The sequence below is a fragment of the Phodopus roborovskii genome, unplaced genomic scaffold (genome assembly GCF_943737965.1).
Source record: "Phodopus roborovskii unplaced genomic scaffold, PHOROB, whole genome shotgun sequence".
In the NCBI taxonomy this organism is placed as follows: domain Eukaryota; kingdom Metazoa; phylum Chordata; class Mammalia; order Rodentia; family Cricetidae; genus Phodopus; species Phodopus roborovskii.
The window spans coordinates 138,214-426,571 of NW_026126546.1; the positions used below are offsets into that span (position 1 = coordinate 138,214).

The 288,358-nt window shown below is 42.1% G+C and overlaps 4 protein-coding genes and 1 pseudogene across 5 annotated transcripts; 1 reads left to right on the top strand and 4 right to left on the bottom strand.

Annotated features, from left to right (window-relative positions):
• Positions 1 to 15,066: 15,066 nt before the first annotated feature.
• On the bottom strand, positions 15,067 to 27,004 carry Bst1 (bone marrow stromal cell antigen 1). Its single transcript, XM_051200237.1, has 9 exons — positions 26,805 to 27,004; positions 25,001 to 25,127; positions 23,947 to 24,082; positions 23,349 to 23,431; positions 19,978 to 20,054; positions 18,688 to 18,780; positions 17,604 to 17,690; positions 16,676 to 16,735; positions 15,067 to 15,455 (listed from the first exon to the last, which is right to left on the bottom strand). Exons 1-9 carry the CDS (start codon positions 26,987 to 26,989, stop codon positions 15,350 to 15,352), a joined length of 954 nt encoding a protein of 317 aa, XP_051056194.1. The 5' UTR covers positions 26,990 to 27,004; the 3' UTR covers positions 15,067 to 15,349.
• A 36,735-nt stretch (positions 27,005 to 63,739) lies between these two features.
• Positions 63,740 to 99,553, top strand: Fbxl5 (F-box and leucine rich repeat protein 5). Its single transcript, XM_051200475.1, has 11 exons — positions 63,740 to 63,933; positions 72,872 to 73,087; positions 75,125 to 75,220; positions 77,539 to 77,725; positions 80,224 to 80,406; positions 82,748 to 82,873; positions 84,780 to 84,928; positions 85,955 to 86,037; positions 86,827 to 87,549; positions 94,030 to 94,178; positions 98,753 to 99,553. Exons 1-11 carry the CDS (start codon positions 63,850 to 63,852, stop codon positions 98,827 to 98,829), a joined length of 2,073 nt encoding a protein of 690 aa, XP_051056432.1. The 5' UTR covers positions 63,740 to 63,849; the 3' UTR covers positions 98,830 to 99,553.
• A 2,529-nt stretch (positions 99,554 to 102,082) lies between these two features.
• Cc2d2a (coiled-coil and C2 domain containing 2A) lies at positions 102,083 to 169,686 on the bottom strand. The gene is made up of 37 exons (XM_051200194.1): positions 169,620 to 169,686; positions 166,815 to 166,875; positions 164,170 to 164,253; positions 161,971 to 162,094; positions 154,751 to 154,839; positions 154,327 to 154,428; positions 152,849 to 152,950; positions 151,775 to 151,948; positions 149,715 to 149,877; positions 147,180 to 147,316; positions 146,358 to 146,489; positions 144,305 to 144,514; positions 142,940 to 143,046; positions 138,343 to 138,483; positions 137,100 to 137,256; positions 136,640 to 136,884; positions 135,688 to 135,865; positions 135,049 to 135,205; positions 131,641 to 131,788; positions 130,058 to 130,196; positions 128,314 to 128,517; positions 126,599 to 126,691; positions 125,526 to 125,617; positions 122,716 to 122,883; positions 121,226 to 121,331; positions 119,741 to 119,850; positions 118,306 to 118,402; positions 116,995 to 117,093; positions 115,256 to 115,432; positions 112,485 to 112,688; positions 110,182 to 110,271; positions 108,803 to 108,916; positions 107,391 to 107,525; positions 106,706 to 106,828; positions 105,396 to 105,454; positions 103,328 to 103,505; positions 102,083 to 102,348 (listed from the first exon to the last, which is right to left on the bottom strand). Exons 2-37 carry the CDS (start codon positions 166,851 to 166,853, stop codon positions 102,160 to 102,162), a joined length of 4,866 nt encoding a protein of 1,621 aa, XP_051056151.1. The 5' UTR covers positions 166,854 to 166,875; positions 169,620 to 169,686; the 3' UTR covers positions 102,083 to 102,159.
• Positions 169,687 to 180,093: 10,407 nt separating this feature from the next.
• LOC127233647 (60S ribosomal protein L7-like) lies at positions 180,094 to 180,734 on the bottom strand (annotated as a pseudogene).
• Positions 180,735 to 197,157: 16,423 nt separating this feature from the next.
• On the bottom strand, positions 197,158 to 287,622 carry C1qtnf7 (C1q and TNF related 7). 2 transcript variants are annotated; one of them, XM_051200339.1, is made up of 3 exons: positions 287,180 to 287,622; positions 203,503 to 203,748; positions 197,158 to 198,244 (listed from the first exon to the last, which is right to left on the bottom strand). In XM_051200339.1, the coding sequence occupies exons 1-3, from the start codon at positions 287,190 to 287,192 to the stop codon at positions 197,613 to 197,615; spliced, it is 891 nt and encodes a 296-aa protein (XP_051056296.1). In that variant the 5' UTR covers positions 287,193 to 287,622; the 3' UTR covers positions 197,158 to 197,612. The 2 variants fall into 2 exon arrangements, with proteins under 2 accessions (XP_051056296.1, XP_051056295.1); XM_051200338.1 differs by lacking the exon at positions 287,180 to 287,622 and adding an exon at positions 210,610 to 210,684.
• Positions 287,623 to 288,358: the final 736 nt, after the last annotated feature.

The window sequence follows — 288,358 nt, forward strand, 5'->3', positions numbered from 1 at the left end:
TCTGATCCGGTTGCACTTCCCAGGCTCTTCTGCCCTTCCCCCCACCCCATCCCACCTGCTTGTTTTCTTTCAAGTTGCCCAGCAAGTGCAAAGCTCAAAACCAGTTACTGAGTAATAGCGCTTCACCTCCTGCCTTGTAAAATGAAATGAGACCTGCTCCCAACAATTTCACTTAAAAAGACTATTGCCATTTTCTTTTCAAAGACATGTTTCCTTTTTTTATTTGTATGTATGTGTGTGAGCCTATGTGTCTTCATGTGCACCAAGTATGTTCAGAAGCCTGCTACAGGTCAGAAGAGGACACCAGATTCCCTGCAGCTGGAGATGTAGGATGGCTGTGGGCCATCCAAAGCTTGGTCTAATGTGTGAATTCAGATTCTCTCAAGCACTCCTAAACAACGAGCCATCTCTCTTGCCCTAGGACTTTTTTTGACAATGAATATCATCAGCATACAGGAAGCAAAGCGATAGGTGTAGAAAACACTTTTTTTTTCTTTTTCTTTTTTTTTTTTTTTTGGCCTCTTCTTATGTTAATGAACAAATAAGACATGTTTACATATATACAAATGTACACATATATAAGCATATACATGTGCATCCATACACACACACATATATATAGAGATCTTCATTATGTCCGAAAAGCATAGCACATTCTATTGGCTGCCTGGATTTCTTCCCATACTGTTAACATTGGCAGAATTCAATAAGCTGACTTTCCAAACCAAAATATTTTAAGTGGTCTCTGATATTCCAATATGCAGTATCCCAGAGTTTGCTTGACTAGACCCATATTCATGGACACTTAGGTGGTCTACATTAAATATTACAGTACACATACTTGTATTAACATACTTTTCCCATATCCAAGTGCACACATTCTCCAAAAAGTGGACATTACGAGTCAAAGAGCACAAAGTATAAATATACCTTGGAAATATACTGCTGGTCATAAAGATGACATGTACACTGTGTCTAGAATGTGGGTTTATAAGCATTAACGTGAGTAAAACTGTTACTTTCAATGTCTTCATTTCTTGTTATTAACCCTCAGTGATTTGAGAAAACTTTGGTTTTTAGTTCCTCTTTCGGTTAAGTAAAACAAACACAGGAGAAAATGAATCCAGAAAGGAGCCTGTAGCCCTTCTGCTAAGTCACTTGGTTTTCGAGCTTGCTCAGTTTTGTATTGTCCCTTTCTGGAAGACAGCCAGCCACAGTGTCTGGTGCTCACACATACTCAGAGAAGGAAAACACACCTGTGCGAAACCTGTCCCTCTCTTCCACCCATTGTATGCTGCTATTATTTGCCTGGGGGTTGGTTCCAGAGTAGACACTTCTGGGGGGGACATTCTTTGGTTGTGGTGCCTGACAGCTGTAAGGGGCCTTTTGTGACCTAAGGAAGCTCAGGGCTAATCGTTTTTCTTGGTAGGGATCTATCTCTTCAGTTTGGTTTGTGCATCCTTGAGTCAGGGGACCATGAAGAGATCTGAGCTTCACAAACAACAGGAAAGCATCCAAAGTGAGGCTATCAGGTCACAACTTGGCCTTTTATTTCTAACCGACTCAAGAGGAGAGCCATGCATTTCTCCTCCCACATCCTAGAACTGAGCAAGGCCCGGCCCTCCTGTCACTTTTTTTTTTTTTTTTTTTTTTTTCTTCTAGATTTTCGATGAAGCAAGGGTAAACAGGACTTGGCACAATTCACTCGTCCTAGCAGGGTGCCTGTTTATTTGGTGTGAATGGAGCTCAGAGTGCAGGAAAAACAATGTTAACCACTTCCTGGGCAAACGCTAACCTCAGCCTGCGTAATTCAGTGACATTTCAGCTCCCCTTTTCTCCACATCCTCTCCCAAGCCCTTGCTCTCCTGAACCTTCAGATGACCCCTTAGATGCACTGTCTTTGACAAGCCTTGACAAGTTTTCTAAGCTTCCTCTAATAGGTAGCAAGTCCTTGTCAAGTGTTTTTCATGACCACCCTGAATTCTTTAAAAGATGAACTTATTCTGTGTATTTGGGTGTTTTGCCCACCTGTAGGTGTTTGTGGTGCCTGGGGAGAACAGAAGACAGTGCCATATGTCCTGGAACTGGAGTTACAGACAACTGTGAGTTACCATGCAAGTGCTGAGAATTGAACCCCAGGCCTCCAGAAGAGTGAGTGCTTTTAGCTACTGAGCCATCTCTCCAACACCCATCCTGAATTTCTGGCCATTTCCCCTCCTCTACCAGACAGTGGATGAACCCCAGAGCAGTCTTTGTTTCTGTTCTGTCCCTAGGGGCTAGAAAGTTACAGGCATCTGGAACATACTGCCAAACTGTTAACAAATATATCTCATTGCAACATTTTTCCTCCTCTATTTACTTACTCATTTAATTATTCATTAAACATTTATCGAGTATTTACTCTGTCTTATGAACTGTTTTAAGTGCTAGGTATCCAAAAGCTAAAAATATTTGTTCTGTAGTCTAATGGAGGCAGACATGTAGGAGACACTTTTTTTTTTTTTTTTTTTTTTTTTTTTTCCTCAACAGATTCTCTTACAAGATGTTTACTTCATTTCTGGGGATATTTATGCTTTCCATTCTTCCATTCACTGCCAAAGGCTGAAGGTCAATATCTTATCTGGAGAATTCTAGAATGGCCAAAGGGTACTGAATAATACTTTCTCAGCCCTGTATCATTTGAAGCGAATTAAAAACAAAACAAAAATGAAACAAATGTCAAGAAAAAGCCCCAAATGGGACCCATTTGGAGACTTTGGCCCCAGACATACCTCACTGGTGTTGAAACTTTCATTTCAACAGTGTCTTCCTTTTAAGGCAGGTTTACATTCACAGCAAAAATGAGCACGACATGGGCTTTCTTACACATTCCCTCATCCTTCCACCCATGTGCACTCTGCCAACACAAGCCCCTGCTAGACTGATTAATATTCACTATCACTTTACCCGAGATTAGGGTGACCTAAGAGACATACCTCTGGATGTATCTCTGAGAGTTTCCAAAGATTTAATGGAAGAAGAAAGTCTCTGGATGTGGATGGCACCATCCATAGCCTGGCTGGAGTCTGGAACTGAATTAAAAGGGAGAAAGGAAAGGCAGGGAAAAAGAGAGAGACCAAGACCAGACATCCATCTCTCCCATTTTCCGGACTGTGAATGAAGTGTGAGTAGCTGCCTTACACTTCTGTGGTCTTATCTTCCCACCATGATGGACCAGATTCCTTCTCAGGCTAGGAGTCAAAATGAACCTTTCTTTGTTTTACTTGCTTTGGTTGGGTACTTGGTCAAAGCATAAGAAACTGTCACTAAAACCCCTGATATCAGCATTGCCCACAAAAGAGGCTTGATATGTTAATGAGCTGTCACGAATACATTATAACCATCCCAAGTCTATATACTGTTTATACTCTGGCTCAGTCCTACCTTCTGTGGGTTTGCACAGAAGTGTAATAATGTGTACCTACCATTTTTGAATGCCACCCAATCATGCTGCCCCCCTCTAAGCTCACATAACCATTGTTTTCCTTGATAGTTTTCTTTTTCTGTAATATTATAGTTGAGATTGTACAATAGGTTGCCTCTTTAAACTTTGTGTTTGATTTCCTTCATGTGTATGAATAATTTGCCTGCATATATGTCTGTGTGCCACTTAAGTGCCTAATGCTTGTGGAGGCCAGGAAAGGGTATCAGATTCCCTTGGAACTGGAGTTACAGTGAGTTATGAGCCACCATGTAGGATGCTGGGACTCCAACCTAGTCTTCTGGAAGAGCAGTTAGTACTCTTAACCTCTGAGCCATCTCTCTGGCCCCAGTAGGTTGTGTTTTTTGGATAGGGTACTTACACATAGCTATATATGCACTTAAGGCTCCCCTTTAGGCCTCCATCCCCCTTAGGCTTTTTTATGCCTGAAGAATGCATTTCTTTCTGGCAGTGTTTGGATATACTTCAGCTTATTTTTCCATTCATCTACTGTAAGATATCTTGGTTATTTTTTTTTTTCACCTGAGACTAAAATTTTACCAACCAAATAAATTATAAAACCGTGCTGATTTTATTAACTAGTTAGTAGTCAAACTAAAACTTATATTTTAGAAAGATACTCCTTCTCAAACAAGGACAGGTTCAGCAGATATTTTTCCCCCAGATTGTAATGACAACTTGGGGTTCATACACAACCAGAAAAATAATAATATAAAAGGAAAATGAAGTCAAGAAGTACAACTGATGTGGACATCAGTGAAGGGTTATCTAGAGAAATTGAGGTGCACATATACAATAGAACACTATTCAGTCACAAAAAGGAAACACTGTTGTTTCATACCAGCACAAAATAATGTGGAGGACACTATACAAGTGGGATGTGCCAGTAAATACTTGATAATCTTACTTACTTGGAGAATGTAAAAATCACTGATGTCAGAGTGGGATAAGGGCTACCAGGAGCTGGGTGGGGTGGGAGATATTGATCAAAAGGAGGCGACTTCAATTTGTGATATGAATGTGTGTTGAACACGGATGCTGATAAGCTCACTAATGATTTGATAATTGCTCACAGTATGTGCTTAAGTATAGCCAATCTTTGTCTAGTAAGTATTTTATAATAGAATAAACTTTTAAAACTAGATAAGCAGTGTTGGGGCTGTAGCTCAGTCATTGGGGCTTGCATTGTATGCAAAGCCTTGGGTCCAATCACCACAAACACAGGAAGGGGGAGATATACATTACAAGAAACAGAGCAAAAAAACGACCATAATTAAAGGACATCGAGACAATCACATTCGTGTTTACTTTTCTAAGTGTGTGGGTGTGGGTGTATGTGTGTATGTGTGTGTGTGTGTGAGAGAGAGAGAGAGAGAGAGAGACAGAGAGACGCTTTCTACATATGTACACAGGTTAGTGTTAAATTCTTGTCCTGAATACATAGCCTAGTGATAGAGCACTACTTAGCATGTACAAGGTGCTGGTTCAAATTTCCAGTATCTCAGGGTTGTTTTGATTTGCATTTCCCTGATGGCTAAGGATGCTGAGCACTTTCTTAAGTGTCTTTCAGTCATTTCAGAATCCTCTATAGAGAATTTTCTATTTAGTCCTGCACTCCACTTTTTAATTGGAGTATTTGGTGTTTTGGTGAGTAGCTTCTTGAGTTCTTTGTATATTTTGGAAATCAGCCCTTTGTCAGGTGTGCGGTTGGTGAAGATTTTCCCCATTCTGTGGGCTGCCATTTTGTCTTGTTGACTATGTCCTTTGCCTTACAAAAGTTTTTCAGTTTCAGGAGGTCCCATTTATTAATATTTGATCTCAGTGTCTATGTTACTGGTGCTTTGTTCAGGAAGTGATCTACTGTACCAATTCGTTCAAGGGTACCTCCCATTTTTTCTTCTAAGAGGTTCAGTATGGCTGGATTTATGTTAAGGTCTTTGATCCACTTGGACTTAAGAATGGCTAAAATAAAAAAGACCAATGACAGTTTATGCTGGAGAGGATGTGGAGGAAGGAGAACGCTCCTCCATTGCTGGTGGGAGTGCAAACTTGTGTGGCCACTTTGGAAATCAATATGGCAGTTCCTCAGGAAAATGGGAATTAGGCTACCTCAAGATCCAGCAGTTGCATTCTTGGGCATATTCCCAAAGGCTGTACATCCATACAACAAGGATATCTTTTCAACTATGTTCATAGCAGCACTGTTTGTAATAGCCAGAAACTGGAAGCAACCTAGATACTCCTCAACCAAAGAGTAGATGGTGAAAATGTGGTACATTTACACAATGAAGTACTACTCATCGGAAAACTCTATATGCCATCCTAGAGCTTTCATCTAGTATCTGATGGCAGCAGAAGCAGACACCCACAGCTAAGCACTTAGTTGAACTCCAGTTTTAGAGAGGGAGGAGTGATGAGCAAAGGGGTCCTGAAAGCAGCTTGGCATTGATGCAAAAATAGACAGATAGACCAATGGAATAAAACTGAAAATCCTGATATTAACCCACACACCTATGAACACCTGATTTTTGACAAAGAAGCTAAGAGAAATGGAGAAAAAGAAAGTATCGTCAACAAATGGTGCTGGCATAACTGGATGCTGGTGTGTAGAAGACTGCAGATAGACCCATGTCTTATCACCATGCACAAAACTTAAGTCCAAATGGACCAAAGACCTCAACATAAATGCAGCCATACCAAACTTCTTAGAAAAGAAAGTGGGAGGTACACTTGAATTGGCACAGTAGACCGCTTCCTGAACAAAACACCAGTAGCACAAACATCAAAAGTTAATAAACAGGACCTCCTGAAACTGAAAGCTTCTGTAAGGCAAAGGACACAGTCAATAAAACAAAATGGCAGCCCACAGAATGGGAAAAGATCTTTACCAACCCCACATCTGACAAAGGGTTGATTTCCAAAATATACAAGAACTCAAGAAGCTAGTTACCAAAACACCAAATTGTCCAGTTAAAAAGTAAGGTACAGAACTAAATAGAGAATTCTCAGTAGAGGAATCTAAAATGGCTAAAAGACACTTAAGAAAGTGCTCAACATCCTTAGCCATCAGTGAAATGCACATCAAAACAACTCTGAGATACCATCTTACTCCTGTCCTAAAATCAAAAACATCAAAGATAGTTTTTGCTGGAGAGGATGGGGGAAAAGGGAACACTCCTTCTTTCCGGGTGGGCGTGCAAACTCATACAGCCACTTTGGAAATCAGTATAGCGGTTTCTCAAGAAAATGAGAATCAGTCTACCACAAGATCCAGCAATTCCACTCTTGGGTATATACCTAAAAGATGCACATTCATACAACAAGGGCATCTGTTCAACTATGTTCATAGCAGCACTATTTGTAATAGCCAGAACCTGGAAGCAGCCTAAATGTCCCTCAACTGAAGAATGGATGGAGAAAATGTGGTACAATTACACAATGGAGTACTACACAGCAGAAAGAAACAAGGAATCTTGAGTTTTGCAGGCAAATGAATGGAACTAGAAGAAACTATCCTGAGTGAGGTAACCCAGTCACAAAAAGACAAACATGGTGTGTACTCACTCACATATGGATTTTAGACATAGAGCAAAGGATCACCAGCCTACAATCCACACTGCCAGAGAAGCTAGGAAACAAGGAAGACCCTATGAGAGACACACATGGTAACCCTAAAGAGGGGGAAAGGACAAGATCTCCTAAGAAAATTGGGAGCATGGGAGGGTAGGAGAAAGAGAAGGGTAGAAGAGGAGAGATGGGCATGAGGGAGCAGAAAAATTGAGTCAGGGAAAGAATAGAGGAGAACAAGAAAAGAGATACCATAATAGAGGAAGCCATTATAGGTTTAAAGAGAAATCTGGCACTTGGGAAATGTCCAGAAACCTACAAGGATAACCCCCAACTAACAATCTAAGCAATAGTGTAGAGGCTACCTTAAATGCCTCTCTGATAATGAGATTGGTGACTATCTTATATGCCATCCTAGAACCTTCATCCAGTATCTGATGGAAGCAGAAGCAAACACCCACAGCTAAACACTAGAATCCAGTTGTAATGGGGAAGGAGTGATGGGCAAAGGGGTCAAGACCAGGCTGAAGAAACCCACAGAAACAGCTGACCTGAACAAGGGGAGTTCATGGACCAGCATAGGACAGACCCAGACCCCTTGAGCGTGGGTGTCAGTTAGGAGGACTAGGCAGTCTATGGGGTCTCTGGTAGTGGATCAGTATCCCTAGTAAATGAATAGACTTTGGGAGCCCATTCCACATAGAGGAATACTCTTTCAGACTAGTCACATGTGGAGGCCTTAGGCCCTGCTCCAAATGATATGACAGACTTTGAAGATCCCCCATGGAAGGCCTCACCCTCCCTGGGGATCAGAAAGGTGGTGGGATGGGGGTTGGGGTAGGGGACAGGAGGAGGGGAGGGCCAGGGAACTGACATTGATATGTAAACCAAACTTGTCTCAAATTTAAATTAAAAAAAAAAGAATTTTACCTAATGAAAAAGAGAAACTTTAAAGAAAATGTTTTTTGTAATTGAGATATTGTGTTTCTCTGCTAAGAAATGATTAAAGATTACTTAAAGGTCCTCCCAAAAATAAAAACATGAAAACAAAACCCAGTAAAGCTTCAAGTCATGAGGATTGTGTTGGAATTAGCACAGTTCAGAGTCTACAGCCTGCCTTGCTGGTTATTAATGTGGCTCTTCAGAGTCCTGGCCAGGTCTTGAAAAGCAGTTTCCCTGTCTCAACAATCGTTCCACGTTGGCTGCCAGTGGCCTTTCAGTTTGCCCCTTTCCTTTGTGCCAAAAGTCTCCTGAGAAGGGAAAGTCTGAGATTTCGCTTTCAAAGCAAGCCTGTTTATTGACTTCCAGTAACTGTCAAGTCTTCAGCCGACTTTCATTTTTTTGGGTTCTGTTTTCTGTCTCAAAGAATTTTGAAAGCCTCCATCAGTGGAAAAACCAAGCACAGTTCAGCTTGCTGTCGAGAGGAAGAGGAGCGTGACTACTTCCAAAGTGATGCTTGGACCATTCACATCCATTCAACCCCCCCTCAACTACCCCCCTACTCCCATAAATCTTGCTATTAGTGGGAATCAAAAGAGGGGTCACTCTAGCACAGTCATGATCCTATACTTCACCATGGAAATTTTCATCGTTTTCCTTGTTTGCCAAGGCAGCTACAATATATGGAGTGGAGGAAGACTGGATTTATTAGTGAGGTGTCTCTATGACAAAATGCTGTAGATAATCAGCTTAAAAAAAAAAAAAAAAAGGTTTCATGGGCTTCCATGCATGGCTGTCTGAACCATCTCTTTGGAACCAGTGATGAACATTGTGTTGAAAGCATACAGTAGAAGAGACTGCTCACCTCCTGGTAGCCAGGAAGCAGAAAGAAAAAAGAGGTCAAGATCTCAGATCTCAGAGTATCCCCTCAAAGACATAACCCATCTCCCCCCACTGAGCTTTACTCCTTAAAGGCCCATCACATCTCAGTGGTGCCAACAGACTGAGGACCAAGCCTGCAATGCAATACACGATGGCAGGAAGGCATGCCATTGGGTACCCTTATACCAGGGAATCTCTGAGCAGTTCCCTGAGAACTGAAGTCATTTTCATGTTCTCCGTATCTTCACCATCACAACCCTATACTTTTCTCTTTAGGTTCCAGGAGTCTTGTGCTATCAAGTCTGCTGTGTTTGAGGGAAGGCAGTCAAGAGTAGGGAGATCAGGAAGGAAATCTGGTGGCCAGGGCAGGTGCAAAACATGAACTCAATCCTATCAGATGTCCAGCAGCTCCCTCTTATGCTCTGGGACTTCCACAAGCATTTCTTTTTGGGTTGGATGCTTGTCATTCATTCATTCTTTCATTCAGCCTTATACATCCTCTGTATGTTGCTGGTGCTGAGATCTGTCCCTTAACAAAGAAACATGGGGATGATTCCCTCCTACTGAGGCTTGCTGCCCTCTGCCTTGGGAAAGGAAAAGCAGAGGCCATGGGGAGTATCTTTGACCAAGCAAGTAATAGACGCATTGTGATGCTCTATGTTCCTCTGTAAACTAGCATCATAACTGCAAGGATTTCAGTGGATTAAAAAAACAAAACAAAACAAAACACCTCCAAATAGCAGCTCACCTATGTGCTACTTTGGCAGGTTGTGTTTAGAAAATTATAAAGCAATTTAGATCTGTAATAATAAAAATCAACCACCAATACTTGCACAGTACCAAAGACATGCCTCATACTGTTCTGGTTGACTATGCGTGTTATTCTTCTCATGAGTTCTCACAACCCTTACTTAAAACAAGAGTGGCAGAACTGCCAGGTGTAACATGGGGAGGAAGGGGTTAAATGGGAGGTAACCCAGGAAACTGCTGCTCTGTGTTTCCTGACTTTCTAATGTTCTTTTGTGGTCAAACAACCTTGAAGCTGAACTAGGGGCTGTAACAGAGGCTGGTACCCAAGCACTTCCCAGTTACCACACAGAACAGAGCATCTGCATCCTCAGAGAGCCGCAGTTTCCTTGTGGTAACATTTACATCGTGGTTTTGAACTCTTCTCTTGTGGGCTTTTCCAAAGGATCACGGGAAGAATTCCCCCAGTAGCCATATTCTTTATTTGAGGGGTGGTGGTGGTGGGTAGTGGGGAGGCCACCTTACCCTATAAATATACCATTCACCTCATAAATAACCCTAAGACTTCCTGAAAATCCACACTGTCCAGCCCAGTGTGCTACAATACCCTTCAGCACCCGCCTCCCACTCTCTTGGGTGTGTAAGCTTTGCCTTGTTTTAGCTGTATCTCTGGGCTGACTTCTTCTGTTGTGAGGACTGAGGGGAAGCCCTTACCTGCTAACAGGTGGGCAGTAAGCTGTGTCAAGAACGAAGAACTGAGAGAGGGCATTGGGCGTGGGGGAGCATGGGGCTAGAAAGCTGGCTTAAGAATATTGAAGGATGATCTCGAACACTAAACTTTAGAGTATGGGCTTTCAGAGGGCCGTGATGGCACATGTTTTTAATCTTGTATGCCTTTAATCCCCACAGATCTCTATGAGTTTGAGGCCATCCTGGTCTACAAAGCGAACAGCCAGAGATGTTATACAGAGAAACTCTGTCTTGAAAAACCAAACAAACAAACAAACAAACAAACACAAAAATAAAAAACAAAACAAAAAGTATGGACTTCTGGCTGGCATGTAGCTCAGTGGTAGAGTTTTAGGTTATACAAGGGCCAGCAAGTGAGCCTGTGCTAGTCTGTCATCACGATGTCAACATTGCAGACATTTAAACCTATAAACACGTATGAACACATACAGGGGAAACTGATACATTGCATAGGTTAGTGGAAAATGTTTGTTTATTGTCTCTTTCTCAATTTTTCTATATTGGATTTTTTTTAAAGTGGGCAGTGAAATTGAGGTTCAGAAAAAGGGAAACACTACTTTTATTTTTAGAAAAAGAAAAGGCTTTTCTTTTCCACAGAATTCCAAAGGGCAGCATCTAATTAAGTCCCAGGTTAGTGTGCTGCAGGAGACTGTGTAAGGCCCCCTGTAACCCAGGCAACCTGAAGGATGGGGCACAGTGTTCTCCAAGCCAGCCTAAGAACACCCCTTGGCTGCCACATCCTGGAGATTAGCCTGAGGAGCTAGTTGGTCCCAAAGAAGTTGATCCCTTTTCTGCTCTTTTGTCCGAGGCCCAGTAGTCCTCCTCCTCCTTTTCCTCCTCCTCATCTCTCTCTTTTTCTCTCTCTCTCTCCTCACCCCCCCCCCTCGGCTTCACACACACAATAAATATAGCACACTTCAAATGATTTATTGAAATGTAAAATAAATACAGAAAAGTGCTGTTCCCCATACTTTTACTACTGTCCCCTCCCATTACTGGTCTCTTCCAACACGGGAGGCTCACACATGTGCTTTTTCTCAAAGCATAGTTCATATTCATAGCCATTCTCTCATTCACACCCTTGCAGGCTGTCCACATTTCTCAGGCACAGCTAAGCCAGGGCTGCAAAGATGGGTAAGTCCTCGAGGAAACCATGGTACATGGTAAAGTCAGACAAAGGCACAAACAATGGTAAGACAGTGTAAAGGGACCTTGTTAATGGTTTTCTCGGAGGCAGATGAGGTAAGGGAAAAAGAATGAAGAAAAGCTGGATGGTGATTATTGAGGTTTAATAAGGATCAGGAAAAACAAATAGGCTGAATAGATGTTTATTTAGGGAGAAAAAACTTACAACAAACACCAGCAGGTTCCTGGTCCCAAGGATGCCTCCACATGCTCTTCTGTCCCGGTGCTGCAAGTAAGAGAGCCCTCCGGGACCCCTTCCCCAGACCTAGTTCCCCAATGGGCATGGTCACTGCCACAGGTGTGGACAAAGCGAATATATCTCACTACAGGTGATGATGCACAATTTTAATTCTAACACTCAGAAAGCAGGAGCAGAAGGAGCTCTCTGAGTTCGAGCCCAGTCTACACAGTGAGTTACAAGACAACCAGGGATACATAGAGAAACCCTGTCTCAGAAAACAAAAACAAACAGGAAACTAACCAACCAAACAAACAAACAAACAAAGAGAGTGAAGAATAGGAAGGTTCTACTGGAATGTGAGAAATGGGGTTATTGTTTTTCTAAAAATAAAAAAGATTTTAGGTAAGAAGTGGTGTGTAATTTGTAAGCGGGGCATAATGTCTATCAGGTAGATGACAGAGCAGGAAGGAAGATCAATGCAGAGAGAGAAGCATGTTCAAAGACCCAGAAGAAGGGAAAGTAAGGCAAATACGGGCTATAGCAAGGAAGTGAATTAGGTAATACCAAGCTAGGCATGGCTTGAGGTGAGACCGAGCTTGGCATGGCTTCTCTGAGAAGCATTTTACAATAAGCAATGGTGACTATATCACATGAACCTTCTAGCATGTGCCAGGTCTTTGATCCTCTATACTGCCCCACTTCTCACAATCTGTTTTCTTCACCTTCCTGAATCTGACCATGTCCCCACTTTTATCGGGGCTGTGACTTATCAGTCCTAGGGTGTCCTAGTATAGAAGAAGGGATCCATGGGCCTCCCAAAGTGCCTGTATGCGTGTTGCCTATAAAAGCTGGAAGGCATGCTGCATAACTCAACAAGTGTTAGCTCTAGTCACGATGATAGTGATGAGGATGAAGGTGATTGTAGAGGTGCCCATCTTTTGCTACTACAACACAGCTCAGAGAGCTACTCCATAAAGAAACAACATTTATTACGGCTCAGAACATTGGGGGTGTCAGGTTCTAGCATCATGATATAAGTATACAGCTGGGGGGACATGTATGCATCTGTATATCTATGTGATCTATCTTAATTACTTTTCAATTGCTGTGATAAAATACCATGACCAAGGGAACTCAGAGAAGACACAGTTTTGAGGGACTTACAGTCTCAAACATGAGTCTATGATCATGGTGAGGAATACGGCAGACGGCAGGCAGGCAGGCACGGCTCTGGAGTAGTAGTGGAGAACTTAACATCCTTACACAAGAGGCAGAGAAAGCTAACCGGGAATGGCAGTGGTACAGGGTTTTAAAACCTCAAAGCCCACACCCAATGATGCACCTCCTCCAAAAGGCCACACCTCCTAACACTTCCCAAAGCAGTTTCAACAACTGATGAGCAAGCATTCAAACACATGAGCCGGTGGAGGTCATTCTCTTTCAAACCACCACCAGGATTTAGTCAATGACCTAATCTACTTCCCAAAGGCCATATAACTCTGAACACAATAGTTGGATTCATTTCCCTTCTCTTAATATAGTAACATAACACTTTGAATATTAAATTTCTGCATGTGTCCACAGACAGAATCAGAGGGGGTGGCAATGATCAAGCTGCCTGTTGTCTCCTGACATTGGAGGGAAACCCCCTGATTGAGCCTCGCGAAGCAAATTTGTGAGCGAATTCCAAAGGGACAGAGTTAGGTAGAGTATGAGGAGGAACTGGGAGTCGGAGATGGAAAGCTGAGGAAGCTAAAAGGTGATTATATAACTTACACACACACACACACAGAGTGAGAGAGACAGACAGACAGACAGACAGAGAGATGCACACGTCCCCGCACATACTCACTGGCATCAGGGAGGGAGGAAGAGAGACAGGGATGGAGGGAGATAGAGAGATGGGGGAGAGAAAGAGGGGAAGGGGGTGAGAGCCTAGGGAGGCTCTGCGATGACCCTCCATAGTCAAGAGGCTAAATTGTGAACCTCTGCTGAATACAGTGATCTTTAAGTGCATGGTTTCCTGGGGTTACAGGACATGTTTACTCAAGAGGCCACAGGAATTAAAGCACCACCTGTGGGTCTCACCTGGATCAAGTTACCTCAGCAAGAAAGGACCTCAAACACTCAGCGCTGCAGGGTGGGACATGGGACCTTATAGCTCACTGCCTGGCAGTTCTCTGGGTCTGCTGGGATGACTAGGTCATCTGAGACAGTCTGGGGAGCTCCTGAGGGTCCACCCACCCCACCCACACTCCCGCAACAGCATCAAGGAACTCTCATCCCGCTTGCTATAGGTAGAGAACAGAATACTTATGGTTTTGTTTTGTGTGTGTGTGTGTGTGTGCTCTGGAAATGTTATTTGTAAAACCACATTTCTGCACATAGATGGTGTATGTGCATGTTTCCATTTTTTTATTATTATAAAAGTAATATATTGTAAAAAAAGGCCAAAAGCTGACTAACTGTGAGATTCCTACCCAGAGACAATTTTCTTTCATTCATTTACAGTATGCATATTGTACAAACACACATTCATCATAGGATTTATTATAGTCATTATATTCATAACATTTGCATCATGTTATGAGTAGTTTTATATCCGATCATTTATACTTACTGACATTTTCTTAAGTGATTAAATGATCTCTAGTAACAAGATTTTAAATTTACATCCCATGAGATTTGCTTCCACAGTTCTAAGTAAGAGCTTTGAGAAGGGCAGGCTCTCATAAGATGCCACCTTGGTCCTTCTCACTGTCCCTTTAATTTAGCCCCACCCCCATTCCCCATACACCCCTCCCACCCGCCCGGGAATCTACTGCCTTCTTCTCTTGCCACACAGCTTGGTCTTTTCAGGACTCTGTATCCTTACCTTGCAGTGTGTAGCCTTCTGGTCTGGCTTCTTTCCTTTAGCACAATGCCACATGTATGATTACATATGTCAGTACTAGTTACTTCAGATCACTGAGCAGTATTTCCCAGTACAAATGAGCCACAGTTAACTTAACCAGTCCCCAGTCAAGTGACTTCTACTTACTAAATGAATATGCAACCCTGTGGATATACAAAACCTCGTGTAGTTGATCTCAACAGTTGTGTGTGTGTGTGTGTGTGTGTGTGTGCTGTGTGCTGTGTGTGTGTGTCTGTGTGTGATGTTTCAGACTGTTCCCTTATCATAACTAGCCATTAAATACACATCTTTAAATAGACATCTTTACATAGCATGTATATATGTGTATCTTTATATACTGTACATATATCTGAAGCTCTTAACAGGCGTGTATTGTGTTTTTTGAAACAGGAACATACAGAAAATAAAAAATACAGATGCTTCCAAAAATATATTTAATTATATGAGATTATATGACACTCCAGGTCTCAGTGTTTTGTATCATTATCAAAATAAGAAACAATAACTTTAATTCTGTGGTAGCAAATTCTGCCTGGTAAGCAAGACTAGTTAGAATATAATAGGATTACCATGTGGTTACAATCTTTTCCTAGAAGGAAGGGTCTTTAGATAATGAGCACCCTTAGCCTACACAGAACACTGTGGACTGTCCAAGGGTAGATGCAAGGCTGGGTTCTCTTAGAACAACGTGGTGATTTTCTAGTCACACTTGAGAACTTGAAGTCAACGCTACTAAAAGAGAAATCATCAGGCTGACATGCCCTGTTGTATAAAGATATGGGCTCCCTCTCTGCATCGATGCTGATGCTCTGCAAAGGATGAGAGAAACAGAGACAACATCAGTATGTGACATCTGCTTTCAAACCCACACATACACACTACAGAAATGTTTAGATAGAACTCAAAGTTCATAGAACTGAAAATAAAAAATTACTAACTTCCCTATTCCCAGAGAATCACAGCTAATAATTTCATTTGTCCTTTCAAGAAAGTTCCTCCCCCTACTCTCTCTCTCTCTCTCAGATGCACACACACACACACACACACATACACACTTCTTTGCGTAAACACACCGAATGCAGTTTGCTTCCTTTCCTAACACTACCTCTTGGAAATAGATAGATCGGGCTGGTTCACATGGAGCCAACTCATTTTTCCTTGTGTACAAATTCTTATTGTACGAGTGTTCCAGAGTGTTAGCCAAGTTCCTTATTGGTGAACAGTATATCATCAGAGTTTAACTGATTAAGGAAGGCCTGTTGTGACTTTAAAATACCAAGAGAAGGCCTGGCCAAATCCCATTTACACTAAAGGCTTGACCTTTGGAGTTTTTGAAAGAGAAATTACTGAATTCTTTTCAACCAATTAAAATGTGAACTTTTAAATTTATGAAACCATCTTCTCTTAGTTCAGAAACGAATACTACTGTTCTGGATTGGTGGCCAGGTCTTTACTCACACACAACTTCCTTAGGACTCTGGAGTCCTCCTCCCCACCTCCCCACCCACCTCCCTTTTTAATTAGCCAATGGCTCCACCTGCTGGACATTCCCTACAGCTGCTTTGTTTCTTACTGCACAGTATTTCTGTGTCTATGCTAGAGGTTTTAGTTTGACATATTTTAGAGTTAAAGATGGTGGTAAGTCACCATGTGGGTGCTGGGAATCAAACCCAGGACCTCTGGGATAGCAGCTGGTGCTCTTAACCACTGTTCCATCTCTCTAGCCCTCAGTTTATTTTCTTAAAAGTATAGAAAAATCTCCAAGATATACTGCTATGTGAAAAAGCCAATTCCAGAATCTTTTTTATAGTATCATTCATTATAACTGATATAAGAGATATATGTCTGTGGTATGAATGTGCATGTCCATGTGTATGTACAGATTTAAACATGTCCCAGGACAGGGATGCCATAATCTACGAGGACACACAAGAGTGTAGAAACAATGGTCTGCCTGCCAGCACAGGAATAAAGAAAAATTGTTCACACCGCAAGTTCACCTGGGTTCTGACTGAAGCCAATTACTTACGAGTTCATGACACAGTCCGGGTGAGCACTGTGGTCCACACACATTAAGAACTTCACTGGTCTACAAGAAGAAAACAGTCCTTAAGAGATTACCCAAATGACTCCCATCCATGGAACATTTGTGATGCACCTGCAAAGTGCTGGAAACACAAAATGCATCTCTGAAGATTCCACCTTTATAAACAGTATTAGGTAGGTTGGGAATGGTGGCACGCCTTTACTCCCAGCACTCAGGAGTCAGAGGCAGAGGCAGATGGAGTTCAAGGCCACCCTGGTCTACAAAGTGAGTTCCAGGACAGCCAGGGCTACACAGAGAAGCCCTATCTGGAAAGAGAGAGAGAGAGAGAGAGAGAGAGAGAGAGAGAGAGAGAGAGAGAGAGAGAGAGACAGAGACAGAGACAGAGACAGAGAGAACACCAGTGAGCAGAGAAAGGAATTCTGAGAGTCCAGAGGAGAGAATTACATCGCCCCCAGGCTTAGAGCCAAGGTTTACTATTAATTATGTAGAAAAGCCCTTGGTGACACCTGAGACAAAACATATAAAGTGTGGGTCACAGAGTCTCAACAAACAGTAGCTCTTATGATTTTTCATGCTATGGCCAAGATCCATCTACCAAACGCCCATCTCAGTAGCTTTTGTAATGTGATCTGAAGATGTAGACCTTGGTCTCCAATCACATCACACATCAACCTAGGCTAGAGGAACAAAGTGGACATGGGTACATGATAAAATTCTGCTATTAGTGTCCTCCAGCTGTCCTTAAAATGAACTCTAGAGGGAAAAAAAAAAGAGAGGACTCCAGAAGGGTCTCTCTATCCATAGGCAAACCCAGAAGTCACCTTCCCTGGCCTTTGTAGTGGATACCTACAAAACCAACACTTTGAATTGCTCTAACCATTCAAAGTGGTTAATACACAGCACCACTTACGGGTAGTCATCGATGCAACTGTGCTGGAACCCCAGGGCTTCCAGTCTGTCTTCCAGGATTTTCACACTGCCTTCGCCACAGGATTCTCTAAAACACAGACCGACTTTTGTTTTAATCAAACAGATTAAAGAAAGACGAAAACATAGCACAAGCTGTTTTAGTGATGACCAAAGATCTTTGGGCCACTCCTTGATATTCTGCTTTCAAGGAGAACGCAAGGAAGTTTCTAGTTTAGAAACTGTGGATTCTGGGAAACCTACACAGTCAAGCAGAGCGACAGGCCACAGGGTTTGGCAATGTTCCCCTCCATGCAGTGTCTCCTCTGAAGAACAGGGCCCAGCTCTCCTCTGAAGTTACCACACGGGCTGTGGCCTCTCCTCCAAGTTTCTGGACCAAAAGGGCTTAACTGTTTCATCTGGCATTGATTAGTTAAGGCGCGGGGTACAGCTGTTTGCAAACCCGGAGCCAAGCCAGTGGGGGCGTTATTTTAGGCTGCTTGGCAGTGGTGTTCATCCATGAAAAGGATGAGTTCTACACTTGCTCATGTAAAAACTCAGTTTCTGAGAAGATGTAGTTCTTCAAAGTCCTGGTCCTCACCGGTGAGCCAGCACTTAGTTGCAAATGTGGTTGCATCATGGAGAGCAAGGCGTCACCACGGAGCACTGGGTTGATTCTGAAAACCCTGGGGAGGTTACTGAACCTTCAAGAGATTTGAAAAGAAAAAAAGAAAAAGAAAAAGGAGGAGAGAGAGAGAGAGAGGGAGGGAGGGAGGGAGGGAGGGAAGGAAGGAAGGAAGGAAGGAAAGAAAGAAAGAAAGAAAGAAAGAAAGAAAGAAAGGTAAGAAAGAAGGATAGAAACTGGCTTTGACCCTCACAGATGTGTAAGAACCTCCCACACCACTCATAAAGATCAGCATGGCATCTGGCTGGGAGTGAGCCGGCATTCCCAACAATCATCCTTCTCTACCAGCCACGTTAGAAGCAGAAGGCTGGCAGGTCATTAAAGCTAATTGCAAAATGTCCCCATTCAGATGGTAGCCAAGCAAAGCAAGATCTCAGCTACTACCCCAAGCCCCATAACTTACACAACGGGTCCCCCAACTTCATGCATGACCCAGATCTCAATTCTTGTGATTTTATCCTTTTGTAAGTATGGGATTTCAAAATCTGCAAAAAACCTGGAAGACAGGAAGGACATTTATTTTTTTCTTTGTCCTTCCACGGTGTTGAATGTGTATATACTAAGCAAGCTCTCTGACGCCAAGCCCTGTGTCCAACCTAGGAGAACCTTCCTTCAAGTCTTAACACAGTATGATCACTCTCCATTTGGGCTGTTAGTTTATTTAGATATTAATTACTTTAAAAGTTTCTGGGAAAGTTGGGTGTGGTGGTGCACACCTTTAAACCCAGCACTCAGGAAGTAGAGGCAAGTTGGATCTCTTGGAGTTTGTGGCCAGCCTGGTCTACATAGTGAATTCTGGGACAGCCAGGGCTATTCAAAAAGACCCTGTCTCCCCACACCCCCCAAAAAAGTTTCTAGGGTTCTTTTTACATTTTGTGTACATGCACATGGGTGTGTGCACCTGCAAGATAGACTACAACATCGGGTGCTGTCCAGTCTCTCATTGGCTTAGAACTAGAACAAGTAAACTAGGCTGGCTGAAATAGTGAGCCCCAGAGATCCCCTTGTCTCTGCCACTCCAGAACTTGGATTACAAATGTGCCACCTCTCTCTGATATGAGCAGCTTTCCCACCAGCCTGGTCCCAGAGCTGCTTCAGCCCCAAATAACACACAGAGACAGTGTATTAGATATAAAGCTGTTGGCCTGTTACTAGTGCTTCTTATTGGCTAGCTCTGTCTTAAATATTAACCCATGTCTATCAATCTAAGTGTTTCCATGTGATCTTCTCTTACTGGAAAGAGGGTCCAGACCTCTTCTCTCAAATTCCTTCATCTTGACTCTCCACTACATCTCCCAGAATCCTCCTTGTCTTCTAGCCCCGCCCATCTTGCTTTCCTATTGGCCAACAGTGCTTTATTCATTAACCAATAAGAGTAATATATTTACAAAATGACATCTTCCATCAACCTCCTGAGTTTTCATTTGGGTCCTAGGGATCAGAGAGAGGTCCTCATGTTTGCAAAGCAAGCATTACCACTGACCTATATCCCTCCAGCTGCTCTCCTATCCTCTACATTTGGATAACTTGCTCATGTATTTGTCAGCTATTAATGGTTTAATTGTACGGACATGCCTCTAATGACCACATTTACCACATCACACAACTGTTTTCATTTTACCTGACTTTACAAGTGCAAGCGTTAAATTGGGACTGGGACAATTTTCTAGTCCTTGGGTGTTGCAGTTCTTACCCTTTCACGGGATAGGCTCCTTTGGGCTCTGAGCCATTCAGCATGACATTGATCACCCCAGAACTGTCTCTTGAATACTGTGAGAAGAAACAGATTTTTGAGAAAATGGAGTCATGCCAGTGTGTGTGTGTGTGTGTGTGTGTGTATGCTTTAATAGCAACTCAGTTTTGTTTTTATAATTGACAGTTTTCAATGGGGGAAAAATTGGCATTTCACCTGGCTAGTAGAAATGCAAATTGGTTTATTTGGAGAACCAAATCATCTTTAAAGTCCCCTACTCATATTCCCCTACTCAGTAATTCCATATTAGGTACCTTAGCCTAAGGATATGATGAGGAATGCCAGCATCATTTCAGCTAGAATGAACTAGGCTGAGCTGATGGGACAAAGAGCCTCAACATTGCAGTGGCTTCACAGGGAGGTTCACTGAATGCTCCCACTGAACATTCACCACCGGCCCTTGGTGGTTTGGCACTCAGTGTTCTCACCATGAGGAAGTCTCCCACCTGCAAGCTGTTAACTGCCGGGAAGGGAGAAGGGCCAGTGACCTGTCCTAAGAGACACAGATGTCACTCTCATATCTCATCGGCCCATGTAAGTCACATGCAAATAACTGTATGGGGCAGTACAAACCACAGGTGCAGAAAATAAGCCACCTGTCTTTGGTGAACAATACAAAGTCCCGCCACAAGCACCGCACACAAGCATTGGCACTGTGGCATGGCTTGCGAGACCAACACATGCTCACTAGCATGGAACTGCCAGGGACCGGCATACAGTTCCCAGTGCATACCAACACAGTGCCGACGTCCGAATTATTAACAGCAATTAGGATATGTGATTTCATAGGAAGTGTTTACATTCAAAGCAAAGTGCAAGATTAGATGGATAGAAGGTGTGCTTTGCTACAATACAATTGAGCGGGGCTGAGGGTATAGCTCAGACATGCTGGCACACAATAGGCCTCAGGTTCAGTTTCTAGTATCATTAAATAAACAAATGAAAGTGGGTGTGTAGGTAGTCTTGTTCGGACTCTAAATTTCCCTCTAAAATGACTGTCCTGGAATAAAGGTTAGGTGGTGGTGAGTTACGTGCTACTTAGCCGCACAGGACAGGTTTACTGACTAATGAGATGACAGCCAATACCAGGTGCTCCAAAGCGGAGGCACATTGTGTGCCATTTGTCTCCAGCATCTTCCAAAAGGCACTAACGCTAGGAGTTAAGTCTTCAGATGCTGACATCTGACAGCCTCTGTGTTAAAGGGGCGGGTAACATTTTGGTGGCAGGAACGTCATGGGTGACCTCGCTTGTCTTTCTGCACCTTGCCATTCTCTGCCGTGAGCAGAGATGACATTGGCAGTGGGGAAACAGTTGTGTGGGTATTCACACAGTGACACTTTAGGAAGCAGTGGCTGCAAACCCAGTCTCTGAAGCTAGGAAGCCTGCTTTCGCATCCTGGTTCCCCTAATTTGCAATTTTTCAACGGAGGAAAGTCTTTTGACATCTTTGCAATTCATTTTCCAGGTCTGAACGAACAGCTACCTTGGAGGATTGATTGCAGTAAAGAAAAAATGTTTAAAATCAGAACAACATTTAGCCTGAGCATGCAGCTCTTGGTAGGACCTTTGCCTGATATGCGCAAAGCCCTAAGTGTGATCCCCAGCACCACAAACGATAATAATAACAATGATATGTATTGACTACTTATGAGGGTCAAGCCCTGCCATTACTATACTGGATTAGCTTTGTTCTTGCTTCAGCCACCTCGTTTATTCTAAGGGCTTTAAGATGGAGGTACTGATACTAATTCCCATTAATAAAACCCAGTGGGAGCACACACCTTAAAGTTAGGAAAATTCATGGTGGCATGTACTACAACTCTCTCTCTCTCTCTCTCTCTCTCTCTCTCTCTCTCTCTCTCTCTCTCTGTGTGTGTGTGTGTGTGTGTGTGTGTGTGTGTTTGTGTGTGTTTGAGACAGGGTTTCTTTTCTTTCTTCTCCGACCCCCCCCCCCAAGAGAGGGTCTCTGTGTGTAGTCCCAACTGTCCTGGAACTTGCTCTGTAGACCAGGCTGGCCTCAAACTCACAGAAATCCACCTGCCTCTGCCTCCAAAGTGCTGAGCTTTCAGGCATGCACCAACACTACCTGGCTAGGTAAGACAGGCTTTCTTTGTGTAGCCTTGACTATTCTGGAACTAGCTGTAGAGACCAGGCTGGCTCAAACACACAGAAATCTGCCTGTCTCTGCCTCAACCTAGCTCAAATGTTTACAGGTCTCACTCTTTTAATGGTTGATTTATTTTATTTTATATGCATTGTGTTTTGCCTGCATGTGTGTGCGAGGGTGTCAGTCAGATCACCTGGAGCTAGATTACAGGTAGTTGTAAGCTGCCATGTGCTGGGACTTGAACCTGGGTCCTCTATGAAAGCTGCTGTTCTCTTAACTGCTGAGCCATCTCTCTAGCCTGTTACAGTTTGTTTATAGACGGAGTTGACATGGCACCTCTATAGAGGTGTTAAGCCTTCCGGTTTCCAATAAGGGACTTTAGTAGCTACTGGAGCGTGTATTTCAGATGATGCCCTGGGAAAGTAGGAACAAACACCGCCTCCCACTGGAGCTGGCAGGAGTACACAGTGATCAGCGTGAGGCTCTGTGGCTAGCCCTGGTGGAAGGTTTGGTCAAAGTCCTTCACCTGATCAATGAGCCCATGGGACACCTGGAGAGGAAGACAGCCAATGGGAGGCAAGGACACATCACTACTGAAAAGGGAGGAGTAGAAATACCCTGTCCTTTGATTGACAGTTAATCATCAGCCCTTAGCTAAAGACTTAACCCTCCTTATTTCTAATCTTTATTCCAATGCTTGAGGCAGGGAATGTAAGCTATAAATGACATCATTTTGCCACCATCAACTCTGTGGCAATATCCTCTGAGATACAGACATGCCTTAGGAACATTTCTGGGTACCAGCTTATTGGTAGCTCACTGCCTCTTCTCCCATTAATGATGCTCTGTCAATATTTCTGATACCCACATCTTAGTCTCCAGTGCTCCAGGCTCTTGGATAAAGTAAAGATTACTCCCATGTTTTACATGGCACTAGGAAGTACCTGAAGTACACAGTCGAGGTGGGACAGAAATGCTTACAATGGACTATCCCCATGTATAGCTAATGTTTGCCAAACGTTTTTCTCTGCACTGCCTTTAATATTTTATCTCCTTAAACCCTCATAACTGTGTGGATCAGAGAAAATGAGTCAGAGAAATCATTAAAGTGGAAAGGAAGACTCACCAAAATTAGGTAGCGGCCTGGGGTCCAGTTTATAGATTCCTCACATGCTCAACACTCACTCACCCATCCCAGGATTACCTGCATGGATGCGCTTTTCCAATAGGAGTCCACAGCATTGTTTTCACAGTCTTCTGATGTGGGGCAGGACTGATAATCAAGTCCTAGGAGGAAAGTACACAAATGCATTTCACACTGGAAACCGTATTAATGTAAAGCGTTTGCTAATCCCATATTTGGCATGGATTCTGAACAACATTCACAGTGATTTTACCTTCTTTGAGCCTCAGTTTCCCCTCTTGGAAATACAGAGATGAAGGCAGAGCCCTGCTGGATTGGAATCGTAGGCTCTGATGTCAGATTGTGAGGTTACATGGCTTACTGGATACATTCCTAAGCAACTCTCTTAATCACGCCATGCCTCAGTTTCCACGCTTGCCAAACTAGAAATATGACAGGATCATAGAGGATAACGTGTGGATTCCAGAACTAATGTGCCTGCAGCAAAGGTAAGTACACTCTAACCATTATTGTTATTATCAGTTACTATAGCTGTCACCTATCTCAGAGGATTTGGGAAGGGTTAAATGAGATGAACATATATGAAAATTTCCAGCAACAAAGGTAAATTTGCAGGTAGAGGAGCTGTTGCTTTATGGTAATGTGTGCAAAATCTTACCAGAGGCATTTTCCTGTCGACACCAACTCAGGAAGTCTCCAACCTTGCCATACAGAACATCGCACAGGGGCATAAGGCGACGGGTGTTCTCTGAGAAGCTCATAACAAGTAGGTGGTTATTCTCCCAGAACAGTGACTGATGAGAAACAACCGGGAATTAAAATGCAAAAGAAAATGAAAACACATTGCAGTTTGTCATCAGGACAAATCAGCAGCCATTCCTCATGGAATTCGAACATGCTGTGAGTCTACCGCTGTCAAAGAGCGCTGCCTCTCTCCTCCCTGTATTGCAAACACACAACATAGACAAGTGGCTTCCAACCTTCCTAATGCTGCAGCCCTTTAATACAGTTCCTCATGTGGTGGTGGCCCTCAACCATAAAATTATTTTCTTTGCTACTTTGTCACTGTATTTTGCCACTGTTATGAATCATAATGTAAATATATCTTGGAGACAGACCTTTGTTAAAGGGGTTGTGATCACTGGTATAGATGTTAATGACATATTTTCCCAGGACCATGATTAAGGGAGCAGGGCTGGAAGCCTGGCTCTGTCCTATGCTAGATGTGTGATGTTGGTCAAGGCTTTTCATCTCCCTGTGCCTCTGCTGGGAAAATAAGGAGCAGAACCATTTGGCCTCCTGGTGTAGCTCTGATTAGGGTAGTAAGCAATTATATGATCCCTTTCCTAGAGTGCACAGTGCTTCAAAACACCTCATTCTTCACAGCACACCTTGTACCTTCCAGGGCAAATAGTGTCTTCATAGAGCACAGCTAACAATATTTGCAGGCAGCTGGTCCTCAGTAGCCCAATCTCTTTGTAGACATGAAGGGCTACAAGTACTGTGTTTTCTTTGGTATCCCCAACCCTTAATATGACGCCAGGAACACAGAAGGATTCCAATAAGTTATTTGTTAAGTTCATCAACTAGCTCTGAGGGATGTATAATTCTAAATTATGCATCTGCTTTTTGCCAACAAAGAACCAGGAAAACCATGCCGCATAATCTTAGAAAATACGCTTTCTGGTCATATCTGAGGCAGTTGTCCTTACCTTGTCTCTAGGAATGGAGTGCCTGGAGAGGTTAATGAAGGCGTCGTAGTCTGAGGGCAGCACAGAGCAGGGGTCCTTGTCTAGCACCACCTTGAAAGCCTCCCATATGGCTGTGCAGTTTTTGTTCCTGTGCAAAAGTGCCAGTCAGGACTGGGGGTTAGGCTGTTCTGGTAGAAGCATGCTTCTACCAGAACCTGAGTTCAGTCCCCCACCCCCACCCCCGCATCCATGCCTCTAACCCCAGCATCATATGAGGTAGAAACAGGAGGGTGACTGGGGCGGGCTGGCTGCCAGGCTAGTTCTAGCTTTGGGACGAGATGATGCTAGAGTTAGAAAATTATCAAGCAGGACACCCAGTGTTCCCATCTGGCCTCTGTGTGGGCACAGGCACATCACACACACTCTCACACACACACACACACACACACACACAGAGAGAGAGAGAGAGAGAGAGAGAGAGAGAGAGAGAGAGAGCAAATTATAAAAAGAAAACTCAAAATGCACCACACTGTGAAAGGAAAAGCAGAGTTCTCCATTGTAATATGTTTTTCCCAGGCTCAACGTAACAGAACCGGCCACAGATAGAAGTACAACTAGAAGGTGATAATTCCTTTCCTTTCCTTTGTTTTGATTTGTGCTGTTTGTTTGTTTATTGTGTTTTGTGTTTTTGAGACAGGGTTTCTCTGTGTAGACCTGGCTACCTAAAACTCCCTCTGTAGACCAAGCTAGCCTTGAACTCAGAGATCCACCTGCCTATACCTCCCAAATGCTGGGATTAAAGGCAGAGGGTGACAATTTCAATAAACTCTGCAGCTTCTGGTGGTTTTCAGATGGTGTGTGTGTATGTGAGAGACAGAAAGAGAGAGAGAGAGAGAGAGAGAGAGAGAGAGAGAGAGAGAGAGATCAAGGGCTATGAGAGACAGTTATTAAAGAACTCTCTTGCTTTTGTCTATTCTTTTAGACCCAAGAGTGGGGCCCATTGTTCAGGTCTGTGGAGGGCAGGTCTCTGGACCCAGGAGGCCAGGTCAGGAGGCAGACAGAAGTAGATAACAAGTTCTGGGAGTGGCTTTTTCTTTCCTATGCAATGGTCACATTTTCTTCCCCTCTGTGAGTGGTGACTAAGAGACTCCTTATGTTATTCTCCCTTCCTCCATCCCTCCCTCCCTTTCTCCCTCCCTCCCCCTCCTCCTCTCTCTCTCTCTGATTGAAACATATAACAATTAAATACAACTGGCACAGAAAGGGATAGTATGACAACACAGAACAGCGTGTCCAAAGGAGGAAATTAATTGAGTAGGAAACACGATGTCTTCTAGAGTCAAGCTCATCCTAATCCCACCCTGCTCCATCTCCATCCCTTTCCTTGTCTATTCAGACAGACACTAAACTTGAAGCATCATCTGGCAAAACACACCTCGAGGAGCAGCCCTAAAGGAAATAGGAGTTTGGAGAACATGAGGGTTTTTGCCATATGGAGAAAAAACTTCAGGTCCTCTAGATCGGAGGACCTGGAATTCCCAAAGCGCTGGCACTTCAGCAGTTGCTGCTAGAGATCTCTGTGGGATGGAGAGGCAGTCACTCAAACTCACCTCTAGATTGGTATTTGTCCCCCCCCCCCCCCCCACCTCTACACCGGCAGGACAGCCTCATCTACAATCTCCTCCTGGACCTGGAGAACCCCTGCACTCAGGCCCCTGTCCCTGAGAATCGTGTACACATTATCTGCATAGGGACCCGCTAGTCACTCTGCCTGGCTTTTCAAATCTGCCCTCTCTTCCTATTCCCTTTCTGACTTAGTCCTTACCCGGATTGGAGGCTCAGCAGTGTGGCGTACTCAGCACAGCGGCCCAGGAAAATGCTTTGCAGATGCGGCGTGGTGCCCTCCCCACTCCATCGAGTTGCAGCAGCTCGCGCCCCCAACAGCAGCGGCAGCAGCAGGGGCGGCCACAACCACAGCCACAGAGACAAAGTGCATCCCTGGGCGGCCATCGAGGAGATGTTGATTGCTCCTCGACCTCCTGGGCTCCTCCCAGTTTCTCTCCTGCCTCAGAGGCAGTTCCCCTTAGCTGAGCACTAGCTGGACACTCACCCTAACGACACCGCAGCCTCCCTTCCAATTGCCCTTCCTCTTCCGTTCCAACAGACACTAAACTTAATGCATCTTTGGCAAAAGACAGGGGCCCCAAACGAGATGGGAGTTTGAAGGACGTGAGGGTTTCATATATAAGAGGAAAAAACTTTTTTTGGTTCAAAAGACAACAACATCCTTGACAGATGTCCTCTTTCTCCAGGACCAAAGATGGGTGAATTTTGCTTGTTTTCATTACGCACACCCACACCCACACCCACACCCACCCACCCACCCACACACACACACACACACTTTTCTGTTCACACCGTACTTCCTAGCTTGGTTTATATTGGTCTTCAGTTTCCAGATTAGTAAATAATTTTGGAAAAGTTATTTAACTTCTCCAACATTTCAGTTTCACTCCCAGGTAACCCTTTAGACAGTCTAGAGAACCAGAATTGAATACTTCCTTGTGGAGTACAGTGTCCTCAGACCTTACCTCAAAACAGCTGTGAACTCAGACTGCTGGTATAGTACACAGGTGTGTGTGTGTGTGTGTGTGTGTGTGTGTGAGAGAGAGAGAGAGAGAGAGAGAGAGAGAGAGAGAGAGAGAGAGAGATTTTATTTGAATCCCTTTTGTTGTAACCAAACTTTATATTCCCCTGTCTTGCTTTTCCTTAAGCAGAAGGGCACAGTTCAGTGATAGGTATTTTCAGTCTTCCAGCGTGCATCTGTCCATCTATCCGTCCATCCATCCATCCATCCATCCTCTCCCGTCAAGTCTGCCTCCAAGTTTCTAAACAGGTATATGGCTTGTCTCTAGGTGGTTTTGTTTTGGATATTATCTTCTGGGTTTCTACTATGAAAAAGTAGATTGTATTTCCTTCCCCATCCCCCCCTCCATTCTCTTTTTACCTTTCATCTCCCCAAGAGGGTGTTATCACAGCTATAAATCTGTCATATTGCATTACTATGAGCGTGTGAACATTATTCATGACTGAGTGTATAACACTGTATTTCCTTATTAGCAAGAGATAGTGAAGGTCTCCTCTTGGATTCATGTTTCCCCACTTTGGGTTGGGGTTGCTTCAATGTACACTTAGAACCACAATCCACACTCTGTAAGCCATGTAAATTTCTCATTCAAAACCACGGGTCAACATCCTTTCATTTGAATATCCAGCTTCCCGGTCCAAGAAGAGCGTGTTGCTTTTGGCTGTGTGGCTGTCATCCGTTCTCTGCTGTGTTGTGTGCTCTCATTTCTAGATCCCTTTTTAAAAATCGCAATTTCTAACGGCTTCTGGAGAAAATATCAGGAGGTCTCTGAGACTTTTGCACAGCAGAAAAATATCAGTATTTTACACATCTGATCGAGAATTGGTTATGTAAAGTTTTAAATTGGAAATAATTTCCCTTCCAAGTTTGAAAACCACTGTCCTTTTATTTATCTACCATCTCCTGCCCCAATAGTCTGGGGAGTTTTTTATTTTATCGTGTGGAGTATGAATTTTCAGAAATGAATTTGAAGAATGTTTTTTATTCAGAGTCTTGGTAACCAGTGGGGCCATTCACTATTTTACTTATTACTTATTCACTTGGTTTTTTATTACTAATTTATGGTAGTAATGGAATTGAACCTTAGACACCACTCATGCTAGGCAACTAAGTCTGAAGGTGCACATGGGCTTTCCAGGCTCAGAAAGTAAGGAAACAAATACTTCCCTGAGCAACCAGAAATAATGACCTTTAGCAGAGTAAGACTACTCTGAACTTTAAAAAGGGAGGGGTGGTGTGTGTGTGTGTGTGTGTGTGTGTGTGTGTGTGTGTGTTCCACTAAATTAGCACATATGCCACCAATAGAGATTACAAACAGATTTTGGCACCCCAAACAGTCTTTCTGTCCTTTTTCCCTTCAGAACAAAAACAAGGCTATCACACTTAGTCTCCATCAGGCCATGAAGAGCCCTCTTTCTAACTGAAATGACATTGGAGGACAAAAAGTCAACCTAAATTGTCTTCATAAATTTGAGTAAATGTTATATAGGTAGGAAGTGTTTTCAAGAACATGAGAGGGGTGAAAGGCTTAAATTGCCTTCAATAGTTAATAAAAATATGTATATCAAAGATAAAGGCTCAATAAGAAGTGAAGATGAAAAGCTCTGCAATATCTTAGATAAACCTAAATCATCACAGACGGTAAAAATACAGACTTCAAAAGTACTGCTAGGGAGGGCCCCAAATAAACTGAAGACCATGGTTTTTGACACTTGAAGACAGGAGGTTCATGTTATGTAGTAACAGAAAGCCAAGATGGATTTTTCTATAATTATACAGGGAACACTTCACATTTAACAAACTGTTGTATTTACTTGAGATTTCCAAGTGAAGAGTGAAGGTGTGGTTTCTTGTTACTTTAATGAAGTGTAAAATGAGAAAACAATATTAAAAATCAGGACTCACAGTTTGGGGGATTTTCAGCCTCTTCAGGCTCTGAAATTGAGGTCCGATGTGGGGAACATATTCCTTGGTAGAGTAAAGAGAATGTGGCTGGACATTCTTACATTCATATCTATCTATCTATATCTATCTATATATATTTTTAAAATGTGGTATGTGTATATATACATATAATATATTATATATATGTATATATATATATATAATTTATCTTCTTAGCCATTTTAAGTATGACTGTCACAGCTTGGTTCTTGGGAACTGTGGTGCTTTGAATAGAGTGCCCTGGCCCATTGACTCATGTGTTTGATGCTTGGCCCATGGGGAGTGACACTATTAGGAGGTGTGGCCTTCTTGGAGCAGGTGTGTCCTTGTTGGAGGAAGTGTATCACTGTGGAGTGGGCTTTGAGGTCTCATATATGCTCAAGCCATGCCTAGTGCGTTCGTTTACTTCCCCTGCCTGTGGATCAAGATGCAGAACTCTTGATCCTTTCTCCAGCACCATGTCTATCTGCACGATGTCATGTCATGCCATGATGACAATGGACTAAACCTCTGAAAGTGTGAGCCAGCCCCAGTTAAATGTTTTCCTTTATAAGAGTTGCTGTGGTCATGGCATCTCTTCACAGCAATAGAAACCCTAAGACAGGAAAAAACAAAACAAAAAACCTGATCTCCTGATCCACAGGCCCATCTGGGACAACCAGGCCCAGGTAGGTGGAAGACACCCACTTGCTCACCCAGTGCTGCTGGGCCTGGGTGGGTAGAAGATACCCACAGCCCCACTTGCTCTGCTCGGCCTTGAGAGGTAGGAGACACCTAAGATGTTCCCTTCCATAGCCATGTGGTATGGACCAGGCATGAGAGATACTGGAGAGGCCCTGCCCGCAGCCATGTAGCACAGGCAGGGTGAGTATCACTTCCATGAGCAAGTACAGTGTGGAGAGAGAGTAGAGAGAGAAACAGAATGGCTTGTGTACTATGAAGAGAGACAGAACTGGAGATATGAAGGTGGTGAGGAACAGCCTGGTGTGAGCGGCTTATGTTGCCACCTGAAGCCTGTACCACCACCAACAGCCATGTCTGGGTCTGTGATCCTGCAGCAGCAGTAGTGGCCTGGGTGGATGCCTGTGACCCATGTCATCACCCAAAGCCATGGTGTTGTCTCCAGTCTGGGCTACCTACCACGTGATTGGTGTCTGGACCTGTACAGAGCTGGCCCCGCCCCTCACAGGCTGGCACTCTGCAGAGATGACTCCATCCCTTGCCTGGTCAGTGTGGGAGAGCTGGCTGTGATGATATTTTGTTTCTGATCTAACAAATAAAGCTTGAGGATCAGAGCTCAGAGCTAGCCACACTAGTTAGCCATAGAGTCCAGGCAGTGGTGGCACACACCTTTAATCATAGCACTCTGGAAACAGGGACAGGCAGACATCTGAAGAGTTCAAGACCACCCTGGGCTACAGGAGATTGAATCTGTCTAAAAGACAAATTTCACACAAAGGTAATCCCATCAATTGGGATCACATGCCTTTAATACCAGCACTAGGAAGATGGAGACAGGTGTAGTAGGGCTGGGGGCGGGTTAGAGAGGAATATAAGGCAGGAGGAGACAAGAGAGAGATGCAATCTGAGGATTTGTAGAAACGGGTGCAGTCTAGGAGTCAGTCTGAAGCAAGCAGCCTGAGGATGCAGGCTAAGGACAGGATCGTCCCTTTGGTCTGAGCATTGGTAGAGATAAGAACTCTCTATTGGCTTTGCTTCTCTGTTCCTTCAGCTTTAACCCTCTGATAGCTGAAAGCTGACTTGGAGTTTTTTTTTGTTTTTTTTTTTTTTTTTTTTTTTTTTTTTTTTTGATATATCAGAACTCATGCTACAGCTGGACCCACCCCTCACCTGGGAAAAACAGGACCTGGGTGTGGTTGTATGAGAGTGGGCTGGGTATCCAAGTCGACTACCACCCAGGCCCAGATTCAGGGCTTTGAGCTGGCCCACCCCATCTGAGATCTGCTGGATCATGTGAAGCGGCTGGTCCTGCAGACCCAAAGGTACAGGATCTCCATGACACAGGGCAACAACAGGGTATCTGAGAGGAGTCCGAGAATCCAGTATGGATAGTGTAGCAGGAGCCAGAGACCTCAGACGAGACCAGTGACTCATTGCAATAAACATTTTTAAGTAAAGCTTTTTGGGCAAAAGGGCAGAGTGAGTGACACACCTTGACACTACGACACACCACGGCCTCCATGGTGAGATGTGAATTTTTCTTTCTTTTAATTTTCATTTTTTATCATTTTTCATTTTTTTCCTGGGGGGGGGAGGTTGCAAGGGCAGAGGGCAGATATGGAGGGATGGGGAGGTGAGTGGGGTTGGGGTGCATGGTGTGAAATTTGCAAAGAATCAATAAAAGGTTTTTTAAAAATCTAGACATAACAGTGGTATTTTGAAGAGTGGCATGATTCATAGATCCCTCCCACATCTCAGAAAAGAAAAACAGTGCAGGACTGTTTAGGAAAGACCTATGGAAGAAGCTCTTTGGAGTGGAGTGAATCGTTGTGATCCTCAAAGATTTTGAGACAGTTAAGATGACTGTCTAGGTAGGATAGAAGAATCAGAAAAAGAATGGTTTTAAAAATAGACCTGGTTGGGGGGCTGGGAGCGGCTACCAAAATTCCACAGGCAGGAAACAGACTATTAAGATCCAGGGCAGACATGTTACCCTTCATAAAAACTGAGGGCTTTGAGTGAAGCCACAGGTCCAGAGGGCACAGACAAGAAAATCACGGGTTTATCCCTAGGTTTTTTCCCCTTGTGGAGTTTGTCTGGGTAGACTTTGGACATGACCATCTGGTAACTCTTGCCTTCCATATTCTTCCCTTGTAAGGAACAGAGTTCATGAGCATTACCCTACACCTGCTTCATCCTTTCGGAGCACGGGACTTGCTTTCTAGCTTCACAAGTGCACAGATGACCTTGGCCCAAATACAGTAGGGTCAGAGCTACACCCACTTGTCATTTAGCAGTTCAGATGCAAGATTTGGGTCTTGAATTGATACTGAAGTAAGTTCAGAACTGTGGGGGACATTAGAAGGTGAAGCTTGTTATCATGTGGGATGGGTGTGAGTCTTTGAAGCTGAAATGGCCTTCAAAGATGTCTGTACCTGTGACATCACCTTACCTGGTAGTAGATTTTACAGAAGTGATATTTATCTCAAAGAGCCAAATCCCTCAGGGTCTGAAATATAGCTTGCGGCTCTCACCAGAATAGCAGCTACAATGGTACTGTGTTGGATCCCATGTTCCAAATCCCTCCGTGAGGCACAACACAGGCCAGGGGGTGTCTTTGCTTCAGTGGCTTGTCCCACAGAAGAACCTCAACTTTTAAATGTCCTGGGTTTTTATCTCTAGAGCGCTTACTCATTATTCCTAGAATATAAGAAAGCATTTCTTACCAAGTTTCCAAGGCAGCAGGTGGGGTGGGGAGCAAGCTTTTATGTTTTTGTATGTATGGTATTGTGTGTGTGTGTGTGTGTGTGTGTGTGTGTGTGTGTGTGTGTGTGTATACACGCATGCCCTCACTGGTAAGGGAACATGTGCAGGCCAGGTGCTGATATCATGATTTTCCTCAATCACTTTTCTGTGGTATTTTTAGAGGACATGGTCTTTCACTTAGGCTAGACTGCATGGCCAGAGAGCTCCCAGGATCTGTCTAATTCTGTGCCCTCAGAGCTGGAGTTTCAGATACATTGACACCCTTGGATTTTACCTGAGTACTGGTGATCCAAACTCATGTCACCATGATTACACAGCAATTTTTTTTAACCCATTGAGTAGTCTTCCCAGACATTTATTTTTTTGTGTGTGATATTTCTGGGGAAGCTATCTCTCATTCATTATCTTGGTTGTCCCTTGGTTGTCTCCTTATAAGAATACTAACAACATGAATGAAAAAAAAAGTTCATTCAGAGGACTGTGGGTGCCCATAAAGATGGTGCTCTCCATCTTGGCACAAGGACAGAGTTCAAAGCTGTCAGAAGTCACAAGACCTAAAGGTCAAAGGTGTGGCTACAGAAGGATGTTTTGGTTGTCTTAGTCTAAATAAAAACAGACCTGAATCTGAGGTGTGGTCACTCCTGACTGTCAAGGCTAAGAAAGGAGAAGTTGGATCTGAGGTGTGGCTACTCCTGACCTCAAGGCTAGGGAACAAGACCTTTAGAGCTAAGGTGTGGTTATTGAACCCTTGGAATGAGTGAGGAAGAAAAGTCTATTTGTTCCATAAACATGATATTGTGTTCCACTTTTTGGTTAAGGTATATAAGAGTGGCGAAAGAAAAATAAACTCGTGGCATTTCGGTATTGACTGATCTGCCCTCCTGACCTTTATTCTGTCTCTCTCTCTTTCTTTATTATCCATAGCTAGCCTTTCCCTCATCCACACTCCCGCACTGAGGTATGGACTTGGGGCCGCTCGGCTGGCTCCAATTTCAGCCTGGCAAAGACCGCTCCCAACAGAGGAACTGGACTATCAAGCATCAGCCATTCATAGATTGCGTGTGTGTGTGTGTGTGTGTGTGTGTGTGTGTGTGTGTGAGAGAGAGAGAGAGAGAGAGAGAGAGAGATCCTTTACTTTTAATAGAATATAAGGTCTACAAAATTCAACATTGCAATAAGTCTATGTATGGGAGGAATGGAAAGTTAGAATTCACTTGAGGAAGCCATAGTATGGAATGCAATTTGTTTAATCAGCAAGAGCCTGAGGATATAACATTAGAGGTTGCCATTTTGGATGCTTACAGTGGTTACTGGGTAAAATCAGATGGTTATTCTGTATGTTTGTTCTAGTAATGTAAACCAAACCCAGGACTTTGGACATGCTAGAACTACACTGACCCTGGGATTATATTTTAAAAAGAAGTCTAAAATTTGCCACTTGTTTACTTTGTAAATACAACTGTATTGTTCTGTGTCAAAAACATATTGAAAATCCACCTACCTTTGTATCCCAAATGTCTCCAGAATGCTTCTGGCCTTGAATTTTAACTTCATTAACATCATCAAAAATCAGTTGACTTTACTAATATTGAAATTTGACAAAAATTAAACCAGAAAATCTAGCACACATAATAATAACAGTATAACAAAAATAGCAATGAAGTAACATTTAACATTGAGAACCCATACAAAAGGTGGGTAAGATCTTAGCTAAGATAGGGAAGCTACACGCGTTTGCTTTATCATTGGATCCATTTTTCTCCTTTGATATTAACTGGATTAGGACTGAAAACCACACTTCACACAGACTACTTATGAATGAGAGCACCAGCAGGAGCTTCCCTCTATGTAGCAAAGGAAAGTCATCTTCCGTGTTAGTGCGCAGTGCCCTCAGACTTGGGTCTAGTCATCATTCTCTGGAGAATATGAAGAAGATGCAAGTCACTTTCTTCTTCAGGCTTAATTCAAATCTTGATTTCTGGTTTTAAAAAGCAAGCTGAAATTTCTCTTCTGGAAAGAAAGGATTAAAGGTTTGAGCTGAAAAGAGAAATATAGCAATTTTTTTATTTTACTTCTTTCAAAGTTCTTCAATTAACAGTATTCTCTTTACAAACACACACACTGGAAACACACTAACTAGGATTCACTTCTAATCCTTGCATGCTACAGTAACAATTCTTCAGTTTTTAACACAGGTCATTAAGAAATGCCCAAAATGATAACATAATATGCCAACTTTGTTACACAAACCTCATTTTCAAAGCAATTTTCCTAAATGAGTTTTTTTCTCAGTAAGAAAAATATGAATCTCATCCTTACATTAATAAGCTCTGTTTAGTAGTTTTCCTTGGGAAAACCATCAAACCGTGGTGTGCTAGAGTAGGTGGGTATGAGTAATTAATTTCTGAATCAGATGATGTTTTAAGAAGTTGGCTGGCTGTTCAGCGAGCTCCCTTTAATAATGTAAACCATTTCCACTGCTTCCATGAGAACCTGTGGAATTTCTCTGGGTACAAGAACTCCCCAGTGAATGACACAATAATTCCACACTGAACTGATACCAGCCATTTCTAACATTTGGTTAACTAACCTGCTATGTTCTCAGCAAGGCTTGCCGTTTCATCTCTCATGATTCATTTATAATTTCCAGTTTCATTTATGTTGACTGACCACAAGCTTTTCTAGTTATTTAAAAGTATCTAAGTACTTAGTTGTGTGGTTAAATTTAAAAAGCACAAAAATCCTCTGTAAAGCCCCCTTGCCTCACATATCTGACATAAACTTAAGGAGTGTTGTACAGCTCCCCTTATTGGTATTTTAACAAGCTGGATTGCAAAATCTACCTGGGTTGTAACCGGATAATAAGCACTGTTTCTAAAAGTTCTGCAACAGTACAGATTTAAACGGCCGTCATGTTATCATTAAGTAAAGTTTTCTGCTTATCCTCTGACTCATCACCAGAAATAGTCCACACCAGAGCCAAACATAATGGGAGAATCCCTTCAGCATCCATGTGAGATACGCAGCCAATATGCTAATAGCAAAGCCTTCTCACTATCAGAGGGGAACTGTGTTGTCATTCTTTCTTGAATATATCTGAGAGGCTCACCACTAAATTTCTAGGTGCCATTTGCAAGAATATTATTACAAATCATACACAGAGATCTTTCATTTGGTTCAAAGGGTCTGAACATTTGATAAAGACCTATTTTAAGTAATCTTAATTATAATGTTTTATGATCACCTTTTTCTTTCTGAAATGTGGCTAACTTGAAGTTGAAGCTAGAAAAATAGAATCAGTGTTTTTTCCTTTGTTGCTAGCATTCACACTCACAGATCCAAAAGTTGAAGTTAAGTGTGTGTATATTTTGCTTTTGCTTTTAATAAAGAAATAGCTCATTTTAAAAGTAATTCTTCCACTTTAATTGAAATGTCATAGTTGCAACTAATAAAAACAAACAAAACAGCCCAAATAACAGTTCCAAAAATTCACTCAAGGTTTGCAACTTAGTCTGTTGGGTATCCCAGATTTTACCTCTGTTTGCAAGTCATGGTAACAGAAAATTGGACTGCACAATATTACTTTTGCTATTGTGAATGCCAAATGACATCCACAGAAAAATTACTGAAAACAATTTCTTAGCCAATATATTCATCATCTCTCATTCTTTCCTCTTGTATTAAAATTAACCCCAATAATGCTAGGCATGTGCAAAATTCAGGCAGAGGATTTATACAAAGCATTCTGGTACTTTGTGTTTTATTTTGTTTTTAAAAAGTTCATCATATGGCCAACAACTAATTTAATAACTCAAGAATGGGTCAAAGACATGCTGTGGTCAACACTGATACAAAGACATTTTGTGATGTCTGCTATATGAGAGTCTGTTTGATGATGAGAGATCAGACTTGCTTAGGAACTGGTTGGAATATGTCCTAGATTTTCATTGCTGATGCCTTTTGATGAGAGAGTTTTAAGAATGTTTAGTATAGTCAGATCTAGTGAGAATATAGTGAGGTTTTCCATGGTCAGGTCAATTATCACGGTTGGAGTTGTTGATACATTTTTCAGAGCACTTTCTTGAATGCATGCTTGACCTATGTGAAACCATAGACATGTCAAGAAAGAATCATATTGCTAGCCTTGTTCTAACTGGTATATCCTCTTTCGTGTAATACTTTTGTTTTCTTCCAGACATGTCACACTATGTTGCCCAGGTTGGCCTCAAACTGGTGATCCTCCAGCCTCAACCTGCTGAATGTCTTGAATTCCACCAGTTGTGCATCAGTATCCCTGGCCTTTTCTTGCTTTCTTGGTAATTTGAAATCTTTTTCATAGTTTACGACCCAGCTCAAACTCTATAGAATTCAACAAGTAAGTACCTAAAGTTTGGGCACTACTGACACAAAACAAAATGATATTGTTATGTCAATAAACGTGTGCTTGGTTGTCAGTGTGAACTAGAGCTAAGTGATGAATCTTTAAAATGATGCCATATGAACAAAATAGCTATAAAGAGAGTAAATATTCCTGATCTAAAATTATGCAAAAAGACTCCACACAGGATATGTAACTTAAGAATTAAAGCATAAGGCCAGGCATTGGTGGCACATACCTTTAATCCCAAGCACTTGGGAGGCAGAGGCAGGAGGATCTCTGTGAGTTCAAGGCCAGCTTGGTCTACATACAGAGGGCGTTCCAGGACAGGCTCCAAAGCAATACAGAGGAACCCGTCTCGGAAAACAAACAAAAAATTAAAGCATAAGGGTGTGCGGAAAGTGATTATTATGGTAGGAGGTTCAGGAGCAAATTAATGGGATGGGGTGGAAATGACAACTGATTTCAGTTGTTTCTATAACATTTGGTTACTTAACGTTGGGTGAGTACACATAGTTTTGTTACTGTCTTTTTGGTTTTTTGTTTTGTTTTCTAAAACAGTCTTACAATGTTTTAAAGCAGTCATAAGACTTGGTGACTTCCTAAAGGCAATGCAAATCTGACGTATTACCCTTGACTTAAAACTTCCCTCCATCTCTTGCATTCCCCGCCGCCATCTTCCTATATTACCCTTACACATGAAATCTTGAAGGTAATGACTTCCAGGCACCAGCTGTAGGAGTATTAGAATGTAAACATCTTCTCAAGAGACTCCTGACTGGCTACCTCCAGGGACCCAGCTAGGACTGCAAAGAACTTCAGCCTTATTAAGTGAGCCCATCTGTGTGGATGCTTCCTGGTATCTTGGCTGCAGCCTCATGCCTGTAGCAGAATGTAACCCATCCCCGAGCAAATCCAGAAGGTCACTCTTTCTGGTCCATCCTCTTTATAAGCGGCTTTCTTTTCCCTTCACACCCCCAGCTGCGGACTTCACACTTCCCCCAGGTGCTGCAGTCCAACCAACCCCGCCTCACCCCAAAAATGCCACCGTGGGTTCAAACGGGATTGGCCCTCTGCGCATGCGCAATCCCCAGTGCCTGGGAAGATCCCACTCTGGGATCTGGAGGCTCTGGCTGTATTATCGCGGTATACCCTCCTCTCGGGGGAATTTTTTGGAAGGTCCTGGTGGTAACGGAGCATTTAAGATCCGAGTCAGCGGAAACCGTGGGGAACCAGGGTTCGAGGCAATCGCCCTGCGGCCGAGCAGCTGCAGCCCACCCGTGATGGGGGCCTTTCTGCTGGCGTAGCTGCAGCCGACCGGAACCATCCAGGCTGACCAGACCCAGCCGCGACCCAGGTGACAAATGCCGGAGGTACCCACAGCCCTTGTGTATGTATCGTGGAGAGTGTTGACATCTGAAATCTACTTTATCATGTTAACTGACTCAGAATGCTGCAGCATTTTTAGTAATCATAATAGTCTTGTGTGCTCCTTTAGGTTAAGCCAGCCATTGGTTTTAAAAAAACCAAAAATCCATAAATTCATTCACCAGACATACATAGGTATTCCCCCGTAATCATTTTAATAAAACACATTTCCTAATCATGGACCAGTCGGTGCAAATTAATGTATCTCTGTCACATATTATTTTCCGTTTGATGTGTTTGTAGGCTTTTACTACAAGCATGAAAGGTGCTGGACCGTTAAGAGCATGTGCTGATATTGCAGAAGAGCTGAGTTGGGTTTCCAGCATGACCATTAAATGGCTCACAACCATCTGCAACTCCTTTTCTAAGGGATCCACCAACACTGTCTTCTGCCCTACACACACACACACACACACACACACACACACACACACAGATCCACCAACACTGTCTTCTGCCACACACACACACACACACACACACACAGATCCACCAACACTGTCTTCTGCCCTACACACACATACACACACACACGGACACACACACACACGGACACACACACACACGGACACGGACACATGGACACACGAACATTGTCTTCTGGCCTGGCCTCCAGACACACACACACACTTAAAACTGGAAAAAGAAAGATGGGCACAGAAGTTTGAATCTCAGCTCAAACTTCGTATGACCTTTATAGCATTTCTTTTTCTTGAGCTGTTAATTTTGTAATTTGAAATTTGATAGGTTTACCTCAGAGATTTTTTAAAACGTTTCTAATGTTCTAAAGTAAGTTAGGTTACTATGTTTGACAGTGTGTGCATATTTTGCAATATCTCTTAGAGAAGACTTCAGACATTCCCAACACAAAGAAATAGTCAATGTTTACTGCAAGGGACACCAGTTAACCCCAATCTGTTAGGCAGATTGCAGATTGTATGCACATGTTGACGTATTACACAGTACTTTACAAATACATACCCATTATATGTCAATTAAAAGTTAAAATGCTCTTTGATTTTTAAAACTATTTGTTGATTAGCAAATATTTATTTTATATGTCTCAAACTATATTAAGACTCAACCTCTCCTAGTCCACTTTTGTCTTAGTTATCTTTTTTTTTCTTTTTTCTTTTTTTTAATTATTTTTTTATTTAATTTTATATAACAAAGTCCAATTAAATTAAAACAAACATTTGTACACAATATTTGGGAATTTGGGCATCGTTCTTTCCAAACTACTTCCTGCTGGTAAGGGGCGCTGTCTTAGTTATCTTTTGATTGTCATGAGAAAACACTGTGAACTAGGCAACATAGAAGAAAGAGTTTATTTTGTGGTTTGCTCATAGTTGGCAGTGGGCTGACATGGTGTTGGATCAGTAGCTGAGTGTTTACATCTAATCCATAAGCACTAGACAGAGAACTAAAAATGGCATGGGCTTTTGGAACCTCAAAGCCCATCTTGGGTAACACACCTCTTCCCACAAGGCCATACCCCACAATTCTTCCCAAACAGTTTCACCAGCGGAGGACAAAGTAGTGGAACATGAGCCTACAATGGTATTCTCATCCAAACCACACACCATCACCATCCAGTACCATTCCTGATAGTCTTCTATAGGTAATTGTTTTTATTTAATGTCTTATTTATTTTTTCACTCTTCCTGTAGACACAAGCAAAAGCAAATATATGTTCTTTCTATTATTTTGTTGTTGAGATGGTCTCATGGACTAGAACTCCCTATGAAACTAAGAATAATCTTGAACTCTTGATTTTCCTGCCAGAACCTGGCAAGCCTTGGAACCACAGGCTTGAACAACTACTTGTGACAGAGAATATAGTCATTATTAGTTATTATTAGCATCATCATTATTTAACTTCATTTTTTATGTGTTGGAGTGTTTTGATTGCATGTATGTTTGTATACCATGTGTGAACACTATTCGTGGAGGCTAGAAGAAGGTTTTAGATTCCCTGTGACTGGAGTATAGATGATTGTGGACCACCATGTGGGTGCTGGAAATCAAACCCGAGTCCTCTGAAGAGTAGCCAGTGCTCTTAACTGCAGAGCCATCTCTCCAGCTCCAGAATGAACATTCTTATTCCACTCCATTCCCTCCTTCTGTATTCCTGTGTGATCCAGCACTTTTTAAAATAAACTTGGTGTATTATGGATATTCCTCCTTACTGGTATTTAATTAAGCTTACATATTTTTCCCCATCACATATTCCAGGGTACTTGCATGCAATGAGATATCCACCTACCTACACCTGTTGCATGGGCGTGGTCACAGGTTGCGACAGACATGTTGGAGGGGGGGGGAGGCTAGGTCTAGGGTCCCAGACCTTAGCTGGCTCTCATGGTTCTGGTTGGGTCATGGAGAGCAGTCCGGGCGTGGATCCTTAGAGCTGGAACTTGCAGGTCATCGGTTTCTCGTGTAAGTGACTTCTCCCCAAATAAAATATACTCACCCATATTATAACCTCATTCCATGTATCTTAATCTGTGCATCTATACTTGTATAGTTTCTAGTCTGTGGATATTAGAAACAATACTTTGTTGAATGCATTGTCTCTTAAATTTGCAAGTATAACCACTTAACTCTTAGAACTGCCTGGTCAAAAATGAGATGTATTTGTAAATGTGATAATATTGACACTTGTCCTTCACAGGGAGGGGGTGCCAATGAGAACAAAGAATATTGACTTGAATATGTCATAATGAAGCTTGTTTCTCTGTATACTGACAGTCAGCTGGAGAGATGGTTCAACAGTTGAGAGAACTTGGTATGGTTGCAGAGGACTGTTGGGTGGCTCACAATCTTCAGCAGCCCATAATAGCTCCAGTTCCAGGGCATCTGAACCCTTTTCTGATCTCCAAAGACATCTGCGCAGGTGCACATAACCAAACACAGTCTCATACATATAGATATAAAGACCCTTTAAAAAAAATGAGTGAACAGTTTCCCTTAACAGGTTATGGTCCCTGTTGTCCCTTCTACACACTCATCAGCAGAAAATAGGGGGATCGGGGTATTGTTGGCTTTGTGTTTTGTTTTTGAGGGTTTGCCTGACTCTTAAGTTTGGGGGCTATTCTTATTCTCCCCTGGAAGGTTTGATGATATAATGACAAAATTCTGGGAAGTGCTATATATAAAATAACATTTTTAGTGTAAAGGACACAACTCTGGGAACCCCAAGTGGAAAAGACAGGGCTAGCTATAAGAGCCAGGGTTCAAAGCTTTCATGTCTTTGTGTGTGCTTCTCTCCCAGCACATCTGTATCTTCAAACTGGAACGTCCTTGAATGTGATTGCCTGAAAGGTTTTGCACAGGATTTTACTAAGTATGTTAAACTGTCTCAAGGCCCTCTCCTACTCTTAGAGATGGAAGGATGGGTTGAATAGTCCAACTCCATATACTTAGTTGATTACTGACTAATCTGTAGCCTGGAGCTACCTAAGATTCCTATAGAGTCCACCTCTCATGTGTTACCTACTTCTCTAGTGTAAATTCAGACATGATTGAAAGAGTGAATTATGAAAGGAGTCATATCAGGAAATGCCAACAATTCAAATGGCTCTGCACTAGGAACCCAGGGCAAAGAGCAACTATCTTTTATTATTGTTGTTATTATCTTGCCATATAAGCAGATAATAAAATGAAAGTGTGCACCTAACCTCTGACTTAGAATAGAGACATGGTGGTGGCTCATACCTGTGATTCCAGCATTTGAGAGGATGATATAGCAGGACTTCCATGAGTTAGTGGCCAGCATGGGCCGCCATGTGTGATTCATCTAAGAGCTAGAATGTTAAGGTAGCCTTTAAAGTCTCCTGTGACTCGTACAGACTGTATTCCCTTTAACTAGAAGAAACCACTACCACAGATCTTGCGTTGCCTATCAATACTGCTTGTCTTTTAATTAATATCTTTTAGTTAATCTCTTAAATATAAACATTTTTTACATCAACTAACAGTATTTAGTTATATCAAATTCAAATTTGGGTGTCATGTGTAAACAACATAATGTCCTTTACAACTGATCTTTCCACATGTGTCTAACCAAGTGTTATGTAACTTGTTCTGAAAGCCGGATTATGAAATCTTACAGCTTGCAAGTGTTGCTTCTAAATTTTCTGCCATAGTAATAAATAAATAAATAAATAAATAAATAAATAAATAAATAAGGTTATGCTGGGGCTACAGATCAGTGGTAGGATGGTTTCCTGGCATGCACAATGCCCTGGGTTTGATTTAAACATAGTTTAAAAAGCAGAAAAAGTGAATGAGCTAGGTAGTTTGCTACCCTGCATAACTTTTGATAAATCAGCTGAGACATCAATGTCTACGTACATCTACAAACATGTAAGAAAATACATGAGCTACTTTCTGTTCAATAGTGGGTATTTGTTGAAAATAAGATTTCAGTGGTCACAGTGGGGAGTAACTAAAAGAATAGATGGGACTCTTGAAGATTACTTTTCTACTTCTTTATCAAATAACTTATTCTCCCTTTCTTCTTAAGTGCTAGAGATTATATAGGGCTTAGCACCCACTAGGCAAGTGCTCTAACAGTAAGCTACAACCCCTAGTTACTAAATAGCTTTTTGACACACTCGAATTTACAGATTAAATTATCTTCATTATAATATTTTACTTGGGGGCTGGTTTTTAGATAGTGTTCCTCTGTGTAGCTCTGGCTGTCCTGGAACTCACTTTGTAGACCAGGCTGGCCTTGAACTCACAGAGGTCCCTCTGCCTCCAGAGTCCTGGAATTAAAGGCATGTACCACCACCATCTTGAATTTTACTTCTTTTAAAGAATGTGCTTTGATGTCATACTTTGTTGTTTAAAACAAACTTTTAAAAATAATATTTTTATTTGTTCTTTGAGGATTTCATAGGTTTTTAAAATCATATTCTTTCCTCTCCTCCAGCTCCTTTCCTACTCCCCTACCTACCCAAGTTCATGTTCTTTCTCTCTGCTAAAAGAGAAGATGAAAACAAAGCAAAACCATGGTGTCCAGTTTGTGTTGGCCATCACTCCTGAGCGTGGCACCTGCCCTGGAGTGGGGTTGATACACCCAATGTAACTCTATTGAAGGACTGGGATCTTCCCTCTCCCAACAGCTATCAGTTGCAAATAGCTTCTGGATTGCAGGTAGGACTTCAAGTCTACTTTTCCTCCTCCATTCTAGGACTTTGGCTGGTCTGAGCAGGTTTTGTGTATACTATGATGCTTTTCATTTAAAAAAATTGTGTATGGGGCAGCACATATTGTGAGGGTGTGTGTGGGAAGAGGACAGTCTGATATTTGACTCTTCCACACTGTGGATTCCAGGAGTCAAACTGAAGTTGATAGGCAGTAAGTGCCTTTAATCTCCAAGTCATCCCTCTGGCCCCAACATTTTTCATGTTGTCACTCACTTTACATATCAGATCTAGAGGTTGAACTTAAGCAATGTTTTTTTTTCTTTTACATTCTTTATTAAGTTTTTAAAAGGTTTTAACTTTTAAAATTAGTCTTTAACATTTCATATATATTATCCTCATATGTATTATTTTTGTTATTTTTCATATATATATTATTTTTGCTTTTAAAAGTAGAGTGTTGGGTTGGAGATCTATCACAGTCGGTAAGAGTACTTGCTGCCCAAGTCTAAGGATCGCAGCTCAAACTCTCAGCACCAGTAAAAATCAGGTAGCCGTATTTACCTATGACCCCTGTGCTATGTTGGCCTGAAACAGGGGAATTGATGGGATTTGCTAGCTGCCAGCCTAACCTGAAGTTCAGTGAGAGACCCAGTATTAAGGGAATGTGATGGGTCATGACACTTCAGTACATCTGATGTCCTCCTCTGGGCTCTGCATGTACAGCTACCTACATCCACATAGAGCATATACATCATGCCATCATACACACACATCCCACATCCCCTCACACACAATTAATAAAAGAGAAAGTAAGGTCCAGGTACAGTTTACATTAGTTTGATTAAATGTTATAAAGATATAAATTCAAACATTTTGAACACATTATGTAGTATACGTACAGTGTGACACACTGGACCCTCATAAATGAACCTTTTCTGTCTTGAGACTCCTGTTAGTACCAATGAACTTGCTTCAGATATCATTCCAACTGATTGAATTACACTAACTAAATATGCAATTGTATAGCTATTAATGTTTCTGTTAAGGTATAGTTATATTGACATACAGAAACCATACTGAGAAGCTAGCAATCGAAATATCCTATCAGCTCAGGTATTATTGAACATATCGTCTTTATTGTTTGTAATAGTGGCTGCAGGTGGCTATGGTATTTGTCAGAATGGAGTCCTTGCTAAGACCTCAAGTAAATTGTTCTGCTCAGTTCTGTTAAAAAGAATTGTTAGTTTCAGGGCTGATGATAATTGCCAACTGGATAAGAATACTTAACAGCAGAAGACCTGAGCCCAAATCACTAGCATTCACAGAAAAACTCCAGAGTGCCTGTTGCCTCAGTGCTTTGGAAACAGGTGTAGGGTGATTTCTGGCACTTCCTGGCTACCTGCCTAGCCCCAGGTTGAATGACTCCCATCTCAAGTGAATAAAGCAGACATAAAGCCTGGCATTGATAGTGTCCACCTCTGTTCTCAGCATGCATGTGGAGAATGACTGCTTTCAGTCCACATTTAGCTTGTGACCTGAGGTTTGCGAACATAGCATCTTGAATGGTCTAACTTGGTGCTTAAGTTAAGTCCTTTACAGATCTATATGAGAAATAGTAGGGTACTGTGGCTAGTATGTAACTTACAAAGGCAGAGACTTGTCTAGTATGAGTTATAACTTCTGTTTTCACAACTGCCAGGCACACCACATGTTTCAAACACTCTGGATGGCCATAAAGTCTAAAAGACCTTGTGTAGTGAAAGAGTAGTAAGAAGACCCAAGGACCATGATATTTATCCAAATGGATTTGTTCCACCTCATCATTCCAGGCAGTAAGAGAGGGATAAAAGTTTAAGGCTATGTATCAGGTATAATTTTCAATAGTACCAACATGTTTATTATTTAACTAGACTTGGAAATATTCAACAACTGATTTATTTTCCATTATTTCTGTTGATATAAGTATTTATGGGGCATAATGAAGACTTTTCGTGTCCACACATGATGTGGAATTATTCAATCAGTTAATAAAACTATTAACTCAATTTCCCTATTATTTCTTACAGTGAGCCATTTGATATTGACTCACTTATTTTGAAATGCATTATTGCTGAACATAGTCACAATTCTATGCAACATCTAGTCTGCTTTTCATTCTGTCTGAGACTCTGTACCCATTGGTCAACAGCTTCCCATATTCTTCTCCCAGCCAGCCTTTCTACTTCCAGTTAAGTGTTCTAGAATCTATATGTAAATATGATCATTCATGATTTGTATTTCTGTGCTTGTCTAATAATAATCTCTTTCTAAATGAAGCTTAGTTAGTAACAGATTACTACACCACTGTTTAAAGTCATAATATAGTAAGAAGTGAATGAATTGTTTCTATTAATACTTCATTTCCCAATAAACCACAATTATGAATAGCAGCAGCAACCGTCATTAACACAACACTCATTGTTTTAAAATTGGAACAATCGAACCAACTGGAAAGATTTCTAGAACATGAGCAAGTTAGGGAAAAATAACAACAAACACCATTGCTGGGAAAGTGAGGCAATTCTGTACATCAAACCACGAGGAAAGTGAATCAGCTTCCTCTTGCTTCATTTTAGAGGGTGTGGTGGCATGTGGTCTTGGATAGTTCATTTACTTGTGACCCAGATTCTTCCAGAGCCTTCTAGAATGTAAATGTGAATAGACTGAACTCACATTCAGGTCCTCCCTCCCCAGTTTGCTTAAATGGCAGGGTCCCTGTGCAGTTTTTGAGTTGTGTCCTTCCCTCACATAAGGGCTACTCTGATGGTGTAATTTGTTATTAATTGTTAAAAGGTATCTATGGGGCATTTGGCACACACAGAACTCTGGTAGGCAATGGAGGTGGGTGGGGAGGAGTGAGATAGCATACTCTGAACATTAACTATGGGTACTGGGGAATTCCAGTCATTTTAGATGTATTTGGTAAAGTTGTAGATAACCTCAAAGTTTTGCCAAACATTTTAGCTGAGGTAACTAACTATTCTGAGGCAGATTATGGGAAGAAGTGACCTGGCTCGGCAATAAAGCTCTTGTTAGAGTGAAGTTTTGGTGATATATTAACTACTTGTGCATCACTGTTACCAAAAAAACTAACAGAACATCTTTGGTTCATAGCATCACAGTGATTTCTGTCTGTCATGGTGAAGGATGGTGGCAGGGATGAGTGATAGAGCTGTCATGTCTTGATGGTCCAGGAAGCAGAGACTCCTCAGAAGCCCACTTCTAGGAGCCTTCTTCTGGCATATGGGCCCTACCTCCTAAAGACTCCCTGAGTCCAAAGCAGTTGCCACAAGCTGGGGGATGAACATTCAAAACTCAAGGCTGTGAAGACCCTTCCCATTCAAACCATAGCATAGCATTTAGCCCTGCCCCACAAAAGCTTCTGGCCATCTCAAACTGCAAAATGCCATTAGCTCAACTTTAAAAACTACCAGAGGCTTAACCAGTGGCACCGTTCAAGGTCTAAAGTATCTCCTGAAACTCATACCAATTTCTTAACTGTACTTCTGTAAGATTAAAAAAACAAAACAAAACAAAGGAGTTACAAACTTCCAGTATTTAGTGATGCAGGGTAGTAATTCCCTTTCCAAATGGGAGGGGCCCAGAGGATATCCAGGAAAGACTGGACCAAAGATTATCAGAATATATTGTATGAAAAAGAACTCTTTTCAATTTTTTTAAAAGGAAGAAAAAAAGATTTTAATTTTATTTAAGTATAAAATTTAAATATTAGAAAGATATAACTGTTAAATCTCACCTGCTTATTTGTTTTCTAAAATTTCAAGAATATATCCTTAAGTACAAGAGAAACTGTTCTTACACTCAGGTTATATTTACAAAGATGTTTTCTATAGCCAGTCCTATAGCAGCGAGTCAAAACAAAACCAGAATGGAAAGCAACAAATTGTATAGCTCCATCATTTAAGCTCAGCCCCTGTGTCTCTGCCCTGCTGCATGTGTAGCCTGTCAGCTGGGCAGGCTGCACTCAATGCTTTCCTCTGGAGACAGCTCTTGCTCCTGGAATCTCCACTTCTTGGGTTCTCCGTTGCAATTTAGACTTCATTTTCATGGCTTCATAAATAACCTGCCCAGGGGCTACATTTTACATTGCCTGGCCCCTGGGATCTTGGTGCATGTTGCCCTGACCCTGCAGCTTTTGTATTACACAACCCTGGGAAATCAGCATCACAAGGATAATGCTGACTTCTGCCACCACCCTGGACCCTGGCCCTGGCTGTAGACATCTATGGATACATGTGCCTCTGACCTGGGAATACTTCATTAGACAAACTTTCCTTGCAGTATGCTTCAGTGCCTTTCTTTCCAGGCAGTTTCCCCACATATATTTGTATTTTCTTGGAATCCTTGATGTGTGGTGTCTGGCCCTCGAGGCATTCTCCCTGTTGCCCTAGTGCAGTGTCCCAGGCTACTTTTCAGTGTCTCTAATCTCTTTTACGTTGTACACGCTTTGTCTGCAGATATTCAAGTACTTGTGCTCCTTTTCTCAACAAAACTGCACATTAAAACCTGTCCCTTCAGCCTTTTGTTCTAATTCACACAGAAATACTGTCTTAAGAACAACAAGCAATAACTATAACACAGTCTGAATGTTATTCTATCTAGAAATTTCCTACATCAACAATATTCTACTACTTTTGAATTTGGCCTCTCTCAAATCTTTAAGGAACTAACAGAATGTTGCCAGATTCTTCTCTAGGGTATATCATGAATAGGCTATTGTTCACTTCCCAGTAAGCCCATATTCCCATCTGCTTAGGTTTTTTTATTGCTGTGAAGAAACATGACCATGGCAACTCTTATAAAAGAAAACATTTAATTGAGGCGGCTCACTTACAGTTACAGAGATTCAGTCCATTATCATCATGGCAAAGAGGCTAGCATCATGCAGGCAAGCATGGTGTTGGGGAAATAGCTGAGGGTCCTATGATAGGAGATGTCATTCTGTAAATATGTCTCTCTTATTGGTTAATGAATAAAGCCCTGTTGGCCAATAGGAAAGCAAGATAGGTGGGACTAGGAGACAAGGAGGATTCTGGGAGATGTAGTAGAGGAAAGTCAAGGTGTAGGGACTTGAGAGAAGTCTTTCCGGTAAGATAAGACCACGTGGAAACATTCAGATTAATAGAAATGGGTTAATATTTAAGACAGAGCTAGCCAATAAGAAATGCTAGTAACAGGTTAACAGCTTTATATCTAATACAGTGTCTCTGTGTGTTATCTGGGGTTGATGTGGCTGTGGGACCAAGCTGGTGGGAAAACTGATGGTAACAGTCCTACATTTTGCAGGCAACAGGAAGTTGACTAAGACACTGGGCAGTATCCTGAGCATAGGAAATCTCAAAGCCCGCCCACACAGTGATACACTTCCTTCAACAAGGCCACACCCACTCTTACAAAGCTACACCTACTAGTCGTGCCACTTCCTATGAGATTATGGGTCAATTACATTCAAAGCACTCAAAAACCTAAGGAGCAGGCTTTATTGCCCACATTTCTGTTAGTATTCTGGTCTTCTGAATTCCTACCAGAATGGCTAAGCTCACACCATTTTAAAACTTCTCTAGCCTAAACATTCAAATTCCTCTCATAAATTAATTCCTAAATGTTAAGAACCACATGGCAAGGTTTTGTCACAGAAATGAGCCCCCCCCCCATTGGGTTAAATTTGCATTGCTGTGATCTGAATACCTAACAGAGAGAATTTAGTAGAACTTTATTTCTGTTTATATTTCAGCCGATTAGGTGGGGAAGGCACGATTGATAGGAATAATTCTGTCCATGGGTGGGAATGTGTGGTAGAATTCTTCATATCAGGGTCAGGAGGCAGAGGGAGAAGGGCTACAACCAAGGAAGGGTCTAATTTTCACTGTTCCCAGTGGCCATTTCTGCTGGCTAAGCTGTACCTTGTTAGTGGCAGTTGCCCCAGACAGCATGACCATTTAAGGTACAAGTGCTCCAACACATAAACCCGTGGAGGACACACTAGATTCAAACCATAAATGATATGACTGTATCTCAAATGTACCCTGATGTTTCAGAACACTCAAAGTATTTCAGTACCCAGAGAGCTACAGGGTTATAAGTGACTGCAACTTCAAACCACTTCACTGAACATGGCCAAGGCAATCCTCCACTGGGAACATAACAATATGTTCACAAAGGATCAATCGTTCTTTTTACTGTGTTACCTAAGCCCACAATGACTGCATGAGAATGTAGGGCTCAGATGAATGAGGCTTTCTTTTCAGGTAAGGCATCACCATAGCCATAGTGATGATGTGTCTGTGACCGAGTATGTAGAAAGTGTACCAGGTCACAGATCTTGTTGGTAAGGCGGGGAGCTCACTAAAGGCTCTGTTGGTTACAGTCTTCAGCAAGTTGTATGACCTCTAACCTTTTCACCTGTCAGTCTGAGATAATATTATCAATACTTCATATACTTATGTTGAGAATAGGAATGACTTCATGCTCTCAAAGTCCTTAGAAAACTGTCTTGTAGTCAGATTTATTTGCTACCCTTATTCCATTTAGGGTAAGTACGTGAACAACGTTAAGTCAGTGAGTCTCTCCTTAACCAGACTTGGTGCTGCATGTATGATCCCAGCATTTGAGGTAGAGGAAGGAGGATCAGAACTTCCAGGTCACCCTCCACTACAGACAGAGTGGTTCTGAAGCCAGTTCCGGGCAATATACCGCCTCTAAAACCAACCAGCTAAACAAGCAAAGCAACCTACCTCCACAAAAAAAGCAGAAACCAATGAAAAGATGGTGTCATAGTGGAGATCAGGCCCAGCCTAGGCAACCTAGCAGACCTCACTGAAATCTTAAAAAGTCAGTGAGATGGGAAAAGAGAAGACACAGCCAACTCAGAAAAATGGTGAGCCATATTGAATAATAACAGAAGTGAACTCATTCTTTGTTTTGAGAGCACTTAACAAAATTTAGTGCCAGGTACTGGTCAGTTAGCAACACAGTATTTGTGGAGTGACAATATTAGCAATGTCCTTGTTCCAGGAGGCAAAAGTGTTCTGATTTACTCTGTTGGTAGTGAGATAGCGAACCAGCTCAAATCTGAACAGACAACTGGAGTCCAAAGCTAATGTATTGAGAAACTACTACAGTTCAATTCAAACATACCTACTGGCTCTTAGGATTTTAATACTAGAGTCTGTTAAAAGAGGGAATCTTATTTCATACAGCTTTACATGTGTAGCCATCAAGATACCTATTGTGAGGGTTAACTATTTTTTCTTTTATTGTTTATTTTTTTATTCATTTTACATACAAACCCCAGTTCCCCCTCCCTTCCATACTCCTCCTACCCTCATCCCTCCTAGCCTCCCCCCATCCACTCCTTAGAAAGAATAGGGCCTCCCATGGGAAGTCAACAAAGTTTAGCATATTCCATCTAGTCAAGACCAAGCTCCCCTCCCCTGTCTCAAGGCTGAGCAAAACATCCCATTATATGGGATGGGCTTGAAAAAGCCAGCTCATGCACTAAGGATAAATCCTGGTCACACTACCAAGGGTTCCACACACAGACGCGAGGGCTAATCTTTAATGTCAACTTGGATTAGGAGGCACTCATCTAGGTATCTAGGAATGTGTTGGTAAGGGTTTTTCTCGAGAGGACTGACCAAAGAGGTAAAACCTATCCTGAATAGGGGTAGCACCAGCCTTTAGACTGGGTCTCTAGATGGAAGGGGTGGGGGGAGGGAAGCTCACCAACCCAGGTACTCTCTGCTTCCTAGCTACCATGATGTGAGTCACACCCTCCCTGCCATGATGGACTGAAGCCTCCGAACTGAAGAAAGAGTCTTTTCTCCCTTGATTTAGTTCTCTCAGGATTTGTCACAGCGAGTGACTAATTTGTGACTGTTTACAGGATGGCTGCTATGCCAGGCAGAATAATCACGGTTTTCCTGAAGTATGCTCAGATGGGTGTAGAAACACAAGAGTGGCTATGCAGCAGAGGAGAGTTGAGCACGGGTCTCTGTGGTCTTTTCTATTTCTATACTGACCTTTTAAATTTAGCATTTTATATATTTAACTGTCCTTCCCTGCAGGTCCTGCATTCATGGATTCATTCAACTGTGAACTGGAAGTTATTCATGTCTCTCTCTATGTGCGCATGTATGTGTGTCTGTGCCCATGTCTTACGTTGTGAGGGGGAGATACTTTCTACAGAAAACAGTACAGAATTTTCTCTCCTCGTTATTTCCCAAACAAGTGTGGCGGTTTGCAGGAGACCATCTCCTCCAGCTTCAGGGACTTGGTCCCCAGTTGGCATCGTGGCTTTGGGAACAGTCCAGCCTTGCTGGAGGAAGTGCAAAGCGGACTTTGAGGGTCTATGTAGCCTTGTCCCACTTCCAGCTCACGCTTCCTGCTTCCCATTTGTGGTAGAAGTCATGTCCCCACTTCCTGTTCCTATTGCCACGCCTGCCACTTGCTGTCACACCTCCTGCCATGATGGTCTCATCTCCCTGGCACCGTAAGCCGGAATAAACTCCTCCTTTCTTCCATAAGCCATGGTGTTTTGTCAAGCCACTGAAATGTGACATTAAACGGACGATTCAAATGATAACAGCAGGATGTGTGAAAGTATAAATTCAAATGTGATGTCACATATCTGGAGGTTTTCATGTTCTTGAGCTGGGTGACAGAAGCTGTTGTGGTACAGTCACTGTACTTACTACACATGGTATCCCGATACTGTATGCTTTGCAGCCAGCTACCTTACCCTGTTTGAAAAGTTTTAATTAAAGAAACATCATCAGTAACTGGAATGGTGTTTCTCAAACTTTAGTTACAAGAGGACATTATAGAATCCTGGGACTTGCTCCAAATGCATTAACTCATCTGGGCGAGTCTCAGAGGCCACATCCTTTAAGGCTCGTAAGGTTCTGATGCAGATCCTCCAAGGACCACACTTTGAGGCACACTCTGAAGAATGCTAAATCAATATTCTTGGCATTTAGGCTTTCTGGGTGAAGTTTTACTACGGTGGCATTTTCAGTACCGTACTGTTTATCACGTCTATTTCTTATCTGCTATCATTACTTTAGCTGAGGCCAAGCACGTGGATAAGAACTTTGAACAGCATGTACTCTGCCTCCTGCTATGTCAATTATTATTGTCTGCTGTGGTCCCTTTCCAGTGATAACCATGTAGGCCAGCAAGTCTACATAGTCGGATTTGTTTTTAGTGAGGAATAAGCATTCAGTAATTATGACACAGGAGAGTATTGGCTAAATCCTACTGCCTATCTCAATGTAGGTTCCTTCATCTGTTGACAGAACCTCCTTTCTGTGCTAGTATATGGCCAATCTTTCAATAGGTATGTCTGTCATCAGTCCATAATGACCATTTACTTTGGAGAGGAATAAAATACAAATACTATGCTACGGGTAAAGGAAAGATTATTATTTTTTAGGGGAAGGGCAAATATGATCAAAAGGTACTGTACGAAAAAAATACATAAAACTAATAATAATAGTAAAAGAATTGGCTTGAAGTCTTATTTTGTCATATACTAGAATAACAACATGTTCCTCTGGAATTTCATCTAAGTAATTTTTATCAGGGTCATTAGTATGGGCTTTATAAATTTTGGAGGAAACAATTGTCTTTTTTTTCATATTAATTGTGTTTTTGGGCTGAGATCTGCCTGTCTGAAGTTAGATCTTTAGTTAAACTTGTTGATTTTGTTCTTTTAATTAAGATTGCCTCTTTCCTTATGGTGGATTAATTTTCAGTGCCCAAGGGAGATTGGGTTGTAGTATAGTTGTGATGATATGAGTGCCAGGTATCTGGCTCTATCTTCAGTCTGCTCCTATGGGTTGAGTACAGTAGTAGTGAGTACAGTTGCAACGCAGTAGTTAATCCACTCTGAAAATGGAGTAGCAGATGACTTCCAAACAAACCCTGGTAGATGCTGATTAGTTTAGGGAGTAAAGAGGCCCAAATGATACTGTGTATAGTTATGTGTTAGTATAAATGCAAAGGAAAGAAAAGAAGAGGTAAGCAATCACCGTGAGACCAGTGGTGAGTGTTAGGCTATATGGAAGTAGAGGAGAGGGACATACATAAGGGTGGAAGTAATTGAGGCAAAAGAAGAATGGGGGGACTGTGTGGCATTCTGGTTAATAACAGACTGTAAAGAGGGGTCAGCCTCTGGGCTTTGGGAGATGTAACAGTAAGAGGAATGAGTATGGGGAAGAGAAAGGAAGAAAATGAAGAGCGAGAAAGAGAAAGGAGGAAAATGAAAGAGAGTTGGAGACAGCGAGGGGGTGAGGATGCTCATTAGAACAAGTGTGTGAAACAGCAAAGGTACAAGCAGTAGGGGACCGTGCTGTCTTGCTTCAGGGCCCTCCTTCGCCGTAGGTAAGAGATAGCTATAGGATGTGGGGAGACAACGGGTCACTGGCAGGTAGGGATGCACTATAGGATGCGGGGAGACAACGGGTCACTGGCAGGTAGGGATGCTGCAGTGGGAGAACTGCTTCACAGTTAAGAGCACGCGTTGCTCTCCCAGAGGCCTCAGGTTTGACTCTCATTGTCCAGGTGGATGCTCACAGCCATCCAGATGCCTTCTTCTGACCTCTAGGCATGCATGCAGGGCACTTACATACATGCAGACAAAAACACCCACACACAAAGTAAAATGGATATAAACTTTTAAAAAGTAAATACTAGTTACAGTAGGGAAGGATAGATGGGTGGAAATATCAGAAAACAAGATTACTGGCCTGAATGTAGCACAAATAATAAAAACCTGGGGATAGATATTGGGGTTCGGGCCTAAGAGAAGAGAAGCAAAGCAGCCAAGGCACCAGAGAGCTCTTACCTTTACCAAGGCTGTAAGGGGGAGCCTGTCCTCAACATGGCTGGAGACTAATTTCCAAGCAAATCTGAGACCCTGCACCTCTCTAGTGCTGGGGCTAAAGGTGTGAACTCTGTTTATCTTTTAGACTGATTTACTCTCACATAGCCCTGGGTGGCCTTGAACTCACAGAGATCCACCTGCCTCTCTCTCCTGAGTGCTGGGATTAAAGGAGTGCACCACCTTAGCACAGCTCCTGTCGCTAACTAGTGTGGCTGGCTTTGCATTCTGGTCTCCAGTGGCTCTGTTAGATCATAAGCAGTAAGTATATCACCACACCTTTATGTTGATGTTGTCTCCTTGGCTGATTCACAGCTTTGCCAGTGGGTCCAGGTCCAGGCTGTGCTTCTGATGCACTTAAATAGTCCCATTCTTCTCTTGTGGGCTCCCAGATCCCCTCATGCATTATTTTCTTGACTATTCTGTGACATGTTGGCAGCTGAGGCTATCAACTGCCCAGACTCAGTTTCTGTGTTCCCACAGAGCCAGGAGCAGCTGGTGTTTATATGGAGCCCTGGCAGTGTTTAGACTTCATGCTTGTCTCCCACAGCTTTGTCCTTCTCTGATAGGGTTCTAATGATGGCCTTGGAAGCAGTCACTGGGAGCCCCCTTCTGCTCTGCTTTTGTAGAGTTAGTGGTCAGAGCCTTTTAGCCCAGTTTTCCTGGAGGAAAACACCCCTGGAGCAGTGGGACAAGTCAGGTCCAGCTGTAGATAAAGTTTGTGGCCAGATAATAGAAGGGTTTGTTTGAGATGTTGAGCAAGTCAATTCCAGGTTTGGAGAAGAAGCTGACGGAGTGATAAAATATTCCTGATCCCTCTTTTTACTAAACTGTAATCAGCTACTCCATCTGATGTGGCTTCTACTCTACTATCTTACCCCAAAGTTCTTATTTTATTTTTTGTTTATGAATATTTACCTCTGTGTATGTTTGCATACCATTTTGCTTGTTCAGTGCCCATGGAGGCCAGAAGGGGGCATTGGATTCCCTAGACCTGGAGTTTCACACTATTATGAGTGACTCTGTGGGTGTTAGGACCCAAACCTGGATTCTCTGCAAAACTATCAAGTACTCTTTACCCCTGAATCATCTTCTTCTCTTCAGAAGTGTTCTTTGTTTTGTTTTTTAAAATAAAACAGCACGGTGCTGGCAGATGATGTCTCAGAACATAAAGCCTGACAACCTGAGTTCTACCCTGAGACTCACTAGTTGGAAAGAGAGAACTGACTCCCCTATGCTGTCTTCTCACACATGCTGCCCTCGGCCCATCCCAAGAGCTCTGTGATGTTGCTAACCATGAACAAGAGAGGAGACCAACCAAATCTATGACTTTCCGGGTAAAGCAAGCTTCATGTTAGCGGTGCACCCAGGACTGGCCAGCTGGCTGTTCTCCCCTAAGTCTGGGTTTGGGAGATCAGTCCCTTACTGGCTTTTTGAGGTCCCCTTTATAGGAAAAAGTTGAAGATTAATAGGAAACAGCTGTATGTGTGAGATAATTGGCTGTTAGAAAAAAATACAATAAAAGGTAAGAATAAAAGTAAAAATAAAAAATATATATCATATGGAATGGCAGTCATACATTAAAGGGTAGGTGGTCACAGGTATAGAGCACCGTATCTTAAAACATATGTTGTAAGGCAAAAGGCAATCAGACATCATAGGGCCATGAGTTCAATGCTGGTTGAAAAGCCATGTTTTTCAGGGTACGTTAGGTTTAGTAAAAAGAAACTTATTCTTAACTAGAAATAGAAACCTAGTCTTGTAAGGTACGGGAACTTAACAATGTGGCTCCTGTTCTGGTTTCACAGTATGTGTGTGATGTGCCCCCAGAATGAATGAATTAGTATCATAAATAAATAAAACAATTAACAAAAATACTCTTAAAATAATTCAAGGGCTAAGAGTAGAGTGAATGCTTAGCATGTGCAAATCACTGAATTTTATACCCAGCCCCTAAAAAACAATTAATCACAAACATAGCAGTTTTATTATTTACAATCTTGCATACAAGGAAAATGATCAAAATAACTAAGAAAAAGTCCCCTTATCCCCTTGGTAAGGACATTTAGGACAGGTGATCAATTACCCTGGTCACACAAAGAAATAATTGGTTGTAGATAACATAAGCATTGACTAATTTATCTGCTTGGTAATGATGATTGATTTCCAAGAACAGGGTGGTACTTACCTGACACAGTTATTTTTCCACGTGCTGTAGATTAGTTAGCATTATATATTTTTTTTGTGCCCCCTTATCATTTAGCAGCATCCCAGACCAAGGCTGCAGTTGAGAGAAATGGGTCCATAGGATGGAACTGTCTAGGCAGGAGCTAATATTGGAATCAAGCCAGTGTTTCGTGTATTCATGGCTGTTTCAGAATAGTGATTAGTAAGTCCATGGGAATCCTTGTCGTTTTGCCCACGTGGTTCTTAGTCTTGTAAATTTTCAGGCAGTTAATTTATATAATTATATATTTTTGAGCTCTGGTGTGAAGTGTGGTGTGTGTGTGTGTGTGTGTGTGTGTGTGTGTGTGTGTCCTCACCTCAATCAGAGCTAACAAGGAAGGAAACAGATGGGTATTTCCGTAAACATTTCTCCCTCTTTGGATGGGGTTAGGCAAGTACCTGCCAGATTTCATCATTATGGTGACTACATCCAACACGTACAGGAAGCTTATCTATTGCTCTTTCATTATAGCTGCTTGTGATACTTCTTACTACAAGGTAAAATAGCTTGGTTGAGCTGGCTATGAAACAGCCACTTTCCCTCAGGCTAACACACCCTGCAGAACAGTCCAGAAGAGATGCCTTGATTGGAAGTCCAAGTTGGCACTGAGTTGACAACATTTACTAAGAAAAGGAGAGGATGTTTTTCCTTTGCTTTACGGCTAATATCCACTTATAAGTGAGTATGTACAATATTACCAGTAACAAAGGTAAGTAGGAAAGAGGGCTGTCGGGACGGTTTTCAAGAATCTTGCTGTGAAGGGGAAATGTAATGGACATTGCTAATGGACTGGGGTGGGGGAGTTGGGAGGGAGGATAGGGATGAGAACAGCAGGGACCAGATTGGGTGAGGATGGAGGGAAAGAGTACTGGGAGGGACATCTGGAATCTGGGGATATCTCGGGCTGAACTAGAAACTGAGAGCAATGAAAACTCCCGGGAAACGTCAAGAGTAATCCTAGCTAGGACTCCAAGTAGTGAGGAATATGAAGCCTGAACTGGTCATCTGCTGTAACCATGGAGGATTTCCAGTGGAGGGATTTAGACACCAACACAACCACAAACCCTTGGACCTACAATGTTTCTCACCTACAAGAAGTGCTGGCATAAAGATGGCATAGAAATTGTGGGAGTGACCAACTGGTGATTGGCCCATGAGAGGGGAGCCCACCCCTGAGGGCCAGAGCCTGGAAGCAGGATACCACAGAGACATAAGATAGAGCCAAACATGAATGGAAAAAAAAAAGTCAATGAAATGATTGCTATTGACATTCTGCTATACTCATAGACTGGTGCCTATCCCAGCTGTCATCAGAGAGGCTTCACCCAGCAATTGATAGAAACAGATGCAGACATCCACAGCCAAGTATTAGGCAGATCTCCATGAATTCTGTGGAAAAGGGGGAGGGAGGAATGTAGGACTCAGTGGTATCAAGGGCCCCACAGGAAAACCCACAGAACTAATTAACCTGGGCTCACAGGAGCTCACAGAGACTGAACCAACAACCAGGGAGCCCACATGGACCTGACCTAGGCCTTCTACATATATGAATATATATATATATATATATATATATATATATATATATATATTTCAGTTGTGTAACTTGTCTTCATGTGAGACTCCTCTCAGTGAGAGCAGGGGCTGACTATGGTGTGTTGCCTGCTTGTGGGATCCACTCCTCTTCTACCAGACTGCTTCGTTCAGGAGAGGAAGTGCCTAGTCGTACTGCAACTTGATATACCATAGCTGGCCCTCCTGTATCACAGGAGGAACACTGGAAGAGGAGTAGATGGGGTTGGGAGGAGGGGAAGGAGGGGAAACTGATCGGAATATAAAAACAAAACATTTAAAAAATGAAAAGGAAAGGGGGTGAACATTATTAAAGTACATTGTATGCAGTTCTCAAGAATTAATAAAATATTATGTTGAAATAATAGGAGAGGCTGACCTGAGCTAGAGAGAGATCACTGACTCCGGTCTGACAAATAGGGAACCTGCATGAGACTGAACCAGACTCCCTTAATATAGGTGACAATGGTGTGGCTGGGACAATATATGAGGCCACTGGCAGTGGGTCCAAAAATAACTCTAATGCACAAACTGATTTAATGGAGTCCATTCTATATGGAGATACCTTGCTCAGCCTAGACACAGGGGTGTGGGGGGTGGAGTGGTGCCTTGGTCCTGCCTCAAAGAGAAGATGGAACAGACTTAGTAGACTTCCTTGGGGAGGCCTTACACTCCCCGAAGACCAGATGGGAGGTGAAGGGGTGTTGGTGGGGGAATCGGGAGGAGAGGAGGGAGGGGGAATGGGGATTGGAATGTAAAAAATAAATTAATCAGAAATAATACTATTAAAAAACAAAACTTGATACTAATAGGAGAGGTAGAAATGTCAGGGTGTTAACTCTGTCCTTGTCTGGCATGAACAAGGTGGGGGAGGCGAGGACAGGGGACAGACTACTCATTCTAACAGTTAAAGCAAGTAAACAAACAAACAACAAGAAGAACAAAACCACCAACCAAAAATAAAAAGCCTAAGAGATGACACACAGATGTGTTTAGGAAATGGAAGGATCTTGTATAGTGTTTGCAAAGAAACATGGGCCTCTCTAGACATCATATCTCTATATATTTGAAGCAAAATAAACCATGGTTTTATCTTCTAACCTTTCTCAACAAAAGGAGATCTAAAAGGTAGGCATGGTTGTGCATGCTTGCAATCCCAGTGCTTAGGAAACTGAGGCAGGAGGATTGCCACAAGTTCCTAGCCAGCATGGGCTATACAGCCAGACTATGTCTCAAGAAAGAGAAAAATGGTGGTGGGTGTTGGGGGGGGGTGTTGTCCTAAGGAATAAGGTAGCATCCACATTTGGACACTTGAGTAATTTATTGTATGATTTGCTCTTCTCTGGAGACCAGAGCAAGGTCTTGTTCCGCTTACTCCATTACTAATAGGACTTACTATTTTAAGTGCTAACAACAGTCAACTTTGGTTCCAGCTCAGTGGTTAATAGCACATATTATTAAGTATGCACTATGTTGATATAAACCAATGACAGAAATTATCTGGGCATAAGGTTAAATGCATAAGCCATGAATTTAGACCCTAATATTGTTCACTCACTAACTCTATGATGTCTCACAAGCCAATACCTGTCATTGAACATCATCTTCCCTTTCTGATGATGTGGGATGCCCTTTTGTATGCTGTGAATATGTTTTATTGCCATTGGTTTATAAAGGATCTGATTTGGTCAACAGCCAGGCAGAATAGAGCCAGGTGGGAAACCCAAGCAAAGATGTAGGGAGAAAGAAGGCAGGGTTGAAAGAAGCCAGCAGCTACCAGGGAAGCAAGATGTGAGGTAACAAGCCACAAGCCTCACGATAAAATACAGCATAATAGAAATGGGTTAATTTAAGTTGTAAGAGCTAGTTAATAAAAAGCCTGAGCTAATAGGTCAAAAAGTTTATAATTAATATTAAAAGCCTGTGAGTGGTTACTCGGGAACTGGCAGGTGGGAGAGAAATGTCTGGTTACACTGTTGACATGAAATTATATATGATCATGTGGAAAACATCGTAAATGCTCGAGGCATGTATTGCTCTATTAAGTACTGGTTTTAGCTCTATGTAGTTTTTCTCTTTTCTGTTCTCTGATCTTTCCTCATCTTTACAAGTTTTTAAATAAATTTATTTGTGTGTGGCTGCACATGCCATGCGTTACTTGTGGAGATCAGAGGGCAGCTTTCAGGAGGGAAGCTTTTCCTCCTACCATGTGGACCCAGCAGTCAGATACAGGCCTTCGGGTTTGGTAGCGAGCGCCTTTACCTGCTGAGTCTCACTCACTGGGAATCGTATGCTGCAGACATGCTCCATCTATTAGCTCTCTGTTGCTGTAACCATGGTGGCAGTGGGTGGTAAAAATACTCAGCTCATGGCAGGGGCTTGAAAGAAGAAACTAGTAGTTCCTGTATGCCCTTTAAGATTACACTCTCCAATAACCGGATGGACCCTACTCTTAAGTTTCTACAACTTCTTCAAAGCACTACAAATTGGGGACCATACCTTTAACACATGGGCTATGAAGGATACTTAGGTAAATCACAGCAAATGCAAACTTGAAATTCTGAAAAAGGACACCAAGACTAATGGTGCATGCAAATGAGATACTAATTAGGAAAATGTCCAAGGTGAGACATGCCCCGAACCCTCTGACAGTTATGTGGGTTTTATAGGGAGCCAGTACCTACTTCAGTAGTGAGGGAGACCTCACCAAGTTAGTGTGACTTGTAGGCATCATGTAAGGCTTATTCTAAGAGACAGTAGTTTCCCAGTGACAGGCTAGGAGACCTAGGTTTCAGAAAGGTATGGCACTTGGGCCAGTTTCTGATGTCTTCAAGGAAGGGCAGATCTCAGAGATTATCATAGCTCTGGTATTGAATTCTGTTTTTGTTACTTTTTTTGCTGATAAGACCAAATATACCTAACAAGAAACTGTTGTGGGATACTTCTTGTATACAGTAAAGGTGTGTCTCTGCTTAAGGCATATTCTGATGAGTTAAAGAGCCGAATGGCCAATAACTAAGTAGGAGAGAATAGGCAGGACTTTCAGGGAGAAAGAGGAACTCAAGAGTTAAAATCTAGGTGCACAGGAAATGCCAGCAAGACATGGAGGGGTCAGACATACAGAATGGAGAAAAGGCAAACGTTCTAGGGGTGTGTTAGCAAATTATAGGGACCGGACTATGTGAATAAGGCTTACAAGATGCTGTGTTTATAGTTAAAATAGAAAATCACAAGAATGCTAAGTGGTTTCTTCATTTGTTCTTTACTCTGATGGATCTTGTTCCAACTACTGAGGATAATCTCATCTAGCTCTATAAAACCGGTGCACTTGAAGTCTGATTTTGTCTTCCAAGATAGGTAGAAAGATCAGGATGGAATAAGGCATAAACAAATGTGCTTAAGCACAGAGGCAAAGCTTTACTGAAACAGCAGAGAAAAGAAGGGTGTTAACAGATTGAGAAGGTACCGGAGGGAGGGAAAGAAGGAGAAATCTGTCAAGACCTTTTCAATGCAGTAAGCCATCCTCCCTCCCCCTTTTTTCCAACTACCCCAGCACACAGGAGTGAACTTACTGTCAGAAACTCAAGTGGGGCCAGAATTCTCACTGATTTGTGAAACCTTGGGCAATGTCTTTGTTAATATTAGATCCCCACTTGGTGGGTTTCTCTGCAGCTGATGCAATAAGCCAAATCAGACCGAATTAATAAATCCAGATTTAATAAAGAGGGCAATACAAAGCAGAGCATTCCCGGGTGGGCCTCAGGAAGGCAGGGGACAGACATAACATGAAGGCACGCGTGGCAGATCTCTGGCCCGGGTCTTAAATAGCTCGTAGGGTGGTCCTGGGCATCTCGAGAGGAGAGCTGCTGATGGTGGGTGCGGGAGGGCATTCTGGAATTAAGCTGGGTTTGGGGAGAGATGGAGGGGAGGGTGGAGCTTCCAGCAGAACAGTCTCAGTTTCCTAACACTGTTTATACAGACATTGTGATGAGCCCATTTTCATCTCCGGGAGTCTAGTTCCTGCTCACTTTGCATATTAACACCAAAGGCTACGATTACACAGATTGGCCCCTAGAGTTCTTTCTTACCTCCTCCTACCCCATTTTTGAACCCGTTGCCATGAATTTGTGGTAGGGGAAACACAAAAGGTGATTACAGCACATCTTCTGTTTACTGTCCAGAAGCTTGTGGCTACGGGCGCCATCATCACTCACAGGTTCTCAGCCTTGCCCCCGTCCCTCTTTCTCCACCAGTCCTAACGCCACAGACGAGAGCTGCTTCCATGAAGTAGGGGAAAGCCTACTGGAGGGCTTGCAAAGGAAAGGTGAAGTGTAGGGGCGAGACCAAGCGGCCTTTCCCTGTCTGGGCAGTGAGCTCACTCACTCAGGGCCCTTTCTTCCTGCCTCAGGCCTCCTCGGCTTAAAATGGCGGGATTGGTGCTAAGGCTCTCCCCCCCCACCGGGGGCCGCCATGATGGCTCGCCCTCCCCTCCCCCCACCGGGCTCATCAGGACCTCTGTCCCCGCGCTGAGGTGTCTGTCCTCCTCCCGGCACCCCCTCACTCCCCCCAGTTCCCCACGGCCAGACCCTCCCCAGCTCCCTTCACACCAACGCTGCGCGCCGAGGCCTGAGGAGGGGCTGCCATGGCCCCAGCGCTCGGCCCGGCCCAGCCCGGCAGGACCACGCAGGTCGGCTGGGCCCCACCCGCCTTTCCGCCCCCTTCCTCGGGAGAAGACACGGCCAGGCCCCCTCTGCACGGCACCGGGGCCGGAGAGCAGCGAGCGAGCGAGCGAGCGATCGCGCAGCCGCAGCCGCCGCCGCCGCCGCCGCGAGGTGGGAGCCGTCCCTCCCCCCGGCGCGCGCCGGTCACGTGGGCCGCAGCGTCCGCATGGCGGCGGCCCGCGCGCCCCCGCGTCACGGCCGGCGGAGCCGCCCGGGAGCGCGCGCCGACGGGGCGGGCGCATGCGCAGGGCGGCGGGCGGCGGGCAGGCGGCAGGCGGGCGGGTGGTGGTGGTGTGTGGGGCGCGCGCGCGCGCGCCGGCCGCCTCTGCCCCGCGGCGAGGGTGTCTATGGAGAGGCGGCGGCCGCGGCTGCTGGCGCGGACGCAGAGGCGCGGCGGAGGCAGCGGCGATGGCTCCGTTCCCCGACGAAGTGGACGTCTTCACCGCCCCACACTGGCGGATGAAGCAGCTGGTGGGGCGCTACTGCGACAAGGTAACGGAGCGCGGGGCGGGGGGCGGCGCGGAGGAGCGGGGCGGGCTCCGGGCGGCCTGGCCTGCCCTGCCCTGCCCCGCGCGCCTCTCGCAACCCCCGCGCATTCCCGCCGGGGCCCGGGGCAGCCCGCGCCGGCCGCGGCCGGGGACGTGCCCTCGGGGCGCGCGGCGCGGCTCCTGCCTGGCGCCCTGCTCGCGGGTCTGGCCTGTGCGGCCGTGCGGGGCGACCCCGGCCGCCCGGAGCCCCCCGGAGCCGCCGCCCCTGCAGGGCTTGGGGGGGGGGGGACCCGGTCCGCGTCCGCAGGCCGCCTCTGCGGTTGCTCGCCGCCCGGCCCCTGCGGGCTCTTTGAGTCGCTTTGCAAACACTGCATCCTCCGCCCGGAGCTGTGTGGGACTTTGCTGCCCAGGCTCCGCGGGCAGCGTCTCGCAGCCACCGGAGCCGGCTTATTTTAACCCTGCCCCTGTCGCGCTGGTTTGATTTTCGCACGTAAGCCCGGTTCCAGAGGCCGGGGAAGACCTGCACGCTACATTTCTGCTTATCTTTTTTTCCCCTTCCAGCTTTTCTTCTTCCCGAATATTTAGTCCTTGTAGATTTTGGTTCAAGACAGTTAGCTGTTCCTGTGTTGGACTTTTTTTTTTTTTTTTTTCTCCTTTTCTTCCCCCCTCCCGTAGTCAAACGAGACGGTAGCCCTAGGAAAAGTTGTTTTGCTGTGGAACTCGTTTTGACCCTTTAATTGATGTCGCCTAAATGGAAGTACTTTTGTGGAGATGAGTTGAAGGCCTTTTTCTAATGTTTCTTAAAATTCCCACTTGTCAGCTTATGTTTGGAAGGTCATATATGTGTAACCTCTGGGCAAGTCATGTGTTTTGTAAGAATGAACCAAATAGCTGTTAAGTAATTACTTAAATGTAGGAATACATTGAAATTTTCAGAAATTATAACATAAGAGTTAGCACCACTCACTATTAACAGCAAGTAGGAGTTGTCCTACAACCTAGGGAATCCAGTGTCTAAACTGGTAGGTCACAGGAAGACTGGCGATTTGAACTTTCAGATCTGAGCAAACCTGCACCACAGTTGGGAAAAGAAAAACCAAACCAAACCTAACCTGTTCGGGTCAGGTGCCTTAAACACACTGTTTAGGATCCTGTTTCTCCCCTTAGTTGCTTATTAATTAACCCCAAAGCTCTTTAAAATCCGACCTCATTCATATTGGAATGTCTTGAGGTGAGAGTGGGTACAGCGAGGACGATTATCTCTTACCCAGGAGAAGCTTAACGACTGGCTAAGCCTTGAGCAGGAAGTATAACCTTGCATTTTTTCAGTTAGTGAATTTGTTTTTATAATCTCCACCTGTTGGATCCCCTCCTCCCCATACTATTCTTTAATTTCAGGCAAGGAAAATCCCCCTCCCCTCCCGGTTTTTCTTAAAAAGCAAAATGGGAATTTAATGAGGACTGATTAAATCCAAGGTTTATCTCTGGTTTTGTCCAGAGGGAGTCCAGAGATCCTCTGGTGATAACAGGAAGTGTTGTCAATTTGTACACTTTCCTAGGAGCTTTCTAGTATTTAAGATGTCTCAGATGGCCAAAGGGTTATGACTATCCTAAACAATCAAAATTTATAATGTACTACTCAGTCTCTTTTAAATTTTTTTTTTTTTTTTGGCTACTTTTTTTTGACACAGTTTTCTCCCCTAGTCCAGGCTGGCCTTGAGAACTCACTACATTGCACAGACTGGCCTTGAACTTCTGAGCTTCCTGCTTCCACCTTCCAGGTTCAAGAATTACAGGCCTTTGTCATTCCACTGGGCATTCATTTTTTGTGTGTCTCTTTTTGATGTTTGAACATCTGAGCAAATTTTGAAAATGCAGTTGACTTAAAGAAAATGAGTCAAATATGATTCTTCTCAGTAGTTAAATGTTCCCTCTTGCATAACTAGTTTAATAAAGCATTTTTAATTTGGTAGAGTTTTAGTCAGAATTGCCACTGATTTGTTCCCAGCATTGTATAAAGGTCACTAATTCTGATTTAATTGCATGTAGTAAATGAGGTTATTGCTTATATTCCTCAAGAATACTAAAAGTTTCAGTTTTCTTAACTATGACCATGGTAATTTAGTGAAGAAAAAAAGAACTGAACAGAAATTACCATCATTTCTTCTAGTTACTAAGGACCAGTGGAAGAATCTCTGGATATCCTTTGTGAGCAAAAGTGGAAAATAACTGTTTTTGATGACAGACTACCTTAAAGAATTAAGAGTTGTTTTGGTTAGTTTGTCATCTCAGGGTTTGTCATAGTCATCTTTCTTTTAGTTGTATAGATCCACATAACCTGCAGTAAAACTGCAAAATGAGAACTAGTCTTCGGTTAAACCTGACAAGTACAAAGTATGTTAATTCACTGTATTCCTAATATTGACTTAATGTCCAGAAACCATAAAGATTTCAATTTTATTCCCAGTATTGAACTTGTAAAACACAGTATATTCACAAAATGATTTCTTTAGGAGCATCAAATCAGTTTTTCTATGCTTTGAGCAATTTACTTAGAGCGAATTATTAAGTTGTTACAGATTATGTCAAATATTTCTGTATGGTAGTTTAATGTGTTGCCTGTGGTTTTTCTTTATTAAAAAAAAGTCATCCAGACAAAATAGCAAGCTTTGAGGAGGGGAGGCGGTCCCCCCCTTTAACCTAGAAGTTGTTTGCAACTGGTTCCTGGTTTTCTCTAATGGATTGACACTGGGTGTTTCTAATATACTCTTTTTGCCCAGGAATAGTAGTTAGTTGGCAACCACAAAACAGACTGTGTGTGTGTACGTGTGTGCATATTTGTTTTGACTTTGTATTTTTGTCTAACTGGTTTTGCTAGTTTGTTTTTGATAAAGGTGGTATGGAAAGGTTTCTTTATCTCTATTGTACAGACTACAGGCCTTTGACGCAAGGAAAACTATTGTTTGTTTCTGTATCATACCTGGGGATTTGTAGGCCTGCACTGCTCAGGTGAGGGCTTATGTACGCTAGTGATAGTTCCATAACCACCCAAGTCAGTACTAAGATTCCCAGCTTAATTTTCTTCATTTGAAGCTACAGTAGTTTTTGATTTGTTTTGTAACAGTCTTCTGAGAATCTTGCTTCATAATTCACTGACCTCCCAAATCGGGGTGTGTAGTTACAGTTTTCACCAAATGGTAGATAATCCTTTTCCCATTTCCCAATTTTCAGCATTCTCTTCAATGCTTAAAACCTATTAATTCTTTTCTGTCTGCCTTGTAGGAGTTTCTGTTGGCATTGTGAGATGTGATCGCGTTCCTTCGGAGATCACAGTTGCATATCATCTATGATAATTCAGAAATGCAGGAAGAGTACAGTGGAAGGAAGTACACAGTCAAGTCCACAGTAAACATGGGGTAGTCTCTGAAGGGACTGAGAGCTGTTATGTTGGTTTCTACAGAGATCCCCAGGCACATACATAGACAAGTTATAAAAAAGTTGAAGTGAGGGCCTTTTGAGATGGGCTTAGCAATTAAGGGCACTAGTTGCTCTTCCAAAGGACCCAGGTTCCAATCCCAGCACTAACACAGCAGGTCAGAACAGTCTGTAGCTCCAGTTCTAGGGATCTGGTGTTTCCTTCCACCCTCTACAGGGATCAGGTGTGCACGCAGTGCGTAGACACACATGCGGGCAAAACACCCCCAATTAAAGGAGTTCAGTGGTGAAAGCAGTTAGGGGTGACTAAGTTTTCAAGTAAGGATATTAAAAAGTATCATCGACTGTTATTATTTATAAAAGATATTTTATACCAGAAGAAAGTAAATACAAAATTGAATAGATTACTTTCAGAAACTGGAATGTAGGTGTATTGTCAGGTTTTTCCCCCCCTTTTCTATAAAAATGTACTGGCATTTGGGAAGGTTGACCCAGTGAACTTAATACTGAATTTTGAGCTGAGAGGAAAGAAAAGGGAGTTTAATGGATTCTTAACTACATACTGACATTATTTCAGTAATCCTTACAAGAGGTTTGTAAGACAAGTGTTATCATCCCTCATTTAAAAGTGAGGAAATAGTCTTAGTGGTTAAATAACTTGTCTCACTCAGCAATTAGTAGTGCCTGAATTTTAATCCTAGAATTTTTTACTTCCTCTGAAAGCTATGGCTTTTAGCATTTCCTAACTTGTTGCTTATTACTGTTTTTATATTACAGTTTATTTGTAGGTCTTTTTTCCATCTGTAAATTTGATCAGAGCATACATACTAAAGCTCCTTCATTGAGTGTTTATCTCTCATTAACTAAAAGTATGGTCTGGCTAATAGGACAGAAAATAAAAATGCAGCTTGGGTGGTAATGTTTGGACTCTTACTCTGTACATTTGTATCTATTTTTGAACTTACTGGCTTTATGTTACAGTGTTTTTGGCAACCAGTTTTAAGGCCAGCCTTTGTACAGTGTCTTGAGACAGAAAGTCAGATGTGCATTTTCATGTGAAAAATACCATGTTATTGTTTTACTGTTTGCTGATTATGTGAATCTTGTTATATGTAAGTTCTTTGTAGAATGTAGTGATGCCAGAGTGTATTATTGTGTAGGCTATTTTCTATCGCTTTTCTATATTTCTATAGCTTTCATTCTGTCATAGAGCATTGTTTTTCACAGTTTGTCTGAGGACTCACTAGTAGTTCATAAATTTGTGCATAAGAAATAGCATTAGGAAAGGAAAGTGGAAATGTAAATGCATCCCAGAGTACAGAGGGAGATAGTTTCCCCTGAATTATCTTTGAAGTATTTGGATTTCACTGCATTGTTCTTACCATATTTTATATTTTATATTTGTAGTAGACTATATTTGGAAAACATTTGCCTTGAGCAGCATTTCTCAGTTTAAGCACTGTTGACATTTGGGCTACAGAATTTGTGGGGGCTGTCTTTGCATTGTACAATGTTTTAACCACATTCTTGGCTCATACCCACCCTATGTCAGTAGCCATTGGTGACAAACTAAACTGTCCCGAGACCTTTCCCCCTATCTCTTGGGGGGGGGGGGGGACAGTGTTCCTTACAGTGAGGCCATTGTTGTGGAGCAATTATTCTGACTAGTTACTGTCTTGAATCCAAAAAGATAGCTTTCTGCGTGGGATAGACATTTTATCTATGACATAAATTAGTTACAGAACCTAAATCTCCATTATTGTAGTTACACAATTTAGGACAAATTTATTTCTTAGCCTGTATCTAATCTATAAAATGTGTTTGATAAACCTATATTGTAATGTTGGCTTAAGAAATAATGAATACTTCAAAAACAGTTTAGATACCAGCACACTGTAAGCTGTAGTTTACCCTAAAATGGTGAGTGTCCAGGTTTATTTGATGTTTGAATACTTTTATAGAAGCAAATAAAGCTTTGAGAAAACCATTCATACAGATTTTAAAAATGGTATATGTTCTGGTCTTTTTGTTTGTTTGCTTTTGTTTTGTGGTATTGAAGATTGAATTCAGATCCTTGTTCATGCTAAATGCTCTACCACTGAGCTTTAGCACTTATATGCTTTATCTGTTAAATCCACTAACTTTTGGAATCAGATTAAAATTAATTCTATTTGGAGAAAACCTCCTTTCCCTTTTCTTTCATCTTTTCCTTTGTTTTTGGCCTTGTTCAGTATTCATCAAGGCAACAAATATTAAGAATTTAATGCAAATGAAGCTATTTTCTTCACCTGTTGTCTAAGCATTCTCTCCAGAAAGCACTTTTCAAATCTGATTTGTTTTCTAGTTTTAAAGTATAGTTGACAAAATTACATATATTCAAGATACACAGTGGTATGGTATACATTTTAATGTTTAATAATTTCCCATGTCTAATTGACTGTTAACATAGTTATAATTCCTGTAGAGATAGAAGAAAAACACACTTCAAATCTACCCTATTAGTAACTTTCAAATACAGTTTTTTAACTGTGACAACTTTCTTAACTCACCAGTGTATTGCGTACTTTGTGGGCATTCAAAGTTTATGGCTATTAATGCTTTTTATTTGTCACATGCCTACTAAGAATTCTTTCTTTTTCTCCTGGGGTTGAGAACAAACCTATAACTTAATGCTTGTTAGAATGGCTTTCTGTTGCTGAACCACATCCCTAGCCTCTTATGCTAAGACTTTATAAGCATTCCTTAACACCCCCACCCTCAGTTTAAGCAAAGTTACCCATGGTACTGTTTGTAGCTATTAGCCACTAATGTAATGTGGTGTGGTATTTCTGAAGTGTGAATTTCTTCAAGTCTGTTGTACATAATTGTTTTTAGTATGGAAAGGAGCTATGCATTATTTTTACATTGTGGCATGTGAAAATTGTATGAAACTTTAAACTTCAGTGTCCTTAAATACAAAGTTTTATAGAAATAAAGTAACAGTCACTTGCTTATGTATTGTCTGTGATTCCTTTTTGGGTTGTAGCAGCTTAGTTAAGTAGTTAGTGTAGTCCTCTAGCCTGGGAAAATTTAAACATTTACTGTCTGACTCTGTAGAAATGCTGCCGACCCCTGTTGTAGATGATTGGCTCATGTATTATAGTTAAATATTCATTGCCTTCTCTTCAGTAGAGTGTCAGCTCCATAAGAGCAGAGACCTTTATTTTGTTCCCTTGTGTATTCCCATGTACCAAGAACAGTATCTGGCTCATCATAGCTGTTCACTGATTTTTGGAATAGAGCAAAAAGTACCTGAATTTATAAAAATGCATATTTAACTTTTAAAAGATAATTCCCAGTTAGCATCAAGTAGAAACAAAGACTTTGAGAGACAAAAGTTTCCTAGCTAAATAAATGATTGTCCCAGGTCTCATAGGGAATCACAATCTATGGATTGCTGTGATTCTGCTGCTAATACTTACTGCCTTTTAAAGAAGATACTTGTCAGTTCTCTTCTGTGTAGATTGGCTTTTCTTTAGCTGTAATGGCATCTTTTTCATGGTTCTTCCCTCACAGTTCTTGTTGTGTAAGGCTAGTAAGACAGTTGAGTATACTCCTCTTCAAGAAGACTAGACCACACTTTGGAAAGGAAGCAAGCCTAAGACATTTGGTGTTAATAACATTTGCCTTTTAATTTATCCACCTGTTATACTTAACCTCATTGTTTCTCATTTAAAATGAATTTTGTAATTAGAATGGCACAATAAATGTTCAGTTTAATCTAGGTAATGGAAGATTGGAATATTACTTTGAATTTATTTAGGCAGGGTCTTTCCACATAGCCCTGACAATATTGTCTTAAGTTAGGGTTTCTATTGTTGTGAAGAGACATGGCAACTTTTATAAAAGAAAACATTTAATTGGGGTGGCTTATAGTTCAGAGGTTTAGTCTGTTATCATCATGGCGAGAAGCATGGCAGCATGCAGCAGACATGGTGCTGGAGAAGGAGCCGAGAGTTCTACATCCTGATCCACAGGCAACAGGAAGTGAACTGGCATACTTGAACATGTATGAGACCCCAAAGCTGGCTTCCTCCAACAGGGCCACGTCTCCCAAAAGTGCCACTCCCTGTGAGCCACATATTCAAACACATGAGTCTTTGGGGGCCATACCTAGTCATACCACCACAGCCAGGCTGTCCTTGAACTCACAGAGATCCACATGCCTCTGACTCCTTAATTCTGGGATTAAAGACATGTGCTACTATGCTCACCTTTGTATTTTGAAACAAATTCCTTCCTTCCCTCCTTTCTTAATGTTTTAACAAGCTTTTTTGGATTTTAATTTATTTTTATTTTACTTACATTGGTGTTTTGCCGTGGGTGTTCAGTCTCCCTTTGGAACTGGAGTTACAGACAGCTGTGAGCTGTGGTGAGGATGCTAGAAGTTGAACCTGGGTGCTCTGGAAATGCAGTCAGTGCTTTTAAAACTAGAGCCATTTCTCCAGCTGGAAACAAATTTCTTGATGCATGTGTTTTAAGTATTAGAATTTAATTTGCTATTAAGTGTGAAAGCTTGGAATTACACTGGAATGGAAATTTCCCCCCAAAATGCATGCTAGAATTGAAAAATTGATGGCATACTTAAGGTGTTAAATATTTATGTCAGTTAAAAAAAATATACTTCTCTTGTGGCTGTGGTGGCTGTGGTGGCTCATGCCTTTAATTCCAAGCTCTTGAGGTGCAGAGGCAGATGGGTCTTTTTGAGTTTGAGACCAGCCTCATTTACATGAGTTCTGGGTTAAACCAGGGCTACATAGAGACCCTGTATCAAAAAAAAGCAAAAGTGTGTGTGTACACTTCTCTTAAATTATTGAGTAATGTTCTAATAGCTTTATGTTTTATACTTATTTCCTTTTTGTTTTTGTTTTTTTGACACAGGGTTTCTCTGTGGCTTTGGAGGCTGTCCTGGAACTAGCTCTTGTAGATCAGGCTGGTCTCAAAGATCCACCAGCCTCTGCTGGGACTAAAGGCATGCACCACCAACGCCCGGCTTTATACTTATTTCTTAAACAGATCAGGTTCATCTTGACACTAAAACTTAAGCTGTAGTGAAGTATATTCCAGTTTTTAAATGTAGTTAAGTAGTTTAATAGCATGAAGAACATTCTGAACAAAGAAAAAGAAGCCAAACTATCCTAAGCATATTCTTCTAATGTAGGTGTCTTTGGTATGATTTATGATACAGAGAGAGTAATGGGATTTTAGACTTGGAGGGAACTGGGTCTGATCATTTCTATTTAAGTGATTTTTATTTTTCCAGCTAACATCTTCTTAGTCACTTTTAAATTATATAACTATACATTATTATTTTATCAATTTCTTTTATTTGTACTTTAATGTAACCAAGATATTTCCATTTAAAGGAAATATTTTGCTATGTTCAAAAATTTAGGAATACGTTTGCATGTTTCTTGTTACATTGTTGTGTTTGCATCTATTTACTATGTCTTTAAATTTTTATTCAGCTTTCTAAAACCAACTTTTCCAACAACAATGACTTCCGTGCTCTTCTCCAGTCTTTATATGCTACGTTCAAGGAGTTTAAAATGCATGAGCAAATTGAAAATGAATACATTATTGGTTTACTTCAGCAACGCAGTCAGACCATCTATAATGTACACTCTGACAATAAACTCTCTGAGATGCTTAGTCTCTTTGAAAAGGGGCTGAAGAATGTTAAGGTGAGTTGAAAATTGATATATAATCATTAGAAACAATGCCAACCTGTCATTGTAATTTTTATTAGCAACTTTAGTAAATAAATACCATTATTTTAAGGAAAGCTATTTCATTTATTTGTGGTTGAGGAGTATTTACAGTAGAGGCATGTAGTAAGGTGGGGAGATAAAGTTCAATTCTGAATGCAAGAAACACTAGGAGTTAAGAACCAAGAAGCAAGGCAAGAGCCAGTGGACGGACAGTTACAGCTACTGAGAGAAAGCATTAGGACCAGCAGGAGGGTCATTAGTTCAAGTCCAGTCCAGGGTACATAGTGAGATTTTTATCTCAAAAGCAAAGTATAATTGAAAAAGGAAATGAAATGCATTTGTGAATGTAGTTTAGGATCAGGATAAATGTACACTTAAACTAAAGGCCATTATTAAGGAATTCTACTAGTAGACTCTGGAAGGAGGAGCACTTGGTCTTTATCCAGAGGGGAGGTGGTTGATTAGTAGAGGAAAGCATACTGAGTAGTAACAAGGGAGATTCGCTTTTCTATTGAATACTCCTTTGTTCTTGCTTTTTTATATCATATCTATGTATTATGTAGTCAGTAACTTCTGAACCAAAATAGTGATTGTTAAAAATAGAGGGAAGGAACATGCTTGAAAATTATGTAAGACCTAAGACCAGTGGAATACTGTGATTATATAAAGTGGTAGAGGAAAAGATAGAAACAACTGAGAATTATATTCGACTTTGTATGTGAGAGTTTATGCTGAACTATTTACATAGCACAAATATATATTTATTAATAGGAAGAGAAGGCATTGATGAATTTGAAGAGCAGAAAGAGTGAACTATTGTAAAAAGCTAATAATTTGATAATTATTAGCATACAAGTGTAATTGGAAACCATACATATGGATATGCTTAAGGAATGTGTAAAATCTCAGCAGAATTCAACATTGAACTGAAGTTATGTAAAAGAAAAAACTAAGACAAGTACTATTTCATTCCTGTTGTAGTCAGGTTTTTATTGCTTTAATACAATTTCATGACCAAGAAAAGGGTTTATTTGGAGCTTACATTTCTAGAGGGATGAATCCATAACCATCCTGCATGTGTGTGTGTGTGTGCGTGTGAGCAAACAGGTGTGATGGAAGCTGAGAGTTGAGTACTTAGTTCTTAAACCACAAATAGGAAGCAGGAAGTAGAGACTGAACTTGAAATGAACTGGAAATGAGAATTTTTATCCCTCAAGTTCTGCCCCCCCACTGACATATTCTTGTAGCAGAGCCATACCTCCTAAGTTCCCCCAAACAGTGCCGCTAATTGAGAACCAAAATCCAGATACCAAAGCCGTTGGGGAACATTCTCATTCAAATCACCACAGTATCATATTTTTAAATACTTCATTATTTTGTAAGTCTCTTATATTTTTATATTGAGGAAAGAGAAAAGATGGTAAGTTACAGGGAGATATGATGTTAATTCGTATGTGGAAGAAATGTTTGGCTGTTGAGAGGTATGCAGAATTAGAATGATTTACTTGAAAATATAAGGTTCTTGCCTTAAGAAATGTTGATAGTAATATATGTGGTCTGTTAGAATAGCATAAAATACATAAAAACTTTTCAGAGTATATTTTGAAATATATTTACTATATTGTAGTAGAATAAAATAAAAACAAGGTTAGAGTTATTAAGGAATTCAGAGCTTATTCAAGGGCTGTGAGTGTGAAGCAGTGGGCTGAGTGTACAGTGTCAGGCATGTTAGCAGGTGAATGGCACTGAGCTGTATTCTGTCTCTAAGGACATCTTTATGCTAAAAGAAAACTAAGTTGGCTTCCTGTTATTAGGCAACATCCAGCAAAGCAAACCTTTATATATATTTGAGACAGGGCCTCACTGTGTTGCCCTGGCTGGTCTGGAACTTGCTATGTAGGCTAGGCTGGCCTCCAACCTGGAGATCCACTTGCTGCTGCCTCCTGAGTGCTGGCATTAAAGATATGTGTCTCCACTTCCTGATAAATGCGTATTATTCTTTGTTTCTAGAATGAGTATGAGCAGTTAAATTATGCAAAACAGCTGAAAGAGAGGTTGGAGGCTTTTACAAGAGATTTTCTTCCTCACATGAAAGAGGAAGAAGAGGTAAGCAGAATTTTTCTTTGTGATTTATATTCATAATTTGACAGAAAATAAAATTTTGCCTTAGATTCGTCAAAATAATGCATAAAAAGAGAATGTCGTGTTGGTGGAGAATATGCTCTTTCTGCGAACAGAAATAGAATCCAGTGAGAATTTATTTTCTGAGAAAGGTTGCTACTCTCCCTGAATGAATGAGTTTGATTACTTAAGAGATATGTATTTTTATGTGTGGTACACATATATAATTGTCACTAATTTTTCAGAACCTTTAGAAGAATCTGCAAGTCTTTAAATATTTTCTGTATGGTAGGTTTAAAAGAGTTTGTAGTATTTTTTTTTTTTTTTTCATGAGTAGACCTGTAATTAAATGGTGGTTTTAAATTTATCACTGTTGTGCCTTATGTACATGAATTAACATATCAGTAAACATATAGCATACAGTTTTTCTTTCAGTAATATGAGTATCCAGCATAGGATACAGAGAAATTATCCTGTGAGGACTTGATACTTTCCTTCCTCCCTCCCTCCCTCCCTCCCTCCCTCCCTCCCTCCCTCCCTCCCTCCCTCCGTTTCTTTTTCTTTCCTTTTTTTGAGATTTATTTTTATTTTGCATGCACGAGAGTTTTGTCTGTATGTTTGCATATGCACGGTGTGCCAAAAGGTGAGTGACATCAGAGTCCCTGGACTAAAGTTACAGATGGTTTTGAGTCAACATCTGGGTGCTGGAAGCCAAACTTGCAAGAGCAGGAGGTTGTCTTAATTTACTAGCTAGATAAACAAAAACCAAAACATTTATTGCACATTTCAGAATTGTTTTCCTTCCACCATGGTTTTTTGGAATTAAACTCGGGTCATCAGTCTTGGTAGCAAATACTCTTTCTTACCCACTAAGCCACCTTGCTGGCCTCTGGATAATTTTTTTTTCTAGCTGTAAATCATGTATTATGAGTTGCAATTGTGGTTTCATCTTTTTTTTTTTTTTTTTTTTTAACATTTTTCAAAAAGATTTATTATGTATACAGTGTTCTGCCTGCATGCCAGAAGAGACCATCAGATCTCATTACAGATGCTTATGAGCCACCATGTGGTTGCTGGGAATTGAGCTCAGGACCTCTGGAAGAGAAGCCAGTGCTCTTAACCTGTGTCATCTCTCCAGCCCACATGGTTTTGTTTTATAATTGGCTTGTAATAAAAAATGCAACCTACTTTCTAAATTTTTCCCAAGATGGAACATACTGGTTTGGTGTTCTTTCATTGGTACTTGATGGTATCTCATTATAGTTATTTTTTATATTATAATATGTAGCCAATGCTTAAACCAAGATTAAGTGTATCCCCACCCCCCCCCCCCCCCCCCCCCCCCACATGGTTTCTCTGTGGTTTTGGAGGCTGTCCTGGAACTAGCTCTTGGAGACCAGGCTGGTCTCGAACACAGAGATCCGCCTGCTGCTTCTACCTCCCGAGTGCTGGGACTAAAGGCGTATGCCATCATTGACTGGCTGTGTTCCTTGTTCTTTTTTGATTTTTCTTTTTATTTAAAATAGATTTGTTTTTTTCCCCTCTCACATAATATATTCTGGTTATGGTTTCCCCTCCCTCTTCTCCGTCTGTTTTTGTCCAACCCCCCCTCATATCTTTCTACCTCTTTCTGTCTCTCAATAGAAAACAAACAGATTTACTTCTATGGGATAATAGTATAATATAACATAATAAGAAACTAACACTTCAGAATTGGACAAAACAAACAGAAGGGAAAGAACCCAAGAGAAGGCACAGAATCAGAGAGACTCAGGGATCCCATAAAAATACCACACTGGAAGCCATAATATGTATGCAAAGGACCCTGTAGGGTTAAAAGAAGAGAAATCTCACACACACACACACACACACACACACACACACACACACACACACACACACACACGGGCGGGGGGGGGGACAGGACTATGATGCAGAGATCCTGGCATGGCCACACCTCTTAATCCTTCTCAATTGCCTAATGACTAAGCATTCAAATATATGTGACTATGAGGGCCATTCTTACTTAAACCAACAGGCAGGTTTTGAGCTAAATGTTTGACAATAATGAAATGATTGGCTGTTTAACAAGCTTGGTACAGGAAAACCTTGTTCTTTAAAATTGTGTAGAGGCATACAAAATCTTAGAAAAAGATCCTTTTTCATGTTCTTAGACAGTTTAGTGGTAATAACTATAATTTTTATATCTTTGAATTGTATGCCCATAATAACTCAACTTGAGCCGTTAGTAAAGGACTTCAAGTAAGTTGAAAATCTTTCCCTATAAATACTTTTAAATTTAGGTTTTTCAGCCCATGTTAATGGAATATTTCACCTATGAAGAACTTAAAGATATCAAAAAGAAAGTGATTGCCCAGCACTGCTCACAGAAGGACACAGCAGAACTCCTTCGAGGTCTCAGCCTGTGGAATCAAGCTGAAGAGCGACAGAAATTTTTCAAATATTCTGTGGATGAAAAGTCAGACACTGGTAAGATTTCACTTATTTTGACAGAACAATATTAATACAGTGCTATTGACATTTTGTTATAAATTATAGGTTTTGTTTAAGGACTAATGTAAGTCAGTTTTACAGTATGGTCAGTTTAAGCCATTAGGTTTTACTTAAAAAATACAATTGAGAGGACAGTAGTTTCTATTGTAGGATTTAGTGTTTTATAATCTTCCATCTTGTAGGCTTGGGTTACATGTAGTGTAGTGTTTCTTGAGTGAATTTGTAGGTATAAAATAAGTTCTCTTTTTGACCAATGAAAATTCAGGACTGCTATGTTCAGAGTAGTATTATGGAATCAGACAGCTTTCTGAGCTCCCTTATCATAGTGACAGGTTTAAAATTTTTCTCTTGATTTTAATGAATGCGTATGGATGTTCTGCCTGCTGTATGTCTATGTACCATGTGCATTCATTGCTTGTGTAGGCTAGAAGAGGGCATCAGTTCCCTCTGGGACTGGAGTTATAGTTGGTTGCTCACTACCATGTAGCTCTTGTGAATGGAATCTGGGTCCTCTGGGAGAACAGCCAGTGTACTTAACCTCTGGTCCATTTCTCCAGTCTTACAGTGTCATCTTTTATTTTTGTGTATTTTCAAAGTCAGTTATAAGCTTTGGTCTTGACTTATGGTTCAGTGTAGAATTTTTGGAGTTTATAATGGCAGGAGAGTAATTTGCATTTTGACTTTGTTTTTTGTGGTCTAGTTTATGTGCAATATAAAACTTTCTAAATATCTAAACGCTAGGCAGCAGTGAGCCATGGTTCCTACTCAACCATATCCATTTCAGGGATGAACCATGTCATTCATGTTGTCCTTAGAGAACAATTGATGCTCTACAGTTCAACAGCTGTGGTGGTTGCTAGGTTATGTACACTTTTGTTCCTGGACATGTTTAACTTACGATGGATTTATTGTGATATAACTCCCATTTTGAGTTAAGGAAAGGAACATTTATAATTTTATTTTCATCCTCTGATGTTTACCATTCTCTCAGTATATCTCCAGTAATGTTCAGGGTAGTGAGTATGAGAGAGAAGCAATGCAAAGCTTTTCTGTATAGTAACATTAAGAATCCATACCAGAAATGCAAATAAAATAGATGCTTACCTTTTCTAATAGATTCTTTCCTTATTTTTATTATTTATCTCAATAGTGTTGTTTTTTTAAAACACTAAAAATATAATTGGTTCCAGGCATAGTTGTGCAAGCCCTTAATGGCACTCTGTTGGCACAGAAACAGATCTCAGAGTTTGAGACCAGCCTACTCTACATAGCAAATTCCAGGCCAGCCAGGGTTACATAGGCAAAAGATAAACAAACAAACAAACAAACAAAAAACCCCAAATAGTTGGCATCCTTAGTCTAGCAGAAACTCTTCTGCCTCTAAATTGGTAATGACAATGTTAGTCTTGTATAATCTTTTGAAATTGATATATTTCAAATATTAAAGCAGTCAGATTCATGTTTAAAGAAAAATGACTTTATAAGTTGAAGCTATGACTAAACCTGTAAAGCTTATGAGCTTCACTCTTGAAATGCAGCTTTTGACCTGGTTACCACACCAAAACCTGTTGTGTCTTGTTTAATTGCAACTATAAGATGCAGTTTAAAAGCATCATACACATTTAATTTTCCTTCCTTCAAAGCAAATTATATAGCAGCATTATATTTAAAATATTTGGCGTTTTAAGTGGCAGTTTAAAGTGTTTGCTCATAGCATTTCATATTTAAGATTCTTTGTGAAGAACCAGATATACAAGATTCTCATATAGTACTTTTGAGACAATTCATTCTTTATCTTAACACTCCATTTTCATTTTTATGTCAGAAAAATGCTACCAAATTATGAGATGATAGGAAGTTGTTTGTTTAGTGACTTTCTACAATACTTAATAACAAGATTTCTTACATGTGCACCAGGGACATTTATATTTACTAAGTTGGCACATAGTTTAAACAGGGTAAGGCATTTGTACATTAAAGAAATCAGACTTCATAGACCTTTTATATGAATTGTAAAAATCAAAGAGGGAACACAAGGAACTAACAGGAGCCTTAATGCATGAACAGAAAATGTGAGGATGTATGTGATTGTAATCTGGCTGAGCATACGCTTGCTGATTTAAAGCAGTATAACCTGTTTGGTTCCTTTTTCAAATGATGCTGCTTATGCTACAAAGTGAGTATTGTTTTCCTATGACGCCTTTGTAAGAGGAAGTCAATTCTATGTTCTTTATTGTGTAGCTCCCACCGATGAAGTATGATCTGGGCCATGATAGTTTAACCCTACAGGTTCTTAACAAGTTCAACATCTCCATGTTACCTCTAATACGTGTTACTTCCTTTTTGAATGTTGCAAGCAGGAAGGAATTAACTTCAGGCACTGGCTTTTACTTGTGTGATTGTAATTTCTTACTGAATTGCTCATATAGCCGTACTCTTAAAGGTTTTCTTTTTTTTTTTTTTTTTTATTTCAGAAGCGGAAGTGTCAGAACACTCCACAGGTATAACCCATCTTCCTCCTGAGGTAATGCTGTCCATTTTCAGTTATCTTAATCCTCAAGAATTGTGTCGATGCAGTCAAGTCAGTACTAAGTGGTCTCAGCTGGCAAAAACAGGATCTTTGTGGAAACATCTTTACCCTGTTCATTGGGCCAGAGGTAGGTAAATGGGACTTCTGATTTGTTGAAAAAATATTTCAGTCTGCCTTTCTAGGCCATTAATCTATAATGCCAGGGAAGAGAATCTTTGAGGATTTGGGGGAAAAAATAGATTTTAATAGTGATGTGGTTTTAGTATATGTTTTAGAAGAGCTAGCAATGGCGAAGTATTTATAATTACTACTAATTCCTTTAGAATAATTAGGAAAAATATGTGAGAGGGATTGTAACAATCACTGGTAAAGTGTTGATAATTGTTGAAGATAAAAATGGGTACATAGACATTCATTGTACTGTATCTTTGTATTTATGACCATGGTTAGGATTTTTCATAGTAAATGTTTATAATGTGATTGATTTTTTTTTTATACCTGTTAAATAATTGGATTATTTGAGTATTTTAAAATAAACATAGGGTCAGTTCTATAAAATGTGAAGGTGAGATACATACAGTTCTCATTCGGTCATGGGTTAAAGTAACCAACTCTACTTTGGGCTTTAACATAGCTTTTTAGAATGATGGCTAATGTATTGTTCTTTAAATCACATTAATTTCATTGTGCTAAGTTACTTTTACATATGAAGGGTTGGAAGACTTTTTCTCTCATGAACATGTGAAATATTCATGGAATATTTACAGCTATTGTGTACTACATTGTTTTGCTGCTGAATTAAAGCAGTGCTTTTTAAGTATCAGCTTCAAAATTCATAAAAGTTAATATACTTTCCCCTTATGGGGCAGTTTGCAATGGAAATGCATATTTCCTAACAAAACTTTGACTTTTAAATTATGAGTGAATATTTTAAAAGTTTATTTGGTAAAATGTATAGCTTTAAAAAAAAAAAAAAAAAATGCAGGTTCTTACTGTGTGGAAGTCCTGGCTGGCCTGGAGCTCAGAGAGATCCACCTGCCTCTTTGCCAGTGCTGTTCTGAAAAATGTTCTTAATCGAGTGCTCAAACTGACCTCTTCATTGTTGTTCTCCTGCATCAGACTCCTTAGTGCTGGAGTCACAGGCACCACCTGAGGCAGTTTTAGAATAAGATATTTGTAGATTCTTAGTGTCTTTGGGATGATAAGAATTATTATTTTTGTATGAATTAATTTTTTCATATTACTTGTAGGATGGTAAAATTTGAGTAAAAAGATAAAAAATAAAGCACACAAATGAGTTACTTTTTCTTTTCAGCTGTTTTAAATTAAGAATTAAGACAAATCCAAATGATGGTATAAATGTCATCAAAAGTGATAATGCTGTCTTGATTTCATGAAATCACTGCATCTTAAATATGCTATTCTACATGTTTAGACCAGACACAATTATTTTTCTTAATGATATTTATTTTTGTTCCTGTCAGGGATATTTATAATGTTTGGAGACATCTTCACTTTTCCTGGTTCTGGTTATTATACCATCATCTAGTACAGTGAATCTCAACCTGTGGATCTCATATCAGATATTTATATTACAATTCATAACAGTAGCAAAATTACAGTTACAAAGTAGCAATGAGAATAATTTTGTTTGGGGGTCACCACAACATCATGAGGAACTGTATTAAAGGGTCAAAGCATTAGGAAGGTTGAGAGCCACTGGTCTAGTAGGCAGAGGCCTAGATTACTGCAAAGCACCTTATAATCCTTAGGTTAGCAATAGCCTTAGGTGCCAGTGGTGTCTAGGATGAGAAACTCTAAGTAAGGTAGATAGAATCTTAAGAATTTAATAAATTGTTTGTTATTGTCTCTATCTTCATGCACATATAATACATGTACCATAACTGCAGTTTCTATACATTTTTGTTTTACTTTACCTCAGCATGCCCCTTGACTTCTGTTCCTACCTATTTGTGCACTCTGAAAAGGAGGTTATTACTGTATCCAAAGTGAAGTTACTGTAGGGAAGAAAAGATTAGGTCATTTCCAGCAATATTTTTCCTTTAATTGCATCTATAGATACTGATAATTATTTTCTTAGAAACTAGATTATCATCATTAAGCTTATATTTTTTAATGAAGGGTATCATTGAAAACCTTTCCAAGAGAACAGATATATGACAGGTATACAGCAAACTATGTAAGCTTTTGAAGTTCTTTTTCTTTAGTTTTAGAGAAAGGTTACTCTGGGAAATAATGTTGGTTAATAATTGCTTCTATTAATTGAACTCACATAGTCATAGTTCTTTTTTTGTGTTTTAAATTGAATCATTTGCTTATATATGTGTAGTTTTTAGAAATATTTCTAAAAATAGCCATTGCCTGAATTTCAGATTGAATAGAGATTCTGTTCTGCAGCGACCTTTAATCTAATTTGACTTTGTCCCTCTTGTTTATTCATTGTCTAGGTGACTGGTATAGTGGTCCTGCCACTGAACTTGATACTGAACCTGACGAGGAGTGGGTGAGAAGTAGGAAAGATGAAAGTCGTGCTTTTCAGGAATGGGATGAAGATGCTGATATAGATGAATCTGGTATTTCATGCTTGGAATGGAAATTATTATATGGTGTTTAAATAATTGACATTCTAGTTAATAATTATTAGGTCTTAAAATTTTTGTATTTCATGTTTTCTAAAGACTTAAAAAAGCCTACTTCTGAAGATTTTAAGGAACAATAAGTAAACAGAATTTGTTAAGTGTTTTTAGAAATAGTGTTTTCTCTTGTGTTTTTATATTAAAATAAAATCAGAAAATGATGGCCGTTTTATGTAGAAATAAACTATCTCCATTATTCATTATAATGCTGTACAGCTCATACTATGTGATTGAGGAATTCAGTTAATCAGTTCACCAGCATTTATTGAATCTTCTGTGGTTGAGGTGAGAAACAGGATGATGATTCATCTATAGAGTCATCACTTGCATCAAGGTTATTGTAGAGTTAAGAAGTAATGTGTATGAGAGACTGGGTAGGAGTAGCCTATAGAACATTGTAAAGCCTAGGTTTAGTCTCCAACACTACAGAAAAAAATCATGCGTGAAAATTGTGTTGCACAGTTTGGGGTCATTCTCTCCCCTCCCTCACCATTAAGTACTGTATGAGGGAGAGTTTGAGGGTGGATAAAAATTTATCTCTACCATTAAATAAATAGAAGTAAGGGAGAATTTGAATACATGAGGTACATAATGAGAATTGCTGTAATAGAGATACATAGAGATGCATAGAGTATAGAGGAGGAAGGCAGAGTCTGTCTTTGATACTACTTTACATAGTAATTTCTAAAAGAACATAAACTAGTGAAAGTCTATAGATGAGAAATTTTAAGAAGTTTCTGTTTATAAAGCTAAAATAAGTAAGCTGATCTGGTGGAAGATCCTTGTAGAAAATAAAAGCTATAGTGGTTAAACTTTGATAACTATTGTGTTTCTGATTTTCATAAGTTGAAGAGGGTACATTTTGGTATAGTTTCAGGAGTTTGAAAATTTGTTTAATAGGGAAGAGATCTGTTTACATTAGGTTCAACATGCATATCTGTGGCAGGCAATAGGATGTGTAACTTTAGATTTTATAGTAAACAAAGTGCGTCTAGGGAGGGAGTGACAGGAGTAAAAGTGTAGTGGAATAAATAAGGTTTGCTGAAGTGATTTTTAGTGATAGTGTCCAAGTAAAGGAGGAATTTAAGGTATTTATAAACTACTTGAAATCAGCAAACCATTCAGCAGCTACTCTCTTCACATAGATTCCTTTTAGCCACAATATTCTAAGTAAATCTTGAAAACATTAAGCTGTTTTATGTTTAGATACATTCAGGTTAGGAGTTTAGGTATTTATAGTAAAGATAGAATCCTGAAAGGTGATACAGATTTTAGGTCTATTTATAGTAGGTTTTTCTTTTTATAAAATTGGAGTTATAGGAATTTTGTTTTCCTTAATATTGGGGCTTAAACTCAGGCCTTCACCAATTTTCTGAAAACAATGTTTTGCCAAACTAAAGTTGTAGTTTTTTTGTTTGTTGTTAGAGAAATATAACTTGTTATAACATTCAAGCTCTATAGAAAGTACTAAGTGCGGAAGGCCATGCTCATGAGCAAAGTGTGCCTTCTTTTGCTTGAAGGTTAATGGAGTTGTTTCATATCTCTTCTAGCTTTGTGTCCTTTATATTAGGTAGAATAACTGATGCTACTACTGCTTTAAAGAAAAAAAAAACTGTAGATCATTCATTCCTTCGTATTATTCTATTCTGAAGAATTTTTACTGTTCTTTCACCATTCAGAATTCTCTTCAGAACTTTTTCTTGTTGCCTGAAAGTGAAATTACTTTCAAAAGGGAGTTTGAGGGCAGCATGGAGTATTTCCTATTTAGTATTTGATGCATCCTTTGAGTGGCCTACTTATGATTGGTGTATCTAGTTCTTAGATGTTTGAATTCATTTTACAGAAGAGTCTGCAGAGGAATCGATTGCTATCAGCATTGCACAAATGGAAAAACGTTTACTCCATGGCTTAATTCATAATGTTCTGCCATATGTTGGTACCTCTGTAAAAACTTTAGTGTTAGCATACAGCTCAGCAGTCTCCAGCAAAATGGTATGTACAAATGAATATTAGCTTGAGTATTAAAAAAAAATAGCAGTGAGACAGCTTTGGTTTGCTTATTAATGTTTATTTAAGAGGGAAACAATAGCCGGGCATTGGTGGTGCATGCCTTTAATCCCAGCACTCGGGAGGCAGAGGCAGGTGGATCTCTCTGAGTTCGAGGCCAGCCTGGCGAGTTCCAGGCTCTAAAACAATACCCTGTCTCAAAAAAAAAAAAAAAAAAAAAGAAACAATAGAGTGTCTTCCTATGGGTAGGTTGTACACTGCTTGTTTTCATATAATTTCATTTCTTATAGTATTCTCTGTAGCTTAGGAATCATTGGCTATGCTATAGAAATATAGAACTGAAACTAGGCAGGTAATCATTTATTTATATTTGTAGATGTCTTAGTTCTGTATGACTGATTATAACATATAAGGCAAGATGGACAAATGAGATGAAACTAGTTTTATAAAAGTTATGACTTCCTACTCCTTGGGCAGTGCTTAAAGAGTTAGATTTTCTTCTGGGTCTAATTTCTAAGAATCTTTAAGAAGATTACTAGACATTTGAGCTCAGGGACTAGGGAAGTAAATGGCTCGTTTAGTAAAGTGCCTTTTGTGCAAGCTCAAGGACCAGAGTTTGGATCCCCAGCACATGCAGATACGTGTATAATGGCAAGTATCTAACCACAGTGCTGGGGGCCGGGAGAACTGTGTGCAGAGAGCAGAGACAGTAGATTCCTGGTACTCATTGGTAGCTACACTAGTGTAGAGTTCAGGGAGAGATAGTGTCTCATAAAATTAAATGGAGGAAGACATGGGGAATAACTTCTGGCCTCCACAAATACCACACAAACCAAAAAGGAATTTAAGCACAGAGTATGTCTAGTTTGATGTGTTCCTTGAGTGAATTTTTTTTCTTTCAGTATGAGTATAGACTTAGGAAAAGCCATTGGGTTATATTTAGTATATTGTCTGTTGCTTATCTATCTTAAGCTCCATGTGTCCTCACGGCAACTTTCTTTTCTTTCTTAGGTTAGGCAGATTTTAGAGCTTTGTCCTAACCTGGAACATCTGGATCTTACCCAGACTGATATTTCTGATTCTGCATTTGACAGGTTATTTATTTTCAAATAACTAAATACAATAAATTCTAACTATGAAATCAGTAAAAAATTCTCTATTTTGTTGTTTATATAATTGTGGTTTACTCATTCTATATTCCTGCTAACTTCCTCCCATGTATGGCTGTAACTTGATAGAACTTTCCCAAGTTTTTGCCTCTTGTTCATATATGGCAGCTGATCCAGAACATTGTTAACTGCCACCTGTACGTCATGTCTAAGCTTATGAACCTTGCTTTGTAACTCTCTAGATAACATTACCTGTTTTCAAGGCTTTATTCCAGTTTTTAAGTGCCTTTTTTAAAGCTCCCTTTTAATTCATGGTTTTTGTGGTTCAGCATCAGTTTGTTCAAGCCACACTCTTTGCAAATACTTCTTCCTTGGAGGCTACTTTTCTTACTTTAGCTTCCCCTTTCTTCCAAGTTGTGATATATCCTATTTCAGAGGGAGAAACTCTTCTACCCCTTTCTAGAGTTTGTTTCTTCTGTATCTTCATTATATAGTAGTTACTCTCTTTCATGTGTGTGCTGTTTTCCCTCTACTTGACTTTTACAACAGGACACTTTTCTCCCATCCTGTCCTCTACAAGTTAGAAATAGTACCTGTTTTTTAATTACTGGTCTTAGTATCTTTTTGTATTCCTAGCACTAAAAATAATCCCTGATGATAGAAATTCCAAAAATGTTTAAATGATGACTTTGTATTTAAAATAATTCTAATGCTCATCTGTATGTTAGTTGTTTAATGCTTTTGAAACTTTAATAGTCTTCTTTCCTCTTGTAGTTGGTCTTGGCTTGGTTGCTGCCAGAATCTTCGGCATCTTGATCTGTCTGGATGTGAAAAAATCACAGACATGGCTCTCGAGAAGATTTCTAGAGCTCTTGGAGTTCTGACATCTCATCAGAGTAGGTTTTTAAAAAGTGCAGGCAAGGCCACTTCAGCTCCATGGACAAATAAAGACATTACCATACAATCCCCCAAGCAGTATGCCTGCTTGTACAATTTAACTGACAAAGGTGTTGGTAAAGAAATAGAAAATGATCACACTTGGATGAAGCCCGTGTCTTCTGAAAGTTTCACTTCTCCTTATGTGTGGATGCTAGATGCTGAAGATTTGGCTGATATCGAAGATGCTGTAGAATGGAGACACAGAAATGTTGAAAGTCTCTGTGTAATGGAAACAGCCTCGAACTTTGGTTGTTCTTCATCTGGCTGCTACAGTAGGGACTTTGTGGGATTAAGGACTAGTGTCTGTTGGCAGCAGCATTGTGCTTCTCCAGCCTTTGCATATTGCGGTCATTCATTCTGCTGCACAGGGGCAGCTCTAAGGACTGTGTCTACACTCCCAGCGACTTCCTCAGTGTGTAGGAAAGCATTAAGGACTACATTGCCTAGGGGAAAAGACTTAATTTATTTTGGGAGTGAAAAATCTGACCAAGAGACTGGACGAGTACTTTTGTTTCTCAGTCTATCTGGATGTTATCAGATCACAGATCATGGTCTCAGGTGAGTGATCAGTTCCAGTTTTTAGGAAATGGACATATTCTTACTCATTGTAGTCAGTTCAAATATATTGTGATATCTAGAGGAATACACATTTAGAAGTTTAATTGCTTAGTAACTGGCCACATTTACATTTTTTTATAATACATTTTGGTTGGTAGATGTACAGGTTATCATTTTAAGGGCATTACAGAAGTAAATCTTATATTGATGGCTTTGCAACGCCTGTCTTATAGTTTGGTATGATTTTTATAGCCTTGAAGTACCTGTAACCCAAATTATGTTGGTCTGTATCCACTCATTGCTGCTGTTTTTGAGACAGTCTCAGTAAGTAGCCTTGGCTGGTCTGGTGCTTGCCTTGTAGACCAGACTGACTTTGGACTCACAGAGATCAACCTAGTTTTGCCTCCTAGGTGCTGAGATTACAGACTACACTTGTTGCATTTTTTGAGCCAAGGACTGACTCTGTCCCAGGTTGCCCTCATCCTTGCTGCAATCTACTTCCCAGCACCCACATGGGAGTTCATGAGAGCTTGAAACCTTCTCTAACTCTAGTTCTAGGTGACCCAGTGCTCTCTTCTGTCCTCTGAAGGTACCGGGTATCAGCTTGGTGCATGCATACTTGTAGGCATATCACATCCAGTTTTGGCACTGTTGGGAGAGCAAACCTGTAGGCTTTGTGTAGGCTATGCAAGAACTCTAGAAACTTTGTGACATCCCAGCACTATAAGCACAGTCTTTAGCATAGTACACTAATTACCTCCAACCCCCATTTATTTAGTGGAGAGCAAAGTGGGGGTAAAGTGTTTCGTATCCGAGTGATTGACAGACAGATCTCAGCAGCCAAGCATTCCATATGCTGTGGGACCCACTTAGAATTGTTAGGTTATGAACACTCTTTAACTGTTTAGATTTAATTTTAATTATGTATGTAGGTATATGTTTTTGCATTTGCACATATGTGGGGGTGCCTGCTAAGGCCAGAGGCAGTGGATCTCCTGAAACTGGTTGGTTATGAGCTGCCTCATATGGAAGCTAGGAACAGAACTTGGGTCCACTGGAAGAGCAGTAAGTACTCTTAATCTGAGTCTCCAGCCCATGTTAAGTGGTGTTAGAGATAGTAAATGCAGAAACATACACCTACATACATAATTAGACATAACCTGGAATAGAGTTAAAAACTTCAGAATTTCTTTTTCTTTTCTTCTTTTTCTTTTCTTTTTCTTTTTTTTTTTTTTTTGATGCTCCTTTAAGTAGAATCACTTTCTTAATTTCCTTTTTAAATTATTTACTACTAGTATATAGAAAATAATTTGATTTTGACCCAGACTTTCCTCAAAACTCTATTTCAGCTTCCCAAGTTCTGGGATAGGCATATGCCCCATATGTTTAAAATGGATATTGATTTTTGTGTGTTGGTTTGTTCCTCTATTTTGTTGAATTTGTTATTGTTAACAGTTTTGTATGTGATTTTTTTTTTTTTCTTCTTTTTCCCTATATTGATGAAATAACCCAGGGCCTTACACATGTCAGACAAGTGCTTTTCAGTTGAGCTATACTCCTAAGTCTGTATATGGATTCTTTAAGGTTTTCTATATACAATGTCATTTATAAACAGATCATTTTTGTTATACCTTTCCTGTATGGATGCTTTTGCTTTATTTTGTTTATCCAATTGATATGACTGAAGTTAGTGTTTTAACATAAGTAGAAATGACAGTACTATTTCAGTGATTTTAGCTTTGAAATAAGTTTAGAAATAGAAATTTGTCTTCCAACTTGTGTTATTTAAGTTTGTTTGGCTCTCTGGAGCCTTTTGATACTAAACATGAATATTAAAGGTAACTGCATCACTGAAAAGCCCACCCACCATGATTCACAAAGCACCTAGAGCTCCCTAATAGGCAGCTCTGCAGAAGAGTTTTCTCATCCTCCATAATTATTTACTGCATGTGTGATGTTGGAAAAGGGCCTTATGAATCCTGAGCTGAGTCTTGTAAGTGTGATGAACTTCCTGGGTCTAGTGAGTTTTATGGATTTATTGAGTCTTCAGAGCTTCTTCCTTAATTTAGGAAAAGTAGTATACTATACCCCTTCCTAGAACTCTTCTTGGGGGGGGGCTGATAAAGAACTGATTATTTTTCTCCATTGTGGCTGAGCATTCATTATATCACCTACTACAGCAGTAGATGTCACTTAATCTCATCGTCTTGACAAGTTTTGAGTTTTTGAAAACTGCTTCTGTTTTCCTCCAAGCCTGAGATTGACAGCCACCATAATCTGTGTGCATAAATACAAATGTTTAATAGAATGCAGTTTCCACAAATTCACATCACATTTATTTAAACAAAACATCACTAGTGGCCTCCCTGGCTGCTAAAGCATAGAGAGGAAGCTCATTTTGGGTACTGTGACTTTATTTTCATTTTCTTTTTTTTTTTTTTTTTTTTTCCCAAGACAGGGTTTCTCTGTATTTTTGCCCTGGTTCTTGCTCTGTAGATCAAGATGGCCTTGAACTCACAGAGATCTGCCTACCTCCCCGATGCTGGGATTAAAGGCCTGTACCACCAGTGCTGGGCTTGGGTACTATGGGTTTTAAGAGTGCCTTTCTCTCTATGTATAAGGTGCCTTCCTTCAAATTGTTCTGTCTTTTTTGTGGAGTTGGGGGAGGGGATGATATCTTAATTAGGGTTTTATTGCTGTGAAGAGACACCACCATCACAACAGCTCTTAAAGCATTTAGTTAGGGCTGACTTATAGTGTCAGAGGTTTCGTTCATTATCATCATGGCAGGACATGGAGGCATGGTGCTGGAGAAGGACTCGAGAGTTCTGAATCTTGATCTGCAGCCAGCAGGTGATTATTCCACCCAGTGTAGCTTGAGTCTATTAAGACCTCAGAGTTCATTCCCACAGTGACACACTTCCTCCAATAAGACCACACCTCCTAGTAGTGGTACTCTATGGGCCATGAGGGCCATATCAATTCAAACCACCACAGAGAGTAGGAGGTCAGGGATCCCAGAAATCTCGTGTGACACTTGAGTCTTGAAGAGGGGCAATCTCTGAGGCAGACTTGGGTGCAGACTGGCCAAAAAAACCCCTGGTGTCTGGCGCTGGAGAGATGGAGATAGCTCAGTGATTAAGAGCACTTGCTGCTTCTGAGTTCTGCCCAAACCTTCTCACGTTCTTCCATAACTTCAGTTCCAGAGGATCTGATATACTCTTCTGGCTTCCACAGGCAAAACACTCATACATATAAATAAAATTAAAAATAAAACTAATCTCAGTGACTCTGAGGCAACTGTCAGTACTGTGGGCCCAAGGGCCTAGGTTTTAGTTTCCACAGGAGACAATGTGCCATCTCAATCTAGTAATAGGATGATTGCTTAGGATGACCAAGGCACCATTTTCTCTGGAGGCAGGGGAACTATTTTGCCTGAAGTATGGAGTATAATCATGGTGACAAGGGCATTTATTCCCTGAGAATTTGGAATCCTGGGCCACCAGCAGTGGTGACTCTAATCACAAACAAAGCCTTAGGGATAGAGGGTTTCCATGACTACTTCCTTCTGGAGCAGAGCATGTTCCAGCAGTTGGTTTTGGTTCCAGAACCATATAATGTAGTCGACGCATGGGTAGGAGGAGGTGGGACACAGTGTTGTCTCCCTCTGTGGCATATCACAGCTGTGTGGTCTCTAGTTTAATACTTAGGGACTGTAAGTATTAAGGTGGTGATGGGGTTTCTGGAGGTCCTATTTTCCCCCTTTACCTACAATAAGAAGTTCTCCTGGTTGCTGGTTGGGGATTGGGTTGTGGAGATGAAATGTTTTCTTTCATTCTGTGTGATGCTACTCTGGGCTCAGGGCTCTACAGAGTGTTTGGTATACTGGTCCTTGTGTTAGTTTCATCAAAGTGAGTTTTTATTGGTTGTCTCACTGACTTTTGGGGAGGGACCTGTTGTTAGGGGCAGTTAGTTGGCTATCTTGCTGACATCTCTAAAAACGCTTAAACTCGTTGTTTATTAGCTCTACTATCTTTATCATTTATTGCTGTGTTTCTACTGATGCGTTTTCCCTCCAGGATTGTTTTAATATTTAGTAGTTTTTGGTTAGGCACTGAATATTTGAATTATATATCATTGAATTTGGGACTTTGTTTTATTCTTTAATAATTATTCCCTTTGAATCACTATATTTTGAATCAGTTCTATAACTTGTATATTTTTTCCGTGTTTTTTTTTTTTTTTCTACTTTTTGCTTTATTAATTGCTTAAATGCTCCTTTCCCTGGTTGAGGGCAGAATTTATTTATTATTCATTTGTCTTTTTGTTATTTCAGCCTGTGTTTGGTGTACTTAGGTATTTGTGACAAGACAGAGGAGAGAGAGATCTTACTAGAATACATTTTCTTGTTGTTTGTTACTAATACCTTTTTAGTCTTTCATTGATTCATATTACATTTGGTTAAAACAGGTTTTATAGCATTTTCTTCTAATTTTTGTAATTTTGATATCTTGACTTTTTACTAATCTTATCCTTGCCCCCAACACACACACACACACACACACACACACAAACACACACACACAAACACACACACACACACACACACACACACACACAGTGAGAGAGAGGGAGAGAGATGCAGTCACATACATACTTCCGCCTTAGCCTTAAATATCTGTTTTCTCATTTTTTATGGTACTCTCTTCTTTTGTCTTTAATTGTATTTTCCCATTGTAACATAGTACTACAGGCTAGAAATTTTCATTATTTCTCTCATATCATATGCCATCATGAGAAATCTTTTTTGACCTCTCAGAACCTTATGTGTATTTCCAGAAGAGTATTAGTCATGTGGTATTATAATTGCTTGTTTGTATTCATAGTTGTTTTCCCACTGAGGACTGTACAGATTGTTGATTTAGGTATACTTGTAATAGAAACATTTTACATTTCATTCAGTTTGTTTTACACTCAGACACTATTTGAGCTCTTTTAGACTAACCTTTGAAAGGTACATTTTTTGTTGTTGTTGTGAACTGCTAAAGTTCTTAGACTTCATGAGTTAGTGATTTTAAATATTTTCTTCTTTAAAGGCTTTTCTTGGACAAGTTAATCCTAGCAATTAGGAGGCTTGGGCAAAGATTCTTGAATTCCAGACCATCCTTTGCTACTTGAGTTCAAGGTCAGCTTGAACTATATAGTGAGACCCTGTCTTAAAAAAATAAATTCTCTCATTCCTCTCAAGTCACATAGATTCTGAACTACTACTATTGTTAACTAGAAGTCTATAGAGATGATAAAATGGGTACTTCATAGCTGTGTAAAATTTAATTGTGTGGCTATAACACATTTTGTTTATTTGCTCTTCAGTTGGCATTTGGGGTGTTTTTGCTTTTTGTCTGATGTGACTAATGCTGCTGTGGACATTTATATGCTAGCTTTGGTATAAACATGTTTTCAGTTCTCTTGTGTGTTTATACCCAGCAGAAGAATTATAGGTTGTTGGGGGTACAGAGGTCCTTGTACTCACAGAGAAGCACTAAGAGAACCAGGAATGTTAATCATATAGGGATATCTCCTCGGTGGAGTAGATAAAAATTAAATACCAGCATTCCATCCAAAAAGTTGAGTGGATTTTGTTAATGACCTGGTCACCTTTTGCTCTCTGTAGAGGCAGACCTAGCCCAAATTCCCCAGAACGATAATCTGAGCTCCTCCCTCCCTAGACCGTTACCCATCCTTAGGGCATATGTCACATGTACTTTATGGTCTGCTGACTTCACTCTGTTAGCTATAGAAGCCACCCTCGTGGTCCCCTGTGCTTTGTGTGTAGTCACACTTTAAGCTTTATTGTGCTTTGTGTGTAGTCACACTTTAAGCTTTATTGTGTGCCTGAAATTGGACCGATTGGACTGATAGTTGCCTGGAACCCTTTCCCCCAATTGTGCTGTTTTAAATATGCTGACTGTGAACCATCTTCTTAGACTCCTGAAGTGGCTGAAGAAGTCAGTCTGCAGGGTTTTTATTATTGTCTCTTTATGTGGTTTGTTCACTCCCCTTTCTGACACGGGTAGCCCTTCTCTCCCCCCTCCCCCATCACCAGGTTATGGGAGGAATCCAGAACTGGTCATTAGGTTTCAGAGTTCAGGGATTTTTTTGATAGCTTTTACTCTCTCAGTGTGGTAGGAGAATGAACTGTATATCTCTAGGTCTCAGTGTCTCTTCATATAAGAATTGAGTTGTTATAACCTTCTTTTAAAGCAACGTCCTATGTATCTTTATTGGAATCTTTTGGAAAAATCTAGAACCTTTCTTGAGTCATATTATTTCTGCCTAAGGATGAGTTAGTTATCAGTATTTTATAAATTTTTTAAGTCAAATTTGAGAGGTATGTAAAACATTGATCGAGTGTACTATTGTAATATTAAAAATTTCAAGAGTTAGTATTTCCTGACGGTCACATTATTTCTCTTGCAGGGTTTTGACTCTGGGAGGAGGGCTGCCTTACTTGGAGCACCTTAATCTCTCTGGCTGTCTTACTGTAACTGGTGCGGGGCTGCAGGATTTGGTCTCCGCATGTCCTTCCCTAAATGATGAATACTTTTACTACTGTGACAACATTAACGGTAATGCCTTTTAACAGTGAGCTACTTAAAAGAATTCATTTAAAATTTTTTTGGCAGTTCTAATTTTGCTTTCTAGATTCTCAATTGCACAAATTGTTTTACTTTCAGGCTTAGTCCTTTAAATTTAATAAAATTGAAGTGATTTGGCTTTCTAAGGTAATACAATCAAAGTACCATTCATTTTTACTTACTTGAAGTTAAGTTTCTTCTTAATCTATTTTGAAAGAGTTGAAATCATTTAAAAATGACAAGTTGTTACAGAAAACTGTTTATTCTGAGATTTTGGGGATTCCACTGTAGTATTCTAACATTCATCACCATTAACATTTTAAGAGTGTTGATTTTCTAGACACACTGATTCTTAGGGATGACAGACACATTTTTAATCACAGCGGTGTTTTATCCAGTGTGGTAGATAGACAGAGGAAGATTCTGGTCATGTGACTCTGGAACCCCATGTCTTTTCATATTAATCTGCATAAGTAGATTATGCAGTATTGAGTAAAGACTGAGAATGCTTTCCTTAGGCGTGACCAAAATCCCTATTCTGTTTTAGAGGTTGATTTCTGAACCATTTTAAAAATCATGAAGTAGAGGGTGGGGATGTAGCTGTTTGAAAGAGTGCTTGCCCAGCATGCATGGAATTCTGGGTTTGAGCCCCAGCACCACATAAAACCAAGAGTGGTGGCTCATGCTTGTAATGAATCCCAGTACTCAGGAGGTAGTGCCAGTAATTCAAGGTCATCCCTTGCTTCAAGTCCAGCTTGGGCTATGTGAGACCCCATTTTAATCCCCCCACCTCCCACAATATCAGTTAAACAGCCCCCACAAAGTCTATGTATAGTTAGAGCATGATTTTCAAATTATATTTGTTGCTCTTTTGGGCATTTGATTGTGTTTAGTAGAAACTGATTTTTTCAGAAGCATAAGAAAGCTGCTCCATTATTAATGAACAAAACAAATCCTGTATTCATAACTAAAAACAAATTTAAAGCACTCCATTCTGTTATATGCCTATCTTACACTGTTGTTTTTGAGAGCCCAGTCATTCTAAAATGAGAGGGAAGATCAGAGTTTATCTCAGGAAGAACAGTTGACAGGAGCCAGGAAACCAGAGAGAGAAAACCATTTTAGCATGCACGGAAGTTAGCACATTTCCTATTGCTCGGGATTTAGATTTCTCTTAAAATAAATGATACTGGAGATCTCAGCGCTTCTGGAAGAGCTGGAATGTTCTTGACAAAAGTAACTTTGTAGAACCTATCTTTGCTTTTTTTTGTTGGCATTATATAAGGAGGAGTGGGAGAAAAATGGGAAAAAAATTATTTATTTATTTTTTTGGTACTTAGAAGAACAAAGGAAAAAGGATGTTCTTGAGTGGAATGTTTTATTTATTATGAAAAATAAAACCGTAGGGGACTGGACAGATGCCTTAGTGTTTAAGTGGATGACTCATATTGTTCTTGCAAAAGACTAAAGTTTGGTTCTCAATCAGAACACTGGGCAGCTTGTAACTGCCAGTATTTCCAGGGCATCCAATACCATATCTGACTTCTGTGGCCAATGTACTCATGCATACATATACCCAAACACAGACATGCAATCTGAAAGAATAAAAATAAGTACAGCTATTAAAAACAAAGCTTCCCAAGGCTTACAGAATGCATTTTAAGACCAATTAAAAAGTAACTTTAAAAAAAAAAGATAATTTGTATGTTACATTTGAATTGCCTTTATACTTTCAGTATGGATTGTGTTTGGAAACAAATCTCATAACCTAATTTGTTTTGCTGAGTGGCTGAAGGTATTTTAGTGGTGAATATTGAGTTTTAGTTCAATTTTATTATCTGCCTACTTACTGTGTCTTTAAACTTCTTGAAAAATATTTAGATGAAAAAGTTAAATGCTTAAAATCTCTTGTACTTTCTTAATATTATTTTTATCTTAATCTGTTTTGAATATGTAATGGCATTCCAAAGGAGCTATTTACTCCTTTGTTGAATGTAATTTTTTCATTTCTAATTTTCAGTAGAAAATTTTAATTGAAAGATCGGATTTTTTTTTAAAGTTTTGAAAAGTACTTATAGTACTTGAAAATAGTACTGAATTTCTTTTCTTAAATTGATAGACAGTAAACTTTGTTGTACTGCTTTGAATTTCAGTTTGTGCATAATTTAGCAGATTAGATAGATTAGCTCATAGTTCTGGAGGTGACAGTCTCAGATGATTTGCCCTCTTATGTTTCTAATTTAAGTTAAAAAGGAATTAAAGGTAAGTGAAGGTAAGTGAAGATATACGGCGTTAATAATATATAGTACTGAAAACCAAGGAAAAACATGCCATTTTATAAACAGAATAAATTAGCTGCCTTTGTAGTTCTTTTTATGTAAATATAAAAAAGTAGTATTCTTTGCTTTAACAATTAGAAGATTTTTACCTTTTAATTTTCTATATTCTTACTATCATATAGGCTGATGTGTTAACAGTTTGGCTAAGTCAAATATTTGAAGGGACGTATTTGAATTGTTAGTCTAGTGGGAGAATAGCATCTTTGACCACTTGTACTGTTGAGGTTCCCTATATACTACTATCCCTTAAAAACCAGTTGAGTACTGTTTCTACCTTTGGCCCTCCCGCCTCTTTTTAATACTGAATTTTATATGGAATTCAGTATAACAGTTTTTCTTTATCTTCCTTTCACTAACAATAAAGCAGCATGTATGTACATGTATGTAGACAGGGTCTGTGGAGCTGTGAAGTCCAGCTACTTGGGAATGGGTGAAAAGCTATCAGACATTTGGGAAAAGCAGTACTATGTAACCGGTGATACCAAGTTAAGCAGGGCATGGTTGCAGATTGAGTAGAGCTTAGGAAAGCTGAAAATATGTTACAAGGAAAAACTTGGTCAAAGATTGACAATGGGGGAATTTTAAAATTTAGGATTCTTTACCAGGGCATTTCTAACAATTATAAATACATACTAAATATTTTTAATTTTAGCTTTGTGTTCTGTTTTAAGGGAAAATTTTAAAAAATGCTGCTTTATAGGGTATTTTTAAATATATTTTAATATTTGCCATATACCTTAATTTAAAATGGAGAATTTTAATTTGTATTAAATAAAAATGGGCCTGTAGTGCTCTAATTTTATAGGATTCTTCTTTTAGACCTATAAACCTGTGTAATCAGTTTCAGAGTCTGAAATCTGAGGCCAGTCTCTTTTAATTTACACTATTTCCCATTTCCATACTGTGTGTCATGTCCATTCTCTCTATTTGAAGGTAATTCAGACATGTCAGTTTTAAGTATATAAGCGTAAGTGAAATTATGATTGATTGCAATTCTATACATAAATATAAAATTCAGTGTTTTCCTTAATTTTCCACTTACGTAGTGAAATATATGAACATTACATCTCAGTGATTTTCTCCTAAGAAATTCTTTATTCTCTTTCATATGTGCTGTTTTGGGAATAAAAGGAAATGTTAAACTTCTAGTTATACATGTATTCTGTGATTAGTTTCAACTCCATGATTTCTGTCTTACAGGGGCGTTAGTGTAGTCACCTTTTCACACACTGCTGCTTTTGAAAAGCAGAATGATACAAATGGACACTATTTCTACGTTAAGCTGGGGTCACTGAGGGGTAGTGTGGTGTTAAGTTCATTATATACACTCTATGTTAAAATTCTATTTCATATCTCTTCATTTTGTTTTGTCCTTATATTTCGTAATTGCAAACTTTGGTTTTTCCCAGCGAAAGCATAAAGAACTGCCCCTTAATTCAGTGTACTACCAGCTACATTGAGTCCCTCAAATGCTAGAAACAACCTTGTACATTAGTTTTTCCTTATGAAAACAGTTTTATTCAGAGCACTCTCTAACAGTGAAATCTGTTACTTCTCTAGTTTTTAGCTATGCTCCTGAGTAGATGTCGATCTTTCATCTAATGTCTGGTTGCTTAGTGCAGCTGGGTTAAAATTCCAGTAATTCCACAAGTGGTTTATTATTGTTTGTAAGTGAATCACCATTTTATATTTGAGGTGTTTAATTAATCACTCATTTTGCATTCAGTTTTGGGAAGTAATTTCACCTAAAGCTACCATTTATTTTTGTTCAGAGTTCTACAAATGATCAGAGTATGGCACATGCGTTGAGTATACACACATGAGTGTGTATATAGTGTATTGTTTTAAACTTTAATATGACATTTAACCTAATTTCAGTGCCACACTATTGAGTTGAGACCATTGAAGTTGGGTTTTACATTTTGTGTTAATTGTGTTTCTAGGAAGGATGCTCGAAGAGTTTGTTTTTAAATTGTCTAGCAGTCTTGTTTCTATGGATTATTTGCTTTTCTTCTTTGGTTGTGAGATTTCTTGGGAAATTTTACTATGCTCAGTCTTCTATGGAGGATATTTTTTGGATTTTGTGTCTGAATTTTTAATGCTTTCGCTGTAAGATTATACTTTTGTGATTTCAGTGAACTGCTTGTAAAACAGTTAATAGGCAGCACTGTTTTTGCATGATCTCCAGAAAGTTCCTCCTTTCACATGTTTTTTACTTTCATACAGGTCCTCATGCTGACACCGCCAGTGGATGCCAGAATTTGCAGTGTGGTTTTCGAGCCTGCTGCCGCTCTGGCGAATGACCCTTGACTTCTGACCTTTGTCTACTTCATTTAGCTGAGCAGGCTTCCTTTCATGCACTTTACTTATAGCACATTTCTTGTGATAACAACTCCCTTTTGGGCCTTTTGGGTGTGTCTTGTTTTGGCCCCATTTCTTACAGATCAGAAATTTAATTTGGCAGTGAACTGTACAGTGTTGTTTTTCCTTGCAAAGTATGTCTTTTTTTAAAGAAAGGGATTAGGATTTTTTTTTTTTTAAATTAGGATGAGAACAGTCTTACTGGTTTCTTTTAAATGAATTGCTTTAAAAAAGAGTATCACTAATGCCATGGTATTTAAAGTATTTTTAGATTATTTTGCATTTTAGTCAGTGGGGGTTATTGGTTCTCTATGTGTAAACACTGTACCAAGTTTTGCATATCCTTTCAGATATACTTTCTGAAGTTTTATTTTCAATGACTGGACATTTTGGAAATAAATCTCTTTCCCTAACATTTTCTTTAACAGTTCTAAGGAGCCAATTCAAACCCACCCAGAAATGAGAGTCTTTAAGATTGTAGAATAAATTGGCCTCTCAGTGTTTGCTCAGTGAGCTAGCAAAGCACCTGCCTATTTGTGTTTGCTCTAGACACCTGGTTCCACTGCTGTCCCTACACTGTCAAATTTGGGAGGGATTTTTAAAAATTCCACGATTGTTTAAAGAAATGTGTGAATAAAAATCTACTTTGAGAACTTTACCAATCAATATCTTGTGTTGCGATTTTATTTTAAATCTGAATTCAGGTTTACTAAATGTTTTGTTTTTGAGCCTCCATGACATTATGACTCTGAGACAGTAACAATTTTAGATACTAAATATTGGGTTAAATTTTCTTTTCGAAATGAATTATTATTGTCACAAAGAAAATAGTGCCCTGCCTTTTTTCTTTACCTTTCTTCTCTTAAGTGCAAACAAAACTGTGGAAGGAAGTAATCCTGCAATCAGCTTCATTATGCCTGTAAGTATTTCCTGCCTGTTTGGAAAGGAGCAGAGCTGGGAAACTGTTTCAGTGTGTCTAAAAATGAAGCAAGAGTTAGTTTAAACAGAGGAATTCTGAAACACTTTGCAGGTCAGCCCACATTTTAGTTAAACACTGGCATATCTATTGACATTCTCTTTGAAAATCACCCTGCTTCCAAGAGTTTCCTTTTGATTCATTATCATTTGAAAACAAAATAGAACCCTATAGATTTGGTATAGGGCTGAGCACATGTACACACAGGTAACCCTAACATTTTGAGTTTGTTACCCCTGTAAGGAAGTCATCGAGTCTTGTGGACTCTATAATTAGTTTCCTCCTATAAGTACGTACAAAGAAAAAACAGTGTCTCTTCTGTGAGAATGTGAAAAGAAATTGAATATAGAGTCAAGTCTGAAGTTTGACTATTTTGTAAGATAAACTGTAGCTACTATGTTTTTATTTCTCAAAGTATTTCATAAAGCTTATTTGTGAAATTGATAGCAGGTACCATTTTGAGGGAAAAAAAAATCTGGAAATTTCCAGGAAATAGTCTCATGCAAGTGTGTACTTCATTTTCTCAGTATTAACTTGAAATTGCATAGAATGAGGGGACTCAGGCTTATTATAACCTCAGGTAATTAGAAAACAGTATAGCTCGTAGGGAGATTGTTTTTTTGTGGTCCTATGAGGGGAAACAGCTAAGTGTTTAAGAACCTGGTTTAGATACTATGTTTAATAAATTAATTTTGAACAGCTGGTTTTCTGAAATTGTAAGGAAGTTTTTTTTGTTTTGTTTTAATGTACACATTGTTTCTTGTTTTTTATGTAAGAGGATAGTTTATCATGGTACTATATTCTTGGTTTTCATTTATTTGGGATTTTATGATTGATTTCCTTCTGAGAATACAATGTAGCAGTTATATAAATTACATCATGTACCTGGTAAACTTTAGATGTTAAATGTAAGGCCAGTGTTGTACTCTGGATGTGCTAATTTTTTATAAGCTTGACACAGTGCAATGGAATGTATAATAGGATCATCCTCAGTGTAATGAAGTGAAAGGTAAAGAACTTGCCCATGATAACCCAGCTAGTAAGTAGTACAACTAGGATTCATACAAAGTTCATCTTAACTATGATGTTACTATGTCTCTTTATTATTTTGTAACTGTTAAGAGTCAGTCATGCAACTGTCCCTTCAAGAGTTCTTTAGAGTAGCAGAGTTAGAACAAACATAATTGCAGGTAGATGAGTGTGTCAGTTAAAGCAAAGGTTAAAGTTCATACTGAGTCTATCTCTAATGTCTCTCAATTGGAAGTCATTCTTTTACAGAGTTCATTAGGCATTAGGAAATATTCTTGGTTGTCAAAACTTGATTGAGGAGAACTCAACTGGAGCATGTACTGGGTGGAGGCCAGGTGGGCTGTTGCACATTTTTTTTTAATTAGATTTATGTATGTTTTGCCTGCATGATTGTAATGTATGTGCATCCTGTGTTATGGTGTCTGTAGAGGTCACAAAAGGGCACTGGAGGTAAGGATGATTATGTTATGAACTGCCATATGGATGCCGGTAATCAAACCTGGAACAACCAGTGCCCTTAACTGCTGAACAGTCTCCAACCCCTACTGTCAAACATCTTACAACACATAGGACAGATTTCCACAGAGTAATTTGAAAAGTCCTGCTTTACGTATTTCTGTTTTGCATGGGACATGGATTTTCGGTCTATAGTTTTTTTTTTTTTTTTAAATCCCTTTTGATATTTAAATATAGTCCTTTCTCCACCCCACACACCACTATATTCTTTTAGTGGCTGTGCATGTGGTTAAGTGCTTGCCTTGCTCTTTGTAACATATCGTTGGTTTTATGAGTTGGTCCCTGTGTCTCCAGAGAAGTTATAAAGAGTTAACTTACTGGTCTTGGAGTTATGGTTGCCTCTCTGCTGGGCAGACAGAGGCGCGAAGAGTACAAAAGACAAAGCAAGTGTAGCAGTCTGGAGGCCAGTGCTGGTAGACAGTCTCAGTTGTGTTTGGGATCAAAGTGCCATGATGAGACAGACTAGTAATGAGTTCCCAGCACTCAGGAGGCAGAGACACGAGGATGTCTGAGTTTGAGGCCACCCCGGTCTGCCGAGCAAGTTCCCAGACAGCCAAGGTTACACAGAGAAACCCTGTCTCCCCCCCCCAAAAAAAAGTGGTAATAATAATAATAAATAAAGAGTGTGTATGGGGGAGCTTTATACAGTTTAAAAATAGATACTTTATTTTATTCAAAATATTTTATGCCATTATAATTCAAAATGTATATACTAATAATCTTTAGGTGATATAAAAAACATATTAAAAAATTACCTGTTACGGACAAGGGAAGCAACATAGATCCAAACAGACAAAACGTTTTTGGGATAAGGGTGGACATATACAGCTAAAGCAAATTCAACATTAGGAACATCAATGTTATGTACTCCGGTGCTATATACTGCTTCAATCAAAGGCTTCACTTCAGAATAAGGCATGTGAAGGGGAAATCCAGAGAACTGAGGAGAAAACACATTTGTATTCATTAGTAAAGTTTGAAGAAAAAAAAAAAAAACAAATTTCTTTATGTAAGTTATATAATTCTTAATATTGAATCTTTAGGATCATGAGATTGTTTCTGTTTCTCTGTTTACTATATGTTAACAACATAACAATTGAAGGTTTAATCTTTGTTTTAGTTATTGGCATATTAATGTTCCCATTTCTTGATAGTCCTTAGTTCGCACATGGCCCATGTAATTCCACAGACCCATAAAGCTAATCAATGCATTCTACTGCACAGACAGAAATGAGTTTGCAGGTCTGGGCATGTGACTATTCCTATGAATGGTGACACACAGATGCCCTCGCTTGGTTTGGGCAGTGTGTGTAGATGTGTCTCTTGGACTTGTTCTAACATTTGTTTCTATGAGTAAAGCCTGCCTGAGGATGTCACTTCATGGAGTGGTCAGGGTGGTAAGATGTGCAGAGAACTGGAACAGTTCTCTACTGAAAACATTCTCATAAGTTAATTGTTAGTTTTCATTTTACACAATGACTCATCCATTTTGGCTTTTGTGCCGTGTATCTTACTGCACTAATTACCAAACTGCCTTTTTATTACTCAGCTGTAGGATGTGACATATAGGACAAACCGCCAACAGGTAGTAGGCAGAATATATAATATAGCTTATTAGTGGGAGCTTTTATTGAAAAACCAGTCATTATAAAACCATACCCTTAACACTTAACCAAGTGTTTATTTTAACCTTTTAAGTACAGTTGAATTTAATGCTTTAGCTAGGAGTTTTTATATTTCACAGGAAGTGTTGCTTTTCATAGGATATTATTGATAATTACTAAGGTTTAAAACGTTTCTTCGTATTTCTCTTTTGATTTATGGTGCCTCACATATGTGCTTCATGGGTCTTGTGTAGGTAGTTTGATACCCCCAAACGATTACTGGGTAACTTCTAGTTTGACCACACTTGTGCTTACCCGGTAGTCTCCCAACTGCTTCAGCAGCTCAGCCCTGTGATCGTCTTCTATGTCTTCTCCTTGACTTCTCTCCAGCAGAGGCAGGAAGTGGCGCAAGGTAGAGGTACAATACCTATTCCATCGAGTCAGATGCCGTGGCCTCCAGTCCATGATTTTTTCTTTTAGTATTTTTTCAATCCTGTTCATAAAAAATAAACCTTTCCTCATTATTTATTTACTTTCTTTTTGTTATGTAACTTTCCCCATGTTCAAAAACTGTAATTTGTATGCAGCACAGGGTTCGGGTGAGTGCTTGAATGCATCTTTGGTGGTGGTGATTTCCCAGGTAGATTAGCAGTAGGTTAAGGTCCAGTACTTAAGTGATCCTTGTTCTTGAAGATTATAGTCATTGCAGTGGGAAATAGATACAGACAGGATAAACAGGAATGCAATGCCTCTGGTGGCACAGACAAAGCTAAATTGAATACATTCAGCAAGACGTTTTTAAATTCTAAAATATTAGTTTTTTTTTTAATCATTGGTAACGTGGTAATACCCAGGCATAAGGTTTTTATTATGTTTGGAATCTCAAATATTTATAAACACTTATGCCTTATAGTGAGTTTTGTAACCTAGTGATTCACTCACAATAGGATTTATTCATTTGTTTTTTGAGTTACCTTAAAATTCCCTTTAAAAATAACAGCTGTCACTGCATTGGGTTCATAGGCTATGAAGCATGAATAAAGAGTGAAGGAACACTACCATTTATTAAGGCATTATTAGGCACAGTGCTGTCTTTTATACATTTTGATTGATTCCCAGCAATAATGCTTTGATATAGGGGACATTCCAGTTTTACAATAATGCTTTGATGTAAGGGACATTCCAGTTTTACAGAAGAGGGCAGTTTACAATAGGAAAACTTGACCTGAGGCAGGGTCAGTGGTGTCCATGTTAAACACTGCTGATTCGAAAGCCTCTTGCCCTTGTTAAGCATAGGGTGGAGAGATCCTCACAGCATCTCATTGCTCAGGAGCCATGCCCTGGCCCCCTTTTTAAACATTGAACATATATGTTTTGATTTTATGGTAGACTGGGTAAGAAATTATGGATAGATTGTCAAATACCTTAAAATATGGATAAATAAATGAATTTGGTCAATAGTATGCTGAAACCATTAAATGAGATTCAGGATTGTAGATTGGTTTGTCTTGATAGTGGTTTTCAACCTGTGGGTTGCAATCCCTTTGTGTGTATGTGGGGGCATGTCTTAATGATGCTTCCACAGGGCTTGCCTAAGACTATTGGAAAACAGATATTTACATTACTATTCATAACAGTAACAAAATTTCAAAGTGGCAATGAAATTAATTTATGGTTGGGGTCAGCCCAACATGAGGAACTGTATTAAAGGGTTGCAGCATTAGGAAGTTTGGGAACCACTCTCTAGATGGAGATCCCACACAAAGGCTTTATGGAGAAATTGGGAGTAAATTTATGTTCCTATCAATAATGTCTTAAAGGGTTACATTTAATGTTGTATAATTTGACAAACTGTTCTTCATACAATGTGACTTAATGGTAGTGAAGCACAGGCTTTGAAATCAGAATGTCTGGTGTCAGAAGCTCGCTTTCCATTTAAGAAGTATGTGGACCTCTCTGAGCCTCAGTTCTCAAATCTGTGAACCAGGGAGATTTAAGTTCAGTGTACAGCATTAGTGGAATTACAAAGACTCACTCAGGGTTTAACCAGCCTTCTCTATGGGTTAGGCTCACAAACTAGAGAAGTCCTACAAGACACTAACCTGACAAAAGAGGCATCTTTACATTGAGGATTATCATGTGTACTAACAAGACTTAGAATTACAGATGTTAATCTTTCATGTGAGTTTGTCTTTGGAGAACTACATGTTACTAATGTTCACCCGTATATGTTTACCCATAGCATGCTTATGCTGATGCCTCACTTGAGTTGTGCAGACATGAAGTCCTAACAACTCTGATCATTTCATAGTGATCCAAGCTGAGAGCTTGTTATTATGCTTCTAGTGATGGATTGCCCATGGATTTGTGGGCATTTTGTTACCTGTCCTGTAGCTCAGCAGCAGCTGCTTTGTCTGTGTGTTGATAAATTAGCTCTTCAGGCTATAAAAGAGAAAGTTCAGTCAGCACCTATACTTACTTTTTTATTTTAAATTCCCTGGAGGCCAGAAAATAGAGCCCCGAGAGCTGTAGTTATAGACGGTTGTAAGCTGCCGTGTGTGCTGGGGGAACGGAACATAGGTCCTCTGCAAGAGCTATAACCTATGTATTATTGTATCTACCCCTATTTTTCCTTTTAAGTAATGAAATTTGAGGCTGAATAAGAAAACACAGCCAAGGAAAGTAGAACCAAGGGGAAGGGAAGTGACGAATTAAGAGTGCTTTGTCAGTCCTTTTCGGTTTCTTCCCCTTTAGCCTTGCCACACAAGTGACCATGAACTTCATTCAACTAACATGGAGGACTCACTGTGGCTAAGCAAGTGATAGGTATAAGAATATGGCCATAAACAAAGCCTGTGTTGTATTTACACTTTAGTAAGTGAAGATAAGTGACCTAATACATTGAGTTTATTATTTTACTATAGATCTGTGTATTCCTACAGTCTGGATTGTTGTTTATGTTTTCTAAATTTGAGATCAGTTTTATGAACATGCAACTTCCTCTTTCAGCCTTTACATTGTATTAGGGATAATTAAAACACTTTTTACAGTGCTCAGTTTCATTAAGGCAAGCATTTGGTGCTACAAAGTATTACATCATATAGTATAATTTGTCTCTTATTATTTGAATTCTTAAGCTATCTCAGATTGCATTCCCGTGAAAAATATGTACCCCTTCTCACAGTTGAGAATTTCTGAAGGGCAATGTAGAAAGATTTGTGCCATGGTAAAAGAGTATTTTATGTTACAAGTGTGTAGTGTTTGTCCAAATGTTTTAAATACATAATGTTCTAATGAATCAGAATCTATTTGTGAGAATCTGAAGTTAATTTTATGAGCCTCCAGTGGGTTGGATCTATTGTTTGATTTTATCCTTAGCAGTTAGGATCAATTTAGTGAGTCAACACCATCAAAAATTTAGCTGTATGTAATTTGTGGTTCTATTAAATCGTGGACTTCCTATATAAAAACTTTTAGATATGTCTAAAGTGTGAATACCAGTTTCTCATGTGTGTGAATGTATGTTTCTTCACGTAAATTTGTTTTAAGTTAGAAAACTAATGTTTTAAATCTTGCATATAAATTTAGTATACTAAATAAGTAGAATTGAGGGCCAAGAAATATGTAGTTTTTTTTATGTGAAAATTTCTCATCAATTTATCCACATTTAGCTGCTAATAGAATTAATTATACCTGAACACTGGAAAGGCCAGGATATGGAAGACTTCGTGAAAAAAATGATTTCCATAGTTTGGGCTTTGTGACATCAAAATTTATCCTTAGTGGCGAATCATGGTGTTGAATATTAAACCAAATCTAAAAGAATACATTAGGATATATGTTAGCAGATACGTTCATAGGCGTGCATATATATATATATATATATATATATATATATATATACATATATATATATATATATGGAGAGGCAGTGAAGGAAACAAAGATTCACACAGGCTACATTTTAAAATGAGACTTAAAAAGTTTACGTGAATTTTACAATAAGTAATATATTAGTTGTTCTCTATTGTTTCCCCCCCCCCTCTCTCTCTCACACACACACAGAGTATTTTTTTTTCCCCCTAATAAAACCCAGTGTCCTCCGGGATAGAGCAGGGACTAGACTTGTCAGCTCTGATGTGGAAAGCAAACAAGGTAGAGCCAGGACAGAAACTGGATCCTCTCAGTCTAAAACCTGTCTGCATTGCTTCTTAGGGCCATGTGACTAATTAAACCAGAAGTCTAATTGAAGATTAGGTAAAGTGGCCAGTGCTCCCAATTCTGCCAACTTACTTTTTTATATAAATGTTCATTTAAATATTCATATTTGGTCAACTTACAAAAACAATCATATTTAAGAGGAAGTGTTAATACTCACATTATCAGGACCAATTAAGGAGCATACACTTTTCAGGGGGCAGAATGCATCAAATTGTCCATAACAATGCCCACTGCAGGGATTCCATATTAAATAATAATTTTTTTCCCAAGTTAGCACATAGGCAGTTGGACCCTGAAAAAAAAATAGCCATTAAAATACTTTCTAGTTAATTATAAAATGAAGTCAATAGTAGTTTATAGGATTCTTCTTTTAAAAGATGTATGTTTTATTTGTGTGTGTGCATGCATGTGCATGTGGCTGCCTGAAGAGTTAAAGGAAGGTGACTGACTCCCCCAGGCTGGATTTGCAGGCTGTGTGTCTCCTAGCATGGGTGCTGAGAACTGAGCTTGGGTCCTCTATGAGAACAGTAAGTACCTAACTGTTGATCCATCTCTCCAGTCCCAGAAACAGTTCTTCAGTTTAGCTAGGACTCAGCTTTCTAAGTTTCATGGCCAATGGATGTAAAAATGGGAATAGATATTTTTCAAAAATCTTGGGTTTGGTACTAGTAGAGTACAGGATTCAAAGATGGTCCTTGTCTTCCCATTCAGTATATCTTAAGGCTTGCTGAAGAGTTCTTGTTAGTGGGACTTTTTGTAGAGTCAGTAAAGTTGTCACTTGGGTATCTAGAAGTGAATCTCTTATTCAGTTGAGTATTATTTATTGCTAATGCATGATTTTACCTGATGTTCACAAATAGCCTTGGATTTGTGATATGATTTACTGAGGGTCACAGAACCTAGAGTTCAGACCCATGGCTTGCTTGCCTTGTCTTTGCCTTGTACCACATGGTAACTCATGGTCTATAATTCCCAAGGACTCCTAGAGTGTCATGGCTTCTTTAAAACACCACCTTAATAAGCTTCTACTATCCACATACACTTCTTACCCTTGTCCCACATTGCTCATTGTGCCCCAAACTTGTTAGTATTTTGCTATGGGGGTAGGGAATACTCTCAGAATCACCAGCTCTTTAAACTGATACATGTTGACAATAACAACAAAACAGCTGCCTACATTCTTTCTTACTGTGTTTATTCTGGTGTGTTCCCCTAATTAGTAGCAGTAAAAGAAATAGGGTAAATGGAGAGAGTTCCCTTAACCCCTAACATAGTATTACTAAGTGAATGAGAGTGTGAAGAATATTGATGGAGTAGTGTGCATATTAAAAGAACACTAAATAGGAGCTGTAGGTGGTAAGATGTCAGGTTTGCCAAAGTTATTTGAAGTGAAGTGTAAGGAGTGCTGCTAAGCCACTCCATGTGGTATACATTGTGGTTCTGTGTGCTCCTTGTGGTGTCTCTGCCACTTTGTAGCAATTCAAAGGACTCATGAAAATTAGCCCTGCCCATGAAGACAGTCTGGTTAGATAACCACACCCTTGTTTATAGCATTTTATGTGGCCATACCTCAGGAATAGCATTGCCCATCATCAGCCATGCCTTCTTACCCAGGGACAGAAAGTAATTGCATAGCAGTACTGCATGTTCTTCTTCGTCTCCTGCCAGGAGATCAAGAAATTGCTGACAGGAAGAAAAGAAAGTTACATTGAGTGCCTCATTCTAGACTGACCATGCATGCAGGATTTTATTTGCTATGTAGATCAGGGTGGCCCTGAACTGGCAGTCATCTAACTTCAGCCTCCTTGGCCCCAGGACTAGGATTAAAGAAATGTCCCATCACATTAGCATCTCATGCAAAATTGAATGTCTTAGTTGAGATTGGTGCCTTAAAGTGTCAAGCATTTTTGTTACTATGGAGATTCTTTAGTGGACATCATATTTTCTTAACATTGATGCTGATGGAATCTAGAACCAGTATCACAATGGGTAGAAACAGTGGGTTTCCATGTTTCTACTTTAATGCGTATTAGATTGTTCACTGGGACTAAACATTTCCTAAAGTACAATACATGGATTGACTGACTTATTCCAGAACAGCTTTTTGAGGGTCCTCTTCTCCATATGAGCCTTGCAGATGCTGAAGTACAGAGGCAGAGACCATACAGTAAAACCTATGAGGTGCTGACCTAGTCCAGCTCTGCTAGCCTCTTTATTGTATATTTTCAATTTTCATTATCTTCTTGGGGAAGAGACCCCTTGTGACCCTAACATCTTTCCCTCTAAAAATGCCAACTTTATGTTGCCAGTGCATTTGGGAGGAAAAAGTTCAGTACAACTACATTTTTTTCAATTTAGGATCTTCCATCACTTAAAGTTGTGTATGTTACATTTAATGGAAACATCAAACAACCTGAAATTCAGAAGCACATTAAATACCTGTGGTAAGACAGGTTTGCACTGTTTCAGTATCACTCATGGTCCCTGACTTAATGCAAGGAATGTGCTTGACATGGGATAGCTTAGGAAGTTCACAAATTAAGAAATACACAATGTCTTATTGTAGAATAAGATTTAGACTTCTAAACAAAGCTGTGATATTATTAATAGTTCCGTACCAAGACAGGTGACATGTTATTCCCATCCTTTGTGAGAATAATTCTTTGAAACAATGCTTTTTGGTGGTTGGGTGGGGGCATTACTGAGGATCTAACCTATGGCGTTGCACCTGCTAGGCAAGTGTTTACCACTGAATTATATTGCTAGCCCTTATCTTTTTCAACATCTGTAGCTTGGTAACCCTGGACCGGGAAGGAAAATATTTCAGAATTTAGCACAGACTGCTAACCGAGGGCCAGGTAGATTTTTATGATGATTAATGAATGATGCATCTAAGATTATGCAAGTCATCTAGTTCAGTTAAAGCAGGAAAGTGGGAAAAGACTCACATCGGACGTGCTCCATAGGTCACACACACCAGCAAAGGAAACAGTGTCTGGCAAGAAAGGGATTAAGGACACGTATCGAGCTACCAGTTCCTGTGTAAGAAAAATAACTTTTAAAATCACTTCCAATAAAGTAGAAGCTGCATCCCCACTTAATTTCCCAACAGAAGCTTCATATATGTGTACAAGATGAAACTGATGTTCACAAGTGCTTACTAAAGGCATTGATATCTTAACCGTCTTCTAAAGCCATGAAGAAGGTTATCTTAGAAACCTGCCACCAGTGTGCCTTTGAAATGTCCTTATCTTCCTCACTTCTTTTTTCGCTTGTTTGGTGAATCTTGTACTGCACTTTTCTTAGCCTCGTCCTGAAAGCAGCCGTCTATTCCCCCAAGGAGCACTAGCTCATTTTAGAAGGGAACAGAATATTGGAGTCAAGTCTGGTCATTGTAGTATAATTCACAATTTATTCATCTCTAAGGAGGTTAATTTACTCTTAATGTTTATTGACTTTCCAGGTTTATACTTGTATGAGTTTTCTTTTAAGAATTTGAACATTTTGCGGCCAATGAGACGTCTCAGCAGGTAAATGCACTTGATGTTTGAGCTTAAGGCAGTTTGATTTCTGGAATCTGTTTATGGTCTTTTGGATGAGGACCCCTGGTTAGAAAGGGTTGGGAGGGGTGGCCCTGTTGCTGGGGGTAGGTTTGAGATTTCAGAGTACTCATACCACTTCCATGTGCGCTCTCTTCCTAGTTGTGGATGGATGTGCTCTCTCAGATGCTCATCAGGGCTCTCACCTACCATCATGGGCTCTAAACTTCTGAAACAGAAAGCCTCAAGAGTCCTTTATAAGTTGTCTTGGTCATGTTGTGGTTTTTTTTTTTTTTTTTTTTTTTTTTTTTTTTTTTTTTTAAATCACAGGAGAAAAGAACTGAGATAGAAGTTGGTGTTAGGGATTGGGCTATTGCTGCCACAGTTAGAAGAACCATGTGAGCTTTTTTGGATAGATGTGGAAGACTTTGAAACTTTGAACTAGAAAAGTGGTTGAACACTATAAGCAGAGCTTAAGGGGCCTTCCTAGGGGCTTGGAAGACAGTGCTGAGAGCTATGTGAACCGTGCAGTCCCAGCTCAACTAGCTCAAGTGGGTTCAGAAAAGAACAATATTAGCAACTGGATCAGATACCTTTTTTTTGGTGATACTTTGGCAAGGAATGGTTTATTTACTGTTTCTCCATGCCTTAACTGCTTTCTCCCTAAGCCTTGTGACTCATCAAAACCCAGGTCTAGTCATCTTGAGTTAACAGATAACCTGAGATCAAATACTTATTTTCAGGTTATCTTTCTAGTGTAATTGATTTTTTTTCTCTTTGATTTGTTTTCTCTCAATTCTGTCTTAGCCATAACTTTAAAAATACTAGAAATGTTTACTGTTCTAAACAGTCTTTGCTGGGAGAAGTGTATTCACATTTACAGTGCTAGGGAGAACAGAAATTGCTCTTATGGGCACAGAGGATGCAGTTCAGTGGTAGAGCATCTGTTTAGTATGCCTGGGGCCTGAGATCAACCTCTGCCAGTAACTCACAAGGTCCTGTTTGGCTTCCTATAGAAATAAATTCTATAAATTATATATGTGTGTGTGTGTGTATATGTGTATATATATATGTATATATATATGTATATATATATATATATAGTGTGTGTATGTGTGTGCGCACGTGTGCATAGATATGACTATATTAAAACTTACTTTACTGTCCATATCAGAACAGTTATGGGTTATAGTGTTCTTTTAAAATTGGCTTAATATTTATATGGCTTATAGTTCATACAATTTTAGGTGGGTGTAGAGTTTTGCCAGTGAATGGTGCATGTATATTTAATATCTCAGTGTGAGTTCATGTTAGGATGGGCTAAATATTGAAAATACATATTGTTCAAATAACTTGTCAATTTGAATTCAGTGATGCTTATGCCATTAAGCAGAATACTGAGTAGTTATTTTGGTATAGCAGAAATGCATGCCTAATACTTATTAAGAATGTATAATTAAAATATGTTTCATATGTTAATTTTTCAGCACCTATAAAGCCAAGGGCATAGTTAGAAATGAATTATTTATAGAAAGGATGAACAAAGGATTATCATCATCTCTGGTACTTTCAGATGTCCCTAAAGACAGTTATCCCTCATGGTGATAATTCCTAATAATCTTTGTGCACATAGTATCTTGAAATACGTATATTAGTATCAGGAATATGGTAACCCGGCAATACACTGACATTTAGGGCTGTGCCACACTCACCGCAGTTGCCTGTGGGTTGTTTGGGTGGACACTGAGGAGCTCCTGAGGAGGGTTTAAAGGCTTGAGAAAGCGAGTGATAAACACTGCTTTCCCACTCATGTCAATTACTGTTGTAAGGCACTGGCGCTGTGGGAACCTTAAGGCACATTCATTCTGAAACTTCTCTGTTGCCTGAAGTAATTTCTCATCTTCCTGGCTGTCAAACTTCAAAAAGAGATACTTCATGGGGTGTGTGTAATTACAGGAGACATCACACAAAACAATCAGATTTCGCAGGCATCATGAAGTGAATGTACGGTTTGACAAGTATGATTAAGTGAGTCTATAAAGTCATTTTTCTTGGTATCTCTGCAGTCTAGAGATAAGCAGCCAGACAGTTAAAGAATTCGAGCAGATTCTACAGGGTCCTATGGGGAGACCTAAGTGGATGTAGAAGCATCTGCAGGAGATCCTGAGTCAGCATAACCGTTGGCCTTTCAGGTTGACAAGTGTGGCAGAAAATGTCTCAGCTACTGGGACTTAAACGCTCTGTTATGCATCTTGAAGACAGGACCTGGGTTTGACCTTTTCCTTCTTACACCTGGCACCTAATATGCACTTGCTGGCACCTAATCATTATCAAGTCATTAATATGCATTTAGGACAGTAGCATTTAAGGAGAAGTATGCTGTTTGTGATCTGAGAATGCCATGGAAAGGCCAAACATCACAAGAATTTTGAGTCCTTTATCCTGAAGCAAATTTGGATGGAACTAACAGATTCGGATTTATTCCAAATGCAATTTAAAAAAATTCTTAAGTGGTTTAGTTCTTTAACCTGTAAGTTAAAGAAACATCTCCAGAAAACCAGAATGAGTTCATTCTGCCTTTGAATAGTCAGTTGAGATGACCTCAATGACTAGAAATAACTGTTAGAAATAAATATCTTCATTGTCCTTCTAAGAAACAGTCATGGAAAGTGAAGCTGAGCCCCCAACATGCAGGAAACATTTAAAGTTAATGAAGCCACTTGCTGACAAATGGGCCAAATTGCATTCTTTGTGTTTTTCTATACTAAGGATTGCACCCAGGACCTCACACATGCTACACACATGTCTGGACATTCTTCGTGACACTGCAGGCATCTACAGATCATTGCCAAGGGGTCATACACACAATGGGACCCAGCACCTGTTCCCTGGAGGCAGCGGACAAAAAAGCAGTGAGTGAAAGCATAGCTGTTGGCCTATGGATTACAAAACAGGATACTCAGTACTTTTTAAGCATGTCACTCATCTACCATAGGCAACAAAAAAGAAATGACAGAAAGACAGTATTAACAACCCGGTTTAAAGACTTTTTAGCCTAAACATTGTAGAGTTAGGGTGTTAAAGTTAACTAGTTCAGGGATGCTACTGACTTACAAAACTTTGGTTCTAGCAAATACTGTTTTTAAAAAAGTCATTTGAAGTAGGATGGGGGCTGGAGAGACAGTTCTAATCTGCCACCGTCGAAAGTTGTAGTGGAAGACCATTTCCAGGCTGTAGTCCGGGTACTTCAGGCTGAGAACCTTTCTTTCTTGAACAGCCTGTAGGGGAGTCACAGGTGGGACTTTCTATTACTGCATTTGTAGGCTGTCAGGAGCCTGCCAATCAATTGTCTGCTATGTCAGAGGTCAATGGAAAATGTGTACAGCCACAGAGGGGCAGTCAGTGTCACCAAAGGCAGCAACAGCTTGCCAGGTTAACTTTGAAGTCACAATCCTGCCCTCAGTCTGAAAGCGTTTGTGTGTGGACATGCTTGTTTTTTTTTCTTTCTTTTTTTTTTTTTTTTCCTAGCTTTCACTTAGAGATTTAGAACATTACCCTTTCTGAAAATAATCAGACATTTCTGCTTCCTTGAGCTTTAGCTCAGCTTTAGCTCAGCTTTAGCAACGGAGTTTAGGATCTGGGATTATTTGTTCGGTACATTTGAGCTTCCATTTCTTCTTCCTTTGCCAATGGGATATAAACCTAGTATTTTTCTCTGTGAAGCAAACTATAATACTGCAAAACCCAGAAGTGGGTTCAGTTTTCCATTCCTGTTTCAGACTTAATCACAATTGGAAACCAAGGGATCCATACATAAGTTACATAGCACAACCACCTGAAAATTAAGTTTACACATGCATGTAAGCATGGTAGACATTACTGTTTTTGAGACAGGTTCTCCCTTACATAGATTAGGATGGCCTCAAAGTCAAGGAGATTTATTTGCCTCTGCTTCTACTCCCCTGGGATTAAAAATGTGAACAACTATGTGGGAAACATGATTAGCTGTTTTCTGCAGCTATTTAAGATACATGATTTTTTTTTCATAAGTCCCTTGTTTTTCTGAAGGTCACCTAACTTTATGACTGTGTGAACTGATTGACTGCAGCTGGGGAGCTGGAGTCAAAGATGGAAATCTTTCTTTAGCATGCTTGCCAGTAAATGTCAACTAGCAATCAGATTTTCTAATTGCCATACTTCATTTTATTCACACAAAGAACATTGTTCTAAAAGCAGGTCATGTTTCTATGGGTCTTGCTTTCCTAAAACCTTGTGGCGATGATTGCCTAAGTCCTAGATTGTGAAGGACAAATGTACATCTGTTCCATTGTCACCTTGGTCCTAGCTGAGAGCATAATGAATGGATGTTAAAGTAGGAGAACTTCTGTTTATGCAGTGCATTCAAAGCTTATAAATACTTAGCCTAGCAAGCATTTCTTAGGCTTTGGCATCCACCGTGGCTTTCCAGATTATATCCCATTACCTTTTCTCGAATTGGTTCTCCAGGAACCAGTTGAGGCTCAATGGTAATAAACAGGGTGATGTAAGAGCCTTCACTCAGGCTTCGGGCAGAATCAAAGGTTCGTTCCATGATAATGTTTCGCTCCTTACTATAGCCCAGAAGAACCGGAGGAATATCTATTTTAAATGTGCCATCAATCTGTAAAGAAAATATGACTTTTAAGTACTGTGGTGATTTTATAACAGAAGTTAAAAGTGAATGGCTTTCTCACAATTGAATGCATCAGATAAACATTAAGTTTGGTCCAGGTTAGAACCTTAAGTTGTTTAGCTGGAAGGGCTCTATGCTTCACTGACTTCTTTTCTTTGTCTGCTAGAGTGTGCCTGGTCATGAATGTTTCCTGGGTTCAGATCTTGTCTTTAACCCCAGTGCTTCCACTGCGTCATTTGTAAGAACAGGACCTGATTTGTAGGGCTGTGGTGAGCAGGGAATGAGCTAAGAGATGCAAGGGACTAAGAACAGTAGCTGCCATGTGGTGTATGCTCATTGGCTGGCAACTTTCCCCTTTTCTGATTTCCTAGTTTCCTTCTCTGTCTTTCAGAATTGTCTCTGTATTTCAAGGCTTAGGTCTAATGTCATCTCAGGATTACTTTGCTATCTGTATATCATATTCTGCTTGACTTTATGGTGTGTATTTGCCGTAGTCTAGATAATTGCTCTACAAAAAGGACTGTAGTTTCCTGTCCTCTTGTGCTATCTTTCTCTGCTTTATAGCTGTAATAATAAACAGGCCTCCAGCGGTACTGAGCTCCTGCAGGGTGAGCTATAAGAGCATGGGTCTGCCAACCACAAAACACAGGAGGGCCACACATCAGGCCATTCAGTGCAATGAATTGTAAATAACTTCTAAACCCAAGACGAAACAGCCATCAAACATTACAGGCACACTCACTTGTAAGATAGTATGCACTTCAATATTTTTATTTTAAAATGTATTAAAAAGGAAGGATATAATTCACAAGGTAAACATATTACTAAACTGTCTCTTTGGCTTAGGAAGATTGCAGTTCCAGTGTATGCTTGACAGCCAATCTGAGCTTCTTGGAATAGAGGTTTGTATGGGGACTTTGGATGGAAACCCCATGGTCTAGTTAGCATCTGCCTGCTCTGTGTAGCTATCACAGTAGCACAGTAGCACAGTTGCCTATTGACATGGATTTAATGCTTGGGTACTGAAGAGATTCCAGAGTCTTCAACCACCTCAGTAGGGTTATGAAGTCATAAAAAGAATTGCCAGCCTCTTGGATCTATTAAGCTAAACTGTAGGTCTACAAAAGGGTGTGTTTGTCAAGCATGCCTGTGCTAATGCGTTTTTATGTTTTAAATAGTGCAGGCTTTCAGAAATCTTGATAGAATGCACTTAACAAAATGGACTATCAACTGCCCTGTTTTCAAGTTACTTTCAGGCAGCCATCCACTCTACTTTTATCATTTTGACTAATTTCACTTTGTCCATATTCTTTACTTCTGTTGAGTGTTTTAAAGTTCTTAGACTCAAGTAGTCATACATTTGCTGTTAACTCAAAAGAACAGGGGTAATGAATGCATCATGCAAAGATAATGGAAGATCAATGACTAGATGTAGTGATTTTTATTTTTCCAAGTGCTGTACAATACATTTGCACAGTTTTGAGAGTTTAACAGGAAGAATGGATAGAGATGTTTCCTAGTCACATGCAATTCTGACATTTGTTACTTACCCTTGCTTGGAAATAGATAGTACTAAATGGGATTTTCACACATCCTAACCAGTGTCTCTCAATACGGGTATGGATTCCACTCCCTCTTTCACGGTCATCCTAAAGGGAGCACGAGGAGTAACAATTATTTACGGACTTCAGGCATTTATGTCAGTCTCTGTCTGAATCTCTCTCTCTCTCTCTCTCTCTCTCTCTCTCTCTCTCTCTCTCTCTCTCTCTCTCTCTCTGTGTGTGTGTGTGTGTGTGTGTGTATGTGAGGTATGTGTAGCAGGCTTTTTTTTGGGCTACCAACCAGCTCTGAGATCACGACACAGAGACATTATCAGTTATGAGTGCTTGGCCTTACCTTATGCTTGTCCCACTAGCCCTTGTAACTTAATTTAACCTACTTCTGCTCATCTGTGTTTTGCCTCAGGGCTTTTTACATTTCTTTCATTCTGTATGTCCCACTCCATGCCTGACTGGCTCCAGGGGTTTTCCTCTTTTTCTCCCTCATTCTCTCTTCTAAGCCTAGATTTCTCCTCCTGTTTATTCTGTCTGTCTGCTAGCCCCAATTATTCCTCTACTGCCTAGCTATTAGCCATTTAGCTTTTTTTTTTTTTTTTTTGATCAGTCAGGTGCCTTAGACAATCGAAGCAACATGTTTGCATTGTTAAACAAATGTAATAGATCTTTGCTTAATTAAAGTAATATTCCACAGCAGGTATGTATGGGCGTTCTAGACTGTACTGTTACATGGATACCAGAAATCAATGCCAATATATTTTCCGTACTTGACTTGCTTGTCTACCTTACAGCTAGCCCCAGGGATCCTCTACCCTCAAGCAGGTATATATCATCCCACTCAGCATCCCATGTGTGCTAGGATTCCAAACTTACATCCCCATGCTTGCACAGTGGGTGTTTTACCTACCGAACTTTTTTCCCAGCTTCCCCCCCATCCCAGTGTAATTGTGTGATTAATTTGTTGGTAGGGAAACTGCAAGATTTTAGCTGAAAGCATGTGGGTTAGGTTCAGACGTTTACATTTGCCACCCTAGGGAAGCTGCTTCTCTGAATTTCAGCTTTCTCTTTCAGCTGGAGACTAGTGACTTGCTTCAGAGTTACTTTGGAACTGAGTAAGACAGCACATCTGTAGCAGCTAACACGGCCCTGAGCAGTTAATTAATACTCGGCTGCAAGTAGAACTACCGTCCCCTTTCCTTGCTTCCTTTCCCCACTCTCCCCTGTGCTTGGGACACAGACAGCGGTAGACAGAGGACAGGAAAGTAAGTGCAGAATTCAGGTGACTCCCCCAAGAATGAAACTTACCTCTAGGAGATCGTACAGCACTTCATCAAAAATGTTAATGTACACGTCATCCTTCACTGACTGTAAGCTGGTTGTGCTGTAGTCCCCGTTCGGGGCCCTGCGAGACAACGCATGAACAGGGACCATGAAGGCAGGCCAAACAGATGCTGTGAATGCTCACTGTCAGGGCTTGAAAAGTATCAAACAGGAGCATGTGCAGTTCTTTCGTACAAAGGATCTCTTAGCAAGGGCACAGAAAACACATTTACCTTTTTATTTATTTAATTCTTTTATGTGCGTTGGTGTTTGCCAGCATGTATGTCTGTGTGAGGGTGTCAGATCCCTCAAAACTGGACTTAACAGACAGTTGTGAGTTGTCATGTGGGTACCAGGGTCCTCTGGAAGAGCAGCCAATGCTCTTAACCTGTGAGCCATCTCTTTAGAGTAGAATACTTTGGGTTCTACAAATCCAAATGCTCCACTGACTTGTACTGGTAAATACTGTATTTCCCAAACTCCATGGCAAGAAAGTCTTGCAAGAAACTGCTATGCCAGGGCCTGGGGTAGCTTTGTGGATGGCTATAAGATCTCCAGCCGACACTGAAGTTATTGCCTAAGCACCTGGGCTCCAAAGATGCTCCATCCAGAGGGACCACCTCCAGGCATGAACTTGCTAGAATATGGCTGGAAGGATGACACCTGCTACTTCTTACTTTCTCACTTGGAAGTTAAACAACACAAGGATGAGGACCCTTTCCTGGACTAGGTCCGTGGCCATTACCATGCCTGTGTAACTTAACTATGTCCCTCTACAGCAGGGCTAGAGTCTGGAGTACCACATGGATTGAAAATCTTCACCTGCTTTTCAGTTCATAATCCTTTGCTTGTTTTATGTATAATAGTAATGACTGTGCTTTTGACTTAATTACTTCTAATTTCTACCCCAATTCGTCTTTCATCCCAAGGATCCCTTGCACAAGAACAGAGAATACATGGAACAACTACCACCTAAGCCTTTAAGCCATCCTCCCTCTAAGGGTTTCAACTTCTTCTGAAAGTAGAGGGTTAATTTAGGTCATTTCAGGTACTAAACCAATAACAGCCTTTGGCCTGTAAGAAGTCAGAAATTGGAGGAAAGTAGACTTCCAGTAGCGACCATAATTTTACTCTTTGTTTTATTTATTTTTTTTTTTTTTTGAGACAGAGCCTTACTGTGTAGCTCTGCCTTGCTTAGAACTTGCTATGTAGACCAGACTGTCCTTGAACTCACAGAGATTCACCTGCCTCTGCCTCTCAAGTGCTGGGTTTAAAAGAATGGGCTACCACCGCCCAGCAACCTCACTCACAGAGCAGAGGCAGCTGTGGGTGTGGAAAATTATGTTCTAGCTCCATTCCCCCAGGCAGGATGCTTTCTTTCACTACTGTAACAGCCCTTTAAGAGGAGTGCTCCATTTACCTGAATGGAAGTTCAAGTTCTTCGTTCCAGCTGGGATTTGGTCCTTCAGCTGTAGTCGTGTGGCAGATGGTTCTTTGGAAAGAGACTTCTACAAAAGGACGGACTAAGACCTAAAAGTCAAGAGCAAACCCAAGTGTGTAAGGATTATTTATTTGTTCTTGACAGAAGGAGCTGTGCTTACCAAAATATTTGACTTCTGTCTTAGGCAAAGGAGAACATGCTTATTAAATAGCAGATTTCAGAAGAAAATGAAACAGGAAGTCTGTTCAGGAGTTTATTGATTCCTCCTTGCTTGCTAATTTGCTTGCTTGCCTGCTTGGTTCCTTCTTTCCTTTTTCTCTTTGTTTTTCTTTTTGGTAAAAAGCAGAAAAGGGAGATCTCTTCAATGTCACACGGGGAGGAAGGACAGAGAGATCCAGTGACCAGCTCCCAGTCCATCTTCAGGATCTTGAGGGAGGATAGGTTTAAATAAAAAACAAGATACATGCACTACCAAACTGCATTAGCCAAGGCCTGGTCTGCCTCCCACTGCTGTCTGAGCTCCGAGTCCCAGAGCTCTTCTGGAAGGATATCTGCAAGTTATTAATCAGGGACAAGTTTCTACTCCGATGTCCCCAGTGCTCCAGTTATTTCTTGGCGGAGGCTGGGGTCTCATTCAGACCAAGCTGGTCTTAAACTCACTATGGAGCTGAGGATGACCCATCTTTAATCCCTCCACCACCTCTGCATTCTTGGAATTTGGTGGCATGGGGCTGGACCCCTTCCCTTCATTTCCACTGTGATTCTTTTAAAACTAGCCAACCTTGAAAGACAGAGTGGGGAGAAGACACAGTCATCGCCTGTGTTAGGTTGAAAACCAGATGCGCTCCCAGCCTCAGTGTGCCTCCTGGCTACTTTGGTTCTAGTGCACTCATTTTACAAAAGAAATCACCTTGCTGGACTATTTTCAAAGATCATTCTTTGTGGAGGGTCTCATTGTGTAACTCTGGCTGGCCTTGAACTCCTTATGTAGACCAGGGTGGCCTTTAAACAAAATCTACCTGTTGTCTCTGCCTCCTGATGATAGGATTTAAAGCATATGCTTGTATAGATATATTTTTTTATTTTATGTGCATGATTGTTTGTCTGTACCACATGTATGCCTGATACCCCAGATACCAGCCAAAAGAGGGCATCACATCCCGTGGAACTGGAGTTATAGACAGTTGTAAGTTGTCAGGAGGGGAATAGAACCTAGGGGCTCTGTAGGAACAGCCAAGTGTGCTTAACTAGCATGCTATTTCTCAAGCCCCTGACCTTGAACTTCTGATCCTTTTGTTTCCACCTCCCAAGTTCAAAGACTCTATACCAGTTTATACAAGGCCATGGATCCAACCCAGGGCCTTATAACACTACACCAACTGAACCATAGCCAAGGCCATAACAGCAACTCTTCAAGATATACAGAGCAGGATTCAAAGCAGAAAACCAACCTTGTCCTCTCACCTGGCCAAGGGGGTAGTCAGTGCTGTGTACCGGACTGTGTGTGTTGGGGGAAGCAGTTTGCTTTTCCCTGAAAGTCCTTGAAGATCTCGATGGCTGCTGGAACTTGCTAGGAGGGAAAAAGTATGCAAGGAGTAAATGATAAGGAAAGTCTGTCTATTGAGATGGTTTCTTTGAAGATGTGTAGATCTCAGAGTGCCCATTGTCTGCGTGTTGATATCTAGTATTTGCTAGTCCATCCTGGGGGACCTTATGATTACCAAGGCATTCCCCAACGTCCCTTCCCAGGCCTGTGTGTCTCTCCTCCACTATCAAAGGTGCCTGAGTCTTGTGAATCTTAGTCCCTCTCTGCAGCAGACTTCTGGGTCCATCTCATTATGGTTCCCCTTAACTGTATCAACAGATGTTTTGTAGCAGGATGAATAAATGTCAGTGGGTAAGAGCTCTTGCTACACAAGCTTAGGAATTGGAGTTTGGATCCTAGCACCCACATAAAAAGCTGTGCATGACTGTGCATGTACTTGTAACTCTAGCACTGTGGGAGGGAGACAGAAAGGCAGCTAGGGGGCTAGCTAGCCACCAGCCTCACTCTGTATTCAGTGGATGACCCTATCTCAGGGAACTAAGGTAGAGAGTGATAGGGCAGGACACCTGACATTCTCCTCTGGTCTCTGCACACAAGCATGAAGGTGTATGCACCCATATACACGTGTGTTCATAGGCCTTGCATTCATATATACACACAAAATAGAAGAAGAAACATAGGGCAAAATATTGGTGAGAGGACAGGGGTGGAGAAAGGAAAAACCTAGAGCGTTAACAAATGACGTATGTGAATGTGCCTACCATAGTTCTGTACATGGAGAAAGGACAAGTCCTACTTCCTTCCATTGGGGCAACAGGGCACCCACAAAAGGAATTTCCAATCCTTTTCCTCCTGCCACTGTAAGAAATTCTGACTGGATCCCACTATGGGAATGCTCTCTCCACTTCCCCCAATATCCTGAGTCCCCATAGTCCTAATTGTTTTTCTGAACAGGTAGGAGAGGCAAACCATGGACAGACACTTCTTATGCCCATGCCCATTTCCTGGACACTGCCTCTTTGCTGCAGTTTCCAGACCATGGGTTATCAGTGTCTGACCCCAGTGATATGCGGCTTCTCTTCTGAGAAGCTGATGTGTATTTGGAGGGGCTACTCCTATCACATGAGAAAAATAGAGCAAGTAGAAGAGACAGTGAGGACTTGGAAAGCCGTCTGGATTCATCACAGTTAGTCATGTAGCTCAGCTGTGCCAACTGTCCTTGGGTTCTACAGGGTGTTCCCAGTTACCCGCACCCCCCCCCCCCATTTTTGAGCATAAGTTGACCCCGTCATTTACAAACAGTAGGGATGGGGCTTCAGCAAGAATGTTCAGGTCCCGCTACATTAAAACTTAGAGAAGGATCAGGTTGCCCTATGTTCCACTATGAGGCTGTTCCTAGGGTGCTCACCTCACTATGGGCTTCCTCACAGGAATGTCGTAAGCCCGGATAACATTCACCAGCAGCTTTATGTCTCCATCACACAGGTTTTGGGCTGTCACCTTCTTCCGACCTTTTCTCCGTGGCCTCAGTGGTCGCTTTTGTTCTGTCAGCTTGAAGAGGCTTAGGCCCAAAATGCTAATGATCATAGAACAGGATTTAGGACTCAGTGGAAAGGAAACTTCTAGAAAGTTACTATGTAGCTTCCTAAACTCTGTTTCAATGTCTCTCGAGAACCCTGGACTCTCTTCTTTGAGGATGGAAGGTTCTAAAGTTTCTACCAAGTCAGGTGGGGCAGGAGGAGATTCCCACTGCATGCTTAAATTGTTTTCAGCTGCCACTCAATTGTGGACGCAAACTCAGGCCTGCCCACCCCTACTCCCCATCTGCATCTACTGCCTTCTCTCGCTTGTTCACCAGCCCCTCAAGCATGCTTTGTGCTCTCCAACCTTCACCTGCCAAGCAGCTGTGGCCTCACCCTCCTCCAGGTTAGTCTTGCCCACCTCTCTAGCTGCACCTGCTGGAAGGAGCCCCGCCTCTGAGCCCTGGGAGCACTGCTTGCCAGCACCCTTCACCTGACAATGCACACGGCCTCTTGGGAAGTTTCTGGGTGGTAGAGCTTCTTGCTCTCTGAGGGTATACAGACTTGAGTGTGAATTCTGGCTCTGCTCTTTGTCTTGTGACAAATCATTGGCCTCCGTGAGTCTGTTTCCTCATGTGTAAAATGAAGGTACTAGCATCTTGAAGTGGTTAAGAGGGCTAGTGAGGAAGGGTGTGTGGCACCCTGGCATTTCTCCTGCATTTACTAAGTGCCCTAAAATGAATATGTGTTGGGATGGCAGTGACTGGGACAGAGAGATTATGCTGGAGGTTGAGGAAACGGAAAGGTGCTGGGAGGAAATGATGTCTCACTGCCTTTAACTGAGGCTATGCGATACACAGTCTGCAGACAGAAGCAGCAAGGTCAGTGAATCACAGAAGGAACTAAATGGGAAAACAGACCTAACCATGTGCCTACAAGCTGATTCATAGCAATGCGCTTAGCCACAGAACACAGCCACCTACCGGCTGCAGTGTCTGGGTTCTTTGCCTGTCTGCAAATTAATGACCTGGCCCAGTGGATTCTTGACTGAGCCTTCTTTGCAAGTGGCATGCACTGACTGAGGATGAAGACCCTGAGCACTACTGGTGACTCTCCTAAGGAATCCCAAGGGGATCCCAGGAGTAGCTCACATTGGTCTCTAGTGTCTTAGACAGAATAGATACCATTTATACGAGTCTTCTGCAGTAGCCAGAGGAGTGCTAGAAACCTTATATTAGAAAGTTCTAGTCTTTACAACTGCACCATTGACCATACTTTTCAGATACAGAAACCAAAGACTCTGATAGGTGCCTTGATTGATGGAGGCCGCTTAGTGTAGGAAGAGGATTAAGGCTTAAACTCAGGCTATATTCTAGTCACACTTCTGGGACACCTTCCTAGCAAAGCTGGGGGCTTTGTCATTCATCCTGACATGGAACATCTCCTCCTTTGCCAATGCTTTCTCTCCCCAACATGACTGCTCTTATGAGACTTTGATGCCTCCTTAGCAACCAGCCTAGGAGCATATGGTCAATTGAGACTATTAGAAATGGAACCATTTTAATTTAAAGGCAAGAACAAACTAAAATTAAAAAAAAAAAAAGAAGGAACATACCCCGAGCCTTCAGAACTTAATGCAGAAAGTAAAGCAGAAAAAAAAAAAAAAAAAAAAAAGGAAAGAAAAAAGAAACAGCATGAACATCGTCATCTGTTCTAACTGCAACTTTTATGCCTGAAAATATTCAACAAATGGCTAGACTAAAGAGAGAGGTCTGACAGGTATTCATGTGGTCACTGTTCCCTTTTGTTCATTGATAGAGTTGCAAGGGGCCACCATGGATAGGGCAGAGGAAGTATATGCATAGGAAATAAGTTTTGTGGATTTATTTTATTTTTAATTGTGTGTAATGTGTGTGTCTGAGTGAGGGATTCCAGGAAAGATATCCTGCAACTGGCCTTGTAGAAGGTTATGAAAAGCCCAGCGTGGATGCAGAGAACCTAACTTAGGTTCCCTGAAAGAGCATTAAATGCTCTAAACCTCAGATCCATCTCTTCAGTCCCCAGAAATAACCTTTCCACAATGCCAGATACTTAACCACTGAGAAGGTTATGAAATGAATGCCCCTCTTCAGAGCACCCTTACAGAAAATTATCTTTTCATCTCCATGTACACATTCCTGACTGAGACTATCTGAAGATTAGTCTAACAGGGCATCAAGCAAACAAGCCAGTACCCAACTTCCATGTGAATATCCATCTTTCTATGTGGCCCTCAACAAGCACACACTTCAGCTCTGTGGTAGAACCAGGCTGTCCCCTGTGATCATGGAACCTCAGAGGGCATGGTCTCAGCCATGTTCAGTATGGGATATGGACAGGGAAGCCCCGCATCAGGGGACTAGAAAAACAGGGAGGATGTGCAGGAGGGGATGCTGTCAGAGTGAGCTTAACTGCAATGGGAAATGGCAAGGGTTACTGAGTGGGCTGGGCAGTAGAGAAAGATGGGGTGGGCTTCTGGACAACGATGTAGTGGCCCTAGGGTGCTCTGCCCTGACATAAATCCCTCAGCTAACATTATCATGAGGCCAGATTTCCAACGCATACGGTGTAATGACAAAATCTTACATACACCCTCCATGTAAGGGAATACGATAAAACATAGGCAGCTATAGTAGGAGCTTTGTTTGATTATTGTTACCTGATGTTGGGGACTTCTTCTTCCACTACCAAATCAGTAAGAAGGAAATGGTGTTTTGCAGTTAGGAAGCGATTAACTACTGATTCTCTAACCTGGGAAAAGAAATCAGCATTACTTAAGGTAGTCATGCTATTTAAACATCATCGACTATTTCAGTGTCCATGTCACAGAGCCCTCCCTCTGACATCCCATCAACCTCCAGTTTCTATTGTGCCCTCTCTAGTTCCCCTCACTATACTGGAAACTCTGTAAGGACAGAGTGTGAGAAATTGGCTTTTGTTTGTTGTCATTTTGTTCACTATTATATTTTTAGGAGATTGAAAAGTTCCTGAAACATAAGATAGGGATATTTTGTTGAATGAATACAGCAACAATAAATTCAAAAATAGGACCAGTCTTGAAGCATGTACAGTTGAGGACAGGTTCTTTGGGATCTCCCCTACTCAGAATGGTTCACCTGGAGTTCCAGTGGTACAACTTGTCAGCACATGTTACTTACACAGAATAATTCACCTTTTAATTTAAATAAGGGCCTCTTAACTGCCATCAGTTCGTCTTTTTTTTTTTTTTCTTTTTTTGTACATAAGTCATAGAGTAGATTATCTAGATGGGAAGAATGCATTATGGTTATGATAGCATTTCTTAAAAATTTTAAATGGTGGTTAAAAGGAAAAAAAGGAAAGGATAAACAAAGGGTGATTTAAGTAGATATTAGTTTTCTAGTGTGTAAGGGCAGTTCAGATGTGAATGAAGAACTCTTGCTTTTCTTACAGTGCTTATTGTAAAGTTGCACAACATAGATGCAATCAGGAAAGACAGGACTCAGAAACAGAGTCCCTTGTAACCAGGCCCCACTTAGCACAGCAGTACAGCCCATGTCATAGCTTAGTGCTTTCATATATTTAAGAGGTAAACATAGTTGTCAAAAGTTATATATGTGTGGAAACAAGCCTGGGGAGACTACATGGCTTGCATAAGATGCCACAGGCATTTGTAAAGGCAGAAACATCCCTATTCTAAAATCCTGCCTTTCCCCCTGTGAAGATGGCTTTAAGTGATTTTTCTTTTCTTACTTGCTGAAGGTACTTGGCTACTGTGGCCCTGTGAGCATCCAGGTGATCCTTGGTTTCAATTACATTTCTGTCTCGTAATCGTTTCTCGTAGTCCTAAAAGTAAAAGGACAACATAGTGTCATGATTTTTTAAAGTGTTCTATGATGTTTTACTTGGGGTTGGGGAACTATTTATCACATGTGGCTTAAGTCATCAATCATTGTTCTAAATGTTCCTTCCACCTCCCTCCTGACCTTTGGTGCAGATGCAGTGTGCAGGATTCTGAGCCAGTTGGCTGGAATGCCTGTGTGTTCATACAGGAAGACATAGATACAAATGGAGAAGAGAAGAAGTTGGTATAATGCAGGGTGCTAATAAGCTCACCACATAACTTGATCAAGCCCTACTCACATTGTGACTTGTTAAGTGTTAAGCGTGACAGTGTTAAGCGAAGCAATTATAAAAATAGTGAAAAACTTTTGTGAAAACCATACTGTTACCACGTAGCATCTAGCTACAGATGACTTGGGTCAGCTACTTGGAGGGTAGTAATAGATTCTTTCGACTTCCATCTGCCCAGGACTACCCTTTTAACTACCACACCTGGGGATTAGCACATTCTACTTTTTACAATTCTCCATCATAGTTGAATGCCCAGCAGTATCTTTTAACCTAGATTCAGTGACTCGGAGATGTCCTCCAATGTTTTTGGACCTGGGAGAGGAGGGCACCTCTGCCTCTATTGGCAAAAGCCTACAGGTACAAACTTGGATGATTCTGGTGGTCATGTGGTCAACAGGAGTATCCTGTCTGCAAATGAGAAGGAAGTCACTGTACCAGAAGCCCAGAAAGAGTCGATAAATGCCCTAGCATCTGGGAGGACTTGAGGCATATTTGCATTTCACTATCCACATAATTTTATTTTTAATCTTAAAAATTAATTTTTAGATTATCTAATTTTATGTGTAAGTATTTTGTTATGTGTACAATGTGTGTGCTTAGTGTCCACGTAGTTCAGAAGAAGGTATCAGATGTCCTGAAACTGGAGTTACAGATGTTGAGTGCTGGGAATTGAACTCAGATCCTCTGCAAGAACATGAGTTCTTAACCACTGACCTCTCTTTCCATTCTTACTCTTACAATTTTAGGGGCTTTATTATCCAGTTAACTGCAGTTGATGGCTGAGGAAGTTCAATAGTGGGTTCAGATTAATACCAGGAAGAACCAACTAACTAAAAATACTTGTCAAGAATAGTTTCTACATGAAAAACATTCACAATAATTTCTAGAACCTCTCCACTGACCTCCACACACACAGACTTGTCTGCCGTTTGCTGGCCTGCTCCACCAACACATTCCATTCTTCATGGTTCCTCCAGGGCCACTGGGTCCCACTTTTCTCTGTGACCTGTCCTCTGCCGAGCCTTTGATCCTCTCCTGCCCTTAGATGTTGTTCCTGGTCTCAGGCTTCCATCCTGCCCTGTCTCTTCAAATCCTCCCCTTCTTGTTCTCCCTGGGCTTTGCCCCTATGTCCTCCTAGAGCATGTCCTGGCGAGTGCTTACCAAGTGGAGCTGAATGCTCGAGTAAGGCACACGTAATCAGTCATATCAGCTCAGAAGATAACTTCCACCTTGCAATTGTAATTGTGCTAAAGTAGAGAACCCAGCATTGCTGAGAACACCGACACCGCGCATATTCAGCAGCATGGTCAATACCACAGCAGGCAGTTTCTTACCTGGAATACCTTTTCCATAATTTCTCGGTCATACACTGGGATTTGTTTATAATTCCGGAATTCTGGCACCTCTTGGCTTCTCAGACAGAGAAGCCGGAACCGTTTGGATCTATTTAGTTCCTCCTCTGAGACAAAGTTAAATTCTTGCTGTAGCTGTTCCAGCCGGAAGAAGTTGGGGACATAGGATTCTCCACTGGTAGCCACCTACAAGAGCACAGTTTTCCAGTTAGTGGGCAGATGCTTTCCAAAGAAACTGAAAGTGAGCTCTGGGAATGCGGGACAGTGTGATCAACAGAATGGAAAGGTAAGTTACATTAAGACAATGGCAGCAAGCAGATGCTACTACTTTGGCGTCTGTGCTTGCCTGTCATGAATACATGCGGACTGGCAGAGTGAAAAGGGCGAGCTTCATGTCAGGGTGAAGTGCCTTAACCAGGTGCCTACTGGGACAAAGGTTACTTAGAGAGCACACAACCTATGTGACTTAAATTCCTGTATGCAGACATGTAGATCAAGGCTCCTTGTCAGCTGGCTTCACTCAGCTTCCAGGGTGATTATGGTCTCCTGTCGGAACACCATCTCACGGCCTTGGTTATTGAGAGTGAACCAGAGATGGGCTTGGGCTGGTCAACTTCTAGGGCCCAGGAAGGACAACTCCCGGACACCACAGAGAAGCTGGCAGAGTGGCTATATTTCCTTCGGGCACTGCTAACCTTCAGGCTTGGTACTTTGCCAGCTGTGACCTCCTGCTAGGAAGAACAGGGAAATGCGCAGGGACATTCGGGAGTCATAGGATGGCAAAGGGGACCCTGCTCTAATGCTAGGGAAACTCTTGGCCCACAAAGAGAGGCCAATTGGAAGGAAATGCCTGGGCTTTGTTTTTCCATGGAAAAACTAATGGGTAAAAAAATAAATAAAAGAATGTGATAGATAAGTATGTCTATTGGTGATTTCAAGACAGTGATTAAGACATGATGTGAAAATGTTCTATAAACTGTTGGGGTGGCATGGGCTCTTCCTTCTGATATGACTATTCTCTATACTAAGCAGCAAACATCAGAAGGAATGTTTGTAAGGAGCAAAGGCTGAATAAAATGGCTTGTCTTGAAACTTGGGTGAAAATGAAAGTTTCACAACACGTATAATTATCCATCTGGTAAGCCATGATGGCGAGCATGTGTTGTGTGGTCACCCTGGGAGTCTGTTCACAGTAGTTTTGAGACAGTTCATCCCACTGTATTTGATTCCATGGAAGATAAATTGTCACATGGCTGTAGACAAATTTAACAGACTACCCATCGTTACTGAATGCATAAGAAGAGGACCTGGGATCTGGTTATTAGCATGGTTGTGAACAAGCAGCCCTGAGTCAAAGTTAGTTTTCTCTCTGTGTAGTGGAGAAAAAGAACCTTTCTCTGGGGGCTTCTCAGAGGCTGCAGAAATAGTAACAAGGTAATTAATGATATTTATTGTATGTGGATTGCGTGCCCATCTAAGAGTTTATGCACATCGGCTCATATCCTCCTCATCCACTGTGAGGGCAGCACAGGGCTTAGAGCATTGATATTCAATTATGTCTCACATCCAGGGAGGTGGCAGAGCTGACATTTTAAACCTGTTTTTGACAGCTTTTGCATTCTTAAACAGCTGTACAGAAAACTGCAAAAAGAAAATGCGTGAAAAGGGCAGTATATTTTATCATCTCAGAATTTAGAAATTGTCTATGCATCTCTGGCCATGTTACCGAGATCAGCTGCATCAAAGGGGTGTTGTTGGGGTCATTGGGGTCAAGCTTGGACTCTGCTGCCCACTTGGCTAGCTTCTTCATGTCCGTCAGTCCTGATGTGCCAATGGATGAGATGGCATCTGCCCTCTTCAAAGCACTGGAAAAAAACAAAACAACACAAACAGGAGAAGCAATCAGCAATTTGACTTCAGCAGAGTCAACATTGCTCTTGTAGACATCTTCTACAAGAGGAAGCTTGCTACGGAAACTGTGGTCTCTTTCTTTTCTTGATTATTATTTATGTTGTAAGGCAATACAGAAGTAAGAATAGAAGGATTGCCAATGTGACCCAGTGCTACAACTCTGCCCAGTGCAGTGAAGTGCTCCTCATATCACACCCTGGCCACTGTGGTCCAGGGAACCCTGAGTGCCTCATCTCCCAGGTCACTTGGGCAGCACATAGAACTTAAAGAAGATTCATGCTCATCATGGCTGAGGTGGGATTTATCACACTTCACTCGCTCATTCCCTATTTTATTTCTCGAGGGGCCAATGCTTTAGCTTAGGGTATGTCCTCAGCACTAAATTCCAGTGTCAAGATCAGAAAATGCCTAGCGGCAGGGCACAGCCACGTCTCTATCAGAAGTGATCCTTCACTTGGCACACAGCTTCGCTTACTTGTGGCAGGTTGGTTGGGGACACGTAGGACATGAAGGAGACAAAGTAAACTCTCATTTTGATTTTCCATATGTTGAAGTCATTTGGAAAGATGTCTTGTATATGATGGAGATATATCATTTTACTCATATTTGTGTGTGTGCTTGTGCATGCATGTGTGCACATATGGGTATGGGCATGCATTCCCTGTGTGTGGAGGATGGAGAACAAGCCTCAAGAGTCCATTCTCTCCTTATGCCATGTGGGTCCCAGGGATTAAACTGGTTGTCAGGCTTGGCAGCAAACACCTTTACCCACTGAATCATCATTCTGGTTCTAAATAGCCTTTTATTTCAGAGATGGGGCACCCATGGCCCAAATGGTGAGGTGGCTGACTGGTCATGTGTCTGTCTATAGGGAGATGGCAGAGGGAGCTTCTGATGGAGGCTTTCCAGGCTGTAGCCTGCCTGGACCAACAGCACATCACAGAGGCCACCTGAGCTAGACTGGGAGGCCAGGGCTCCTCGTTCTGCTCTGAAGGAGGACCTAAGATCTGCTAGCAGTTGGGGAAGGGAGCTGGAGAGCAGGAAGTTTCCAACATCTAGCAACCTCTGCCAATCACTATCTAATAACCTTTAGTAAGAGAGAAATATATAACCATATGCTGTGCATCTCCCTGTTCACGAGGTTTAAAAAAGACTACAGAGAGTTTCTGAGACGATTAAGTGAATTATTTTTTTTGGGTGGGGGTTGGGTATCTGCCGCCAATGCCCATCCTATATATGTCAGGTGAATAGTATTCTAACTTTTCTCTCAAGAAAAAATTGTACAAGTACCATGAAATACAGACTGCTAGAAATAAAAGGAAAGAATATGACATCCCAAGCCCCCCGCCCCCGACTCTGTGTTGTAATAACAATGCTGACACTGGTCACCAGTGTTACCTTCGAAATCCAACGTTCTGCTGTGACAGTGGAGGAATTAATGGAATTCCGTTTTCTCCAACAGCCCATGCCACACTGTGGGACACCTTCCCTGAGGTCATCAGAGTCAGCTGATTGCTGCCATCAGCTTCAAAGGAGAAGGGCACTCCTAAGGGACATCGAGGTCAAGAGGCTGCTGTTTAGAAGGGAGATAACAGTGCAGGCCTGCCAAGGGTGCCGAGGGTAGAGAGATAGAACTCGGGGTTGGGGTGGTGGGATCGAGCACATGGTCCAAGCCCAAACTACTGCAAGTGAAGCTACACAGCCGGGCTCTCTGTAACACCTGAGAGTAGAGTTTCCATGGTGTGCTATCCTTAAGACCGTCTGTGTACAGTATCCTGCCATTTCGCCACTGTGAGAGAAACTGAACACCTCTGAACCTCAGCTCTTTACATATAAGGGAAATAATAGCATTCTTCTAGAAAGTATTTCAAAAGCAGGTTTTTGTTCATTTACTTAAGACATTTTACACATTCTTAATTGGTTTCAGTCTGAACTGAGCAGTAAAGATGTGGTGATAATATTGTTTATGATTTATTTAAAGCCACTGCAGACCAAAATAGCAAAGCAGCCATACTAGTTAGCCACAGAAGCCAGGTGGTGGAGGCACACACCTTTAATCCCAGGACTCAGGAGACGAAGGCAGATGGCTCTCTCTGAGCTCAAGGCCACCCAGAGCTATACAAGATTGAATCAGTTGAAAAGAGTAACATAGCTCATGCCTTTAATCCCAGCACTAGAGGGCTATAAAAGACAGGAGCAGGGTCTTCAGTGATCGGTATCAGGCATTAATTCTCCAGCCACGTTGAGGAGAGGCAGCAGTCTGACTTGGTGAAGAGCTCGTGGTGACAGGATCAGCCCTTTCAGCCTGAGGTATAAAGGTAAGATCTAGGGGCTTGGCTATTTTGCTTTTCTGATCTTCAGCTGGAAACGTGAGCCCCTATATCAGGTCTCTGGGTTTTTATTATTCATATCACATAAAGAAATGAATTTAAATGGATCAAAAGAAATGAGCTGCTATGAGCGTTTTTAAAAAATGAGCCCTGTTCTTACGATGCTTATGTTTGAGTGTGTACAATGGAGCTGGTAAATGAGTTAGCGGTAAGCTTGACACACTGGTGAGCAGTGAACATCAATGAAGAAGGTAACAGAAAGCTGTAAAGCATGTCTTGAGGGGGCAGTGTTGTAGACTTTGCAAGTTGTGGTCAAGGAAACCCGATTAGAGACATTTTCTGGGGGCTGGAGAGATGGCTCAGCGGTTAAGAGCACTGCCTGGCCTTCCAGAAGTCCTGAGATCAGTTCCCAGCAACCATGTGGTAGCTCACAACTATCTATAATAGGATCTGATACTCTCTTCTGGCCTGCAGGTACATATATAAGAACATATATATAAAAAAATAAATTAATTAATTAAAAATAAAAAGAAATACTTTCTGGCCAGGCACACAGGGCTGGTGGGTCACTCAGTTCCAGGCCAAACTGATCTACACAGCAAGTTCCAGGATAGCCATGACTATGTGGGGACTGTGTCTCAAGCAAGCAAGCAAACAAACAAACCAAAGACACACTTTCTGTTTAATGCCTCGACAGGAAGTGAGGCCTGAGAGACTTCTGGAGGCTTGGCAAGCAACAGGCAAACTAAGAGTTAAACTGTTGTGGCTACCAAAAGGCTTCACTGTGTTGACTTCCACAAGTTGGAAATTAATGATAAAATCTGTCTATGCAGTTATGGTTAATGAACTAAAGGAAATAAAAGTTTTTTGGGCACTGTGGTGTCTCCACCATCTGGAATTCCAATTACTATTGTTAACATAAGCCAATAGCACTGTCCCCCTGTAGTGCCACACATTAAAGGAGGCATCACTGGGTGCTTTTTATGAACGAGGAAGATGGCATTTAGACAGGGTACATGGCTCCCAAAGTCATGTAGCTTGTCACCAACCCACCTGTTACTAAGCCAGAATCTCCAGACCTTTAGAATCAGAGCCTCAAAGAATTCTCAAGTTGAAGTTTCACATATGAAGTAAAGATTAAAAGGTTACCAGACAAATGTGGGAATGGGGAGTATGGAGACCGGTATGAGAATTACTAGAGAGAATATTTGGGGGAAGAACTGGATGGGGGAAAAGGGTCTCCATATGAAGCCCTGGCTGTCCTGAAATTTGCTCTGTGGACCAAGGTGATGGAGAACTCACGGAGATGTGTCTGCCTGCCTCCTGAGCAGTGGGATTAAAGGTGAGTCCTAAAATGCTAAACATAGTAAGAACTTTTAATATGTTTACATAAAATAAATGAGAATGAAGAAATAAATAAAAAAGAAATGATTGTGAGCCTAACGGAAGTAAAAAAGCATTCAGAACTGACCAGGATGATTGGAAAATAAGCAATTGCTAGAGCTGAAAAAATACAACAAGTGGAAGGTGAAAACAGTGGTGAATTTCAGGGATTAGATGTGGCCCAAGAGTGAACTGATGACTTGGGAGGACTCGAGCCATGAAAGAAAAAGATAATCACACAGGTTAAAAAGGAGTTAAGAAGGGTCTGGAGAGATGCTCAGTGGTTAAGAGCGTTTGTACCCACATGGCAGCTCACAAACTGTAACTCTAATTCCAGGGGATCTGACACCCTCTCAACAATGTACATAAAATTCAATAAATTAAAAAAAAAAAAGAAGAATGTAGACACTCTTAAAAAGTTCAGAAACATGTTGGAGGGAGCCAGAAGGTCCATCATCTCATTAGAATTTAGAATTGAGGATGTCAATGAACAGTCTCCATATAATGACCAAAGTTACTTTCTTTTAGCCTTATACTCCTCCATAACTGTGGTGCATCTCTTTATGCGCAATGCCTCATTTTCATTTCAAATGATTTCTTCACAAAAGGTTATCAAAACTGGAATTAAGGCATCAAAGATCACATTGAAGCTCTTTAGTCCATATGACACAGCATTTCACAGTAGTGGAGTCACACATGTTTTCATAAGAAAATGACTTGGCAAACACTCCAGCACCTTATGAATACATGTTAAGGACTGAAAAGAGCTGCTGTGGGGGTCCTGGAGATGACTCAGGCCCTCAGGCTTGGCACAAAGTGCCTTTACCTGTTGAGCCATCTTGTTAGCCTCTCCTCCTCCTGTTTTGAAACAGGGTCTTATTCTGTACTTGAAATTTCTGCAATCCTCCTGCCTTCGTCTCCCAAGTGCTAGGGTCCCAGGTGTGAGCCACTGTCCCTGACTTCTTTTGAATTCTTGATACCAATTGTATAATTATTTGGCGATAATTTGTAATTCCCTACGAAGTGACAAATGGGTCTGTTCACGCTTGACAGTGAAAACCATGAGCTACTGAGAACAGTTAGCTTTGCTTACCACTTCCAACTCCTTCATGGTCGAGTGCCACATGCTGGTTACTGCTGAACTCCACCTCCTCAGTGGGGGCCCTTCCTGTCACAAGGGTAGTCTCAGGGATAGGCAGGAAGACTTCGGCTAGCAAGACGGCACCACTGTGACCAATAGTTTCGTAGACCTGAAACTCAGAGATGAGACTCAGTCAGTAGAGGCGGCAATAGAATGTGCTCTCAGGGATCAGGCTACATTATTAGTATTTGTGCTAGTCTGCCCCAGCCTTGAGTTGTGTCATTATGGTGCCAGGGGGACCATCTTATAGTCTTTTTATGACCAAGATGTTGACAGCCTGATTCTGAGTTACTCTAGTTTCTTGGGATAGGGCATCATGATAATTAATATTATCAACACGATGGGATCTAAGCATAATCTAGGAGACAGTAAAAGAGCATGCCTGAATCCTGGCATGGAAATATTTCTTTGGAAAATCAATTATGAAGCTCTCTGGTACCAGTGGTTACCCTACTAGCTTTTTTAGACAGTGAGTATGGTGACCCGTTTTCAATGACCTTACGAAGAGACATTTGACCACTAAGGGGCCTGTAGATAATTTAAAACTATCTTATAACTTCTTGGGGCAGGGATTACAGTTAATAGACATACCTGAAGCATTAAGCTCTCTGGCCAATTGAATATTTGCAAATTGAAAATCTGTCCAAAGTGAACTCGGAAATCTGCCCCTAGTGGTCGGCTAACAGTCCTGGACACCTCCTTGCTATTGAAGACCACCTTTAAGTACACAGAGCGTCTCCTGACGTCTTCCCTTCTCAAGACTTCTACCCTGCAACGTGAAACCATTCAGAGCTGTAGTTAGTGTTAACTTACTAAGAATCACCATGCATTTGTTAAGTGGATACTGAACATGACAAGGGACACAGCAACTCTGTGGGTCATGCCAGCCCCCATTTGACCTGGACAGTGACAAGTCTTGAGGAGCTTGCTGTAATCAAATGTTGTGATTTAGAACTAATGGGAAAGCCATTCACAGGAACTGAGAAAAGTGTATGGGAGAATTAGCAAAAGTCCAATCACTGTTGTTCTTCAGCCTCCTTGGTTTTGCATGTAAAACACAATCTTAAGTAAACATATTCCTTGTTCAGTGGAATTAATTGGGGACTGGAGAGATGGCTCAGTGGGTAAGAGTGTTTCCTGTTTTTCTAGAGGACCTGAGTTTGGTTGCCAGTACCCACCCAGGTCAGGGAGCTCAAAATGACTTGTGCTATCAGGAGGGGGCATGGGTATAGGCAGCCACTGTGGAATGCAGGCATTGACTTGCATTGTGGTTCTTCTTCCAAGAGTGCTTCTCAGTGGGGTGCCTACCTGGGAGAACGCTAGGGAACCACCAAAGTAAGCATACATCAGCCGTTTCACATGTTCACCCGCATGCCTATGTATGGGTCATGAGTTCTCTGTTCATTCAGTGGAGTGTGGTAAGGTATATAGTGTGCTGATATGTGTGTATGTACATATGAGTATGCCCCAGTGTCATCAACTGTCAGAACATGTATTTGCCTGGTACATTACAATATCACATATGGTTAGAACATGTGCTTACCTGGGACACTGGTCATTGGGGGTTACATTCCCTGCCAGACTCAATTCTGGAACCAGTGTGGGCTCCCCTGGCCTCCTCCTGCTGTGGGCCACACGCTCACGAACCTGCTGTTCTATGACAGCTGGGTCAGTGAGCTCTGGGGGAACAGGCTTCTTGATCTCCTCCTGGGGAAAGGGCTCCTCCACCTCTTCCTCCTCCTCGGAGTGCTCTTCTGCTGTTTGCTTCCTTTTCTTCTTTTTGGCCCTCTGTTGGGTGAGAGGTGACCTGGCTTCCAAATGATCTCCAGGACGGTCCTTCAGTATTAACCAGTCAGTTCTTTTTGCCCCCCCCATCCCCGAGAGACAGAGAAGAGCCAGCAGGAGACCCCGCCCCATGTGGCATGCTGGTCTAGCCTCCCTCCTCTTGTCTCGGGGGTTGTCCCTAGGCAGTCCTACTCTGGGGTGAATGATATTTTACAAACCTGGGCCCTCCTCCAGGCCTTCCACTGCTGATGCAATACTCTGTACTCCTCCATCTTCCTCGTGTATTCTTCCGTGTGCTCTTCCAGCAGCTCATGGATCTCAGCTTGAATCTCTGCTTCATATTCATCCTCATCTACTTGCTGGTCAACTTTTTCCCTTTAAGTGATTTTGCAAATTTCAGATAGGCCAAAGAGTACATAAACAAGTCATTTAAGGCCATTGAAAAACTGACCAAATCTCAAAAATCTCACAAAAGGTAAATATGGCTAATTCATAAAAGGTCCACCCTTATGAGTAGTCAGGGAAACAGAAATTGTACCCCCAACCTGGTGAAAGGGATACCGGGGAAGGCATTCAACAGCATCACCACTCTGGAGTGCATTTGGAGTTAAGAATGTCAAGTGGAGGTATGTGTCCCCTAGGACTCAACAGTATACTTCCAGGGACATTTCTGGAAACCTAGGTGAATGCACACTAAATAGGCAATTCAGAAAGTGCATTCAGTGAGTGTGTGTGTGTGTGTGTGTGTGTGTGTGTGTGTGTGTGTGTGTGTACACGTGCCCACGCATACACTCACTTAAGTGACATGGGTATACATCTACAAGCCAGAGATAGATGTTTAGTGTCTTCGACTATTGTTCTCTGCTTATCTTTTGAGACAGCCTCTCTTCCCGAACTTGGTTCTTATCAGTTGGCTAGATTGGTTGGCCAGAGACTTCTGGGATCCATCTGTTCCCCCATCCCTACTCCCAAGCTTAGACTTCCTGACTTGTGCAAGTATGCCTGGCTTCTGTCATGGGTGCTAGGGATCTGATCTCAGGTCTTAATGCTCATGCTGCAAGCATTCTCTCAACTAAGCCATCTCCTCAGCTCCTATAGCAGGGTTTTATAAACAGAACTGTAGCTACACACTGTCAATCATGAAAGTACACAAAGCACAAAGTGACTGTGTATTATGCGCAGGTTCTATGAAAGTGAAAGACAAGCACTATTAAAGTGTATGTTCTTAGAGGTTATGCACAGAGCCAAGAAAGTGAGTGACAACCGCAGGAGTTCAGACAGCTATTACTGCTGCTCAGAGAGGCATGGGGACTGTCAGATGCCTGCAATGCTCTTTCTCAGCCCAGTAAGCAGTTGCAAGGCTGCTGCTGTTCGCTGATAGTTTTAAAACTGTGTCTATGCACTACATATCTTTCTTGATGTATGATACAGTCCAATAAACCAGTATTTGAGACGTCTTACTTTCTCAAGACCAGCTTCAGGGGTGTGTTGGTAAACCTCTGGAACTCTCGTAGTGACTTCATCTCTTTCCAAACCTTTATGATAGTCTTAAGCAGTGTTCGATCTTTCTCTTGCTCAGCATCACGCAGTTTTCGAGTTTGCCTAGGAGATATTGTAATTGATGTGTTTGTAGCAGTTGTGTTAGTTAATAAAAGACCATTAATAATGCTTCGTGGTTTCACATTGAAGTAGACAGCTGCAAGACCCCATCCTCCCTTCTGCATGGGGCTTCAAAACTGCAGCTCAGCTCTCTGCTTAGCATCGACTTTCCCTTCTTTCACAGGTCTCTAAGTAAATTCAGGATTCTTCACTTCTCTAATTCACTCATGTGGCAACTTTTCTTGCTAAGAGTTTTCAGTATCTCTGAGAAACTTTTGTTGGGAGCTGTGAAAACGAGTAGGAAAGAGAAGGTCACAGGATGAGATCTGTGTTTTGGAAGTTTGCTTCTTTATTCTCTCTAGTTGATTCTGAAACTAAATTATCTTTTAAAATTCTTTTTCAAACAAGGCTCCCTCTACCTGACAGCTGCCTTTGCAGCTATGAAAGGAAGGGACCAGCAGGAGTTGTCATCAACTAAGAATGCTGGTGTACCAGTTGTCAGCCAAGCACTGAGGTCCCTCTGTGTCCACACAAACCACGAGGTCTGCACAGAGATGATGCAACACTATTGCCTGCTTTGGAGAATTTCAATGCTAATGAGATGAGAAGTATTTTTGGTGTCAACTGAGGAGGTGGCATTTGAAAACGCTTTTCTCTTCATGTCAGTTATTAAACCTGTTTTGGAACCATCTAATACATTATTTAACTCTCTTCATGAACAGCAGCCAAATTCAGACCCCAAATCCAGTCTAGTATGCCATAAATCAGCTAGTGGATTAATTTAGAATAGGTGCCATGTGACAGTCCTGGGGATACAGACACATCTAGAAAAGGTAGTGTCTCTGTGCTCAGGCAGTTTGCAGTTTAGCTTAGGAGATGAACATACACGTGACTGATGACACCTTGGTATGACATGGGTCTGCCCATGAGGACATTCTGAGGAAGCCAAGGGGGCAAGCACTGCAGAAATTAGCATCTCCTGGCCGTGGCAGGCCAGGGAAAGACTTGGCTATAGAGATGTATGGAGAAGTTGTTGAGCCGGTAGTGGTGGAAAGGGAGTAACAAAGCTGGACAGCTACTGTCACAGAGCCAAGACTCAAGAGATCTCCTTGATGTCCTGTGAAAGCAGAAGAGCGACAACCTGCTGTGCATTCTGGCTTTGGCATCTACTAGCTGGTGGCCTTGGACAAGCTATGTCAGTTCTCCATGCGCACCTGTAAAATAGGTGTGCCAACAGAGCTCACTTTGCAGGCTTGCTGGGATGATACATTAACACATATGGCATCTGTGGACCTTAGCCTGGCCACCGTTCCCCAGAGATCCGCCATTGTTAAAAGTCTCATCTTCCTTTATCCCATCATCTGTTACTTCCCTTGCCTTATTTTGTTTTAAAACTGAAATATCAATTTAGTTTACTGAGTTATGTAACACCTTCAGATTTTTTTTTCCTACTTCCTTTTGCAGTTCCCAACAACACAGTTTCTCAGAGACACTGAAAACTTTTCTCAACAACAAAAAGTAATTGCCATATGAACGAAATAAGCAAAGAATCCCAGAAGAACATTTAGTTAGAAATTGTGATGGAGCTGTAGAGGAAGGGAGAAGGATGGTTGCTGAGTCAGGCACTGGGTAGTACATCTGCAGTCTGGCATAGGTGAGCAGGTCTGCAGTGTAGACAGGGTACCTAGCTCTGAGACGACTTTCAGAGCCACTGGCCTCTATGTGAGAGGGTGCCTTTTAGGAGAAAATGCAGGTTTTAAAGGACAACACATGAGACACTTTGCAGTTTCATTAGCTAGGTGGAGGAGGTAGAATGGACAAAGGGCATAAAGAAGGACAACTATGTCATCATGGCAGAGATTTCTAAATATGCAATGCATGTGGAGCTCACTGTCACTGTCCATGAGCTGAGAGAGCTGCAGAGGTCTCAGCAGCTGGCTGCAGCAAAATCTGCCTCAGAGGCAGGGTGAGTGAGGCAGGGTAACGAATAGAGGTGGTATGGATGTTTGGCCATAGATGGAGTTATGATGCAATGATGCAGAGGTTTAGCTGGATGGTACCTGTAGTCCTTGAATTCTTATTCACCCAAGAGGGAACACATCTAGTGTGAAGTCCTGGTAGAGAGTTAGCAGTCCCTCCCTGAAACACATGGCATCCATGATCCCTGCCTTAACAACACATGGCATCCATGAGCTCTGCCTTATACTTTTTGGCTCTTGCTTCGGGAGCCAGCAACAGAGTTACAACATTGCTTTATAAAGTCAAGAAGTGGGAAAAATGCTTCAGATGGTGCCATTCCAGGTCAAGTGTACCAACCCAGTGCTCAGCAGATGTCAGTCTGGGAAGTCACAGGGGAGTTTGGAGATGACTGGCTGGTTTCAGGGGGTTAAGGAAAGAGCCTACTCAATAAGCTATCCTAGAATAGGCCATCTATACAAGGTTAGTTCCTCTTAGTGAAAATTCAAGGAGGGCCCGAACCCCCTTCTTATCCTGTACCATATATGCTGGTACTTGGAAATTTTCATCCATAATGGCTGCTCAGCGTGTGTGAGTCTGCATCACACACAAGTCAGCTGTTTTTTTAGAGTGAATCGTCAGTACAGTTCTTGACAAATGATGATTGTTCTGAAGACAGCTTCTCTATATGCCTGTCTCTTTTCTCTCTTTCCCTCCTTTTTCTCCATCTCTGTCTCTCAAGCCCAAGTTTTCATATTCACTCTTCACTAAAACTGAAGTTATCCTCATGTAGAAGTTATGACGCTTTAAATAAAAGAGATAATTTTAGAAGACCCCATATGCCTGTATCTCCTGCATTTGAGAGGCTAAGGCAGGAGGACTGCCAAAACTTTGAGGCTTGTCTACACAATGAGTAAGGCTTTGCCAAACACCCAACACAGCTACAACAATAATCATAATACTTTCCATTTTAAGCATACTTTTCCTTCTTTTCCAGTATATAAACTGCACTAATTCCCACTTTGCGAGAAGAATTTCCAATTCATGCCTAGATCGGAGAAAGAAAAACATACATTTAAACTACAAGATTTGTTATGTTCTATTCTAAGAATTTGTTCTGTAGAAATATAGATTTAGGGATTTTAATTATTGCACAATTTAAGTATTATCTGAGTAATGCCTGCCACTGGAGACTTCACACCATGTAGTAAATCTATTATATTAAATGGTGGCCTTTGAAGAATAGAGACTTAGATGTGCAGCGAGAGGAAAAGGGCAGAGATGCAGGGCACATGGAAAATGTGGGTGGGAGAATAGAATATTCAAGGCTTCTCCAAAACAATAAAACACGTGCACACAGACACCCATGTGTAAACACCCACAGTATATGGAACCATCAAGAAACTGTTTACCAGGCCTTTATCCGAGGGGGTAGGAATTTCATATTCCACATTTCCTTATTTAGGAGCAGTGATCAGGGCTTTAGGTTTTGAATTATAAAATTATGAATAACTCAGAAAGGACAGAAAAGTATAGATACTGAACATGATGCTGCCCACTGACATTGCACCTCAGTTATTCATGATTTGTTTTTCAATGAAATGTAATGATTACAACCAAAGATACCCTCCCCTCCTCAACTTTACAACTTCCCCACCCTCTGAACAAAGGACAGGGTGTGTACCTGTCTGTAGTTCAGATGTGTTACCCATGGCAAATGCGTATTGTTCATGTGTTCTTACTGCTTCGTGGGCCACACCATCCAGAAAACAGCTGCTGGGGTTAAGCATCCCACGCTGCTTTGTAGATTCACCCATGGGGGAGCTTGCTATCGGGCTCATCCATCTTAAACTGTGGGGCAGGTGTCTGTGTCTGCACAGATGTGATCCTGATAGCACTGGATTATTTCTGAATCTCACTTTTGTGGATGATGCTGCATACATCCTGGCATGTGTCTGGCTGTGACACAGGCATATGGCTCCCTAAAGTAGACACCCCTGAAACTCTGGGTTCCAGCTGGTGGGCTCCTTTTTGTGCCAGACTGATTTTTTTAATTATTATTTTTTAAAATTTCACATACACACACTTTTTATTCTTACTCCTTTTGCCTCCCTATCTCCCCTGTCCACTCTACACCCTCCCTACAAATCATGTTTATGACCATCTGAGATCAACCAGGGCCATCTGTATGACTGTGGGATTGGAGCTATCTGTTAGAGCCTGGTGGCTTCATCTATGGGTACACAGCTAGAGATAGTGATTTCCTCCTCTCCCAGAGTCTAGGTAAAGGGAGTTAGGGCTTGCGAGCCCCTCCCTCTCCCTTGATTGATTGCTAATCTTTTCTCACATCCTCATTCCCTTGAATTCTGCATTCATATGTTAGATTATTACTACCATTGTTTCATTTGGCAGAAATCACATGAATTACATGCATTTTTTAAAAAGCCTGTAAATATGAACTTCTAATAGGGAACAACAGGAAATCCTTGAAACCTTTACTCACCGAATTTCAGATTTATATTCATTGAAGGTTTTTGGGGTTGTGTCGAGAGACTGATGAGGTTTCTCTGGGTTAAGTCCAATCTGAACGGCTTTTCTTAGTGCTTGAAGCTTAACAAGATAGGGGCAGACATTTTGTGTTAGAAACTCTATAACCCTGAGTGAGATGGTGACAGCACTTCTGTGGGTACTCAAAGCTCTGGCCGTCTCCAGACTTTCACCGAAACGCCAAAACCAACACTGACAAAGAATCGCTGCATCTGTTTTTATGGATCTGGAATTCTATGGGACAGTATTTATCCATCTTTGTTCTGGTCCTAGATAATCCAGCTGTTCACTAGAAATATAAAGTTTCCCGAGTGTCTCAGAAACAGTTTTACTTTTAAAGATAATGTTGGGCTATTCTGGGTTCTTAATGTACAATAATATCCTTTTGATATGAAGAAATCACAGTTCTAGAGGAGGTATTATAGGGTAGCCTCTTACACAGACTTAAGGTCAGGGCAGGAGTCTAAAATTGTGTGAAGCCACAATTGCCAGTAGAAGTCCCCTGGGATCGTCTCACACTAAAAAAGAACCCAAAGGGTAGTCATTCCTCTGCACCAGCTGAAGCAGCTGGCCTGTGCTTAAGTGGTACACTGTGGGGACACCTACATACAAATGAGAATGTTTTTAAGGACAGACATATTCTCAAGGCACACCAACAGTCTCAGGATCCAAGGTCACTTCATCAGGTAAAAACTGAATCCTCATCGGTAGAATCACCGGTAGCACACACAAACCTTCCTCTTTAAGGCAAATGTGTGCTGCCAAATTTGGGCTCCTTGACTGTATACCATCCATACCCTCCTGTAAACACTTAATCCCGATTTTGATAAGATCTAGAATCATGTGTTGGCATCTGGGCATGTGTGTGAAGGATTCTTTTGACCGAATGAATTGGGATGGGAAGACTAATCTACTCTGTGCAGCACCATTCCTTAGGCAGAGATCCCAGACCATATAAAACGGAGGAGTAGCTGAGCACTAGCCAGTATGCATTTGTTACTCCCTGACCCGGATAATAGATGTGATGAGTTGCTTCAAGCTTCTGCTCCCTTAACTTCCTCACTGTGATGAACTGTATCTTGAACTGAGTCAAAATTAGCCCTTTCTTCTTCAAGTTGCTTTTGTCTGGGCATTTTATCACAGCAACAGGAAGAAGTAAGACAGCTCCCTTTTGTCTCTAGGTAGGATAGGACACTGTCATACATCCTGGACAGGGAGAACATGTGAAATAGGGACAGAAACATGTGATTTTAGAAGCATCCTCATTAGATTAGTCAGAATAAGCTGCCCCATCGACAACAAGCATGGAAAACACAAGTACCTTATCTGTGAGAAATTTTGTCTTGTTTCTTTGCTGTCTTGCAAGATACTGGTCATACAACTGCGCCAGCTTAGATGCCAAAACATGCTCTCGGCTAAAACAGGGATGGTGGGAGAAGATTAACCCTGAAATATCGATGTCTAGTTGGAAATTTCCCGGAGGGTCTCCAGACCCAATCATATGCTGCCTACTGTTGACATACTTCTCCGCCTGTCAAAGAGAGCAGACTGTGAGTTCGAAACACATTGCACTCTTGTCCTGAAAGGAAAGGCTATCAGATACAAACTATGGATCTTTTTCATGTGGACTTCCCTGTTTCCTAAGTCTTGGGTTCCACAGCTGATGACCTTGAAAATATTTTTCTAAGTGAGAAGTGTAGGGTCCATTGCAAACCAATCATTATTGGATTATTGGAACACAGATGCCCCCTCCCCCTCTTGTAACTAAGACTAATCATGTTCCTCACAGGCACTACTGAATAGGGGCATCAGTTCTGCCTTGAGGTATTACAACTTGCAAATAAAGCATTTCTGCCACAACAATCTTGGAATTTTCCAGTTAACATAAGTAGCTCTTAAATCTCCTTCCTGCAAAAACAATTGAGCGACTAGTCTTAGAACAGCACCTCCTGACCAGTTAGCGTTTGCTGTACTAACAGTCAACTAACCTGGAAAAATGCACAGAACTGAGAAGTGGCAATTAAATTCACATAGTCTTATGACCACTCAGGAAACCTGCATTAATTAAAGAAATTCCACTGTAGTAAGACATGCACAACTAAGTGTCAATCACAAATGTGATGGGAGTTCCCTCTCTGGTGCTAGCTCTGTCTCACTGTTCCTTCTCCATGGAAGTTTCCAGAGTTACCTCCACTTAGGGTGTGGCTCTCAGGTTCCAGCCTGTACTCTCGGGATGAGTAGGGACCTGTGGTAGAGTGTTGTTATGGACTTGCAATGTTGCTCGGGGCACCTTTACCGCTCATTCCTTTCCCAACTTGTGATGAGCTCATCATATTCCAGTAACCCATGCTGGTCTCTCTACCTTAAGTTCAGCCTTTTAGAACCCCCAACCCTCACTGTATTAGGAAGGAAGAATTCTGGAGCTTGTCTTCTTCCTTCTGCCTATATTTCTTTTTCTTTTTCTTTTTTTATTCTGCCTATATTTCTTATAGACTGAGAACTATCATGAAATAAATAGCTACAATTTCCACTAAGGAGAGAGTATTTTCAGAATGTATTTCAAGTTGTGAAGATGACAGGATTCTTCATTTTTAAACTAAAGAGCAAGGCTCTCAGAGGAGATGTTAGTGGGTGAAGTTAAAAAATTAATACACACACACACACACACATGTGTGTGTGTGTGTATGTGTATAATACATTGACAGGGTTAAAAAATAACTTTCTGTATGGTCCTGAGAAAATAATAACAAATCTCCAGTGCATGCTTCACGCAGATCCCACATCTTCTTTTCCAGGTCTTCCTGGAGACCATCCTCATTTCCTTCTCCAAGGACCATGCCATGCTGCCTGAACTATGAGCTGGGTGAGTGTATGATTCCTTTACAGCGGACTGGCATTTGTCCTTAGTATTGGTAGAGTGAGATGTGGGGAAAGTATCACCCCTTTTTCTCTGGATCTATCAAGCTTCACAATGAAGGGCCATTTCCCCCACGCTACATGGAGAATCCCATCTGTCTACAAAAGACAAGAAAACCAGAGAAAGAGGAAGGGAGAGACCTCCCACACCTAGCCTAAGTCCCAACCTTTGGCTCTGCATCCTAAACTACCTCCATCAGTTTTATAATTTAGCAGCTATCTTGATTATGCAAATAATGATAATGACAGAGCCCTTCCTAGCCAGGATACTCATGCCTGTGTGAGTTAGGATCAGGTGGGCAGACTTAAGACTCATTCATACAATTGCTACTTGGGCTTCCTGTGTGAGGTGATGATTTATTTAGAAAAATGTAAGGAGAATGTTATGAAGTATTCAGTAAGCAGGACAACTTCAGTTTCACACATCAACGGGATTAAACCAAAGAGGGCACGTGTACCTTCTTGTACAATGTCTCCAGTTCGGCCTTGGTGCTTTGCTCCTGTGTGGACAGGGATGGCCTTGAGGGAAAGGGCTTGATGGGGCTGGGCAGTGCTAGGATTCTTCCATCATCTCCAAACCACTTTCTCCCCTGTGGGTCAAGCAGAGAGAAAGACCATATTCCTTTATATCTGGGCAGAAAACATCTTGTAGAACATTTGCATACAATTTTTGTTTCAGTTATGTAACTCACGTGTCATCTTGGACCCTAAAAGAACTCTAAAAATTTTCTGTATCTATGAAATTGATTGATTCTTCATTAACACCCCCCCCACCACAATTAAGTTACATTTAAGAAAAGTAAATTGGCCAGGCATAGTGGTACATGTCTTTAATTCCAGCACTCAGGAGGCAGAAACAGGCCTAGGATTTTGAGGCCAGCCTAGTCTGCAGAGGGAGTTTCAGGACATACATGGCTGCACAGAGAAGCCCTGTCTCAACCAAACAAACAAACAAAAAATCAAGGGGTCAAAAACAAGTATCTTATGTTCTCTTTGTTCAAGATTTAAGGGGAAAAGCCCAGAATTGAGATCATTTTCTATGTTGATGATTAAAAACTTTTGGGACCCTGGAGAATGTCGTCTCCTGGTTGTCAGGAGACATGCGCTGAGCAGTGGAGAGGTGGTCTTGTTTGGGGAAGGAGGGGGTGGTCTCAGAAGGTACTGAGAGACAAAGGTAAGAAACAAAGTCAGAAAGAACTAGTTTCTCTTGACAAACTACAGAGGAAAAGAGCCCAGCGGACAGTGCCAGGTGCCAGGCCCCTGTGGGGAAACCCACTCACAGGCTCCTGTACCAGCAGTCTGTTCTCCATGATGCTCTCATTGGTGCGTGTCACCTCCGGTCTTGCCCCGATGTAGAGACCTTCATCTTCCAGGAATCTGGGCTGCACATTCTCAGGAAGCTTCTTATAGGTCGGCACTAGGTAGTTTACAAATAAACACAACAGACATGAGCTCCGGCCTCACCCTACGAATCGCCATTTGAGGAATTCCAGTAAGCGTCAGAAATTTAACTTATGGGAAAAACAAAAAACAAAAACCACACATTTCCAAATTAATTTCCCGAGGCAGAACCAAGGAAAAGATGAATGTGTTAATTTGCAATACCATATAGACTTGTGTACTTAAGACACAGCACCTAAGTAATTCAGGACCAGGCTTAGTGGTGGGGTGTTTTGAGAAAACATGTTCAGAGCCCAGGGCTGGGGTATGGGAGTTTGAGCTATTGCTTTTTAGCCTAGTGAATTCAGGGCAGGTACTTGGAGCTCTTTTCTTCTAACTAACAGTTTTTTCCTTCACTGGGTTCCTGGGAGGGTTAGATGATGCCAAGTACAAGGAAATGCTTTGCAAACTGAAAAGCTCATGGCTTTGTGGCCTGGGAATGCAGTCAGCGTAGAGATTGAGGCCCCATCGTGCAAGGACCTGGGGATGATGGCCAGCACTGAAAACTGAAAAAGCCTCTTTGGATGAAGTGACAGTGACCTGGATTGTCATTGCACTCTGTCTGGGGTCCTCCTAGTGACAGATGCTCGTGTGACTCAGGGCTCCAGGCCAGGCTGATACTATGTGGAGTCACTTAGGTAGCAACAGGCAGCAACAGGAGGCCAGGTCTTAGGATGCCACTGGAGAGTGACAGCTCATGAAGAGACACAGGGCTAACACACAGGGAGGGGAGGGATGAACTCGAGATACAAGGAGTCTGCAGACACCTTGCCACCCTAGTGTTGAGAGGTGGATGTGCTCTGCAGGACAGTGCACCCTGCAAGGGGAGGACATGTGTCACCACTCACATGAGCTGCACCGTGGGTCTGTCAGGGATGTTTTGCTCCACAATCATATGAGATTAGAGTGGAGCTCAAAGCTTTTCATTCCAGATGTCCTTGTACGTAGCTTTGAGTCTCTACAATATCAGCATGGTGGCTATGCTGCCCAGGTCTTCTCTTAGGAGCCATGGGCCACACAACACAACCCAGATGTACATGAGGCTGTATCACGTGGGTTTGCATAGGTGCACATGGCATGATCTTCACACAATCATCAATTCACCTAATGACCTTTCTCAGAACACATCCCCACCCTTCAGCCAGTATCACTGTACTCAAGACTGTGCATATTAGGAAACAACCAGAATGCCGTGGTGTAGTGAGACAGGGCACAGGGTAGGAGGGGAGAGCAAGGGAGTTATTCAGATCATAGGAAGGAGCTTGGGGCTCTGTGCTGGGGAGGGACGCTGGTAGAGTTGAGATTCTCTCAAGGCTGTGGAGCTCGCTGCTGCAGAGTGGACCAGAGAAGACAGAAGAAAAGGAAGGTTAGAATGGCTCTGTGGCCAGGATGAACCCCAAGAGTTACATTTACAGAGCTCATGGTTATCTCACTCTGAATGATAGTAAGTACCTGACTGTGCTGTCTTGTCTGTGTGTGGCCAACTGTATTTCTTATATATTTCAACCCCCCAAACCAGAAATACTCACTGCTAGAAAACTCATCTCTGGTCCCCAAAAACATGGGACATGCTTATTTATCATTCTTCATTCATCTAAAACATTTATTCATTCAATAAAACATTCATTCATACTAAAACACCAGGTTGGCACTAATCTGGTAGCATCTCAAAGTTTTGTTAAGGTAGTTTTGACTGTTCCCCCAATATATGTCTCCCTGTTTTTCATGGATACACTGCTGTGCCAGCAAAAGTACATCAGGAAAGGTGCTGTTCCTGCACCCCTGGGGTAAGCAAATGTTTGTTTAAAAGCTAGTGTTGTCTACAACAGCAATGGGACAGAGCTATGGGATTTGGTCATCACACTGGGCCATTCATCCATAGATCTCCTCAGTGATGCACCAAGTCACGTTTTATGCAATTTTTAATTCTTCCTTTCTTCAACCACCTGGGAAGAAGGGAGTCTGTTACTTGTTGAAGTCTATTCTCCCACTCTTTCTTGGTCCCAGAGCAGGTGTATAAGTGTGCTCAGGTGAGTGTGAATGTGTGTGCATTACGTTTTGGAGAGGGGATGGGATCGCTCATGGAACCTAGAGCTCACCTGGCCAGCCAGCTCCTGAGACTGTTTTCACTTCCCAGCACTGGGATTATGGGCAGGTGCTACTGCACCTGGCTTTTTACAAGGATGCCAAAGGTCCAAACCCAGGTTACTAAACACTTTATCCACTGAGACATCTCCCCAGCCCCCAAAGATGGCTCTTGTTAATCATATCCCAACCTAGAATGTGCTCTGGCAAGGATGGTCTTTATATGCCAGGCGAATTTTATCTGAGGTCGAATGAAAGAGTCCAAGCTGAGCCTGGAAAGGAGTGAGTACCTGTCACCCGACTAGGTGTGAAGAGGATTTCCTTTTCCTTCTGCAGTCGAATGTGGGCACTTTCATACTCTGCGGCTCTGACTGACACAAAGTCATGGGCTGTAGGATCTAAGTCCAACAGGAAGTCTTCGGCATCCTTACCATTAAGCAACTCTTCCTCTTCCTACGCAACATTGAAGATTAACAAGAAAAAGTTACACCAAGATTCTTAGCAGGCTTGGGAAAAGAATTAGTAATTCTGAACCCATGAAAGTGAACACAGTTAATGACAAAATTGTATTTTCCAGGCTGAGGAAGATAGGTAAGTGGGAAAATGTGTTTCCTATAAAAGCATGAGTACTGAGTTCAAGTCCCTAGAGCTCACATGAAAGCTAGCTGTATAATGAAAGCATCTGCAACTGCATTACTCCCACAGGGAGAGGGGATGCAGGGATAGAAGCCCCAAATGTTCACGGCCCAGCTCTCCAGCCACACACTGGACAGACAGCATGGATCCTGTCTCAAGTAAGGTGGTGGGAGATACCTGAACACCTCTGGCCTACACAGAAGGACTGTGGCACATGAACACACACACACACACACACAGAAGGACTGTGGCACATGAACACACACACACACACACACACAGAGAAGGACTGTGGCACATGAACACACACACACACACACACACACACACAGAAGGACTGTGGCACATGAACACACACACACACACACACACAGAGAAGGACTGTGGCACATGAACACACACACACACACACACAGAAGGACTGTGGCACATGAATACACACACACACAGAGAAGGACTGTGGCACATAAACACACACACACACACACACACACACAGAAGGACTGTGGCACATGAATACACACACACACAGAGAAGGACTGTGGCACATGAACACACACACACACACAGAGAAGGACTGTGGCACATGAACACACACACACACACACACAGAAGGACTGTGGCACATGAACACACACACACACACACACAGAAGGACTGTGGCACATGAATACACACACACACACACACACACAGAAGGACTGTGGCACATGAACACACACACACACACACACAGAGGACTGTGGCACATGAACACACACACACACACACACACACACAGAAGGACTGTGGCACATGAATACACACACACACACACACACACACACACACACAGAGAAAGACTGTGGCACATGAACACACACACACACACACACAGAGGACTGTGGCACATGAACACACACACACACACACAGAAGACATGAATACACACACACACACACACACAGAGAAAGACTGTGGCACATGAACACACACACACACACACACAGAGAAGGACTGTGGCACATGAACACACACACACACACACACACACAGAGAAGGGCTGTGGCACATGAACACACACACACACACACACAGAAGGACTGTGGCACATGAACACACACACACACACACACACACACTGTATTTCCCCTTTGTTCTCAGTTGAAGGCGACCTTTCCTATTTCACAGGTGGGTTTTCATTGGTTACTTTTTGCTATTCCACCTACCTGGAAAACTGAGGGGAAGCCAACTCAGAAGTGGTAACCCAAACAATAGTAATCCTAAAACTCAAATGGCTCACAGCCTTTGAAGATGCTTATTCGGATAACATTTACTTAAAGGACCCAGGCTCAGAGTTATGTAGCGGAATTTATACTTAGGGGTGACACTTGGTACAAAAACTTAACTCTCTTGTAAGGCTGTGGCAAAGAGGTCTGTGATGTTTGCCTTCTGGAGCCAAGTACTCTGAGTGTGAAATGCAAAGTCTGGCAAGAAAACCCTCAAACCCTGCTACTTCATTTCCTCCCTCCCAAGAAAAGACAGGTGGAGTTAATCAAGGCCTTGGCTACCCAGGCAATCGAGATCAGTTCTCACTGCATAGTCGTCCTCCTGTTTCCACCCAAGACACAGGTGAGCTGTCCTGTGGGGTAGTGTAGTCTCCTTCCCAGACCCTTTCCTCTCTCCTTGTCTTCCCAGTCTCCCCCCCAACCCCAACCATCACTGTATCAGATACCGTCTTCTTTGTTCTCTCTTGGGCACGTGCTCCTTCTTCTCCTCCTTGGTCCTCTTGTTGAGCTCTGCCTCTGCCTTTCACTTGTGTTTTCTGCTCTGACTCCTCTGGGTCAGGATCGAAGTTGAAGGTAAAGAAATTGTAGGCCTCTTCTGCAGAGGGGAAGCCAGGAGGGGGCTGCAGAGAAATGGACAGCGAGCAGCTTACATGGGGAAACTGAATGAACCCCACACAATTAGCTGACAGCTGTCTTGATGGTAGTGCCGCTCATGGGGGCCTGTTGACCGTATTGTCTTTGCTGAAGGTTAACTGAATTGCAGGTCACAAATGTTAACTAGTGCAGGAGGCAGCTATTGAGTATTTAACATAAATAACTATAGTTACTTATTAAAATACTGTTTTATGTGTATGAGTGTTTTGGATGCATATATGTGACCATGGGCATGCAGTGCCCACAGAGGCCAGAAGAGGGCATTAGATTCCCTAGAACTGGAGTTAATGGCTGTGAGTGGCCATGTGGGTACTGGAAATTGGATCTGGGGCAGCTGGAAGAGCCGCCAATGTTCTTAGTAGCTAAGCCAACATTCCCCAGCTCTACTCAAACAGACAAACAAACAAAAAAGATAATTACATCCCAGTAAGCATAAAAATATAGTATTTACAAAAAAATAAGAGCTCCAGGAAAGATTATTAAGGTGTCAAACAGTATGTTCATTGTTCTATGGACCAATACAGAGATAATTTTGTTTAATAATGAGAAGTACAGGATCTCTTCATCCTTCTAACAAGTGACAGTTATTGCTTTAGCTTTTGAGTTGGTACCCTCATTCCTTCCTCATCATGTAGGCTGGGGAACAACCTCTCAGCATTACCATTCCCGGTCCTCCTCCCTCCCCACAATGGGGCACAATTCTAATCTCACCCCTAGAACTTTAAAAGTAGAAATCCCTCCCTTCTCTGTCTGTCTGTCTCTCGTATGCAGCATGGCAAGAGGGGTCAGCTGTACAGATACGCAGCTGTGATTAGATACTTTTGAAAAACAGAAACAAACATTTTTAAAGTTTTAGAGTTTCTAACCTGGGGCTTTGACTTCATCTTTCGTGCAGAATTCCGGAGCTTAAATCTTGAATGACTCTGGGAGTCATCTTCTTGTTGAGTCCCTCCTACCTCTTCGCTTGGCTTTGTAAAGGGGAAAAATGTCGGAAATGAAGGTTATTCTAAGTTTTCTAAGTTGAGGGTTAGTCTTTGTGCTGGCTTAGCTGTCTGTCATCTTGCAGAACCTGCAATCAGTCACCTGGGAGAAAGTCTTAGTGATTTACATAGTCTAGATCAGATATCAGATTGGCATCTGGACTCTCTCTCTCTCTCCTCTCTCTCTCTCTCTCTCTTTCTCTCTCTCTCTCTCTCTCGTGTGTGTGTGTGTGTGTGCATGTGTGTGTGTGTGTGTGCGCGCACGTGTGTTAGAGGGATGGGGTGTCTTGATTGTTGATTATGTAGGAAGACAAAGCCCATTGTGGACAGCACAATGCTCTAGGCAGGGAGTCTTGAACTATATAAGAGTGATGAGAGCTAGCTGAGTATAAACAGCAAACAAGCAAGCAAGAAGCTTTGCATTTATTCTGTATTTTTCATTGTGGATGTGATGTTCTAAGCTCCTGCTTTCACTTCTCCACATGATGGATTATGACTTAGAATTGTAAGTGAAATAAGCTTTCTCCCCGAAGTTGCTTTTTGTCAGAGATTTTTATCGAAGCCTCAGAAAGGAAACCAGAGTGGACCTCTAACAGCTTATCTTCTAGTCTTTGAACATCTTAAACATCTTGTCATTTCACAGGGTGCTGTGCTTACAGACTTCAGATATAGCTGAAGGTGGGGAGGCTGGATGATTTCTCACTTACTCCTGCTCTGTTAAGACTAAACAAATTAAAAAAAAACATCTTTAATAGGCTCCAATGAAAAGGCTTGCTTTATTCCTTAGATCTACAAATCATTCATTTCACAGAAGATCATTTCCTGTCACTAAAGAAAAGCATCAATTATGATGGAGTATAGTCCAGCATAGGATGCAGGGCTCAAGGGCTGTCTCTCTTACTGAGCCTCAGATCTGACTATTTGGTGAGCTGAGCCTTGTGCTTGTATAGGTTGAGTGCTCTTCATCATCCTGGGACCAGAGTTGATTCAGATTTTGGATATTTTTCAGGTTTTGAAATATTTGTATTTTTCTGGCCAAGACCTGTAAGGATAGCTCATATTTAGAGAAGATATACCAAGGGAGGCTAAGGATCTAAGCTGTTGGTAGAGTACTTGACTGGTATGCAGAAGGCCCTGGATCCAGTTCAGGGAAAAAAAAAAAAAAAAAAAACAAGAAACTTCTACCCAAGAGGATCTACTGTGTGTCTGTTACTGATAAAAACACTGTTAACACATGCTAACTCAGTCCATAACCAATACCAAGAATTCAGTTATAGTTTTGTCCTGCTGTGAGGAATTTGACAGTAGGGCCAGACAGTAGAGGAACTTCATGTCAAAACAGAAGGAAGGAATCCATGTCTCACCTCTGTGCCAAATTCAGTCTCTGTTTCCCTCTCACTGGGACTGCGCAGACGCCGGGGCCTAGGGGTAGGGGCATCCCGCAGCAATGCGCTTTCCGCCTTGGACTGAAAAACCAAACAGGAAAGCATTATATATATAACGAATTATCAGAGGACCTCCGCTGCTGTCTCAATAAAGAAGAGTCAGTAAAACAAGTACACGATGTCCCTCTGTAGGGACCAGAGCAAGGGAAATGGTTTGGAAGAATGACCGCCATTTTCCAGTGTAATTTTCATCTGTAGCAATGCGAAGTGTATTAACATTTAGGACTTGAAGAACAGATTGAGTGGCACACAGTTTGGAGCATACAAAACAAGGCAGACAACCCCCCCCCCCAAAACTGCAATCAGCCCCGAAGGGAACATTCAGTCTGTCTGTCTTACTTACCCTTGCAGCCTGAAGCTTCTCCCTCATGCGTTCCCTCATGGAAAATTCTGCAAAGCCTGTTCTGGATGCTGAAGGGATGGGAGGTAAGCCTTGAAAACAAACAAACAAACAAACTTTTAAACTTTTTTTCCTCTCAGGGGTGAATTAAATATAAAAAGGGATGTAATTTTGCTAGTTCAGAGCTGCACATAAGCAAACAGTCCTCAGTGCTGAAGCTGCTTTGACAGGGGATGCATACGGTTCAGCTTCTTGAAGACTGATGTGGAGAACTGGGCCCTGCTAGGGCCTGTCACTTTGCTTTAACCAAGACTAGAAGGGGTGGCTCCTGACTGTTAAAGGCACAGACACTTGCCAGTTCAGTCAGCCCTGAACTCAATCCAGCATGTTGCTTCTTGGGTGAATGAGGGGTTGATGTGAGGTGGTCACAGGAGTTAATCCTTACTTCAACTAGAGCAAACTTTCCTAAAGACTAGTCATACAAGTACACAGCTACCATGTGTTAGGTATAGTACTGTATGTGGGTGAATTATCATATGAACCTCCATATCATTCTCTCTGGAATTATCAACAGATGATAACTCCAGGCTCAGGTGTTATTATCACTGGGCATCATTGCTGATGAAGCCATGAGGTCCCACATGACAAATGACTGGCTCCCCTGATCACATATCCAGAAAACAGAATGTTTGGGATTTGGTTCCAGTTCTGTTCTTTGATACCCAACATCACCCCAAGAGAAAGACAGGAAATACGACAGTGTTTGATGGGTAGAAGCCTAGGCTCATTGGAATGGAAACCTGGAGCAGGTAAGTTTGCAGGATGTAGGGGTGAAGTGATGGGGAACCTGTAATGTCCTGCTAAGGAGTCTTGCCTCTGCTTCCTGTAGAAGTCTGGAAGCAGGTAGAGAGAGCAGACTCCATGCCAGTAGTGTTTTCAGATGGCACATCTGGAGCTTCACCTGGCAGCTAGGATGTCCTGGTGATATCATAAGGTGAGAGGTTATGGGGGGGGTTCAGAAGGGAGAGAGAGGGGGGTGTCTAGGAACTTCTAGATTCAGTACGTCAGAACCTGAGCAAGGCCAAGCTTCGAATCCAGAGACTAAAGGAGAAGGAAAGGGTGGTAAAGAGTTGACTGAGGCATCAGGATGGTGATGTTACTGAGAGAGAAACGGGCGAGGAGGGGAGAAAGGCTGGCAGTTTCCAGGGGGTATCTTGGGATGCAGTGGGCATATATATCTGAGCCACTTATTCAGGGGAAGAGAAAAATAGGAAGTGTGTTCCCTCTCACTAAGGGTGTATAAAAGGAAGAAATGGGGGTACAGGAAGTGCAGATGATAGGGAAGAGTACAGAGGTCTGGAAGCCACCTGTGAACACGAGGCTGATGTCGCTCCAGGCTACGGGGTTTACAAGGAAGCAATACTTCCGGCCACGCTGGTGCAGAGACATTGACTATATTTTAATGGGCTGTCTACATTCCTCTCATTATCTGCAAGTTCATCCATGCTGTCTAAGCAACCTTCACTGACTTGATGCATTATTTTCCTCTCTCTCTGCATTTGAGGATTTGGAAACTTTGTTCTGGCCAGCTTTTCTTTGCTGCAACAGTTAGCCATTTTTGGAAGGTCATCTTCCTATAAATGAATTCACACCCTCCCCTCAAGCTGGAAAGTCCATTCTCTTCCCAGGCAAGTCAAGCCTAGCCAGTGTGAGATTGCACAGCTGGTTAGTGATGGAATAGAGTAACTCACAACCAGTTTAGGATATCTGGTTTAGTAGTCACAGCAGTTTAAAGTAACTTTTCCATATTGTACCACAACAAAACTTAAAGTGCTTAATCACGATGTCAAAGAGAGAGAATTAGCACTATGGCTTCCCTTGGGTGCTGCGGTAGTAATGGTCACAAAGCATATCTCAAAGAAACAGTCTTGGCTCCCATCAGCTTTCACTCAAATAACAGTGACATTTATTTTGCTTAAAGAACCCTTTTTAAAGATTATTTTACATCCCTACCTCAGCCTCCCCTCCCTCTTCCCCTCTACCTCCCTCAATCCACCCCTCCTCTGTGGGGGTGCTCAGAAAGGGGCAGGCCTCCGTTGAGCTTCAGCAAAGCATGGCATATCAAGCTGCTGTAAGACCAAGCACCTCCTTTTGTATTCAGGCTCAGCAAGGCAGTCCAGCATGAGAAATAGGTTCTCAAGAGGCAGCCATAGCACCAAGGAAAGCTCTGGCTCCCATTGCCAGAAACCCACAAATAGACGGAGCTACACAACTGTCACATACATGCAGAGGTCCTAGGTTGGTCCGATGCGGGGTCCCTGGTTTTTTGGTTCAGACTCTGAGTTCCCATGAGTCAAGCTAGCTTTCTGTGAGTTTTCCTTTGATGTCTCTAACCTCCACTCCTATAATACCTCCCCCATCTTCTCAGCAGGACTCCCAGAGCTCGGCCCACTATTTGGCCCATGAGTCTCTGAATCTGCCTCCATCAGTCACTGGGTGAAGTCTCCTCCGGACAACCTAGGTAGTCACCAATACAATCACAGGGATGGCCTATTCAGGCTATGCATCCACCGCTGCCAGGAGTCTTAGCTGGGGCCTTTCTTGTATAGACACATGGAGATTTCCCTTGCCTCAGGCTTTTACCCATAAGGCCCCCCCTTTCCACTCATCTTTCTCAGCACCCTTCTCTCTGCCAACCCCACAACTTGATTCCTCAAGTTCTCATGTCCACCCTCCCCCAGCCCAATCAGAGATCTCTATTTCCCCTTTCCATGTGTCCCCCGCCCCCCCCCCCCGCCTTCCTTGTTACCCAAAAATATGGAATGCTTCACGAATTGAAGTATCTTTTAAAGTGTAATGTCCCACATACCCTCCCTCATGGCTGCTGTGTGTGTGTGTGTGTGTGTGTGTGTGTGTGTGTGTATTCTCTCTTGACTAATGGGTCATTACCTTTGACCAGATGCAAAAGCATCCACCAAGAGTTTCCCATCACACAGCTTACATTCTAGCTGGGAAGGTGACATGCCACCAAGCAGAATTAGGAAATCTTAAAGAACTTTAAATGTAATTCCCAGCATAAACATAAAAATATACATATCAGTCTTAAAGATCAACAGTTGCTAAGGATTAGAGGAGAGGGAGGGGCGAAATGAGAGAAGCTTGGATTTTTAGGGCGTGGAAACTTATATTGTGTGATTCCTTTGATTAGCATCCTCTTCTCTTCTCTAGATGCCCCACAGCAGCCCAGTCTCACTCCTGCAGGCAGCTCTCCCAAGTCTAACATCAGAAAATGTGGTTTCTGTGTCTGTCTCTCTGGGTCTTGCTGACTTTGAAAATGCATGTCTAAAATAAATCATCTACTTCATTTACTCAAATTTCACTTTATTTTCTTCTCCACCAATACTGAGAAATTGCCTCTGAGGTAATACTTTAATCAGAGACACTAGCACGAACAGATGGAAAACAAAAAACAGACGTTAGTGAGAAAGTATTTCATCTTTGATCATTATTTTGTTAAGAGATGTGCAAGGTGGATGCATGAGGGATGTGCGTGCTTTGAAACTAGATGGTGATTTGCAAGTGATGGTCATTCAGTGAAATTCTTTCTTATGTGGAATGTCAGGACCATATTTATCTTAGAGGAGCAAGTTAGAAGCCACAAGTGTGACTGCATAGACAAGTGCATGGGAGAGGCTGTGGGGGGCCTCTCAGTCTGTGAATACTGTCTGACCTGGACAATTATTGGGAGGCCTGTATGAATGTTATAGAGTGTCAGAAGATCACAGTCAAGGTGAGGCCCTATGGTGAAAGTGCTGATGGGTAGTCCAGACCTATGTGAGGTTTGGGAAGTCAGGAGTCAGGTTAAGAGTCACACATTTCCATCTAGGTGGACAGACTCAGTGGGAGGCTGTGGGGCACTCATACCTACTCCAGAAGGAGGCCCTAATACAGAGCAGAGCCTGTCAACAACGACGGTCTAATAGAAAACATGTTCTTTTGGGAAGTGAGGGAAGGACTCCGTTATTCTTTATAGAAAAAGATCAGGAACATCTGCGCTTACAGTCTTACGAAGATTCTAATTGCTCTGTGCCCCCTTTTAGGAGTTCCGTATGCTCTCAAGAGCTGCTGTTAGGTTTATAGTACTGGATTGAATTATTAAGTCTAAAGAAAACCAAGGTTAAATCTGTGGGCCCATAGTGATGCAACACGGAGCAAGTAGGAACTCAGGTCAGCATATGAGAACCAGAACCTCCTCCCGTCACTGCACTGTTAACATTCCCTAGACCTTGTCTCCTAAATCTACTAAACAATGCCCCAAAATAGAATTACTTAGAAAATTAAATAATACAGCATGTGTAAAGACATTAGCATGGTGTCTGCTACATCATTGCCTGGCTCAGAACATCGTCTTAGGTTCTTGGCATTCTTAGATGTATCTGCTATATCTGTTTCTCTATGCACACATTGCTCTATCTGTCCACAGTAAAAGCTTCAAATAAGCCAAAAAGTTCCATAGCTTTCTCAGCATTATCCATGAATGTAAAATTTTGTATCAGGGCTGGAGAGAACACAAAATTGGAGGTTTCACTTGGGGAATGTAGTAAATAATGTTTGTTAAGTAGTTATAAAGCACAGCCTCACAATTTATGCAACATTAGCTTTAGGTCAAGTTAACAAGCCTTTCCTATGGGCTCAGACCTCCTGTGCATGCTCCAACTTCCCCATAACATAAAAGGGGGGCAGGTAGAAGCATGCAAAGGACCAAATCCACACAATTACCCCAACCACAGAAAAGGTAATACTTCAGTATAAAAATGTTCATAACCTAGAAAGGAAAGAACAACCTCAACATAATAAATGAAATATCAAAACCTCACGGCTTATGCTGTATTTGATTCTCAAATTTTTTTTCTATGATCAGGACCAAAGAAAGGTAATGGCTTTTGATATTTTATCATAGTCCTGGGACTCTTATGCAGAGCAACAAGGCAAGAAAAAGAAATTAAAAAAAAAAATCACCCATATTGGGATGTTAAAAGTCAAATTATCTTTTCTTAGCAATTACATGACTTGGTATAAAGAAATTCTAATGATTCCACAAAAGACTTTAGAGTCACATACAAATTCAACAAGAGTTGCAGGATATAAAACGCGCGTGCGCGCGCACGCGCACACACACACACATACACACACACAATCTGGCATTTGCATATATCAACAACAAACAATTCAAAATGAAAGTAAGAAAAACAGTTTTCTTTAGAATAACATCAAAAACTAAGTAATAAACGTAGGAGGAAGTTGATGAGGAAGTAAAGGGCTCACACAGCCAAAACCAAAATTCTGTTGAAAGAAATTAAAGATGAGAAAAATAAATGGAAGGACTGTGTGTTTATGGATTTAAAGACTCAATCTTGTTAAAATGTAATACTACCCAAACAATCTATAGATTTACCACAATTCTTGTGAAAACCACCACGGTTTTTGTTTTATGAGCATGGAAATGTCTACCCTAAATACTAAAGAAATGTCAGAGGGCCCCGAATGGCTAAAACAGTTTTGAAAGTGAACTATCTTCAAGGTGTCACATTTCTAAGTTGAAAACTCATTCCAAAGTTAAAGCCATCACAACTGCATGGTGGTAGCATAAAGACAGAAATATAATCCCACGGAACAGAATGGAGAACACAGCAATACACCCTTGACTGTATGGTGAGATGGCCCTCAACAGATATGCCAAGACCCTTTGATAGGAGAGCACTGTATTCAGCATACGGAGTTAGGAAAAATTATGCCCATAGGCAAGAGATTGATAATGGGAGCTGATGTTTCAGCAGGTCAAGGCACCTGCCACCACGCCTGACAACCTGAGTTCTATCCACGGGACCTAGAGTGGAGAGAGAGAGAACTGTGCACTGAAGGCTGACACAAACCAGAGTGAACACGCTGCAGAGTCTGCCCTAGCAGAACAGTTTTCCCAGCACTCCTCAGGAGCGTGCACAGGAGGTGAGGTGTACACTGAAAGAAAAAGCTCATGTGACAGGACTGTACGTATGGTGGAGGGCAGGAAGGACTGCTCTAGATGGAAGGCTGAAGAAGCCTTCTTCAGTCCCAGCCCCACTCTCCAACCTCCTACATCCATAAGTCCATGTCCACCTGGGTACCCAAGAAGCATCTCACACTCTGCATCTTTATTCCTGGTTAATGGCCCTCACACATGTCCTTCCTAATGCTGCTTCCAAAGGCCTCTCATGCCTAACAGTTACTCTATGCCCAGCTCTGCCACAGTTCAAGAGTGTAAGGACTGTGTGACTTGAAGAACTGAGCACATTTCTTGACTAATCCACTTTGCCTGAAAGGTCGTGGGTGACGGACAATGGTTTTCCCCATAGTAGGCTCACAATGAATGATACTCACTGTATGGACAAGAGCAAATGCCGGAAGTCCAAGGACTGGCCAAAGATCTTTTTTTTTAAAGTCATATTTACATATGTATGTGCACATCTATGTGTCTTAGTGCAGACATGCATCCCCCCCCAACCCATCACAAACTGCAGGTGTCCATCCTCACCTTCAACCTTGTTTGAAACAGGGTTGCTGTTTGTGCAATGTATGTGCCAGGCCAGCTGGGCACAAGAGGTGTTAACACAGGAGTGTTGGGGTTACAGATATGTGCTACCATGTGTGGCTCAAGAAGTCTTCACATTTGCACCATCAAGTGCTTTTCCCACTAAGCCACCTCCACAGCCCCCTTGCCACGGTTCCCAGAAGTAGAGAGTTTGTGTGCAAGGGATGAGTATAAGTGGTGTGAAAAGTCTGCGGTCTGATTCTTGTTTTCCTTCGCTCACACGTGCATCTCCTCCATGTCAGTCTCCTTCGAATTCTGACGTATTTGAATATCTGTGTTATTTCTACTTCAATTACTACTGTCTACCTTTCCTGGTTATAGCAGAGCCCCCAACCGTGTGTCTTGCCTACTAGTCTGATGCTACCCTAGAAATCGAGCTATAGAATTGTGGCAAATGGGTGAAGCCCCCTTAAAGAGCAGCTTCCAAATCTCTACCCCTGAGAATTACTGCATTCCTTCTTGCTTTGTCCTATTCAGGCAGCCTTACCCCTGGCCATACGTAAAAACAATATCCCTAATAAACCCCCACATTGCTAAATGCTGAGTTGTGGTTGGCAGTTAATAACTGGCAGCTGAATACAAGCAAGATACTCACTGCGGGGCCCCCGCCGGGCTGTGAAGCTCAGGAGGTTGGTCTCGGGCTCTTCTTCCACCATCTCTGGCTGGCCGCCATCTTGGAATTTGTCTGACACCATTTCCTCAGCTGGAGTAGCAGGTGGCTGTGAATAGACGGGAGGTTTCTGAGATGCCTGTTGGCTCAGTCCCTTTCTTAAGATGAGGCCAGGTCACTGTAGAAGGGCTGGGCCTTAGTACTTTCCACGCTGAGCATGGTGGCCCCGTTGTTCAGGTCACTGAGGCCAACCTACGTACCCATCATAGTGTTGAAGCATCCCAAAATAAGACAACGATTTTTCACATTTGCTAGGGGAAAAGCTTAAAGTCATGCAGGGAATCAGAAAACACTCATCTCCAACCCCAAATAGACAGGAAAGGACTGTTCAGGTGTCACTGGCTAAACTGGGCTGATACTGTTTCCATACTGGGCGCCCATGAGAATAGCCTGTGGTGTCTTCCTCAAAGTCTTGAGGACGTAGGTTGTGTGCCAGGCAGACTAAAGCTCATAGCCAACTCAGCTTGGCTGTGAGCTGGGCGAGCACAGACCTACTTTCTCTGTAAAAGCATCATTATGCACTGGGAATTACAGCACTGCCCTGTCTTTGTAAACTCATTGCTATGCACAGGAATTGCAGCACAGAGAGATCACTCAAAAGGATGGGGGCGTCTGAATAACACCATGGTGGGGATCAGGGACCTAGCGCAGGGCTCTAGGTTAAATGCACACAAGGATGCCTGTAAAGTAGAACTTACAAAACTCAAGCACTCAGCGTTACTACGTTACTACATTGTTTGTGGCTTTCTCCTGTTTATTCCAAAGATGCCAGGCAGCTTTATCTTCCCTCAGTCTCTAGCTCACTGTGATTCTAAAGTACTTTTAATCTGACACCACAGGGCCCCCCACCCAGGGCTGCAGAGCAACAAACAGGCAGGACTACTGAAAGCTTCAGGGCGCTTTGTAACCTTCGGTGTCCCCAGTCTCCTAAGTGGGCGGATGTGGCCCCTGTGCTCTGGCAGCTCCTCTCAGACCCCTATGCCTTCCCCGTGGCTGGAATCAGTGTGTAGGGAAGGTAGAAGGCTCTTTTCTTCCCCACTTTCCCTAGTGTGAACATGCAGAGTCCTGAGGGGCTGGCAGGAAGGTTTGTCCCTGACTCTCCCAGTCCCCTCTCCACCTCCCAGATCTACCCTTCATTCTGGCAGACTCGTCATGTGACTGCTAGCTCAAAATGGCGCTCCCTTCCCCTCCCTCTCAGGCTGGCATAATGATTAATCCAGGCAAGTCCTGTCTCTAACAGCCCCTTTCTTGCCTTTCCTCTCGGGGACAGCAGCTCCTTATTAAGGGAACTGAATTACCTTGTGGGGATGCTTCCGGCAGAGGAGGGAAACTCCAGCGGAGAGTGGGGAAGAGCTGGCTGCAGGCTGGGGAGACGGGAGTTAACTGTGAATTTGGGATTTAGGGTAGGAGAAAGAGGGAGTCTTAAGATTTGTGATCCTGCACTGCCATCTACCGCTCACCATAGTCTATGACCGTCGGTGGCGGCACTCAAATAGGCTACCTTCCTCCTTCGTAGACAAATACAAAAACAAATCAAACAACAACAAAGAGACAAAAACTCTTAACATGGGCCATAGCCTTACTCCGAGCGCCATCTCTCTAAGCCCTACTCCAGCATCTCACGCATTAGACCATCCATCTGCTTCCCTAAGACCTACTGCCCACGGTAGGGATGCTTGCTGGGGTGGCATCATAGTTAAGTTTCTATTGCTGTGACTAAGAACAACTGGAAGGAGAAAGCGTATTTCGCCTTCCACTTCCAGGTAACAGATCATCACTGAGGGAAGTCGGGCAGGAAGTTAATGCAGGAACCTGACGGCGGCAACGAAAGCGGTGGCCATGGACGGAAGTCGCTTTCTGCATTGCTGCCACAGTCATGCTTACAGCCCAGGCCTACCTAGGGATGATGCTGCCCACAGCGGGCTGGGCTGTTCTGTATCAATTGTTAATCAGGAAGATGCTCTACAGGCCAATTCCTTGGTTGAGGTTCCCTCTTCCCACGAGTTCAAGCTGACAATGTAGATAGCCATCACAGGGGCATCTGTGTGGCTTCACAGAGGTGCAGACAGGGTGCCCACCAGTGATCTGTGCCAGTAATATTCTCCACGGACAGAAACGATTTACCTTTTTCTTTCTCTGTTGTCTTTGGATCTTTGAGTTCTTCTTCCGTCTTCCTACCTCCGCATCCACATCATCTCCAGTGAACTCCTTCGTCAAAACAGAGAAGAAGATACTCTTCAGGCGCTTTTCCCCGGAACTCAGCTATCCTATAGCACCCACTACCACAGGGTTGAGCATAGGGACGGGACGGTTAAAAAAATCTAAGGGGTCACCCACCAGCCACTCTTCTCAAAGAAGGCAGGCTCTGGAGAACTTTCGCTCTATGGAACATTGCCAGTGAGATGGTGCTAAAGTTCTCTTTGTTATTGTTACAAGTGCTCACTCATGCTTTCGGCGTTTATTGAGCACTTACTATAAACCAGGTCCTGGGAATATTGTGTATATACAATGTGGTCCCCACTCCAATTCTAAGAAAGGAGATTATCAAGAGAAAATTTCCAAGACAGAAGGAGAAGAGGGGACAGACAGCAGACTCATGCTTATTTCACTTGATGTCTCCCAGGCTGAGTGGCAGGCTGATAAGGAAGAAAGGAAATGATACTATGGGTTCAATTAGCAGGAGTTTCAATTGAAGGAAATTTTGGCAGATCTTTTTTGGAAACGGAAAAGTGTAAACATCACTCTTGCTTTTTTTTTTTCTTCATATTTTGCATCGTACATTTTATACCAAAGAGTTTAGAGATGAAACCTCTGAGGTGTTCGAACTTTACCATTTCCTACTTAATTCGGTTTTATAAATGTTGGCACCAGCGCTTCTGAGGGAACAAGAAACTGCAAGGTGGCTGCATGTGTGTTAACCACCTGTGATCCCTGCAAGTGGGAGCTGAGCTGGGAAGATCGGGACAGCCTGGGCTGTGCAGAAAGTCAAAGGCAGCTTGAACTGCAGTTAGGCAATCTCAACAACAAATGAATAGACAAACAGAAACATCAAGGCTCTTCCATGGATGGAGAATTGCAGAGTTTGAATCTTAGTAGTGTGAAATGTCAGAGAAACCTGACACGGGGGGGGGGGGGCACGCCCCATTATTCCCCTCCCCCTTGACTTTTGGGTCAGGGAAGACAGTACCAGTGGAGGGAGCCAAGTTTCCAGGCAGAGAATGGGCTTGCCTTGGGCTTTTGGTTTTGTGATGAACTCTTGTTTACCTGGAGTTTGGAGTAGAGGTCCCATCCTTACTCCCCCCCCCCCCAGACCTGCCGGAAGGACCGCTATTAGCTCGTAGACTCCCTGAGAGGATGATGAGGTCCAGGTGGGCAAGCATGGTTCAATTCTTAAGTTTTCTTTGACTCTGAACAAACCACTGAGAAATCTAGCTCATCTTTTGTTCTCTAGTGGTATCCTAAACCCCAGTCAGTGGGAAAGCATCCAGTAGGAGTTATGGGAGGATGGAATACAAGCTCAAAGCCGCACGGCTTTCTTCACAGCTACAGCAACATACACTGTTAAAAGAATGAACAACAGACAGAGGTGTGTGTGGATCACAAGCATGTGACAACTTGCTTAAAGGTAATCTGCATGATTTTATCAAGAGTACCCTCAGGGGGCTGGAGAGACAGCTCAGTGGTTAAGAGCACTGGCTGCTCTTATAGAAGACACAAGTTCAATTCCCAGCACCCACATTGTGCTCATACCTGTATATAACGCCAGTTCCAGGGGATCTGACACCCTCACATAGACATGCATGCAGGCAAAACATGAAATGCACAGAAAATAAAAATACATTAAAACAAAAAAAAAAAAAAATGCCTGCAGGTTTTGTTTTCCGTGTTCTCAACCCCACGAGCCTTAGTCCAGGGGGAGAAAGGTTTTGGAGAAATCTGGCTTCTGCTAAGTGAGCTGCACTCTCCATTGTAGGTGGCTTCCCTTGTCTGGTCTGAGTTGTTTTTTTTTTTTTTTTTTTTTACAACAGCAGTCAGAAATGGCAGATCTCTAGGGACAGGGTTTCATTCATGACCTACAACTGTCAGAAGTGGTTAGATTTATTAGAACTGGTGTTCTCTGAGCCGGGCCCAGTAGCAGACAGTAAGAGCTGCTGTGTGCTAGATTCACGAAGTGGTGACAAAAGTTCCAGAACATTCAGGTAGAGGTGAGGCCCCAGGTTATGCAGGGTTGAATAGCAGTCATCATCTGTCTCCTTCCCCATCAAGGGCAGAAAAGGAATACCTGAATTTCGTGTTCTGGCATACGTTAAATTAAACTAAGTTTGGCCCAAGGATGCCTCTGTACTTGGCAGGTGTAACAAATGGTAATTTAGTATGCAAATGAGCCAAAATATAGCTGGAGGGGATGTACATTTCTAACAAATAGTTCTGTCTTGGAGAATCCTAGCAGCTTTTCCTAGTCAATCACAGACCAGCAGAATGATTAGACATGTTCAAACAAGGCAAGCCAGCGTTGCAGTCAAGCCTCACTTCTGATGAAGGCACCCTGAGGTCTCATCTCTGCTTGAATGTTCTAGAACTTTGGTCAGTCACCATTTCACGAATCCAGCAACCGTGCAGAGCGCAGCTCCCCACAGCTCTTCTGGTTCTCAGAACTGTCTCGGCCTGCTAAATTTAATTTGTCCGAAGCATCACTTTCAACACATGCAATGGATGCTTGTTGCCAGACTCAACTGCCTCACCTACAAAGGGTCCAAGCAGTGACTGACCTCTGAAATTATTTTTACTTCTTCTTCCTTGGGATTCATCTTGGCTGTGATGGTTTCCAGACTGAGAAAGAAATGAGGAAGAGGTCAGGCAGCGTTAAATCATCAGTGTCTCTTGCTGTTGATGAGAGGCAGCCTGAAGATTATGTACATGGTTGAGCTGTTCTCCATAAGCATTGCAAACCCCGGGAATGGGGGAAGTAAGTGCACCCTGGTGGGCAGACAGACCTTGGCTGGAAGTTGGCTACAAAGGACCATCTCTGGCTTTGCTATTTTGCTGCCCTCTAAGTCTAGGGTTTCAATCGCCTTCTCATTTCAGTGAGCAGAGAGGTGAGAGCAGGCACCTGGCTTCCACTCGCTGCTGTGCTGTGGTTTCTGTCCAGCTCTTGGGGGTCCATCACTTCCCTCCCAGGACTGTGACCTTGTAATCTCCCACCCCAACCTTGCTGCCTGGGCAGTCATTTCTTCCTGCTCTCAAGGCTCATTCCTACCAGAGTTAAAAACAACCTGCCTTTTCCTTACAGGAAAATGGCTTCTCTTCATCATTTCACTTCTCTTTGTAGCTGTTTCTCTGTGTGTCAGCCTTTCTAGGAACATTCAGGAAACACTCCCTTTTTAAATCTTTATTATTTTGGGCATGTCTGGGTGTCTAATATGTCCCAGTCTTGCTGGTCTGTTAATGTCTCCTGCATTGCTGTATCTGATGATCAGTTCTCTCCCACATGTACTGAACATCAGATGTGTAATAAAAACACTTTCTTCACCTGGCTTCTGGAACAGGTTCCTTCCTGGTGTTCATGCCACTTAATGACTGCTCCTTCCTTCTCAGGCACTGTAGCTGGTTTCTCGTCTCCCTGACACCAAATGTCTTAATGCTCTGAGGTTCGGCTTTGCCTGTTCTCTTTCCTTGGCTGTCTCATCCTATCTCTTGGCCTGTCATACCATATGTACATAGATCTTTCCCACAAGGACACCCTGAGTCTAGATGCTTCCTTAGAATGCTAGAATACAATCTGTGGTTGTATCATGGATACCTCCCTTGGCCCTAAATGAAGCTGTTGGCCTTTGCCTTTGCTTGTGAGTCTGTGCTGCAGTCTTCCCGTTGTGCAAACAAAGCCATTCTACCTGGAGCAGAACCCCTGCAGCCACCTGTAACTGTTTCCATTCCCCTATGATATAGCATACCTGTCATAATTTTAGATGCCAACTTGACGAGATCAAGGAATACTTAAACATATTCTATGTGCCCCCCCCCACTTTGGTCACCTGCCACCCAGCTCCCAAATAAATATATGGAGACTTATTCTTATGTATGAATTCCAGCTTGGCTTCTTTCTAACTTAAATTATGTCACTTCTCTTTAACTATATTTTGCTTCTGGTCTTTTTACCTTTTTATATTCTATATATCTTTCTTTCCTTTTTTACTCCATGGCTGGCTGTGTGGCTGTGTGGCTGTGTGGCTGTGTGGCTGGCCCCTGGAATCCTCCTCTCCTCCTTTTCTCGATCTTTGTTCTTTGAACCTAGATTTCTCCTCTTATTTATTATCTCTGCCTGGGTTAGCTTCCTATCCCTCTACAGCCTCACTATTGGTGGTTGAGCTTTTTATTAGCCCAATCATGTGTTTTAGGCAGGCAAAGTAACACAGCTTTACAGAGTTAAACAAATGCACCATAAAAGAATGCAACAGGCCTTTGCATCATAAAACAAGTATTCCACAGCATAAATGAATGTAACATATCTTAAACTAATATCCTACAACATTTCTGTGTGCCTGGGAGTATATTTCTAAAGTTACATTGGTGTTTGAGTTTGAATGAACCAGGTAAGAAGATTACTTTCAAAATGAGGGCCCCATCTAATTATCCAAGATGCAAAAAGGAGAATTAGAGAATTAGCCTATCCCCCAACCACTAAGAGCAAGGAGTCTTCCATCTTCTGATAGCCAGGCACTCTGGTTTAGGACACCAGGATTCTCCCAACCCCCACACCCTCTTCTCAGGCTTTGGCCCCAAACTTGAAGTGACCATCAGACTGGGACTGTCCTACACTATCAACATGCAAGGTCCCCAGCCTGAAGACTGCTCACTGTGGGACTTCACGGTCTCCGAGTTTGGGGGGTGGATTTCCCAATAGATCTCTACTCCTGGGAGACCCTGGCTAATTCAGCATCCCATCTCCCAGAAATCTGCTAACTTTCTATTCATTTTCAGAGCTACACCATAATGACCTCTGCTACTAACACTATGGTCAAGTCAAGCCTGTTATCTTTCCCATCAGTTGCCCCTTCCATCTGTATGGGAATCTCCTGCCACTTCTGTTCCCCACATTGCTCATCTACAGTGGTCTCTGCATGGAAGCCAGGCTGAATGGTTGGAAATTAAGTAGGATCATGTCATTCTACCACCCACAGTCCTCCAGTGAGTTTTCTTTGCCTAGTGAGTGAAACCCAAAATCCTATCAAAGCCTTAAGTTCCCTTGGCTGCTTTTGTACTTCTTGTACCCTCTTACCTTCCACATACTTTTTCCCCTTCCTAGAACTTCTTACAGAAGCTAGCTACACCATTAGACTCTTCCCCTTCCTCCTTCTCCCTACCCTTTCCCCCTCTCTTTTACACACACACACACACACACACACACACACACACACACACACACACACCACAGTTCCTTTGGGTCTCTTTAACAGTTCACTTTCAGGGGGAGGTCTTTCCTAAGAGTTCTTTATACAATAACTTTCCTGTGGCGTTATGAATCCGCTGAAACATTGTGAGTACCTTACAATGACTTCTTTTTCTAGAAGACTTACCACCGATCTGCTTTTGTACTTGTCAGTCAATGTCTGCTCATCACTGTTACAAGAGAGTTCCGAGAGTGCGGGAACTGCACTTTTTGCGATGGTTAGTCCCAGAGCATCTGTGCGTGCCACTTAGTAGACAGTGCGTGTGTAAAGGAATGACTCAGTTGCTATTTGGGTCCATTTTCATGGGCACATTCTGGAGTTCTTCAGAGCTTTGCTAGGATGCTGTGAAGATTGAGAGAAGAGAAGGAGAAATATTAGGCACAGGGCTGACACAATCCTAAGCCCTTCTTGATCCTATGGAGGCCAAATCTTATCTGCCCTGGGCCAGTTAAGCAGCTCACCACAGGTTTCCAAGGGGCTGCTGACCCTTGGAATTAGCATGTTAATGAAAAACAATTGATCTGCAAGTCAGTTGTTTTCCACACAGGCCCTTCCCCTCTCTATCCTCTCCCCCCCCCCCCCGAAAAGCTCAAAGAAAAGGCAAATATATTTAAAAAAAAAAAAAAAAAAAAAAAAAAAAAAAGCAGATTCAGTGTTAAAGGGGTGGGGAGTATTGGAGGGGGCCAGAAACATACAAGGAGTGCTGTGGGACAGTGATGGCTCTGACAGACACCTCTGGTCCTTAGAAACTGGAAATAAAGAATATGAAGTGTTCTAGTAAGCAGAAACGGACTCTCCATAAATTAAGAAAAAAATCATATACGGAAGAAGAAAGTAGAAGTGGAAAATGACAAATGTAATGGACTTGTTTCCTCTCTCCCCATTCTTTCCCGATCATTACCTTCAAATGAGTTTTGAAGGAAATCAAATGACACCAAAATTTGTCTTCCTTAGGAAGAGTGCCGCTCGGAAAAGATGAATAAACACGACTCAGCTTTAATAAGCCCCTGTCATCAGCATTTGCCTTGGCCACTTGTTTATGCATTCTGTGGCATTATCAAAATAAGAGCCCTTGGTTGTGGACCTAGAGCTTTGTAGTCTCTACACATACTCTCTGCTCAGTCCCACCTAAGAGCTCTCAGTAGTGCGTGCGCCAGCCAGACTCAAGGAAACTAATATTTGAGAAATTATGGGATATGCTCAAGTCATAGTTTTCAATTCTCACATTCAGTGTCTGACCTTGGCACTTGGCGGTTCCAGGTTCTCTGGTTCCCAGGGACCAACCCCACTCTTTGACTTAAGTCTTGCTAAACAAGGTAACTATTGTATATTAGTTCCTTATTGTGAAAATACAGTGCAAAGCCACAAATACTATAGCAGAGAGGAAGGATATAGGCATCACTAGAACAGTGATTAATTTTACACAGTACAGAAAACCAATGTGTTTTAAAAGGACAGTTCTCACACTGAATCTGACCACGCAGACTCTCTAAACTTAGCCAATCAGAGTCATCTTGAGGATCTCCATGATGATTTTACAGGGTTCTGAAAAGGACTGAGGGAAAGAGATACCTCTCAATCATAACTGCTCCCAAAGGATGGTGTATCATTATAGAGAAATTATGGTTTAAAGAGTGAGGGATTTGTGGAAAAAAAAATCCTGGGTTCAAATTTTCCTCTTCTCACAAGCTGTGTGGTCTTGTAAAGGCACAACCATACTTCCTAGCTCAAGGGGTGAAGGGTCATTACAGGCTCCTTACTAAAAACGATCGTAATAAAATGCCTGTCGCCTGGTAGGTTTTATTATTAAGAATGTTGCCAGAGTTAGGGTCAGAACCTGAGCCTTGGCAACCCTCATAACATAGGTTTGGCCACCAGTCCCCCAGTAGGCCAACTAAAGAGACAAATACGAAAAAATCAGAGAAAGGGAATAAATTAATATAGTGACATTAGGAAGTAGAGCAAAGTTCAGTGACCCCGAAGTCTGCCTTCCAGAGACCTAACATGAAATTTAGGTTGGAATAAAAGGTACCAGTCGGTCAAGGTGTGGTCCTGTCCATCACTGACCCATCCTTGTCTCTGCCCCTGTATCTTCTGCAAGGTGACTGACAAGCTGTCAGACTGTCTTTCTCAGAGGTAGGTTCTCCCTCCAGCTGGTACCAGAACCCAGACCTTTTCCTTCTCCCAGCATAAGACACCTAGGCAAACCAATTCTTAGAGTCCATTGCTTTAATAGTCTGATAGCTGAAGAGAGAGGCACAAACGTCTCTTTCAATCAATGCTCCTCAACCTTCCTAATGGTGCGACCGTTTAATACAGTTCCTCATGTTGTGGTAACTCACAACCATAAAATTATTTTTTGTTGCTACTTCATAGCTCTGATTTAGTTAGTAATGAATCATGATGTAAATATTTGTGTTTTCCAGTGAGTTTTGGTGACCCATTTGACCCTCAAAGGGGGTTGTGACTCACAGGTTGAGAACCCATACTTTCAAGTGTCTTGCTTAACCAGGATGGTCACAAGAAGAGATCTTGGTTGGGAGGGAGGGTGGGAGAAAGGGATAGAGAGGAAAAAGAGCTTGTGGACAGAGGAGCATCATAAGAAAATCCTTGGGGTGTTTTAGTTCTACAACCCTTATTCTCTTTCATCTTCAAACAGTGGCAGCGGCCATAACCAAGTCTCCTTGCTCCTCCCTCCAGTCAGCCCCAGGACACCTGCTTTTCTTTGTCTATTTTAAGTGTTTCTGGAACCTCCAGCCTTCCTACCCATGCTCATTTTCTCCGGTCAGAGACAAGAGACTATCCCCACCCCTCCCATTCAAGCTGGGAATTATGTAACAACAAATTATTCTAGCCACAGCTTCTTGAGTACAGGTCAGTGACATAGCTGTGTTCAGCCATTTGATCAGATGGTTATGACCCTGTTTGCTGCTGCGTGCAGTTCAGTACACAGGCTGTGCTCTGCTGGATTGGTCCAAGCAGCGCAATGGGAGTGCTGGAAGTTCCTCCCTGGACTCAGTTCTGCTGTTTTTCAAGCTCTAGACCTTCTTACACATCTCATCTCTTTCAGCACTAGCTCATGGTGTTCTCATTACCTGTTGGTGCACCTGCTTCCCCAGAAAACTCCCAGCATTGGACCTGGTCTAAGTCATTTTTGTGTAATGTAAAGTTGAATTCATCATCTGCTGCATTATTGATGCCCAATACAAACTCAAATGAATGACTCTGCGAGTGAACTGTAGGTCACATATCTACAGCTAATCGATTATGTACATCTGTCTATATGTATGTATACATCACCCCCCTACACACACATACCACACACCTCTATCCATATACAGTCCTTCCTCCTCTCTATATATCATACTGCCATTACACTTATTTGCAGAAACATTTATAGAAAATGCAATAGCAGATACATGTTTCCCATTTGACTTTATTAGATTTTCATAGCGCCTCTTTGCAAAGAAGAAAGCAATCAGTTTAACTGCCAGCCCGTAGATTTTTTTCTTGGAGCTTGGCAGCCCTCAGCCCTGTGATTCAGAGCTCTTCATCCAATACCACGGAAAGAGAAGTTTGAAGCCCCCAGTACTCCCCACCCACGCCCGCCCCTGGAACAGCCTAAAAACTAAGGCCTGGAAGCAGCAAGCAGCCAAAGTTTAGCAGCACACTGACCAGAGGATGGCGCTAGGGGTTCTTGGTGAACTGGCTGGCATTTTCCCTGCGAGCCATACCACACAGCAGCTGAAATCAAAGCCTTTGTCGCAGCACCCCTACTTTCCATCCAGGGAGCAAAACTGGAAGGGAAACAAAAGGAGTCCCTAGAGTTACAGAGCACTGGGTACACTCTCACGGCTCCCAGGGAGGGGCTGACCTCCGTGCCTTCCGGAACTGAAAGGAGATGAAAGGACCGGAGGGCTGCAGCCCTGGTTCCATTAAAAACTAATTTACCTTAATCCACTCTACAAAACGCGGCTTGCAGATTCCACTTTCTGCGACTGGAGGCACGTGATGAGAGACCACTTGGGTCAAGCCAGGGACTCTTTTAGAAATGAGTGAAAGGGTGTGCCAGGGGTAAGGGAGCCTGCCCCCAGTGAAGCCGGTGAAGCAGCCAAGTCTCAGGACAAAAACACCAGCTTAGCAACCGGTTCACAAGGAGGGTCACTAGGCAGCTGCTAGCTGCTTTTTTTTTTTTCTTTTAAAGTGACAGTTTACTTTTAAGTCTTGGAATATGCTCTTGTTGGGCGAGCAGGGGAAACAGAGATAAAAGAAAAACCACTGGGAAGCTGGGCAGAGAGAATGCAGGCTCTCAGCGTGGTGCTCTGTCTCGTGCGACTGGGTTGCATGACATTCAGATAAAGGACAGAAGGTGCTCACATTCACAAGCAGAATGACTTAGAGCCATGGTGGTCCATGCCTGGAGAAGGAGATGTCTAAGCCAGCCAGTAGCAGTGATGTCTCTGTGGAGGGGCGTCAGGGCCCCAGCATGTGTTGCACCAGGATGTTTGCAGGCTGTGCACACAACCCTGAATGCTGGAGATTAACCTCTGCCCATTCTCTAAATCCTCACTACACATGGTCCATAGGGACACAAATGCAATGGCTCAAAACAAGCAAAGGAAAAGGAAAAGGCAAAGCAGGCTGAAGAGTAATGAGCAGACAGAGGGCCTCCGGGGAGCAAGGACAGCCACAGACCAAGGTCTCCTAACTTCAGGTGTGGTTCTTCAGAATCCTCCCATTTTGGTTTTTAAACCAGGCCTCTCAGTGGAAGCTGGCATTTGGCGATTAGGCTAGGCTGTCTGGCCAGCAAGCTCTAGACACCTGCTTGTCTTAGTTTCCCTGGCACCGACAGAATGAACATGGGCTATCATACAGAGCTTCAATCACCTTCAAAGTCAGATCCTTGTGCTTGCATGATGAGCCTTTTTTATCAGTGGAGCTATCCCCCAGCCTCAGTTTTCTGTGATCCCAAAGCTGTCCCATTCACCACTAGGACCTTAGATAGGCAGCTCTCCAAAGCTAGCTAATTCCTAGAGACAGCAAAAGGTTCCTCGGAAATGTATACATTCTCCTCTGATACAAACCAACTGGCCCCAAGCCAGCACCTCCCACCATGTCTTTATTAAACTAATCCACCAAGCAATGTCCCCAGCTCTAAGCCACTCTGGAGCCATGTGGTTGGGAGCACGACTGTGATCCAGAACACAAATAATTCCAGTTATCTGATTCTAAACCCACTTGCAAACTCACTCTGCCTCAGCCCTACTTCCAGGGGAAAATCCCAGTAAAGGGGATCTGCTCTCCTCCAAGCTTGAGCTCACTGATTGGCTAGACTGCTGGCCAATGAACTTCAGCCAACAGCCTGTCTTTGCTTCCCCAGTACTGAGATTATAGAGGCCTACAGCCACTTGGCTTTGAGGGGTCTGTGTGAATAACCTTTATATATGTAGGACAGCCATGTCTATGTCTGCATGACTCACAATACGAGCTGATGCAGCGTTTACTTTTTAACGCATGTGCGTGCAGTGTAGGGTAGCAATTCAATGCTATTTCAGTAGGAGAAAGGGGAAAGAATATAAGAGAGAATTTATGAGAGGAATAATGTCAGAGTAATATGAAATGTCAGAAAAATAAAATCACACCAATGTGACAGGATCTTCAGGATGAAGAGATTATTGAGCATGCGTGGGACAACATAGGTACTTGGGTATATATCAGTTTGTGTTCTGCATGTGGTGGGAAAAATACCCCCTGAGAAATACAGAGCCATTGACTTACACCATTATTTTTAACTGTCTATCCTTGCCACCTACTCCTTTTAGAAATATCCCAAATGACACATGGTCTCAAGCTTCTGTTCCTCCTGGGAGCCAACAACAACTTTTTCTTGATGTGTGTGTGTGTGGGGGGGGGAGGGGGTGCTTCAAATCGCAGCATAACATGATCGAAGATGATCTCTGTTTACAAATCCAACACACGCAGAAATTGTCCAGTCAGCAGGAAAGAAAAACAAAACAAACTGTCAGAGAACCTTAGACACCAAGAACTTCTGATAAAACAAGGGTCAGATAGAGAAGGCAGAGAACTAGATAAACACGTGTTTAAGAACAAGAGGAAGACCCGGAACTATGAAAGGGGAATGAGTTAATATGAAAATTAAGGCAGATTTAAAAAGAACAATGTAGGATTTTGAAAATGAATAATACAAATCAGATATTTCAAGAAGCAAAAAGTTTGTTCAGTTAGAGATGATGGAGAGAGGATTAATGCTATGAAAAAAGTCTCAAAAAAAATTTAAAACCTGGCACAGAACAATAGAGAGCAGGGAGGCCTGGATAAAGGACTGAGAAGCAGAAGTGGTCCACCACATCCGGGATGGTCCCAGAGAAGAGGAGCCAGAAGGAAGTAGAATGCTAAATCTTATGGCTGGGGAATCATCATCAGCTTCCTCAACATTTCTGCATTCCAATATGCTTGTCTGTAAAACTGGTTACCAATAGTCTGAGCCAGGTATGGTGGCTCTGACCTACAATGATACACGTAGGAGGCTGAGGCAGGAGGATTGGTGCATGCTTGAAGTCAACCTGGGCCTCATCTACACTGATTTCCTGGTCAGTCTGGACCACAGAGTGAGACTGACTAAAAAACAAACAAGCAAGCAAAAATCAATGAGCTGGTTTAGTCAGAGTGTTGAGTCTAACTCTGCTCTCGTGTGTCAGGCTTTTGTGTCTTCTTTGGAGAATGTTGTATGTGAGTTTGCTGGACACTGTGGTAGGCCAGTGGCTGTAACCAAACCTGACAGCAGAGGGAATACATTAGCAACCCAGGACTCCTCTTAGCTTGAGCTTCACATGTACCCCTCTCTAAACAATGCACCTAGCAACATATTATCAACCTAGGACCCCTCCCTATCTGCGCTGAGCTGCACCTAGCCCTGCTTTAAGCAATGGAAATAAGGTACTCCCCTTAGCAGTCCCTTGGTAGTACTCTGCTGCTACTCAAGTATCTCCTGGAGCACAAGCTGGGGATTATGGGCAATGGGCCCATCTGGCTTTGGGGTGCATGTATACTAAAGCAGACATTGTCCCCCAAGTGAGCTTTTAGAGAAAATCCTCTATTTACCATCTCATGCTGTAGTGAGAAATTCACTTTGTCTGCATCTGTGGCACTAACCACACCCATTGGGGGTGGAGACAGCGGTGGAAGTGACCTGGGTTCGGAACTAGGTCTGAGGAGGAGCCAGGGAGTGCTCTCTTGCTGGCAGGAGGCAGACAGGAGAGCATCTGGAGGAACCTGCTGGTGTTCATCTGTCTATGTTATTTCTCCCTGAATAAATATCTATTCGGCCTATTTGTTTATCCTGATCCTTATTAAACCACAATATTATGCCTATGCACACTTGGGTGTGCATATGATTAAAATCAGACATATATGGGAACAGACACACACAGTGAGCAAGCAAAAACTTAGATAACCCAAACCTGTCCATCAAAATAGAGAATCATCCAAACTAAGCCCCTAGTAATCAAACTCCTCCTTCTTTCTCTTGAACCCCACGAAAAGAAGCCCTAAACAGTCAATGGGGCCCTTGAATATATTTACCCCTGTGGTCTGCTGTCAATCTTGACAGTGTATTCCTCTTTAACCTATATTACTGCTTTGCTTCAAATAATGTTTCTTTGCTACCTTGCAATCCATGTGTACATTCATTTTATGCTTGAATAAGACATCAGGAACTTGGAAACATTTTACCCAGACCCTGAGGACCAGTAAGGAACTTATGACCGCAGATTCAATTGTTTTAATGCTTACACAATTATTGACATGCTACAGTGCTTCAAACTTCAGTTTTAGTGTATTATATATGTTAAGAAAATTTCCTTTTACTTGGTTTTTTAATCGCTACGAGCCTTTGTTTTTAAACCTTAAAGCTGATAAATTTGTAATTAGGTTCTTTATTTTTCCTGTTTGCAAACCTCTCCTGCCCCATCTTGGCAAGGCCCCTACCATGGCTCTACAAACAAAAGTCTCCAGACTCTTTGGCATTACTCTCACCAAGAAATAAAATCTGTTTCCTTTCTCCTTGTGTGGGAGGGACATGGATCTGTGCTCGACAATCAGGGGTGGCTGAAGTGATGCTGGCTGGCTGAATTCTGAATGGTGATGTAGTTCCTATGTTGTTTGTTAGGAGCCTTGAGCTCGGAGTCTCGCTGTGTAAGAAGTCCCACTACTCTGAGGCCAATGTTCTGACACGGAGCCACACAGCATGGGAAGACTAGGAGCCCGAGTTCTTTCGGCAGCTCCATTCTGAGCCTCCCCAGCCACACTGCAGACACTAGTGAACATATATCCACAAGACTCCAGCCCTCAGAAGTTCAGTTCTGCCTTAGTATTCACGTTTTCCCTGCTGAGTCTCAGATACTGTTGGGCAGAGGTCTGCCAGTCATCAGACTCGGAGTCCATGTACTGCCTAAGACAACTTTTATTTTGGCAGCATGGGCATTGGATCTAGTGCATGTGAGGCAATCAGTCTACCATGTTAAGTTCTAACATCTGAGATCACTCATTTGCAGTAATAACTGTGGTAGTAACATCTTGAAATACATGAGTAAATAGATGAATGAATGAACAAAATATATGCTCAAAATATTATGCTCGGCTCTCATGACTTCATCTAGCCTAAACACTCACCTCTGAATACCATCACATTGGAGGGCATGGTTCAACACATGAACTGTGGGGAAATACATACATTTCAATCCAAGATACATGTATACTTGAATAAATAGAAAAATGCATCTGATTCTTTCAAAGATAATGCCACATGAAGCCCAGGGCTTCTGAAGACTCTTTAGGTTAGTAGTTCTCAACCTGTGGGTCAAGACCCCTTTTGGATTCAAGTGACCCTCTCTCAGGGGTTGCATATCAGACATCCTGCATATCAGATATTTATATTACAAATCCTAACAGTAGCAAAATTACAGTTATAAAGTAGCAAGGAAATAATCTTATGGTTGGAGGTTACCACAACATAAGAAACTGTATTAAAGTGTCGCAGCCTCAGGGAGGTCGAGAACCACTGCTCTAGGAGATTAGAACTGTTTGGTGAAATAAACAGTAAGAAACCTTAGGGCTTTGGATGTAGCTCAGTTGGTAGAATGTCTGCTGACCATGTACAAAATCCATTTTCAACCCTCAACACTGCATGTGTCCTTTTGTTTCTAGATAGGGAAGAGTATATTCTCACAACTCCAGATCATTTCAGGGAAGCCAAGGTCCCAAGAACTTAAAACAGCGAGTCATATCACATCTACAGCCAAAGGCAGAGAGACACGAATACATACACGTTCACTTTGCTTGCTTGTGCTCAGCTTGGTTGATTTTTCCCTCTTAAATGCTTAAGAAAGACATGCCTAGGGAATGGTACTGCCCACAGTGGACCGGTGAATTCAATTGAGGCACTCCCCTACAGACATGCCCACAGACCAACAAGGTAGACAGTTCCTCACTGAGACTCGCTTCTCAAGTGATTCTAGGTTGTGTCAAGTTGACAATTAAAGCCAACCATCACAGTATAAAAGCAGGCATGGTGGCACTCGGGATGTTTGAGTCCAGCCTGGTCTACAGGAGACACTGAGGCTTTTCTGTTTTCTTCTCTTTGCTTCTCCAGCTGCAATGTGGCCTCAGTTTGTTCAACATAGGCTCAGATATGCTTTCCTCACTTGGGCATGGACAACACAATTTCCTCTTCAGACGGTGATGTCGTTTGCATGTAGGCCTTGGAACTTTACGATACTGATGCTTGTAGCTCATTCATTCTCCATGAGCAATAAATGCATCACAATGGAAAACATCTCACTAAGATGGGGTGCAACTTGAAAGCGGAAGAATCACCTCTGGGTCATAAATTTTTTCTTAAACTGTGTTCTTCAACTTTTGAGTTTATGTTTTCCAATTTACTGAGTTTTATAGTTCTTCCCTTGAAATATGGCTCAAATGCCAGCAAATTGGAACCTCTTGTTTCTATAGTCAATGGAGAGAAACACTTCCTGACGCAGATCTATTGGCTGTGTGGCCCGTTTTTATTGTGTAGATATCAAAGCATTTAATTTTCTTTCCACAGCGCTGTGATTCTCAACCTGTTTTGAATTACAAGGCTTTCCAGTCATTTGCTTCATTTCACAACATTCTTTCTTCCCCAGAGAACTGTCAGAACTACTGAGAATAAAAGCCCCTTAGATTTGTTCCTTTTAGGGACTCGGGCTGTGCCTTGAAATAAGGGGAGAGACTGCTGCTCAAGTGTGAGTGCTGAATTTAATGTTTTTCTTTCTGAAAAGATTGATTTCCAACAATTTAAAAACCATTCCCATCAGCTATTTCCTTTAGACATCTCTCATTGGCACCAGCTCAGTGCATGGAAATGACCATAACTTTCATTCCCTGACCAGTATCTTGAAGACCCGCTTGTCCTTTCTGCAGGACCCCCAGTGTCTTCTTGAAGGTTCTTTAAATCTTCAGTTGTTTGTACATTTTTTTTTTTTTTTTTGCCAAGCTGTGACTGTTTATTAACTGACCAGATTAGAAAAATACCACAGGCACCTTAGTTCATCCGTCTTATAAGCCTGTTTATCTGGTTTTCCCTGTTGCCAGCATCGCCACCTTCCACAAAGTGAGTGGTCTTTTTCTTCATCCTGCCCCGTGGAGAAGACAGTTTGAAGGGCCACAGGAAGTTGTTGGCTTCCTTGAAGCGTTTCCCCACTGTGTAGATCTCATGGATCAGATCCTCCATGCAGATAATGCTGTATTACCAAGAGATCGAGCAATCAAGGAATTGTCCATCAAGGCAATTCTCTTCTTATTGATTTTGCCATAGCCACGCTTGTAGATGAGCTCGTTTACTGACTTCAGGTTGGGGTACCCCCATGCAATGTATGGTTCCACGATCCTCAGCATGTTAATCGAAGCCTTGTTGAGCTTAACAAAGGTGCCATTGAAGATCTGACAAAGACAGAGCAGCTGCAACACCTTGCGGACCTTTGGGCTCACACCATTGATACCTCGGATTTGGATGACAAATGCCAGCTTGGGTTCTGCAGGCACGTAGAAGTTTCTGGCTTTCCTTGCCATCCTAGCCACGTGAATCTCCGTCCGGTACATCTGCCTGTATTCCTTGTGTTAATGCTTTGCCTTTTCATAGATGAGCTTCCTCTGTGCCTTCTGGAGCATCTTCAGTGCAAAATTTTTCCGGAAGCGCTTCACCTTCAGCTCCGCGAAATTCCTTTGCTTTTTCTTAAGGGTCTCTGGCACAGCAGGTACCTTCTTTTTCTTCTCTGGCACGGCCTCCTTGGCTCCTTCCAGTCGGGGGGGGGGGGGGGGAGAAAGGAGAGAGGACTTGTTTGTACATCTTGAAGGGCTTATTTGATTCAAAGGCTAACTTTGTTAAAGGCCAGTGAAGAAAGCGAAGTCTGGCTGGCCACTGCTGGGAATGGCTATAGACATCTCAGGATGTCTGGGCATTTTACCCTTAGTTGCACCAATGGGCCTGACAACTCAGATGCTGCAGATTTGAAATTCTATAGTCGCACTCTTTGCTTTTGTGTTGCCTCTTTCTTGTGACATGCATGTGTGTATAAGCATTTTTGCATGTGTATACGGACATATGTGTGTGGGCATGGATGCATGTGTATGCGTATGTAGAGGTCTGAGGTTGATGTCTGGATTCATCTTCCGTTGTTCATCTTCCTTATTCACTGAGGCAGAGTCTCTTAGTTCAACCCAGAGCTTGCTGATATGGCTTATCCTGCCAGCCAGCTTGCCCTGGGTATCCCTTGTTTCTGACTCACAGACAGGCCTAGCATCTACATGAATCGATAGGATTCTGGATGCACTGCTGAGCCATGTCCCCATCACCTATAGTTTGTATTAGTGCCTGTCAGCTAGTGGGGATATCCCCACTCCCAGGCCACTTGACAAAGCCTGGGGACATTTTTGGTTGTAATAGTCTGGAGGTAGGCATCCTGTGAATATAAATAGGTTGCTCCTAAACATCCTACAGTGGATAGGACAGTCCCTTGCTTGCAGTTCTAACACCGAAAGCAACAATCTGGCCTGATAGTCAGTAGCGCTGGCTGAGAACTTTCTCCAGTGTGGCCTACCCTAGTCTGACCACTTCTGCTTCCAGCATGGGGAGTGGCTAGTCCTCAGTGCCAGGCTGTAGTGCCCGCATCACCTGAGGTCTCACAAGTCCCTGGGTCACAGCATCGTTTTTCTCATATCACAATGCTTTCCCATGGTGTAAAGCATCCGTTTGGCTGATTTGTCTCATCTTGGTCCTTCAAGGTAGTCATGGAGGTCCTGATGATGGCCATCAGCACAGAGGCCAGTCTGTGTCCTTAGGAGGTTCCTGATGTCCTTTGCATACTTAGTGTATGTCAAGGACTACGGGCAATACTTGGAAATTTTGGGAGCATTAGTTATGCCACAGACAATTCTGTGATGTCTCAATTTCCTCAAGTTCCTGGGCATCCAAGAAAGTCAAGACAGTCACTTGAAGGAATCTTTATTGAAATGAGATCATATGCAAAGACACTTGCTGGGATTGCTGTGCAGAGGAATAGCTGAGAAGCCTTCTTGATTTAAAAAACGTGTCCCACTTTTCTGAGCATTCTGATCCATTTATTGTTTTCTCATGTGCTGTGATGCCAACAACTGTATTGCACCCCCCCCCCAAGGGTGCCAAGTGCTGAAATGTTCAGGAACCAGGCAGTTTACTAGAGCTGGTTTAAGAAGGACCTCTTAATGATTCTAGAAGAACTTTGCTGTTGCAACCACAGCTCTATTGTGGTTAAATAAGGATCAGGATAAACAAATAGGCCGAATAGATGTTTATTCAGGGAGAAATAACTTAACAACCTAGACAGATGAACACCAGCAAGTTCCACCGGATGCTCTCCTGTCTGAGTCTCGCCAGCAAGAGAGCGGTCCAGGTTCTTCCTCAGACCTCCTTCCACAGGTCACTTCCACCCATGGCTCCACCCCCAATGGGCGTGGTCAGTGCCACAGAAGGAGACCAAGTAACTATCTCACTACACAGCTCCTTGTGAGGCACACTTCCATACTTTGGACCCCAAACCAACACAGGATATAGTGTAAGTACACAGAGGAGTCCTCACTTCCTGATTTCCATTAAGCTGGAAAGGTGGAGAAACATGTGAGGTTATGTGAGATACACACATGCCTCTGACCTCAGTTTCTGGTGATACTTTTGGAAATCATGGCATATTCTGAGGAACTGGCTATCAGACAGGTACCTGGGCTAAAAGGCACTTGTGAATTGGCATCTTCTTGTGTTCCTGTTATTTGAGAGATAGACATTTGGATGGAGGCGAAGTATTATCTAACTATCTCTAGGTACCAGTATGCTCCCTTAGGCTTGGATTCCAAGGGTGATATACTTGAGAGGCTTCGTCTTGGGAGGAGAAAAATATAGGCACAGTCACACACTATCCATCCTGGAGTAGACAGGCATGGAGCCTCAGAGAGCTTCTGCCAACCTCATGTGGGTAGACAAGGCTAGTGGACTTCCAGATTCATAATGTCTAGCTGTAAGCTGGTGATTCTGTGTTATAAGTCCTTTCTTTCATTTCTGAGACTTCAGCAAAATCTTGCCAACATCTGTGCAGTGAGAGAATTACATACAGAAAGAGTTTGAACCAAGGCAGAAGGAAGGATAATTTCAGTTATCAGAGTGATGGTGTATGTGAAGATTGCTGAGAGCCTCATGGGCAAGTTGGTTCTTGAAATAATATGTGTGGTGTTATGGCAGGAGATTTTGCCCTTGTTTATAGTTTATAGAGTCTCTCTTCACCGATATATAACCTTGGTTATAATTTTCACACAGTCTGCAAGATATAGCCGTGCCATCTCTCTCCTAATTCAAGTCTTCTTTAACACTGGGGATGGGTTACATCAGAACCCAGGCTTCCTTCTTTAACCCGTTTGTCTTTACATGGCAGTCGTCACACCATTTGTCTTCCCGCTGGGCTCTCTTAGGGAATTTCCTGGCATAGAGTCGAACTCTCTATGAAAATGCTGAATAGTGGAGAAACAAATCAATTCAATATATATATATATATATATATATATATATATATATATTCATTAGGTCCTTATTTGAGAATAAAAACCTGTGACTGAAATTGTGGAAAAAAATAATGTGCACTTAGGTCAGATTTGTTGATCCAGAGAGATATGAAGGTTATCACTAGCAGCAGGAGGGTCCCTGAGACAAATGGCTCTTTAACAGATGGTAGCATTTGAGATAAGACTAGCTTCACGACTACGATCTCCCATTTGCTAACTGAATGAGAAAGCAAACAGTTTTTTTTGGGGGGGGTTAATTCATGTCTGCTTTTTAATCAAAGTTTATCTGTACACCTGTTACTCCTCTCATCTGACATTTATTTGGTACTGGGCACATGGCAGATAAGGTGGACCATACTGGGGATTTAAAGGAGACACAAATAAAACCTATCCCCTTCACTTGTTTACCGTCTATTAGATGCTGACACCTTTCTCCATCTTTACCTGATCATATTGTGGTAAGTCACTCTGAAAATAGTTAAATGTTGTCATTTCTAATTATTTCTTAATTGTAGTGTTTTAGAAAACAAAACAAAACAAAACAAAAAAGCTTTTAGATGTGTGCCAGGCAGTGGGAGGGAAGAACCCAACATAAGGCAGAAGACCTTGACTCCAGCCCGTGTGGAGAGCATCGTTTAGCAACCCTCCTAAGCTATGGAGAAGGTCTAGAACGATGAGCTCCAGAGCCCTGAACTGTAACATCCCATGCCCTGAGTTTATAGAGTCTAAGAGCTTTCTGCAGTCACGTCATTATCCTTACTGGCCACTAGAGGTCAGCACGTCAAAATGTAAAGTGGCCACATTCCATTCTATTCCCTTCTAAGTTAGCCTTGAAGTGAAAGCAAAACAACCATTTTAAAAAATCCCTATTTAGATTGGAGAGAAACATTCCCAAAGACACAGGGTTATCGTTTTTATAAAAATTTGTTGAGTGCTATGCCTGAATGCTAGAAGAGAACATTAGGTCCTATTATAGATGGTTTTGAGTCACCATACAGTTGCTGAGCATTGAACTCAGGACCTCCGGAAGATCAGCCATCTCTCTAGCCTGAAACTAGGTTACCTCCACCATGTTGGAGCCTTAGACATGACGTCCTTCTACTCCTTTCGCTGGTCAAGTGCTCTTGTAGAGTGTTTGTTGTAGTTTTCCACCAGCCTCCATGTGAGAGCTGAACAGAAGTCCTTGCTGCTTGGGGACTTATGCTTTCTTTAAAGACCTAGATGCATTTGCATCTGAGTGATGGAGTGGAGAGGAATTGAAAATGACTCCCATAGAGTCCATTTCTAACACATACATCCCTAGCCCATCACTGAGAGTCAAAGGATAGTTGGTGTTCGGATGAACTCTTTTCTCACAGATGTAGTTCAAAGACTCCCACCCCCTCCACCCCTTCACCTGAGGTTTTACTGGTTAAAAGAGTAAGAAATCCATGGGGCTTGAGAGTCGGCTCGGTGGTTAAGAGTGCCCGATGCTCTTCCAGAGGACCAGAGTTTGGTTCCCAACATCCACATTGGGATACTCCAGATCCAAGGGAGGGACTCCAGAAACAACTTCTGTGAGCCCCTTTACACACTTGGAACACACACACACACACACACACACACACACACACACACACACCAATAGTAAAAAAAATAAACATTTATACAGCCCTAAGAAATTCCACTCCAAGTCCTGACTCCAGGTTGTCAGAGACTTCTTTACCTCAATGGCTCCTTCCAGTGGGGAGAGTAGGAGTCTTTTCTGCCATTGGCAAGAGAACAAGAGCCCAGTGTCACTGGCCTTCAGGTCACTGTTTGGAATGAGAAATGTGTGAAGAGTCACCTGAAGGTGTGGTATGTCTTGTGTGCTATGAGTGTGACCTGGGGTGAAGTAGACCTTTGCCCTCTCTGAGGCTAAACGAAGGCAAATGAGAGCTAGACCCGGAGTTACCAGCTAAGAAGTTTCTTTTAAAAGTCACTAAATCTTTCACACCAATTTCATATATATATATATGCGCTCTGCATATATATATGCAGAGCCCCAGAGCTGCACAGGAACATTTCAGCCAGGAGTGCTTAAGAACTGCAGCCTGTACTGTTTGGGGTAAGTTATTGCCGTGTGTGTGTGTGTGTGTGTGTGTGTGTGTGTGTGTGTGTGTGTGCACGCATGCATTTGCACATGTGTGTTCCGTGTTTATGTGTGTGTGCATTTGCATGTGTGTTCTGTGTTTGTGTGTGCACTGTGCTGTACTGTGTGTGTGTTTGTATGTGTGTTTGTGCTGTGTGTGTGTGTGTGTGTGTGCATGTGCACATGCCTGTGTATGTTTGTTCTGTGTGAGTGCATTTGCATGTGTGTGTGTTCTGTGTATGTGTGTGTGCACTGTGCTGTGCTGTGTGTGTGTTTGTATGTGTGTTTGTGCTGTGTGTGTGCATTTGTATGTGTGTGTTCTATGTTTTTGTGTCTGTGCTGTGCTGTGTTTGTGTGTGAGCATGCATGTTGTGTGTGTTTGTATGTGTGTTTGTGTGTGTATGCTGTGTGTGTGCACACTCATGCTGTGTGCATTTGTGTGTGTGTGTGTATGTGTGTGTGTATGCTATGCTGTGTGTGTGTGCACACTCATGCTGTGTGCATTTGTGTGTGTGTGTGTGTGTGTGTGTGTGTGTATGCTAGCCCGTTCTCATTGGCTGCTCTTTGGGATAAGCATCAGCTACCATGGGCATTCCTAACACTTGTGCCATTTCTTGGACCTCCCAAATAAACTGCTTATACTCTGATTCTAACCTCAGGCTCTTGGTTTAGGAGAAACTAATAAAAGTGGTGGTCATTTTAACATACATCAACACATTTGGTCCTTGGAAATAATGAGCTTACCACTGTGATGTCAACCCAGCGAGTTCATACACAGAAAGAGTCACATCCTGTTTGAGTACTTTGTCCCAAAGCCACACTATGATGGCTGAAATTTCAACTCTGTTTCTATCCAGTTCCTCTTATATCTTTCTGATCCAGCTAACATTGAAAGTTTGAAAATTCTATTGGGGCTGGGAACATAGCTCAGTGGGTAAACTGCTTGCAGCACAGTCTCAAGAACCAGAGCCTAATCCCTAGAACCTGTGTTAAAGCCAGATGCAACAGCGCATGCCTCTAAGCCCAGTGCTAAGGAAGGGAGCATCAGGGACGGGTAGGTCCCAGAGACTGACTGGCTAGCCAGCCTAGCTGAAAAGGAGAGGTCTAGGTTCAGTGAGAACTTCTATCTCAAAGAGTAAAGTGGAGAGAAAGTGAGGAAGAAACCAAGTTTCAACTCACAGGCCACCACGCAGCTGCATGGATAGGTTTACCTGCATGATGAAACCAGCATTCATCACACATAGTTTCTCCTACATAAGTTATGTCTTCTTATTAAATATTATGTGCATGGAATTCCTGGAGGGTGCTTGGTTTGTATCTTTGTATCTTTGTATCTTTGCAGGTGAGATCTAGCAGAAGAGAGCAATGAGATTAGGCAAAGAATACTGGGTACCTAGGAAAATAAATGAAATGTAACTTCACCTTAATGATGACTGTTGCATAATCCGAAATTCACAATGAGTTTCCTGAGTTTTATCTGCAGATCTTAAAGGGGAGTCAGATGGGCAACAACTTCCTATGTGTGTATCCTGATGTACAGATGCATATCTCGATGGGTCCTGACCATCTCACATGCCAACCATCTAATTATATAACCCTCTAGGATGCCCGAGTAGCTCCACTTCTGCTTCCGAATACAGTAAAACCTGGGTGTTTTCTAGAAAGCCTTTTCCTATAATTGTTCATTATTAACAGATGAGGTGCTGTGAGTCTGGGTGGGGCTAGACCAGACAGCTTTTACTTGTATAGTTCAGCCCAGAGAGTACCCCACAAAGAGTCTTGACAAAGACTTTGGTACTGTCCAATCAGCTGCAAACTTCCATCCTAGAGTTTATGGTTTTTCTGCCCCTACAGCTCTCAGATAATTTCCTGGGATTCTGATGAGATTGGGCACACGTTTATTTTAAGAAATTTTGCCATCCTCATGAAGGCAATGGCACAAAGCCACAGGCTCTTTCTTCCTGATGTGGCTCATAAACCCTTTACCGCCTGAAAAACGCATTGGTTCTGAGTTCTGAGTGACTTCATGCTATGGCTCACCCACTGGGTTTATGGTTCCGGACCAATAAAACACAGAATAAAATGATGCCAGATTAAGGCTAATTTTCTTTTCCGTTCAAGTTTGAGTGGGATAATTAAAAAAAAAATTACTTGCAAACTCAAATTATTTTGCCTTATTCTTTCTTTGAAGTCTCCTCTGGGGGTAGAAATACAGATTTGTTACCAGAAAATTTTAAGATGACGTCATTTCACACTTTAATCCACAGTTTTAAGGAGTTTGTTTTCCTTTGTCTCCTCAGAGCATTTCCTCTGCATTTCTTTGGAAGTAAAATAGCCTGCAATTACCTTTCTCTCCCACAGCTTATGTAAAAGTATTACATGAAAGAAATGAATTAGCTTTATTATAATAAATTGAAAGTAAAGGTCAGAAGGTAGAAATATAGCTTTTTAATTACTCATTATTATTCAAGCTTACTCTGTACACATGCACAAGTTTATTTTAACCTGGGATAATTACTGAATATATCATCCAGTAAGCATTATTCTGTGAACATTTCACGATCATCTGTGGTGCCGATGTATCTCTATCCTCCCTTTTAATGCCTGTCCATTTAACACATAGGCTATTATCAGACACAGACACACAGGCTATTTCTCAGACTTTCATTTTACAAGTTTTGCTGTTGTAAGACTCTGCAATTAAACCTTTGCAAATATTAATTACTTCTTGGAGTAAGTTCTTAGAAACAGGAGGCTTTGCAATTTGTGTATTTTAGGCTAAAACAATCTGTCTGTAGTAAGAGGGAATTGGAGTGAGGTTAGAGTTTTCTTATTGCTGCTTGGATAATTTCAGGGTGGGTACTCTTCCACTGGAGGCTGTCATGAGAGATCTGATGTCTAACCCTGTGAATGTGCCTATAAAAATGCCACTTAGGAACGGGTTACAGGCAAAAAGGGAGACTGTGGGTACTGAGCAGTCTTTATCACCATGCCAGTGTTGTGGAGACCTGGTTTCTAACTGGGGACAGTTTCTTACCACCCAGGAGACACTGCCAATTGTTATGAATGAATAGACATCCTCCTGTCTCCATGGGTAGAGGCTGGGGCTGTTGCTAGGTGTCGTTTAACGTGCACAGTGTCCCCTCACAACATGAAGGATCTGTGGGAAAGCCATCAGCACATGGTTGAGAAATTCCAACACAGGGAAAAGAAAAGTGTGAATATGTCTCTTGGGAACTACGGCATGGCAGTGGAAATTTCCCGAGTTTTTCCTTCCCTAACGACACTTCACTTACACACTGCATTTGATGCGTCTTGGATCCGATTGGCAAATGCCATCAGGGTGCACTCTGTGGAGAGAGCATTCCTGTTTGTCCCTAGCTTCTGTCAAGATTAACTCTGAGAACATACAAGTGTATGCTTGTTATAGATGGGGCCATCTTGCAAGAGAATTCAGACTACATGTGTTTTTACAGCTATAATGGTATAATGATGGTAAACTGTTTTTCTAGATTCTCCCTGCAGGGCTAGATGGCAACTCCAAGGGTCTGTACTGGGATTTTGGTGCCAATCTTTGTTCTTTTCACAAAAAGGGGGGTGGGGTAGGTTAGTTTCCCTCAGAGTTTTCAGAGTGGTGTTGTCTGACCACATTGAGCATTTTAGTCACGAATGAGCCAGTCCCAAAGATGACAGATCCGCCTTCCAACCAAGCAGGAAATATTCAAGTTGACTATGGTCGAAAAGCAGGAGTGAGGATGAGTGGTGCCCCCAGAATAACGATATGTCTGCAAAACTGCAGTAAAGCAGAGTCCCTGGGAGCCAAGCACTGGGGCTGGTGACAGCACCCAGCCGTGCAGACCAACGGTCAAGAGCCCCAGTCACTACGGTGTGGCAGAGGACATAGCCTTGGACCTCCTGTCTCTGGGGGATGAGGAAGCTCAGAGAGTACATGCAAGCCGGAAAGCTGCTTTTCGGGGATTCAGAACCCCTCGTGGCTGCTCCCTCTACCGCAGTGGTTCTCACCTTCCTAATGCTGCTTCCCTTTAACGCAGCCCCTCATGTTGTGGTGATCCCCAACCGTGCAATTGACTCCGCAGCTACCTCCTAACTGCGATTGTGCCGCTGTTATAAACGGCACTGTAAAAATCTGGTATACAGGACGCCCGATCTGAGACCCCCGTGAAAGGGTCACTCGACCCACAGGTTGAGAACCTCTCTGCTCTACTGCTTGCTGCTGCTCTGAGTTTGAAAGGGAACAACAGAGGGGACACTGGCAAAGCCTTCTGCTTCTGGGACTTGAGGGCTGCTCATGGACTGCATAGTGTGGTAGCCTTGAGCAACAGTGCAGGGGTGTCTGCTGCCCTTCTAGGAACTTTGGAGCCGGAAGCCTTGTATGGATTTGTGTCCATTCACTTTCTCTCACTCTCCCGATTTCTCAGCCCAGTTCCTGCCCCTCTCAGTTGTACGGAGTTGAGGAAGCCCATTTCTGTGCACCACGTCACTCACACAATCCTTTGTCTCCGGGAATTGTTGGATTTGACCAACAGTAAGAGTCAGGGAGCAGAACAGTTGGAAAGACTCTTGCCTCCAGCTCCTATGCGGCTGCCGTATACCTCTTGTGGCCCCGCTTCCAAATATTCAATGCTTTGCGTGCCCAGCTCAGTGACACCTTTGCTCTCCACCTTATCCAGAATTCTGAGGTGCCTGATATTGCCTGGGCTGATATCCCAGGGTCATTTCGTGATTCTCTTTATGCTGCCTGATCCCCTGAATGCAATCCTCCATAGAGAAATACTTCAGACTGAGCCCTGCTACTTCCTGCTTTGTCTCCAAGTAGCATATGCTCAGAAGTCAGAGACATATATGTGGTCTCAAGAGACACTGACCTCATGCATTCTGATGTAGCAGCTGCCTAGAACACCCATGTGGGCTTTTCTCTTTTAATTAGGAATGTGGGTGTGGTATTGAATTCTCTCTAGAGGTTCGAATGTATGTCACTAACATGGCACCCATCTCTCTCTCTCTCTCTCTCTCTCTCTCTTTCTCTCTCTCTCTCTCTCTCTCTCTCATAAAGTGAAGTACATATTATGAACACCCAGCATGAGGCCACCTGTAAAGGGTACATCCAGTAAACGGTTACTGCTGGTATCTATAGCCACTTGTTTTCTCTGTCTGGCCAGCCAGCATAGGAGCTCCTGGCCTAGGCTGGCTTTTCAGTGCTGGTGTTATGTTCTTCAAGGATCAAACTGGATTTACTGGCCCTTGTGAGTCTATAGAGACTGATTTTTTAAATAACGTAACTGTTTATTAACTCTTTGGGTGTCACCTCCCTCCACATCCTCCCCTGACTCCTATAGCATTCCCCCCAAAAGATAAACAAGACAAATAAAAACAACAACAAAACCCACCTTGCTCCTCTGTCTTTCCGATACCTCGTTATTTGTCCTAGTGGCACTGGGTGCTGTGGTATGTCTCACAGTATATACCCTTCTGTCCAATCAGCCTCACCCACAAAATGTTCACTGTGCTGAGTCATTGGTCTGGTTCAAGGCCTCTGATACCCTTGTCACTCTCTGATACCCTGCGGTTGCCCTGAGTGACAGGGATCCTATGGTTATTGTTCCATAGGACCAGTCTGTTCATGCACTCCAGCAGGTCGGAGATGGTAGATGTGGGGGTGGGCTAACCCAAGGCCCGGGATGTGAGCCTGGGTGGTAGCTGAGCTGGTCATTCCAGGACACTGGGACCATCCCCCTTATAGGCAAGGGGCAGAGCCAGCTCTCCTAGGCCCCTGTTATGGGGCCAGCTCTCCATGCCTGTGAGGAGAAGTGGAGTAACTCTCCTGAGTACGGGGAGGGCAGCTCTGTCTTGGGGGACATGGCCAGCTCTTTTGCTGTAGTCCAGTGAATGCTAGGGTGAGCTACTCCATTGCCAGTAAGGGCTGGAGCTTGGTCAGCATGACCCTAGGATTTCTTTTCTTTTTTCTTTTTTGCAACACAACACATTGCCTTTATTTCGGTATGCATCCACATTTCAACAATTAGTGGTCCTGAACTGAGTGGGGAACGTGGCAACAAGCCAGAAGGCCAGGCCCACCGATCTAAAAAGATCTGAAAACTTGTGACACAGAGCTCCTCCACGTCCCTGATGAAGGTCTGAGGAGCAGCAACACTGAAACCTGAGTCGGCAGGGTCAGGGGCCTCTGTTCCGGCTGTCAGGTTCCACGACAGACCTGGTGGGTGGCCAGGGAGCCCTGTCCAAACCACTTCAGTGCATAAAAGCAAAGCGATTATGAGAAAAGGAACCGACTCAGCACCCTGTGCGCTGAGGACTCTAAGCACGGCCTTTCTCGAGGTCCAACCAAGGACCCTGAGCACTGGCAGGTTTGCTGCCCGGGAATGACTGCTCTGTTCACCTAGAGACTTGAGCTCAAAATGCATCGGCTGATGGTGGCAGCAGGGCCCAGGATCCGGAACCTCTTCCCAGGCTGGTGGCAAGTGAAGGTGTGGCCAAGAGCTAGAGGGAGGCCAGGCTTTTCCGACCTCATCTCACAGCTTCTGGCCACAGCAAGTGTGGGGTGGTGATGGGCAACAAGGGACTCAAGGAGGGGGAGAGCAGCACCCCTTGATAAAGGTGGGGAGATGGGAAGCCCTGAATTCCTCACCCACGGCCAATTTCAGAGGGAGGGGAGAGTTACAATCTAAGCTTTGGCCAAGGGCGGGAGTGGGGGACCTGGGCTGCTGCCTAGGGCCAAGTCTGGGTCAATGGTCCTACTTCAGGCTGTGTCTGTGTTGACATCAATGACCTATGTTGCCTCCAAGGGCATGTGGATGTGGGGCCATGTTGGTGTATGAGGGCCACCCTGTTGCTAGAGCCATGCCAATCTTAGTGACCTGGGGCTATGGTGAGATCTGAGCCCAGGCTGCTGATGAAGACCATATCTAAGTGTGTGATCCTATCTACCAAAGCCAGGGTCTGTGTTAATGTCCATAGCCCATGATGCCATCAAAGGCACAGATACTCTGGATCTAGGCAGCATTCTGTGGCCATGTTGGTATCTAAGGGCCATGCCGCACTGGGGCCATGCAGATCTGGGTGGCCTACATGAGGCTGTGGTGTCATCTGGGTTCCTGCTGCTGCCTAGGGCCATGTCTGTGTCAGTGGCCCAGCAGTAGTCAGAGTGTAAGCTGATGTCCATGACTCCTGTTACCACCAAGGGCTGTGCAATGCCTAAGGTCTGGACAGTCACCTGAGACCATGTTAGTTATTGGGGGCCTTGTTGCCACTGGGCCATACTGATCTAGGTGGCCTGTGCTGCCACCAAGGCCATGGTGATATCCAGGCCTGAGCTGCTGCCAAGGGCCATGTCTGGGTCTGTGTTCCTGTTGCATTTGGGGATCTGTGATGATGTCCATGACCCACATTTCCACAGGGGTCATAGCAACCATGTGTATTGAAATCCCAAGGTTGGAGCGACAGTGACGCAAGATGGAAGCACCACAGGCTCAGACAATTTATGAAAACCGAATATACAGCCTTAAAATAGAATGAGGGCCTAAATATCCAGAAGCACCCCCATCTGTAAGATTTGTAACAAAAGTCAATATGAGCGGCGTGAGTAGTTCAAATGGAGTGGTGGGTCCAAGGGCCATGGCAGCGCTGGCAAAGTGGCAGAATTCCCACAGCATCAAAGTTGTCCTTCAGGAGCTTCGGCGCCTGATGATATCAAATGAGAAGCAGCCGCAGCCGCCGGAAGGACAGTGTTACAGCAATTAGTCACCAAGGCCCCGGCCTCCCCTCCCCAGTCTAACCTAAGTCTTCATTTTCCACAGTAGTGAATTTTCCTCCAATACTGCAGAGGAAGCTCCATTCGGGCTGCATCCTGAGACACTGTTCTGATACCAATTTCTTGTCCATTTGAAATTCCTACGCTGTGCTGTGTAACATCTGTCGGGTGTAACTGCTGGCTGCCTAGCTGAACTTCTGGGATCAAGAAAGTTGAAATCGGTTTCCTTTGGGAGCGGTGGGCACAGCTAACCCAACTGCGAACAGACATGTCACACAATCACCTGCTGCTGACACATGGCCTGGGTCTGCCTTTGCCCGCCCCGCCCTCCTGCCACAGCTGTGTGGTGGCCCTTAGAATAGATGGGAAGGTTTCAGGTAGCAGGCATGGGACTCCTGATACAATCTTGGTGCCAATGCCTGTGTAACCAGATCTGTTTCAGAATTTCTCTTTGTCTAGTTCTATCTCTTTTGAGTAGTGTATGTTGGATTCTAGCTGCTGCAATCCATAGTTCTGAATTAATTCACAGAGTGATTGCAAGGCTTTTTGGTCTGATGCTCCTCTCTTTCTCTCCTTCCTTCTCTCTCCCTCTCCCTGCCACTTCTTGTCATTTTCTCTCTCTCCATGTGTGAAGACTACACTTAAAAAAGAACTTTTCATTGATTAATTTAGCATAATTTTATTGAGCACATACTATATCAGGTAGAGTTCTGATCTATGAAGATGGACAGGAATATTTCTCTATCAGATTGACAAACAAAAACATGTATGAACAGTGTAGCTTGTCACTCTTGGGAAGCCAGTGTGGTGATGGCATTCCACAGCTGTGAATAGGAAGATGAACTTTGTTCCTAATCCATGCCAGACACCCCAGGCCTACTTTGCACTTAGGATTTACTTCATACGTATCTAATCCTCTCTGTTCCTATTTCTCCACTTGTAACACGAGGGCATAATTGCTGTCAGGACTGTCTTAGTCTATAACAAAATACCTCAGACTGAGTATCTATAAACAACTTAGATTTATTTCTTATACTTATGAAGGCTTGGACGTCCAAGGTCAGTTTCTGGCAGATTCAGTGTCTGCTGAGGGCTCATGACATTCTGGGATGAGGAAGTATATAAAGTAGAAATATGACTTGATACATATTCATTACAAGGTAGTTGTTACCAAGAATGATAGGAATGAGACATGGATTGATTTTTTTTTTTTTTTAGAAACAAAACAGTCTTCTCTCTCTTTACATAAATATCCACAGATGTATGAAAATGATGCCTGAGAACTTTTTTTAAGGATGAAAAGACACAAACATTTTCTGAAAGTTTTTTTAATTTTATCATTTTAATATGAAACCTGCTTTTCATTCCCCACAGCAGTGGTCTAACCTTCATCTTCATCCTGCTATTAATTTAAAAATAAATTTATATTGGGCATAAGACCAATGAAGGAAACTTTATTTTAAAAATCTACTTGAAATAGATTTTGCAATGAAGAATCACTTAAAAGATAATGTTGAAACAATAACGCATTGGTTAGGATGGGATTGTGCTCGGCTGGTAGAAAGCTTGCTGGGCATCTGCAAAGCCCTAGGTTTCATCCCCAGCACCATGTACACTGGGCATGGTGGGGCACGCCTGGATTCCCAACACTTGGGGTGCAATGGATCAAGTGTTCAACTTCATCTTCATCTATTTAACAAGACTTTGTTTAAAACTGTATCAGTAGATCTCAGTCAGAGTAAAGTTTTAGTTATACGGCAACATTGTGGGTCAAGACAGTCTGAATAGTTTCTGCATTTCAATTTCATCAGCTTTCAAGTGGGCTATATTTTATTGCCCATTTCTGTTGAATGTTTTGTACACTATATTGCCTGGGATTCCAGCAGTGGCTGTTTTCCAATAGATGGTGACTGTCTCCAACTGACCTTTTCCTCTTTTTTGTCTATTCATCATGCTGTTGTCCCCTGAGCCTATGGATTGACTCGGAACAACAAGTAGAGAGAGTTCAGCAGGCAGAATACAGTGGACTCCAGGTAGGCATTGAACACTGACTTGATATACACAGGCTGTGTGATCATTATAAGTGTCACCTTCAATGAAGATAGTGCCCCACCTCGAGACCTTTCTCATAAGGAGAGTACCCTCCTGGAACAGATCCACTGATCCCCCTCTCTGGTCTCGTTCTCATCCTCATCCATCCACACAATTACATGTCTGTGTGCTCTTTCCCACTCGGGCCACTCCAAGTCCTTTTGTCATTTAAGATTGGGTGGTCAGACATTTCTTTGGTCTTCTAGCACCTCAGAATTTGGAAGCAAACACTTAACATGTCCTTTTCCTGAGTGTGGGGACTTGTGTTTGGGTGTGTGAGTGTGCATGCAATTTCTTGTCTTCTTAGGGATCTGATGCTTGGGACTAGGCTATATTCATCGTGGTGTTTCCTTATTGTCACAGAACCCAGTATGGTGTTTCATGCATAGCAGGGATTAAAATCCTTAATAAGCAAGGAGAAGGATACATAGAACATATAGGGAGGGAAAGGCAAGGGGAATATCATTACTATAGACCTAAGGAGTGGTATGAAAGACAAAATCATGGTTGAGATAAAGCAGGGAATCCCAATGGGCAGCAAGTGCTAACAAGGAAGTGAGGGGCTTGGAAGACCAATAGTTTGTTCCCACATTCATCCACCCTCTTTCCTGTTCATTCTTCACTCTGCTCATTCATAAGTCTAGGGGCATGTGCTTTGCTGCATCCTAATTCTAGGTAATCCATGAGAAACATTCCCCCCCCCCATAACTTAAGTGGTGCCCTTGCTTGGAAGAACCCGTTTTGTACTATCAGATTAAAGCATTGGGTTAATGTCCATTTCTTTCCAATTATTATTTCCTTTTCCCTTCTCAGGCTTCCCCTGTTTCTGTCTTTCACTCCTTCTCAACTGAAAGTAACAGTGGCATGTCAGGTGGGATGAGGAGAATGTAGAAGCTGACCTGGCCCCCTTTTCCCCCTCCGTTAGTTATACACACAGAAACATACCTTGTCATGCCTAGTGTTTTCCTGTGTGTGATATCTTTGGCTTCCAGCCACAGAAGTCATGGGTTCTGTGTTTCTCATGAATCAACCTGTTTGTCACAGTGCTTATAACATACAGCTGCGGCAGAGTGCTCACCACACACTAGCCCGATCGAAATAAGACTGTGACTGTTCCCCCACTCCTCTCCCCACCCCTCTGGGTCTGATCATCATTCAGTGTCCACTCTATGTACTCTCAGTAAAGAGCTGCCAAGGGCTGAGTTGATAGCATAGTTGGTAAAGTGTGTGGGTCATATGCCTGAGGACCTGGGTTTGAACTCATGTAAAAAACAAGCCTGGCATGGGGGCATGTGCTTGTAGTCCGTGCCCTGGAGAGATGAGAACAGGTAGTCTCTGGGACTCACTAGGCAGCCAGGCTACCCAGATAAATGAGCTCTGGATTCAGTGAACAAGGTGGATGGCACCTCAGGAGTGACAGCTGATGTTGTCTTCTGGTTTACACATACACACACACACACACACACACACTCACACATATGTGCATGTACACACAAAGTTGTTGAGTGTACATATAAAAGCATAAAGGAATAAAGAAATTTATCACTCCATTTTATTTTGTTAGACAATTCTTAGCATCTTTTACTTTTTTTGACTCTTGAGAATTGTCAAAGATTTTTTGTCTATATTGTTATGATTATCCTAAATAAACAAAACTGGAGTTCCATGAATATTTAATGAGGCAGTGTCACTACCAGCTGGTTGTATCGCCAAGCACATTCAAATTTGTCAACATTATCTTTAATTTACTTAAAAATTTATCGTCATTACTTTCGAGGGGTTCACGTCTGGGGTTATTTTATACTGTTCATTTTGTTGTGATTTCAACTGGTTGGTGGTTTGTCTTACTTTGATAAACTCTGCCAGAGCTGTCTGTAAAAGGAGTTCCCGAATCCTATTCTTGCTTGCTCCACCCTTCCAGCACCCCAGATCAAATCAAAGTGTAAGCCACGTGGTATTCATGGTGCAACATTCAGGTCTGCAGTCCGGATTACAGCTCATCGTCTTCTGATATAGAATCCAGGTAATCTGTGTCAACGTAGAGGAGAAATCCAGAGAATAGGCTGTCTGCCCAGCCTGGGTCTGAGAAGAGGCCATTTTGGTCATTGAAGAAGATCTCCAGCCAGACTTCATCTTCTGGCTGCAGGTAGATGACTGTGGACCCTGAAGCCACATCATGGTTCCCTGTGTTGGCATCAAAGGTCCTTATTCGGTACTGCCCATTGTGTACCAACCCAATTGCTAGGTGCTTATTGGCCAATGTGATATCATAAGAAAAGTAATAGATCCCCGGGAAAGCACAAATGAACTTCCCCGTGGCGGGGTTGTAGTGTTCCCCCTCATTGAAGAGGACCTTGTTAAATATGATGGGCAGCCTTTCTTCTGGGTAGCTGGTTGTGATGCCAACTGAAAAGGCAGATTTGAGCACAATGCTTCCACATCTGCACACTCCAGGCAGCCCTGGGTCCCCTTGATCTCCTCGGTCTCCCTTTGGGCCAGGAGGCCCAGCTGGGCCGACTTCTCCTTTCTCACCCTCTGGTCCCATAGGTCCTTTCTTCCCAGTCTCTCCTTGGTCTCCTTTTTCACCAGCAAGGCCCAGGGGTCCAGTCTTACCTTTTAGACCTTCAAAAACAATTAATGGCTAAATCAATAGTTCTTCTAGAGAGTCACAAACAACATACCGCCACACTGCTAACACACTCTAATCACATCTTTTCAGTCAGTTATCAACATCTTCCTGCTAATTAAAAAGCCTTGGGAAATTATTGGTATACTAAAAATGAGAATAGAGAAACCACTTAGATTTTCTCCAGTATTTGAGACTTCAGTTAGACCCTGATTGATTAAACTAATACGCTATTATTTTGAAGACATATCACCTGGTGCATATTAGTCATAGCCAGGTACTTGTCAACACGGAAAGGCTTCAGAGGGCATGCTGGTATTTTTCCCAGAGTGAGTCTGGAGGGGAGACAGAACCAGACAATTCTTTGAAGACAGCTTAGTCTTTCTCTCATTCTATCCCTGTTAGTGTTAATAATAAGATAATTAATCAAAATCAAATTCGATATTTATCAACTATTTACTCTCTGCTAGGACCAAGGTTAAATGTTTCATCTGCATCCATTATCTCATTTAAATCTCACAACAACATAAAAAACCCTAAGAATTAATAACCTCATTGCAGATGAGGAAACTGAATCAAGAGATTGGAGCTACTAAGTGATGGAGCTGCGATCTGAACTCATGCCTGCCCAACTCTGGAGCTTGGGTACCATCCTCTGGGAAATGTGTTGGGCTGAATATGTAAGCTGTAGGTGACCCTGGAATGTTGGGGCATCATAAGCTACTTTAAAATGCCGACTGCTTGCCTATTCTACAGTCCTTCTTTTGCAGGAGAAAACTGAGTTCCCAGGAGGCAAAGAGACTTGACTACATATCAGGATTAGAAGGATCCTAAGCCTTTCCAGCCTCATAGTGTCTTGGTCCCCTCCATCTAAATGCCTCTTACCTTGAAGTTAGCCCTTCCACTGAATGTCCCACTTTAGGCTCATTCCCTAACCTCTCTGGGCCCCCTTACATAAAGAAAACGGGATGAGAAGGAATTTCAACCAATTTTAGGCTTGCTTTCTGTCTGTCCAAATCTTTACACCTGTAGGTTAACTAGAGGCTAACTGTAGAGAAAAAGCGATCTTGACTGAAAGCCATCAGCAAAATTGACTTTTTTCTTCATTTTATAAAACAACAATAATTAGTATAATGAGGGTTTTAATATTTGTGACCAAATCCATGTCACAAATAGTACTTGGATAATAGTATTTCTCCCCGAAGTATCCAAATTGTTGGTCTTCGGTTGTTTACTTTTATGTTATTCAGGAAAATGCATTGTTAATGCATGGTTTCTCTTGTAACCAGGACTTTCTTCTCAGGGACTCTGATCTGTTAAGCCCTTTATCCTGATGGTGCTTTGATATCAATTATTGGAGTGAAGTACATACTTCAGTGCATGCATGTGATAACTTGATTTTTTTTCCCTGTTAATTGGCAAAATTAACAAGTAAGTACCTTGGCAATGTCAAGTTTAGGAGAATTAAAACTGTACCCTTAAAATGTCAAGCATGGTGCTTTAATCCTTATGAAAGTGGCTGTTTAAGAATTTATGATGCCTGGAGGTTATTGTCAATGAATGTCACCGCTGTTGGTGAGACAAGATCAGCATTCTCATCAACTACAGTTGCATCCCCTCAATGCAAACAGTCCTGTGAAGTTGAAACTCTACTGGTCCAAGCAGAACACACATGGCAGATGTCTCTGAGCTTCACCAGGGCTCAACTCTCTGGGGTAGAAATGGAATATAAACTTTCTTTTGTTGCTCACAAATCAAAGACTGCAAAGTCTGAAATTTGTATCTAAGTTCAACAGTAGCTTAACTTTTTCTGCCTTCATCGTTGATCTTCAGTACAATAATAGTGAAACTATTCTTGTCTCAGTAACAGTTTTGATCATAGGAGTTCGTTACAAACTCAAATCATGGTGCTTATAAGATTTTCTGGCTCAAGGGCTCCTTTTGCGATACAGAGACATTGGATATAAGTCTACTCCAACTTAGTGGGCAACACAGTCAACAGTGACTCAGCATGTCTGAGGTAGAACCCACTTTAACTGTGGATCGAGTAGTAAATTTGAAGAAAGGCTAAGATCCTCCTGGCTTAGGCTTCCCAGTCGCTGAAATAAAGGTTAGGAGTAGGTTGCTTGAGGTCTCATTCTCTTGAAAATTTATTGAAGGCAGCTCATAAATAATGAAATGAAAATTATAAGTATGAGGAACTCTTAACAACCTCAGTGCTTAAATTTTCTATTGTAATACATATTTAATACTCCGAACTGCAGATACATCTAGTCATGGAGTAAATGTAATAATAATATATAGGGCTTTTTCTTATTTATATGGAGAATTTCCCCATGGACCAGGTGACTATATATTCAAGAGAAGAAAAAGGATAAATCGTTATGTATTAAGGATTAAACTATGTTTATGTACATAAGTTTAGCCATATATTTCTTTTTAGTTCTCCCTCAAAGGGGTCTACCTAGATTTTATCTTTAGAATAATTTTTATCCTTTCTTTCATCCATGCATCATCTATATAGCCATCCATTTGTCCTTCCTTCCTTCTTTCCTTCCTTCCTTTTTTTCCAACAATGAATCTATGCACACATCTACCTTAAGTTTAGAACCACATAGTATTGTCTGCACACTTACCATATATGATAGGGACTCAGTATATGAGGGTTTGAGAGATGGCTCAGTTGTTAGAGACTAGGCTTGCAATAAAAAAAAAATACAAGGATTCTTTATGAGATAGTTCTAGTGATATTTGAATGAGCATGGATTCAGATTTAATTGAATGTAATTAATATATTGTGGTGATTGCTACAGACCAGTGAGATATGTTTTTGCAGAGAATTTATAATTTGGTGTGATAATCTCTTCATTGGCTACCTAGTTTAGGGTAGCTAAGTTGGAAAAGGAATACAAGTTCTTCTTGGATTTTGTTGAGGTGAAGGCAACCTGGTACCCAAGAAAGGTACACAAATGGAAAGGTTCTGTACTGTCATTGGAGAGGAAGCACTGGGTAGCACTTCCCAGCCTCGGACTCATTTCCAGCCACTCTACAAATGTGGTTTTGGGGTGATATGTGTACCTCTTCGCAATTACAGTCAGCCCCATCTTTCCTCTCTGAGTCAGGCATAGCCTTAGGTGTGTTTGTTGGATTCACATAGTCTTCAGTTGGAAAAGTCACTTTCTTTTTGAATCTCAACAGTTTCATTTGTAGTTAATGGTGAATGCCAAAATAAATAAGTTCCCACCACGTAGTGAGTTCTTAATAAATGGAGCAGTATTTGGAGCTATTACAAGATGCCTTAGATAGCCTTTTCCCTCCACTCCCTGACAAATGTCTGTGTTCCCAGTTTCTCAATTATCCATGTCCCTGGGGACAGTTTTCAGTGTCCAAACCTTCCTAATGCTCTGACCCTTTGATACAGTTCCTCATATTGTAGTGACCCTCAACCGTAAAATTACTTGTTTGCTACTTCCTAACTAATTTTGCTACTGTTATGAATCATAACAGTGCATGATATCTAATATCTGGCCCCTGTGACAGAGTAATTTGTCTCTCAAAGAGGTCACAATCCACAGGTTGAGAACCAATGGCCTAGCTCCATATTTGGTTACTACAGTTGGGAGTGGTGTGCCACTGATATCCAAGGACATGCTGTCAGACACCTCACCCTGCCATAAAATTATTCAGCACTAAATGACATTGGTGTGGAGGCTAAAACATACTCTCCAGGAATAAAAGTTGGTAGTTAGAGATACACAAAATGTTCCTGAGTAAATAGTGCATGGATACATAGAGGGATGAACAGATTGATGTATACAAGGCTATCCCTGACCACATAGGGCTAAAGCTGTAGCACTTAAGGACATTAAATTCTATCTGAAATAACAGTAGAACTACTTTATGAGTATATTAATCATTTTTTGTTTGTTCTGTGGCTTTGAGTAGCCACAGACTTACGTTGGGCCTGTGGATCAAAATGTAATAATTAACAAAATGTAACATTTACCAAATACTTAGCACATGGTAATCTTTCTATGGGGCATTCTGCGTATATGATTACCCTCAAACTTCACAATTGCCATTACTCCTGCAAATTTACAAATGAGGTTCAAAGAGGTTATTTGCCCAAGGATGTTAGGTAAAGTAACCTGAAAGAGCCAAGGTTTGAGTGTGTTTTCTGGTGCTGATGCTTGTGTGATTACATTCTTCCTTTCAGACATAGCAAGCTGAAAGGGTTGGTCATATAGAACTATAATCTGTGTGTGTCATAGAATTTTAAGGATATTTACAATCATGGCTCAGTAATAATTTGTATTCACATGAGCTACCTTATAGACAGCCGCCTTTGAATAACTACATCTAAGCTCCAAATTCAAGGTTTATCTGACATCGGATCTTTACACAAGGTTCTTTACTATTGAACAATGCTCACACGTCTGACAGCTATTGACTTGCCCCATGTGTTCTGCATGGAGTATTTGGAAATGACACATTAGCCAATAATCTGAATGTATGCTATAGCACCATCTCACAGAACCCCAGTAAATCAGGTGTGGTGATTGGGTAGAGGCATATTTTTTAGATCTATGTACATTTTTCCTTCTTATCTTTTGTCTAACTTGTGCACTCAGCAGCACGTTTTCAAAGATTGATTCCAAATTCCTTGCTTTTGTAGAGTTAACACAACCTCTGGAGAATTTCAATTTGGTTACTTCTGAAGGACTGTGGAGTCTGGCAAGCTTCCCAGGCTGACTTGTCTGTAGGAGGAAAAGCCTGAAAATTATGGAAGACTCGAGGACAATTGTACTATTGCACAGAGCTATGTGACAGGGCGGATGAGAGAGTGCTGAGCGAGGGCCGGCTATATGACACAATTGTCCTTCTAGCTGCATACATTGAAAAATCTGGAAGATTTCCCCGCTCTGGCCCATCTGTTTGTCTATTCACCCAGCGGTAGTCCGGTCATCCCAGGGATCAATTGTTGGAAGTCCAGCTCCAGCAGTCATGCACAGTGCATGCTGGTCTATGAATCTCCCACAGTGCCTTTCACCAGGCTCAGGTTTCCTAACTTCCGGGTGTTACAATGACTAAGTTGTCACTGTAGCCAACTAAGGCTGGAATGAGTTAAAGCAGCATTTGAAACATAGCCCCGGTAAAGTAAATTGTTATGATTAATGAAGTGGTTGAAGGAGTAGTTCCCACGGAGAAGAAGCAACCAAGGGAGATGTTAAAGGAGCGGCAGATCGTGCCTTACCTGCGGTGCCCTTTTCTCCTTTCTCCCCTTTCCTGCCATCTCTACCGTCCCTTCCAGGGAGGCCGATTCGACCATGGGGCCCAGGGGAGCCATTTGCTCCAGGAGGGCCTGGGGGCCCAGGTAAGCCAGGAATGCTGCAGATGTACCTTGGAGAGTAGCTCTCTCCCTTGGCCTGATTGCCCCGAGGTTGTCCACTTGCACAGATGGCAAGACTTGTCACGTAGAGCAGGACAATCATCTTGGGCTCTAGAAGAGAAGGACAGACATTAGTGCACTGTCCAGGGACAGGCTTTGGCATGGCGTAGTTGGTGAGAACTACAGAATGGGTGTGTGCAGCAGCCTCCCCCAGCATTTGATTTTCCTCATGTCTAGAACCCTGCTTCCTCTCATGATTTAAGAAGCTGTCAATCCATTATTGTCACAGAATCCTCAGTGCCTAATACAGAGACTGACATACATGAAGGATGAAAACATTTTATGGGGCTGGAGAGATGACTCAGCATTTAAGGCCACTGATGGCTCTTCCAGAGGACCTGGGTTCAAATCCCAGTAGCCTCATGCAACTCAACACTTTAACTTCCAAGATCTGACACTTTCACACAGACGTACTTGCGGGCAAAACACTAATGCATATAAAGTAAAAGAAAATAAATATTAAAGAAAACATTCTGATCACATTGCTGCATTTATTCTTCAACAATGAATGGATTTAGCAAAACAACCTTTCCTTTTGCACTATAAAAGGAAAATGGCGCATTCAAATGACACTGATAAACATCAGCACAGTCGACACTGCTCAGAGATAACTAATTGCCCTCTATAGTTTAGTGTATGTTCCCAGTCTTCTTGTGTGTGTGTGTGTGTGTGTGTGTGTGTGTGTGTGTGTGTATGTGTGTGTGTGTGTATGTTGTGGAGAAAAGCGACTTTGGGCCAATCCTGTGTTTGACAGTTAACATTGACTTGAGCTCTTTTAGGACCAATTGTCTATAACGTTAATTACTGTCTTTCTCCTCTCTTGCATGTATAGAAGTTGTTTACAGAGCTGTGCTAATGTAACACACACTGGGTGTCATCCTACTCGTCTTCGCATAAGTCCATCAGGTTTTTAGAATTCATGGGAGAAAAGAATCATTTTCAGGAATAAAAAACAACAACATGTTTTTCACTTGTTAATCATGTGTAATGCCAATTAGTGCTAATTGCAGTACTGTGCGTATCCTGGGGGAGTCTGAAACTTTAATTTAAAAGCTGCAGGATATAATGCCGCCATGTCCCATTAAGTTGTTAGCACTGGGGGTCAATTAAGGAGCTGTGTGAACTTAAACCATGCACAGTACCACATGCACTGTGTGAATAGACGCAGGTCTCTTTAAGTCTAACCTAACAGGACTTGGTGTCTTATTCCCTTATGGGTGAGCAGTTTCTTCAATGGGAGAGTGCATGTAGGTGTTGCTGTGGGGGGTGGCCTATGTTTTCATACAGAATCTTCACAGTGCTTCACCTGGACAACGCCCTCTGAAGGGAATGATGATAAAATGTGGTGAAACTGACCAGATGGTATTTTGACAGCTACTCCAGAAAATTTAAAAGGCACGCCCCCTTTTATGGTGGCCATGGAAAGATTGTAACATCTTGGAATTATATCCCCCAAATTTGCCCCAGTTCAGGATTAACAACCTAAAAAGTGTACGTGAGATTTCGGAATAATCTCAGACCTTAGCATCAAAAATGCTTAGACAATGTATCCAGTGTTCCCAGATCCTGCTATCAAAGGATTAAAACACTTTTGTCCTGTTCTATGTGCTGGACCTGCCATACAATATAAAATCAGTGTAGGCTCTGCTACTGTAATGAAATGCCCGATTTAGTTAACAGTCTGGAGGCTGAAAATCTGAAGGCAGAAAAAGCACACGGCACAAAGTCCATCTCAAAGGCCATCTTGGCTACATCACACCATGGCATATAGTCTCCAGGTGGCAGGGGCGGGGAGACAGGAAGTCAGAACAATGCACAGAACCTGTTTTGTGACTTTGCCCTGGGCTCCACCCCTTAGAGACTACCATTGCCTGTCACAACCACCACAGTGGGATCAAGCTTCTAACACTGGAACATCCTGTTAAATCACACCCTTGAGGAGGGCAAGTACCAATCTCAAACCACTGGTCCTAGTGTTCTACTTTCTGACAAACCCTGCGGTTCTGATAGCAATATAGGCTCTTCAGGAACCCCATGAAGAGGGACTGGAGCGATGGTAAGAATAAGAGGATCAGGGGGAGTGCCGCAAAACAGTGCCGGTTGGACATTTCAGGGGTGTGGTTCCCACAAACATCTCAGCATCTATGGCTGCCTGCCAAGCCCTCCACAAGAGCACACAAGTCAACATCCCAATGTGAATAGGGATAAGGCTACAGTGTATTCCCTGCCCCACCCCTCAGGTGAGAAGCTATAGGCAGTCTACGGCTGCTGAGGGAGAGTTAGGAGGGAGAGTTAGTTTTCTGAAGAGACAAGTCCTATGATATGGTGTCTAATCACTAATGGTCAGCCCCAAACTCACACATGTAGACAGCACACACACACACACACACACACCACACGCATGTGTGTGTATATATATATATACACACACACATATATACATATATAAAACAATTTTACAGCTATATATATGTAATTATCTCTCTCATATATAAATATGACATACATTTAGATATGGCATAAATTGGAAAATGAGACATGGTGGAGCATGGCAGGACTTGGAAGTTGGAAAGGCTATGGTCAAAATGCATTTTTTTTTTTTTTTTAGAAAACAAGATATGAGCTGTTTTGAAGAAGACTCAGATAAAAAATAATATAAGGAGAATCCTATGCACAATCTTTACTATTGTTAAAACTGGATGCTTTGATTGCAATTCCAGATCTTCTTTGGGGAACACACTTAAAGTGGATGCTCAGGAGGAGGTTTTTAACCACATACATAGAGAGCACTGAAGGCTGTAGACTGAGGGCAACAGGCATTTTTAAGATTTCTAAGGAAGACATGAGAATATTGGGAGAAAAGGAGCTTTGGGGAGCCCAGGCACTGGTGGTGGTATGGAAGAGGAGTGAACTGGGATCTGGGTAGTGGTAGACAAGGAAGCCTAGTTTGAACGTGTTTGGAAGAGAGAATACTTCACTGATAGCAGCAGCATATACTCAAAGGAAGAATCAATTAAAGCCACTGGCACTGTTTGTCATTGAATGAGTGGACTGCTTCTCATCAACAAAAGCACTAGAGAGCTGTCTGGGGCAGGAGTCTAAATGCATGCTTGCAGCTCCAGTTAGAACCTTTGAGCATCACTCCAGCTGATAATGTACTAACAGTCATCAGCTGGGAGGGACAAGGTGCTGTGGTGCTCCCTGCATGATGTGGGATGATGGTGAGGAATCGTGCAAGTCTCAGGACCCAGTACATTTGTGAAGATGAGAGAGCATGGGTTACCATGGGAAACTATAATGACCTCACCACGATGGCTCTTCATTTCCTCTAAGAGTCAACATTGTTATGGCTACAAGATCTACTTGATCCTCACAGGCCTCCTTAAATTCTGTTTCTTCATCTTTGATTTGATTCCACAGTCCCAGATTTAGTTGCAATGGATTCCTTGGTGTCCCTTAAAGGAACCTGGTATAACACCCTTTAGGATCATTTTCAGTCTCCTTCTGAGTAAAACCCCTGCACCAAGATGTCTGTATGACTTAATTCCTCACCTCTTTCTTTTCAGTACAATCATTTTCGTCTTATTGTAAAGTGCTATATTCTGTCCGCCAGCCCTCCCTCTTCCTGCTCCATTTTTTTTGCTATCCATTGCATTTATCATCTCAACCCACTGGATTATTCCTATCTTTATCTTGTGATATTTGTTTTCAGACAGGACCCACTGCATCCAAACTCTACAAGGGCAGTGATCTTTTTCTTATTGATTGATGAGTTCTGTCATATTCTAGCGTGTTACCCCCTCAGCGGCTACATGGCATCTCCATGGCAACTCTCTCCCAGCATTCTCTTAGTCTGCTAGCCCCACTTATACTTCCTGCCTGGCCAATGGCCAATCAGCATTTACTCACCAACCAATAATAGAAGTACATATTCGCTTCACTCAGAAGGACATCCCCATCATCACATGAGTCATGTTGGTGGGAAATTTGTTCCAAGACCATCACCCCACCATAGGTACCAAGAGCCAAGGAGGCTCAAGGCCCCGATATAAGTTGTCGTTGTGTTTGCATATAACCCATGCACACTGTCCTGTATACTTTGAGTCACTTACCACTAGATTACTTATAATATTTAACATGATGGGGGATGTTTGTAAATAATTGTACTGTTTATAGAATAATAAAGAAAAGTCTGCACATATGCTGCAGAAAATTGATAAACAATTATTACTGTTTTTCTGTGATTCACTGAATCCAGGCATGTGGCCTTTGAGGTCTGGTGCATCTGTATATATTGACATCTCTTCATATAGATACAATACACTTTTTTTGTTTCAGGGACTCTGGTATATCTGTTATGTACATGTTTTATATTTAATTTGTGTCCTGCCAATGGACATTTGGGATAGTTTCATTCTTTTGCTATTATAAATGTTAGTATAATGAATATTTGTATTTACCTATCTTATGCACATCAAGACAAAGGCAGAAAATGTTTTTTTTTAATTGGTTTTCCTCACTTTTTAGAGGATTTATTGTATTTTTAATTATTTGTCTCAGTGTGTTGGCACATATATGTGAATACAAGTAGCTGAACAGGCCAGAGATGTTGGACCCCATGGAGCTAAAGCTATGGATGCTTCTTGTAAGCTTGGCATGGGTGCTATAACTCTTCCAGGTCCTCTGGAAGAGCAGCAAGCACTCTCAAGCACTGAGCCATATCTCCGGTTCCTGTTTTTACATACATTTAAAATATTTTTATTATTAAAACCTTTATTGTGTATACTTTATTGTGTGTAGAAGATTCCTTCCACACTTCAAGATACTAAACATAATTTTACATTTATTTCAGTTCTCACATTTTATTTTATCACACATAAAAATTTGGTCTACTCGGCTTTTCCTGATGAAAAACTTCGATGTAGCAATACAACTGCACATTTCCAGTACCATTTCCTGTCAACCCATTTTCATCTACTGCCCCAAATTTAAAGCATCACAAAAAGTTTGGTTGTTTTGACTGAGAACAAACCACATGAGTCAAAACTTTACATTATAATGATTTTGGACAGCTTGAAAAGATGTAATTTGCACAGCATAAAACTAATCAAAGTATACGACTCAATACACATTATAATCCAACCTTAGAATATGTTTTAAATCCCCAGGAGAAAACATCTCCATTAGCAGTCCCCTCTCTCACAATATGCTTTCAAGCATTGGCTTGAATTATGCAAATCTATGTAGAATATGTACTGGCATGAATTTTTTCCCCTGATTTTATGCTTCTTTGGACTTAGAAAATCAAGGCTCTGGATACAATGCTAATCTCAGACAGGCCCTGAATGCTAAACAAAATGACTTTCTATCCAATCTTTTTCTTTAGGAATAACAAAGAGACAGGTTTTTAGATTTTAAAACATACATTTAAGAACAAATGTATATGCCAGACTTTTCACGTAAATATGTATTCTAAATCTGTAAGGGAGGGTGTAGTATAAAGTAGCATGCACTTTTTAATTTTTATTTTATTTTTAGTCACAGGATCATTTCCTGCCAAACTAGCTGTAAGAAACACTTGGAGGGGCATTGATTAAATTAATGTAAAGACTGAGCCTCCAGAAAATACATATGTAGTTTGAGATGTCTTTATAAATACTGTGGTTTTTGTTCTAAGAATGTAAGATGTTATTCAGGAGAACAAAGATGCTGGAAAATACTTAAAGGACTCAAATATGGTCAAGTAGTTCCGCCTCTGGGAAAATGCTACAAATACTTAAACACAGGGACTCAAACTCATGTTTGCATACTTATATTCATGCAGCAGCATTCACAACTGCTAAAAGGAGCAAGCTAAGTGTTAACTAACAGACAAACTGTGACACACATATGCAACAGCTTTAAAAATTATTGGACATTTTGATGAACGCCACAACATGGATGGGCTTTCAAGGCACTATGCTCATAAAATACTCAAGTCAGAAAAAGAACAGATACTATAAGATTCCTTTTATTCATCTTTCCTAGACAAGTCACATCCACAGAGACATAACCATTATAATTCACAAAATGGCACAGCCAGGATTTGAACTGACATCTTGTCGGAAACACCAAGTATCCATCTATTACCTCATGAGAGAATACTGGATTTGATTAATTCAAGTTCAAAATACACTTTGCCTGGAAATCATTAAGAAGAGGAGAGGCTATTGAGGAGGGCCAAAAACAAGACCTCTCCTTGGCCCCTGAGGTAGGCATTGCTCAATATCAGAATCTGTTCTTCTAGCTTCACTAGGAGGGAGTATGAACAGGAAGGAGACCTGAAATTTCTACACTCCAGTTCCTTTTCTGATGCCCCATTTTCCTGTGCAGAACCAATTTTCACACTTAAATGAGGGCCCTTCTTCTCCTGGACCTCTGCAGGTCCCTTTAAGGCCACACAACTGGTTTGATATGTCTTTGCTTGCTTATTTCCCTGTCAAAATGAACTCCCATCCCTGAAATAAATGACAGGCTAAACTACAGTATAAGCTCAACAATTTGAATGAAACACACACACAAACATGCATGCACACATACACACTCATTAGGATTTTCTACAACAGCTCACGATTTATAATTTTAGCTGCTTTGTGTAAAGTGCTATGATGGAAGTGAAAAATGAAACTTGGACATTTGCAAAAGATTTTATAGTCTACAGACTAACCCCTACACTGTATCCCCACTCAAGGACCCTTTTGTGATGGTCTGCAGGAGAGCCAAGGGCCAGAGGCCGTAGTCCATGGCCAAGCAGCTAGGTCTTCACTTTCTGGATTCTTACTGAGCTTACTGAGCTAAAGACTCCATCGTGGTGAAGATGGGCCATGATCTCCACATTTGCCAATGCTTTGAAAAGTAGAATAAACACCATACCGTGCTCTGGGAGGGTGGGCTGCTGCAGCATTTTCAGTGTACAAAAGGCAGGATCTCTCCTGAGAGCTCAGTGAGAAACTTGCTTTGGTACCAGACAGAATAGCGGGTCCAAGTTCTCAAAGATTTCCAAATAGTTGTGCTAAAAATAATCTTCTTGCTTAGTCACAAAGAGCCAGAGGCCCTGGAAGTTATTCATCCAGCGAGGCTCAACTCAGGGGGTCAGTTAAAATTATGGTTTTGTTTGGGACAAGCTGGAAGTGCCGGCTTTTCTTGACTGGTAAGTTTGGAAGGTTACCATTTCTCTGGCTGTGGCCTCTTTTAAAGATTTGCTTATTTAATTTTTTTCCTCTTTTCATTGATTTTCCAATAAGATGGTTCCGGGAAAAAAATTACTCACTGACTGGAAATTGGTTGTTTGCTTAGAGAAAAGCAGCATTTACTACGTGGAGGTTTTTAGATGGGGACTAAGAAGCATCATCCCTCTCTTGGCAAATATGGCAGGAAGCTAGCCTTTTATTCTGTCTATATACTGCAAAAGAGAGGGCTGTGAGAACTGTATTGATGTTTTCTTTGTTCTTTGCTGAATAGACAGATGATTGCATGTTTTAGGAGATGGACATATAGACTCCATTGTTTCTTCATAGATAACATTTTCTAACAAATCCAAAGACAGAATGCATCTTTAAAGCCTGGCTAGTTCAATGTTACTGCAATCAATGTCCTTGTTTCCATCTGATATGTATTTCTTATATTGCCTTGGTAACAGAAATCTGTAATATATGATGTCATTTATGGAAATTATGTGATTTTAAAACTCATTTTTATTCTGTTTTTTTCCTAGTTCTCCTCAACAGTAAGAATTCTAATTGAAATTGAACACTGATATAAGATTTGAACAAAAATGTGAGTGGACAGTCATTCCTATGAGATTTACACTACCTCTAAGTATCCATCCTCCAAGATGGAATGTAGATCCTTTAAATTTGTTGACTTTCAAAACCTGAACACCATCATGGCATGTGCAAACAAAGTCTTAAACACCAGCCAGGTACATTATCTTCTAAATCAGTGTAGACTCCCAGTCATAGAGAGTTCTAGGTTTACTTCTCAGACTCAAATAAAATTATGCTTAATTATTTCTAACCGTTTCTAAGTTTCTTGACACGTATTAATAACATGCATTAAGTTTCAGCCATGAACAAGCTTAATTTTAGGTGGTGGAGCCTCTTAATTAATTAACTGATTAATTAATTATTTAATTTCATGTGATGACTTCTTTAATAGGTTTTCCTCATTGTCTGGAATAGAATAATCTCTTCTGGGGAACTTGAACTAGTTTGTTGACCAATAACTGTGTATTCTTCTTTTTTCCCCAAGACAGAGTTTCAACATGTAGCTCTGGCTGTCATGGAACTCAGTCTGTAGATCAGACTGGCCTTGAACTCACAGATATCTACCTGTCTCTGCTTCATCAGTTACACACGCCCGCGCGCACGTGTGCATGTGTGTGTATGTGTGTATGTGTGTGTGTGTGTGACCATGCCCAGCAGGGAGGTGTGTTCTTATCCTCTGCCTTCAGTTAGATACTTGTTGGCACAATTTACTGATACTTACATTTGCTCTCGGTTCCATTCACAATTTCTCTAATTTCCTTGTAGTGTTGCATTATTTGGTTAACACACAATAGTGCTGTTCAGTGGTATTTCCATTTATGTCTACATTACCGTCTGATCAAAGCCAGTCATTGCTTTTCTGTCTTCCTGATACTGCAGACCTCAGCCTCTGGTAACTGCTACTCTACATGTGTGTCCCCCTTAGATTTCTTTCCTGAGTCGGGGTGTTACCATATAGCTTGTTTGTCCTGAAACTCACTCTGTGGACCAACCTGGCCTTGAACTCATGAAGCTTGGTCTGTCTCTGCCTCCCAAGTGCCTGGATTAAAAGCATGTACCACAATACCTGGCTAGTGTTTACTACAGTTTATGTGCAAATATTGCTCATATATTTAAAGGACCATAGCATTTTTTATGCTATTCAATATTTGATTTTTGACCTTTCTAAAATCACTTTTCATTTCAGATGACTTAACACAACCTAAAGATTCTGTGAACTTTCCTCTCCAGAGAGAATGCACCTTTGACATGCCCTCTTAGTGTATTCAGAACTCAGATGTAGACAATATTTTTAGGTCTATCTCATGCAGGTATTTTTACACTTATTTCGGAAGCACTGGTAAGAAGTTATGGGTAGAAAATAGGCTTAAGGGAGCTTTGAATTACAGTAATACCTCAGATTCAATTTTTACTGGCTACTTGCCTCAAGGCCAAGGTCTTCCTCTATTTTTTCCTAAGCATATAATTTCCTCTCTCAGCTCATACTATTATTTTCTTAAAGTTTTTACCTGCTTTAAAACTTAATTCAACTCCTTCAAATCCATCCAATGTTCCCAGAACACCCTATCAACATTCTGATAACTCAAGCTCTCAAAAAAGAGAAAAATGAAGTTCATAACTCCAGTTGCTACAATTTCCTCTATGTGCACACTCCACTATAGCTAACTAAAAGGTACCAACATGACATTCACAAAATACAAAATTGGCAAACTGTGTTCAGAATTGCCCTCCAATGGTGGGCCTAAGGTGGTTCATTATAGCACTGGACACACACACACACACACACACACACACACACACACACACACACACACACACACCGTTTTGTTAGTAACCAAACATTGCTTTTAAAAAGATGGTTCCAGCTGATATTTAATGAGCAGATGACAAGCACAGTTCCTTCAATCCTCACTACATTTTCTTGTCTTTCTCTAATTACCAAAGGGAGCCTCATCCATCTATAGTTAACAAGCTCCACCATGACACATGTTTTCTTTCTAGAATGTTGCTAACAAGACCATGTTTTCCGCACCCAACAGTTTGCAGTCTGGTGGGCTTCACAGATTTGTCCTTCTCCTACCTCCACAGGTGCACTGAGCTCTGGGAGAAATCAAATCTTGTCATCCTAGCCTCAGAGTCTTGCTGATGATACTCCTTGTGGCTTCAGGTCCTGATGACCCAAGTCCTCCGCAGCCACTTTCTCCATCTGTTCTATCTTCATTTTCCTTGCCACTGCTTCCCCCAGAAGCTCTCCATGATGCTTTCAAATGCTTATGAGACTCTCCTGAATTCCCCTGTTATTTGGACATTTCTATGAATCCCAGCTGTGTGGTTCTAAACCAGATCTACTAAACTAGAATGCCAATGAATAAGAATAAGGTTTTTATATATTTTGTCTATAATTATTTACATGAAGCTGAGAAACATTCATCTTCTTGACACCACGTAGCTCTCTTGGCTCTTGAGACCCTTTGCCCAAAACTGAGCATGTCCTAGTAAGGTTCAAAACATCTTAAAAATACTTTTCTTATAAACCACTACATTTGTACACTAAAAATCCAGACGTATGATTTTTATGTGCCAATCAAGATTTTTTTCCCCCAATAAAGTTTCTATGTGCTAGAAGAAAGAACTCTCTTAGGACTTATTACAGAAATTTCAGGAAAACTTGGGTTGACTGCAGGTCTAACTGTGGACTGTGGGTTTTGGGAGGGAACATGGTCCCAAACTTATCTGCAGGGTCCTGAAACATTGAGCATGGGTGAGGCTTCTAGCAAGTGTCCAAGCTTATCCTTTACTAACAAAACCTGTCATAGTGTTTCAAGAGAGTTTGGGAATTACAAGGCATCCTAGAATCTTGGAATATAAAAGATAATGGGGCAAGCAGCATCACTCTGAGGGCCTTAGGTGTGGCTAAGACTTGTCAGCTTTAGAGGGTCTTTTAGTGTATGCATGTATATGTATAAGTGCATGTGAGTGCATGTAATATATGTGTACGTGTGGGTGGAGATCAGAGGACCGCTTTAGCTGTTATTCAACAGGCATCATCAACCTCGTTTGGGCAGTCAGAACTGCTCACTGACCTTCAGTTTACAAGTAATGTGGGTTGGGTGTCAAGGCAAACCCTAGGATGGATAAGCCAAGTGATATAATCACACAATGGAATACTGTTCAGCCATAGAGCGACAGACCACACACTCCAGCAGTGCTCAGGAGCAAATGCCATGTGAAGGAAGGTAGCTTCCAAAGACACTGAAGTGGAATCAATCCGTTGAGGGCTGGAAGAAGATACATTGTTATACCCATATATCAGTGCATTGCTCATCCCTTATTGGAGATATTTCTTCTTGAAGTAGGTGGTAATTAATACAGAAACCTACGACTAGAAAATGTTCAGAAAGTGAAAGTATGTCCTAAATCAGGTGACTCTATCAATCCCCTTCCTCCAAAGCTTGGGGATCTAAGCAGAAGAGGAGGCAGAAAAATCAAAAGAGCGAGATGTGGTAGATGACCTCAAAGAAACATCATCTTCCAGATACAATAGGGCCAGTGCTTATATGAATTCACAGAGACTGTGACAGCATGCTTGAGACCTGTGCAGATTCAAGCCAGACAAAACCACAGCACAGAGAAAGGGAGATGCGAAGTCCCACCCCTAACCAAGAAACTATTTGCAATTGACACCTTCTAGGAGAGAACTAATAAGTTTCCTCCTGTTTAGTGAATCTGCATATATCAAGCACACTTCAGGGCAGGACCTATGCTCAGAAGTAGAAAATGGACTCTGATTTATTTTTTGTGTTTTTGTTGTTGTTATGTTATGTGTATACTCACACACACACACACAAATACATATACATACATGTGTGCATGCAGGTGCACAGGAGGCTAGAATATGGCATTGGATCTCCTTGAGCTGGAATTACATATGATTATGAGCTACCTAGACAAGGGTGTTATGAACTGAACTTTGGTCTTCTGCAAGAGTGCCAAGTACTCTTAATCACTGAGCCATCTTTCCAGCCCCTCCAAGAGCATCTTTGAACAATAATCTTGATTAATTCATTCTTACATCACCCATATACAGCTAAGGATGGGAGTTTAGAAATTCACAGTACACATTGGCTGAGTTAACAACTAATTCCAATCAAATGTGATAATACGAGCAGAAAAACTAGTCTTTGATGCTGGTTGGGTTTTCTAGGCAACCACTGATAAGCATGGATCCATAATCAAGGCAATAACCTTAATTCTTATGACAACTGTCCATTTTCTCTCTCCTGATGTTTCTGTACTGTCTTCGCCATCTTGGCAAGAGTTTCCCTTCAAGTCTGTGGCTAAAGTGAAGCCAAATAGCAGACTTTTGATAAATTAACAACATCACTTGCCAGTTTAAAAACTATTCTAATGATTAAATATACTTCATCCTTTTTGACGCAAAGAAAATACAAATCAATGATGACAAAGAACACACAGTGAACAAAGGTGTAAGAAAAGAAAAGCTTGAGAGGGGAAGACACCATGTGACAGACTTCAGATTTATTATTTTTTTTGTTTTTGTTTTTTAAATTAGGGGGAAAGAATCATAAAAAGGAGAAAAAGGAAAAAAGGAGAGTGGGGGGAAGACCGGCCTCTGGGGACAGAAGCAGCAGGAGAAAGGAATGAGAGGCAGAGAGAGAGAGAGAAAGAGAGAGAGAGAGAGAGAGAGAGAGAGAGAGAGAGGAATACAGAGGGAGGGAGAAAAAGAGAGAGAAGGATGGGAGGTGGGCAGCGCCCTTTTAAAAGAGAACCTAGTGAATATGCACAGGTGGTGCTCTTCTTAGTGGCAGCAGCTGAGGACATATCCCGTCAGAACTCCAAAGGCAGGCCAGTGCAGATGCCTAGATACCAACATACAGTATTTGGTAGGAATCTACATACTTTATTAGTGGGTTTAGAATGCACTAGGCACTGGCTGTATTGAACCTAGGAACCTGATTTGAAAACATTTTGACTGAAACTTCGTTCTAAGGGGATAAAGCCATCCAGAATGAGGCTGATAACAGTAATGTGTTGATAATGAAGTTGATGGCTCTCTTGCATTTAGTGCTTCCTGTGTGCCAGGCACTGTACCCAGGACATGACCCTCGTCTTCTTTTCCTAAAAGCTGGATAGGTTGCTGTGCCCCATTTCAACCTTCATGAGGACAAGAAAAGGGGGCTTGTTCACTAGCTGCACAGATGACAGGAAGCTGCCCAAGAGAAACCCACAAGTGAATACTATTACAGTCATTGCTCTTCCACACAGGCTGCAGTTTCATCAGGGTTAGTGTTGGAGCTAAGACGAAGAGTTGAGCTTCAAGTGGAGCAGCTCACAGTCCCAAGTTTCCATAATAATTGCCTCTCCTAAATGTCCATCGAGGTGGTGGGTGGGACACAGGCAGCCAAGAAATGCTTCTGGGATTTTCATTCTGGCCATGGCTCAGTGGACAGATTCTACATCAGGTGAAGGGGAGGCATGCCTCCCAGGCACATCTGGCTTCAGAGTGACACCTGTAGCCAATGTCCTCAGTGAAGGAAATGAGAGGAGCCAGAAGGGACAAGGGACCTGGGATCTCACCTGAAGCAGGGCCAGGCAACCAGCAGCTCCTGGAAGCCAGCTAATAAAAACCTTGAGCTTGTTAAGAGTGGAAAGGAATTGCTTTCGGAGTTTCTCGTTAGGCAAACCTGGCCATGGGGCCAAGGTAAAGGGAAAAAACTAAAAATGCAAGTAGGAAGAGGGATTGCTTTCCAGCATGTAGGTGGCATTGGATGCAATGTGAGACCCAGCTTGCTCTTGGCTCCCCAGAACACAGCAGCAGCCAGAAGTCTGCCTACACTTCCAGTGGGGAGTGTGGCTGCTCCTCTACTTGTGGACAGGCATAGGTGGCTTCCGGAGAAGCATGTGGTGTGGATAGGGCCTATCTGGCAGGATTCCACCACAACCTGGAAGAAGTTTTCAATGGGATGACTGCATACGTATTGGGATTCCCCTTCGGAAGACACCTAGTAACACTGGTTTATACAGCACTCCTTTATGTCCACCACAGCCAATCCTGACTGCTAGGAGAAGCTAGAAATAGGTTTTACTGCCAGGTAGAGACGGAGGCTTTCAAGTGAAGGAAACAGCCCAAAGCCTTGCAGCTGCGGAGAGATAGATAAACATGGCCTGGAAAGCCTCAGAACCTCCCCCCCCTTAGTTTAAAGTGGGGGCAGTGATGACTTGAGACATTTCATAAAACGTGGATCATATTGTGCACAGCACATCGTGGGCGCTCAGTAAACTTTAACTGTGGTACTATTGCACTGCAGCTTTGGCTGCCGGCCTTGGCTCTGTTGCTATTATGTGTCTGTGTTTCTTCTGTGCCCACCTTCTGAAAGCCAATCAGAAGCCCTTCCTCACCTGCCAGAGAGATGCTCAGTGATCCCACCTAGACAAAGAGAATTTTATGGCAGTTTGCATGAGGACAGTCACGATATTAGTGATGCTTTATACTTACTGTTTAATAATAATATTAATCAAAATCTACTACACTCATTTCTTTCCATAAATTTCAGGTCTATTCAAATGTTTTGGTATTTCTAAATGTCTGTTCCAATAGAGGGAGACACGTGGTCTCCGCTTGGCTTCTTGCTAAAAACACGTGAGGTCTCCTGGCACATGGGTCTGTGAATGGCAGCCAAGGGCAGTGTCAAGTGCTGCCATAGACCCAACAAAGGCACATTTAGAAGCATGTGGTATCTCTTGCATGAACAACCCTTTCAGCCAAAACAAGGTCCTCACAGACTATGCCATTGTAGGGAGAGCTGGGAAACCCAGCAAGCACTCACACTATGCCAGGGAGGATTGGGCATCACAGACAGACAAAGCCAGTAGAATATTCTCTTGGAGTCTTGGGTTAGCAGACTCTCCTCCAGGCCTTGTCTCTGCTCATGGACAATTCACTGTGGCAATGGGTAGAGTGAGATGCTCAGCCAAAGTCATTATCGTCAGTCTTGGGATCTTGAACAAAGGATTCAGGTTATGGCTCTATCTTCTGGAAACATATGCTTTCCTATAAATGGATTTTTAAAAAAGAGCCCAAACCAGTGTGTGTGTGTGTGTGTGTGTGTGTGTGTGTATGCGCGCGCGCGTGGTGTGATGTTCAGCCATACAGAAGACTAAAGTTATGTGGTTTGTAGGAAAATCGACACAACTGACATAATCATGTTAGCTGAATTGAGCTAGTCTCTGAAAGACTCACATGGATAGAGAGAAAAAGAAGTTACTGGTGGCCTGTGGGTCACCATATGTGGGTGCTGGGAACTGAACTCCAGGCCTTGGGAAGAGCATGTATGTTCCTAACCACCGAGCTATTTCTTTAACGCCATTTGAAAAATTTTTAATTCATGATAGGGGTCCAACCCAGGGTCTCACAAAAGTCTAAGCAAGCACTCCACCACTCTACCACTGAGCAACATACTGTTCAAGATCATGTCAAAGGCATCCCTCTAGGCCCTTGCTATGGATAGGAGCTGTGTGGCTTTGGAGCACTCTGCCTGGGACCTAGATATATGCTTTCCCCTCTGTGGTCAGTAAAACTTTCAAAAGAGATATACTGCTCAATTTCTTGAGACCTGAAGGATTGATGTGAGATGTCTAGGAAGATGGGGTTTGGATGGGGTGCAATGCCCTTTCCAGGGAGAGCTTGAATAAGAGCCTGGCGCCAAGTGAAGGCAATCAGGCAATCTGGCAAGAGTGAGGGGAAACTGGAGAGACAGGAAGAGATTGGATACACGTGGTGAGATACGGTTGTGCTTGGACACTATGGCTGGAGCAGAATTTGTATGCACTGAAAGGTTGTAGTGGGTAATGGGTTTGGTATTAGGGACACTAAGGAACCAGCAGAGAGCATGCCGGGAGGAAAGGAGACCACAGATACACATTAGAACCGTATCTTGTGTTTCTATCTAGTGTAAGAATTGGAAGAAGCAGGATTGAAGGGGACAGGGTTGGTAGGCAGCACTCTTGGGCAAAGATTGGCAACAAAGCCATGCAACCACCAGCTGTGCTTCTAAAGGAACAGGATAGTCACAGGCCACTTACACACTTTGCTCATTTGGTGAGTTTATGTGTGTGTGTGTGTGTGTGTGTGTGTGTGTGTGTGTGTGTGTGCATGCATGTTTGTGTGGGTGTGGTGTGTGTTTTACTCCTAGTAGTTCCTATTTTACAAAGTTTTTGATAAAATAATACAAATATTGCCTTCTACCTCCACACTTACAGACCCTTCATAATTGCCATAGGAAAAGGATCAATTTTATTTTAAAGACATTCCCCTTAAAGAAAATTTATGAAAAGGACAAGGAACAAAAATATAAGTAAAATTACTTATAGTTCTATTTTTCAGATAACCGCCATTGTCATTTCATACTTCTTTCGTCTGTTTTTGTTAGTGTGTGTGTTCATTCAAAAATTTTTACTATTGCTTGTATACTGTGTTTGCCTGCTCTTTAGCCTAATGGTCCACCACAGGGATTCTTTCCTATTAGTTTTTGGAGGCAAACAATATCCATAAAGGAATAACTTTACAATTTATTTACTATTCTTTTCTGTGATTGCATAATGAAGCTGATTACATATTTTTCTATCCTGAATGAGATTGCGGTGAATGTTTTTGTGCACAAGCCTTCATCCATATTTAGGGTTATTTCTTTGGAATAGTTTCCCAGAAGTGGAATTACTGGGTCAAAAGGTTTGCATGTTTTATGTCTGTCTTGGTACATGCTGCCAAATGGCATTGCAAATGGCTGTGTAAATTTACACTGCCCCATTCCTGCAGTAAAACAAACCCAAGGAATCAAAAGCCACTCCACACCCGGCATCCGTTGCTGACAGAGCTATAGCATAATTTGGAAATCACTATCACAGTGATACTAATGCCCACTGTGGGGGACATCCGAGCTTGTTCCACAGTACTCTGGCAATTGTACCATGTCTGGATTAGCATCTCATGAGTCGTTTCTCTCAAATGCCCCAAATGCCATACAACCTCAGTAGAGACTGGGCCCTGTTCATTTCTAACCTCATACAGCTATCATCGTCCCTGGCTCATGGCAGGTGTGTAGGCAGAGTTGGACACAGGTGAGGATAACATCTGCTGCCTAAGGCAGTGGTTATCAAACTTCTTAATGCTGTGACCCTTTAATACATTTCCTCATATTGTGGTGACCCCTCAACCATAAAATTATTTTCATTGCTACTTCATAATTCTAATTTTGCTACCGTTATGAATTATAATGTTAACATCTGTGTTTTCTGATGGTTTTAGGTGACTCTCATGAAAGGGTCATTCACACTGCAAAGGGGTGTCCATCCATAGGTTAAGAACTTCTGGCCTAGGGTAGGATGTTACTTATTCTTCCCACTGATTGGCAGCATTGGTGGGATCCTATTTAGCTTTGTGTTGGAACACAGCAGCCACCCTCTGGTAAGGTCCTGTCTCAAAAGCACAAGAGTACTTCAGCCCATGAGTTTTTCAAATATGCTTTTGCTTTTAAATTAAAAAAAAAATATTTATTAAAGGCAAAACCCCACCCAATTTATTTCTTCCTTCCTTCCTCCCTTGCTTTCCCTCTCTCTCTCCCTTCCTCCCTCCCTTCCTTTCTTTCTTTAAATCATGTGTATGTGTGTGGCTGGGTGAGTGCTGGTACCCACGGAGGCATTGGAGTCTGATGAAGCTTACAGAAGCTTCTGAGATGCCCAATACAGGTGCTAGGGACTGAGCCCCAGTTCTCTGGAAATGCAGTAAGTGCTCTTCACTGCTGAGCAACCTCTCAAGTCACAACCCCACACCCTTGCTTGTGGTCAAGAAGTCATATGACTGCTGGGTAGCCTCACGAATCTGCTGTCAGACCCTCTCCACAGTGATGAACCTTATCCCCTTAGGAACTGTAAGCAAAAACAAACCCTTTCTCCTTTATGCTGTTTTATCAGAGTATTTTATCCTAGCAACAGAAAAGAAACCAATATTATCATCTACCATGAGCAAGTCACTGTGTAGAGTTGTGTTTTGTTTATCAGTGTGTGGGTACCACGCACTATGCTACACTCCAATCCCACATGGCATCATTTCCACTCCATCTCCCTTGTAGAGATGGACAACACAATACAACACAACACAGCATAACAAGGGCAGCTGTCTTCAGTGCACTCATGTGACTCTAATGGTAGAGCCGTGGCTCAGATCCATGAGTGTCAGTAATGAATGACCTTGTGTGTGAGCATCTGTACCTCCCTCCAAGCTTGAACACTATAGAAGCCAGGACATTGCTTGCAGTCTTACAGAACTGAAACCAGGCCATGAGGCAATAGGAAACAGGTAGGTGATTTTAAACTTCAGGCAAAATCAGCACATCTGTTTAATAGAATATGATTGAGTCACAGAAAGGATTGGACTACTGACATATGCTATAACATGGATAAGTCTTAAAAACATATGGTTAAAATGAAAGTTACAATGTCCCCATGCTGGGCCAGAATATGTAAGTCCATAGTGGGAGAAAGCTGATTGACAGTTGGATGGAGTGGAGCATAGGGGTGCTTGCTACCTAATAGGTGAGGGCCTTGTGCTGGGAAGGTAAGCATGTGTTAATGGAGATGTTGCTGTACCACATCACTAATATATGAGATGCTTTATGAAAAAATTTCCTAATATGTAACTCACCCAGTAAAATGATAAATGACTAAGAATGCATAGGGACCAAACACTTCAGCTTCAGGCTAAAGGTTTCCTAAGGGTTAGGAAAAGAATGCAATGTGGACCATTTTCAACTAAACCTGTAACTGTCAGTCACTCCTTCCCTGATTCTTTCCCCTCTTCTCTTCTCCTGACCCCTTTCCTTTCCTTTCCTGCCCTGCCCTTTCCTTTTTTTCTCCTCTCCCCTCCCCTTCTCTACCATTTTCTTCTCCTCTTTCCTCCCCCTACTCCTCCTTCTTCTTATCCTCTCTATGTTCTGCCCCTCTTTTTTTGGCTTCTATTTTATTTTTTCTTTGTTTTTTTTTTTCCTGAGACAAGTTCTTTGTATGCAGTACTGGGTAGCCCTGAACTTGTGCTTTAGCTTCCGGAATACTATAATTAGAGATACGTACCACCATTTATTTCCTGGCTCAAAATGAAATAATTTTAGCAACCTATTACTTTGGTAAATACCACGAGTCTGAAAATAATACAAGCCTTTTGTCTTGATATGTGTACTCTTAGAGTTTCATCTTAAGGACATACTAAAAGAGGCATGGCAAAAGCTGCATGTACAAGTGTGTTGACCACAGTGAAACCCTTTTAGTTTTTCACTGTTGTAAATTATTTCTGCTGCAATAAGAGATTGAGTCAATGGGAACATCAACAAAAGAGCTATTTTGCAACTATGAAAACTATATTGTCAGGACATTTAATGACAAAAGCAAGTAATTATAGTAAGCCACTTAAGAGAAAACATTGGTTACCAAGGAGTTTGGAGCATTCATCCTGCTCTAAAAATAATATGTGCATGAGACATAAAGATGAGAAGGGCCAATGACAGAATGCTAATGTGTCTCTATTGCCATCTGATGGGTAATGTCTACTTTCCACTTTTACTTCAGTCGTGCTTTTCAAGTTTCCTGAAAGGGACAATAAACACACTCTTTTTAGTCTTAGCAGCACATCAATAAATGTTACATAAAATGAGGACCAACTCTACCTACTCTGTAGACAGTATCCCGAAGGAATGAAAAGAACCGGACACGCATACTACTGAAGATCCCAGGGCATTTTACCCAGTCCTTTCCCTCTTCATGTACCTCTCTCCCTGCTTTGATTCTTCAGTGTACACCTTTATTGCCTTTTCTGGCTGGTGCCAGGCTTAAGCATTGGTTCAAGTCCAAATTCCCTCCTCCTATACTTTCTCATTGAGGAATTTGAAAGCACAGAGTCTTGGATCATAGGCGTCTTAGAATAGCCAAGAGTTCGGACTTGTTTTGTGCAAAGACGTATTTGTTCGGCTGAGCAAGTATGAAACAATGCTTTCAGCATGTCAGTTCATCTTAGTGGCCCGAGTGATGTAAGGCTCCTCTTGCTCATGTTTTATGATGTTTGGTTTCATAAAAATATGTTTGGTTTCAAGGCATTGGCCTCTGTTCTCTGTCAACTAGGAATGAATCTGGAGTATGGAAAGCATGTTGAATTTTATCCCAAGTCCAGTTTGTTTTTTAATCATCAACTGGAACTCCTTGATGGCTATGGCTAAAATATTTTGTGAGTTCATAAAAATATTTATGTTAGTGGAAAAAATAGACATAAAAATATTTATGTTAGTGGAAAAAATAGAACACCAGACAAAGAGGCTGGCATCTTGTTTTCTTAAAGAAGTATTGGTAGAGCAGTTTAGTGGCGACTGTAAGACCATCACTGCTCATCACAGCATGGAAAGACAGGGTTTCTCAATTTAGGGCACAGGTACAAAATGTAAAGGAGGCAAAATGAAAGAATTTTCTAGTCGACTTGGGGAAGTTCAGGCTGATTTATAACAGCTGGGATGTGGGCAGAGCTCTCTTCTGATCACTCTAGAGTTGAAGTTAATACCACACTCAGTCACATTAGGACATTCTTGGGATTTAATCAAGCTTTGGGACTATGAGATGCCATGGGCCAAAGCTTATGTTATAATGTTCAGCACCAAACTAAACACATGCACTCACACACACATGCTTGTGCACGCACGCACGCACGCACGCGCGCGCACACACACACACACACACACACACACACACACACACACACACACCAAGAACACCCAAGAACAAATGCATGCGATTTTATAAGGGAAAATATAAAAAACAAAGTAGCTTTGTATATAGAAGGCAAAATGCAGGGCAGAAAGATATAATACAGTATTACTTGTGTTTTGTTATAATCTGGAAGTTTGCTGTGGTTCTATGTTTGCTGCAATGTTTTTGACTGTGATTTTTATTTTAATTTTAAAGGATTCACTCACCCTTTCAACACACAAAGTGACAATGGTTAAATTGAGAGAATGAAAAAACGTTTAGACCACTTGTTTGCTTTGAAAATCTCATCCCACTCTACTAGAGAGACAGAGAGGGCAGAAGTGAGTTGGTGCTGCAAGGGAGCTGACTCTGAGATCCAAATGCACAGGCAATGATGATTGTACTCATGGGCTGCTAAACACCAAGTAAATGCACATACAGCAGTACCTGAACATGAATGTAATGCATTGTTCTGACTCTATGCCACTTTCGTTAGACCAACACAGAGACATTCACTGTGATTCATTTCAACTGCCAATTTGGTAAGATCTGGGATTTCCTGGGAGATGGGTCTCTGGACCTGATTACTGGCAATTATCTTAACTGTGTAAATTGAGGAGGGAGGGCCTTCCTACCATGGCACCATGCTTTTGTTGCTGTATTTTATAACAGCAATAGGAAAGGAAACTGAGATGCCCACTTTGTAGTGGTTGAGTAGGGAGAACATAAAGTTAGGGTTGTAGATTGTCACATTGAGAAGAGTAGCCAATCCTCTCTGCATCCTTATCTCTACCTATAGAGCATGCAACTAGGTGCATCTTTTGAATTCTGCTAAGATGATGCAGTATTATACCACTCCACCATTTTAAATAATTTCTTCCCTTTCACTTTTGAAGTATTTCCATTAGAGACTAGTGGGACAGCTAAAAGCTCAGCACACAGGTTAGAAACCAGCTTTTAAAAAGTGGGTGCAGGCTCTAGATTAGGTCTGGTGAGATTTTCCAAAGAAATTATGCATGCACTTGGCTGTATTGCTGTTTGTTTTGGCTGTTGAGGATTCCCCCCCAAGCATTTGTCCATTTTTAGCATCTATCCTCCCCATGATGCAATGGTTGTGTTTGTTTGCATAGGCTATTTCTGGTCCAAAGGAGTGTTTCTGATTTCTTACATAAACATTTACTTAGTGCCTATTCTATGCTTCTCCTATACTCATAGTTGGCATAGCAACAGATGAAATCCTTTCCTTTGTTGGGTAGGCAATGACAGACAAGAGAGTTAGTCTGGAGATGATTGACAAGTTGACACTGGCATATCTGTTCCCTTGACTTTGTGTATTTCCCATGAACCTCCTGTCTCCTCCTTCTGAGTGCCAAGACTACAGGCTTATACCACCCTACCTAGTTCTTCGATAATTTTTAAAAAGCATTATTTTTGATTAAATTTGGTGTCTGTTTTCCTGGCATGGTGGTCAGTGCCTGGGCTTTGGAGTTAAAGCTGTGTGGGTCCTGGTTACAAGCCTGATGCAATCTCAGGAGAGTCACTAAATGAATCAGAGCTCAGGATTTCTCATTTCTGATTTGGGCTCAAGGATGCTGCAAACTTGTTTGGGTTGTCATGGCAATAAAATAACAAGTTAAGGTAAATGATGCTCATGGAACCACCAAGAGCTTAAATGCTGAGAGAGTTAACTCATGTCCATGAAATGTGTTTTTTGTTCCTGGCTTCTGGCTCCGGTGGAAGGGTAAGAATCTAACTGTTGCTTTTTTCTTCACACACAGACTCTCCAGAAAAGTGGTCCTACAAGGATGCCATGTCTTTTCAAGTTGTTCTTTTAGCTATACTTGTCCCTAAGCTCTGATTAACCAAATAACAACCCCTCAAAGCTGTCTGTGCAAAACTGTCTTCATCCTAACACACAACACTTTGTGAACATGTGATCTTATGGCAAAGGGACTTTCTTCACACATGTGGCTGTGTAAAGAATGGTGTGAAGGTAGGTCATCTTGGATTATCTGAGTGGGCTGAGTGATGTAGACATAGGGGTCCTGCTAAAAGGGAGTAGAATAGAGAGTGACGTGAGGATGGGTTCAATGAAGAAAAGAGAGGGCCAATGCTGCATTACCAGCTTTGCAGATAAGGGGAGAGTCATAAACAAAGCCTCTGGAGCACAGAGCAGGTAGGACATTACATTCTTCCCTAGAGCTTCCAGCAGGAACACAGTCCTGTGAACCCATCAAATGCTGCACAATTATTATACTACTTTAAGCTACTGAGTTTGTAAATTGTTTCTAGAGATAGGTGGAGTTGAGGCTGAACTTAACCCAGAGCCCAGGTTGGCACTAAACTTGCTTAAAATCATCTTGCCCCAGTCACTCAAGTACTGATATTACAGGAGTGAGCCACTACACCTGGATTAACTTGTTATAGCAGTGATAAAAAACTGATATACCAGGTGAAGCCTAGAGACCAGGAGACTTTGCCTGAACTATAGGCAGCAACAAGAATATACTCTAGAGAGCTCATTAAGAATTTTGGTTTGTGCACATGTGTGTATGTGCAGTCCTAGAGATTCAGCTTAGGTCCTCAAGAGTTTTAGGCAAGCATTCTACCACTGAACTGCTCCCCTTGGCCAAGGTACTCAACAAACACCCATAGTAATCGGTGTAAGGGAGTTCTTATTGAAATGGATCTGCTATTTCCCTGGAAAAATGGACAATGAATGAGGATAATTTTAGATGTGTACATATTCATCAGCACTGTGGAGAGTTTCTTTCAATGGGGTCCAGTGACAGTGTGTTTGATGGCAGATGTCATTCTGTAAATATGTTTCTCTTATTGGTTAATGAATAAAGCACTGTTGGCCAATAGGAAAGCAAGATAGGCAGGACTAGGAGGAGGGAGGAAGTAGTAGGGAGGAGATCCAAGATGGAGGACTGGAGAGAACAGAATGCCGGCCCCTCTCTCCAGTAAGATAAGATCATGTGCAAGTGCTTAGATTGATAGAAATGGGTTAATAATTAAGACAGAGCTAGCCGACAAGAAACTAGTAACTGGCCAACAAAATTATATCTAATACAGTGTCTCTGTGTGTTATTTGGGGCTGGCACGGTTGTGGGACCAGGGCTGGCAGAAAAACCTTACTCTTAACAGGTGTTGGTAGTAATTACCCATTGATAGAGAAGTTTTATCAGCCAAATAAAGCGCTGGCCTTTGAACTTTGGAAGTTCTCTGTGTGTGGCAGATTGAGGCTGCCTTGTGTAACTTACTGGCCTGGTAGTTCTCAAGATCAAGGAGGAAACACATTCACATAAAATATTTGCAATAAATATTGTTCCTTAGTATAATCTTTTTAGTCTCCAAAAGGCTTATCCCTCATGCAACTTTAGACTTAGGTGTTAGCTCTTAATTACCTATATACACAAATGTTTATTGAGCATTATTGAAAAATAACAGAAACACTGGAATAAATACAGAACCATGATAACTGGTGGTAGTTGCTCACTGGAGTGTTATGCAAATAGTCAAGAGTGTTGGTTAAAATGACTTTGACATAATAAGGATAATCTCAGCAATATAATGTTAAGTGGAAAGGTGGGAAGCAAGGTTATTGGTATTGTGATTTTGATGACTGTAGCTCACATATGAACAGAAAATATAGCAAAGTAGCAACATCTACTCTGATAAGGTGGCAGAATTATGAATTATTGTTTCCCCTTTCTTTATTTTCCATGCATTCAGCAATCTAGTTATTTACATCTCTAAGGAAAAAAATAACTAATTGAAAACACAAAGCTGTAGGTCAAAACTTCAAAGTTGTGTGGAAGGTATCCAGGAAAATTATGAAAGTTCACACTTATAACTCTAAATTAAAATGCATAAGGCACTCTAATTTCCTTGATGGTTGTGATGACAGGAAAGCCAGGGGAGGAATCTTGCCATCAGCACTTAGCACGGAAACTTCTGTGGTACATAAACTTTCTGCTTTTCAAGATACTGATTTGGTTTCATGAGGCATGAAAGAGTTTGGCATCCCTAAAGAGTTCCATTCTGATCATTTTAACAACCTCCACAGTATGTGGAGGGGGAGGAATGTACTAGCTGTGATTTACTGGGCGTTTGCTATGTGCCATGCTGTGTGTCATGAGGTGTGCCACGCTCTGTGCCATGTTCACTTAATGCACATCCTCCTAACTGGACTTTATATCCTAGTTTCTAGGTATTATGGTTTTGATCTGGAATGTTCTCTACAGGGTTACATTGTGATTGCTTTTGATTGTTTTTGAAGGTTGCAGAAACCTTAGGAGGTAGGACCTTGTAAAAGAATCTATGTCCTTGGAAGTATGCCGACCCTGGCTGATTTCTTATTCACTGTCCACACCCTGGTTGATTGCTATGATGTGACCAGCTCTGGTGATGAGGAAAGGAACTAATGTAGAAATTGTGCTCCAGGAACAAATCCTTGCTGTGATAAAGATTACCGAGCAGCCTTTGGAGCTGCTTTGTGGGGAAAATGTGGAAGACTTTGATGATGTAGTCTAGGAAAGCACTAGTGTGGGTGGGGCATTTTCATGATATGGGATGTCCTTCTGTATGCTACAGATATGTGTTGCTTTTATTATGGAGAGAAAGAAAGTAGAGTCGGGGAAACACCATGTAGCTGCTAAAGGAGTAAAATGCCAAAGCATCACCAGTAAGCCACAACCTTGTGCCAATACATAGAAGAGAGTGCTAGCCAGTAATATGTCTGAGCCATTGGCCCAAACAATTGTATTTGCTATTAAGCTTCATAGTGTTATTTCATAGCCATGGGGACCTAGCAGATGGGAGAGAAACTGGTCCAGTGGGACTGGACGAGACAGAGAAAAACTTCAAACTACAGCGTAGGATACCAGAATGCCCATAGAGGAACGGGTAGGCTGTACATACAAGGTTTCAGATAATAACAAGTCTGTTTCTTTAAGCTGCTTCTGTCAGCTATTTGCCACAGGGATGTGAAAACAAGGTGGGTATGGCATATCTCATTTCATAGATCTTATGGGTGAGATTCCTAGGAAAGTGAACAGAACACACACAAGCTCATGGGCTGCCTGGGGCTGGTGCCAGGCTCTACAGCTCACTGTCTCATATAGGAACTCTGACTGAGCAGACCCTACGCCAAGTCCCATGTGGATTTTGTATTATGCTTTGCCGCTGAGATGACATACAGGTCTCACCAGATTCATAGCTCCCTATCATGGCTGTGCACATACACATCAATGTTTTGAAAAGTCCATGCCATAAAAGCATACACAGTCACCATGCCTCTTCCCTTCACCTCATCTCTTGTTTTCCATGTTTCTTACTCAAGGAATGCCACTGTGAATGGGAGTACTAAATGGTACTAAATAGACACAGATAAATACCAGGGACCTACCCATAAGATTTAAAGACTTAGACTGTTCTATGTTTTCCCAGTAAGGAGGGGTTTTTTGTTTTCTTTGGTTTGTTTTTCCCCTCAAGTTTCCCAGATAATGTAGACCCAGAGCCTGGTGCTGATAACCACTATGCCCGTGGTGTCCCAGTGACTAAAACAAGCGAACAAAGAATAAAGTCTTCCCATTTCCTTGAACACTATTTTAGGTGCATGTAGTCATTTAGGGACACAGACATTCAGTTAAAGGAGAAAGATATTTCCTTGGACTTTGCCAGATTTAGCAGCTTTAGAGTGGTACATTTTAACTGGAGAGACATTGGAAGTTGGTCTGAAAAGTCTGTCTGGGAGTAGCACAAGAGCGGGACTGGATGTCTCAGTGCGCTTGGGCTGCTGATGTCAGTTGTGGTAGATGGGGAGGTGTAAAGAGCAGACAGATTTCTCATGAATCCAAAAGTCCGAGATCAAGGTGCTGGCAAATTTTGTTTCCTGGTAAGGGATCACTGTTTGGCTTTCAGATGGGTAGATGTGGGGTGGTGCGGGGCAGGGGAAGGAGAGGGTGATGGAGAAGGAGTGCAAGCAATGAGTAGTTAAGTGCTCTCTAGCATGCCTTATGGAGCCACAAACTCCATCAACTAGGACCCCACCCCCAGGACCCCATCTAATCCTAACATCTCTCAATCTTCATGAAGGTTGTTGCTTTAGCATGGAAGTCTGAGGAAAACACAAACATTTGATCCATACCATTGTTTCTCTACTTTGGGAGCTGTGAAGTAAATTGGAGGGTCCAGCTCAGTGGCATCCAAGATGTCTCCAGGGGGAGCCTGAAGTCTTCTTTGGTGCTGAGGTGAAGGAAGGCTGGTGAGCAAACAGACAGGCTTCTAATTCGACAGCTCTCCTCCCCACTCTACAAGATCAACCTTATTTTAAGAATCTCCACCGGTGTGTGTTTGTGCATTTTCTTCATATTTTCATAGCAATGCATCTCCAGGTCCTTCAAATTTCACCTTTCTCTGCTATTGCTATTTCTCTGCAGGATCTAATTTACTTAGAGTCTCGTTCAATTTCATCTCTGATTCAGACCTGTAGTCAAAGCAATGGGTCGTGAACAGCAGTCTGGGGAAGTGTCTGGCACAGGAATTAGCTGCTGACCAAGGATCTCCCACAAGCACTGATAAATAGAGTTAACTTTGGTGCTGGGAACAAGCAAGGTCTGAGCTCAGCCCAGCAGGGTGTCTACTCTCTGTAGGATGTTGGGAGGTGCCCGGCCTCTTTGTGCTCAGGGTTATTATCTCTAAAAGAGAAAAAAAATTGTATCTAATTTTCAGTAACTTTTGAGGATAAAGGTCTTTGGAACTGGGTATTAACTCCAAGGGGCATTCTGACTGCAGTCATTATTTCCTAGGTCTGCATTGTGCTCTTGTTGTTCACATTAGGGGCTGTTTAGGTCTTATGGTAGTTGTTCCATTAGGGAATGCCCCTACAGCCTTCTTAACCCATGCCCGGCTGAGCCTCTCCAAAGTTCGTATATTCCTGGACCAATTCTCCTGGACCAATACTTAGAAGTAGCCCTCTTGTTACAGGGAAAGACTCTGAGTTCTAGGATTACACTGGAGAGACAGAATTTAACACGTGAACTCTAACTCAGTTGTTTAAGTTTGGGGAAACCTTGCTCAATTAAAGCATTAAGCAGAGGAAACTATATAGATAACAAGAGGAAGATAGCAGAAGCCAGCTGTCACCAGACCACCCCTAAATGACCTGGTTATCATTTGGGGAGCTGCGTCTGGAAAGATGTATATTCTCTCCGGCATGTGAAACTTCTCTGTGTTCTGTCCTGCTTTTACGAATCTCATTGATTTTCATGCAATAAAACATAATTTGTAATATAATTTTAAATCATATCAAATGACCATGTTGGGATTGTTTTTCACGAATTCCTGCTTTGGGATGGATGTTCAGTTGTCTTTAATTTTTGACTTTTTATGAATAACATTGCAGTGAGTATCCCTGTAGAGAAATGTACCATTTTCCAATTAGGAATCAAGCTGGCAGCTCTCATGCTCAGCCCCACCCCTTTCTCTCTAACTTCCCTTGCTCCTTAATTTGTCTTCCTAGATGGACTTTAAGCTTCTTTGAGGGCTGTGAGCACCCGTAGTTTCTTTTCATTTCCTCCTCTTGAGTACCCAGGCCTGTGGAGCACAAAGCTGTGTGTTCCTACACTCCTGCATTTCTACGCCTATTGCTGGTTCTTCTTGGGTATTTCCCATCTGGGTTCTTAGTTCCACTCTTCCCCTCACCCATTAAACTGAGCATCTGGCATATGAAAGCAGGGATCCAGGTAGAGGGAAAACAGTGAAAAAATACAACAAATAAGAACACTGCCTTAGGAGCATAGCCTTCCAGAGCGGTAACAGACAGAAAAGGAGCCAGTACACTTTCAGACACTGGAAGTTCTGCAAAGCCTTAACAGCTGCTTTGGTAGCACAGAGTAAGAAGTGGGTGAACAGCTAGTGTGTATATGGTGGGGTGGGGAGCAGGCTTCCTTGGATGGAAACCTATGAGGTGACATCTAAATCAGGCAAAGGTGACACTTATGGGCATCTGGTTTTAAGGTATCTGCAGAAGGTCACAGGGCAGGGATGATCACAGCAGGATGGAGAGAGAGATGGATCGGGGAGTCAGGGAGAGGATGCCAGAAAACAGATGGGCTGAATCCGGTCTGGGTTGTATCTGTCTTCAAGGCCCTGGGGAAAGTTTAATTTTTATTAGAAGTTTGATGGGATCATCTTGAATAAAGTAAGAGAGGACTGCATCCTGGGTTTTATTTTTAAGAGACCACCCTGCTCAATTTTGTCTTCAACCCTTAGCAGGCAGAGCAGATCCTCTTTGCTCTGCCTGCTAAGACACCTGTTAGCATATTTGTAGGCCACAATGGCTTCAAACTCATTAACATTTGTCTGCCTTTGCCTCTAGATGCTGTGATTAATGGTATGCATCACCACACTCAGGTGGTCTAGGTCTCTCTCTCTCTCTCTCTCTCTTTTTTTGATGTACTAAAATGGCATTCACTTCTTCCTCTATCTTTGCTGCCTAAATCTGAGTTTGTTGAGTCTCTAGGAGACTGGATGATATCCACCATTCCAAGTGTAGCCTGTAGGGCAGGATCAGGCACTTCATAGGGAGTTCTGGAGGGCCTTGATTTTCCCGATGGAAAGACACAGGCATGCCCCTGTCTCATCCTCTGCCTGCCTCTGAAACAGATAGGGTATAGCCACTCTGCTATCACCTAATGACAAGCATGAACATGAAGCATGACATGTGAAGGCACACAATTGGAAGAGAGAGGAAACCTGGATCTCTGGTGGCATTAATGAGTATTTGAACTTAGGTGGTAACCACTCACCCTGTCTCATGAAATAATGCCAATGCCAATTAGTGTCAGTCTGTGCTCCTTAGGTTAACATTCCTAGCTGAGCTGCTATGCATAACAATTTCTTTGGGTCATTTCATGGAATAACACTGGAGTTCTGCATGCCTCAATATATATTAAAATTGACATGATTGATGACCTCAGTTTACAGCACTGTGTGTTGTGGAATTAGGGCTCTTGATCTCAGAGGCACTGGGGATGTGTCATTAAAGTGTCAGCAATAAGAATGGTTTCCACAGACACCCTTTGCCAGAGATGAGCCATACTAAAGGCTTTGGTGCAGATAATTGGGGTTTCTTTTTCTCTCAGATTGATTTCCTATGATCTTGGTTCCCGTTAAGAATCAAATGACACTACTATTGCCAGTCCTGCTCCGATCTTGCTGCTTTAAAGTTCCAAGCTTACATAAAAAAAAAAAAATCAAAGAACATACAGTTTAAGTGATCTGATCATGGGCACATGGGACCATCTCTGGGTTTGCTCTTCTGCTTCTCCACAGTGATTGTCCTGACACTACTCTTCCGGGCACACCCTCTCTGAAGTATAGTCTATAAACCAGCATGATCAATGCCTCCTGCATTGTAGACACTTTATAAAATCTCTTGTGGGTATTATCTCTACCCTGCATTTAGGCTCCACCATGACTTAATCACTAGAAACTATTTTCCGAGGAAAATCAAGACCCCAAAAGATTAAGTGACTTTCCAAATATATCTAATTAAGAGTTACTACCCAGTGGGTTAGTTACTTATTTTTAAATCACTGTGATCATATCCCTGATAGAAGCAGCATAAAGGAGGGACTATTTATTTTGGTTCACAGTTTGAAAAGGCACAGTCCCATAATACAGAAAAAGCATGACAGAGTTTCAGAAAGTGGGGTAATGCAATTACGCACATTTCAGTGAGCAGGAAATAGGCAGCTTAGGCAGGATTTGGAGCTCACCCATAGCCCTCAAGCCAAAATCAAACAACCCAGTAATTGCCAGTTATGCCACATGAGCAAAAACTTCCACAGCCATCCCAAGCAGAACTACACACTAGAGCCCAAGCATTCAAACATGTGAGCCTGTGGAAGATGTTTCACATCAAATCCACATCCTAGGGATGCCTGGTTCCGCATTGATCTGTGCTCTCATGAGATCTTCGGGTGCCAGATGTTGTGTGAAGCTTTCATCTAATAGATAACTTTCTGCTTCCATGAACTTCTTCAAGGGAGCAGTTCACAGTTTGTATTTATACTACAGAAAGCTCCTGTATGGGGTCTTTCAAAAGACACATTTCCCCCCAGATGGGTGAACTTGATCTTATTTAGAAGCAGGGCTTGTACGCAAGCTGAGATGAAATAGTTGTATATTAAGACACACTCTAGATCCAAATGTGTCTTCAGAATAAGAGGAAAGACAGAGAGGAAGGCAAAATAGAGAAGACTCCCATGACTGTTGGCAGCCACCAGAATTTGAAAGCATCAAGTTCCTCAATTCCTAAGCCTTTATATAAACTTTAAACACTCCCCTGCCTCCCTGAAGACACTTCTATTCCTGTAGGAGAGAGGCTCCCGCTTGCTCTGTGCATTAATAAATACATAATAAACTCATGACCAGTTGAGATCAGACTCTGGTCTCTTTGTTGTTCTTAGTCTCTTTATTGTGCATGCTGAAATCTAACAGTGATTCTAAGAGCCTAAAACTTGAGTTCTGATTTCAAGAGTCTTGACTTCTGGCTTCAAGAACTTTTCTTGTGAACATTTATTATAGTAGGAATGGGCCACCAATAAAGCATTCCTGAACATTTAAGAGGATGAGGTAGACTGAGAACAACATTTGAAGTTTGGAATGAGAAACATGGAGGTATATGTTTGCTTCACCACAGTGAGGATGGACAGGGGAGGCCAAACACATTTCTCCTGGAAAAGCAGGCTGCTTGTCATGCCCAGGGTTTTATGAAGCATGGAGCTCAGGTAGTGGTGGATTTCAGGGCTGGATCTCATACATAGCAATGTGTTTATGTCAGTGAAAGTAGGCTGATTATATTTGTAGACAATGTAAATACTTATCAAAATTTCATTGTTTTTAGAAAAGAACTTAGAAGGGGAGGAAGGGAACAAAACAAACTTAGAAATCTTTTGCCAACATTTGGGAATATTGCTGTAGATCTGCTTTCGGCAAGAATTTAGTCAGAAGCCTTGGTGGAAATGAAGTTATGAATAGGATCATACTGTGTACACACCACTTTATAAAACTGATTCCCACTAAGTCTACTTGAACTTACTAGAAGAATAAAAAGAGTAAGAATTAAACATAAGAAATTACTAAACTTTAGGTAAGTATCTGTGTATAACAAGAGGTACTGGTTCCTAAAAGGCTGTTCTCGGTTTAAAGCAGTATTTTATTGATATTTTAATGATTACTTTTGTTTTACGTATTTGAGTGTTTGCCTACATGTATGTCTGTGCACCATGTATGTGTCCAGGACTGATCAGAAGAGGGCATCTGATCCCTTGGAAGTGGAATTAGAGACAGTTGTGAGCAACACTCTGGGTGCTGGGAAATGGAACCAGGGTCTTTTGGCAGAGTAACAAGTGCTCTTTATCATCAAGCCATCTCTCCAGCCCACAATTTTTACTTTTCAAAATTATATATTTCATCTTTAATTGACATTTACTTTCCCCCATGAAAGGAGATCATGCATATTTTCTGTCCCTTATACCAGCTTCTCCATTTTTGCTAATTCCATTATTAAGTTTAAGATTCCTAGAATTATAACATTCTCCTTTGTCCTGTGGACTAGTTCCAATTAGTGTTTGGTCTTGACTCCAAGTTTAGAAGGAGGCAACACTCACTTGGGCCTTCATATAGTGAGTGACTTCTCAGTTACTGATTGTTTAATTTCAATTCATACTTTTGTTATGTTGGGGTTTCATTGTTATACACTTTCAAGAGGTCATTCTTAATTAGTCCTTGCATTCTCTTCTGTTTAAGAATGCTGGCAAGTTTCTTTTAGCAGCATAAGTTGGCTAAAAAGAAACCTTGGGTAATGCTTCCATACCTTTTAGAATGTGGCGGATGCTGTTTGCTGTGTTCTAGCATTGAATGTTGTGGAGGCCAGTAACTCTGTGGTTCATGTTGCTTAAACAACCACACAGAACTTTTCGATGAATATTGGACTCTCATGGACTAGATTATTATTTTTAAAGACAGAGTCTCATTCAGTTTAGGCTGGCCTCAAGCTTACTATGTAGTCTGAGAGTGACTTTGAACTTCTGAGACTCCTGCATACACTCCCTGAGCACTGAGATCACAGGTGTATACTTCCAAACCCAGTTTGGATTAATTCCAGAGCTCTGTGCATGCTAGGTAAACACTCTACCAACCAACAGACATCTCCAGCTCCCTGGTTTATTTATTTATTTATACTTATTCAAGGTATGTACTCAAATGTTGGAATACCTGTTTCTCTTAGTTTGAGAAACATTTGATATTAAAATATTTCTTTCTTCTTCTTTTCGATTCAGAATGCTACTTTGAGTTTATCAGTGCCCATTGTCCTCAGTCTGTGTTGCCTGCTGTTTTCACGTCCTTGTTCCCTCCTGTCTCACTGTCTGATTTCCTGATGCCCTGTACTTTAGGTGGCATATGTCTACTTTCTGTTGATTCTAAGTTGAGGACCATTTCTCTATTTTTCTTTCATCCACCGTTGGTTTCCTAAGCCTCTCCAGTCTACTTTTCAGTTTGTCTTCATCTAATTTTTCTTTTGATCACTTCTGTTTCTTTTATGAATGTATTTCTATCTGAGAAACTATGTTGGTAACACATTAAAGATGGATGAAAGCTAACCTCTGTTCTGCATGGTGGCCAGTCACTCAAGATAGAATGAGGTTTTCCTATTTTTGGCATTTTCTTTCTGTATAAATTTTTTGCAATATCCTTGTCAGGTTCTTCCATGTGGCATTGCTCATCCATGATCAGATACATCTTGTTTTACTAGCTCTCTCTCTCTCTCTCTCTCTCTCTCTCTCTCTCTCTGTGTGTGTGTGTGTGTGTGTGTGTGTGTGTGTGTGTGTGTGTTAGAGGCTGGTGGTCTTCCTTTGCCATTTCTAACCTGCCTGGGTAGAATGTACCTCTCAGGATCTGTTCATTCAGAACATCAGCGTGGCTCATAAGGAATCTCTCAGAGGTACAGCTTATGTTGCCATGCTAGGGTTCTGACTCATCACTCTCTTCATCACTTTCTATCCCAAAATTCCAATCAGAGATACTTCATAAACAACATAATCCCACATACTTTCTTGATTCCTCCTTATTTATCTGCCACACCCTTGACTATTATTGGTCTGCAATGTGAAAATGGATTTTTATAAAAATATTCTGATTGCTTCTGAGTGCTGTGTAGTCCTGGCTATATGCTCTCCATCACTGCCGGTTCTCTCCTCTCTGAGGCACACAGAAGGGCCATGTCTGGACTGGCTTGAGGAGTTGCTTAGGTAAGCGAATGTGAACAGAAGCAGCCTGAACCATTGACACTCTCTGCTCCTTCATCAGTGAACTCTTGAAGCCTGTGCCATACTGGTGATGTTGGAGGATGGTAAAGGCAACTAGTCCCTGCTTGCCAGTGATAAACACAGAACCCAGCTGCTTCACCATGGGAATATGACATCAGTACTCAAACTTTTCTGTTGGAAGTCACTGGATTTTGGAATTTATTGCTTTCTATGGTTAAGCAAAGCAAAAAAGAAAAATCAATAGTTTCTATAGCAAACCCAAGGAAGCCAGAGAATGGAGGTGGCCATGGGGGATGGCTAGGTGTGACTTAGAGGAGACCATTCATCATGCAGCTAAGATGGACCTGATCCAATGCTTTCCTCAAATGTTGGGGGGAAGTGGAGAAGATCCAAAGTTAGAGTCTTGGGTTGCAAAGAGCTTTAGATTTCTTGTCTTCACCAGAAAAGAAGCCAATCCCTTTTGCTTCTCTTCGCTTCCTTGACTGCAAATATATCTTCCTGAGCACTGACTGAATACTGTTGACAGTGTTATTTACCACCCTGAGCTAGTGTGGCTGCTTTATGATAGATTACAATGATCATCTATATCTCCCTAAGAGTCATGGGAACGGCTGCCATCCCCTCCTGTTGCAATTTATAGTCTATAAATGTTTCTCCTTTTCTCAGTCAAGTAAAAAAAAAAATCTCTTTACAATAAAAGAAATGTGAACACAATCCAAGGCATTCTATTCTGTGTCTTTGAGAGACTGTTGGATTTAGTTACAATGGGTGGTCTCACTTTCCTCAAAGAAAGCCTTCATGTTAGAGCTACAGTGACGTCTCTTTCAGAACCATACTAAGTGGTTTGAATCTCTATCCTGCCATTCATTAATGGCATGGCCTTAGAAAATCATGTGGCCTTTGTCATCCATAAATACATGAAAAGAGCAGTAGCAGTTTTAATTCTGTGGGGATAATGACACTAACAGATGAGCTAACAGGAGGGGATGGCTCTGGGTTGGTGCTGGGTCTTGAGCCTTAGTATACAATACCTGAAAGCACCTTGTAAATTTTGAGAGGGGCACTCAAGTTCACTCGCTTGGGCACTCAGAATCAACACAATAGGCATTCTGAGGGACAGTTCAGTTTTAGAGTTTTACAAGGTAAGAAGTGAACAGTTCAATGGAACTATCAAAGGGAAGGATGTGAGAGTTGCTTCTGAGATGTAGTTGCTGGTGTTGTGACTGACTGTGAGTCTTCACGTGGGTGTCCTTGGATGTGAACTGTATATGCATTGTTATTATTATCATCTAGGCAAGGAGAAGCCAAGCCCCAGGTCCAGGATGGAACTGATCCAAGGCACAGGGCCACAGAATTGGAATAAGAACTGTTGGGTCACCTGGGGTCATTTGTTTTTTTCTCATTTTCAATATTGCTGATCTGACAGGAGAGGGCACCTACTCAGGGATAGATATGCATAAGAGATAACAAAAGGCTTACCCAGGGCTAATTCCTTTTCGTGCAAGCCAACCAACTCAGAGCTCATCCCTTAGGTCACCCACAGCCATCTCTTCTGATGAACGTGGGCACAGTAAGCTAATACTCTTGTTTCTAATCACCCCAAGGCTAGACAGTGCCAACTAAGGGCAGTTCTTGTGCTCCTGAGCCCGCTGCAATTATTCCAGCCACCCAACCATTTTCTTGCCTTGGCTCTAAGTTCCACAACAAAAGCTGTGCATCATCCTTCTGCTCTCCTGGTCCTGTCCCCTCAATGTGATGCCACGTGTCCCCTATTCCAGGGAATGATAGTACTTAAAGTGTTACTTCAGCACTAAGCTGTGGGGGTGGCCATTCCACACACTAAAATCATCCAAGGGTATTTGGAGACAGCTCTTCCCCAGTCCTTCTGTAAAACAGATGAGAGGTTCAACTTGCTATTAGTGACTAGACTTTTCTAGGTCATGGATGTCTTACTTAACACACATAGGGTGAAGGTGTCAGAAGGTGTCAGAGCCAGGATTTGTAGTTCAAGATATGGTGGGAGGATTTCATTGTCTCTACTATGATTCCCAAGTATAAAGAGTGAATAGTCTAGTTTAACTTGGGTCCAGCATGTATTTTATACTTTTGAAAGCAATAGAATATATTTCTCATGAATGTCTAATTTCTCTCTGTGGGGAAGTCATTCTGTGAACCCCATTCTTTCCCCCATTAGATACCTCATGAGCACATTCTTTGACTCTGCAATACATGTAGAGCCATTGAAATAAATTTACCTTTAAGAGTAAATTCTCTCATACCTGCTTTCTGTAACATGCTTCTGTGCTCAGAAACACACAGTGGCTGGTTGTCTCTGCCCTGATTCTTTAGCACAAGTGGAATAGTTTACCCAGACATTTTCACCCCAGTGGATAGGTAGGTTGTCTTTAACTAAGAAAATCATTAATTAATTTTGAGCAGGGAACTGCTATGTTGCCCAAGCTAGTCTTGAGTTCCCAAGTCTCAGCCTGTAGAGTGTGTGGCACTATGGGCATGTGTCATTGTGTCTCGTTTCTTTGTCTGTAATATGTCAGCTTAGTGCTTACTTTTTGAAGCTGAATTCTGTGGTCTTGAGTTCTTCTCTGACTCAGCTACATAAGCTCAAGGAAATCTCTGAATGTACTTCCTTTCTTCAAATATTTCTGCCTCAGGGACTTTCCATGAGGCTTTCCCTCTGTCTTGGTAACTTATGGCCTATAGCCTGTCAGGCTAGTCTTCTCCTTCCTAAGCCCGGTGGATAGGCCAGCATCCACGAGCCCTTCCCTGGCTCTCAGTGTGAAATGAACCCTCCAGTCGTGGCCCCACAAGCCTATTTACCCCGCTCCACTTTTCAGCTATTATAGTTCTCCGATCTAGGAAATGGCTGCCGACTGATTCCCTCACCTCAGCAGAGGGTAAGGTTCTTATGGCAGTTTCTTCTTAGTGCTGTGCTCCGCATCTAGGACATTCTCAGCACACAATAGGCTCCCTATAAGTATGCACTGCATGAATGAGTTACCTGCCTTGGTGGCAATGCTGTCATTTCCTCAACTTTTCGCAGCCTACCATGTAGAGGGAATGTATTTGCCACCTTTTAATGTTGAAGAAATAGGCCCAGAGAGGACAGCAACATTTCCTCAGATCACACATCAAGGATGTTTCCTGGAGTGGTAGTCACAAACCCACCTATCAGAATTCCCAGAGGAGCTCTTAGGGCCAGAGATGCTTAGATCAAAGGTACTGACTACATTAGCAGAATAGAATAAACTCCTCTTTATAGGTGCAATCAGCTGCCTTCTTAGGAGTCTCTATCTCTTTCTTTTTGTTTTACTGAATCCCTGTTTTTAGTCAAACTAGCATCCCACCTCATTCAGGAGTCTTTACATATATATATATGTAACCATTATTGTTCAATAGTCATATTTACACATGTGACCTCTTTTGATCTTAAATAGAGCTTGGAACTGTGAGAAATGATAAAAAGTTATCATACCCATCAGAGATGAAGAACAGACTAGCAGGGGAGGTGTCATGTGAATATCTTCTGCCATGCATTGGTCCCTGTGGCTCAAACTGTGGCTTCTGGGTAAAAGGCACTGCCTTTTGTCAGTTACTTCGCACACTCTGCCGGGAAAGCCTGTCTAGTTTCCCCTAATGACTTTCCTTCACCTTTTCTTAGAACATAAATTCTATTGGAGTCCCATCTCCAGCAGCACCAGGCTACTCCATTCTTGGGCCACATTGACGAATTTGGGAGGTCAAGTGTGACAATCCACTGAGATTCAGACCTGGAGTTCTACTCAGGCTTCTCTGTTGAGGTGGCGGAACTGTAGGTGATTATTTCCTCTCACCACCAAGAAAGGCCTGGCTAACAACTATGCCACCCCAGAGACAAGCAGACCCAAGAGTTACGGATTGATGGTCCTCAGAGCATGTGTGTAGAGTGCTTGGGTTCACCAGTACCTGCAGTCAGATCCACCCCACCTTACAGCCCTAGCATGAAAAGTCCTAATGCCGCCTTGCTCTGAGGAATTTTGAGTTGGGCGTTACATCTCTTTCAATTGAAAGAGATTAACTGAACATTAACTGAAAGGAATTTTTGATACATCCCTATAAAGGGAGTCATAGTAGAAGCTGTTTTTTCACCCTATTTTTCCAGAGTGCTGGGCATTCACTATGTGGTCATAAACACTTGCCAACTCCATCATCATAATTTAGTGGAAGATTGGTCAGGGTGTTTTGATCCATTACTTAAATATCTTGACATGCTGGAGAAATGATTGTTTTCTTGAGATGCCCAGGGAAATTTAGAATGACTCATTTCTGGGGTTTTTCTCAACTTGCTTTGTTTCCCACTGAGACAATCTCTAGCTCACATGGATCTGTGATGGACAAAGTCATATTTTTTTTTTTTTTTAGTTCTATTTTTTTTCTATCCTTTTCTTAGAGTGCTCACCATGGAAACATGCAGATGTAATCTCTCCCCCCATTGGAAAGTGGAATTTCTTTCCCTTCTCCCTTAATGTGTCATAGATTCTTCCCTGCTTGTGAAGAAAGTCCCCAGAAAAGGACACATGGGATTTAGAGAAATCACTGATGTCATAGTTTGTTTTATAGACTCATTTTGTTAAGTTTCAGTCCCCAGCCATTCATCAAACACTCATCTGGGTTTTACTAGGAAGATATCTTATTCATGTGATTACATTCCATGATCTGTTGACTTTGCATAAAGCTTCAGCATTCAGTCAGTTGAAAGGAATAAGAATAGAGCCGTGGCCTAGACTCCCTGATAAAGGAGAAATTCTGCAGCACCAGACTCTGCCTGATACTTCTAGCCAGGTCTCCTTCCTGAAGGTTCCCTCTCTCAAGTTCAGACTTCTAAACAGGGCCCACATCCACAGAATCAAAGTCCTTGAGTCTCTTGATATCTGTCCCCTGCTGTCTTTGGGCTCTGCTTGAGTGGTATTGTATACATCATCGGAATTGCAGACACAGGGATTGTGACAAAAGAAGAGAGTCTATAGTCTTTATAGTTCCAGAGGATTGTGGCATATCACTAAGCTTGGAGGTCCTAGTGTACTGGGTGACACATGGTTCTCTCCATAACCGGTCCCTGCCTCAGCTGGACTTTAAAGTCTAGGAGAAAAAGATCCTGTTGTTAGTTTTTATTCCAGATCTGCTCTCGATGACCACAAGTGTGCCGGACCAGGTGGTCCTAAATCCTTAATCCCTGTGTATATGCTAGTCTTGTGGGTCACTAGGATTTCTTAAAGGCAAGCCAAAGGGGCCCATTCTTCCTTAGAGGAAGAAGAGAGAAGGGAGAAAGGAGGGTGAAAACACAGATTAGTTCAAGGAACCTCAAGCTCCTAACCATTGCTCACACAAGAAAATTCTCCTCTTGGGATCCTTGAAAAACTGGCTGAACTGGACTGAACAGTCTAGGCACACTCTTGTTTCTTGCCTTCCTGGTTGGCTGAGGGGTTATGCGGGGAAGTGAAAGAGATTGCTGGAGGTCACTACCTGCTGGGTTCTGTGTGTCAGCTGGCGGGGAACTTCCCCAAACAACCCTATGATTTCAAATAACCAAAGGGAGACAGTGAAAATCTGAAACATTTGAAGCCAACAACCTGACTTGGCTCACGCTTATTAAAATCTTCAAAGGCTAAACATGACAATAGCCGCTGTTTTAGATTATCTCCTTCCCACATGTCATGTCTGGAACCATTTTTATAGCACCGAGAACAAAAGCTAAAGAGCTCAGTTTTCTTTCTACATACACCTCTTGCTGGAGAGGGTCTAAGATTCCTTAGGCCTGTGGGTCACAAAAGAACTCGCGTTGTCGGAAGGCTTCCTCGAGGCTCTCTGCACTTGAGCCAAGTTATTTTCAAAACCAAGACGAGTTTAGAGAAGCTGTAACTTAAGGTTTAAGAAAGCTCACACGTTTCCCTTACAAGACAAAACATGTGGGTGGTGTTCTGGGCTATTTTTATGTGAAGTATTTTGTAGATAAACACTTGTTATAAATCTCAGCCTTTCAAGGGAGGCGGGGGTTGTAATTTTCTAGAGCAGACTTTGTGGCATGCCCCAGTGAGTTCTCTCAGCACATATGGAAGCAGCTCTCTTTCCTAATCATAAGCAGTAATTGTGATTCCAGCCTCCCAAGGAAACACTCCACTGGTGTAGCCCCCTCCACCTGCAAATATAATTTTCTCCGTAGTTGTGTCTCTCGTGTTCAGAAGACACAGACATCGGTCAGAACCCGAGTTTCCAATATCCAACTCTCTCTGGGCATCTGATTTGACTCATGTTTGGTATGCGTGAGTGTGTTGATATGTATGTACACTCATAGGTATGCACGCAGAGGGCAGCCATTTCACTTGGTATTTCCTTTACTCTCTATTGCTCTCCACTTCTGTGGGGAGGGGATGAGAACAGGGTCTCTCACTGAATCCAGAGCTCACCATTTAGGCGAGGCTGGCTGCTCAGCTACCCACAGCAATTCTGTCTCTGTGCCTCTAGCCCTGGGATAACACATGCGTACCACCATTCATGGCTTTTAAGTGCATGCTAAGGACCAGAACTCAAGTCTGCATGCTTGCACAAGAAGCGCTTCATCCGCTGCACCATCTCCCCAGCCCCAGACAAAGCCGGAACACCTGGGACACTCACTGTCCCTCATTCTCTGATATCTTCAAATGCTACTACTGTCGTATTGTTTTCAGCTAATACAAATGCTCAAGTATCTTCCACCCTGAAGGAATGCTGACTTGGCTCCCTGGGCTGTCTATAGCCATTGCACATACCTAGCTTTCCAAAGAGACAGGCCTGAGATGTTAAAGGCAGCCTGCAGTGTACATGGGATAAAGAAAGCAAGCCAGCTCTTTCTAAGGATGTTGCAGAATTTGCCACAAGAAAGCATCTAGATGTACCCAATTAACCATTTCTGCCTTCAAAGTAGTATGGTTTGGAAAGGATTTTCACCTCCACCTTCCAGTGGAATATTGATAATGACTATCTCCAAACACTATCAATTTGAAGGCATAAAGCTGTAAAATTGCTTCTGAATTTCCTTAGCTTCTAGAATGTTGAAGCTAAGGCAAACTAGAAGCTGGAGACAGACTTGAGAGGTATGAGTGGTGCAGGATTCACAAGCCCTGAGTGAAGGGTGGCCAGGGAGGCTCTAAGTCATTTCTATTGTCCTCTAGTGACTGACTTTGAGGATGGATGGAGATAGTTCAGTCATGTAGTGCAAACAATATTTTCAGGAAAACCTTTCAGTAATGGCTTGAGCCTCAGCAGACAAGGAGCCAGGTGGTTCAGCCTGGGAAATCAGCACTCTCTACAGTTCTATCCCAGAATTCACAAGTCTTGGATGATGAAGATGATCAGATTTGAGGAAGCAGGGACTTGAATCATTTATGTGAATGCTGTATGTCAAGAGAGACACTGGGTACCATGGTTTGCCTCTGCCTAGTAGTTATTGTTACCTTGGATTATGTTCCCAGGGGAGTTCAGCACTGACATCAAAAGGTCGTTCCGTGAGAGGCGAACATGCTTTTGCACTGTTGATGCTCCTGAGGAATTAAGTACTTCTGTCCAAAGAGCAGGGATTTTGTCTCTTTGGTCCACTTGGGAGGTACTAACAGTTTTTTTTTTCTTCCAATAAACATGAGACAAGGAATTCTCTCTGTGTAGGCTAGGAGAGTATCATCATCTGTCTGCAGACAGTAGGCTGCTTAATCTGGACAGAGACTCAACTAAAACCCAGGAAGGATCTCACAAAGCTAGATCAGGGAAGAGAACCGTGAAAGATGAAAAACAACTTCCCGTAAGAAAGCTTGTTCATAAAAAGAAGATGAGAAATCAAAGGGGAGTATGAGAGCTACATAGGATTAATTATGAGGGTGCATACTGTACTCCAGCAGATGGGAAGGAGCAACATAAGTTTGTGTGAATCTTGCCTTGTTTTGTATGTGTGCATTTATGTCAATAATTATGTACAGGCATACTATATCAGTAATTTTCATACCAACCAGGAGAGATGTGTGAGAAACATAATGTTCATTCTTTGTTGTAGATAAGAAAGGAGACTATAATGTCAAATTGTAGCTCACCAGAAGCAGAGTTCATAAGAAGTCCTTGTGACTTTGAACTGCATTGGTGAACGTTTTCACCTCGCCTTCTTGCAGAAACGAGACTTGGGATGAAAGGTATGTAAATCTGTGGGCTCTGTTTTGATTTGTTTGTTTGTTTCTCTTTTAAACTCTGTCGTTACAACGTGAAGCAATAAGTTTCCAGCATCCATCTTTGACAAGGGAGATAATTAAAATTGAGAGAAAGCCACTTGAAAACCTGGCTTTGTGGGTTACAATGAGGACAATACATTGCAACAGCCCAGCGTCTCAGTGAGGCTTTATTTCACAGCCCAACAACACAGGACAAATTGCACAAATGCAAGGAATTAGAGCCCTTGGTAACAAACGTTGAAGTCACTTTTAAAAATGTCACCAAATGGCTCCGTTGACTCTGTTTTGTAACAAGGCAGATGGCACTTTGAAGCGTATGATGCATCTTGGAAATCAAAATTGCTTAGGCATTTTTGTCTGGTTTGCTAAGATAGAGTGATGATGCAGTAAATGAAAGGAGCTTGGCATGCACTCCACCAAAAGCCTGGGTACCATCAAGTAGGTTTGCTCCCTTTTCTTGTAAAGATGAGGCTCTGACTGTCAGCTCTGAGCTAGGTTTCCTGAAGGCTTACAAACTTTCATGATAAAAGATACAAAGCAAGCAATGGGAAGAAAGTTTCCATTTCCTGAATGCCTGCTATGCTCTTCATGTAGTCTATGAAAATTATAAAGCTTATTTGATTCTTTGCAAAGATTGTCCCTTCTTTAAACTTTTTACTTTATTTTATTGTTTTCAGACAGGGTCTTATATAGTCTAGGCTGGTCTCAGTTACATTTGTAGCTAAGGATGACCCTGGCCTCATGAGATTCCTGTATCTTCTTTGTACCTGATAAAAATTACAGTGTGAACCACCACTCCTGGTGCATACAGCTTGGGGGATGGAACATAGGCCCTCTTTGTCCTGGGCAAGCACTCTACCAGATGAGCAATAGGCCCAGACCTTGCATTTTAAATGTAAAGGAATTGAGTTCTAGAAGTGGCCCACACCTCCTGAGCTTGAATTAGACCTTGGCCTTATCTAGACTTTCCAATTTTATCTATTCCAGGTAAAATTCTGATGCGGTCTGTCCTTATCCGCTTATCCTAAAACCATCTTTATGCTTCGAAGAATTGCTAAATGTCCAAATGGACACAGAAAGTAAACATTGACATAACGTCTCATTTTGTGTCAAATTCCAATTTTACTATTTTCAGAAGTAGGAATTTATAACATATTTTAATAAATACTCATTCAAAACCCACTTCAAAGCACATTTTACCTGCTTTTTTCTGTATCAAAGACTGTAGTGCAAAACATACAGACTTCCAAATTATTTTGGGAATAATATAAATAGCTGGAACTAGCCACATCCCACCTGTCATTTGGCAGAAAATTTGCACAATCTTGTCTTGAAAGACTTTCTTTTCTTTTAAAGATTTATTTATTTATTATGTATACAGGGCTCTGCCTGCATGTGTATCTCAAGGCCAGAAGAGGGCACTGGATCTCATTATAGATGGCTGTGAGCCACCATGTGGTGGCTGGGAATTGAACTCAGGATCTCTGGAAGAACAGCCAGTTCTCTTAACATCTGAGCCATGTCTCCAGCCCTTGAAAGAGGGTTTCCTTGTCCCAAATTATAAGATGAAATTATTCAAAGAAATGGCTTTTACTTTCCTGAATGGACTATGAATTCAACACTGGGGGTGCAGCAACTAACAGTATTGATGTTGTGACATTGATGGAGCAAGAACTTTCCAGGGGATTAGTTTCCTGATGGCACCCTGAGCAGCTGCACCTGGGACCACCTGCATTTGAGCTTCTTGTTACATGATGAGATAAAGCCTGTAGTTGCTAAAGGAATTGGGTTTATGAGACTCCCAGGCAAATACAATGCTAACTGATCCCCATAATAGGATTTTAAGAGAATTCCAGTTTTCTAACATAGCACTATGTTTGTGGCAGTTTTTGTCTGGGATTGGACAAGGGTAACACTTGATTTGTTGGGTACAGACTAGGGCGGAGTGGGCTCCTCTTCCTGGTTGTGGGACCACAATCCACAGAGTCATGGCCCAAGAGACTATCATCCTTCCAGACAATCTGCGATCCAGGGAGTGTGAGTGAGTGGGCACCGGACTCAATGTGACCCACCATTTTGCATTGCGTGGATACAGATGTGACCTTTGGAGAGTGAGAAAGGAACTGGAGAACTCATTTTGTCTGTGTTTTTTACCTTGGGGAAGGACCACACTGAAGTCATAGCAGACATGTATGATAACCAATGTGGTTTTAATAGACCTCCAAAGAAGACACTTCCGCAGTCTCTTCCCTCAGGAGACCATATCAACGCTGAAAACCTTGCAGTGAATTCTTGTTTTACTTAAATAGACGTGTAATTCATGTGGGGGATGAAAGCACCCTGTTTGTCTGAGGCTGAGTGAGAAGTTAGAGGGCTAGAAAGAGTAGGAGTCCTAGGTTAAGCTTGAGTTCTGTTACTCACTAGCTCACACTAGCTGGTAAACTTTTTTAGGACTCTGTTCAAATAAGTTTCATAGCTGCCTCCCATCCATCCCGAATATCTGTTCGCATCTGGGCTGTGGATCCATAGTTCAGATTTATATTCTGGAAATAAAGGCACAATGCAGCATTGAGACAATCGTCTGGATCTGTACAGCTAGGAATACTCAGGCTGCAATTGTTTGGGTAATTAAGAGACAAAGACTCCTCCGGGGGATGTTCTCTGCATGGGGAACCTTCTCTTTGGGTAGGTGCTGTCTCCCGCCTGTGAGGAAATATCCCAGACCCGTTGTTTTGAAAAGCTGTACACGTGACTCTCGGCTAATAGGGATGGATTGGCTGACTGCCCTCAACGCTGCTTATTGGCTCCATTAACACACATACGATTTCAGGCTTGAAGCCACCCAGAAAGTCAACACGAAGCCACACAATTCACCCCGTTCCAAAGTCTGCCATGTCCTGGCTCTGTCTTCTCTAACAACTTAATCCCTAGAAATGGTGGTGATTAAAGTTTTTGGAAGAGAAGTGATAATTTAATCTTCATTCATGATCTCCTCATGTAGCTCTGATGAGGGAGAAACTAATTAAAAAAAAAAACCCAAAAATAGAATAAGGAAGCAAGTGACTACTATGAGTGATTGGCTCAGGGTCTGCTTTCTTTTTTTTTCCTGCACATTCTCCTAGTACAATACTAAGAGAGAAAAAGTAAACTACAAAACAGTGCTCCAAGGCTAAAAGAAAGCTCTGTGGATTTATCATAGCTCTGCAGCTCATGGGTGATAAATCAGGTCTAAAATGTGTTTCACTGGAGCTGGAGAGATAGTTTAGATGGTAGAGTACTTGCCTGGAAAGAGGGAGGAACCATGTAAAAATACCTAGCGTGGAGGTACACGTTTGAAGGCCAGTACTGGAGAGGTAGGGACAGGCATGTTCCTGGGGCTCCATGGCTAGCCAGCCTAGCTAGCAAGTTCCATGCTAAAGGCACACTCTGTCATAACAATAAATAATAATAATAATAATAATAATGTGGACAGAGGCTGTGGAACACCTGAGATGGTCTTTTGCCCTTCAGGCATGTACACACCTGCATATGCACACGCTAATCAATAGTCTTTAAAGGGTTTCAGTGATTTTTCTGTCCTGTGTCTAATCTGCTGCTCAACCGTGGATTTAGTTCTGTGTGTTTCCTTATGATCCGAGTCTATGCTAATTGCCTCTTCATCAGCAATGAGTCCCAGAGCACCTTAGCCAAGATGTGTCCCTTCCCTGGCCTCTGCTCTTACTTCTGTCCATTGCTTTGCTTTGTTCCTTACATAGTCAGCAAAGGGACATTTGTATCTATGATTCTTTTGTTTGCCCTTGCCTCTAAAGAACAGAGTCCACGAGAGCAGGCACCGTTGTGCTTTGCTCCTGTTATGACTAGATTAATGACTGTACACGTTGGGTATTCAGTAAGTGCTATGGCTCAAGTAGGACCAGGACTGAAGTAGCAAGGTGGTCACATTACGCACATATGACAGGGAATGCTGGGATGAGCTGTTTATATCTGTTACACAAACAAGAGCTAAGTGATGTGCCTGAAGTCGTGAAGTTGAAAAGTGATGAAGAGAGAATTATTTTCTTTGGATTCCTAACATCATTCCATGGTTCCTGTTCCCCTCTGCCTCCATGTCCTCTTTCTCGGGCATGAGGTTCCCAGCTTTCAAGCATGTGTCTGGCTTCCTTTTGCTCACAGGCGTGTGCTACAGTAGTTAGCAGAGGCAACAACTCGAATACATTGTAGTCATCACTTTGAATAGATGAATGTAGATGAATGCTTCTAAAGTAAATCTCTCACAACATAGATTCCATATACATCTTCTCAATATCTATTAACTGGTATGTTTTGTTTTTTTTAAAAAAAAAACTATTTGTTTAACATGCATGGGTGTTTTGCCTGCATGTATGTCTGTGTAGCATGTGCATGCAGAACCTGCAGAATCCAGAAGAAGGTATTGGATCTCCTGGACCTGGAATTATGGACAGCCATGTTGTGAGTAGCCATGTGGGTGCTGGGAATCACACAGGGTCCTATGCAAAGAGCAGCCAGTGCTCTTAACCATGGAACCCTGCTCTCTAGCCCTTTGACTAATTGTTTAAAATTTCACTGATTTTTAATTAAAAAAGAATCTCGATGGAAGCAATCTTCTGCTCTGCTGCTCACTCACTGATTCCGGAGGCAGCCATTGCAACTGGTGACCAAAGTTTAGATGGTCACAGGGCTGAGAAGGTGACATACACCAAGAGAGTAAGAGCTCACTGGACATAAGTGAGACAGTAAGCAACCCTGGTTTACTGTTGACTCTGACCACAGGGCATGACACAAATTGTGTGGGTAGAAAGTGCTCAATCTCTTGCCCTGTATAGAACTCCTCTTTCTTCAGGTAAAGGTCACACTGGATGTACATGGACTCATAACCAATGTGCCCCCAGCCACACTTCCCCCGCCATCACTAATTACAGAGCTGGGTAAGCACGGTAACTGGTAAACTCTGGTGTATACATGGAGAATTTGCTAACAGGGAATCATAGGTATCCTTTGAAAATGAAGCAAAGTACCAAGAATGGTTATAACCTTGTTGATAGTGACTGGCAGGGTTGCTCCATCCTTTCGGGACAGACAAACCACTGGCCCCTGAAGAGCTTGACAAAGGGCAGGAAAGAATGCAGAATCTTGAAAACACACAGGATGTAGAATTGGAAAACCCATTTGGCTCCTATCCCTGCTAACATGGAGCTGTGTCAGTATGTTTGCATGAAATCAAGGTCAACAGTGTTTCCCCAGAAAGCCATATTGAGAACTGCTAAGGGAAGGCACATGAAGGAATGCAAGTAACCAAAGGAAGAGATGAAGAATTTTTGCAATAAGGAAAGCAGGTCATTTTCTTTCTAATCCCTGTGTCCAGCTGCTCATGTCACAATGGCTGGGTACCGCATTAGCTTTGGTTTCTCATATATAAACAAGAATAAAAAAAAAAAACTACCTGTAATTTGAACTCTGACCCTTACTTGAATGCTGCTGACATGTTATAGGGAGGAAAGTGAAGTGCATGGGCGTTATGTAGACACACACAGAGAAACCAGTTAGTTTTATGTCTCTGACCCTCCAGCTTCAGATCCTGTATTCCTTGGCAGCTGTCTACATCCTCCACACAGCAGGTGAAATGTAGCCAGGTAATGGACCAAAACACCCTAAATGCCCAGTAACATTTCCTTAAGTCATCTCCTTTCACACACAGAGTTCATCTTCCTGTCTTATGATACAGTGCGGCACACATGTCAAATGGAAAACATCCAACATCTTTAGTCCGTGAAATGAAAGCTAGCTTGTACTGCGTGATGACCACAAACACACGTGTCTGAGAAGGGTGGATATTTGTTGTGCTTTTCTGCCAGTCACTGCAGTAGGCAGATGATATCTATTTAGGTGAAGGTGAAAGTCGAGAGACTACCTCAAGTTCAAAGTCAATATGGTTTGTTCACTAGAAGTATGCTCTTGAACTGGATTGTTAGGAGTTCTTGGTAACTTGTAGAATCTTATTAACATTTATAGTCTTTTAAGTGTATGCTGACAATTTCCGAGTCACTAACAATGAGACATTCTCATCATCATCCTTATCATCATCATCATCATCATCATTGAATGTCATCGCGTGAGCCCTAGCAGACAGATTTTATCAGCTAGCACTAAGAGTGCTCATTCTTGTTAATCTGGGGACATTCCAGGGAGTCTGGAGCACACACTTTAGTCAAGGGTGTGGAACATTACTAATTTAAATGAAAACACATTGAGAGATTCAATCTGATGATGGGGTAGGCAGTGAGATGTTGGGATACAAGTCCCATATAGCCATCAAACCACAAATGAGTACCCCAAAAAAACAGACGCTGGATTCTCAAAGAAGCTGTATAATCCTATGGCAGAGGGTTTGCTTAAAAATTTCCTTGAAGCTTGTTATGATCTTTCTATGATTCTAAAGTCACAAATCACAATCCAATGTAAAATACCAGTAAAAGACATGCATGTTGACAACGTGCATCACTTACAAAAGCACACAATCTATTCTTGGAATTGCTATTAACAAGAGTCTGCCATTTACTCTATGGTTATGCTATTGTCCTGCATTATGCCCACAGCCCCATGGAGTGGAACATTTGTTTAATCATAAAAGAGACATAAATAAATCATCACTCTTATCAAAAAAAGAAACTGAGCGCAGGAGCTATCCTGCTGGCTTGGAGGTTTTCTTCTTCCTCCATTAGAGTCTTACAGCAGATAGAAGGAAGCATCTTTACCTCTGGGTTCAGCAGGAGCATACTCACAGACAGTCCTGTCATTCACCGGGAGCTCAGAGAGCTGCTGTTGCTTGCTCTCATTGTATATCTGCCCTGCTCCCGGTGAGTACTGATCTGTGGCTAGGAGGAATGTACGTCTGGGGCTTTTCAAAACTAACCCAGGCAAAGCTGAGCCTGACTTTCACTTTCTCTCTTTCGTTTGGCACACGTGTCCCCCAGAAATGTTTTGTTGACTGAGGCCCAAGTCAGTAAACACCCCCAAGCATCAGAGAAGCACAGAGTGTAAGACAACGGAAGCCAAGAGTCTTCTCCAGGGTGAAAATAGCCTGAAGATGTCTGCATGGATGGGGGAACAGGGAGAGAGGGCTGTTTACTTACAGTGAGCGCAAGAACTCCAACAGCTGGATGCTTGGAACTCTGCACAGATGTGGACTTTAGCTCAAAGTCCCTTTCCTTTTGGCAGCAAAAAGCACTCACTTTTTTTTTTTTTTTTTTTTTTTTTTTTTGGTGGCTTCAGATTGATACTTGCTTTCCTGATTTGCTTCCAAAAGCGTATTTCCAGGCTTCAAAGGGTGGCAGGTAGAGGAAGCCTGCAAGGGCGACCAGTGGTGCAGGAGTCTCAGAAGAGCACCTGGCTGTTTGAAGGCACTTCACAAACAAAAAAATAAATATCCTTTTTTATCTGCTGGCTTGTTCCCCAAATCATGTTTGGGAAAGAGTGCCGAGTCTTGATAAAATCTAAAGTTCAAGTTGAATGTCTCATGTTTCATATGTGGGAAATCAAAGCTCTCTGACAGATCGTCTAAGGCCGGCAGCTATTGTTTCCTAATTGCTGCTATAGAGAATATTTGTGGCAGCCATCAATGTCATCGCCTTCAGTTAGCAGTGGAAGGCTGAGTTGCAAAACTTCACAAGGATCACACAGCTAGCTGGTAGACGATCCCCTATTAGGCTTTGGTACTATGTCCATAGTGGGCTGTGGAGGCAGATGCCGGGTTTTGATACCTGTGTTTTGACTATTAGAAAAACATATCACTGGATAAGGTTCTTTATGTCTCCAAGTTATGTTTCTGGTAGCTATAAAATGGAATAGTAATATTAGTGGTCCTAGTTTGGTTGTGTAGGGTGGTGATCCTTGAGAAAGCACTTCATCAAGGATGCAAGTGATGGTACCATGTAATGGAATTTCATCAGCATGTCTCCATTGTCATACCTCAGGTCTCTTTTTCTTACTCATATTCCTTCTGGAAGAAGGCTCTGAGATGTTTTTAAGTGAAAAAGTTGAGTTTTGGTCAGAGACTGGATGGGACAAGATGTAGAGAAAACATGCTATGCCAGATAAAAGGTGATAGTATGTCTAGACATTTTCTCAGAGAGAATACTGGATGTGGAAAGAGAAAATTAAAAACCAAGCCACTGCCTAGAATATTAATCAGCAAAAGAAAGCCTAAGGGGTCACTTAAATATATCAACCCACTGGAGATATGATGTCTCATTTTGCCGTGGTGAAGGAAGACCTTGGGATGAATAAGTCATAGGGATGGAGTTCACACTAATTAGATTAGTTACCTTATGAAAAGACCCAGAAAGTCAAGGTCCTTTTTACCGTTCTTCTATGTGACTACACAACATTGGGTTTTCTGGAGGACGCAGGTGATATCTCATAAGCAAAGGCTGGGTCCTTACTAGATGCTGAACTGCCTTTCCCTTTGATCTTGGACCTGCCAGTCTCCAGTTCTGTGAGAAATAAATTGTTTATAAATTTCCTGGTCTGAGACACTTTCTTATAGCTTGATTACCGAACTAAGACAGCAATCTTTTCCGGCGTCAAATATGGACAAAGTCTGGTTAACGTACTGGGAGCACTTATGTTTTCCACTTCATCCAGGGCATTGGTCACACCCTTGGTACCAGGACTCCAGGGTTCTGCCCTGCCTTCTCTTCCTCGAAGGAGCAAATTTTCTTCTTTCTCTGTCATCCATCTCTTTGCCTCTCTATGATCACCACTTTAGCTTTCTTTGATATAGCCAAAATTGTCTTTCCATTTCTCTTTATCCTTACAGCAACCACAGGTGCCAAATAGAGATCTGCTTTCCCCTTGAAAATGTGCACAGCCCAGGTCTAACTCATATTTAATTATGCCATTGACTTTCATCACCCCTTCATAAACTCATTTTCTAAATGTCATTTTGGTTAAGGCCCGATTCTTCTCTTTGGCAACAACAGTTTTCTAATTAAACCTTCCTTGTCTCAGTGAGCTCCGCCTGACACATGAATCTTGGGAGTATGTAACCCAGCCTGTGGCTGAGGCCAGAGAGAGTGAGAACAGAGCTAATACTGAGGATGCTGACTTATGTTCTTCTCACTGAATCCTTAAAGCAACTTTGAGAAGTGGGTAGTGAGTCACAAAAATAGTGGCAATAAGCAACCATGGCCTGTGATGGCCAGAGCCCTCTCTTTTAGTGTGAGCCCTGCTCTCATTCAGCCTTCCTGCATTTATAAATTCTCAGCCCGGACTGTCTTTTCCTCATTAATTCCCAATTCAGTTGATCTGAGAGGAGAGACTTATTCATAGTACCAGGGGAAGAAAAGGAACACGGGGGGCAGCCCTGGGTGGTCCCACAGAGCTGAGGGTGATGGCTCTGGATACTGCCCAGGTTGCCACCTCCCAGCTTCCTTCCTCACAATTAGCTTAAAATCTGATCTCATGCTCCTTTTGTGATACTTTCTTTGATTACCTCCACTGTTATTTTTCATTTTATCTTGTAGTATCCAATATTTCTCTCCCATAAAGTTTCCTCCTTATAAAACTTCATAACTGTACTTTACCATGATTGTAATTGTAAATGTACATATGCACTTTCAAGATAAATTGAACAATGTCTGTCTGCCTTACTGGTTGTAAATTCCCTGAAGGCAGGGATATACTCTTGCTAAAGGTCTCTCCATCCATTAAACTGACACATAAGGGTCTATAAGGGAAAAAGGGAGGGTTGAATAGGGACTAGCTAACAAAGAAGATAAACAACAGAAAGGTACTACAGGGTTCCCAGCAGCAGTGAGATTAGCCAAATATACCTTTCAGAACAGTGGTGGATCCCCTTTATTAAGTTCCCTGCTTAGCCCGTAATGTATTCTTCCCATCCTACTTTGCATAGTCTTGCTAGTTTGGACCCAATGATATATCCCTTAGAGTAAAGAGAGACAACTGAGGACTAGATCTTTAACCTCCTCTTCGGGCATTCTGGTCAACCTCTGGACTCCTGGAAGTGCAGTTCAGTCAGCTTCTAGATGACAGGGCTACCTGCTCATCATCATCGCTGGTTTCTTTCTAGAAAGAGGGGGGCAGGACTTTGAGGGAATAGGGTGTGAAAAAGTGCAGGAGCATGAAAGGAGATTTTTGTTTGTGTTTGTTGTTTAACAGGGAAAGACATTCTCGGCCCAAGTGACTGTGTATACAAAAAGGGTGAATTGCAGAATGCTGGGCTTAGAGAACTAAGGAGCATAGTTTTAGTTAGTGGGCTTCTAGGAAAACGGATCATAGCAGTGAAAGTGTCACACATATGATATGTTTTATCAATTTCCTATTTTTTAGCATCTAGATAATTAATGAAAAAGCACATATTGAATTGTTTTATAAACTGAAGAAAATTCTTTAAAACATTTTTATTATAAATTCTTTTGGATGAGAATAACCAGATTACTAGACTAAGGAATCATTCTTCAAAAATCGAATTACTTATGCAATGCTTTAATTGGCAATCTGAAAAGCTTGATTAATTCTCTTTTGATCTCTCTTCAAAGCCTAGATCATACACTCTCTGAATCTTAAGTATCAGTGAATTGGACTACACTTCCAACTGGGAGTTTTCACACCTGGTTGGTTCCAGCCTTCCCTCCATTTCTTCTCTTCTTTGCCTCCTGCTTTTCTACCCCATGCTCTTTTCCTACTCTCCTTCTTCCTCTCCCTCCTTCCTCTTCTCTCACTTTTCCCCCTTTCCTTCCCGCTTTCCCAGGAACTGGAAACCTAGAGCATTGAAACAGAATCCCCAGTACCCAAGCCAGTCAGGGGTTCGTAAGGCTTCAGGAACAGAAGAAATGTAGAGGGGATTATTTTTCATGGCAGCTGTCAGCCCATGTGATATTTGGGGAGCTTCAGTGTTGATTTCTGTTTGGAACATCTTAGTGTGGGTGCCCAGTTACTTGGTGGCTCTGTGTTTACAGCAATGCAGCCCGTCTTTTTTCTCCAGGTGGTCCACAGCCACTTCAACAAAATGTTTACTTTGGAACCAGCTACATAGAACTGGGAAGCTATAGCAACAAAAACATTAAACACCAACAAATAAACTAAGGTAACTTCCCTACTGGTGATATCTTCTTGTAATAGCAAAACTACCAAAGGATGCAGGCAAAAGGGTTAACAGAGCTGCAACAATTCACTTGTGTGCTGTGCCGTTCGTTAGAATTTAATGCATGCATACATTCTCTGCCCTTTCAATGTATTCTTAAGGCTTTGATTTCTTGTCTTAAATTCCTTCCTAGAGTGATACTTATTTCTCTGATTGGATGTTAATTGATAGGATTAATTGTTTCTAAGCATATCTCAGCGTTCAAGCCTTTTAGTCATTTTATTACTTTTATCCAATGAGTTTGTTCATTTTCTCAAATAAGATATTCCTTCTTGGTAGTTTTCAACTGTATCCCTTAATTTTCTTTGTCTGGACATCATTGTATTATATGCAAATGGTCACAGCAGCAGAGGTTAGCTTTTATTGGGCTTTGGTTGCTCCATATCTAAGTGTGTGAAGGTTTGATGATGCGTGTCTTCCCCGAAGCCCATGATGAACATCTCCAGTTCTTATAGCAAGGTTGGGAGGGAAAGCCTGTAAGAGGTGGGTTACGGCATAAAGAAGGACCAGCACACTTCTTGTTGGACTATATTAGGTACCTCCTTTAGTCTGGCTCCCCCTGTGCCAGCCCACTTGCCCCTGTAGCTTCTGCTGCATTGCAGGGCAGGCTGGATCTCTAACAAGATGTGGCCATCTGGTACTTTCCTGTAGAATTTTAAATTAAAGTGAACTTATTTCTTTAATAAGTGACTTTGGTTTTAAGTGTTTTGTTACAGCAAAGGAAATGAAGAAAGAAAGACAGGATCCAAACCAGAGGAGACCAAAACTGCAATTCTATTGCCATCATTCCTAAATACTTAGAGTTCACAAGGTAGGAAGCAAAATTAATAGATCTAGGTACTGAATTAGAGGAGGTGAAATTATTACTAAGTTTATGTTTAATGTAATAACTGTTTTGGTGATCAAACCCAAGCTATCTATACAAAACAGATACACAAAAGTAAGTTTCTTATATAACAACAGCACAAAGACTGTTAAACACTAACAAGCAGCATCTAAAATAAAAAATGCTTTTGGTTTCTCTAAAGAGGGACATTAACATTTTCTTGTCTGTTTTTTTTTTTTTGTTGGTTTGTTTGTTTGTTTTGTTTCTGTTTTTTCCATTGAGCCGAATCAGCTCAACTTGTGTGCAGAGACTCATAAAACTTTCACAAAGACTTGTTTTCCCTTCTCATTTTTCTCTTTGAGACTCTGGCCACCAGTGATTGTTTGTCCCTTTCTTATTGGTACACATGTCCTTTCAAAGTATCCTGGGCTGTAGAGATGAAACCACGACCCGTATGTATGTATGTATGTATGTATGTATGTATGTATGTATGTATTTATTTATTATATAACTTTTCCCAGCGCAGGACAAGTACTTGAAATCATGTGTTTGAGAAGGTGGGCTTGGCGGCACATTCATGATGTGGTTGGATTTTCAAGGAAAAATGGACCCCCCTCCCCACCCTGAATCTTCTGTATTGCAGTTAATGGGCTTAAGAGGAATCATGGCCAACACTGTATTGTGCTAGCACCATTCACGGCTTCTTCTGGAATCATTTTAATTAATCTTTACTGTTGTATTAGGATAAAATTTAGGTCGCTATTATAAAATCTTAAGGATATCAAAGGGCAGAAATGAGAGGGAATTAGTGTGGCTAGACCCTTCTTCAGTGCCGCTTAGGAACACTGTTTGATTGTGGGTTACATTATATTTCTTTCTAATTAGATTTCAAAAAGTTTAGGGTTTAAAAATTAGCTCACACCATGTGAACTCTGATAGGAATATGTCTCAATGAGCTGCATTTGTCAATTCATCCCAGCCTGTGTAATTAAACGTGTAGAAGAATGGAGAGTAAATGGGTGGTGTAGTGGTGCTGGGTAAGGACAAAAATCATGTGAAAGTTGTTGAAAACTATGTCCTGAGGGGGCATTTGAATTTGGAGTTAGTTTGCATCAGGTAATCTTATTAACATTATTATTTTAAATCTCTCTCTCTCTCTCTCTTTCTCTCTCTCTCTCTCTCTCTGTGTGTGTGTATGCATGTACCATGGAGTGTGTGCACAGATTAAATGATAACTTGATTGAGTTAGTTTTCTCCTTTGGCTGTGTGCATTCAGGGGATTTGAACCCAAGTCCTCGGTCTTGGTGGCAAGTGCCTTAACCTGTTGAGCCATCTCACCGGCCCCATATTATTCTCAAGACTATAATTTGGAAAGCTGTTTTCTCCATTGAGAGCTCTTCTTATAAAAACTGCAAACTGCCTTCTCTCTAATGTTAAGATTTTGATCAAAAAATTTCAAAGACAGGCTCAGCTTCAAAGCATAGTTTGTGAACAAAAAGCATTTCCCGGTTTACTTCATAAATGATGACTCAAACGAACAGGGTCCCGAGTCTCAACATTTTCCTTTATTAATAACTTGTTTCTCTGTCAACAGTAAAACTAAGAGTCCATTAGCAACCTGGTCTCAAGCCCTTCCAGTTCTCTGTCTCCCCATGCCAGACCATCACTATCCTTCCTTCTTTCCCTATTTTTCATCTCCAACATCGTACCCGCACTATCTCAGCATCCTCAGGCCCTGCACACTCATTTCTTGTCCTAATCAACAATTAGCTCCCATTTACTTCACAGATTATTCTGGTTCCATGTGTTTACTGAGGCCTGGCTTGTTTTACAAACAACACAGAACAGCTACTTTGGAGAATCCAAACAAAATTCAAATCACATGTTGCTTGAAAGGTAAATAAGATGCCAAAAAGAAAACACACGAAATGATCTACCCAGGGCTGAGAGGTTCTCCAGAACATGGACTTCATTGATAAAAACCAGGGAACTCTTAGGCTAATTAGGCAAAGTTGGTTATTTGATCTTTGGTTCAAACTGTAAATCTAATGTGCATACTGTTCCCTCTGAGCCTTGTGCAGAAATCTCTGTAATGTGAGCCCATGTTTCATGAAGCAGGACCTCCAGGGTGTTGTTCTAACTGTAGTGAATATATTTCTTCTGCCTCCTTTTCTGTGTGGCTCAAAGAAGGTTGCCTTGTGCATTGTCCTCTGCTTTTACAGCATCCTCCAATCTGAGCAAGTCAAACAGGTTGAGCCATGGAGAACACATGTGATACATCTGGCAACAAAGGTCAGTGGCATGCATGACTCAAGACTGTCCTTGGAAACATATGTCAGTTCAGTCATTGGTCATCTTCTCCACAATGTGAAGTCCACAGATGTAGAGGAAGGAGGACACACACACACACACACACACACACACACACACACACACACACACTCAGGCACACACACAGAGGTACACACATGCAAACACATATATACAGGAACACACACAGAATCAGAGATGCACACACATACACAAACAGAGGCAAACACAGGCTCACATACAGAGGCACACAGGTACACACACTTGCACACACACACACACATATGTGGGGAGGTATCTTGCCATGCCTGAAGCTAAGACTATTCAATTGCAAGAGATAAGGAATTCCCATTGTTTTGTAAGCTACTTAGAATCAGGTACCGGTCATGTACAACCCAGAGAGTGGGAACTAATAGACAGACATGTGTTCTTTTCCCCTGGATTCAATCCTGTGAGAGCTATGTATAGTGAATCATGTGTAATCACCAACATCCTGCTTCCTAAAAGTATAGGTTTGCATTTTGCTCAATGGAAGTGTTATTATTTCCCGTTTACACACCACGAAAGAAAGGGAGGAATAAGTAATGAGTCCACACTTATGCATTTATTCCATGGAAGGCGTGGGGACCAAATCCAATTTTTAAGTCTAGGATCATAAGTAAATTTCTAATGTTCATACTGTTGAAAAAAAAAATCTCTTGAGATATCCAAGTTAGCATTAGATTTTGACATACAGCCCACGTGCAAGCATAGATGATGCCAGACACCTGCTGTTTGCTTTCAAAACCCCCGTTTCACTGGATGCTTCATAGAAAGGAGACAGATATGTCAGTGTAAAGATAGAACGTGATATCCTGCTCTGCTGCAAATTTACATTTTTTCCAGCGAGGAAGCTTGAGGCGATGCTGTCAGGTTGCCAGACTTGCTTCGGTGTTCAGTGACAATCAGGAACAGCCCCACAAAAGAGGGGTTCTTCACCAATCCTGTTGGCAGCACAGAGACTCTTTAACGGTTCCCTGTAACTCAAACGTAGCGTATTTACAACACCCTGGGCCGGTGAGATAAGCATTCTGGGAACTTTCGTTTATCACCTCTTCCCATATGCTTGGCTACTGATGCACCTGAAAGATTGCTTGCCTGGGAGGAGTTTCTGTTCTGTGGTGGCATTTTTCCTGTGCTATAAAAGTCGGAGTCTGACTCTGGGAAGTTTGTGGGTCATTTTTTTTCCCCTAGTGTAATTTTATGTGAGGTTATTTCAATTCGGGGGTGGGGGCTTGTTAATTTTAATTAAAACAGAAAGATAACGTATCTTGTTATAGTACAGACAATACTGTGGGATAATTGCCTTTGAGCCAGGCTTGGTGTCACAGCCCTGTAACTTCAGTTACTCAGAAGAGTGAGGTAGGAGGGTCACACTTCAAGGCCAGCCTGGATTACTTAGTGAGAACCCATCTCAAAACAAACAGTAAAAAGGGGGCTAGGGATGGAGAACAGGAGTAGACCTCTTGCCTAGCATGAGTGAGGCTCTGTTTAAATCCCCAGTATATCTCTCTCTCTCTCTCTCTCTCTCACACACACACACACACACACACACACACTTGTGTGCTCATGCCTTTGGCATAATTTTGTAATCTCTTCTCCCTGGCTATATGGCAGTTCAGCTGTTGTTGCTATCATACAGTGGCAGAATGAACAATTTTAAAATTGCACCATCTCATAATTGTTCTTATCTTTACTCTCCTCTTGGAGGTGTGAAAGTTGCCCGGGATTGCCCGGCTGGTAAATGACAATGAAGCCGAGATTCATTCATTCAATGGCTATCAGGAGGCCCCAGCAAGTGCTAAGTGTAATGATTGGGTTGATAAACCACCAACACCAAGGATAGTCATGTGTTAACTAAATATGAATGCAACATCCCCCAAATTCTAGAATCAACCAAAAGAGACAACTTAGGAGGCAAGGGCTGTGCTTGTGTGGCCTAGGGGATCCACCCAACATCAGCCAGAATAGCAGCCATTGCTGGTTCACAACAGATTAATTAGATGGAGACTATATGAGGCCTTTCCAAGTGGGAGACAGCATGACATCTCTAATTTCATTTAAGAGAGACACAAAAGAAGAAGGAACATTTGCAGCCATCTTTTGAGTGTCTGTGCTGGGCCAGTCACTTGTTGTCTAGTGAAAAAAGTCCACAGAGCAATCTCCCAAAAAGAAGTACATTTTCCTTTTTACATTTCTCAGGCTTTCACTTTCTGGATGCTTTTTTATGTAAAGTGAGTGTTCTTTCTTTTTGGCACTGTTTTGAGTTAGACCTATCACATTGCAGACCTTGAGTAAATGTTGGTTTTCCCACATGTTGCTCAATGCCTATTCCCTCCTTCTTTCTTACTACAGAGATCTTCTTTAGGGAGGCAGCATAATGAGCCCATACATGTTTTCCCAGACTCCAACGGAGGCAATGTGACCCACCCACTAAGGAGAATGACAAAGGAGCAGAGATTCATGGAGAAGGTTGCTGGGAAAGAAGCAAGACAAAATCTGTAACTGCCTGCTCAGATTTGGCTATTTGTAGTTTATCGTCGGTGCAAAATAAAGTCATGGCATGAAGTAACAGAGAGCTGCTAGCCAAGATAGAGGTCCAGGAAGGTAGAGGTTTGTGGCCCTTCCCCCACAATCCATGTGTTGTAGCCCTAGCCTTCAATTTGATGGCTGAAGATAGGACTTTGGGAGGTAATTAGGTCATGAGCATGGAGCCCTCATGAAAGAGGTTAGTGCCCTTTGTAAGAAGAGACCTGGGAGCAATGATCTCTCCCTCTCTGCCAGGAGACAGCATTTCAAGAATGAAGGATGGATATGGCCAATCACTGGATGTGAAATCTGCCTATCCATAGGTCATTAACTACTCAGTCTACAAATCTGATAATTAAACATTTGCTAAGTCACCCAGTCAATGGTGTCTCGCTAAAGGAGGTCAAAACTAAGTCAGACACCATTGCACCAACTCTTGGGTACATATCCACACATTTCTTTTTAAGCGAGAAATCTATTAGTCCAGGCCACAGAGGCTGATTTATTTTGCCTAAAGTCAGACACACTCCCTCACTGACCGTTTTCCCCTTAACACTTTCATCCTAGACTCATTAAGGAATATTTTCAGAGCTGAGCATAATACTTCACTGTTACAAAGGATTTGGCTCCTTTGGGAATAAATTCTCTTGAATAGTTCATATTCCTTTGTAGATGAGGCATCATTTGGCTACAGTGTAGCAAAAATTCTGCTCCAACAAAACACCAATTAAACGTGGCCTCCTCTCTGCAGTACACAGTCACAGCTTGCAGAGACAGTGCCACCTGGCTGAAGGACTAGCCTGCGCCTATGCTTGATCTGGCCAACCATGGGTTCATCAGACAAAACAGGAAAACCAGAGCTTCAAATAAACAACACGCAAAGTAGACGTATAGTTAGCTGGAGAGTTCCTGGGACTGCTTTAAGCTTTACAGTTGCCAGTTCTGTAACTTATGAGTGAAGTTTAGTAGGAAACACACACACACACACACACACACACACACACACCAAGGAATCCACATTCCAGTTTCTACTAAAGCTGGTGCTTTGAGACAAGGATTCTTATGTTCCCAGGTCTCAGTTTTCTACATTGCAATGTGGTAAGAGGATGATGATAATGATGATGATGATGATGATGGAGGTAATGATAATGATAAAGCCCCGTCACACTGACAGAGCTGGTGGGAGGAGTAGGCAAGGTGTTGTACGTGAAAGCAATCTGTAAGCAAGCACTGAATTTGTGCACACTTATTGCTATGCAGAGGCAGAAGGCAGGCCAAGTCTGAACTTGCATGGGGCTTGTGCAATTGCCATCTGGCGTTCACCCACACTCTGGAGGTGTGAACTGAGATGCTGAAGGATATACTGGCTGTAAATGCCCTGTTAAGGGTCAGTAATGGAGACCTTTCATAGTTGTAATTGTTTCTTATAAACGTAGGTGCCAATTACTAATGAGACCATTGGGTTAAGAAGGAAGAAAATGATTAGCTTTTGATTATTATTATTATTACAAACAAGTTGGAACTTCACATATTTGATATTTAAGTTAAACGGCAATGAGAAGCCATTCACCCAAACTTTCTGAGGACAGAGCATTTGTGATTTTCTTTGTGCACATCCAACATTTGGTAGAATGACATGGCTTAAGCACACGAATCAGGGATACTATCCCTAGTAAGGGGAGCCAGGTTTAGAACTGCCTGTGATCAGAAGTTAGTTCGTTAGGCATTCACAAAAGGATACTCTTTGTAATCTGAAATTAAGGATTCATGGGTCTATTTAACTGGGCTAAAAGGGGAGCATGAACTTTCTCTGACATGGATAATCTCCCATGTCACGCAATTCTTAGTAACAAGTACTGTTCGCTGTGTGGCCAACACCATGATAGGAGCACCTTGAAATGTGGGCGCCGTGTTCATCCTCAAGTGACAAGTGAGGAGTTTGAGGAACTTGCTCAGAGCTAGCTATCCTGCTGCATGGAAACTCAGGCAGCCGGGCTCCCATCCCCTGTACTTTACCATGATGCTGCTTTCCCTTGAGGGGAGGTAAATAGGCAAAGCACATGTTAGACAGCTGGGCTGAGAATCTCTAGAGTGCAAGAGTTTGTGTCTTTTCTTAGGAGAAGGCTGAAGAACTGCTGAGGATCTTTTGGGCTTTGGGGTGGACTAAATGTAACCATTCATACAGAGCGACATCTCTTTCTAGTCTAATGGGAGATTTGAGGATTTGGGAAGACATCTGGAATTTATTTATGCCATATGGATTTTGTAATCCAATATTAAATTCTTATGATGAAGCGCAGTAGACCATATTCGTGATTCTGACTATGTGGGGGCATATGTTTGCAAACTGGACTTTAATATCTTGCTACAGTATTGTTCTGAATAGCCAGGGTCATTCTCTAAAAGGGGAAGAACACATATCTGGAATCATTTTTTATTATTTGTAGACATGGCAGTGGAAGGAACTATAATTCAGAGTATTGCTTCACAGATAATATTGTAAACAATGTAAGTGATTTGCCTATGCTATGATGATAGCACAAAGATAGAAAAGTCCTGTTGTATAACCCTGATCCTGGGGAGACACAGCCTTTGATTAGACAGATGACCTTAGATTGGCATTGCCTTCCTGCTATTCATGTAATTGGGAACTGTTTCTCTAAGCTACTTTGTTTTTTTGCTTGCATGTATGTGTGTTGTGTACATATTATCGTATGTGTTGCTGCACATGTGTGTGGGTATAGAGGATCTCTTTCTTGATTGTCCTCTGATTCATTGGATGGGACAGGGTCTTTCACTGACCTGGAGATTACCAAGATGTCTCTAGTTAGGTAGCTTGTCCTGGGAGCCCCCTTCTCTGTCTCAAGAGCACTGAGATGATGAAATACCTAAAAACTATGTGGGTGTTGGGGAGCAGTCTGGTTCTCATGCTTAGGTGATTAAAGCTTTATTTACAGGGCCACCTCCCCAGCCCCCAAGTGAATTTCTTGACCTTGTTCTATAGGAGAAAATCACCAGAAGGTGTCAGATGAACAGCGTTGGTATGAAGTTGGGAATTTGGGGGTGGTGTGTTGGTATAAAAGCAAAGTGGTAATGTAAGGAGAAGGTGTCATCATCAGTAGTCCTAAGTCTCATGCCAGGGTGATGTTCTTTTTTCTGAGAGTAATAAGAAACTAACAAAAAGTTAACTTTTCTTATTGTAAATGAAGTTTTGTATTGAAGAAAACAAGAAACAAAGATAATACTGTAGAATAATAATAATAATAAAATAATGACAGATAATGCATGGTCTCCCACAAGCTTATGGATTAAAGGCGCAACACACACCTGGGGTGCTATTCTGGCAGATGGCAGATAGAAGGAGGTGGGGCCTGGTTGGAGGAAGAAGGTCCCTGGGACAGGTGCTTGAAAATGTCTCTAGCCCCTTCCCATCTCTCTGTTTCCAGGTTGCTCTGAGAAACTTTCCTCTGCTACACCCTAATGGAGTCCGCCTACCGTGGACTGAACAGAAGCTCAGATGCCTTGAGGCAAAATGCATCTTTACTCTTTGAACTTTATTTTTATTTTTATTTGTCACAGTGATAAAAGTGGTTACATCTTGAACAGATGACTTTTAATTAAAATGTAATCAGATTGTATTCATTCTTCTACACAGTTCTCTATGATCCAACATATATCTATCAATAAAGACTTTCTGATATTATCATCTTTAATGGCTACATAGTATATACATATATATATGTATATATATACATATATAGTGGTTGTACAGTTGAGGCACAATTATTTTTAGTATTATAAGTTTTGATGTCTTAATTGAATCCACATATTAGAGCAATACATATCTTCATAATGAACATTCTTGTAGTGAAATTACTTTTAATGCATGTGTATGATTGTTTTACTGGACTACTTTAAATCATATATTTATTTACTTTTGTGTGTGTGTGTGTGTGTGTGTGTTTGCATAGGTGCACACACGCATGGTATGCTTGTGAAAATAAGTAGACAACTTGTGAGAATGAGTTCTCTCCTTCCACATGTGAGACCTAAGGTCTGAACTCAGGCGTGGGAGCAGGTGCTGTCTCACTAGTTCCCTTTAGGATAAATTATGAGACCCTGAAGGACACGATCTACAAACACAAGACCCGTACATATTGAGAAATCTGTCCCCAGAAAAGTTCTGGGAATTGCCTTGCCCAAAGTTGTTGTTGATGGTTATAAACTTTGACAGATTGACCCAAGAAAGTGATCACGATGTTGAAATTGGAGAGGCTGTGAGAACAATCAGCGTAGGTGCTGAGGGTGGGGGGAGGTGAAGGTGGTGGTGGGGAACGGCTGTCGTCTTGGAAGAGGGAACTCGCAGTCCCTTCCAATGTCTGAAGGGCTGCTCTATGAAAGGAGGGTTACCATGTTCTGTGTCATCGGAAGCACAGAACTAAGATCGATTTGTAGCAGTTCCAGAGAGTCTGAGTTGCATGGCCTGGAGGACAATATGTTAAGTGAAATAGGTCAGAAGCAGAAAGACAGATGCAGCATGTTCTCACTCTCACGCAGAAGATAAAACACTGATCCAATGCAGTGGAGATTAAAATGGTGGCTAACGGAAGCTGGTAAGAGTAGAGAGGGAGATTAGGGGGTGCTGGTTAATGGTTAAACATATTCAGTTAGAGAATTAAATTCTAGTCGTCTATAGATCAGTAGGGTAATTGAAGTGAATAGTTAGTTAATCATGTTTCAAAACATACTACAAAAGAAAGTTCCGAATGTCCCCAAACAAACGAATGACAAGTGTTTGAATTGGTATATCTGCTGGTGACTGACTCTGTGTTCAATCTGCGTTGTATACCTGTTTGGAAATTTCAAATTGCCACTCACCATTCCTCATTCTCCCTTGGCCAGTATGTACGATCATTAGATTATCATGTATAAATTAAAAAAAGAAAAGACAGGGCTGGGTATGTGGCTCAGGTGGTAGCATACTCACCTAGCAATAGGAAGCCCTGTGTTCTACTCTTGAGCACATCATTGAGCACCCATCTGAAGGAATATGCCTGTATCCTACTACTAAGGAGGGAGGAGCAGGAGGATCCAAAGTTCAAGGCCATCCTCAGCCATAGCTACATCATAAGTTCTAAAAAAAAAAAAAAAAAAAACCAAAACCAAAAAAAAAAAAAACAAAAACAAACAAACAAACAAACAAACAAACAAAACAAAACAAAAAAACTAGGCAAAACCAAGCTTAAAATTGTTAGGAAAGGAGTCCGCCTTTTTTGGAAAAATATTTTAATTTAATGCTGATATATGAGAATGGATTATGCTGTATCTTGGAAAGGGTTGAAGATTTGAGATCTTCATCTTTTCAAAGCAAAATACAACTTTGCAAGATTACTGTGTTTCCCTTTGATCCATGGTCCCTTTCAGGCTAGCTAATACTGACAGGCCTTAGATAGAAGCCTAGCTGTGATGTCCCTGCAGATCTGCTGGCCGGGGTTAAAGCGAAGGACTTTACATAGACAGCCTCTCCTCATCATTACAGATGCTGGCACTTCAAACTCACCCTTGGTAACAAATCTGTAATTCTCACATGGATGGTCAGGGTGCTTTGCTAGCTATTTTATTTGCAAGTGTGCATGGCTGAGGTTAAAGATGCCAACGTTTTACCTTCTGTGCTCAGCCCTCATGTTGTAAATGATTGGTTCCCCCCCCCCCCCAGTGAAGTTAGTGTCGAGTTTATGACATTTCTTTCACTCTAGAGTCCTGCTATTTAAAATGGAGGGGCAGGTGAGATTCTTAAAAGGTTAAGAACACTGGCCGCTCTTTCAGAGGACCGGAGTTCAATTCCCAGCACCCACATAGACAACTGTCTATAACTTTAATCCCAGGGATCTAACACCCTGTTCTGATATCCAAGGGCACTGTATGCACATGGTACACAGACATACATGCAGGCAAACCCTCATACATGTAAAATAAAAATAAACAAAACACCACAGAAAACGGAAATGAATAGCTTGCTGTCAGTATTCCTGAGTGCAGGAAGGCTGCGTATTCGAGGAAACCAAATCCGATGAACTTTGCTCATAAACAAACTACAGTGCTCTTGGCAAGAAGCTCAATGTTAACAATTTGACGGTACATGGAAAAGGTGATCTAAACGTTAGTACAGCCAAGATGAGGGTTCATAATGATCGATTGCTAAAGCTGTGATGAAGGCTTTTTGGGGCAGAGCCCTAGACATCTCAGCAACAGGAGTTCATCAGTGGCTCAGTGCTCGAGTTCACTACTCATGATTTTGTATCCTTGACCGCAGTGGACTCCGAGCTGACTGTGTCTGGTAATGTGCTAAGGGTGTGATTTGTAAATCATCCTCACTATTCAGATTATACGACTGTGAGTTCACCTATTGGCTGACAGTTTAAAAGACTTATGGGTTGCTTTTGCCCTCAGAAAGGAACTCTCAATGCCTGATTAGCAACTACAGCCTCAAAGCTTTGGTTACTCGGATTGTTCAAGTGCAGGCTGCCACCTGGCCTCCCAGCTTCATGCAGGGCGGCCATCTTTTTATCTTCTTTTACCTTCAGAGTCTGGGAGTGGGTTCCATTGCTTTCTTGGATTTATCAGGTACTTTGAGGAAAGGAGTCATTCTTTGGAAGGGGTGGAAGCCTGCAGTAGCTGGATCCCGGAGCCTAGAATTCAGACTCTAGGAGTAATGACTGGCCACCAAACGTTCTCAAGGAGGTGCCAGGTACCCTGTCCAGGCTTTTAGAAGTTTGAATGACAACCGTAAATTATCTTCTATGTTGAGATGTATTTTTTTTTAATGCCACAATTCAGTTTCTTACTCTAACGTTTGTTTTAACAGTCTAGTTTTCTTTGTATTGGGTCTACTATGGGCATGGGACTGTAGTAGAGTACTTTCTTGGAGGTATCTGAGATTGGCTTGCTTAGTGCTGGGATGCCACGTGCCTCACAATGTCCCACAGAGGCGCAGAATCATGCGCCACTCAAATGTTGGTAACAATAATGTATTTTCACTCATTTCTGCCCATCATATTATCAGAGATTCCTTTTTCCTCAGTTTCATTTCTAGGGCCAACAACATAATATTGGCCCAATGCAAAATTAAAACATGAGACCCTTGGAAGGCCAGGCCCCTTATTCTTTGCACTCTCTCCCCTGGTCTAGAGGTCTATGAATTATGCCACACGGCTCCTTTATGCGTGAGGGTACTGAGTAAGGCAAGTAGCTGGTGAACTTGGATTTCTCAGGAATCCCACCAGATTCATTTGCTTTTCCTGCCTGGTTCTGTCTACACTGAGTTCTGACCCTGCTCACTCCTATGTCAACTCCTTGGTTTGAGTAAGATGCGGTCATATCCACAGTGTCCCTGGACCCTTGTGTTTCTATTACTGTTCAGAGATGAGTGTACTTGCCCAAGGCCACGTGGCTAAGAGTGAACTCAGTTTAGTTCTTGTTCCCTAGCATAGCTTTCTTGAAACTGTATGACCTTTAAGCAGAGCAAAACAACCATTTACTCCCAAATTCGAGGCCCGGCAAGGATCTTTCCGATATCTAGATTGCTGAGTTCCAACCTGAATCCTCTGGGGCCTCATGTGCATGTATGAGTAGTGAGAGAGTCTGCAGACAATCTCCCTGGAGCACCAGTGGTGCTCCAGCGAGGCTTCCCTTACTGTTCCTGCATGGGGACGCATAATTTAAACTTATGTACTACTGAGTTGGAGGCAGGATATCATTTTTCCTTCACTCTGCCTTTCCCTTCATCTCTCTGCTCGCTGAGGTCCACATGTGTGTTGTGTGTTCTCCCCTGGAAGACTTTCAGGGGTCCATTCCATGTACTGATGGCATTTCCACATCAAAGGCCGAGGGGCTTTAGACCCTTCAGCACGAAGCACACGAGGCTGAGCTCAGGCCACTGGCTCATCTGCAGGGCTTTCCTGCACCCAGGACAGACAACAGCAGAGCCGAAAGGACACCCAGAGCCTTACACAGCTCTGCCCTCCAGAGAGCTGCAGAATGACGAGGGAAAGCCTCCATCTGGCCCCGGACTGCAGTTCCTCCCCTCTGCAGTGCAGTGGCTTAATCTTCCCAAGTTCTGCTCCCCACATGTCTTTGCCTCACACCAGAGCCTTTGATGGCTTCAGAAGAAAACCAGGATCACCTCTGCCTCATGCTCATCCTTCCACAGTCCAAATCCTTGTCTAATCTCTGTCTTTCATCTTACTATTGTTCTCCCAGGACATTCCTTTCTGACTAAAAAGAGCTCCTTGGCCCTCACGGAAGATACCACAGGCAAGTCTCTCCTTCCTTGTCCCTGGTGATCTACATGGGCATTCTCATTCTCATTCTTTTACAAACCTGTCCACCCTTTTCCCCTGTGACAGCTGTGCCTCAGTTTTCCTTGTTGCAAAGTGGGTGTTGCTGGTGATCAGGTGCATATATCAGTCTTCTACAATAACTGCTTTCACAACCAGCGGTGGACAAGCCTATTGAAACCTGTTGTCCCAGCTGTGACTCCTGGGATGTTTCTTATGAAAGCTTTATAATCATAGGAGACATTTGCCTCCAGAGCCAGGATTTTGAGATTCATTGTATAGTTTCTTTTGTGGTTGTTGTTGCCTTCCAAGATGTGGAATGATTTATTTGAATCATTCATGGATTCAAACACATTTTGAAAAACTAGAGAGGTCCAGCTCACATACCCATCTCAAGCATATATTGTAGAGTTGTCTTCCTGTCTCCCTCGGCTTCTTTTTAGGTAAGAAGGCAATAACAACCGTGAGGGGCAAATCCTAGGGGATAATACTAGTATAACATTCAGTTTGAGCTGGGGCCCTCTTCAGGCAGGATGCTTAACCGGTACCTACTTTTCCTCTCTCCTGACAATTGTGGAAATAAACTGTGGATGTTCTGAACAGCAGCCAAGGCCAAATTGCCATAAACTCCCTGGACCAATTTGGTTTGAGACATGTGTTCTGCCAGAGATGGTTGTGTTTATGGGAATATGGTATATTTTCTTTCAGATTCCTGCTAGAACAATTTTTTGAAAAAACATGGACATGTGAACTGAAAAAGAAGTAAATGCTTAGCTAGTCTGTACTTTTTTGGGACATTTTGGCATTTTGTTTTTTTTGGTATTTTTTTTTTTCTATCTGAACCGAACAGTCAAAGTTACAGTCTTATTAAGATTTGTTCTCAAGGAACCTAAATTTGTCCTGGAATGAAGTTGCTAGCAGTTTCCCCCTTTAAATGTAGTGTTAAAGTGTTTTTTTTTTTTTATTAAGGCCATATAAAGTGCCATTTACTCCTTCAAGGGGTTATTGCATCAGCCTTTCTTACAGGGAGGAAGTGGCATTTTGCTCGTTCTCCTCTCATTGCAAAGGAGAACTTGTACTAGTTTCGGTGTTCTGCAGACCAAAGAGAGCGGCTCACTGACACATATTATGCAGCTATTTGGAGCTAATGTTATATTATTATTAGGTTTAATTCTCTTGTAAGTTAATAGAGCAGAAATGAAAGCCCTGTGGATCACAGACACCTGGAGGCATTAGGAGGAGGCCGTGGCTTGCAAATGGGCACTAATCAGTTTTCAGAGCAATCAAAGGACGTGGAGACTGGATTTCCTCAAGAGGAGATGGCCAAATGAGCTGGCACACATGACGCTTTGGCAGGCAGAAGTCAGCAAGGACTCCTTGTACGGGGAGAAGGAAGGAGCAGATGGTGGAGATGGATGGTGCTTGGCACAAGCATTCCTATCAAAACCTGACTGCCCAGAGCTGAGGGAGCAACATTTCCTGATTAGTGGCAGTTATGGGCAATTCCTATTCTGGCTGTTCCTCTGCCACTATCCTGGGCATCTGTGTCAATGAGAGCAAAGACCCAACTCCCTTCTACTTCTCTCTGAGATGGTTTGGACTTGACATTTTCTCCTTTCACTCAGAGATTCTGGTGGTGTTTGGCATATCCTTTGGGGGCATGGCTGTCATCTTTTTGTAGGTTCTGAGAAGAATCCACAGCTTTGCAGGAACTGAGGCTGTGCTTTACATACAGAATATCAGGGTCAAAGACAGTAGGCTTTAGAGGGTCATAGTGACCCAGGCTTGCATCTTAGTTTGGCATCTTACTGACTTTAAGCAAATTTTTGTGCGGTTTTAGTCCTGTTTACTCATCTGAAAAGTTTTCCTCATGTGTAAAATGGAGGGCTGCCATTTTGTGGGCTATTTGTGAGGACAAAGGAGAGGTAATGAAGTGACAAGCTTGACCAGTTTCACAAATAGCAATTAAAAAGAAATATATGATGAGGTGTGAGATAGTGAACCACTTGCTCAAGAGCCTCTGTCGAATCTTTTAGATGAAGGCAAACAGCTTCTCACTATTTAAAAAGTAACTTGTAAACTTAATGTGATTTGGTTTGATTTATTCTGGCTCAGATACTCTCAGGTTTTGCATATTCTAAAAGTCAGTTACACCCCAAAGCTAAATTCTGTGGCTCTGGCTAATTCCTCAAACCTCCTTTCCTCCTGTCCACCATGTTGGTTGAAGAATTTGGCTGTATTTGCTGTAGACATTTGTTGCTGTAGACATTGTGTAGCCACACACGCCTTCCACAGCCCAGCTCTCCTTTCTTCAAAGATCCCAGAAGAGTTCAGCAGGGGCTGCGGAATAACCAGTGTTCTCAAATCAAGGGTGTGATACAGCCTTGGGCACTCAGCAGCTTTCTACAGCACTGGCTGTCACTTTCCATAAAATTGTGATTCTTCACAAACTGCACATTAAAGTCACAGGGGGATCTCTAAAGAATTATACAACCCTCAGTTCCACCCTCAGAGCTCTGACGGTTTGGGAATGGCCTACACTTCAGGGGTCTTGGGGGCTCCCTTGGTAATAGTTAAGGTGCAGCCGGGTTTGAGACGGCCTGGAATGCCCACATCCTTCAGTTACATGGCAGGGTCTCACACTTCCTCCTCTTGCCAGGTGCTTTGGAACCCTCTTTCAGGATCTCACACTAGTTGTGCTTGGAATGTTGTGAAGAAAGGGTGAAGGCAGTGTAATGAGGTTGGAATTGCACCATGAAGCCTACACATGTTGTGTTTAATTAGGATGATCCTTAACTGTGTGTCCACACTGGGGCATTAGAAGGAAAGGAAGGAACGAAGAGGAAACAAAGGGAAGGAAGAAGGAACAAAGGGAAGAAAGCCTGGTGCTTCGTGATTCCGTCAACACCCTGCCTGCTGAGGGTTTATCTTCTAGTCTGTTCTCAATGGGGTAGACAGGATTTTAGCAGTAGCTATGATTTATTTACACAGCCCCTTCCTATTTTACAGGAACCCTGCTACCAGAGGTCTCTGTCTTGAGTGTTTGCAGGCCCTGGGCATCTTGTTAAAGGATGGAAGAAGCACACAATTACCTAGCACAGTACTGAGGGATTTCATTCAGAGGCGAAATGAAAGTACAGACAGGACAAATAGCAAGAGAGCTTAAAGCCTAGATATTTACTCAAAGCCTCTGATTACTGCCAGGGGTGTCTTTGTGTGGCTCCAGGAGATAGAGTTAGTTGCTAGGGGCAGAGAATGGGTGATTTCCGTTTTGATTGATAGGTTTGGTTTATATAAGCCATTGAACATGTTTTTCCAACGATGCTTCTGATTTTAATCTTGTGTCATTACGCATATGTAATCATGTGCCAATTACGCATAGGCATAAGATGGTAAATAGCTTTTTTTTTTTTTCTCCATAAAAGTTTATTTTGAGGATAGTGTTTTCCCTCCTGCACAAGCAGCCTAAACTAGTCTAGGCTGGATTGGCCCACTGCCCTTAGCTTCAAGATACGTTTTGGCCACAAAAGGAATTTTACTAAGTGTTGCTAGGGGCATGACTGGATTGCTTTGGAGAAGGGGTAAATGTAGCTTAAAGTAGGTGGAATCCCAGGTGGCTAGGACATTGTTGGGAGAGTGATGTGCTTATGACCCAAACCAAGCTGGGGTTGAATTTCTAGTCACCTCTGTGACACCTGCCTCATGCATATAGTGAGTCTAATGTACACCTTCTTTTTTTTTAATATGCAGATGAAAAATTAATTCACCAATGATACCAGCTAGAAAATGCAAGAGCTGAACTTCAGAGCCAGCCTTTACCTTCACGACTTTTTGGATTAAATACCAAGCCACTAGCAGCAAAGCATTCAAGTCCCACTGGGATGAGATATTTAAGCTGAAATGGGTCTCAGAGGCAGAGCAGTGACAGCAAAGAAGCAAGGATGAAACATCGGGTGGCTTTGGAGGAGAGTGGAAAAGAGTTCAGAAGACCTGTCCCTCCCTCCCTCCCTCCCTCCCTCTCTTCTTCCTTCCTTCATCTCATTCTTTCCTCCCTAAGCCACCCCCCTGAAGCTGGAATTTGCATCCAGGAAGCTGAAAAAAATCAAGAACCACAGGTCTCCTTTTCCAACAGCATTGCACCAGCATCAACATAAATTGTCCTCATCAGAAGCCTTGTATTTACCATGGAGAACAGCCTTCTAAGCAGGGCTGGAGTGAGACTAACACAGGGACGATCCGGATGTTCAGCAAGAGATTAATGGATTGCTGAAAACAAAATGGAGATATGGGGACTAGCATGTGCTCCAAAAGCAGGGCTGAGTCAAGGCAGAGGGAGAATCCATTTCCTCTCCTTTGGCCCCTTATCCTGCATGCACCAAAGAATACATGGCTGGGCTGCCAGGAAGCCAAATTTCACGCTCAATCATTCTAACTAGACTGGTCCTTTCGGTTCACATATTTTATTTCTTTTCCCTTTCACGGCTCTGATTTTGCGTTTCCATTTCGATTGTTTTGCATATTTCTTCCGCCTTTGCCTAAAATCACATATGAAAGGGCCAACTGGTATTTATGGAATTTATGCTAAAATCCGGGCACTACGCTAGGGACCTGAGTCATCTAGGGACATAGAGACTGCAGGAGATAAAAAGCACAAACGAAAGTGAAGAGGAAGACTGGAGGGGGTGTGTGGAGAAGGTGTCCGAGGGAAACGCAAAACCAGTGGACTTGGAGAGAAAGGAGCTGGAACAAGAGAATGCAGGACAAGAGGGGCAAACAGAAACCGCAGGACGGCATGGTTCAGGGAAGAGAGCAGAGACGAAATGATGGTCCGAGTGAGACAAGGACCCGGTTAAAAACTAGGAAAGAGGGAGGCTGAGTGGCTGCAGAGGGGCTAAGGGCTTTGAGACACCAAGAGCAGATGACACAATTATCCCAGGCAGACTACTTCCCTGGGAATGGGCAGGGAGATGTATTTTGCATATTTCCTGCTGAGCCTCAAGACAAAAGATGGGAGGATACAGCTCCATTGACCAACAGATTGTATATCCGTTTATGTAGTTGTGGCTTCTGACTGATGTAAGGCTTTGGGCCTTGCAGGGGCAGGGGCATCATGTGAATGTTATAATGGTGTTTACAGACTATGGGTGCTTTTTGTTGGATGGGTGTATGTTGCAACATTATGCTGCAGCTGGGGACATCTGCCTATGTCAGGCCGTGGTGCTAAGTGTGCCTGGGACGTCTTACCCAGCAAGAAAACAGGGTTTTCAAATAGTTCTATGTGACAGCCAGCTGAGCCATGGAAAAGTGCTTTCTGTAAGTCAAACATGTCACAAGTATTCCTGTGTGTGTGTGAACAGAAAGGGAGGAGGAGTGGGTTGAAGGAGGCAGGTAAAGGGGAGGTAGGGGAGGGGACAGGTGAGGTGGGAAGGAAAATGTGGTTGGGATGTAAAAACAAATACATTTCTAAAATTTAAAACATAGAATCTCCGAAGATTTGGCACTGCTAGGCCTTATTGTCTTTCCTTGGACACCATGGTCAGAGCATGTGGCTGAAGCTGTCTGCTTCAGCTAGAGCATATACTTCCCACTGTCTGGGTTGTTCCCATTTGTGTGTTGCACCTGCTTACTCCTGAAGATGTATGGCCATGACTGCTGACTCAGTGTATTGCCCAGAAATATGCTGGTGTCATATTGACAGTGTACTTTTGGGAAATGGTTATCTTTTCTTTCATGGACAGAAGCATCAGAGAAGGAGCGTTGAATTGTGTATGCAAATAGCAAGCAGGAATCATCCCAAACTGGACACACATATGCCCCACTCTTTATGGAGAATAACAGTCTAAAACCCAGTCCCAAACCTCACCTAACACAGATCTCTGTATATTACGGGTTTTTAAAATGTGTTTTTAATAACATTTTGTAGCGGCATCTTCCTTGCCAGTGTATTTGTGTTAGTGACCACACCCTTTGGCCTCGGCTTCAGGCGTATATGGAACAAGAAAGAGATAATCGTGAGATGGGGCTCGACACCTCTCTCTCTCTCTCTCTCTCTCTCTCTCTCTCTCTGGTCGTAGATTGGATTGGAAGGGCAGAGAAAGGCTGTGGTGGTTCATATTATTATTATCTGTGTAAGTTGTTCCTCAATAAAACACCCATTTATCATTTACCTTGGGTCTAGTGAAACATGATCATGCGCCTTCAATTGGCATCCAACGTGAAGCTTGAACCCATGACCCTGGGATTAAGAGTCCCATGCTCTACCAACTGAGCTAGTCAGCCAGAATTCCATGAGCCAGAGTCAACCGCAGCCAGCCTCATTGCATTCTGGTGGCCTTAATTTATATCTTAGGTATGGTAAGAGGTTAACAGCATTAATAATATCAATAATGAAGACCAATTAAATCAGTGTTAAGTAAAATAGGGTTACTTGAAGGTGTACACTGTGAGGTGAGAACACTCAGTTTGATCACTGGGAAGGCTACTAAATGATTAGTCCATGGGCAGAATATACACTATTAAATGATTAGTCCATGGGCAGTATATACAGAATGGATACTCTGGACAAAGGACTAATCTGTGTTCCAGGAAGGAGAGTGCAGGAAGCTGTGAGGTTTTACATATTATTCAAATGGTATACAATTTAAAAATTGAGAGTTGTTCATTTATGGAACTCTATTTAATAATCTCCTCAGGCCAGGGATGGCTGCCAAATGGGGCTGATCTACAATGAAACTGTAGAAAGCGGAGCTGTGGATAAGAGAGACCTGATATGAAAAAGCAAGCCAGCCTAGAATGTGCTTGTCATTTTGCCCTCCCAGTATCATGGAAATATGTTCAGCTTGGCTGAAATGGTCTTCCTTGACATGTTTACACTCTCACAAATGTCTCTTCTGAGTCCCTGGCATGTTTGTATTACTCCTGCTTGTATTCATTAAATTAGGTGTTTTGTCTGGAGAGAAGATATCCACCATAGCAAGGGGCGAGGGGAAATGATCCAGCTTGCCTAAAGGATGGAGCTCCTCCTCCAGTAACTCATTTGTGGTTACCTTCCAGTCTTCACTTTTTCTCACATGGTTTGTCAATACACCCAGTGAGCTGGGGAATAGGTATACATTGGTCCCGTTGTCAAGGAGGAATAGTGGCTCAGATGGGTTAAAAGACTTACACACTGTCACAGAGCAGGGAAAGTCAATACTGTGGCTCCATACAAAAAGATCATAATTCCAGATTCTTAATTATTAGCAATTCTAATATGGGTGAAAATGAGCGTTGTTAGAGCCACTTTAAGAGACAGAATGCATTAGTTGATTTTTATTTTTTCACTTATGGGCTTATGGGTGCAAATTTAGCATTACTAGAAGGAGGCTTTTCGTCAAAGAGCCTAATTGCTCTGCTGGACTGTGGGTTCCAGACAATAACCTAGATGGTAGTTAGCGTAGCCCCAGGAGACACCCGACTTTCCATATGAGTCTCAAATTGATTTCTTTACTTCTTCATTTTCCCCAGTGCAAACCTTCAGGTAGCCTCTGTACTTTAGGACATAGAGGTGGATTTGGTTTGTTTACTGATATCAGTGTGTTGGGATCTGGAATCACCTCTGGAGAAGCCTACATCCCTGTGAGGGGTGATCTTGGTTAGGATAACTGAAGTCAGAAGACACACCACTGAAGTGGGCCCCATTCTCTGGACTTGGGACCTGGACTGCACAAAAGGGAGGAAGCTAGCTGGGCATAAGCATTAGCGACTCTCTCCTTACCTACTGCAGCTGCAACATGAGCTGTGTCTGCAAGCAAGCGCTAGCTGCCTTGGTTTCCCAGCCATGGCTGCCTGTACTCTTGAACGGAAAGATAAAATAAACCCCTCCTTCCTCAAGTTGCTTTTGTCAGAACACTGTGTCATAGTAACAGGGAAAGTAGACATCAAGACAAGAGATGGGGAGGTCATTTGGAACCTGGGCTCAGGCCTGGAGTTCTCTGTCAAGGGAGAGCACACATACATCCACAGCAAGCCACAAAGTACAGGGAAACATTCTTCCCATAAATAGAAACTTTGAGGAGGTGGGGAAGACAGGCAGAGGAGCCGGACCTTCCCTTTGCGTGAGAAGGCAGACTAAGGACAATCATAAGCCCTCAGTAATGGCCAAATTCTGATATAATGAAGAACTTTCTAATGGTTTATGGCTTTTCACAGAACGGCTTGTTTTATTAGGCATCAGCATTTTGTTCCTGCTGGTATTAAAGCTGAAAGTAAAGTCTGTATCTTGGATGGAGTTTAAAGTCCATTTGGATAGCATCCACTCTTGACCACAGGAGCACTGTGTATTCAAGGACCTAGAATGCAAATTTCTTCAAGAAAACGAAGAGTTTTTACATTGTATCTCCAGATTACATTGGGATCATAGGACGTTGCAGTTCTTAAATGGGTTGATAGGATTCGTTAATGGAAATGAACTCAGAGTCTTCAGACCTCTGTTAGTAGAGAGAAGGCTGCTTTAGGAATCAAGAGCTGGCTGCTCAGAAGAGTGGGATTTATGGAGGAGAGTAGAAGACATGAAGGAGGCAAGGGGGGGTGCTCAAGAGATAGATGTTCAAAATTCCCACGTCAAGACCCTTTGAACTGCTATGACAGGATACTGGAGATTGGACAGTTTACAAGCAACAAACACTAACTTCTGGAGGCTGGGAGTCTCAGTTCAAGGAGCCCTTATCTATTAAGGTCCTTGATGCTGTGTTATTTTATTTGAGAAAGCAACATGAGCACACACATGCAATAGAACTCTCCACAAGAAAATCCTGTGCAGGGGGCATCAATCCACTTAAGACAGGGAGTCCACATGACTGACCTCATTCCCCCCATTAAGCTCTGCCTTCCAATTTTTCACTTCCACTTTTCAATACCTACACTGAAAGCATAGCATTCCCCAAATCCACACCCAGACACATGCTCTTTATTTTAGAGGGAACAAAGAAACAGCAGTAATCCTGGAAGCTGATATAATGCCTTGGTAAACAAGTTAATGCCAAGCCAGGTTAATGGCAAATGAGAGCTCAGAATGGAATGAAATAGAAATTACTTCATAAAGTCTTGTATAAATAAATTAATGTAGGAAAAAAAAACCCGCAACACTCTAAAAAAAAGCACCCTAATTTAAGAGGCTAAGCTGTTTGGAGGATGTCGGCTATTAGCAAGTAAATAGTGTTTTAATGACTGCTCTTGAGTTTTGTCTGAGACCATCTGGTAGCAATGTGTTTCAGGGTGACAGGAGCAGCTCTGGCTTTACGTTATTGGTAGAATGTGGGGAGGGTGGGGATCAAAATCTGCATCAGTTTGATGCTGCTCTGTGGTGAGTTGTTCATTAGTTAGAAGTCACTTTCCTCTCCTGAGTTAGAGGCAGAAGGCAGAAGAATGGATGGGAAGTCAATCTCCTTACTAACTCTACACTGGCTAACATCCTTTACCTTGTTGCTGTCTCTGCAATGGGACTGGCTCGTCCATCTGCCACAGGTGAAACATGAGACTGGGTAATAAGTCGTTGCAGGTGTGTCTTACTACATAAGGTATAAACTCTATAGTGATAGAAGAATTGAAGATGCATTTTAGGGGCTGGGGAGATGGCTCAGTGGTTAAGAATGCTGATTGCTCTTCCGGAGGACCAGGGTTTGAATCCTATGCACCTACATAGCAGCTTACAATGGTTTGAAAGTTCAATACCACGGGACCCGGTGCCCTCTTTTGGCTCTTGAGGCTCCAGGCATGCACTTGGTGCACAGACATACATCCAGGCAAAACATCTACACACATAAAACAAAATAATAAAACATTTTATTTTAAGTGAAGGCAGTTACTGAAGGATTAGCCAAGAACAGAGTTCTCTACTGCTAAACAAAAAGTGAGGAATTCCTTCTGGGATTCTGTGCGGCAGGGTAGAAAATGTGTAGATACTTTTTGAGATAGATGTAATGCCAGTGCAAATACTTGTTCCGTGGGCTGGAGAGAAATGGCTGAGTTAGTAACATGCCTGCCATGCAAACACAGGGATCTGCGTTCAATTTCTAGTACGTACCCATGATTTAAAATCTGAAAGTGGTGCTAAGTGAGCTTGGTGGCATGCTCTTATGATCCCAAAGCTGAAGAGGCTGGGGTGGTCATTGGGGCTTAATGGCCAGCCAGTCTAGGACCACAGAGAAACCCTTCCTCAAAATAAATAAAAAAGTAAATAAATGGTGGATGTTTCTTGAGGAACAATATCCACATTGCCTTCTGGCATCTATATACACATGCACACAAGCATGCATATGCATGCAAACATGCACACACACATACGTGCACACATATACTAACTTATGCAAATTTCTCACCTTCTCTTGTCTAAAAACAAGGGTGATGTGGCCATGGTTTGTACGCAGTGATGGCAATGTGGCAGGCACTTGACTAAAGGACACTATTGATGTGAACATAGTAAATACTTGATTTGGCAGAAGCTTGTAACTTCGAAGGATTTGTTTTGTTAACTAGAGCAGAGCACATTTCCTGGGTGATTATTTAATTGCCAGCAGGAAAACAACAGGGTCACTTTCTGAGATGTTACTGTTTGTGGGCTCTCCATCTCCACCTCAGTGTTTCAAGGGTGTTACCAGATCCTTTGTGCCTCCTTGTTGCAAGTAAATAGAAAACTTTGCCTTTTTTAAAAAAAGAAAGTTTCAGTTTAACAAGGACAATATCCAACAACATTCTAAACCAAAGGGAAAAAAGGTCACAAGGCCCCAAACCCACACAGAGAAGTGTAGATAACAGTGAAATTGGATGTAGGAGAGGCTGTCCTTTCCAGGGAAGGGCACACCAATTAGTTGTTTGGTGTCAAATGGTCAGCCTTGAAAACATATGTCCAAGTAACACCATACAGACACAACAGGTTGTCTTTAGGGATATATCTGTACATACAAATCTGTATATGCATACAATAACAGTTAATGAAAAAAAGAGGCCATGAATTAGAAGGGAAGCGAGGAGCAGCATATGGGAGGGCTTGGAGGGGCAAAAAAGGGAAAATGTAATTAAATCACAACCTCAAAACAAAAAAAAATTGACAACAACAACAACAAAATCATTTAAAAGAGGTCCCTAGCTTCAATGTGTACGTGAGGGAGGGGAAGATGAAGGGCGTTTGATGAGAGGTTTTTCCAGACCTGGCAGACTTGGGCTGAAGAATCAAGGAGAAATCAATGTGTCTATCCAGCAGGGCTTGTCATATCTCAGAGACCAGGGCTGCTCAGACGTGGGGCTCAGCCATCTTTTCAGCCATCCCCAGTGCGTAGCCAGGGGTTGGAAGTATAATCCAAAGCCCTGAAGGGTCATGGAGTGGACAAGGCCTGGTGTAACGGGTGTGAACAAGGTTTTCCTGACATCTTTGTCTGATCGAAGTGCTGGCAGCACCAATAATTTCTAAAGCCCAAATCCTGCTGGCGTGGATTCTTAGAATCGGACTTCAGGTGAATTAAAGAGAGGATGGGAATGTGACATTTCTTGCAGCCCTCCCTCTGCTTGAGGTAAATTTAAGGTCCAGGCCTGCTCTATTTGTAAGGCATTGGGGAATCAAGGGGAATTAATTCCTGATCTCTGAATGCCATCACCTGGGGTGTTGCATAGGCTCCGAAAGCACCCCCAGGAGGGATACCGTTCAAAAAACTCCGAGAATGTGATCCAAGCTGCAGTCAGAGTTCTCAGACACAGGGGAATTTATTTTTACAAAAGGCAGACAGCCAGGAAGAGGGACTTAAGTCCCTCCGGAAGGGATATATTAAAATACCCCACCACCATCGCCATTGCATGCCAATACCATGATTATGTAAACTCATAAAACTTTTGTAGATCCAAAGGTTGTTTTGGAAATGTTCCTGCTTGATATGAGCTAAAAGTCTGGAACCCAGTGATGGAACTGGGAACAATATAGTCAATGATTTCCATTAAAGTGCTTAGAATGCTATCTTCCTAAGTGTGGACTGGGAGGGCTCTTCTGGCTCAGCCAGCCCCTCCCGTCTCACTGGCTTTGAGAAGGAGGCCTCTCAAATGTGGAATGTGGATCTGGTGAGGCCTGAGGGCTGCTATCTCAAAGACTCTGTACCCTTTCTCCCCATAACTTCTGCTGGAGCTCCAGCGCCTCGTGTCTCTCCTGGACACACCTAGCCTTCTAGCATGGCTTTCTGTCTGTTCTCATCATTTTGCTGCCTTGTTTACAGACATTCAATGGTTATTCCATGAAGGACATCAAGGCTTTTAGGAGTTGCAGCAGTGTCTGACCTTCTTCAGTTCTCTGTGGCTATATTTTATTGTCAGGGCTGCCCTTTGGCCACTCCTCAATTCTCCCCTCTACTCCTTAGGCCTGTCCTCTCTGCCTGGAATTCCCCACCCACCAGTCCTCGTCCTTTAAGGATCATATTACATGTTCCCTAATTTGAGGAATCTTTCCTGGCTAGGGCCAAGGCATCAGATGTACTTCAGTTTGAGACACCCCCCTTTGGCACGTAGGCTCTGAAAGATTAGGGAGTTTTCTGAGTTCCTCTGGCTCAGTTTTCTCATTTGTGGGATGAGTCATCTGCTTTCACCTGAGGGGCAGACATTAGGAATGGGCTAGCCATATTGTGAATGATGGACTGGGATTCTTTGTACATGTCCATCATTAAGGAATGTGGCTGGCTATTCTGATTATCTGGTTTTCTTCTTCTTCTTCTTGGAGTCTCTCTTACATTCCATATTACAATGATTGAAATTTGTATTTCAGATCTTAGTACACATTTTATTCCCTCTCTTTAGAAGTCTCTGGAAGGGAGATAGTTCCTGCTGACTTAGCATGGACCCTCTGCTCACTTGGGTCCTTGGCCAGTAGGTGGAAACTGTCTTTTCCAGTGTTTACCCACTGACAACTATTTTTTTTTAGTTTTCTGCCCCCTTTCCATTTAAAAGTTGAAGATGGATTTTATAACTCCGTTTTCTTGGACATGAGAATCTCATCTGGGCTTCCAGAGATAGGGTAGTTTGTGAAGTAGCCAGCGAGAACTGGTATATTTCTATTAAGCCTTGGGAAACCTTATACAACTTTAGGATATTTGTTCACAGCTCACTTGTTTCTCAACATGCATTTTTTTTCTCCTCAAAAAAGACCCCCCCAAAAGCTTCTTGGTGTAATGACTTTGGAAAACATTAGGTTCCAATGATCCCACTCATGGAGAGCCAGAGGACACATTCACCAGCTAAAATGGGAAGAGGTCTTGCAGTCAAACCAGCTCTGAATTGCTGATGACTGCTGACATTATCAAGCTGTCACAGCAGGCACTCTGAGAAAGGCCCTCACACAGACTCTCTAAGACAATCCTCAGAACACCCTCAGAAGATGGATATACTTGCTATTCTCATCTAAGGGACGAAAACCCTGACATTTGAATGGGTCCACACTCATACATCAGGGCAAAGGCTGGGATTTGATGCCAGACATCTACAAAGTTGGAACCAAATGCCTTGCGTCACTGTGGTGTAGCTTTCCACATTCCCAAAGTTGCCTGACCAAGCCATACATAGAACTCTCCTCTGACTAATAGCCACGAAGCCAGTTGCCTTGGAACTCACTTTGGGAAGGAAACAGATTTACCACCCAAATATCTTCCCGTCGGAGAGCTGAGGTGTTTTTTACACCTGTATGCCAGGGTGCCCTCATTTGGCTTTTCTCATGGCTCAGCCTCGAAGGCTAGTTCAATGGTTGCTGTCTTGGAACGTCTCAGACTGAAGCAGGCTGTGGTACCGGCATTACTTGGTGTTCTTACGTTGCCATCATTGCTGTTATTGCTACCATTCCTTATAAAGCACATTACTGAAGTGCCGGGCACACGGTAGACCCTCAAGGAAGACTTGTTGAACAAGATGGAGTTCCTTCTCTAGCCCTTGGACTTTTGACCCTTAAGCCTGGCTTGTCAAGTCTGGACTTCAGGCAGATTCTATATCTCACAAACTTGGCTAAGCCTGGTTCACACAAAAGCAGGTCAGACAGGTAGCCACTGCCCTACTGGCAGCTGAGTAGTCAACATTCTCCTCTCATCATTCCTGGAAGAGGCTGCTTCTATCTCCCAGCTACTGTAGCAAGCTCACAATTAGTTCACCTCGGGTCTGTCTCATGAAGACCCTTTTGGAGACAGCCCTGACAGGTTGCTTTCAGGGCCATGTCCATATTTCATTACAAATCCTATGTGGCTGAATCTCGGATAAGTCAGCTGGCTTGGGGATTTTTGTTAGCAACCCTTATTGCTTCTGTTTTCATCTTCACAGTGTATGTGTGTGTGTGGGGGGGGGGGAGGGTACAGGAGAGTGTGGTGTGTGTGTGCTTCTAGGACTCTGGGGTGGGACCTGGCAAGTTTGGCTTCCAGAGATGCCGCCAGCCTCTGTGGGAGCCCATGATGGGAGAGCACGTCATGCCATACGGCGCATTTTTAGGCCGCACCCATCCCCAGGGCCCACTCAGGCGCCATGTAAGCATTGGCTATCCAGCTCTCTAGCTGCCTGAGATGAGGTCATGGGTGGGGTACTGGGGACCCCCTCCAGATAGGGTGGGGGCTTCCTCTACTGTCCAGGGGTGGGCCCAAAGGACTGGGAAGGAGGCGGAGGTGAGAGATTTGCCTGCCTTCTGCTCCCTGGTAGTGGTCTGTAGGCTGACATAGGTAGCGTAGAGGAAGAAAAAGAAAGCAGGAAAGATACAGAATAGAGAAGTCTATGGATTGGCAGCCGTGAGCTACTTACCCCATTTGCAGTAATGGGTAAAGGGAGGTAGCTAACAAATGGTGTTCCTCGACCACCTTGCCAGGAGCTAATAGAGTCACCTCCTTGCTTTTATACAGTAATGACTTTACTCTGACCTTAATCAACAAGACCCCAAGGCAAGGGAAGTCAGAGCAATCCTCGTTATGTAACTAGACTTTGACAGGGAAGGAAAAAAATAACAAGAAGGTAGAGGCTTTCTTAGCTTAGTGACTTCGGCAATCGCTCCCATTCCCTCCCAGTCCTAACTACCTTGGTTGCTAATATTTCTCGCAGACTGAGGATACCTCCATGTTCCAACCACCTCAGCTCAATCAAACCCACAGTGCTTTAACCTCTGCCTGAAAGCACATACATATCTGAGCACATGGAACAATGAATGCAGGGCTCTGCTAAAGATTTTAGCCCACTGGATCCATCTTCTGATCTCAGTGGATATCTGGGGTGAGGCTAGGGGGGTGGGGGAGAGGGCTGCACCTGGAATTCTGCCTTGGAAAAAACAGGAACTCACTGACAACAGAGTGTTTCTCCGGGAAATAGAAGGATGCACGAAATATTCATAACCCTCCACCCCAGGATGCTTCTCAGCAAATCAAAACATGGAAAAACAAACAAACAAACCCAACAAGAGCTTTCTGAAGGCAGCAGTTGACAAGTCAGTCACCCTACGCAGATGACAGCACCCTCAGCCGACGTTGACTTCAGCTAAAAATTGTCCTGTCATGTTCAACTGTTTTGTTTATTTTTTCCACGCCAGGGAGATAAAGTTAATATTAGTAATATATTCCCAGGTTCTTACAAGAAACAGCCACATGATTTCTTTAACTGTAGAAAATGTATTCCATAAAACAGTAAGTCACAGTAACCAGGACTGAGAGACATTTTGCAGTGTTACTACAATCTACGAGAAGGCTTCCTGAGTTCTAAGGCTCTCTGCTCTGGGAGGTGAGTTGTGTACAGACACAGAGATCTTGACTGTACATTAGCCTGCTGCCCACTGGACACTGTGCTCAAAGTCTGGGGGTTTCAGGGAAGCCCTCCCCCACCTTTCCTAAGAGACACAGCATTCTATACAAAGCTGCTTGCCACACCAAGCGGAATAGAAAGTAGGAGACACCGCTCCTGAGACTTTCCAACCTCTGATTTATCATTTGTTGACACTCTGTCCACACGGTCCCCCCACCTCCTTACAAGTAACTGTCTGTGGTTCTTCCTGCAAATATTTTTATAAAGTCTAAGAGAAAGAGTGTAGTAAAAACCATAGCTTACCTTTCCTGGGCATTGCTGGGTTCAGACTTCTCCCCCAAACATGAGACTTCTTTGCCTTGGTTCTCCCATGAATTTAGAAAGCATTAAAAAGTACTCAGAGCAGAAACGTGTTTACTACTGAAGCTGCTCCGCAACGATGCAGAGAAGTATGTTGGTGAAAAGTAGAGGATGTGTGAAGCTCGGAGCTCATGCTGTCGGAAGAAGTTCTGCGACCGTCTTTCTCAGTTTAAGCAGCCTCCCACTCCTTCTCCCAGGCACTTGCCAACTTCTATAATTTAAAGCAACTGCGATCCTTCCCATAATACTCACATTTCAAAGAGTTTACTATATACACTCGTTAGTCATGAGGAGGAGTGGGCAAGGTTCTTCTGCAAACCCCAGATGGAGGCAGATGCAAAGCGAGGGTCTCAGGTATCCGGAGGATTTTTCCATCCTGCTGCAGCCATTGCTGTTCGCACCATGTGGATTCACATCGCTGTAGCCTTTAAAGCTGTTATCTAGAGACCGACTGGCATCATTTTCCTGAAGCAACAAAAGCAGTCAGGAAAGGTTATGCAGCAAACTTAGGAAAGGGGGCTAAAGCAGTGGAATCATGCCCACACATCACTTTTGTTAACAGGAGTGTGTCTCTGTGACTTGTCCTTAATTGTTGCACCCGACGTTTTCACGAAGCAGGAAAATATTTAAGATGTTATTTGCATTGGTCTTGTTTAAGCATTATTCCACATGTGCATCATAAATCTAGGAAGGATACATACTTTGCAAATTATGTCTATGTAATTGAATAAATCTTCTGATATTTTAGCCTGTAATCAGAATAAATCTTCTGGCATTTTAACTGGTGAATGTGTTGTATATTTTACTATCCATTCTTCCCACTGTCAACATGCACACACACATGCACACACACTTGTGAATTAAAATAATAGCCAACTTTTAAAGCACTTAAACATATTTTAGGGTATATGAAAATAACTCTTGCTTAGTGCCTGCTAAGTAATCTGTGCTCAGTAAATACTAAATAGAGTGATGCTTATGTTTGTTATCATTTAACAGTTTGTGTCCATTTTGATTAGTATGCACAATCCCCTTCACAATGATCAATAGGTCACAGTTGGTTGAGAAATCAAAATAGGTCAATGCATGGCTTTGACAAACAGATAGCTGTGCAATAAAATC

Bases quoted from the DNA above. Each gene is read 5' to 3' on its own strand.
- Bst1 (XM_051200237.1), bottom strand. From the start codon at position 26,989: ATGGCCGCCCAGGGATGCACTTTGTCTCTGTGGCTGTGGTTGTGGCCG. The intron at 20,055-23,348 runs GTAATCCTGGGA...TTCTTCTCACAG, and splicing joins GGAAAAGCGCATCCATGCAG to TATTCAAGAGACAGTTCTGG. The intron at 18,781-19,977 runs GTAAGAACTGCA...CCTGTCTTCCAG, and splicing joins GGAGCCTATCCCGTGAAAGG to GTTTTTTGCAGATTTTGAAA.
- Fbxl5 (XM_051200475.1), top strand. From the start codon at position 63,850: ATGGCTCCGTTCCCCGACGAAGTGGACGTCTTCACCGCCCCACACTGG. The intron at 63,934-72,871 runs GTAACGGAGCGC...ATTTTTATTCAG, and splicing joins TGGGGCGCTACTGCGACAAG to CTTTCTAAAACCAACTTTTC. The intron at 80,407-82,747 runs GTAGGTAAATGG...TTCATTGTCTAG, and splicing joins CCCTGTTCATTGGGCCAGAG to GTGACTGGTATAGTGGTCCT.
- Cc2d2a (XM_051200194.1), bottom strand. From the start codon at position 166,853: ATGAATCCCAAGGAAGAAGAAGTAAAAATAATTTCAGAG. The intron at 137,257-138,342 runs GTAAGACGTCTC...AATCACTTAAAG, and splicing joins CTGAAGCTGGTCTTGAGAAA to GGAAAAAGTTGACCAGCAAG. The intron at 106,829-107,390 runs GTGAGTATTAAC...GTATTCTTTTAG, and splicing joins CCTTAATTGGTCCTGATAAT to ATTTGGTTTAATATTCAACA.
- C1qtnf7 (XM_051200338.1), bottom strand. From the start codon at position 210,640: ATGCTGCAGCAGCCCACCCTCCCAGAGCACG. The intron at 203,749-210,609 runs GTATGGTGTTTA...CTTCTCTTCTAG, and splicing joins GCCCACCCTCCCAGAGCACG to AGCCCAAGATGATTGTCCTG. The intron at 198,245-203,502 runs GTAAGGCACGAT...TTGTTTTTGAAG, and splicing joins AGGAGAAAAGGGCACCGCAG to GTCTAAAAGGTAAGACTGGA.